At 40.2% G+C, this 258,766-nt stretch overlaps 4 protein-coding genes, 1 long non-coding RNA gene and 1 other non-coding gene across 13 annotated transcripts; 1 reads left to right on the top strand and 5 right to left on the bottom strand.

Annotated features, from left to right (window-relative positions):
• Window positions 1-36,600: 36,600 nt before the first annotated feature.
• Window positions 36,601-188,397, top strand: IGF2BP3 (insulin like growth factor 2 mRNA binding protein 3). 7 transcript variants are annotated; one of them, XM_003982846.5, is made up of 15 exons: window positions 36,604-37,166; window positions 38,528-38,588; window positions 85,246-85,294; window positions 142,547-142,598; window positions 142,690-142,753; window positions 152,029-152,310; window positions 156,362-156,496; window positions 157,757-157,879; window positions 160,009-160,144; window positions 161,723-161,848; window positions 178,427-178,543; window positions 181,681-181,755; window positions 184,896-185,027; window positions 185,695-185,808; window positions 186,087-188,397. In XM_003982846.5, exons 1-15 carry the CDS (start codon window positions 36,992-36,994, stop codon window positions 186,183-186,185), a joined length of 1,740 nt encoding a protein of 579 aa, XP_003982895.1. In that variant the 5' UTR covers window positions 36,604-36,991; the 3' UTR covers window positions 186,186-188,397. The 7 variants fall into 7 exon arrangements, with proteins under 7 accessions (XP_019681160.1, XP_003982895.1, XP_019681161.1 ...); XM_045052496.1 differs by lacking the exon at window positions 36,604-37,166 and adding an exon at window positions 37,254-37,842; XM_045052497.1 differs by lacking the exon at window positions 36,604-37,166 and adding an exon at window positions 38,186-38,204.
• Window positions 75,707-76,026, bottom strand: LOC101091006 (small nuclear ribonucleoprotein F-like). Its single transcript, XM_011280432.4, has one exon. The coding sequence runs from the start codon at window positions 76,024-76,026 to the stop codon at window positions 75,778-75,780; it is 249 nt and encodes an 82-aa protein (XP_011278734.1). The 3' UTR covers window positions 75,707-75,777.
• On the bottom strand, window positions 81,738-81,841 carry LOC111559598. Its single transcript, XR_002740727.1, has one exon. It is a non-coding gene; the product is annotated as a U6 spliceosomal RNA (small nuclear RNA).
• LOC111559515 lies at window positions 124,178-160,009 on the bottom strand. 2 transcript variants are annotated; one of them, XR_002740520.2, is made up of 4 exons: window positions 158,260-160,009; window positions 138,163-138,254; window positions 132,240-132,407; window positions 124,178-124,617 (listed from the first exon to the last, which is right to left on the bottom strand). It is a non-coding gene; the product is annotated as an uncharacterized LOC111559515 (long non-coding RNA). The 2 variants fall into 2 exon arrangements; XR_002740519.2 differs by lacking the exons at window positions 124,178-124,617; window positions 132,240-132,407 and adding an exon at window positions 134,629-135,032.
• Window positions 188,398-188,399: 2 nt separating the features above from the next.
• MALSU1 (mitochondrial assembly of ribosomal large subunit 1) lies at window positions 188,400-199,398 on the bottom strand. Its single transcript, XM_003982861.6, has 4 exons — window positions 199,046-199,398; window positions 197,380-197,558; window positions 190,608-190,689; window positions 188,400-189,194 (listed from the first exon to the last, which is right to left on the bottom strand). Exons 1-4 carry the CDS (start codon window positions 199,299-199,301, stop codon window positions 189,013-189,015), a joined length of 699 nt encoding a protein of 232 aa, XP_003982910.1. The 5' UTR covers window positions 199,302-199,398; the 3' UTR covers window positions 188,400-189,012.
• Window positions 199,399-213,448: 14,050 nt separating this feature from the next.
• GPNMB (glycoprotein nmb) lies at window positions 213,449-239,694 on the bottom strand. Its single transcript, XM_003982845.5, has 11 exons — window positions 239,509-239,694; window positions 231,371-231,523; window positions 230,361-230,504; window positions 227,831-227,995; window positions 225,471-225,629; window positions 224,862-225,173; window positions 221,073-221,171; window positions 220,182-220,284; window positions 218,661-218,875; window positions 215,246-215,339; window positions 213,449-214,800 (listed from the first exon to the last, which is right to left on the bottom strand). Exons 1-11 carry the CDS (start codon window positions 239,579-239,581, stop codon window positions 214,647-214,649), a joined length of 1,671 nt encoding a protein of 556 aa, XP_003982894.1. The 5' UTR covers window positions 239,582-239,694; the 3' UTR covers window positions 213,449-214,646.
• Window positions 239,695-258,766: the final 19,072 nt, after the last annotated feature.

Raw genomic sequence — 258,766 nt, 5'->3', positions numbered from 1 at the left:
CTCGTGAACTATCAGATCATGAGCTGAGCTGAAGTTAGACACTTAACCAACTGAGCCACCCAGGTGCTTCCTCTTCCTCTTCCTCCTGCTTCCCTTCCTGTCAGCCAAGTTGTTGATATTAACAGTATTCAATACCAAGCACCGTGGTGAAGGAAAGATAATATGGTTTATGTCTTCAAGAAGCCCACATTCTAATAGGGAACATATTCTAACGTTAGGTGAAAGTGTTTTAGCAAAGAGGTGGATTATGTTTCAGGCAACTTTTATAAAAAAGGATAGGAGCGTGAGCTTTGTTTTCTCCCTCAAACAGTGGAGATAAAATTAGATTATTTTAATGTATGTAATAGACTGATTAAATCTATGAGATTGAAGTGGCCTTGGGCTATTTTTTAAGGATTTTGTTTTAAGCAATTTCTGCACCCACCATGGGGTTCAAACATAACCCCAATATCAAGAGTCACACACACCACCAACTGAGCCAGCCAGGTGTCCCTATTAAAAAAACTTTCGGGGGTGCCTGGGTGGCTCAGTTGGTTAAGCGTCCAACTTCGGCTCAGGTCATGATCTAGCGGTTCATGAGTTTGAGTCCCACATTGGGCTCTGTGCTGACAGCTCAGCCTGGAACCTGTTTTAGGTTCTGTGTTTCCCTCTTTCTCTGCCCCTCCCTTCCTCCCTCCCTCCCCCCTCTCTCAAAAATAAATAGTTAAAAAAAAATTTTTTTAAAGCTTTTTCAAAATGTCTTTTTAAAAGTTTTTGCCAATAAAGAATGGCCAGAGATCAATCTCTTGCTGGTTCCTAGAGAATTTAGCTCTTTTAATTCAAGTTACTGCTTTTTTAATTTGAGAGAGAGAGAGAGAGACTGAGTAGGGGAGGGGCAGAGGGAATCTCAAGCAGGCTGCACACTTGTCAGCACAGAGCCTGATGAGGGGCTCAAACCCACCAACCTGAGATCATGACCTAAGCCAAGACTAAGCAGATGTTTAACGGACTGACCCACCCAGATGCCCTTAAGCAAGGTTATTAAAAGACTTGGAATTGCCCTGAAAGAACCATTAATCTGTTGACTGTAAAAGTACTTTAAAGATTTAAGCAGCATTATCACCAACAAAAATAAAAAACATTAGCCACAATCTGTTAGAGAAAAACCTTGGGGAAGAGACAGTAAACATCAGAAACAAAACATGTAGATGTTATGTACATGCTAATGGGAAGGAGAATAGGGGAGTAAGGGGGACACAATTTTATTATTTTTTTTTTTACTTTTTTTTTTTTTTTTTTTTTTTTGAGACAGAGACAGAGCATGAATGGGGAAGGGGCAGAGAGAGAGGGAGACACAGAATCGGAAGCAGGCTCCAGGCTCTGAGCCGTCAGCCCAGAGCCTGACGCGGGGCTCGAACTCACAGACTGTGAGATCATGACCTGAGCTGAAGTCGGACGCTTAACCTACTGAGCCACCCAGGCGCCCCGAGGGGGACACAATTTTAAATAGGGTAGTCTTTGCAGGCTTCCCTGAGGTGGAATTTTGAGTAAAATCTAAGGGTGATAAAGGAGGGAGCCTTGTGCATACCTGGAGGAAGAACATGTTAAGTAAAGGGAATAGCAAATGTAATAGCCTTAAGGCAGTAGCATACCCAAAATGTTGGAGGAAGAGGCCAGAGAAGGCCAAGATGGTAACCAAGGGCTGTATGCTGCTGGAGAGAGGAAGAGAGTGGGAGGGGTGGTTTCAACAGTCAAGAAGCAAATTCCTTTATAGAAAAGGGAACTTTTTTTTTTCATGTTTTTATTTATTTTTGAGACAGCATGAGCAGGGGAGGGGCAGAGAGAGAGACAGACACAGAATCCGAAGCAGGCTCCAGGCTCTGGGCTGTCAGCACAGAGACTGACACAGGGCTTGAACTCATAAACTGTGATCATGACCTGAGCCAAAGTTGGAGACTTAACCGACTGAGCCACCCAGGTGCTGCAAAAGGGGAACTTCTATCAGAAGTAGTGAGTGCGTGGGTGTAATGTTATGTATTGAATACTAGGATAGATATTAGGCTCAAGGACTTTAAAGGGTAGATGTGTTAAATTGTGTAAATGTACAATTAGAAAAGGTTTAGGAGCACCTGGCTGGCTCAGTTGATAGAGCATGTAACCTGATCTTGGGGTTGTGAGTTCAAGCCCATTGGGCGTAAAAATTACTTAAAGATATAATCCTTAAAGGGCCTGGGTGGCTTGATTTCCACTCAGGTCATGATCTCACAGTTGGTGGGATTGAGCCCCACATTGGGCTCCATGCTGGCACCTGAGTGGCTCAGTCAGTTAAGTGTCTGACTTGAGCTCAGATCATGATCTCACAGTTGGTGAGTTCAAGCGCTGCCTCAGGCTCCACACTGAGGGTGCAGAACCTGCTAGGGATTCTCTTTATTTCTCCCTCTCTGCCCCTTCTGTGTGCTTTTTCTCTCAAAAATAAACTTAAAAAACAAAAAAAACTTTCATACCAATGCCAAACTTAATGCTTTGCATGTATGAATTTTTTTTTCCCACCCAAGTAATTTAAGTGGATTGAATGATCAAAATATGCATTTTTAGGGGCGCCTGGGTGGCTCAGTCCGTTGAACGTCCGACTTCGGCTCAAGTCACGATCTCACGGTTTGTGGGTTCAAGCCCTGCGTCAGGCTGTGTGCTGACCGCTTGGAGCCTGAAGCCTGCTTCGGAATCTTTGTCTCCTCCTCTCTCTGCCCCTCCCATGCTCATACTGTCTCTGTCTCTCAATAATGAATAAACATTAGGAAAAAAAAAAGTCTTCATTTTTGTGCTATGAAGTATACATTGAAAAGTAAGATGAGGGCGCCTGGGTAGCTCACTCAGTTGAGTATCTGACTTTTGATCTCAGGTCATGATCTCAGTTTGTGGGATCTAGCCCCACATCAGGCTCTGTGCTGACAGCGTGGAGCCTGCTTGGGATTCTCTCTCTTCCTCTCTGACCCTCCCAAGCTTAAGCTGGAGCACACTCACTCTCTCAAATGTACCATTGATGGGAGTCATGAGTATAGACAACAAGAAAATTTTAACTTTCAAGAAAGCAAACAGGTGGAAATAGAATAGCAAGCTTTGCCAATTTAACCTCCCATCAACAATATAGGAGAGAGAGGTCTTGAGACAAAATGTTGAAATTTTACTAAAGGAAAATAAGCTATACTCTGAATTATTTACACAACAAAATTGTTTCAAAGTGAAATTACCACTTTATAAAAACATGAACAATGTGGCCAGAAGAACTAATGGAGGAACTCCTCTGGCTCGGTAAAGCATGTGACTCCAGATCTCAGGGTTATGCATTCGACCCCTAGGTTGGGCATACAGTTTAAAAGAAAGAGCTAATGAAAAAACTACTGAAACTAGGGAGAAAGTAACACTACATGATGCTAGGACAAAAATGTGTACTGTGGAATCCTGTATACTTGAAATGATTCTTCACTAATTCTGTGCATTTGGGTAATTGATCCCCAAAAGCCTATCCACTTGAGAAACCCACACATGGCATTTATAAAATTTGAAAGAAAGCTATTGCTTAGCACAGACCAGTCATGAGTCCCAATGGTATACTGTGCTGTGCAATTTACATGTCTCTGATGGTAATTTAATCCAGGGATAAATTTTTATGGCATAATTTTCTGGCTTCTATAAATACTGCATTTTTGTGTGTAAATCTGAGAGGAGAGGATACTCTCTTGATGCAAGAAATGTAACTGTCAAGATGCATTGAACAGTGAATTGGGGATAAAGTTGACAAATTTGGGAAAATTCAGACTATCAAAAAGAGGGCCTAGGAGCACCTGGCTACTTCATAAGGTTGGTGGACCCTGCAGCTCTTGATGTCAGGGTTGTGGGTTCAAGCCCCATGTTAGGAGTGGAGCTTACTTTATTTAAATATGTATAAAAAGGGGGCCTAAATAGGCTATCCTCTCCCTTCAGAGGCGAGCATGAGCACATGGGTACAGGTGCTACAGTTTTCTAACAGTGGTGTTCTGATCGCGTTAATTTGGGAACATTTAAAGTATGTACAGAGGGGACATTGGAGTGTTGGTGTTTAATTTGTATAGTTTTGGTTGGAGAAGATGAAAAGGTTGGAGATGGATGGTAGTGAAGTTTGCACAATGTGAACGTACTTAATTCCATAGATCTGTGCACTGTTAACAAGTACGGGGTGCCTGGGGTGGCTCAGTGGGTCAGGCATCCAGCTTTGGCTCAGGTCAGTGATCTCCTAGTTCATGAGTTTGAGCCCTGCATTGGACTCTGCACTGGCAGTGCAGAACCTGCTTGGTATTTTCTGTCTGCCCTTACCCACTTGTGCTGTCTCTCTCTAAATAAGCTGTTAAAAAAAAATGGTAAAAATATGTAGTTTACCACACACAGACATAGTAAAAAAAATGAAACTCCTTAAAGATCCACACATATCTAATTTGGTATTATTTCTCTCTGATGTATCCTGCCATTTGATAGTTATAAAATGATTAGGTAGCCAAGGAGACATGAAGTTTGCTGCATGGTTGGTGCCTGGAACGGTGCCTGGTGTGGAGTAAGTGCCCAATAAATGTTTTTATGAATGGATGGGAATAGTAACATGGGAAAAAGATTGGTGGGGTCCATAAGCTAACTTCCCAGTCAGAAGGTTCCATCAAGTTAGGGGTGCCTGGATGGCTCAGTTGGTTAAACGCCTGACTTCAGCTGAGGTCATAATCTCACAGTTCGTGAGTTCTAGCCCTGCATCAGGCTCTGTGCTGACAACTCAGAGTCTGGAGCCTGCTTTGGATTGTGACTCCCTCTCTGCCCCTCCCCTGTTCACACTCTGTTTCTCTCACAATTAAACATTAAAAAAAAAATATTTTTTAGGGGCGCCTGGGTGACTTAGTTGGTTAAGTGCCCAACTTTCGCTCAGGTCATGATCTCAGTCTGTGAGTTCAAGTCCCCCGTTGGGCTCTGTGCTCACAGCACAGAGCCTGGACCCTGCTTCCAATTCTGTGTCCCCTCTCTCTGCCCCTCCCCTGCTTGCACTCTGTTTCTCTCTCAAAAATAAGCATTAAGAGAAAATTTTTTTAATTAAAAAAAAGTTCCATTAAGTTAAAGAACTAAAGCATAAAAGGAGTATACAGAAGGGATCTAGGCTGAAAGTATATTCAATCATAATGACCCTAAAAAAAGAATTGGTTTTATTATGAACTTGACTAATAAGGGAAGAGAAATGACAATTTAACAATTATGCAAAGGATTGAGTGCTTAAGTCACCTTGAAAGTTCATTTGTATGGAACACTGAGATTCCTGATGTCAGATAAGTGAAGCATTCTGATATTTACAAAATCAAATGCAGAGATGTCAGTGGAAAATGTTCTTTTTTTTAAATTTTTTTTAATGTTTATTTTTGAGATAGCGTGTGCAAGCAAGCAAGTGGGGGAGGGGCAGAGGGAGAGAGGGAGACCCAGAATCCAAAGCAGACTCCAGGCTCCAAGCTGTCAGCACAGAGCCAGATGCAGGGCTTGAACTCACAGTCTGTGAGATCATGACCTGAGCCAAAGGTGTACACTTAACAGACTGAGCCACCCAGCTGCCCCTGTTTTAATTTTTTAATTTTTTTTTTAATGTTTATTTTTGAGAGAGGTATAGCACAAGCAGGGGGGAGAGGCAGAGAGGTCTCTGGGCTGACAGCTGATGTGGGGCTCAAACTCCCCAAACCATGAGATCATGACCTGAGCTGAAATCCAACACTCAATTGACTGAGCCACCCAGGCGTCTCCAAAATGTTTTTTGTTTTTTTTTTTTTTGAAAACAAAGACATGAATTTTGTTTTCCGAGTACTGTATATTAAAGATTATTTTCAAGCGGGCACCTGCCTGGCTCAGTTGGTAGAGTTGTGACTCGATCTCAGGGTTGTGAGTTCAAGCACCACGTCAGGAGTAAAAATTAAATCTTTTAAAGGGTAATTATTTTCAGGGCACCTGAGTGGCTCAGTTAGTTGAGCATCAGACTTTTGGTTTCTGCTTACATCATAATCTCATAGTTTGTGCCCTGCATGGGGCTCCACGCTGGTGGTGCAGAACCTGCTTACAGTTCTCTCCCTCTCTGCTCTTGCTCTCAAAATGAGTAAACTTGAAAAACAAATTATTTTGGGGGTGCCTGACTGGTTCAGTTGGTAGAGCATGGGATTCTTGATCTTGGGTTTGTAAGTTCAAGCCCCACGTTGGGTGTAGAGATAACTTAAAAAAATAAAAATCTTTAAAAAGTTATTTTCACTAACTTCTTTGTAAAGGCATACATGTATTTGTAATTTAACTTTTAATACAATATAAGTTATTTATATGCTCTGGTTCCTCAGGATTTAGTGTTTTCCCTTTTTTAAAAAAATACATTCTTGGGGTGCCTGGGTGGTGCAGTCGGTTAAACGTCTGGCTTCAGCCAGGTCACGATCTCGCGGTCAGTGAGTTCGAGCCCCGCGTCGGGCTCTGGGCTGATGGCTCAGAGCCTGGAGCCTGTTTCCGATTCTGTGTCTCCCTCTCTCTCTGCCCCTCCCCCGTTCATGCTCTGTCTCTCTCTGTCCCAAAAATAAGTAAACGTTGAAAAAAAAAATTTTAAATAAAAAAAATGCATTCTTTAATGTTTATTTACTTTTTTTTTTAGGGGTTCCATTTATTTTTTTTTCATACTGAAGCTTTTTAATTTTTTTTTATTTTTTCAATATATGAAATTTATTGTCAAAATGGTTTCCATACAACACCCAGTGCTAATGTTTATTTACTTCTAAGAGAAAGAACCCAAGGCCGTTGAGGCAGAGGAAGAGGGAGGGAACAAAGATCCAAAGCAGGCTCTGAGCTGACAGCAGCGAGCACAATGCAGAGCTTGAATCCATGAACTGCAAAATCATGACCTAAGCCTAAATCAGACGCTCAACTGACAGCCACCCAGGTGTCCCTACCCTTTTTTTTCTTTAAGTATTTATTTTGAGGCAGGGAGGAGCAGAAAGAGAGAATCTCAAGCAGACTCCACACTGTCAGCACAGAACCTAATGGGAACTCAAACCCACATACCATGAGATCATGATCTGAGCAGAAATCAAGAGTTGGATGCTTAACTGAGCCACCCAGGCGCCCTTAGGGTTTACACTTTTTTAAATACCATAAATTTATATTTTTTAAGTTTATTTTTAAGTCCTCTCTACATCCAACGTGAGGCCCAAACTCATGACTCCGAGATTGAGTTGAATTCCAACTGAACCAGCCAGGTGCCCCATTAATACCATAAATTTAAGTATAAGACATGAGGAAAAAATATTTGTTGTTTTCTATACATGGATCCTGATTCCATTTGTGCACTACTGAATGGGAAGCCTGATATAAACATTACAGTATAAATCCCAAATTTATATATACATTTAAATGGAGTTTCAGAATGCTCTTGTTACATTCATCAAGGTGTCATCTTAAATTCCGGCAGACATTCAGATACAGAAAATTCTATCAGCCCACATTTGGCATCATACTTTGGAAAATATAGAGTGGGAAGCAGAATGCAGTAGGGCAGTATGGCATTCCACAAGTTCATGTATAGTCCACACAGCAGTACAACTTGGTGCAAGGTGATGAAATCCACACTGTGTGGGGCACCTGGGTGGCTCAGTTGGTTAAGCGTCTGACTCTTGATTTTGGCTCAGGTCATGATCTCTTGGTTCTTGAGTTCAAGCCCCAGGTTGGACTCTGCACAGACAGCACGAAGGAAGCCTCCTTGGGATTCTCTGTCATCTTCTCTCTCTGCCCCGCCCATGCTCTCTCTGTCTCTCTCTCTCTCTCTCTCTCTCTCTCTCTCTCTCTGTGAGTATCTCTGTCTCTGTCTCTCTCTCAAAAAATTTTAAAAAGGGGGAGGGGTGCACCTGGGTGGCTCAGGTGACTTCAGCTCAGGTCATGATCTCACAGTTCACGGGTTGGAGCCCGTGTTGGGCTCTGTGCTGACAGCTAGAGCCTGCTTTTAATTCTGTGTCTCCCTCTCTGTCTGCCCCTCCCCGACTTGTGCTCTGTCTCTCAAAAATAAACATTTTTTTAAATAAAGGGAAAAAAAAATACATCTCTTAAAAAAAAAAAAAAAAGGAAATCCACATCCTGCAAGTGCAGGACTCTCCTCGCTTTGAAAGTTTTATGCATCGGCACCCGATATCTCTTGTAACAACTCCATAGGTATAGCTTCCAAAATTCCTGGAAAACATGCCCTGTTATGTTACTGCACTTGGAAGAGCTTCACAGTACAGTGTCCCCATCAGATACAGTTCTAGTCTAGAAGTCTAATTTACTAATCAGGTCATTTTTGCCATAAATAAATGTAATAGATTTGACAGTTATCAGGGTGCCAGAGAAACAAATGCAACAAAACAAATGCAATGAAAGGTCATTTGAAACGTCAAATTCTCATGCAGGAGGGGGCAGGATTTTTTAAAGGAATAGAGTCCAGAATAGATGCAAGTACCTGTGAGAATGTACATGATAAATGTGACATTTCATATTGGTAGAAAAAGGACAGAAGATAGTACAATTGACTCTTTGGAAGGAAATAAATTTACACTCTTGCCTTATATTACATTAATATAAATGACAGGTGAATTAAATGTGTAAATATAAAAAATAAAGCTATAAATTAACCATTTGACAACCACAATAGTAGTAAGACAAGCAAGACTCCTCAGTGGTTGCTAAAACTAGTAGGTATAAGGTTTTTTTTTTTCTTTTGAGAGAGAGAGGGCGCAAGTGAGCAAGGGACAGAGAAAAAGGAGAGAGAGAGAGAGAGAGAGAGAGAGAGAGAATGGGCCCCCCCTAAAGCAGGGCTAGGGCTCACCCAGTGTGGGATTCAAAGTCACAAACCAAACTGTGAGATCATGACCTGAGCTGAAGTCAGATGCTTAGCTGACTAAACCACATGCAGGCACCCCAAAGGTATAAGTTTTAAGGAAAGATGAGAAACACAGTCTGAAAATCTCTCCCTGCAAGCTACTTGCTAATTACTAAGGGAAAAAATCTGTATGGTTTTATACCAGGGAAACCTGGCAAACTCCCCTTACCTAAGTGATCAAAATTAATATCACCAGTAGTGGGACTAATGGACATTATATGCTTCCTGATGGGATGAACTAAGGACAATATCACTTGTTGCATTCCATAAAAATACATAATGATTCTAATCATAAGGAAAAACAGATAACTACCAGTCAAGAGACATTCTATAAAGTAACTGATCTGTATGCTTCAAAATTCCCAATGTCATGAAAGAGAAAAATTGCAGAAGATTCCAGATTAAAGGAGACTGAAAAGACACGAAAGCAAGCCATGATTTGTCTTATTGTTTCGTTTTTAAAATATTTTTCAATGGGGGCGCCTGGGTGGCTCAGTCAGTTAAGCATCCAACTTTGGCTCAGGACATGATCTCATGGTTCATGGGTTCAAGCCCCGCGTCGGGCTCTGTGCTGACAGGTCAGAGCCTGGAACCTGCTTCAGATTCTGTGTCTCTTTCTCTGTCCCTCCCCCGCTCACACTCTATCTTTCTCTCAAAAATAAATAAATGTTAACAAAATTTAAAAAGTATATATTTTTAAGTGGTTTATTTTCACTCAAAAGGATTCATACTATTTATTAATCATTCTTCTAGCACTTCTTAAAATCAGTTTCATTGAGGTATAGTTTACACAAAATCAGTTCACCATATTTAAGTGTACAATATGATTTTTGACTAAATGTATACAGCTGGGGTTTACATTAATTTTATAATCTACTTCAACAGTTACAGAGAGCTGTACAGAAACTTTTTCATATCATCAATTACGCTTAGTACTTCTTTAGTACTTATTAATTCTTGAATCAACTTTCCAGACAGATTGAATTGGTGTGAAAAGAATGTTAAATTTAATCTTAAAAGTTAAGTAAGTCCTTGGTAAACTAAGGGTTAATCTACTCTTAGGTAACAGATGTGTCATAACAAAACAAAGTGATAACAGTGATAACCAAATTTTTATTTAGTAAAATAATTTTAATTCTTTGGCCTTTTAGTCTGTAGAGATTTAGTAAAGGTCCTATAATTTCCACAGTAAATTACAATTAGACTTAATTTTAAGGTGTGTGAAGATTGTTAAAAGTTGTTTATTAGATTAAAAGTTGGAGGCTAACACATTTAAAATTTTTACATCAAGAGTTGAAATAAAGGGTCAGTGCACCTGCGTGGCTCAGTCAGTTAAGAGCCTGCTTAGGAATCTCTCTCTCTCTGCCCCTCCGCTGCTCAGGCTCTTTGTCTCAAAATAAATAACTAAACATTTAAAAAGTAAAATAAAGAAAAGAAAAGAAAATACTATTTCAGGGCACCTGGGTGGCCCAGTCAGTTAAGCATTCAACTCTTGATTTTGGCTCAGGTCATGATCTCGCGGTTTATGAGTTCGAGCCCCGCACTGGGCTCCATGCGGCAGTGCAGAGCCTGCCTGGGATTCTCTCTTTCCTCGTCTCTCTGCCCCTCCCTCCATCCCACTCTCTCTACTTCAAAAATAAATAAATAAACTTTAAAAAAAAAAAAAAGGACTTTCTAACCAAAAGTCAGTTGAGAAAATTCAATTAACCAGATCACTCCAACACATGATCTAAACTTTACTATCTCAACATGAATGCTCATAGAAACGGCCCTAAATTTGAGTTGAAGTTATGTTGATATTATATAGTACTTCAAATCTGAATTGGACATTTAGATTTAGAATTCTCTGTCATCTCTTGGACAACAGAATACTAATAATACATTTAAAAACCTAATTGACTGTTTATTTATATATCTTAGAATATACACAAAACATATATTTTTGGGGGCGCCTGGGTGGCTCAGTCAGTTAACCGGCCAACTTCAGCTCAGGTCATGATCTCGCGGTCCGTGAGTTCGAGCCCTGCGTCAGGCTCTGTGCTGACAGCTCAGAGCCTGGAGCCTGTTTCAGATTCTGTGTCTCCCTCTCTCTGACCCTCCCCGTTCATGCTCAGTCTCACTCTGTCTCAAAAATAAATGTTAAAAAAAAAAATTTTTTTTTAAACCATTTTTTTACTTAATAATAGCCAAACTAGTATGAAAAGGTTGGTTTTAAATTTATTTATTTGGTCTTAACTTTAAATAACCACTTTTAGGAATATACCTTAGATATACGTGCATGTGGGCACATATACATGAATATACATAAATATGTATAAAAATGTTTACACGTATAAAGTATGTATGAAAATATGTATAACATTCCTTATCAATGCAGCGTAGAAGTCCATCAACAGGAGACTAGTAAAATCATATAATGGCAATCCATTCAATGGAATACTGTTACTAAAACTTGCAAAAGAGGGGCTCCTGGGTAGCTCAGTCAGTTAAGCGTCTGACTCTTGATTTTGGCTCAGCTCATGATCTCACCATTAGGGAGTTTGGGCCCCATGTCAAACTCCATGCTCACAGCAGGGAGCCTGCTTGGGATTCTTTCTGCCCCTCCCCCACTCACATGAGCACTTTCTTTCTCTCAAAATAAATAAACAAACAAAAAATAGCATGATTATTACTTTAAAAAAAAAAAACCAAAAAAACCTTGCAGGGGCACCTGGGTGGCTCAGTTGGTTAAGCATCCAACTTTGGCTCAGGTCATGATCTCCAGGTTTGTGAGTTGGAGCCCTGCCTTGGGCTCTGTGCTGACAGCTCAGAGCCTGGAGCCTGCTTCAGATTCTGTGTCTGCCTCTCTCTCTGCCCCTTGCCCACTCTACTCTCTGTCTCTCTCTCTCAAAAATAAACATTAAAAAAAAAAACTTGCAAAAGAAAAACACTTTAAAAATGATGTAATCTAAGGCACCTAAGTGGCTCAGTCTATGGAGCATGTGACTCTTGATCTCAGGGATGAAAATTCAAGCCCCATGCTGGGCACGGAACCTAGTTTGAAAAAAAAAAAAAAAAAAGATGCATAAATAAACCCTAAAAAAATTTTTTTTAAAGGGGTGCCTGGGTGGCTCAGTCTGTTAGGCGTCTGACTCTTGTTTTCGGCTCAGGTCATGAAATAACAGTTTGTGAGTTCAAGCCACGCTTTGGGCTCTGGGCTGTAAGTTTGGAGCCTGCTTGGGATTTTCTCTCCCTCTTTCTCTCTCTGCCTCTCCCTGACTTGCTCTCTCTCTCTCTCTCTCTCTCTCTCAAAAAGTAAATAAACATTAAAATTTTTTAATAACTTTATTTCCTTTATTTTTATAATTTTTTTAATGCTTATTTATTTTTGAGAGAGAGAGACAGAGTGTGAGTGAGAGAGGGGCAGAGAGAGAGAGAAGGAGACACAGAATCTGAAGCAGGCTCCAGGCTCTGAGCTGTCAGAGCTCAGACGTGGGGCTCGAATTCACAGACCTCGAGATCATGACCTGAGCTGAAGTCAGACACCTGACTGAGCCATCCAGGCGCCCCAAACATTAAAAAAAAATTTTTTTAAACGATACAATCTATATGTACTGATAAAACCAGTACATATTCATATTCATAAGGTGAAAAACATCAAAGTGTATAGTAGTATGTATTCTATGCTGCCATTTATGATTTTGTGTGTGGTGTATATACGTACATGCATGAAATGCAGATGTGTACATATTTGCTGTAAATACTTTGGAAATACATGTGAAATGGACATGGCAGTTTCCTCTGGGGAAGGAAATAAGTTTATTGCAGGTCGCATATTGAAAGAAGACTTAATTTTCACAGTCCATTCTTTTTTTTTTTTTAACATTTATTTTTTATTTTTTGAGACAGAGAGAGACAGAGCATGAACGGGGGAGGGGCAGAGAGAGAGGGAGACACAGAATCGGAAGCAGGCTCCAGGCTCTGAGCCATCAGCCCAGAGCCTGACGCGGGGCTCGAACTCACGGACCGTGAGATCGTACCCTGAGCTGAGGTCAGACGCTTAACCAACTGAGCCACCCAGGCGCCCCTCACAGTCCATTCTTTAGCACTATCTCAATTTTTTTTTTAATTTTTTTTTTCAACGTTTATTTATTTTTGGGACAGAGAGAGACAGAGCATGAACGAGGGAGGGGCAGAGAGAGAGGGAGACACAGAATCGGAAACAGGCTCCAGGCTCTGAGCCATCAGCCCAGAGCCTGATGCGGGGCTCGAACTCCTGGACTGGCGAGATCGTGACCTGGCTGAAGTCGGACGCTTAACGACTGCGCCACCCAGGCGCCCCGCACTATCTCAATTTTTAAAAAAAATCAATGTTTATTGCCTATTTAAAATAATTTAAACAGGGGCGCCTGAGTGGCTCAGTCGGTTGGTTGAATGTCCAACTTCAGCTCAGGTCATTGAGTTTGAGCCCCTCATCAGGCTCTATGCTGTTAGGTCAGAGCCCACTTGGGATCATTTGTCCCTCTCTCTCTCTGCACCTCCCCCATTCATGCTTTCTCTCTCTGAAAAATAAACATTTAAAAACAAAATAAAAATAAAATCCCCTTTAGAACAAGATACCCCTGGGGCGCCTGGGTGGCTTGGTCGGTTAAGCATCCGACTTCGGCTCAGGTCATGATATCGCGGTCCGTGAGTTCGAGCCCCGCGTCGGGCTCTGTGCTGACAGCTCAGAGCCTGGAGCCTGTTTCAGATTCTTTGTCTCCCTCTCTATGACCCTCCCCCGTTCATGCTCTGTCTCTCTCTGTCTCAAAATTAAATAGACGTTAAAAAAAAAAAAAAAAAAAAAAAAAAAGAACAAGATACCCCTTAGATTAAGTAGTTTTTTTTTTTTTAATTTTCTAATGTTTATTTATTTTTGAGACAGAGAGAGACAGAGCATGAAGAGGGGAGGGGCAGAGAAAGAGGGAGACACAGAATCTGAAACAGGCTCCAGGCTCTGAGCTGTCAGCACAGAGCCTGAGGCGGGGCTCGAACTCACGGACCGTGAGATCATGACCTGAGCTGAAGTTGGACGCTTAACCGACCGAGCCACCCAGGCGCCCCAAGATTAAGTAGTTTAAGGAAATGAGTCTTAACCTAGGGTCCATGGCTAGAAACAATGGATGAACTTTAGAGAGACTGAACATTTGAATATATACTCAGAACTAGATGTGTTTGTATGTGTGGATATTTTTTCTAAACAGCTTAATACTCCTATTGGATTTATTCCTAACCCTGCCCAAATAAAAAATCATGGTCTTTTAGAGAACAGAATTGAAGCTATGTTTTGGTTTGAAAATCATGAGTGGAAATAATGGATGTTGGGAGCCCATATTTTTCATTGTGAGAAAAGAAAGATAGAAAGATGGAATAAGGGAAGGTGAGGAAGATCTCTGTTGGTAGGACTTGAACAGGAAGTTATCAACTGGTGCTTTCTTATATTAAAATATGTTTCCTCAGGCTCCTGGGTGGCTCAGTCAGTTAAGCATCCAACTCTTGATTTTGATTTTTCTCAGGTCATGATGTCACAGTTCATGTGATGGAGCCCCACGTCCAGCTGATGGTGCAGAGCCTGTCTGGGATTCTGGGATTCTCTCTCTTCCTCTCACTCTGCCCCTCCCCACTCACACATCTGCTCTCTATCTCTTTCTCTCTTTCTCTCTCAAAATAAATAAACATTAAAAAAACATTTCCTTTTATCAGTATTGCCCTCCCTCCAGAGAGACAGAAAGCTTAAACAGAGCAATTTCTAGAAGAAATAGATAAATTTATTTAAAAATGAACCCAGGAAAAGACATTGATCCCTTTTTATAAAGTATTCTTTCAAATCTTCTGTAAGTATAAATTCATTTAAACAAAAACTAAAATAGGGGCACCTGCCTGGCTCAGTTGGTAGAGCATGTGACCCTTGATCTTGGGGTCATGAGTTTGAGCCCCATGTTAGGGGGAGAATTTACTTTGAAAATAAAAAAAGAATAAAATGTCAAAATGTTTCAAAACTATATTTTGAAAGGAGAGCACTGTGGTTAAAGCATATTCAATAATAATAAGCAAAAAACTGGAAAAAAATCTTACCTTTATGATAAGAATGATCCTGGGTTTAGGCACCAAAACCTCATGGAGACACATGTGTTGTTCCACTATTGGTGATGGTAGGTTTGATTACTTTGTTAATGTGTTGACCGCCAGACCTCTCCACTGTAAAATAAATACATTAATTAATTAATTAAAAATAAAATAAAATAAATTCTTTTTTCTTTTAAAGAAAGGAATGAGTAACCCAATTCCTCCAAAAACACTTCTATAATGGGGCAGCTGGCTGGCTCAGTTGGTAGAGCTTGTGACTCTTGAACCCCAGGTTGTGAGTTCAAGCTCCATGCTGGGTGTGGAGCCTACTTAAAAAAAAAAAAAAAAAAAAAAAAAAAAAAAGAACATTTCTAGGGGCACCTTGGTGGCTCAGTCAGTTAAGTGTCCGATTTCGCCTCAGGTCATGATCTCGTGGTTTGTGAGTTCAAGCCCCGAGTTGGGCTCTGGGTTGACAGCTTGGAGCCTGGAGTCTGCTTCCGATTCTATCTCCTTCTCTCTCTCTGCCCCTCCCTCCCTTGTGCTCTGTCTCTCTGTCTCTCAAAAATAAATAAACATCAAAAAAATAAAATAAAAATAAGAACATCTTTAAAAATTTTTTTTGATGTTTATTTATTTATTTTTAATTTTTCACTGTTTATTTTTAAGGGAGAGAGAGAGACAGAATGTGAGTGGGGGGAGGGTCAGAGACGGAGGGAGGGTCAGAGACAGAGCCTGATGCGGGGCTTGAACTCACAAACCGTGAGATCATGACCTGAGCCGAAGTCACACGCTTAACCGACTGAGCCACCCAGGCACCCCTAATGTTTATTTATTTTTGAGAGAGACAGAGTGTGAGCGGGTGAGGGGCAGAGACAGAGGGAGACACAGAATCCAAAGTAGGCTCCAGGTTCCAAGCTGCCAGCACAGAGCCTGATGCAGGGCTGGAACCCACGAACTGTGAGATCATGACCTGAGCAAAGCCGGGCGCTTAACTGGTGCCCCAACAATAAGTACATTTCTATAATGTATGTCGTATGAATCACTACTCCTGGGCTTGTTGAGCATATGGAATATCACTTAGCTAACTATAGTGCAAGTAGGCTTAGAATACTTTTCAGCAGGGGTGTCTGGGTAGCTCAGTTGGTTAAGTGTCCAACATCTGCTCAGGTCATGATTTTGCAGTCCTGTGAGTTCGAGCCCTGTGTCGGGCTCTGTGTTGACAGCTCAGAGCCTGGAGCCTGCTTCAGATTCTGTGTCTCCCTCTCTCTCTCTCTGCGACTCCCCAGCTCGCACTCTGTCTCTCTCAAAAATAAACATTAGAAAACAAACAAAAAGAATACTTTTCAGCAGATTAATCCTTTGGAAAACAAATGATGGCATCATATTGTAAGAAAAAAGAAACTAGTGTCATATTGTTTAGTACATAGGCAGAAAAGTTAAAAAGATTTTGAAGTTAAAAAGATTTTGAAAGATCACCTATAAGATACAGCTATACCATACTAGACAAGAATACACTGATCTTAGGACTGTGTCTCATTATTGAATACTCTATGTATTCTTAAGGACTAGTTTCATTAGTTTTGATTTTTTTGAACCTTTGACTAGAATTCAGGTTTCATTTTATAGGTAGTAGAATCAGAAGAGGAAATGATATCCAGAGGTCCATGAAATATGTTTGCTCCCTCTCTCCTTAAAAGTGATGCTTTGGGGCGCCTGGGTGGCGCGGTCGGTTAAGCGTCCGACTTCAGCCAGGTCACGATCTCGCGGTCCGTGAGTTCGAGCCCCGCGTCAGGCTCTGGGCTGATGGCTCAGAACCTGGACCCTGTTTCCGATTCTGTGTCTCCCTCTCTCTCTCTGCCCCTCCCCCATTCATGCTCTGTCTCTCTCTGTCCCAAAAAATAAATAAACGTTGAAAAAAAAATTAAAAAAAAAAAAAGTGATGCTTTAATAGGGTTTCTTCTTGGTGATGAAAATGTTCTGGAACTAGATAGTGGTGATGGTCACAAGGCATAGTAGATATACTAAATGCCACAGAATTGTACATTTTAATATGTACATTTTATTTTTCTTAAAGATTTTATTTTTAAGTAATCTCTATACCCACCGTGGGGCTCCAACTCACAACCCTGAGATCAAGAGTCGCATGCTCTACCACCAACTGAGCCAGCCAGGCACCACTAACATGTACATTTTAATATGATCAAAATGGTGACTTAAAAAAATTTTTTTTAATGTTTATTTATTTTTGATAGAGAGAGAGCACAAGTGGGGAGGGGCAGAGAGGAAAGGAGACACAGAATCTGAAGCAGGCTCCAGGCTCTGAGCTGTCAGCACAGAACCCAATGCAGAGCTCGAATCCAAAGGCCGTGAGATCATGACCTGAGCCAAAGTTGCATGCTTAATTAACTGAATCACCCAGGTGCCCCATGTGATTTTTTTCTTTTTTAAGTAGGCTCCACATCCAGTCTGGAGCCCAGTGCAGGGCTTGAATTCACGACTATGAGATCAAGACCTGAGCTGAAATCAAGAGTCGAACACTTAACCAACTGAGCCACCCAGGCACCCATAGGATTTCTTTTTTTAAATAATTTTTTATTTTTAGAGAGAGAGAGAGAACGCAAGGTGGGAGGAGGGGGGGGAGAGAGAGAGAGAGAAAGAGAGAGAGAGAGAGAGAGAGAGAGAGAGAGAATATTAAGCAGACTCCATGCTCAGCATGGAGCTTGACATGGGGCTTGATCCCACGACCCTGGGGTCATGACCTGAGTGAATTAAGAGTTGGATGCTCGGGGCGCCTGGGTGGCTCAGTTGGTTAAGCATCCAACTTCGGCTCAGGTCATGATCTCGCGGTCCGTGAGTTCGAGCCCCACGTCGGGCTCTGTGCTGACAGCTCAGAGTCCAGAGCCTGTTTCAGATTGTATGTCTCCCTCTCTCTCTGACCCTCCCCCATTCATCCTCTGTCTTTCTCTGTCTCAAAAATAAATAAACATTTAAAAAAATTAAAAAAAAAAAAAGAGTTGGATGCTCAACCAACTTAACCACCCAGGCACCCCTGATGCTAGAATTTCTAAAGATTGGTGCCTGAGGACAAAAATCCACTCACCCCTCCTCTCACCTTTTAAAAAGTGAGGTTTTTGAAAACATGAGTCCTGTCACAAGTATAACTTTAGATGGAAATGTATTATCCTTATCATATTCTGCATTTCTTCCCAGCAGAATAACTTAATTACGATCTATATCTCCCTGTTAGCTGTGACATATGTTTCTCCAAACAATATTTAAATACTAAATGACAAAAACTAAGCAGTAAAGAAAGTCATCCTGGGGTAGCAGTTTCCTGTTTCAGGAGAATCAGTAAAATTTTACAGTTGGAAAGGGCTTTCTTTAAAGATCACTTAGTCCAGCCCACTCATTTTCAAATTAGGGAACAGCTAGATAAAAACGTATAAGGCTAAACCTGTGTGTGATATCATTTAGGTGAGTTCAATTTATTTAATCATTAATAAGAGTAATTAATCATTAGGTAAGAGTATCCTACATTTGGGAATATGACAACGTGCTGATATGATAATTTCTACTTAACCACTTTACACACCAATCAACACACCGATCAACAATTTTCTATTTTTTTCTCCGTCCATTTGCTCAAGAACATAAAGAGTGCAAAATAAGCTTCAGCCTAGGTAAGAGTGAAGAGGAAGAATGAGGGGCTTTGCTCTGAGCCAATAACCATTACCCTGGAAAGAGACTGAGGAGTTATCATGTATAATTGCATTTAAACGGCAGCCTGAAATGCAGTCCCAAGAAGCCTGAAATTTACTCACCCTGGCTGATACTCACAAATTACTGAAGACGACTTTAGACAACAACTTTTACTTTCACAAATTATAGTGAATCCATGCCAGGATGTTGAATATTACTTCCAAAACAATGGAAAGAAGACAGAAGTCTGGGAGAAGGCAACACATGATCAAAGGCATCCACCAATGAATAATTTTAAGAGATAAGACTGGAAGAACCAGGATATTTATAATCTAGAAAGTCAAAATAAGAGGATATATGACTGAGTTTCAAAAAATTGCTGAAAGAAACAGGGGGGGACAAGTGTGAACTAGTTAATTAAATCCAGGTATTTTTTTTATTTGTTTTTTTATTAAAAAAATTTTTAATGTTTAGTTTTGAGACAGAGACAGAGCATGAACGGAGGAGGGTCAGAGAGAGAGGGAGACACAGAATCCGAAGCAGGCTCCAGGCTCTGAGCTGCCAGCACAGAGCCCGACGCAGGGCTTGAACTCATGGACCGTGAGATCATGACCTGAGCTGAAGTCGGACGCTCAACCGACTGAGCAACCCAGGAACCCCTATTTTTTTTTTAATATAATTTATTATCAAGTTAGCTAACATACAGTGTATACACTGTGCTCTTCTCTTCGGGAGTGGATTCTCATGATTCATCGCTTACATATTTAAAATTAGAAAGTGTGCTTTCCATCATGAGAGATGTTTGGGGGGCAGGGGGCATTCTTTTTCTTTTTTTTAAGTGTTATGTATTTATTTTGAGAGAGACAGAGACAGCTTGAGTAGGGGAGGGATACAGAGAGAGGGGGGAGAGAGAGAATCCCAAGAAAGCTCCGTGCTGCCAGCGCAGAGCCCAATGTGGGGCTCGAACCCGTGAAACCATGACCTGAGCTGAAACCAAGAGTCAGATGCTTAACCGACTGAGCCACCCAGGCACCTCAGGGGGAGTTCTTTAGAGAGTACATAGTGAAATTCTTGTGGTCCCTTGACTGCCAATTTCTGTTATGACAAGAAAAACCAAGAAACCTCTGGGTGACAACAAAAAATTAAGGAATATTTTATTTGAGGGTCTCCTGGGTGGCTCAGTTGGTTAAACGTCCAGCTTCGGCTCAGGTCATGATCTTGTTGTTCATGTGTTTGAGCCCTGTGTTGGGCTCTGTACTGACAGCTCAGAGCCTGGAGCCTGCTTCAGATTTTGTGTCTCCCTCTCTCTCTGCCCCTCCCCTGCTCACACTCTGTCTCTCTCTCTCTCTCAAAACATAAGTAAACATTAAAAATATATATTTTATTTGATACAAGTTATTTTATGGAGTGTCTGGATGGCTTAGTCCATAGAGCATGCAACTCTTTATCTCAAGGTCATGAGTTCAAGCCCCATGTTGAACGTGGAGTTTACTTAAAAAAAAATAATAATAAAAATAAAGAAGTGTTGTTTTATGAAGGCACTTTTATTTTAATGAAGGCACTTTGGTATTTTCATTTCAGATATGTTCAAGAAGGGTTTACAGAAGTTCCTAAGTAAAAGCTTTAAAATGGGCCATTAAAGAAAATTAAGGGCATTTTGGGCACATCACTGACATTTTTAAGGGTTGCATGAATGACATTTATATGCTGCCTCTTAAGGGATGGTGGGCAAGGACCACACCGTATGCATCAATCTCTATACTCCACAGTGCCCTACACATTTTGGGGCCGAAATATTCGGTGAAAAAATAAGTAAACACTACTTCACCAAATGTTGCTTTTTTCTTTAAGTTTGTTTATTTTGAGAGAGAGAGTGCCCGCGTGAGCAGGGGGAGGGGCAGAGAGACAGGAGAGAGAGAATCCCAATCCAACATGGGGCTCAAACTCATGAACCCTGAGAGCATGACCTGAGCCAAAATCAAGAGTCAGAGGCTTAACCTGACTGAGCCACCCAGGCACCTCTCAAATGTCTTTTAATGACACTGTTAAACAGAGAATTGCAGAGTTGAACAAATCCAGTTCAAAGTGTACCCAATACATAAAAGTCTTTACAGAAAAATGTATCTGCCATACACATCATTTTCGGAATGTAGTGATTATATATGTAATTTTTTTTTTTTAAAGCTAACCAAACAATGAAACCTTATGACATTATACTACTACATTTTGGATGATGCTAACTATTTGATATTGCCTATCATAAAATAAGAAATGTAAAAATTGGGGTGCCTGGCTGGCTCAGTTGGTAAGGCATGCAACACTTGATCTTGGGGTTGTGAGTTCAAGCCCCACTTTGGGTATAGAGATTACTTTAAAAAAAAACATAAAATGGGGCAGCTGGGTGGTTCAGTTGGTCAAGCGTCTGACTTTGGCTTGGGTCATGATCTCACGGTTTGTGAGTTTGAGCCCTATGTCAGATTCTGAGCAGCCTGCTTGGGTTTCTGTGTCTCCCCTCTCTCTCTGCTCCTCCCCCCAGTCGTGCTCTGTCTCTGTCTCTCTGTCAAAATAAATAAATTAAAAAAAATTTAATGTAAAAATGAAGGATTCCATAAAAATAAAAGCATATATTTCACCATCTGAAAATCATAGCTATTTTTAAGTGAAAGGTAAAATGAGTTTACTGTAACTTCCTAGAACCCCATTTGATATTTTATATGAAGTTCTCAGCAACTTTAATTTTTTAACCCAAGAACTATTGTTTAAGGAGTTTAAATCAGATTGGTTCTTTTTCTGAAAATTTTGCCATTTCCTCTTTTCATATAGGACTACCTCATTAGGACTACATCATAAAAGCTTCGTGTTTACTCAGGATATTTTGCCAAACGTGATGAAAATCATTCATATTAAGCCTTTAAAAGGTTTCCTTTGAATTAAATTCTATCCTTTTTTTTTTTAAATTTTTTAATGTTTTTATTTATTTTTGAAGGAGAGAGAGAGACAGAGCATGAGCAGGGGAGGAGCAGAGAGAGAGACACACACAGAATCAGAAGCAGGCTCCAGGCTCTAAGCTACCAGCACAGAGCCCAATGCGGTGCTCAGACCCACGAACTGTGAGATCATGACCTGAGCCGAAGCCAGACGCTCAACGAACTGAGCCACGCAGGCACTCCTAAATTCTCTCTATTCTTAATTTTTACCAGTTTATGTATGAATAAACTTCATGATACCTTATCTGATCTGACTGTACTGATAATGAATTACGGTCAAAGATTTTTCATCACCCTTATAAAACTGAAAAGTACAGAGCTCCAACATATTTTGGTTCAGAATTAGTTTATAATCTCAATCCCACAGTGGCTTGTTTTTTCTTTGAAACTCGGTCACCACATGCCTTTTACTATTATTTTTTTTAATGTTTTATTTGTAAGTAATCTCTCTGCCCAACGTGGGGCTCGAAGTCACAACCCCAAAATCAAGAGTCACTCACTCCACCAAATGAGCCAGCCAGGCACCCCCAAATTCATACTTTAAAGTTCTCATATCAGAGGAGAGAGAGATTGTTTCTAGTTTCAAGGATCAGAGACACCTTCATTGAAAATAATGTTTCAGTTGAGGCCAAACTTGTATGTGTCTAAGCTCTGAATAATCGATATATAATTATTTTAAGTTCATTATATTACATAACAAAAAGAACAGAAAAAAAAGGTAAGTTTAAAATATAAAGTGCACGATATGTCTACCTTTGAATGTGTCATGAATGTGAAACATTTTCAACCTGAAAAAAATAACAGCTTATGAATTAAAAGAAAAAAATAATAAACAGAAATTTGATTATCTTCCTTGTTTTCAAAGAATTATTAGTTCTGGATTTTAACCATAATGACTTCTCTCATTAAAAACATGATCGTGAGTTCGAGCCCCGCGTCGGGCTCTGGGCTGATGGCTCAGAGCCTGGAGCCTGTTTCCGATTCTGTGTCTCCCTCTCTCTCTGCCCCTCCCCCGTTCATGCTCTGTCTCTCTCTGTCCCAAAAATAAATAAAAAACGTTGAAAAAAAAACATATTTAAAATTTTGCAGTGAAATAAAAGTTTTATCAAATAAAAATCTCTTATATTGCATTATTAATAACTCCAAAGTAGCAGAACCAGATTAAAAGACTTTTATTTTTTTTAAAGGCTTTTATTTTGGTAAGCACTGGGAATGATAAACTAAATAAGCTAAATAATCTTTTCTGCTAAATTATCATTGAAAGTCTTCATCTACTTTCACATTTAAAAATTTGTGTTAACGAAATACCCTTTCAATTTGCCTAGACTTTAAAAATTTTAGTCTTTGAAAAAAATGGACATGTCATAGGTGAAAGCACCACCGAAATCTCTTTTGATAAATTCCAGTTAACTGCTTTTTTGAGGGCATTAAATTTTATTATTTTAAGCAAGTGAAAACTAAAAAATGTTTTCTAAATCACTCAGTTTGATCCATCAAACTTCTCCCTCCTTCATTTCATGAGAATGAATTAAACACATAAAATGCACAGGGATACTCAAATCACAGATATTAAAGCTTGAGTCCTATAACTATGCTTATGTTAAATATTTAAAATCAAGTTTCATCGGCAGAATTTTTCCTTCGAGCCCTGCTATTGCCATTATTTTTGCTAGGTTTTCGAATGCACCACTGCTAAAGCTATTTTGCAAGGAGCAACCATGCTGAAGTTTTTTAATTCTATGGAAAAGTTCCTTTTGAAAGTTGCACAGATGAATGTTTCAACTCTAAAGGGGAAAAGCCCAAGCCAGAGATAGTCACTACAGCACAAATGAAAATTTTATGTCTTTTTTCTAAGTTCTTCTTGCAGAATTTTTCAAGAAACCACCAAGAATACAAGTAAACATAAATATTTAAACTGAGCACTTTAAATTATTTAAATTCAGTATATATGATTTAAATGTAATGATATTTCGTTTCCCTTTAATTTGATCTAGAATATCTTCCAATTGGTCTCAAGAAGCTGCAGTTATTTTTTTTTAAGTTTTTATTTTTTATTTTATTTTTTTTTTCTGTAATCTCTACACTAACACAGGGCTCAAACTCAGAGCCCCAAGATCAAGAGTGACATGAAGAGGCTCCAGTTGTTGTTCTAATTTCTATAATTTGTTTCTATACAATTAAAATATCTAAATTGATATATCTTCAGAAATCTAAAGGAAGCAGTTAGAAAACTAATTCAAAAGCCAACTATAGTTATTAGTAAACATTCATACCGATTGATCATCTACTAATTTGACATTTGACTCATCAATTTTTAAATTCTTGACCTTTTTTTCCTTTTTTTACTCTCTTTAGCCCATAAATTCTGTAAAATGGTAATAATTTCTTATCTAAGTTCATATAAAGCATGCGGATCTGATTCTAACAAAGGAAACCATTGATTATAAAAGACTGTGGAGGTGTCTGGCTGGCTAAGTCAGTGTAGCATGTGATATTTTGTCTTGGGGTTGTGAGTTCAAGCCCCTTTTGGGGTATGAAGAGTGCTTAAAAATAAAATCTTTAAAAAAAAGACTTTATTAAAAATATTTTTTTAATGTTTATTTTGAGAGAGAGCACGTGTTGCACACTTGAGGGTCAGAAAGAGGGAAAGAAAGCATCCCAAGCAGGTTCTGTGCTGTCAGTGAGGACATGAACCATAAGATCATGACATGAGTCAAAATCAAGAGTCAGATGCTTGACTAGGCCACCCAGGGGCCCCTGATCTGTGGTATTTGAATAAGCTTTCTTTTCTCTGAAACTGGTTATATGTACACAAAATACCGTTCTCTGTATTATTTTCCAGCAGTAAGCTCTTCCCCTCTTGGATTTTATAGAACTTTCTGAAGTGGTCCAATAATTTCATTGATGTATCTGGTCTTACTCCTTTTCCTGAAAACTAAATTCCAAAAATATTTGTAGAAAGCCTACTCAGTGCTCTGTTGTTGTGAAAAAGGTAAAGGATGGTGAATGGTGTAAATAGTTTAAACTGTCTTTACAGCTGTGGAAACAAAAGCCAAGGAGGTTAAAAACAAAAACAAAAACAAAAACAAAAACAAAAACAAAAAACTGACCCAGGGTCACAGGAGGTTCAGCTATATACATAGAAAACAGGTGCCAGTGTAGTATCCACAATTTATGAAGATCAACAGATCTAGAAGTTTAAGTGTAAGCACAGGTTTTGTTTTTTTTTTTTTTAAATGCTTATTTATTTTTGAGAAAGAGCGAGCAAGTGGGGGAGGGGAAGAGAGAGAGGGAGACAGAGAATCTGTCAGCACAGAGTCCAATGTGGGGCTTGAACTCACAAACCATGGATTCATGCTTTAAGCAGAAGTCAGGCTATTTAACCAAATGAGCCACCCAGATGTCCCAGGGCCACTTCTCATTCAAAGACACAGCCAACTGGTTGTTGTGCTCTTAGGTTCATGCATCTCATTAGGAGTGGGAAGCCAGGAGAATTTATCACCAATGACCACACTATGTACTGGTGTCAGCAAATAAGAGCTCATGGCAGTTGTGCTTCTGCAAACTGTTCTCCAAGGATCCAATACATAGGAGAGGAGGGAAGAGTTTGGATTACACCATGGGGAGATGTGAATGCGTATGTGCGTGCGTGTGTGTGTGCGTGTGTGTGTGTGTGTGTGTGTGTGGTAATACACAGCTCCCCCCACCCCTGAAATTTCCCTAAGGCAAAAAGAAAAAATCCAAGCTCACTGTTAAAGTATTGTTAATATAGAGTAAATAGGAACATCCCATTTTTGAAGTTTAATATGAGGAGGAATTTCTTAGCTTGCTGCTAAGAATATGTGAGGTGGTTATTAACCCCTAGAGATCCTGATGTAGCTAGCTGGGTCTTGGATCCAGTTTTTGAGAGCACACAAGAGAAATCCTGGGTGAGAGAAATCATGGGATCTTCTTCCTTACCAGCCTTTTACATTGAACTGATTTTCACCTGTTTGGGATAGTTTAAAGAGATTCTGAGCAAAATTACTAAGATAAGCCATTATTTTTTCCCCCAACATCTCTTTTACTTCAAGGATTTTGCTTTAACTTTCAATGATGTATAGAACTTCTTATTAGGATAAATGTAGGTGTTTTTTCTTTGTTTGTTTGTTTGTTTGTTTTAAAGTAATGTATTGGATCTGGGCAAACCTCCCCCTGGGTCTGTTTACTTACCACCAAAAATAGGGAAAAAAGTATTTGCTATTATCTCCCACTCAGAACTATTAAATGGTTTCATTCCATGATAAACACATCTCAGCCCTGCCACTGAACTAGCTGTGTGTCTATGTGCATTGGACCTTCCCTGACCTCAATTTCCTCAACTGTAAAATGGGAAACTATTTTACCTAATAATCCCTAATACCTAATAATCCTTCCAGTCTGCAAATTATAGAATTGTTTTACTATGAAACAGCTTCTACTGAAAGTCATATTTAAAAAGATACTTTGTATAATTCCCTAATTAAAAACACAAACAAAAAAATCCAAATTTATTTATACAAAGTATCCAAGAATTCGGAATATATATCTAAAACAGGGGAAATGTTTTCCTATATTGAGTCTTATAGTGCTAGCCTGCAACATACATTGCCTCAACCTCTTTCTCTTTCTATTAAATAAAATGTGTTACTAGTTTATACTTCCAAAGACAAAATGTTAGCTACCAAAATTATAGTTTAGAGAAACTGTAACTATTAACAATAGTGAATCTAGATCTTCTGGTTCATACAGCCTTTTCCTGTTACAAGCACTGTAAACACTTCGACTTCACTCTACACCACAGAGTCTGCTTTCTTAACTTTACATCAACTCTAGCCTGGGTTTTTGAAAACAATAATTAATTTGCATATTATATTGGTACCTCCATAGTTGAGTTCAAAATCCTATAACTTCATATTACATTGCACAATCACTTTGATAATGCCACTATGTGGCAAGGTGCTTGAACTGTATTGCTTTCAAATTTCTGTTTGAATGTACAACCTCTAATCAGTTATATATACATAAAATCAAATTATCCAATATTCTTAAATTCTTGGTTTATTTTTTTAAATATTAGTAAAACCTGTTTTATGAGTTTATAAATGCCATTAAATCTGTTGACTCTTATTTCTTTTTAAGACTTTTTTTATTTTTAAGTAATCCCTACACCCAATGTGGGGCTTGAACTCAAAACCTGGAGATCAAGAGTTCCATGCTCTACCGACTGAACCAGCCAGGCACCCCTAATATATTGACTTTTAATAGGTTACATTTCAAGCTTTCATGGAAAAATTAGAAGGAAAATAAACGTATTTTAACCTATAGATAATAGATTTTAACAAAATAATTAATAGTCTTCAGCTTAACTTTCGTGTTTTTTACTTTTCCTCAAGGAAACATGAAAAAAAAAACCTTTAGCAAATTAAGTAAAAATTTTTTTATATCACAAAGTTACATTAAATGAAACTGTAAACTATTAAAGAGATTCTTCCCAAGTTAATTAGTAATATCTGGATACTAACCATACATTCAAGTTTTAACCATTAACTGTTTAATCAATGGAAACTAGAAACCTGATTACTAGATTTTGTTGTGGGAAGATACTTTCATTTTTGGCTTAATCAAGAGTTCCACAAATAACAAAAACAAAAAACAAAACAAAAAGAGTTTCACAAACATGCTGATTTTGATCTTTTTTCTTGCTTATGTATCTTCTGTCTTTGGGTGTAAGAGATTTTTCCATTAACTGCCATGTGTGAGAGTAATTCAGCTTATTATAACATTAGCAGAACACTGGTATAGATAAGAAAATACATGCACTACTTATTGCAAAATAAATGATAATAAACTGTTTTGTTTATTTAAAAAGCAATGCTTATTCTTCATCTGTTTAAAATCTCTAAGTGTTAAAATGTTTGGCTATGCTAACATAACGTGACCCTACCCTATCTTCTTGGTAATGAAATAATTTAGGGATATTTAATAATCAAAGAAAGAGAATATCTTACAACAATAGTAAAATAGTAATAAGAATGGACTATCATTGATTGAAACAACATTCTTAACTTAGAGCCACTGAGAACTTTATTGGTGGTCATCTCTGAAGCAACATTACAGTTTAATCCATTTCCTTGTCTGTCAATAAATATCAAAAGAGCAGTAAATAACAGGACCCAGCTTTCACTTAAAATCTGAGTTTCCTCTCCACATTGAGGTTTCAAAACATGTTTCCAAACAGCAGCAGACCATATCTTTGGCTCTTTTTTTGTAAAGACATTTTGTCAAATAATGCTACTTTGATTAAAACAAGTTATCAACATATAGATTGTGTGTACAAACAGAAGTGGTAGACAATCCAACAGAAGAGTTTTGTGACAACTTCATATTTTGTAAATAAATTCAACACCACTTTCAAAACAGGTCATCATCTTATTCTGTAACTTTTAAAATTGATCACATACATGTTTTAAAGATGTTATTGGGTATTTAACATGTATAATAAAATAGTCTTTTAAAAATAGAAAAGAAGGCACAGAAACATGAAAACATTTTGAATTATTTAAATTCTAATGTTGACGTACTAATAGCATCCTAATTCCAGTTCAATCTGTACTTACTCTTCTCTCTCCAGATTCCAAAATAAACTGAAGAATTCTGATGGTGAAGAAAAAAGTTTAATGATAAAATTGTGCTTACTTTGCCTGTTTTAACCTGCAGCCTCAGAACTTGAACACAAGTTCTATCTTGCTTCACAAATCTCCACAAAAGGCTTCTCAGCAGGAATATGTGTATATATTCTCATGTCCAATTGCACACACTGACTGCATTCCATACCCAACAAAACTGCCCTCAGCTGGATTTGTTGCTGTCGAGGGGAAAGAGCAATGTTATCTGTAACTCTATTATCTATTTCAATGGATGAAAATACTCAATTTTTTTGTTTATTAATATTTAAAACAAAATTCAAATTAATTTGTTTTAAAAGTTCACAATATTGGTTCTAAATTAAAATAAAGTTTGAATAGAACTATTGTTGCCAGGGGAAAGCACATATAATGCATTACACTAAAATTTTACATTTTTTAGTTTGTTTTTTATTGGGCTTTTTATAGATGGCCATTCACTTAAATCAAAACCAAAAATGTCATTTTATTCTTGGTAGTAAAGAAATATAAGAGCAAAAAAATTACCATAAGATGTATGGTAATAGAATCAAGGAGCAAAATTCTAGGCAATTTTCAACAAACGAAAACAAAACAAGGTGACAGCATTCTACATTGAATTGTCCCAGAACAAAATGTCAACATAATAGAGAACATACATGTTTCTGAAGTAATAGAATTGCTATTTTTTTCTGTTTTTTGGTGACCTTTGTTAGTGTCCTTTCATGAATTAGATTTTTAATAGCTGGATTAGAAATAGAATGTATTAGAATTAGAAAGAATCATACAGTTATGTTAGCTTAATGAAAAATATTCAATAGTAATATATTTCTAACTTGTATCAAATTATACACATTTTAAGAAGTCTTTACTAATATTTTGGGGGGTAAGATTTAGTTAGTTTTAAATTATTCTCCAAGTCTTGGAAAGTGCTAGGAAAAACATTTTTAGATTATAAATAAGATATGAATCATTTACAAAGAAAAATAACATTAAAAATAGAGAAATTACTTCAATGACCGGCACAGGACACCCCCTTGCCAAAATTAAATAAGGGAAAACTATCACACAGGTCCAATTATTGATATTAAACCTCAGCTCAAATAAAACTTTGCCTTAGGGAAGGCAGTGGCAACTGTCATTTTAAAAATAATTTATTGTAAATTTGTCATTTGAAAAAAGCAATAAAAAATACCACCAACTTTTGTTTTTAAGCAAGCTACCCCCCAAAAAGAGTTAAAAATTTCCAAACAAGTGTTAGGCACAAATTTTAGGACAAATCTTTATAGTGTCAATTTTGATAAAGATTTCAGATCTTTAGTTTTGTTTTCTTTTCTGCTATGTCTCATGGTCTCAGATTAAGAACTTCAGCTGAAGTTCTTTGAAGTAATGATAATTCTCACTTAGCCTGCTGTTTCCATCTTTAAAACTGGGATCATCATACTAAGAAGCTCAGGACCAAAATGTAAACTGAACTCAAGAGGGAATGAATTTTAATGAGTCAAAGTGGAAATGGTAATAACGGTCTATACCATTATTCCTGCAAGTAAGGAATTTACAAATATACTCTGCCTTATTAAAATCTAAAAATTAACTTTCTGTTTATAGACAACATGAGGAATTCCTCAGTTTATCTCTAAAATCATCTAGGAGCTGATTTGTCTATAGCTGATTTGTATATACAGGTCACAAAACCTGCTGTTTCATGAAAGGGACTTTTAGTTCCCAAATTTTGTGGAATGGGATTCTGGAAAAGAACTGGTCAGGAAAAAAAAGAGTTCTAATAAGAAAATGGTAACTTAAGATATGTCTTTTAAATGCACGTGTTAGAAAACGCTGAACACTAGCCATAACCTCAGCATGTGCTTTGCTTTCCGGTTATCTGAGAGGAGAGTAGGTTCTTATTGTTCTTTCCAGTGGGATTTCATGCCTGGATTACTGTCCCATTTTGCTCCATGAGTTAATACATACTCTCTACCACCTTCCCTCCACCTTTAGCAAGGAAACCTGCAGGATAAATGAGTTACAACCCAGAAATCAATTTAAATGCCCAACTCTTCTCAGCCTCTCCACACCCCTCCCCCAACAGACAAATGCCTATCTTCTTTGTTTTCTGTGGCCGGTCAGCAAATAGTTATGTACACACACCAATTACCAAAGACTCTTTCCACTAAAGGTCTCATTCCTCCTTCCTCCCAGGAGAATAGTAATAATAATGAATATTTTAAAGTTTCGCTCAAGTGAAGCAATAACATAAAGGATATAATTGCAATGAAAAGAATCATGTTTATCTACCACTTTAACATCATGTATAAAGTTACCAGATAGATTAAAATTCTCATTCCTGACATAATAGTTGAAAATTTAATAAATCAGTTTCTCCCAACCAGAACAAAGTTTATTAAAAGAAAAATATTGGTTATAGAAATCTTTGAATTCAAGAAAACATTTGAAAATATCTCAGGTTTTAGAGTTTTGACTTGTCCAGATTAAATTTGGAACTTTTTTTTACAATTGAAATTTTCTCTAAAAATTCTTTAATGTTTTTTCTACTGTGTCATTTTCAAAATATAAATATTACAGACTATGTAAGTCCCAACTCAAAATCACTTTACAAATAATCCTCTTCGGATTTAACATTTTTTAGGTGTTTAAGGGTTATCTAAATTATTAACTCTGTAATCTTCAGCATTACACTATAAATGTAGCCTCTAAGCTTTAATTTGTTCAACTCAGGAGAAACCATTTGTAAGTTACTCAGTTTCTGAGAAATAATTTTACATGAAAATTTCAAAAATACACATCTATTAACCACTTTATTGAAATGTAGTGAAAATATATATACAAAATGTAAACAAAATAGGTCTGTATTTTAGAAGTTTTTCTTTCCTGATTAAGTCAGTTTTTAAAATTTTGTTTTAAAGAGTTGCTCAAATACCTTTTAGTTTTATGGTAGATAGTCATTTACATTACTTAAATTAGTTGGCTTTTAGAGATTAAAACGAAAGAACAAATATAGTTTTTCCAAAAGAACTTAGGAGGATGATGTAACATCCCTACTAGCTAAGAGTTAACAATATAGACAAATTTTGAACTCACAGATTTAAACCGATTCTCTCAAAGTTTTTTTTACTGAGCAATTATTGTTTTACTGTTTTTTTTAACCAAATCAAGTACTCTGTCAAGACTTAAAAAATGAACAATTATTTGTGAATAAATTATGTTGTATTTCTGATTAGTACATTTCATTTTCTTTAGATAATGAAATAATTTGAGTCTGTTATGAAATTAGATATAACAAACAAATTCACACTTCCTTCTTTTCTGTCATGGCCAGAGTTCTGATCTTTATTTTTGAGAAGAACAATGGCAACTTATGTATACAAATACAAACGCACCAAAGACACCACTACCTAGAATACAGCACTACATCTGTTAGCTCTTTCAGTTAACCAAATTAAATAGGATTATTCGTTTGTTTTGTCCTTTTCCAAGACGAACCCTTATTTATGTTTCTCACCGTCTCTACCAAACCTCAGTAAAATTAGAACATTTCAGTTACAGAAATCGCTAATCCTACAAGGTCGGTCTCAGCCTCTTTGGTCTTAGGGCAGCTTCAACGAAAACGTGGTCTCGGCATAGTTGACTTTACCCGGAATTTTTCGTTTGCTTTTTTTGGAGGGGTTGTTTGGTTTTGCTTAAAACAACCCTGTGGACCACAAAAGGGGGTTAGAAAGGGAGGGGGCAGAAAGAGTCGGTTTTTCTAGAAGCCCAGGAAAATTCAGGTATCTGAAAACGTATTTTCTTGTTTTAACTAAAAAAGAGGTATAAATTCTAAGATGTTGGAAAGGGGCAGGGAGCCTATGTGACTCCAGCTGGTGAGCATGGCGCAAACCGAGGACCTCCGGGTGCTGGACGTTGGGGGAAGGGTGGGGACTCTGCGGGCACCACGCGGTCAGCCCAAGGGGCGGGCTCCACACGCACACGAACAATTTTCTACTCTTCCTTAGTTACCTCCCTTTTTCCTCCTTGGGGTTGGGGTTGGGGGCTCGAAGTTAAAGGGCAGGAAAAATGAGAACACGAAGAGAACTCAATCCCACCCCTCAACAACAAAACCAATGAGAGGGAGCAAAGAGTTATTTTCGCGCCACAAAAGATGGAAATCCAAGGGAGGCTCGGGGTCCAATGAATGGAAACCAGCAAACAGCTCCGGCGGAGGCAGCCGACGGTGATAGGCTCCCTCCGTCCACCAATCGGGTGAGCGAAGAAGGCCCCCCCCGCCCCCTCCCCAGCCAGGGGCGGTGTCTCTCTCCACGCCGGTTGCTCAACTTGGTCTCGGCGAGTCGGCCCCGCGGAGCGCGAAACTCCGCCCCGGGGCCGCGTTTGCGCGCCGCGTGCCCCCGTCTCGCTGCCCCGCCCCGCCCCGGACCGAGGCTCAGGGCTGAACCAGGGCTACTTGCAGTCTCTCTCCGTGGGTACCAAACCTCCCCCAGCGCCAGGCAGCCTCTCGTACACCCGAAATAGGCCTGAACACACGCTGCCTGGTCGGTTGCCGCGGCCCGCGGGCGGGCGGGCGCACGCTGGAGGAGGAGGACCTCAGGTGATGTGTGGCGAGGGGAACTGTAGAGGTTCCCCTGACCCCTACGTCCAACTCGTCCATAGCTCGGCGCGGAGGAACAGACCCCGAGGCGGAGCCAGGAAGTGCCTGTCCCGCCACAGGGCCAGTGATCGAGGCCCTCCGAGGCGAACAGGCGATCGACGAAGGATCTTCACAGTGGGAGCTGCAAGAATCCCGCCCTCTTTTTCCGGGCAGAGCCAGGGGCAAAAGGAAACAGCCCCATCTTCTCATCTCCTGGGGCACTATTTCTGATTTTAAACAAAAATTACTGAAGGCAGATTCTGGAGAGCAGAGTTAGGTTACCACTTATCATGCATCTGGTTTAAACACATAAGTCCAGGAGAGCTGTTTGAAGGAGCAAGAGTATGTTAAAAAACACCTATGGGGCCCCGGCGAGGACGCGGCGGGCATTGCGTGCCCACCCCGCGGTAAGGACTTCGGCTCTCCGGTGGTCCCAGAAGCGGCCGGGTGTTAGGAGGGGTAGCATTAAGAATGCCCTTTGTTTCGCCTCTACCTGCTCAGCCTTCGCTCATAACCTGTGGATACAGCAACGGTAACCGACCTTCTAAACAGTTTTTCTCCTTTAATAGTACACTGATCCATAAACATTTTTATTGCCTTCAGGAGATAAGGAGTAGGTGCAGCTGTCCAAAGAGTAAACAGGCTGCAGTTGGTGACACTCAGCCGCATCAGAGCACACACAATAGGTGGGATTCTCTCGAGGGGTTAAAATTAGGAGCTGCAACTGCTTCGGCAAGAACTCGAGTAGCCCATATGCAGTGTTAATTTCCTGTGTGAGACTCCTTGGAAGACTGGAAGTTAGACTAACCTTACATTCATTTTTGAAAATCCACTAAAGATACTTTTGCACTTGAAATGCCAGTGAAAAGACAGTTACCCATGTTCTTTTTACTCAGCCAGTGAATACATAGTTACCCCTTAAATGGTTGGAAGACTGGAAGTGGAGTGCACTGTATTCACCACCCTTTGATGTCTGAGCTTATAGAACTCCTGTATGTTTCTAAGGTCCAAGACGGAGTATCCAGTTTGTTAAAATAATACACAGATTAAGTTCACGAGTTCCAGGAACATATTTCATCAAAACAGCACACAGTTGTCTTAAATTCCAGCTGTTAGATGTGTTTGATAGTGACCGACAGCACGGGCTAGTATTTATGGAAAATAAACAATTTATCCCATGCTTTAGAAGTAGATACTTCCTTAGGTCGCAGTTTTAGTAAGAGCAAATACAGTGACCAATCCAGAAGGCACCATTCAAATGACTTTGGAAGCAAGCTGAATATAGAAGATTTGTTCTTAATGAAAAATTACTAAAAGCTAAATGATCAAAAGACTGGTTTGCAATATATAAAGAGATACTTAGAAAAGCAAATATTACTAAGTGAGTGAAAACACATTTCTCCAAATAGCTTTTGATCACATGCGACAGGTACATGAAAAAAAATTAATCATTTTTGATATTTACATTTTGAGTACTATGTAAGTTAAAGGAAGAATACATATTTTTTCTTTTTTAGAACAAAGGGCTTTTTAAACACATGAAAAGGAAAATTAAGCTCTTTTTAAAAGTTAAACCTAACCATAAATTTAAAATCTCACCATCCAAATGTTCTTTATAGAACTCATAATATAGTTCTAAGTATTATTACACAATAGCACATCGATCTCATAAAGTAAAAACATTTCACTAAATTAAATGTCAATGAAAATACTGTGAAAGTGAGTTTATATTTTTTATATTTAAAAAGTTGGATTTGCTTGGCAGAAAAAAACCTGTTAGAACAGTTGCATTTAAAATGGATGATCTGACACCTTCCGGTTCCTTAACACAAAATTATAAGTTCCTTTTAAAAGAAAAGATGTAAATGCTTCATGCAATAATTCCCACATGTTGAAAAAATTATGTCATTCATCTTTTAATTGGAAAACATACACTTTTAAATGCTATACACAGATTTGACAGAGAAACGAACTCATCAATTTTAAATACTGAAATGTTTCCACTTAAGTCATATTTTCTCTATCACACAATATATTTTCTACTAAGAGTACCAGGTCATTAAAGATTCCTGTTTATATTTCCCTGCTACATAGAATTTCATTCGCTTTTTAAAACTCATCATTTTTCGTCTTTTCCATGGAATACCTGTGAAAAATATACCACAAGTAACTGGTGGAAATGAAGCTTTTGAGTAGAGTGCACAATCATTAAACGGCACTTGCAGATTTCCACAAGAACCCGAGCACTGTGTTCATTTCCGTATTCCTCTTCTCCAGTCTACATTTTGTTGGCCCAGTAAAGGCTTCACCGGGCCCAGACCCTCCCCCACACACCCACCATTGTACTCGTTACATCCAGGGGAAATTATGAATGGCTCTCATGGCCAAATGCCGGCAAAAACGAGGCAGAAAAAGACTTCAACAATTTTTCAAGTGCGAATATCACCTAGGGGTAACGCAGAGCGGTCTTCCTGTTTTAAGAGTCCCAAGTTCTCCAACTAAAATTCTTTAAATAAAAGTACCAGCCTACCCCACTCCTCCTCCTCCTCTGGAAACTACAGGAAGAAATGGTTTCCGTTTAGATACCGACTTGTCCCACTATGACTTCTCTCCTCCGGCCTCCGAGGCTCGGGGACCCCCCCCCACATCCCCACGCCAAATACCTCCGCCCCTCCGCTCCCCTCCCCCACTGGTGGCCAAGCCCGCCCCCGGCCTCATTTATCTCTGAGCCTTTTCTGAATCGCGCAACCAATCGCAAACGCGAAGCCGAGAGCCAACGCGAGCGCAGGCGGAGGAGGTGTCGCCCAGACACCCGCCCAGGACGCCGCGGGCTCCCATCCCCCACCGCCCTGGCTCGGGGCCGCCCCTCTTCCCCCGTGCCCGGGCCCTTGAAGGGTGCATAAGGTGGGGCGCGTCTGCCCGCTTCTCTCGCCCCCTCCCATCCCACCCCCTTGCTGCGTTTCCGCCCTTGCCAGCTCTGGAAACGTGCTTGCGGCTTTGCAGAGGTTATACTTCAAATGTCATCAAAGCCACAAGGCGAGTTCGAAATTGCGACTCTTTGGGTTTGTTAATTACCTATTTAAAACAATCGAATATTTAAAACTCTGGTAACTAGAGCTGAGAAATTGCCTAATTAGCACCTCCACCCGAATCTCATTAAAAAAAAAAAAAAAATCTTCCCTTCCTCCCCTCCCCCTCAGGATCCGCCCCGACCAGATAACCCTTTCTAAACTCTGTTGTGACAATCAGCGCCGCCAGCCGCGCTCCCCTCCGCGCCCCGGCTGAGGCTCCTTTAGCATTTTTTTTCCCTCTTCCTCCTCCCTTCTCAGGGTCTCTCGCTCAAGCTCGTTTCCCCTCCCCCTCTCTTCCTCCTTTTTCCCCCGAAACCCACTCTAATTCAGGCGCTGGGATTCCTCACGTGAGACGTTGATTTGTAGTTTGAACACGTGGCTCATTCAAAAAGCCGGACACTCGGAGCGGATTTTTTCCGCCTCCTGCGCCTTCCTCCCCCCCCCTTCCCCCTCCCTCCTGCCAGTCACCCTTCTGGGTTTTTTTTTTTTTTTTTTTTTTTTTTAAGGGGAGGCGGCGCTTGCCCTCACGTAGTGTGATATTTTCACAGTCCGCTGGCCGATGCCAAAGGGGTTGGGGAGGAAGAGACAAAAAGTAGTTCTTCTCCCCTCCTCCTCCTCTCCTTTTTTCGCTAATCCCGCCTCCTCCTCAGAGTTAGGAAGACTCGTTGATGCGTTTGGGTTGTAGCAAGGCTTTTTCTTTTCTTTTTTTTTTTTTAATATTCAGAAAAGGAAAAACAAGAACCTTCGGATTTGATTTTTCGCTCGTCGTTCTTGTTCTTGGTTGTAACTGTGTTGGTGTGTTTTAACGGCGAGAAAACGAAGAGAACAAAACCCGCCGGAGCCCTCCATCACTGTGGGTGGTTTTAATTTTTCGTTTTCCTGTGAAATTTTTTTTTAAATAACAACCACTCTTCACAATGAACAAACTGTATATCGGAAACCTCAGCGAGAATGCGGTCCCTTCGGACCTGGAAAGTATCTTCAAGGACGCCAAGATCCCGGTGTCGGGACCCTTCCTGGTGAAGACTGGTTACGCGTTCGTGGACTGTCCGGACGAGAGCTGGGCCCTTAAGGCCATCGAGGCGCTTTCAGGTGGGCCCGCCCCAGGCGCGCCCGCTCCAGCCCCGCGCAGCCCGCCCGGGCCTGCCAGGGTCGCGCACCCGGAGCTAGGCCCGCGGCTGCCACCGGGACGTCCACACAGGGCCCCAGGCCCAGGCGAGAGCGGGCGGGGAGGTGGGGCGAGGCCCGGGCGCCCACGCGCGCGAGGTCCAGGGTGCTTTCTTCAGCTTGGGCTCCAACCCGGCTCCCCTCCTCCCGGGGCGTTGCGGGCAGACGGCGGACGCGCTGTCCAGAAAGCCCCGGTGCGGGCTCGGACGGGAGCTGGGCTGGGGGAGGCGCGACCGCGAGCGCCGGACTCTCAGCGCTTGCCCCGCCCGGGCCCAGGCGCGGGCTCCAGTCTCCGGCACGCCGGGCCTTGGGGGCCGAGCGCGGACGCCCGTTTCTTCCTCGCTCCCTCCCTTCCTCCTTCCTTCCTTCCTTTCTCTCTTTGCACGTTATTTACGGTGTTGGTTTCGCAGTTCCCCCGTCTCCCCCCAGACCCCAGGCACGGGAGAACACAAAGTGGCCTCGACCCTGCTGCAGAGTGAGGCCGCGGGCTGGTGCCTAAACACAGGCGGCCCGGCGCTTCCTCTAGATCCTGCGGGACGCAGGCTGGTGCGACCTAGGTTCCATGCTCAACCTCCCCGCGTCCGACGAGCTAGAGGGGCAGGTGGGCGAGGGCGGCGGGTGGTCGCGGGCAAGGGGGCCCCAGCTGCGGCGCCCTGCCTCGGCCTCTCTCTTCGCCCCGGCCTCGGGGGGTGGCGGGGCATGCTCCGCGCGCGCGGGACCTTGCGTGGCGGGGCTGCGCTCAAGTCCCTCCAGGAGCCCGTGTTTTTTTGCGTGGCGGGCGCCGCGCTGTCCTTCGCGCCTTGTTCATTCTGTGCGGAGGTGTATGTCTGGCGGTGCACTCTGCGCCTACCCTGGTTCCTAGAGGGCCTGGGCTTGAAGCCGGAGAAGGGCCCGGCGTCCCTCCCTGAAAAAAGCCAGCGTAGCCGGCTCTTCGGAGTTTGTCTTATGGGAGTGTCCAGGGAGGTGGGTGGAAGGGCCGTCGGTTCTGCGGCTGTCGTGGGGTTGGGTGACCCCCTGAGGTGGGCGGAGGCGGCCTGGGGGTAGAATGTTACCCAGGTGGTGGGCTAGCCAGTCGACCCCCGCCCCCCCAACTGTAAGTTGTACACACAGCCCCGAGGGGTCAGCTTTCCACCCGCGCGGGTCCGGGCTTCCCTTCCGGCCTTGAGACGCATCCGTGCCGTGGGGGTCTCTGGTCACTTGTGTCGCGGCTTAGGCTGGGCGGGTCCTTATTGCGAGAAGAGCGGCTAAACCCGGCCAACTGTCTTCCACTTCTTGTCTGTCCGCAGGTAAAGTGGAACTGCACGGGAAATTCATGGAAGTTGAGCACTCAGTCCCAAAAAGACAAAGGTGAGCTTATTTATCATGTTCTCATTAATTCTTTTCTCACTTTTTTATTGGGAGGAAAGATTCAACACAGCTGAAAACTTCTTTTTCTCCCATGCTTTTTGGATGGCTTTATTTTATTGCTGGATGGCTCGGCGTTTCTTATTCCTTGCATTTAAGTTTATGGCAGGTGTGTGCGTGCGCGCTGCTAAGGAATAAAGGTCTTGTGTGTGGTTCTTGCCACTGGATTATTACTGGTGAAGAAGTCTCTCAAGCCCTCACCGCTGTATGTTCTTCTAAGGTGCTGCAATAGGAAATCAAAGTCTTGAAGGGTGATTTGGGGACTCTGTAGGAATTAGGAAGTAGTGGGTGACCCTCTTCCATCCCCACTACCCACCTACAAGTACGGGATAGGGGAAAGCCGCTGCAGACACGCGTGGGTGTGGAGTGCCTTTTCTTCTCTGCCCCCAGTTGGTGGCGAGGAGTCAGAGAGGCCTCGGAGGCGGTCTGTGTATCTGAGAAGAGTGAAATTTGCTGATTGGAACACGTGAGTGAATGCCTGGGCTTCTCCTGCCCAGAAGCGCCTTTTCAGTCATTCTAGAGTTACACAGGTTGCTGCATACCAGCCTTTTGTTTCCCGCCCCTTCCCCCCCCCCCCCCCCCCCCCCACAATATTTTTGCTTAGAAATAACCACCAAGAGAGCGAAGACTAAAGATCTGTACTACTTACGTACTGGGATTGCACTTTTTGGAGAGCATGTGTAGTGTGTCACTTTACAAAACGTTTGGAGACTGTTTTAACCTCTGGAGTATTTTGAAGAAATGGCTCCTTTCTCAAGAGCAGGCCAGATTCTCGCTCTGTCGCTAACTGGAAAGGCGCTGCTCCCTAACTGGTGCTGGGTTTAGCTTGTGCTTTTCTGGGTTTTACAAGGTGAGGTTAGAGTTTCTGCTTTTCTCCTGCCATTCTCCCCGCTTCTAAACCTGGGCTAAGCAATAAGCTGAAAGTTAATCTAAATAAACTAGGACTGCATGTGTCTGGTTGGATATAGGAGAGTGTGTGTGCTGGAGGGCAGGAGAGGTTTGCTGTGCATTTCTCTGGTGCTCTGCCGAGAGAGATGGCTGTATAAAATATCATCATCTGCTTATTTCTATATTGAGCTCTCTTTCAGGTAAAGCATTTTTACAAACCTTGTTTTTTGTTAGCTGGAATTTTGTGGATTTCTCTTGTTCATGTACTTAATTTTCATTAGGACAGTTGAAAAGACATTTGTTGGATGAGATAGGTTTAGTTCCAGTTGGGAGTTTTGGTGGGGTCAAGTTATTTCACATATAGAGGGGTATTCTTTGTTAAAAGTTTCTAAAACAATAGAAAGGTACTGAAAAGTATCTAAATTGATTTCTCTTTAATAGGAATTAGAAAATTGAGGGTAAAGTCCTATCTCCTTAAAAAATTTAAAGACATAGTCTAAATTGTATACCTAAGGGAAAAAAATGTAAGTACATTCTGCAAATTCTAATTGGTTTCATGTTTAGCCTGCGTGTCCTAATTTTCTTCAAATGTTGAATAAAAAAGAGGCAAATGGTTGTGTCGGACTGGCATTTGAGCATTTGAGAGTTTCTAAATTTAAACGTTAAATGTCTGGCATTTTTCAGATACAGTTTATGGACCTGCATGTAAATGCAGATTACTTAGCTTTGCTCTCCTGATTTTCTTTCTAGCCTGGTGTGAATTTCTCCCCATGTGTAGTGAATTAAATTAAAAACATCTGGTAACAGCCTGTTTTATTCTTAAAGACTTTTGCCCAACCTAAAAAACGTACTTGTTACTTTATAACGAACAGGGGTTCCTCTTAGGAAAGCATATAAGGTAAAATGCCACCAGTGGCAGCAAGTATTTATATCAGTGGATGCTTTTTCCTTTCATTAACAACGTAGATTAAAATTTCAGGCTTTATTTTGGCTTACCTTAAAATGCTCAGTATTTTTTTAAAAATGTTTTAACATTTGTGAGAGAGGCAGAGGCAGAGAATCCTTAGTAGGCTCCACACTGACAGCAGAGAGCCAGATGCAGGGCTCCAACTCAGGAACTGTGAGACCATGACCTGAGCCAAAGTTGGACGCTTAACTGACTGAGCCACCCAGGCACCCCTAAAATGCTCAGGATTTTAAATAACTATGTTAGTAGCAAGTAGGGATGAGTACATTGGAGACAACTATTTATAGATAGGGGGAACAATCAAGTAAGTCCTTTTCTAGTGTTGAGATGGTGAAAAACAAAAGTAGAGGTTTCTTTTTCTGAGGGAAATTTGCTGGAAATCTGTATTACAGTCTTGTAACTGAACCTTGGAACTGTGATACAGTTTGCCTTATCTGGACTGTTCCCCTGTCTGAATAGGCTTTGGGAGAGGGCTGAGAAGACACCCTGGTGAGTCATGCTTAGCCCCTATAAGGGTCATGCAGTTGTACTGGTGACCGTGCGTTGAATGCTGCAGACCAGTCCTTGCCAAGTGAGCCTGCTGGACTTCTGGGTGGAGTTCTTTGTGCTGAGCAGCCCTTGCATTCCATCCCATCACCATGTGGGCATCTGAGGCAGGCACACCCACATGTGCAGTAGTGACCTTTATACCTGCTGTGCAAGGCATGTTGGGAGCCTGGTGCTGAAGAATGCTTATGGCAGCACTCTGAGATGGATGAATGGGCTTGCAGCAACTAAACAAGGCCCAGGAGGCAATTTGAAGCTTTGACGTGCTGGCCCAACTCTGACTGGGAGCTGAGCTGGGTAAGGAACCTTTCAGGAAGGGGCACTGTTGAGTTTGGTTCTGACCAAGCTTAGCTCCTGATTTACTGAAGTCTCCAGGGAATGTGGAAGGAATGTTGCTTTGCTGCATTCAGATATCCCTCAGTTGTGGAGGATTATAGCACTATTTCACAGAGTTTGAGAGCCCCGTGTCCAGAATGAAGAGAAAATTGCACTGAGTATCTGTGATAGTGTTGCGCTTTCGATTTCTAAAATAAAAGCTCTAGCACATGAATACTTGGCTTCCCTCTGAGGTATAATCCTAAACACTCCCTCCTCCCCGCTCTGCCTTGTTGGATAAGGGTGGGTGTAAAAATTGTGTGGCTTTGAAGACTGTAGCTCTCTTGGATTGGAAGAACCACTGGTATCTTGTGGGACCTCATAGGTGCCCATCTGTGATGTAAATCGAACCGATTTCCTTTTTTATATTGTGGGCTGTTGGGCCTGGGAGAGGGAATAGGAAAGTTTCTGACACTCTTGGAACAGAGAGGATGGTAGTTTTAGTTGGTTTGTGATGACTTTTTTAAGTTATGAAAATTTTTCACATTTTTGGTTTTTTATAGCTTAAACTTATGATTTAGCTCAGTATTAAGATTATGTGAAGGCAAAATATATGTGAATAAAGGATAAAAAAATAGTAGGATGTTATAGTTAATATTTTTTTCCAGGAAGGATCCATTAAACCAGACTGGTGTCTCAGCTCACATGTCGGTGTTTTTTTGTTTCCTTAAAAAATGAAAATGAAGTGAACAACTTATTTCCATATTACAATCTTGAGGTTAACATGTAAATTAGATAGACATAGTATAAACTTTTTTTAATGATTTATTTATTTATTTTTTGGAGACAATACGAGTAGGGGAGGGGAAGAGAGAGAGGGAGACCCAGACTCCAAAGCAGGCTCCAGGCTCTGAGCTGTCAGTACAGAGCCTGATGCGGGGGCTCGAACTCCTGAATCATGAGATCATGACCTGAGCCAAAATCAGACGCTTAACCGACTGTTGAGCCACCCAGGCTCCCCAAAGAGACATAGTAAAAAAAAGTTACTGGAGTTTTAAATGTATCTTACTTTGAATGGCTATTTAAAAGCTAGTGCTGCATTTTAACCACTGTTCGGTATAGACTGGGATGGTGTGCATGTGTACATTAGCTAGGGCATATGATCCTGTTGTCTTGGGCCAAGAAAAGTTGCTTTCTAATTTAATTCTTTAAAAGTTTTTATTTATTTTATTTTGAGAGACAGAGCACAAGCAGGGGAAAGGCAGAGAGAGAGAGAGAGAGAGAGAGAGAGGGAGACAGAATCCCAAGCAGTATCTGCACCATCAGCACAGAGCCCAGTGTGGGGCTCGAACTCATAAACTGTGAGATCATGACCCCAGCCAAAATCAGAGTGCCCCAAAAGCTTGTTCTTTAATGCTGAACATTTGAACGTAGGCATGAACAGTTGTGTTGGTCCTTGCTTATTAGTTTCATACAGGTGAATATTGTGAGTTAGATTTCTCTTACAGAGATGTGGGGTTCTGAATGTTAGGAAACTCTTCCTTGCTGGTAAAGAATCATAAGCAGTGTCTTTGGAGTGCTCAGTTTAAGGTCAGTAGTGCATGACTGCTTAAGTGATAGTAGCCAACAAGATTTTTCTTGATTTCATGTTGTTTCCTCAGTACAGCTTGAGGGAGAGTAAAAGATTTCTTACTTTGGCATTATTAGAATTAAAACATATAAGTGAATGTTGATAAGTAGCTTCTGTGTGGCTGTCCACAGTAACAAGGAAGACATTATGGAAACATGACATGTGCCTGGAGCCAGTGGGAATTGAGAATCTTGGCTTCTGTTTCTGGCTTTCCTTTTGATTTATTTGTGTGATCACTTACATTCTCTGTCCATGCCAAATGCCACTATAATAAACTAACGGGGCATAGTTCTGAGGTTTGCTGTTCTGCTTGAAATGAGTTACCAGCTAAGGCTTAAAAATACCTTTTGGAACTAGATATGAGGTTTTCCCTATAAGGAGCTTGTATTTGCTGTTGTTTGGTAGCTCAGTCACTTTTGCGTGTGTACCCCTTTAGGGCAGTCAGCAAGAGGGAAATGATCTTTGTCATATTTTGAAATCCTTTTGTGAGCCATACCACTGCAGTTAATGTGTTGTTATAGGTCTTGGATTTTGTATTAAAGTGAAGCTGTTGAACCACCTGGATATACATTTGAAGCAACTCTTTGTAATTGTCTTTAACAGTGTTGAGATATAAACTTTCCTAGCGGTGACTAATTTTTGAATTGTAGGATCTATCTATTTTTTATTATATGATTTATGTATCCACCAACTTTGGCAGTTGGTTTAGTCTGGGAGGATGGAGAAAGGCTGTGCTATTCTTAGCCAAGTTTCCTTTATTAACTGTTGCCTCTGATTCAAGCTTCTAGAGTCACAAGACAGGAGGTGGCAGTGTGGTAGCAGTGACCAAGGGATAGGATTGGCGTTTTAGTTAGAACTCTGCCCCATAAATCTGATGTTTAAAAAATTGGCGTGAATCGCCAGGGTTTTGCTTGAAAGCTGGTGGCAAATACTTTTCAGTGCTCTATTAAAACTGAGGGTGTAATTTATCGCGGTCTGAAACTGCTGTTGGGCAAGTATTGGTAAATAAACACAGTTGTAAACATTAATATAGTATGTGGATTTTCTTGCCCTGAAGGGGAATACATAGTACATAAGTTATGCATTGTAGAGAGGTATCTTGAAACCATTTAATTTGATTAGGAGGTAGTTTGAAGTTATTATACATGGATTCTTTGAGAAATCTAATCGAACTAGAAATTTCTTGTAAAGATTTTATTTTATACCCAATGTGGGGCTCCAACTCAAAATCCTGAGATCAAGAGTCACACATTCCACCAACTGAGCCAGTCAGCCCCCCCCCCAAGTGGATCTCTCTAAGTTAAGAGAGGCTTAAGTCCTTAGGATAGCTGGCATTATCACTTAGTTGTTTAGAAGTTGATTCCACTGCTATCTTGGTGTTTCCAGTTATCTCTTGCTGCATAACAAACTACCCCAAAACTTAGTGACTCAAAACGACTTATTTTTCCTCATGATTCTCTGGGTCTGCTTGGCGATAGTTTCTGTTCCATGTGGTGTCATTTTGGGTCATTTACTGAGCTGGTCTAAAATGTCTAAGGAGGCTTCATAAACATGGCTGGTCTTTTCGTGCTGGTCTACGTGACTTTTCTCCACAAGATACCTGAACGCTTGGTAGTAGCCCTTGGCTGCCAAGTGAGAGTAAAAACTTCTAGGCCTCCTAAAGGCTAGGCCCAGAATTGGCACATTATTCTATCCCATTCTGTCGACCAAAGCAAGTCACAAGGCCAGCACAGATTCAAGGGGGATATGGAAGTAGTCTCCATCTCTTGATGGTAGAGTGATATGAATGTACAGGGGGAAGGAATTGATAGTGTGACTGTCTTTGTAGATTGTTTTCCATACATGAGAGGCGGGGAGGAGTAGTGGCTTCAAAGTGATGGGAACCTAAAATATCTGAAAATTGCATTTAGCACTAGAAATGGGGAACCAGTTTCCATTGTAATATTTTGGCAAGAGATGATGATATTAGCTTTGGAGGTAATGAATAGTGGTCAGTGTGTATTTTGAAAGAAACAGTTATGAGGATTTGCTGATAGATTAGATGAAAGCTTTGAGAAAAGTAAAGCATGATAAGATTTTTTGGTCAGGGTGCCTGGGTGGCTCAGTTGATTAAGCATCCAACTCTTGGTTTTGGCTCAGGTTGTGATCTCACTATTGATTAGTGAGTTTGAGTCCTGCGTCAAGCTATTTGCTGTCAGTGCAGAGCCTGCTTGGGATTCTTTTTCTCTGACTCTCTGCCTCTCCCAGCTTGTGCTCTCTCTCTCTCTCTCAAAATAAATAAACTTAAAAAATCTCTCAATAAAAACCTTTTTTTTTTTTTGGCGGGGGTGGGGAGGTCAGAAAAGCTAGATGGAGAGTGGTGTCATTTACCACAATGGAGAGTATTGGGGAAGGAGCAAATTCTTGGGTAGAAATCAAGAGCTTCATTTTTGGCATATTATGTCTCTAATGCTGGTTAGAAATTTAAGTGAAGAAGTCAAGTAGGTAGTTGAATATATCAATCGAGTGTAGGAATTGGAGGTGAAAATTAGAGGTGTTATTACCTTGTGATATTTAATATCCTAGAATTGGACAAGATTACTAAGGGATTGAGTATGGGGCTTTAGGAGGGAGGAGAGACCAGCAAAGGAGAATGAGGGAGGCCAGTAAGGTAGAGGAAAGCAAGCAGAGTGAACTGCTTTTGGGAGGGAGATTCATGGAGAAAGCCTGTGGATAGGAAGGTGTAATCAACACTGTGGAATATCAGTGAGAGTTTGTGATTTGGATGGATGAATGTGAATGGGATTGGTATTAAGTCTCCGTCTTCTTGCTGGGCAGTAGGTAGATGGAGAGTGATTTACAAATTTTGGAGCAACCTGGACTGTAGCCTTTCTTTCAGAGGTCATTATCTTAATTTTTTAACTTTCCAGAAACGACTCTGATCATGTTATATTTATAACTTGCTAAAGATGGAAGAGTCCTAAGTTTAGTAGATCCTCTTGCCTGTGGACAGGACTTGTTTGTTTGAGTTGACCTACTCTCTGGCATCTGTTTCAACAGTTGTGGTGACTGAGCTCACTTTCTAGATAATCCATTCTCCTTTTTATTAATATGCATTTGGAAAATTCTGTGAAGCTGGCTTAGGTTCCAAGGCAGCGTAGACCAAGTCCAGTGTTTCTCTGTGGTTTTCTAAAGACTTGATTTGAGGAGGTTAACTAATTGGAATTAAAATAAAAACTTAAAAAACAAAAACAAAAAGACTTGATTTGACAAGCAGGGTTGAAACTATTGGCCAAAACATTTATGGATATCATGGGCTGAGTTTAAAATACTTGAATCATTTTGTTATTTTAGGATGCTGAATAAGTAAAGCATTCCTTCCATTTTATTCATACAAGTTTAGCTATAAGAAATACAAGAAACCTTTTGTATAAAGTACCCTAAATTGCCTCATTTTCGCTTATTTAAAAACCCGGTCCTTAGTAAAGCAGCTTTCTCCTCAAATTGTGAATCCTGGTTTTGGCCACAGAAGTCACCAAAACCAGGTGATGTGTTAGATCAGTTGATTGGAGACAGATGACTTGATCTGATTAACTTTTTAAAATGTGTATTTATTTTTGAGAGAGGGAGGGGTGGGAGGGGCAGAGAGAGAGGGAGACAGAATCCCAACCTGGTTCTGCACTGTCAGTGCAGAGCCTGATACAGGGCTTGAATCCATGAACCGTGAGATTATGGTCTGAGCCGAACAAAATAAAGAGTCGGACTCTCAACTGACTGAGCCACCCAGGCACCCCTGATTAATGCTTTTTAAGACTTGGTTTATGCAAGTCGTTTGATCAGTAAAGTACTACTTTCAGAATGTGTCCAATACCTTCTATTTTAAGAAAGGAAAACGAATGAAAATGAGATAGCACAATAGATTTTTTAGTGGTATTAGTTATTCTACCAAAGGATTCTCCATAAAGATTTGAGAGAAGTGACTTGCCCAGGGCACTGCAGGTAATTAGCGGAACCCATTTTCCACATCCTTTGACTCTGCCCTGCCTTCATTCCTCTCATTTTAAGTTGTCAAATCCTCAAAGTGGCTTACACAGCAACTTGCTCATGTTTGCAGTGGCATGTTGGAGCAGAGATGTCCTGTTTTCTTACTTTCTCTGAAGAAAAAAGAAATCTTGTTTGGCTTCTTTGAAGGGTTGATTTATTGTCTTCCTGTAGGAAAAAGACAAGTATAGGTATTCTGGAATCTGGGGCTTACTATAGAGTAAAAACATCTGGGTGTCCTGTTTCAAGATGGAAAGAGGAACTGCTTCTTCCTTGAAGGTATTTTTTTTTTTTAATTTTTTTTAGCAGCTTCATTTTGATATAAATGAACTGCAGAGAAGTTGGAGGAGGGCCCAACGAGGTATGAGAGTAGAACAGAGGGCATGAGGAGGTAGATGCCATGGCTTTGTTGCAGCCATGTGATTGTGACTCCTGGGGTATGTTTTAGATTGCAAAAGAGGTAGACGTGTCCGGAATGGCGTCCATGGTGCCTGGTTGTTCCAGCTCTTCACCAAGTTTAGTAGGATCCTGGCTTGCAGAAGGAAGTTGCTTAAACTTGGGATATTGTTAAGAATTAGGAGACTGGGGGGAGGAATTGTGCTGGAACTTTCTGATTAGGAGCCTTGATGCTTTTACCATGTGCCCTTGGTGAACTGAAGGGCATCGCCAGAAGAATGTGGGACATGAGGTCTAAGATCTGGGTTTGAATCCCAACTCCATGTTCTAAATGCATGATGTTGAGGGGTGCTTGGGTGGCTCAGTTGATTAAACTTCAGCTCGGCCAGCTTCAGCTCAGGTCATGATCTTGCGGTTTGTGGGTTTGAGCCCTGCATTGGGCTCTCTGCTGACAACTCAGAGCCTGGAGCCTGTTTCAGATTCCATGTCTCCCCCTCTCTCTGTCCCTCCCCAGCTCACACTCTTTCTCTCAGAAATAAATAAACGTTAAAAAAAAAAAAAGTTTAAATGCCTGTTGATCATTAAGGACGAGGAAATTGAAGCTTGGGGAGGTTAGAATAATAGTAAAGGATGCCTGATAGGATCTTAGGGACAATGTTTAAAGCATCAATGTACATTATCATTCAGCAGTAACCTCAGTGGTTAATGTTGTATTTTTTCCACTTGAGATTCAAAACGAATGCTGGATGTAGATTACAATTAGTGATAACAGAAATAAAAACTTTTGTTCTGATTTTGAATGTGGATTCATGTAAGTAGAAATCTGTGAGTCGTGTGTTTTTGGGTTTTTTTTTGCAAATGGAGGAGCATTTTATTTTTTTACTACTTAATTTTATTTATTTATTTTTAAGTTTACATCCAAATTAGTTAGCATATAGTGCAACAATGATTTCAGGAGTAGATTCCTTAGTGCCCCTTACCCATTTAGCCCATCCCCCCTCCCACAATCCCTCTAGTAACCCTCAGTTCTCCATATTTATGAGTCTCTTCTGTTTTGTCCCCCTCCCTATTTTTATATTATTTTTGTTTCCCTTCCCTTATGTTCATCTGTTTTGTCTCTTAAAGTCCTCATATGAGTGAAGTCATATGATTATTTGTCTTTCTGACTCATTTCACTTAGCATAATACCCTCCAGTTCCATCCACGTAGTTGCAAATGGCAAGATTTCATTCTTTTTGATTGCCGAGTAATACTTCATTGTGTATATATATACATGTATATATATACACACACACACACACACCACGTCTTTATCCATTCATCCATCGATGGACATTTGGGCTCTTTCCATACTTTGGCTATTGTCGATAGTGCTGCTATAAACATTGGGGTGCATGTGCCCCTTCTAAACAGCATCCCTGTCTCCCTTGGATAAATACCTAGTAGTGCAGTTGCTGGGTCGTAGGGTAGTTCTATTTTTAGTTTTTTGAGGAACCTCCATTCTGTTTTCCAGAGTGGCTGCACCAGCTTGTGTTCCCACCAACAATGCAAAAGATGCTCTTTCTCCACATCCTCGCCAACATCTGTTGTTGCCTGAGCCATTCTGACAGGTGTAGAGTGGTAACTCATTGTGGTTTTGATTTGTATTTCCCTGATGAGGAGTGATGATCGTTTTTTCATGTGTCAGTTGGCCATCTGGATGTCTTTCTTGGAGAAGTGTCTATTCATGTCTTTTGCCCATTTCTTCACTGGATTATTTGTTTTTTGGGTGTTGTGTTTGATAAGTTCTTTATAGATTTTGGATACTAACCCTTTATGTGATATGTCGTTTGCAAATAGCTTCTCCTATTCTGTCGGTTTCCTTTTAGTTTTGCTGATTATTTCCTTCGCTGTGCAGAAGCTTTTATTTTGATGGGGTCCCAGTAGTTCATTTTTGCTTTTGTTTCCCTTACCTCCAGAGACGTGTTGAGTAAGGGGTTGCTGTGGCCAAGATCAAAGAAGTTTTTGCCTGCTTTCTACTCGAGGATTTTGATGGCTTCCTGTCTTACATTTAGGTCTTTCATCCATTTTGAGTTTATTTTTGTGTATGGTGTAAAAAGTGGTCCAGGTTCATTCTTCTGCATGTCGCTGTCCAGTTTTCCCAGTACCGCTTGCTGAAGACTGTCTTTATTCCATTGGATATTCTTTCCTGCTTTGTCGAAGATTAGTTGGCTATATGTTTGTGGGTCCATTTCTGGGTTCTCCATTCTGTTCCATTGATCTGAGTGTCTGTTCTTGTGCCAGTACCATACTGTCTTGAGGATTACAGCTTTGTGGTACAGCTTGAAGCCCGGGATTGTGATGCCTCCTGCTTTGGCTTTTTTCTCACGATTCCTTTGGCTATTCGGGGTCTTTTCTGGTTCCATAAAAATTTTAGGATTATTTGTTCTAGCTCTGTGAAGAATGCTGGTGTTATTTTGACAGGGATTGCATTGAGTATGTAGATTGCCTTGGGTAATACTGACATTTTAACAATATTCTTTGTATCCAGGAGCATGGAATCTTTTTCCATTTTTTTGTATCTTCAGTTCTTTCATAAGTCTTCTATAGTTTTCAGCATATAGATTTTTCACCTCTTTGGTTAGATTTCTTCCTAGATATTTTATGGTTTTTAGTGATGTATGACCTTTTTAAAAAAAAAATCACAGTGTAACCTAGACACAATATTAACAGCTTGAATTTTTAAATGTGTATACATTCAAATTAATTCAGAACACATGAAATAAAATGTGAAAAGACTTGTTTTTCAATCCTCTCCATCTCCATGTATTTCCCAGGTCTTCCAGCTGGCAATTTGGTTTATTATTTTACAGAAATTCTTCTATGTATGTGTTGATAAACATTTTTTAAAATTTATTTATGTATTTGAGTGAGACAGAGAGCAAGTCAGGGAGGGGCAGAGAGAAACTCCCAAGCGAGCTCCGGGTGGCCAGCTAGCACAGAGCCCAATGTTTGTAAAAATTAAGGTAAAAGTTATGAGGATTAAGTTGTGACAGCTTGTAGCTTGAACACCTAGGGTTTATGTTCTCCTAGACTTAGGACCATAGCATTTTGAAGTTTGGGTTTTACCTCAGAGACTAATAATCTGTGAGAACTTGACTAAGACCTATTTTGAGGAAAATTTTGATTAAAAATTAGTTTCCAAAACCAAGTGCTACTCATCTTGCCACACTAGCTGGGCAGATGATGATTGGAGAGCTTGATGAAAAGAACCTATGATGATGGGGCACCTGGGTGGCTCAGTGGGTTAAGTGTCCCACTCTTTTTTTTTTTTTGTCCCATTCAAGTTTTTTTTTTTAAAAATTTTTTTTTTAACGTTTATTTATTTTTGAGACAGAGAGCATGAATGGGGGAGGGGCAGAGAGAGAGGGAGAAGTGTCCCACTCTTGATTTCAGCTCAGGTCTTGATCCCAGGGTCCTGGTATTTAGCCCTGTGTCTGGCTCCACACTGAGTGTGGAGCCTGCTTAAGATTCATATTCCCCCTCCCCCTCTCCCCCTCCCCCTCCCCCCTCCCCCCTCTCCCCTCCCCCTCTCCCCCCTCCCCCCTCTCCCCCTCTCCCCCTCCCCCCTCCCCCCTCCCCCTCTCCCCCCTCCCCCCTCCCTCTCTCCCCCCTCCCCCCTCCCTCTCTCCCCCCTCCCTCCCCCCTCCCCCCTCCCTCTCTCCCCTCTCCCCCCTCCCTCTCTCCCCCTCTCCCCTCCTCTCTTCCCCACCTCTGTCTAAACAAAACAGAAAACAGACCATAAACACCTGTGATGGCTTTCAGCTATGGAATAAGTCATGGGATGAGGATGAAAGGTACAACACAGAGAATGTAGTCCATGGTGCTCTGATAGCCTTGTATGGTGAGCGATGATGGCTGTGTTTGTGAGCAGAGCATAATGTATAGACTAGTTGAATTACTATGTTGTACACCTGAAGCTAATGTAACATTGTGTGTCAAATATAATGAATTAGCAAATAAAGAACCTGTGATGGTAAAGCTGTTCAAGAAAAGATTGTGTTCTCCCCTGTGATTCCCAAATGTCTGTTTTAAAAACAGTCAGGGGCTCCTGGGTGGCTCAGTCGGTTAAGCGTCCGACTTCAGCTCAGGTCATGATCTCACGGTTGGTGGGTTTGAATCCCACATTGGGCTCTGTGCAGACCGCTCAGAGCCTGGGGCCTGCCTCGGATTCTGAATCTCCCTCTCTACCCCTCCCCTGCTTGTGCTCTGTCTCTTTCTCTCTCTCAAAAATAAATAAACATTAGGAAAAAATTAAAAACAGTTGCTTTTGCAAAAATACAGAGGCTCTTGTGTTATTTTTTTTGAGATAAGTGTGGTTTAGAATTTAAATTTTAATGTAATTTTAGTATTTTTGGGTGCTAGAATACCTTTCTTTTATGTTTATTTTGAGAGAGAGTATGCATGAGAGTGTGAGCATGTGAGTGCGGGAAGCGCAGAGGGAGAGGGAGGGAATCCCAAGCAGGATCCCTGCTGTCAATGAGAAGCCCATTGGGGGCTCCATCTCAGGAACTGTGAGATCATGACCTGAGCCAAAGTCAAGATGCTCAACTGACTGAGCCACCCAGGTGCCGCAGCCTCTACAAATTTTTAGTTTAACAAGCATAGATTGAGCACTTGGGCTCGTGGTTAGTGCAGTGCTGGGTTTCAGGGGCTAGAAAGAAGAGCAAGATACTTGTTCTGAAGCAAAACATGGAACATAGTAGCTTTTGCTTTGTTGTTTCAATGCCTGGGTGATATTTTTGTCTTGGACACCAGCAGTGATTCACTATGGCAGAGGGTGGATGAATACCTCTGCAGGTAAAGAGAAGGTGTAAATATGTCACGGGGTATATATGGTATACCCCAGAATTATGGGGGGTATTAGGCTTAGCTGGGTATTGGTACAGCCAGCCAGAGACAGGTTCAGGGAGAGACGTTAAGGTAGACAGAGGCTAACTGTGTCCAGTGGAGATGGAAGAGGCAGGAGGGACAGCAGGAGCCAAGGCATGTAAGTGTGAAATATCTTGGTTTGTGTAGGGGAACTACAAGCTGTTTGGGATTAGAGAGGCTCAAGTGTGAGGCAGCGTAGTGATGGAGACTGAGCCTGCAGGAGTGCTGAGAGCAGTCTGTGTGCTTGAGGAGCGACCATTATTTAATTTTTGATGTGTTTAACTTTAGGGGCTCAGTTGGTTATTTGGGATCATTATGCAAGACTTGATGCCTAGGTTAATGTTAGGTTCTGCTCACCGGAGATCATCTAGAAATGCTTTTACCTCTGAAGTGCTTTGTGAGAACAACTGTGCCCCAGCACATTCCATGGGATTTAGGGCTGTTTTTAGCCTTCTGATGGGATAATTAGGGTAAATCATGATAGGACTAGGAACCCTTAGTAAGGCTGTCTAAGCCAGTGTTGTTGTTGTTACCTTTTTTAGGTTATGTATGACAAGATAGTCCTGAGTAGCGATGATTAAAGCACCTGGTATTTGATTTTTATTAAGGCATCAAATGATGGAATGAACCATTGGAGAAAAATGAGACCTTTCTGTGTGCACATACTGTTAAGCAAAATGAGGGGCCGCAGTAAAGCACAACAGTGGGGAGGGCCAGTGACATCTTGCTTGGAATCACCAAGACCTCAGTTGGAATCCTTGCTCAGCTCTGTGATCCTGGGCAAACTGATTAAACTCTCCGAGCCTCTCAGTTTATCTGTAAATAGGGGCAGTAAAACCTATTGCACAAGGTTGTTGGGAATTAACTGATGTTTGTAAAGGATTCCTTGGAGTATCTGACACGTAAGTGGTATTGTCTCATATTAATAAGCTTGTATGTTTACATATGGCAATTGAAAATAAAAGGTAATTATTCTCACATAATCCCATGAGTAATGTCTCATACGCACATAGAAAGGTTTCACGTTTCTTTGTCGAATGAGTTGTGTGTTGTGAATAAGACTTTGTACTTTATATCTAGATGTATAGGTTTTAGGATCCCTAAAGATCTGTATCTAGTTGTGAACTTGTCTTGAGATACTATTTAAAAACAGAAATAGCTAGGAGATAACGAACTATTTTCAAAGAGGGAGAAAACATAGTACAAAAAATGTATAAAAAATAAAGTACACAAAAGTGGCAGTTCAGAAGGAGATATCTAAAAAGACGCTTAATCTTGGTAATTAATAGGCAGAACTTGCCTATTAAAGTGGTCACTTCCTTGTCAGTTTGGGAAGAAAACAAGGTTGATAATGCCTGGTGTTGGCAAGAGTGTGGAGGAATGCTAGAGAGTAAATTGGCAGAGACTTCTTGGTTTGTTATTTGGCAGTATCTGTTAGTAGAACTTAAAATGGGAATACCTCTCAACCAAATTTCATGGAAAACAACCCAGTTCTTATGGTTTTCTGCAATTTGTAAGCATAGTTTTCAATAATATTGTAAAAGATCTCCAAATCACAGGTCTTGGTGAAAAAATCTCCGGGTAGGAGTCCAGACTACTTGCAGATAAATGTTTTGGTTTTATTATATCACTCATTACATTTTAATAGGTATTATATACAGATAATCTGGATCTTTTAACATTGCCTACTTTTCAAGCAGAGAGGATCTCTAGCCTTAATTTGACTGGGACATTTAACAGTTAACCATTTCTGAGGTTTAGAAGGTAGATTTTTTTGTTAGAGTTTATTTTGAGAGTGCTTGCTTCGGCAGCACATATACTAGAGTTTATTTTGAGAGAGCGAGAAAATGATTGGGAGGAGGGGCAGAGAGAAAGGGGGGGAGGGTGCAGAGGATCCAAAGCCGGGCTCTTTGCTGACAGCAGAGAGACTGATGGGGGGCTTGAACTCAAAAACCTGTGAAATCATGACCTGAGTTGAGATCAATAGTCAGACGCTTAACCAACTGAGCTACCCAGGTGCCCCCTTTTTTTTTTTTTTTTTTTTTTAAGAGCTCTACACCAGACATGGGGCTTGAACTCATGACCCCAAGATCAAGATTGAATGCTCCACTGACTGAGCCAACCAGGCACCCCAGTTTTGCAGTATTTAATGGAAAATCGGAAGTAAATGTCCATCCAAAGACAATGTACTGTTGTCTTTTATTTTTTTAATTAGTTTTTGAGAGAGAGAGCACACACAAGCAGGGGAGGGGCAGAGAGAGAGAGGAGACACAGAATTTGAAGCAGGCTCTAGGCTCTGAGCTGTTAACACAGAGCCTGACATGGGGCTCAAACCCACGAACCGTGAGATCATGACCTGAGCTGAAGTCGGATGCTCAACTGACTGAGCCACCCAGGTGCCCTGAAAATGCACGTATTCTAACAAACTATACTGTGGCTCATGTTGTAGCAGTTACAAAGAATGATAAAGATTTATATGAGATGACTCTGGAAGAAGAAATTGAAAAGTCAGTTATGGGATAACTCGTAAAATACAACTATTTGATGGGACGTCTGGGTGGCTCAGTTGGTTAAACGTCTGACTTCAGTTCGGGTCATAAACTCACCGTTCATGAGTTCGAGCCCCTCATCAGGCTCTGTACTGACAGCTCAGAGCCTGGAGCCTGCTTCAGATTCTGTGTCTCCCTCTCTCTCTGCCCCTGCCCTGCTTATGCTTGCTTGCTCTCTCTCTCTCTCTCTCTCTCTCTCTCTCTCTCTCTCTCTCTCTCTCTCTCTCTGTCTCTCTCTCTCAAAAATAAACATAAAAATTTTTTTTAAAAACAGGTTTTTGGAAACAAACCTTTGATATACACATGGTGTAAAAACATAGAATGAGGTCTGGAAGATTGCCCACCATAAAGAGTGGTTATCTCCTCAAAAGGAAAGTAATCGCTGAGGGGAGAGGCTAATGGTGGACCCTTGGTTTTATACCCTGTTCTAATGCTTGTCAGGTTTTTCGTTTTGACCCTTTAAGACTTAAAAACTCAGGACCCCCAAAGAGCTCTTGTTTGTTTTTTTTATTGATCTATATATAATTCATTAGCAATAAACCAAATAATGTTTAAAATTACTATTTTTAAATGAATAACTAATAAACCCATTATATATTAACATACGAATTTTGTTTAAAAAAACTTCTAAAACCAAAATAAAAATGAGGAAAATGGAATTAGTTGCAATTTTTGCAAATTTCTTTAGTGTTTGGCCTAATAGCTGGGTACTCAGTTACTTCATGGAATTTACACAGATGTGTAGTTAGAAAAGGAAAGGAAGGGGCGCCTGGGTGGCGCAGTCGGTTGAGCGTCCGACTTCAGCCAGGTCACGATCTCGCGCTCCATGAGTTCGAGCCCCGCGTCGGGCTCTGGGCTGATGGCTCAGAGCCTGGAGCCTGTTTCCGATTCTGTGTCTCCCTCTCTCTCTGCCCCTCCCCCGTTCATGCTCTGTCTCTCTCTGTCCCCAAAATAAATAAACGTTGAAAAAAAAAATTTAAGAAAAGGAAAGGAATATTTTTAATCATCTCTTTAGAGAGGCGCTTGGGTGGCTCCGTCAGTTAAGTATCCGACTTTGGCTCTGGTCATGATCTCCTGGTTCATGAGTTTGAGCCCCATGTAGGGCTCTGCGCTGACAGCTGGGAGCCTGGAGCTTTCTTAAGATTCTGTGTCTCCCTCCCTGCTCCTTACTTGCTTTCACTCTCTCTCTTAAAAATAAACATTAAAAAAAAAAATCATCTTTTTAGATAATTGTGGATATTTTTTGTTCCTACACCAAAACTCAAGTGGTAGTTTATTTTTTTTAACAAAAAAAATTTTTTTTGACATTTTAAATTTATTTTTGAGAGACAGAGAGTGAGCAGGGGAGGGGCATAGAGAAAGGGAGACACAGAATCCAAAGCAGGCTCCAGGCTCCAGGCTCCGAGCTGTCAGCACACAGCCCGATGCAGGACTTGAACCCACAAACCGTGAGAACATGACCTGAGCTGAAGTCAGATGCTTAACTAGGTGCCCCTGTGAAAGTTTATTTAAAAAAAAATAAAAAATAAAAAAAAACCCCTCACTGACATGATTTCACATTAATGTGATAACCCACATTTCAGCTAGCCTTTAGAAAACTACCATTTGTTGGGGTACCTGGGTGGCTCAGTTGGTTAAGCATCCAGTTCTTGGTTTTATCTCAGGTCATGATCTCACAGTGTGTAGGTTCGAGCCCCACCTCGGACTCTATACTGACAGCAGGGAGCCTGCTTGGGATTCTCTCTTTCCCTCTCTCTCTGCCCCTATCTTGCTCACTCTACCTTTTTCCACAAAAAAAACATGTATACATATAAAAAAAGAAACTTGGGTTGTATTTTGCAGCTAGTGCCTGTGAATGCAGGGACGACTACAGTTTAGTGCCACTGCTTTGGTTCATGCTAGGGTGCCAGTAGTTTACCCAGCATTGTTTTTGTCCCATTTGCTTCAGCACAGATGTCAACATGGTGAAAAAGACAAATAACATCTTAGTGTAATAAAAATCGTTTTGACTTCTTGACCTCTTGAAAGTGTCTCAGGGAACCCTCAGGGAACCCTCAGGGAACCCTCAGGGACTCCCAAAAGGGGTCCACATATCGTATGTTGAGAATGGCTGCTGTACACTAATGTGATGTTTGAAATTATTTGGATTAGGTTCTCCTGTGATTATTTATATCATAACACAACAGATGGCAGGAACAAGTGAGGACTTTGTGCAACTCCATGGCACGTGAGCCTCGATAGGGAGTCTTACACAAGTCAGTTTGTGACAAACAGGTGTGGGAAGAGCAAAAAAACAAAAGGAACTAAGCACAAAGGAAAAATCCAGGTGCACGAAGGATAGAGTATTTAGCGTTAAATAGGGAGCACTTCACAGAAATGCATATGAGCAAAATGAAGTGTGTTTGGACATTTAGGGACCCTCTGTCATGGTTTAAGTTGTTTAAGCCAAAGGGAACCCCACATGTTGGCTACACGGCTTATCTCAGGAAATGAATAATCTCAGTACCTTAGTTATTCCTAAAACATTGAAATAGAATTGTTAGAATCTCAGGCATCATCACAGTTTCCCAGTTTCTTCTGACGGTTGGGGTGTTTTGAAGCTAGAAGCTTGTGGTGACTCATTGTGTTTGTAGTGATGACCGAGTGAAGAGTCCTGCCTCTGACCTATTTCAGCCAGCTTTCCTTGCCCGAAGTAACTGTGGGTTAAATTTAGAAAATAACTACTTGTGTTGCTATCACAGGAGAGATACTTTTCTTTTTTTTTCTTGTAAGAATTTTAATACAACGAATGACCTTTCGTGTATTTCACTAAGTCTTTTCCATTCTGTGTATTTTTTTTCTGGTTTGAGAAAGCTCAGTAGCTTGCTGTTATGTTATCTTTTTGCAAATGGTTCTGTTTTGCTGGTCTTGGATCTTAGCAGTTTTTAAAAGATTGATTCAACAAATTTTTGAGTATTTACTACTAGGGACTGGACTGCTTTAGGTTCTTGGGAGAGAGAATTAGATGGAACATACAAACAGTCGTGAAGCATAGGTGTAGGTGTAGGGCTGTCTTGCCCACTGGAGCAGCACTGGCCACAGTGACTAAGCAATTGAAATGTGTGTACTCCAAATTTAGATACTGTGTATGTGTGAAATACATACCGGATTTTGAAGACTTTGTTGAAAAAGAATTTTTTTAAGTTTTATTTTTAAATAATCTCTGCCCAATGTGGGGCTTGAACTCATAACCCCAAGATCAAGAGTTACATGCTCCACTGACTGAGCCAGCCAGGCATCCCTCTGTTGGTAATTTTTTTTAAAGTTTGTTTATTTTGAGAGGAGGAGTGTGTGTGGCACAAGTGGGGGAGGGGCTGAGAGAAGGAGAGACAAAATCCCAAGCAGGCTCCGCTCCATTAGCTCACATCCCAATGTGGGTATTCGAACTCATGAACTGTGAGATCATGACCTGAGCCAAGGTCGATAGTCCTAACGCTTACCTGACTCAGCCATCCAGGTGCCCCTCATTGATAATTTTTATGTTTCACTTACTGCTTTTTACCTGAATGTGGCTACAGGGAGATTTAATATTATGTATGTGCCTTGCATTTGTGACTTGCATTATTTCTGTTGGACAGCACAGATGTAGAGAGGACAGATGTGAAGTGTGTTGAAGGCTACAGAGAAAAATAAACCTGGGTAAGGAAGCATGAAACAATTGGCAGGGGGTTGGTTTTGATTATTTCATATCAGATGGTAAAGGAAATCCTCACCAATATGGTGCTGCATGAACAGAGGCTTATTAGAGCTAAGCGAGTGAGATGAGCAGGCAGGTAGGTGCCAAGTGGGGAAGAGTGACCTAAGCACAGGGGACAGCCAAAACCCATGCATTCTCATTGCCTTTAAGTCAATAAGGAGGCCGTCGTGTCTGGAGTAGAGCAGGAGAGCTGTAGATGAGTATGCATGGTGGTGGATAGGAATGGAATGAGGGGATGCCATGGAAAGGTTTTTAGAAGAGACAGTTCTGATAAAATTTATCTTTATATGTTTATTTACTTTTGAGAGGGAATGAGAGAGTGTATATGTGCACAAGTGGGGGAAGTGCAGAGAGAGAGAATCTCAGGCCTGCTCCACACTTAGTGGGGAGCCTGATCCCACGACCTTGGGATCACGACCTGAGCCAAAATTAAGATTGGGCGCTTAACCAACTCAGCCATCCTGGTGCCCCTGATGAGATTTATCTTTAAAAGGGAATTCTCTCAGAACAGTTGATGCTGGAGGTGGGGATGGAATGGGATCAAGGAGACTAGGAGATTATAATTGTACAAGTCAGAGATGGTGGTAGTGGGACCACAGCTATTGAGGTGTGGTGGTAGTGGTGTGGTAGTAGCGATGAATGGCTAGAATCTACTTTTTTTTTTTGAAAGATAGAAAGAGAACGCAGGGGAGGAGGGCAGAGGGAAGGAGAGAGAATCCTAAGCAGGCTCCATGCTCAACGTGGAGCCTGATGTGGGGGGCTCGATCCCACAACCCTGGGAACATGACCTGAGCTGAAACCAAGAGTCAGATGCTCAACCAACTGAGCCACCCAGGTACCCCAAGTGGTTAGAATCTTCTACTTTGGAGGGAAAAAAAAAGTTTGGGCAAAGTAACAGGGGCTGGGTGTAGGGAGTAATGACAGAACCAAGGATACCTCGACAGTTTATAAATTGTTTTAGCTAAAGCACCTGGAAAAATGAAGTTTCCACTAATCATGATGAGCAAGATTGTGGGAGCAGTATGATGAGGGATAGAGGAGACAGTTCAGTTTTGCCAGGTTAAGTTTGAGATACCTATTAGACACGTGGAGATAGGACAGTGACTAGATAGTAAATGGAGGAAGGGGGAACCAGTGAAGGAGCCTGAGGACAGGCCCATGAGGTAGGAGAAGAATCTTGAAAAAGTACCTGGAGGTATATACTTACCATAGTGTTTAAAGTAGTAAGAGTCATCAGCTGTGACAGATAATGTAGAATAGGGTGAGAATGGAGTTGGCAATGTTACCATTATTGGAGTCCTGATAGGTGGAGTTTTGATGGAGCAGTTAGGACTGAAACCCTGAACGGTGTGGGTTTGTGAATGGATAGATGGGGAAGAGGTAGAGACAGTAAACATGGGTAGGCTTTCAAGTAGATTGCTGTAAAGACATCAGGAATGGGATGGGAGTTGGAGGAGTTGTGGTTTAAAGGGAAGGCTTTAAAAACTTTATTTCAGTTTACAGGAAAGATGTAAAAACAGTACAGATTATCCATATACCCTCTATCTAGTTTTCTCAAATGTTGGTTTTGACTCCCCTACTTTTTCTGGAAAATTTAAGAGTAGGTTGCAGAACTACTGCTCTTCACCTGTAAGTACTTCAGTGTGTGTTTCCTAAAAACAAGAACATTCTAGGGGCACCTGGCTGGTACAGTTGGTGGAGCATACAACGCATTTATTTATTTATTTATTTATTTAGTTAGTTAGTTAGTTAGTTAGTTACTAATTATTTTTGAGAAACAGAGCATGAGACGGAGACACAGAATCTGAAGCCGGCTTCAGGCTCTGAGCTGTCTGCACAGAGCCTGACGTGGGCTCCAAACCCATCAACCATGAGATCATGACCTGAACTGAAGTCAGATGCTTAACCAACTGAGCCACCCAGGCGCCCCTTAAAAAATAAAATCTTAAAAAACAAACAAAGAAAAAACCCTCAACATTCTGTTACATGACATAGTAAAAGTATCAAAATAAGAAAGTTAACACTGATACAATAGTGTTTAATCTGTAGATGTTCTTCAGATTTTGCCTATTGTCTCACTATGTCTTTTTCTTTGATCCTGTATTGAACCCAGGATTACATATTGTATTTAATTGTGATGTGTCTTTGGTTTCTTTTAATTTTTTTAATGTTTATTTATTTTTTAAATTTTGTTAATGTTTGTTTATTTTTGAGAGAGAGAGAGAGCACAAGCAGGAGAGGGGCAGAGAGAGAGGGAGATACAGAATCCGAAGCAGGCTCCAGGCTCTGAGCTGTCAACAGAGAGCCAGACGCGGGGTTCGAACCCACAAACCAACTGAGCCACCCAGGTGCCCCTTTAAGAGAGAGAGCGGGAGAAAGAGGATCTGAAGCAGGCACTGTGCTGACAGCCCCATTTGGGGCTTGAATTTAGGAACCTTGAGATCACGATCCGAGTTGACTGAACCACCCAGGTGCCCCTCTTTGGTTTCTTTTAATCTGGAACAATTCCCTAGTCTTTTGTCTTTCCTCTCCTGTATGTTTTTGTTGCTGTTGTTTTCTTAAGACCTTCATGTTTTTGAGGAGTATAAGTGAGTTATTTTGTAGAATGTCCCTCAATATTGGTTGGTCTGATGCCCCTCCTCCCATTGTTAGCATCAGGTTATGGGTTTTCGGTGGAATACCATGAGAGTAATTATGTCTGCTAGGCTTCTCTAGTGTAAAATTAATATTTTCTCCTTTGTATTAAGAATCTTGGGGGGGGGTTTAGACTGTGAAAAGATCGTATTTCAGTTTATACTTTCACTAGTTTTAGTCTTCAATGAGGATTCTCACTTGAAACCATTATTACTGTAGTGACTGCCTTATAATGGCTTTCTAAATGTTACTTTTCCTATATTTGTTAGTTGGAATTTTACTCTAAGGAAGAGTTTTCCCCTCTTCATTTCATTTGTTTGTTTCCAGTAATATGGACTCACTGGTTTGTATTTTACAGGTTATAGCATGTTACTCTTATTTTGTTGTTCTGTTGAAGTGAGGGTTTTTAAGGTTAAGAGGTATTAGCATGGTGGTGGTATGCTAAAGGCATGATTCAGCACAGATGGAAAAATGATTTTGATAATCTAATGTCCAAAATACTAGATGAAATCTTACATGCTAGTCTAGTGTTTCATTTTAGAGGAGCAGCTTTGTACTTAATTTTGAACACTTGAGTGCCTAAATGCAATAAATCTAATATCTTTGGCTCTCTCTACTGGGGATGTCTTAGAACTAGTGAAAATGAGGGGCACCTGGGTGGCTCAGTCGGTTAAGTGTCCGACTTCAGCTCAGGTCATGATCTCGCGGTCTGCGAGTTCGAGCCCCGCGTCAGGCTCTGGGCTGATGGCTCAGAGCCTGGAGCCTGCTTCCGATTCTGTGCCTCCCTCTCTCTCTGCCCCTCCCCCGTTCATGCTCTGTCTCTCTCTGTCTCAAAAATAAATAAACGTTAAAAAAAAAAATTAAAAAAAAAAACTAGTGAAAATGAGGTCATTCTTCATGTATAGGACACATTAAGTCTAAATTCAGATACTGTGTCCCTTGAAAATGTGTTAATAAGTACTATCTAATGTACACATCACTTATAAAAACTGTTAATCAGATGTACGTTATTTTTTTCCATACCAGCCTAACTTAATTTTAGCTCATGATTATTCCTTTTTCCCAGTCAGGTAAATTTTGATGTGCTAACTTGTTAGTGTGAAATTGGTAGAACATTGCCATACATTTCTTCAGTGTTTCTGTTTAATCTTATGTCTCTTGGTGAGTGATGAGCACACTGAAACAAATCAAGTATAATCTTAAGCTGTTTTTTTTTTAGATAACATATTATATACAGAACACCCACAAGAATTAGGTAAAACTAGTTTTTTCTATGCTAATTAAAAAGGTTGGAAGATTTAAGGGGTGCCTGGCTGGCTCAGTTGGTAGAGCATGTGACCCTTGATCTCAGGGTTGTGAGTTCAAGCCCCCACCTTGGGCATAGAGCTTATTAATAAAAATTTAAAAAATAATAAAATCTTTAAAGAGGTTGGAAGATTAAAAAAGACAATACACATGGCAAAGTTGAAACCATAAACATGATTAAAGTGATCTTTTTCCCTTTTCTAAATGCAACCACTGTGTAGTTTCTCGTGTTTTTGGAGGAGAGGTTTGTATACATATACATAAACATCTATGAATGTGCACTTTTTAGAAAAGAAAACAAAAACGACTTAGTTCTGCCCCTTACTGTTTAGAAGTTTTAAACAGTTCTTTTTTTTAAGAATTGTATTATTATTTTTTAAGTAACCTACACTGAATGTGGTGGTTGAACTCAGAACCACAAGATCAAGAGTCACATGCTCCCCTAGACTAAGCCAGCCGGTTGCTCCTTAAAAAGCAGTTTTTAGAGTGCTTTGGAAGCTGGAAGGAGGGAAAGTTGTGGTAATACAGTATGTTCAATACTACTAAAAATAGTGGAGTCTTTTTTTTTTTTTTTTTTTTTTTTTTTTTTAAGTAAACTCTACATCCAACGTCGAGCTCGAACTCACAACCCTGAGATTCAAGAGTCACATGATCTGTGTATTGAGCCAGCCAGGCACCTGCAAAATAGTGGAGTCTTGATTGAGGAATATATTTACCTATCTCTGGCCTGATAATGCATTAAAACTTGTTTAAAGGTCTTTGTTTACTAGTAGGATATTAATAATATGTTAGGTTTCCTTAGTAGTACTTATTACAGATGATTATAATTTTCTTTTTTTAAATTTTTTTATTTTTAAGGTTTATTTTTGAGATAGAGACAGAGTGCTAGTGGGGGAGGGGCAGAGAGAGAGGGAGACACAGAATCCAAAGCAGGCTCCAGGCTCTGAGCTGTCAGCACAAAGCGACGCAGGGCTCAAACTCATCAACTGTGAGATCATGACCAGAGCCGAAGTTGGATGCTTAGCTGTCTGAGCCACCCAGGTACCCAAGATCATTCTACTTTTCTGAAAATTCCAGCATGTGGTTTATTTCCATCATCAGTTATGGAAGGAAGAAATTTTTTGTGCAATAATTACCAAAAATATAAAAAGAACAAAAATCCCCCAAACCTCTGAAAATTTCAGAGCAGGCCTTTTAAAGAACATGTACATAAAATATTACATTAACTGGAACTAGTTCAGTGTTCTAAATTTAATTCTCTTAGTGTTTTTTTTCCCCCAAAATTGTTTGTTTTAAAAAAAATTTTTTTAATGTTTATTAGAGCACATGCTCAAGCATGTTTATTAGGGATAGAGAGAGAGGGAGACAGGATCACAGAAAGTGAAGGAGACAGATGATACAAAGCAGGCTCCTCAGTGTCAGCACAGAGCCTGATGTGGGGCTTGAGCTCAGGATGGGTGAAATCATGACCTGAGCTGAAGTCAGATGCTTAAACCATTAAGGCACCCAAGGCACCCTCCAAATTCTTGTTTTTAAAAGGAGTTGAAATATTTTACTTTTAATCTGTTTCCCCTCCCCCCCCCCCCATGGTGTTCTTAAACTACTTTTCTGGGTTCCTAAACTGCTGTTTATTTTTAAAATTAGAATTTTTGCAGAAAAATCTTATTAACATAACTGGAAAAGACTGCAATTTGATTTGTAAGCCTAAAGGAAGGATTTTAAGGAAGGAAATATTTTATTTATTTATTATTTTAAAGATGTTATTTTTAAGTAATCTGTCCACCCACTGTGGGACTGGAACTCACAGCCTCAAGATCAAGAGTTGCATATTCTACTGACTGAGGCAGCCAGACACCAATACTTAAACCTTTTAGTTAATTTGAAGTAGTACAGCTTCTTGAAATCTGGGGTTGGGTGTCAGGAAAGTTTGAGTATGTATTATGTATCCTTGTTATTACAGTCATAAAATAGGAAAGTGCTGAGTTAAAAGTTTTGAAACTACAATTCTTCATTATTTGAACAAAACTTTAAAATTCCCAAGATGACATGAACCCATAGCCAATTGATAATAAGTCTGTTTCAAGAGATTGTTTTAGGGGCATCTGGGTGACTCAGTTTCAATTAAGTGTCCGACTTGGGCTCAGGTCATGATCTCGTGGTTTGAGTCCTGCGTCAGGCTCTGCTGACAGCTTGGAGCCTGGAGCCTGCTTTGCGTTCTGTGTCTCCTGCTCTCTCTGCCGCTTCCCCGCTTGCACTCTCTCTCTCAAAAATAAACAAACAACAAAAAAAGTTTTTGTTTGTTTTAAGGCTGTTGGTATTTGCAGGTTGACTTCCTGACTTATTTGCAGTTTTTTTCTTTCAACTTTTCTGTGGAGCCCTGCCAATGGTAACCAATGTGCCCAGATGGTAGGGAGATAGAAAAGCATTAAACCTACAGTTGTGAAAGAGAAGAATTAACATTTTATGGTAATTTTATTCATTTGAAACAAATTTATATGAAACGTACATTAACATCTTTTTAGCCATTGTCCATAATTGGCAGTAACTTTAATTGCATAGCTGGACTTAGTCTTTCATCTTTCAGACTGATTAGATACTTTGCAGTTTCTGGAGGAGGTGGGAGCTATTAAGATTCTGGAAATCTCTTTAGTCTATAGGATTTTAAGGTGTGTGTGTTCTAAGTAAATCAGATTTAGTTCTGTTTGGTTGTTTTCATGCTATTTGTTTGGATTCCTGTCATGACTCTGAACTTATAGGCTCTTGAAAAGATAGACCAAATTGTACATACAGCATTTTTTTCCTGTTGCTTATTTCTACTTGTATGAGAATAAAGATAGAATTCTACTAGTTTTGGGCACGTGGGTGGCTCATAGGTCAAGCGTCTGACTCTTGGTTTTGGCTCAGGTCATGATCTCATGGTTCATGAGTTCGAGCTCTGCATTGGGTTCCGTGCTGACAGTGTGGAGCCTGTTTGGGATTCTCTCTCTCCACTGCCCCTTCCCGACTTGGGCAAAATAAATAAACTGTCTCTGTCTCAAAATAAATAAACTTAAAAATCATTCTCGTTTTTTAGTTACTTATTATAAAGGCTTGCCAGGTCCCAAAATACAGTTCTAAACATAGCAGTAAATAAATATTTAAATGATATCCAACAAACAATTCTGTAGGGAAAGGAATTAGAATCCCAAATATTTGTAAATGAAATTGTATTTTTAAATTTAAGATGTGTTGGGGTTTTAATCATCAGTAGAGTATGCTAAATGTAAGTGTATGTGTATGATGTAGGACCTCTTAGAAATAAAAGATTAAAACTTTGACCTAGGTTCTTTCCCAGCCCTTCTGAAGCCTGGGTAAAAATTAAAATGACCTGATGTGTGGAGAAATGGGTGGTGTGTTTGTGTTCTGGCGTGCTGCCTCCTGGTGGATAGTCCGTCTTGATAGCTTATTTGCATTTGTTTCTACCAGTCAGTCTTGAGGCAATTAATTAAAGTGCTTGGCTGCTTAACACGTTCTTAAGTGTTTTGAAAATGCATAAGCTTTTATTTCAACATTTTTACAAGGTGTTAAAGTCTAAAGCCCAGCCCACTAAAATTTTAATGCCCTGTGCAGATTGTTAACGACAGATTTAGTTTGTGATGGTTTTTCTACTAGAAAAGCTTTCAGAAGGATTAGAGCATTGAGGAAAGGGCTGGGGGTGCAGGGGAGGAAAGGGCCATTTTAAACTGTTGATGTCTATATTATAGAGAAAGGCTGAGGGTAGGTAGATGTGCTGTGGGTACGTTTGACGGTATGTTCTGTGCAAAGGTGAGAGCCTTATATATCTTTGGTGCTCAGTGCCCCAGCTCCTTGTGGTTTATGCTAAACTTTTTGGCCAGTTACATTAACGTGGTAAAGAGGACCAAACAACCTTTGAGAGACTATGTCCTCCATGGATTTGGAGATGTTAGTCATAGGTACTGTGTTTTTGTAGATAATCACACTGATACTTATTTATTTTAAAATGTGTTTATTTTGAGAGAGAGGGAGAGAGAATCCTAAGCAGTCTCTGTGCTGTCAGCACAGAGCCTGACGCGGGGCTCAGTCTCAAGAACTATGACATCATGACCTCTGAGCCGAAACCAAAAGTGAGCTGCTTAACTGAGCCACCCAGGTGCCCCTGTTATTATTGTTCAAGATTTTATTTTTGTAAGTAATTTCCACACCCAATGTGGGGCTCAAACTCAGAATCCTGAGATCAAGAGTTGCATGCTTCAATGACTGAGCCAGCCAGGTGCCCCTAATAGCACTGATTATAAGCATGATATTACATCCTAGATTGTCAAGACTAAGCCAGCCAGGTGCCCATGATAGACAGTTTTAACATGTTACTTTCTAAATATGATGCTGAAAGTGGACCTATTGAATTTTCTAGCATCTTGGTTTAAATTTATTAAGTAGATTTTACCATTACTGCTTCTGGAAATTTGTCATCTTTTTTTTTTTTTTTTTTTCCAGAATATAATTGGAAGTCTGAATATGTTTGGAAACATGAAATATATTATTGAAGTTTTAAAGAAAAAAAAACACAACTAGATTATCATAGAGCTTTTTTTTTTTTTTTAAGTTTTATTAAGTAATCTCTGCACCCAGTGTGGGGCTCAAACTCCCAACCCTGAGATTAAGAGTTGCACGCTCCACCAAATGAGCCACCCAGGTGCCCCTAAAAGACTAATGCCTAATACTTTAATGTTATTTTATCAAGTGACTATCCCATCTAAGCATATGGGGCCCTTGAAGGGACTTCCCAGAAGAAGGGAACTTCTTGAAACGCCAAATTCATTACATCTTTTATTGTCAGAGTTATTTGTCTTACTCATGTGTCCTGTTAGCTGCTGGGTGAGGCTGGATGTTTTGGTTACCTTGAAATGATTTACTCTGTTTTGGTGTGACCTCCGTGGTCCTCCTCTGAAAGGTGGATGTAAACTAGAAAATTTCGAGTATTTTCTTTAAGAGATTGAGATTTATATTATTATGATTATATTGGACAGTTTTCTTGAAGATCTGTGTAAGTGATTTTTTTCTTACACAGAAGCTAAATAGTAGACCTGTAAAATTAATGTATAAATAGCATGGAAATTGGAATTCAAATTTGAATTTGGCTTTTCATTTACCTGCCTTTTGACCTTGGTTAAAAGAATCCCTTGAGACAATTTCCTTAATCTATAAAGTGGGAGTATTAATGCCTACTGAGCTTGGTTGTTGGTATAAGGACACAGCGTAAATATATTTCAAGTGCCTGACATGATCTTTTACCCCTTAGGAGTAACTGAATAAATGCTATCTGTTATTTTAATTAACAATATTGTTGAAATTTAAAAATTGATTCTTAAGTTGTACTTGGGGCAGAAATAATCTGGAAATGATTAACCTCCCTGGGTATTTCTGACTTTAGTCTGGCTAGCTAGGAAATGAAACTTTTTGGGGTGCCTGGGTGTCTCAAGTTAAGTGTTGGACTCTTGATCTTGGCTCAGGTCATGATCTTGTGGGTTCATTAGTTCGAGCCCCACATTAGGCTACGCAATGTCAGTGTGGAGCCTGCTTGATATTCTGCTTTTCCCCCTCTCACCGCCCCCCCCTCCGCTTGTGCATGTTCTCTCTCCCAAAATAAAATAAACTTAAAAATTTTTTTAATGTTCTATTTCATCTGTGGCATCTCTTGTTTGTATCAGAATTGGCATAAATGCACATTGTATAAAATTTTTGCACAGTGCAGCGATTCTTTTTAAGTGAATAGTACAGATAATTTCATTAACATACATTGTTATAAGATAGAGTTTTGTGGTTATTCTATATTTGAAGTTTAACTGTAGTTATTAGAGCAAAATGAATCTTGCATTATCCACCTGAGGCAAAAAGAGACTTGTCTAAAGCAACAATTTTAGAACCTTTTAGTGTTTCTGAAGTATGGGAAATGCTAGCGTGGTTGAAGGTCATGTGAGTGAAAAGTACTTAAAGTTTCTTTACTCTCAGACAGTTATATCAACTTAAATCATATTTTTCATCTAAAACTTCCTTTCTCATGTTAGAAGTACTAACAAGCCCACAGTTTGATTTTGATGGAATTTATCATTTTCGAAGATAGTGACTTCCAGATACTAGAGAGCAGAAAAAAAATGTGGAAATTTCAAAAGTACTACAGTAGAAACAACAATATAGTAAATCCTCCTTACCTGCCACCTGGCTTCAAGAATCACCAGCTGATGACCAGCCTTTTTGGATATTAATACCTCTGATGATTTCTGAAGCAAATTCAAGATAGTAAGTATATTATGTTCCTAATTTCTTCAGATTGCATCTTTAAAGACAAGGACTTAAAAAAAAAATAGACAATACCATAATTATAAAAAACAATGGCACTAATTCACTGATAATGAAAAGTCTCATTTTTCCCAGTTGTGTGTGTGTGTGTGTGTGTTTTAATAGGCTTCACACCCAACTGAGGCTTGAACTCACCACCCTGAGATTGAGTCTCATGCTCTGCTGACTGAGCCAGCCTTAAGTTTCCATTCTGATTTTATTTTTTAATGTAAGCTGTAAGCTTAACATGGGGCTCGAACTCAAGACCCTGAGATCAAGAATCACATGCTTTACTGACTGAGCCAGTCAGGTGTCCCCTAAATATTTTTTTAAGAATTTATTTGAATTAGGATTTATGTTAAGTTCTGTACATTTGTGATTGGTTGATATGTCTTTGGGGTTTTTTTGTCTTTTTTTTTTTTAATGTCTAGGCTCCCCATCTTTTATTTGAAATTTGTTAGAAAACTTAGATACTTGGGTTGGAGAGTTTCCCAGGGTCTTGATTTTTGCTGATGTGGTGTCTTTTAACATGTACCTCTGTCTGCAGAGGACACCGTAGCTCTAGAGAATTAATCATATTCAGTATGCCTTTTTTTTTTTTAATTGGCAAACATGTCATAGGCAAGACATGAGAATGTTTTAATATCTTGGCCAAGTTTTATTTGTTTAAAGGAATAACAGATTCAAATAGTTTTTTTCCTGTGAATTCAAGGATAGATATAGATGAGGAAGCATGTTGCAGTGAAGTGAACCATAGATTCTTCAATGTATTCTTCCGTAAGTAGTATAAACATACTTTTTTTGTTTATTTTTTGTCTAAACAGAAAGAAAAGTATCTTATTAAGCAGGAAAAATTGGCCACTATCAGGTTGGCAAGGTAGCATCGTGTTTATATTATTTGTTGTTTGTACTCCCTGCTGAGAGAAAGATTATCTGCAAAGTTGAGTCAGGTTATATCTTTGGAGAAAAGCAAGAGTTGGGTTGCCTACCTAGGGCAAGGAATGTCAGATCAAGGTATTTACATCAAACTTAGCGTCTTCATTTTCTTGCTACATAAGAATTCTTTTAATTTTTTTTATTTTGAGAGAGAGAGTGAGAGCTCGAGAGCGGGAGCAGGGGAGGGGTAGAGCGAAAGGGAAAGAGAATCCTAAGCAGGCTCTGTGCTATCAGTGCAGAACCTCATTCAGGTTCTGAGTGTGGGGCTCAAACTCAGTAACTGTGACATCATATCCTGAGCCAAAGTCAAGAGTCAGATGTTTAACCTTCTGAGCCACCCAGGTGCCCCGGATTGTTACAGTTTCTAAAATTCATGAGTAGGGGATAGAACTTAATAGCAGTAAACTTTAACCTTTTCACTTAAAAAAAAAAAATCCAAGGATTTAGGATTTACCTTAGGTAAGGACTACATCCAGTTCACAGTAATGTAAAATAAAAAGCGTTAATGTAGAGGGGTGCCTGGGTGGCTCAGTTGGTCAAGTGTCCGACTTCAGCTCAGGTCATGCTCACAGTTCGTGAGTTCAAGGCCTGCATCGGACTCTGTGCTGACATCTCAGAGCCTGGAGCCTGCTTCAGATTCTGTGTCTCCCTCTTTCTCTGCTCCTCCCCTGTTCACAATCTGTTTCTCAAAAATAAACATTAAAAAAAAAAAAAAGTTAATGTAGAGATACCCATATATTCAAAATCTAGCACTTTTTTTTTTTTTTTTTTTTTTTAAATACAATGCTTAAGAGTTTAATCACCTTGGGGTTAGTCAGTGGAGCATGTGACTCTTCATCTTGGAGTCATGAATTCAACCTCCACGTTGAGGGTACAATTTACTTGCAAAAAAAAAAAAAGTTTAGTCACCTTAAAACACCTCTTCTTGCAGATACAGTTATAGTTCACTTAGTGATGGTGACTTTTAAGTGAGGAATAACTAATCTATATGAAACTTTGTTTCTTGATCCTGAAATTACATTGAGAAGCAAAATTTGGTAAATTAGTTTTACCTTTCAGTATCAAGTATACCAAATTTTAAAACAGCTCAGTCCAGGGGCACCTGGGTGGCTCGGTCGGTTGAGTGTCCGACTTTGACTCAGGTCATGATCTCACAGTCCGTGAGTTCGAGCCCCGCATCGGACTCTGCTGACAGCTCAGAGCCTGGAGCTTGTTTCAGATTCTGTGTCTCCCTCTCTCTGTGACCCTCCCCCGTTCATGCTCTGTGTCTCTCTGTCTCAAAAATAAATAAAAACGTTAAAAAAAAAAATTTAAAACAGCTCAGTCCAGCTGAAAGATGTAAACTGTATATATATGCAATTTTAAGGTTTCTATTAGCCACAGTAAGAAGTAAAAAGTAACTGGTAAAATTAATATTTGTATTTTATATGAACCAATTCATCTAAAATTTTAATCTTTTAGCATGTGATCAGTATTAAAAATTGAGAAATTTTATATTTTCTGTACTAAATCTTCAAAATCTGTTACATTTTATACTCACAGAATAATTGAGACTGGACTTGCCACATTTTAAGCCTCATGTGGCTAGTGGCTATTCCATTGGACAGAGTTTTTTTAAGACCTACAGCTTTTAAAATAACTTTTTAAAAATGAGTCTTGCTGGAAAAAATGCATTGGTATTTATAAAATTAGTTTAACTGTGAAAAAATATGGAATGATTGTCTCTTTTTTAAGAGAAGGATTAATTTTCAGTGTGACTCAAACATATTACAGGTTTTATACCTAAGTATTCCCTTGTGATCACCCTAATTTTCAAGGAAGATATGTGTAATAGGCTTTATTGTGTTAATGTACTTTAGAGTTATACAGGCCATGAGCTTTTTGTTTAAATAGTGACTCCCTAATATTCAACTGCATGTGTTCCTATGGTTGGTTGAAATACTGGTGATGACTCTGGTTAAAGGCTCATTTTCAGATTAAGTTAGTTATGAAGACTACAGAAATCTTTGGTTATTCAGGAATCAAGGATCAAATCAATTTTCGAACTGTTCTGTCCTATTGCTTTGGATGTATCTTAAAGAAGTGTAAGAATTTTGTATTCCTCTATCGATGGGACATTGTCTCCTATGAGCAGTGTGTACTTGCAAGCATTAGTAATAGACATTCAGCCTTTCTTGGACCCCACCAAGTATATGGACCCCATCCATATACTTAGGGCTATGAGACTGTTGTACATAGATGAAGATGATGAGGTGTGCAACTTTATTTTTTTATTACATTATTATTATTGGTATCAGTATTTTAGGGAAAGGGAGAGAGAGAGAATCTTAAGCAGGCTCAGTGCGGAGCCAGGTGCGACTCTCGATCCCACAACCCTGGTATCATGACCTGAGCTGAAATCAAGAGTTGGATGCTTAGCTGACTGAGCCACCTTGTTTTGTTTTTTGTTTTGTTTTGTTTTGTTTTGTTTTGTTTTAATTTGTTTTTTCAACGTTTATTTATTTTTTTGGGACAGAGAGAGACAGAGCATGAACAGGGGAGGGGCAGAGATAGAGGGAGACACAGAATCGGAAACAGGCTCCAGGCTCTGAGCCATCAGCCCAGAGCCTGACGCGGGGCTCGAACTCCCGGACCTCGAGATCGTGACCTGGCTGAAGTCGGACGCTTAACCGACTGCGCCACCCAGGCGCCCCTGTTTTGTTTTGTTTTGTTTTGTTTTATTTTATTTTATTTTATTTATTATATTTATTTTATTTTAAAGTTTATTTTGACAGGGAGAGAGAATGTGAGTGCGCAAGCAGGGGAGGGGCAGAAAGGGAGAGAGAGAGAGAATCCTAAGCCACCTAGGCTCCCCAAGGTGTGCAACTTTAAAACACAAATACACCTCTTTTATTTGAGGGGACTAAAACATGGATGTGTTCCCATGGGGATCTGGAAGCGAGGGGGTGATGAAGAAACACTTGAGATTTTTACTTAGAATTTTTGTTGATGGTGCCTGGATGTCTCAGTTGGTTGAACGTCTGACTCCTGATAACAGCTCAGTCATGATCTCGTAGTTGTGTGGTTGAACCATGTGTCACTTCAGTGTGGGGCTTGCTTGGGTCTTCTCTTCTCTTCTCTTCTCTTCTCTTCTCTTCTCTTCTCTTCTCTTCTCTTCTCTCTCATGCGCACTCTCTCCCCCTCACATGTGTGTGCATTCTCTCTCAAAATAATAAACTTTACGCAAAAAAGAATTTTTGTTTATTCCTTGTTTGAGCAATGTTGAGTAAATTGCAAATTATGAGCCAGGCAATTTGCTAAGCACTTGAACATACAACAGTGAATAAGATGGAAATAATTTTGCCCTCCTGGAACTTGCCCCCTACTGATATCAGTAGATTATCAGTGGTCCCCAGAGAATCTGATTTAGGAGGTCTTCATTGGGGCCCTGAAATCTTTAAGAAAGCCCTCCTGGGTCTAACGTAATTGATCCTTAGACCGCACTTGGAATCATATCTTTTTACCTTTATAGTTGAGGGGACAACATACTTTGTCTTATTTTCCTTTCTCCCATCCAGTATTCAGTTCACTAGGATCTGGCATCCTCTTTAACTGTTGGAGCAAATATGTTTTTCTTTACAGTACTTGTGACCTTCTGTCAATTCCGTAAGTGAATTCAATTTTTAACAAATTATTATTTTTTCTCTTTTTAAATAGGCTCCACGACCATTATAGAGCCCTTTCACAGAAATTCTTTACCTGAGATGTACCTGATTTACCCCTAAATCTCCATGTTGCTCCCTCCTTCATGTTTCTACTGACCATTTTTTAAGACTGTCCTAAAATGTCTGATTTCTTTTGCTAGACTGTAAAATGTTTGGGAAAGAGAAAACTGGTATTACAACACTAGTTAGAACTGTTGGAATCTAGAACTGGTTTCTCTTGCTTCATTTTATGTTATACTACAGGTTGGAAATAAGGCTGATTCCCCCATAACAATTAGTAAGGTTTATTTTATAAAACAAAAACAAAATTTGAAAACTGCCCATGATTCTACCAGCCAGAGTGTGTAATGATCCCTTTTACCTGGATCTCTGGGTTCTTTGTAGTTTTCTCTATTTACAAGTTTAAGGTCTTTGAGCATGTTACAGCTTTATATAAGGAAATAACAACAACAAAAAAGAGAATACTTGAGTTAGAGGCTACATCTCTAGTCAGAGGCTTTGATAAGAGATGACCAAGTCAGTGATGAGTCAGGGTTATTTATGCCAGTTGCCCCTTTGCATCAGCAAGGTATATTAAACTTTTTAAAAATTGAGGTTGACCTTTTAAAGAGCTACTTAAAATTCTAAACTGTATAAAATAAAAAAGGAGATACTTGTATGTAAATATTGAATACTATTAATACAGGTAATTAGCAGTTTTGATTTTGGCTGAGTAAAATTGCTTTTTACATATAGATTGAATTGGTTGGGCACAACTGGAATGAAAATCTGAGCTAGTACAGAGTGCCTCCAAGTGGTGGATTTAAGAGGCTTAAAAATGGTCCAAATGTGGACGATGTGTCCCACTTGTTTGAATAAGAAAACAAGGCAAAGAGAAACCTGTTAATATTAGACTTGGTTTTCTCTTCTGCCTTCTGCTGGTATTAGCCCCTTAGATTGTGATGAGAGCCTGAGTCTCCTTATGAAGTGGGAATTTAGTGATTCCCTTGATTTGTATAAGTATTGATGGAAAGGGGTGTGACAGAGCCTTTTGGAAGAAATAAGATGAAGAAAATACACATTCAGGATCTGTAGGTAGTTTGGACAGAAGGTTGCAAGCCTTAATACATTTTTGTTTCTTGCATTAGTACTTACTGTGAAATGACTGGCTTCAGAAGTGCCTGATGGCGTGTGTATACAGTTGTCCTGGGCAGTTGAGTTAGCCAAGTTTTCAGCATTGTTGCCTTCCTTTCTTGTTATTAATATGTAACCTTGTCCTTTTAATGTCAGTATTGAGTCTTGATGTGTAAATGATCATCATATGGTTTAAAGCTGTAGGGAAAAGTGAAAGTTTTGTGTAGGATTAACCTATACTTGACCTTTAGGGTTTAACAAAAATTATAGCCTGTAATTTTTCTGAGGTCATTTGATGTGGTTACATTATTGGTTGGATTATAAGTGAAATCAATAAAATGGAATATAGTGTAATAAAGGGGATAGGCTCTGGAGCTAGAATGCCCAGAGGTGTATTCTGACCCTGCTACACATCAGCAGTGTGTGTTTGGACAAGTTAAACTTAAGCTGTTGTTTCCTAATCGATAAAATGCTGTGAGGGTTGAACGCAGACACTGTCATAAGCAGTGTGTGCTGCTATAACAAAATACCACAGACCACGGGGCTTAAACAATAGACATTTATTCATCACAGTTCTAAAGCCTGGGAAACCCTCAAAGTGCAGGCAGTTCTTTCTGTTCTTGATAAGGGTCTGCTTTTCCTGGCCTGTAGAGAGATACCTCCTTGCTGTGGCTCACATGGCCTCTCCTCAGCATGTGCCGGTGGAGAGACCCCTGGTCTTTCTTTTTGCAGAGATCGCAATCCTGGGTGCCCAGCTGGCTCAGTCAGAAGAGCATGTGACTCTTGATCTCGGGATTGTGAGTTTGACCTCGGGGTTGTGAGTGGGAGCCCTGCACTGGGGGAAGAGATTACTTAAAAAATAAATAATTTTTTTTTTTTCCAACGTTTATTTATTTTTGGGACAGAGAGAGACAAAGCATGAACGGGGGAGGGGCAGAGAGAGAGGGAGACACAGAATCGGAAACAGGCTCCAGGCTCTGAGCCATCAGCCCAGAGCCTGACGCGGGGCTCGAACTCACGGACCGCGAGATCGTGACCTGGCTGAAGTCGGACGCTCAACCGACTGCGCCACCCAGGCGCCCCAAGTTTTTTTTTTTTGGAAAAAGTTTGTTGTCTAGAAATATAAAAAATTCCCCACAAAAGATGCTATTCTCTCATTTCCCCATCTTCTTCCTCTTCTTCAACACCCCTGATATAAAGGACTTTAAAAACTTCACCCAAATGTCCAGACAATACTCCATCTATGTGTTCTTCTGTGTTTGCAAGCTGCATGTTCATATAGCCATCTACAGATACCAAGGTAGCCTTTGTACTCCATTCCCCCTTAAGTTTCACCATTACCGGCCTTCCTGTTAATCCATTCAGGAAATGTTTGGGGTCGAGGGGCAAACTCATCGCTACTATAAGCAAATGCTGTGGGCCACTCGCCGCCGATCCAGCTGTTGTCTGTCCCTCATGACTGGAGTAGCTATGGTTGGGTGCGAATCACAGAGCTTCAATAAATAAATTCTTAAAAAAAAAAAAAAAAAAAGATCATACTTGTATTATGGAGGCTCCACCCTCATGACCTCATCTACATCCTAGTACTTTTCCAAGGCCCCTTTCATACATAGTACCATTACAAGGGAGATTATGGCTGCAACATAGGAATTTTGGGAGGTGGGAGGTGCAGGAACAAAAGTATTCTGTCCATAACAGACATGAAGCGTTTTCTTGTTTAAATTCTTTTTTTTAGTTTATTTATTTATTTTGAAAGAGCAGGTGAGCAATTGGGGGGTGGGGAGAGCAGAGAGAAGGAGAAAGATAATCCCAAGCAGGCTTCCTGCTGTCAGCTTGGAGCCAAAGGTGGAGCTTGAACTCAAAAACTGTCAGATGGTAATGTGAGCCGAAATCAAAAGGGGTACACTTAACCAACTGAGCCATCTAGGCCCCTCTTGTTTACTTTCTTACCTGCTGTCAGACCTTACAGTGGAAGAAAAGATGCAAATATCAAAGACACTTGGCAACAACCTAGTAATCTAAAATTTGAATTGAAAGTAATCAGCATGAACACATGGTTTATCTCTCTTTCACACAAAATGTATATATTTTCCAGCTGTGGCCTAGGAGTAATGACCAACCCAATAATAATGAACACTCTAGTGACTAGATTGTGTCTCAGTGTATTATTATTAAAAAGGACTAGCACTTTATGTAGAAAAAGCTGATTGCAGATGGGGCTAGGAACTGTGCCGGCTGAACCTGGATTGTTCAGTTGTAACAGAACCTGGATTGTTCTGTTGTAACAGAAAGCAAAGGAGTTCTCCTAGGTTATTGGAGTCCTGTCACAAGATGCAGGAGTCAATATGAAGAAACGTGCATTGACTGACTAAAGATGAGGTATTTGGAGCATCAAAAGGAATTAATGCATTAGATTGATACACTCAAAATATCTATGACTGTGAATTTATGATACTGAAAAGAAGTAAACATTTGGTCCTCTTTGGACAATGCCAGAACGCCAATTCCTTATTCTGAAAATACAATTGTGAAATAACAATGCCTTTGAACTGCTGAAAGAAGAGATGGAGATGAGGATTTTCATGAAGCTGATTTATTTTGGAACGAAAAGTGCTTTAACGAAAGGTGCTTTAATGAAATTGCTGAAACGAAATGGTACCTTAGAGAAATGTACAGAATGCCTTGCAGATGAAGAGAGGCATTTATGTCCTGGCTAGTACCCTTCCCTTGTAAACTGTGTATTGTCTTGAGGGTTTCATCTCCTTTGCTTCTAGGCTGCTCTTCTACTCTTCTGAGGCGTTGGAGAGAGCCCTGAAGTAAAACAGAGATGCCTGAGTGTGTGCTTAGGGGTGGAAGGAGGCAGAGCAAACCTCACTGTACCTAGGCCTGTCTGCCACAGTTGTGGATGAAATCAGACCCAAGTGAGGGGTTGTGATAAGGGGCACAAAACCATCCGCTGCAGAAGGGAAATAATTATTTATCCTGTCTTCACTGTACCTTCTGTGCTTCAGAGTTCCAAATATTTGACAAGAGAAAGTGTTTTTTTGTTTTTAAATAACGCTAGGTTTTTGGTTTTTTTTAATGTTGTTACTTATTTGGGGGAGAGGGGGAGAGAAAGAAAGAGGATTGGAAATGGGCTCTGTGCTGACACCAGAGGACCCGATGTGGGGCTTAAACTCATGAACTGTGAGATTATAACCTGATAACCTGAGCTGAAGTCAGATGTTTAAGTGACTGAGCCACCCAGGCACCCTAAGAGAAAGTTTTTGTTTTGTTTTTAATACTGATGGATAGGTTCATTTATTTATTCATTCATTTTATTTTTGAGAGAGGGCACAAGTTAATCCCTGGAGGGGCAGAGGGAGAGAGAGAGAGAGAGAGAGAGAGCACGCATGAGCGAAATGGGGCTTGAGTTCTACCCGAAGTGGGAGCTCACCCAGTGGGCTCAAACTCATGAACCATATCATGACCTGAGCGAAGTCATGCTTAACACCTGAACCACTCAGGCACCTGAGAAAGTTGTTCTTTTTTTTTTTTTTAATTTTTTTTTTTAACATTTATTTATTTTTGAGACAGAGAGAGACAGAGCATGAACGGGGGAGGGGCAGAGAGAGAGGGAGACACAGAATCAGAAGCAGGCTCCAGACTCTGAGCCATCAGCCCAGAGCCCGACGCGGGGCTCGAACTCACGGACCGCGAGATCGTGACCTGAGCTGAAGTCGGACGCTTAACCGACTGAGCCACCCAGGCGCCCCAGAAAGTTGTTCTTAATAGAAGAACTCAAGCTAAATAAAAAAAAAAAAAAAAAAAAATACAGAAGCCATGATAAAATGAGAAAGTTAGTTTCAACCTTGAATGAAATAATGGATTTAGGTAGTGATCATTCATGATTGCAGTATCACAGAAAGATAGCTAGAGATAACACATCTCCTTGTGGAAGTATAAAACACTGCTTGTGATAAATTATTGTATCTCCCCGAACAAACAACAACAAAAAACAAATTGAATCTTCAGATCTAATTACTACATTTACAGGGGACAGAGGAGAATACTAAACAGCACCATGGGGGTGTAATTAGCAAAATCCACGCAGTGAAGAATCTATAGGACAAATGACAGGATTTGGGTTTTTTCTCCCCCAAATAAGTTGCAAGGGGGAAAAAAAAAAAGGAAACATGGGTTATGAGACTAGAATCATAATCAGCCAAATGCAGTGTATAGCTCTTTGGGGATACTGATTGAACAAATTTAATTTTTTTAAATTGTAGAACTGTGACTAGATATTTAATATTAAATTTTTGTTCATTTTTAAGGATTGATAATAGTATTTTGCCTACTTAATCATTTTAAAAGAGATGAATATTCATAAATAAAAGGCATAAGAATGACAAATTTGGTGCAATGAGTACATTCCAGGAGGCAGGCATTTGGAGTGGGAGAGAAGCATGGGTAGCTTCAATTGTCTTGTTCTAATTATTTGGGTGTTTGTGTTCCTAGATGTTTTATGCTTTATAATATAAAAATATTACATATCATTGTATATGAAATTCAACATACTAAACAATTACTGAAAACGACACAAAAGGGATACAGTGGATAAAATTCAGAATGAGTAATCATGCAGGATTTATGACCTGTCAAGTAAATGGCAAAAAGAACTCTGCACGTATGTACATCTGGTTGGAATCTTTTCTTTCCTTCCCCTCCCCTCCCAAGCTCCATACCCAATGTGGGGCTTGAACTCAGAACCCTAGGTTCGTGAATCACATGCTCTACCAACTAATCTAGCCATGTACCCCTCAACTCTCATCAGAATCCTGATACGAATAAGACAGCTGTACAAAGATATTTATTAAACAACTGGAAATAGAGTGGATATATGATATCAAGGAATTTTTGTTAAACACTTTGAGGAGCAGTGATGACTTTATAGTTTTTTTTTTTTTTAAGTTTTAAATGTTTTATTTTTAAGCAATCTCTATACTCATACTTAAAACCCCAAAATGAAGAGTTGCATGCTCTACCGACTTAGCCACCCAGCCATCCTTAAAGATTTTATTTTTAAGTAATTTCTACACTCCATATGGGGCTTGAACTTAAAATCCCAAGAGCAAGAGTTGTGTGCTCTACAGACTGAGTCAGCCAGTCAGCCAGTTTTATAGTTATTTAAATTTTTTTAATGTTTTATTTATTTTGAAAGCATGCACATGCTTTCATGAGAGAGGCAGAGGGAAAAAGAGGGAGAAACAATCTGAAGCTGACTCCAGGCTCTGAGCTGTCCAGCACAGAGCCATATGCGGGGCTTGAGCTCACAAACTGTGAGATCATGACCTGAGCTGAAGTCAAAAGCTTAATGGACTGAGTCATCACGACACCTCTATGGTTTGTTTTTTTTTTTTTTTTCAACGTTTATTTATTTTTGGGACAGAGAGAGACAGAGCATGAACGGGGGAGGCGCAGAGAGAGAGGGAGACACAGAATCGGAAACAGGCTCCAGGCTCTGAGCCATCAGCCCAGAGCCCGACGCGGGGCTCGAACTCACCGAGACCGCGAGATCGTGACCTGGCTGAAGTCGGACGCTTAACCGACTGCGCCACCCAGGCGCCCCTCTATGGTTATTTTTAAACAAAAGTCCTTTTATAGCTGTTTACTGATGTACTTCTGCATGACAGGCCATGTAAGTGGAACTTGGCTGGTACTGGTTTGAGTTATAGATAAACAAGATAAGGTGATCGTACTTAATAAATGAACCTGGTATGGTATATGGAGGTTGATATTTTTCTAGTTTTATGTAATTTTGAAAATTGTTACAAAATCAGTTTAAATCAGTTGCATTGATTACTAAAGATCTTGAAGATGCTCTTTGGAATCTATGGGAGCTTCTCTGTTGCTCCTTTATTCTGTAATTAAACTTGCTTCTAATAGTATTTTTTCCTAGTAAAGAGTATTGAATTGTCATTATAACTAATATTTCAAGCACAGTAAGCATTTTTGAAGATTTTTATCTGTTATCTGAGAACTTAAACTTTACCTCATTTTTCCTTGTGGGGGGAAACCTTTAAATTCTATATGATAAAATAAATTCTGTTAAGGCTTTTTTTTTTTTTTTTTTTAAACAATAGTTGATTAAATGTTCCGGTTTTTCTCTCTCCTTATGAGGTGTAAGAAAATCAGTGGAAATGCTAGTAGTTTCTGGTTAGAGCTGTGAATTCTTGTGTTTTTCTTCCCCTTTATAGATGATAATAAATTCTATAATCTATATTTATATAGATTTAAGTATCAGTTGATTGTTTAACTGTCAGTTTATTGCTTCTCAGGTGCCAAGCACTGTTCCAGTTTCTGAGAATGAGACACTCTAATTGGTCTCTGTTCTCAAAGTGTGTGTTTCCTATTGTTTTTCAGGTGTATGTCAGGTGGAGGTAGAACACCAACTTAATTTGCTTCCTGATAGTTAAACTGAACTTTAATGATTAGGTATTCATACGGTAGATATGTATCAATATCTATTTTCTTGACTCTGAACTATTTAGGATCAAACCTAAATATAACCTAATGTTAAAAGCTGGGATGGGAGATGAGTGAAGCAAGTGATAGTATTTTTTTTTTCTTTTTTTTTTCTTTTTTAAATGGATGAACTTGACAGGGCCCCTGGGTGGCTCAGTCGGTTAAGCGTCTGACTTCAGCTCAAGTCAGGATCTCTTGGTTTGTGAGTTTGAGCCCTGCTTCGGGCTCTGCACTGACAGAATGCTTCGCATTCTGTGTCTTCCTCTCTCTCTGCCCCTTGGCTGCTCACATTCTGTGTCTCTCACTCTCAAAAATAAACATTAAAAAAACCAAAAAATGAATGAACTTGATTTACTTATATTATTTTTTCATAAAATCTAAACTTGTTTTATTTATTTGTTGGTTTAAAGTGATCTCTACATACAATGTGGGGCTCAGAGTCATGACTGAGATAAAGAGTTGCATGCCCTACCAACTGAACTAGCCAGGTGTCCTCTGGATTTACTTGTATTAATAGGGGGGAAAACCTAATACTGAGGTGGGGGGGGGGGGAAGAAAAGAAAAATCACTTGGAAAACTTATATATAGCAAATTTACATATAAAAAATGTGGAATGCTTCATGAATTTGCATGTCATCCTTATGCAGGGGACATGCTAATTGCTCTATTGTTTCAGTTTTAGTGTATGTGCTGCCGAAGGGAGCATGGATCACGCAAGTGATGGGGCTTTGTGTACAGCCGACCTGATAAGTACAGTGGGGTGGGATGGATTTTCTCAAGTACTTCCCAGGTCAGAAGTTTGTTTTTTTGTGCTGGATGGTGAGAATTCATACCTTTGCTGGGACGCTTGTAATCTTGAGTCTTTTGACTCTTAAACTGGTAAGAAGGGAGCATGGGGTTAGGAGCAGAGGAGAAACTGCAGAGTTTTTAAAAAAAAATTTTTTTTTTCAACGTTTATTTATTTTTGGGACAGAGAGAGACAGAGCATGAACGGGGGAGGGGTAGAGAGAGGGAGACACAGAATCGGAAACAGGCTCCAGGCTGTGAGCCATCAGCCCAGAGCCCGATGCGGGGCTCGAACTCACCGACCGCGAGATCGTGACCTGGCTGAAGTCGGACGCTTAACCGACTGCGCCACCCAGGCGCCCCGAAACTGCAGAGTTTTAAATAAGTTACTGACTGATTAAGTGGGAAAGAACAACTCTAGATGTGAGAACAGTAACTGTATGAAAATAATCCTGATGTTTGTCTAAAATGAAACTTGAGAAAATCCGATAATGGAAACTAGACAGCCGTTTAGGAAAAAGAATTATTTTGGAGTAACTACCAATAAGTAAATGGATGTTGGATATACATTTTGAAGAATGCATTGAGAAAACATGGCTAACGGATTACTTCTAATATACGAAAGATGGTATTCTATTCACAGAATTTCTTGGGAGCCCTGTGAGGTAGATACTTGTTTTTGTGATAAGAATAATTACCTGCTAGTTGACCTAAACTCTGTATGTACACTTACAGGTGTACTTGTGGAGAAAATTTTCGGTAATACGTATACCCACAAAAGAGTCCAGTGGGGATGAATACTTAGTTACTTAAAACTGTGCTGCTAATTCTTACTGTCAGGTGCTTGAATAAAACTTAGTACTTGCATATGTGTAGTTGGATGTGTGTAGTAAATCTTAACTTCCTTGGTTACTCAGGATAAATAATTACATAATGTTGAGTAATATTTCTGCTCCCTACAGCAATATATAGCAATTGTGTAATCTGTGTATCACACACCTTAGTAGAGTATATTCTTAAAGGCTTTTATGGGAAATATAAAATTTATATATACAGAAGCAGAGAGAATGCATGTGTCTTGCAGCTTTAACAATTAATAGCACATGATTTACTATGAAAGAAATCCTAGGCTTAGCATTTCATGTGTAAATTCTGAGACTAAGGTGGTAGTTGAAATTTTTTTCTCTTAAATTGACCTGCTGTCTTACCATCTCTATGGTGTATTGTCCCTGATGATTGTGCTTTGCTTTACGGTCCCATAAAAATAATTTAGAACTGCTTTTTCTTCCTCCTTAGTTTACAAACAGGATGTACCTGAGTTGGGTTAACTTGCATGTTGTTTATAGTTCCCTAAGGGATAGGTGGTATCTGGTGTTTGTTCTCGTGCTTTGAGGGGAATGCAAGAGACAAAGGACTAGGTTATGAATCTGATCTTGTGGTTTGCTGTGGTACTTCAAAATAAGTGGGTTATTTGACCAGGAAGGAAACTTCTAATTTTAGAAGTTAAGTAATTTAATTATTTCACTTGATATGTTAAGCCCAGTTGCTAATCTTTTTCTTTTTTCTTTTCTTTTTTTTTTTTTTTTTTAATACCTAGTTGACTATAAATTCCTTTCCCTTCTAAGGAGGTGATTTTGTGTGTGGCACCTATGGTACAATCTCACATAATTGATATCTCTTCCTCCCTCTGACAACATTTAAAAAAGGGTAGAAGAGAGGATATATACATTACAGTAAATATTGTATATAATCAATATTATGTGAGCTACATATTTACATATGTGGGCATGTGAACTGAGGTCTTTTTTTTTTTTTTTTTTTTTTTTGGTATTGCGATAAGAAAATTTAATGAATCAGAGTGGTTAATAATAATTACACATGCAATGAGTTAAGCAGTATCCAAACGATTTACATACATATAATACCAAAGAGTTTAATGGACAACACAAAGATTCATATATGTAAGATGCTGAGACATTTACAATTGTGTTAGGTGTCAGTAAAACCATGTAGTAATATTTTGTATATATAACAAGTGAATATAAAGAATGCTAAATAACTCTAATAGCAAGTTTGAGTAGGTAAGGAGACAAATTGACAGCATTTTTGATGAATAAAGACATGATGCACATTTCCAAATGGCAGCCAAAATAACCTCACTTGGAAAGGTTTTAGGCCTAACAAAGTCCATAAACTTGATGAAGGCAGAAATCTTAAATATATTTTTGAGTATTATGCAATGACAATAGAAACCATCAATTTAAGTGTAATCAAAAAGTAATATCTAGCTAAATGCATATTTCATTTAAGATCTTTTATATAACTACTAGCTAGAAAATTCAGATGTCTTTTTCCTTAAGTTCTTATTTTAATTTGAGTTAGTTAACATACAGTGGTAAGGTCAGGATTTTAATGTTTTTTTTTTTTTTTTTTGTACCATGGAGTCCTTTGGTAGCCTGAAAGTTAGGGATATCTTAGGATGTTTTTCAAGGCATAAAATACATAGGATGATAGGAAGTTAATTGTTTTGAAATACATTTAGTAAAATGTTAAAACTCATAGTTACAATATGTACTTAACATAGTAAGTTCTAGCAACATGTCTAAGTTTCACAGTAATGGGTGTAGATGATAAAGGTCTGCAACAAGTTATAGTGATACAAAAATATCTGATGTTAATGTCAAAATTACAAGTAGTGTGATTCTACTAAACTTACATGCCAACATTCATAATTAAAGGAGTGCTAAATTTCATGTAGGGGATAGTGAAAAAATAAATCAGTGGTTTTTACTCCCCCTCCACCCATCCAGATTTCCCAAATCTGTCTATGGTCCCCTTGGCTGTGATCTCAGATTAAGAACGTTTGTAGTACGGCCCCATAAATTAAAAAAAATTTTAATGTTTATTTATTCTTGAGAGAGAGAGAGAGTGAGCACAAGCAGGGGAGGGGCAGAGAGAAAGGGAGACAGAATCTGAAGCAGGCTCCAGGCTCCCGAGCTGTCAGCACAGAGCATAATGCCGGGCTTGAACTCCCCAACTGTGAGATCATGACCTGAGTTGAAGTTGGAAACCGACTGAGCCACCCAGGCGCCCCAGTGTGGCTTTTAAAATAAGCTGTAATAATCCAATGCTGCTGGATCTCCAAATGGTCTCAGTATGCATTCTGTGATTAACTTTGTCTCCTTTTTCCTTCTTTGGTTGTGTCTTCTTACTGCGTATTGCCTTGTAGTTAATGTAAATATTTTAAAGCATCCATGGTGGCTATTGATGTCTTTGGCTTTCATACTCTTTTTTCTTTTATAAAACATTTTAATTCTTCTGCAGGATCCGGAAACTTCAGATAAGGAATATTCCGCCTCACTTACAGTGGGAGGTAAGAATTTCTATATTTAAAGTTAAGATTTCTGTATTTAAGCTTATTGTTTTTAGTTTTTCGAAGGGTTTTTCTCGTTCCCTCAACTCTGGGTTGTGCTAAAACACAAAATTCTTCTCTCTTGTGTATGTCTTGCTGTGGGCTTTTCTCTGCAGGAGCATAGTGTCTCTCTTAAAAATCTGCTCATTAAAAAAAAAAAAAATCTGCTCTTTGATATACTTTAATGGGGGTAGTTTTCCTCATTCAGTCCCATCCTAACAGAATCTTGTTTGGGATCTTTCTGATGAGTTCCCCAGTTATATTTAAATATGAACTTCCCTCCTTGGCACATTTTTTAAAGACACCTACCTGCTATTTATACTTTATTTTAAAATGTGAGCTCAGCTTTCTTTTGCTCAGATGGTGGCACTGTAGTAACTGTATAAACAAACCATTTAGCACAGTTGAATAGCCAGTGTCCGTAATTTCCAAAGGATAATAATGACGTCATGGTGAGAATTTGAGATATCAGTGGTTGAAGAAATAAAATGTCTTTTGACTCTTGCTGATGATGGAACCTGAAAGTTCTTAAAATTTATTTGGGAGAGATGGTGCAGGGAAAACTCCTCAGCTTGCATGTATTTTTAATATAAAAACAAAGAGTAACTAGCTTTGTGTGTTTCATATTAGTTTTCTGAAATGACATTTGATGAGTCAGTCACTAAACCAGAACCTTCACCAAAATGCAAAGGATGGTTGAAAGGTTTCTTTTATGGTCAATTAAGGTGTGTTGGTCTGAGGTATGATTCGTCCAATGTCCCAGTTGGTAACAAATCATTTATGCTCATGATATTTTATACAGCATTTATTTTCAGAACAATATAATTTGGTTTAAACTTTGCTGGAAGAGGTGGTTCTTTGATATATACTGAATATTTTCCAAGTTATATAATGTATAGAAAGTGTATTTTTGTAGATGGAAACAGTGACTTTTAAGATTAAACCTAATGGATTTTCCTGTTTTAGATTAACATTGGTTTAGGAACTTGAGTAGCTTGGAGCATGCGTACCCAAATCAAGTGTCATGGTAATCAAGATTACTGACTGGATCCCCTTATTTTAACATGGGCCATGTTAAATATGAGTTTCTGTTTGAGAACTAAATCTAGTGTAGCTTTCAATGAAATCGTCAAAATGGTAGTCGTCAATTTTAAGCGAGTGAATATTGGTGTACTAGCACATCAGCTGTAGGCAAGTGGCAGTTCATTCATAAGATCTCTTCAAATTTAGATTACAGTGACTTCTGAAGCATTTACTTTATTGTATTTTTGGTGGCTTCTCAAGCTTTTAGTTTACTGTATTATTTCTCATTCTGGATAAAATTTAATTTATGAGAATAAATCTTTATTTGCCATGTACAACTTTTTCTTTTATATTTCATTTTATCCTCCCACTAATCTTTTGAGGTAAGGTGAAATTGGAGATGTTAACTCCATTTTCAGATGGACAAATATGGGCACAGGATTCAAAGAATTAAGTAGGAATGAATACTAAATTGTAAGCTTGGAACTAGACTTTGAAACTCTTGACCTTTGACCTCTTACATTTTTCAAAAATGTTTGAAATACTGATAAAACCAATTTGGTGAGGAATAGAATGAGTTATTGTGATGTTTCCTTTCCTTGAAGACTTGAATGAACACCATCTGTTACTTCCTTTTTGAGATGAGTCACTTTTTATAACGTTTTATTTGTACATACTGAGTATGGTGTCTGTCTTGTGCCAAAGCCTTATCGTAGGCAGTGATAATTTTGGATTTAAAAGTCCAGATTGCCTTTATAATGGAGGGGTTAAACTTTGAATCCACTCATTAATCTTAGTTTCACTGATAATGGAATGGCCAGATGTTGCGTACTTCCTGATTTGATGAAACAGCAAATACACAGAAACACGGGTGAAATATTTTTGTCTAAAAAATAGAGATTTGACTGTATTCAATTTCAGTCTAACTTTGAATTACCAAAACTAGAGAGGATAGAGGCACAACTTTAAATGATGCCATGAAGAAACAACTAGTCAAGCCCGGAATGTGAGACATTCCACAGGACAAAAGATACTGTTCTACTAGTCAAACAATGGCATGTTAAAACGGAAGGCAACTGGTAAGGAATAAGTCTTAAAAGGATAACAAAAAAGCAAGTGTATACTTAGAATAAGTGATTGGTGAATCATGTAAATAGTCCCTTCAAGCAGTGTGAAGTATTTAGAAAAGCCTTAGTTTTTTTTGTAGGTGGCCTTTGGGGTCAGACTTGGAATTGTATCCTAGCTTCACTACTTTATAGTTGTGTGATCTCTGAGCAGGTTTTTCTGAGCCTCATTTTCCTAATTTCTAACATCAGGATGAGGATAGTAGCCACCTCATTGGGTTGCTGTAAACCTTTATAGGTTGATGTACGCTAAAGCCCTTAAAAAGTGATATGTATAAATGCACCCTACGTTTTAGCTAGTAAATGAACAACAAATTCACCTCCTCTTAACCTTGAGTTCTGGTGCTTATCTCGGTCAGGTCTAGGCTGGAGCCAGCAAACGCTAGGTATTTCATCGGGGGAAATTTAATGTAAAGAACTACACAGGTGCTGGAAGACTGCAAGGGAAAAAAGAGGATCCAGAGGCGGTGGCTGCAGGGAGTAGTTACCATCCTGAAGGCTGAGGTGTCGAAGCAAGAAGTTGAGATGATTAGATCTTTGTAACTTGGAAAGAGAGCCCTGAGTAGTTGAGACTCTGAACAAGGGTTGTAGCTGCTCCCTGGCATAGGGGAGAAAGAAGGGAGGTGATAAAGCTGGTTTTAGGAGTGCCCATGGCATTTAGAGACTGAAACCCATTGCTGATACGAACTGCTGACAAATGGGGGAAGAGCCCGTCTTATCTCCTCCATTGTCTTCCAGTCTGTGAAGCTAACGGAACCATAGGCAAAGGAGTGCTTTTGTTTTTATTTGTTTTTTAATTTTTTTTAATGTTTATTTATTTTTGAGAGAGAGAGAGAGAGAGAGAGAGAGAGAGAGAGTGTGTGTGTGTGTGTGTGTGTGTGTGTGTGTGTGTGGGAGAGGAACAGAGAGAGAGGGAGACACAGAATCCAAAGCAGACTCCAGGCTCTGAGCTGTCAGCACAAAGCCTGACACAGGGCTCGAACTCACAAACTAAGATCATGACCTGAGCCGAAGTTGGACGCTCAACCAACTGAGCCACCCGGGTGCCCAAAAGGAGTGCTTTTAAAGAGTGCAGAGTCCTAAGCTCAGCATTGAAAAGTTGAAAGGTGGACCTGGAACCAAGAGCTTAATATCCAGCCAGAGTTCTAACCCACAAGTGAAATTCCTCCCCTGTTCTGCCAGTCCTGTTGTAAGCCATTTTCTGTGAGGTCACTGCAGAGGTGACAGAATCTGGGACCTTGGTAGAAACACTGGATGTGATGCTCTGTGGCATTTTATTAAATCCATTGCTGGATCGTTAATTATTTTATTCCATTATGACTTTTTTTAATATTTGTGTTCGTGTATTGTTTATTTTTTCTTTATATTGCCATATACTGAATGATCAGAAGGGGATTCCTTTCAAGTTCTCTGTGTAGTGCATCTTGCATCCTGGGTATGCCAGGCAGAGGTTAAATGGTTTCTAACTATGTAGTTATGGTTAATGATAAAGCACTTAGGGGCCCTGGATTGGCCAACTGTTTGACTGCTTAAGTGTTTTTGGCAGATAAAAATATGAGGAAACTAACTTTGTGAAGGACCTACTGCTGGAGAATTAGGTGGTTTTGTTTTCCCCCCAGTATGTGGAATGTAGCAGTAGAAGGGAAATAGAAGAAAATTTTGTTTCTCCACCTCCCATCCCCTTGCTTGAGATACTTGGAAGATTTTTGGTGGGACCAAAATGCTAGAAGGGCCACATCTACAAAGAGTCCTGATGGCCTACAGGCCTGGGTCCTCAGATGCCCAGAGGGACGTGGACATGAGTGCTAAGGATTTGAGGGGATGCCTTCTTGGACAAACAGCATGGAGGTGTGGGATTGTTCGAGTCCCAGCAGAACCCTGGACTTTAAAAGCCTTTGAGAACACTCGGTTTCTTCTTACTCAATGTCTCAGATGGGCCCCATTTCCTAAATTTAAAGAACGTCTTTCTGCATTTAAAAAAAAAATTGCCAAAGCCTCAGGAAAGGACTTTTCAAGGAGAATTTTTTCCAATTTCATTGTCTTACTACTGTCCGATCTAAATAATCAAAATTCCTAATAAGTACTCACAGAACTCCAAAAAGGAGTACCTTCTCTGAAATAAATGTAAGACTCAATAATTATGTAAATGAAATGTTTTAAAGGTTGAGTTAGGTTCTCATTTTGGGGTTGGGCAGTAATAGTAGAATGATGTTCCCAGAGTTACTGGTTTACTGTCTGGGAAAACAGTCTGAGCTACAGTTAGTTGTCTTCATCTGAGGTGTTGTACATGACGATGCCCTGACATTGGCCATGACTGAAGACACTGTATTTTCTAAGGCAAATATTTGAATATGTATGTGGTCTGACAAATACTTAGTAGGATTGCATACTTTGAAATCACAGTCTTGGTAGAAAATCCAGAATGTATGCTGGCTTTTACCTCAGGGATTGGATATCCAGTTTTTCCTGGACTTAACTGAGCTGGGAAGATGAGTATCTTGAGAAGAAACTAAAGAGATTTCCACAGTGTAAGGTCTGTTTTTGCCATGTGTGTAGTCTGGTGTGATTGAATAAAGGAAGCAGAAGCTGTCTCGCAGGCTAAACATAGGGGATTAAAGGGAGTTTCTTTATAACTAAAAGCATCCTGCATTTGCATCCAGTCTTCTGACATTTATGAGTTGATCTCAGGTTCTTGACATGGAAAACAAGTAACTATTATACTAAAAATGAAAAACCAAAGGTGTAAGTTGGAATATGCAGCATAAAATACTGTTTGGTTTTCTTCTCCGAGCAGAGTTCTTAATTTTATCTTTCAGAGGTCTTTGTGGTGCTTCATACGAGCTTGAAGCAATTTTTTGGAAGTGAGTGTAGCTTGTAAGAAATCTTAGGAGGCTCTGCTTTTGTAGGGCCACAGCACTGCCTTAACAGAACACTCTACTGTTTGGCTAGTTTGTTTTGAGCCTCATTCCTAGTGACCAGCTTTGGAAAGTTGACTTCTAGGGTAATAGGGAATGTTAGAACTTTATAGGCTTCCTTCATGATGGAAAGAAGTTTATTCCTTTGTAGTTGGGTGGTGGGGAGTGTTGGGTTAATAGTAAGATATAGTAGGAGGATGTAGCAGAACTTCGAATAAGTTACATTCATGTTAGTAGTGTCTATTGTGTGGTAGAAGGGCTAAAGCTTTAGAGATGCCTGCATTTCAGACCACAATGGAAGACCTACTCTACTATAAACAAGGTAGAAACCTCAGAAAATGGACCTTTTGTGAGCTGAAGCAAGTACTACAGAATGGAGAAATTCACATTGCACTTAGAAGAATGCTTAATGGAGGCAAGTTGTAGAGTCAGAAATTTCCATAAGATTAGCTTCCATTAGCTTTGTAAAGCTAGTAACATCTCAGTGAAGTCTGTTACTTTCTTTCCGTATGGACTCTGAATGTAGTAAGAAAGAATGATTACAGGAGGACACCTTGGCTGTTCTACTAGGAAGTAGAAATAGCAATATTGTTAAGCTAGGCTCTGGCAAAAGGGAAACCAAAGGAGTCTTCATTGAGAAAGAAAGAAAAAAAGAAGTAAGCAAGAAAGTAATGATGCCATGTTATCTAGTCTGGGAGGAAGACAACAAAACTATAGCATAGTTACCTAAAATTGTTCAAAAAGAGCCCTTATAGTAAGCCTTGGATGAATGTGTCCTGAGAATTGGAAGACTGTCTTGGAGATGGAGGGAGGTGGGATGACTTCCAAGTAAAGAGATTTAGGCCAAGGCCCTGGATGGAGTCAGTCAGGCAAAGTCCCTGGTGGATGTGTTTAGCAGAAGGAATTGTGATTCATCTTCATATGTCCAAGTGCTGATGTGTGTTTGGTGCTCTGGTCAGATGGTGTTTGGTCCATGGTGAATACGTGAATTAATGATGAGCAGAAATTGGATGAGACCAAAGCATTTAAGTATAATTGACAATGAAAAGCTAACAATACAAGATACTCAAACAGAAAAATACCTCTCTAGACACAGTGGGGTTGACATTAGCCATGAACTGAAGGAAAGTCACAGGAGGTGTTGATGTTGATTATTACAAATAACCCATTTAAATGTTGACTTTTGCAGCAGATATCTTAGTGTTGTAAATAAAGTAGTAGTAGATAAGCAGTGTTCTCTTGGTAGGTGATTTTCAGGCTTTTCTCTTTTCTTCAAAGCACATGGTATGGCAGAATCCTGGTGTACAAATATAAAGACCGAGCTTTTCAAAGCTGGCATAGAACCTTGTCTGCTGGTTCCCTCTTTGGCCTCTGGGGAAGTTTTGTGGGACTGTTTGAAAATCACTATGACAATTAGTATGAACAGTTGTTAGAGCTAGTTGATCTCTACCAAATTTTGAAGGACCATAAGAGGCAAGTGGAGACCGTTGACACAGACAGGTGATCTTTTTTCACCACAGCCTGACTCTGAGCACTAGCCTATAAATAGCTGACACTTATTGAACACTTACATGGTAGGTGCTGAATTAACCCGTTTTATCTTCACAACAGTCCCATGTCCCCACTTTACAGATGAGGCAGCTGAGGTACAGAGAGGTGAAGTAACTTGCCCAGGGTCACGCAACTGGAAAGTGGTAGAGTTTCTGCTCTTAATCAGGTTACTCAATCAGAACACTTCCCCCAAAAGGTAAGTTTCTCTTTCTTACAATTATCATCATTTATTTGCTTTCCGCATGCCTCTGAAAGTGTGACAGTGAACTCAATAGAAAAAGGATTCTACCAGGCTTGGAGGAAATATATGGTGATGAGTGATGAATGGGGTTGAACGGCTTATTTGAAGAAGTTACAGGTAAACTTTTAGAGAACCGTGGACAGCTGCGTTCTTTACGCATCAATGCTCTGGGATGGGTTGGACTTGGCCTCATTAGAAATGACTTGGTGTGAGAGGCACGCAGGGAAATGTTACAGGCATACAGGCAGAGTTAACCTATTGCCTGTATATGAACAGTATTTGAGGCAAGTATTTCTGGTCCCAAGGTTCTACCTCCCTGTGTTTACAAATGTCCGTGCACTATGTTGCCTGAACTTGTGTCCTGTGCTTCCATGGATCTTCTGAGATGGTTATCTCAAAGGTTTCCAGGCCCTTTATTTAAACCTTTATTTAAAGGTTTATTTAAATAATAAATTAAACCTTTATTTAAACAATATCAAAAATAAAAATAGGCTAGTATGATAAGGCACCACGTTTTCTGACCTCAGGGTCTTTGTATGTGCTATTTCCTCTGCTAGGACAGTCTTCACTGGACTCAATTTTACTTATTCTTAGACTTGTGTTCCCAAATTCTGTGCGTTAGAATTATCTAGAGAGCTTTAAAAGAATTTTGATGCCCAGACTTGATACCCAGTGTCAGCCATTGTTAATATATGGTGAGCCAGTCCTGTTTTGTTGATAGCTCTGCTCTCTTCACCCTTTTCCAGATTATTTTGAAGCTAGACATGATGTGATTTCATTTAGTAAATACTACAATATGTATCTCCAAAAGATAATGTCTCTCTATTAGTTGACTAGGGCTGCTGTAACAAAACAACCACAAATTGCGGGACTTAACAGAAACTTTTAATGTCACAGTTCTGGAGGCTAGAAGTCTAACAAGGTGTTAGTGCACTTGTATTCTTGGGAGTGCTGTTAGGGAAGCATCTGTTCAAGGCTTCTCTCTTCTAGTAGTTCCCTGGCTTGTGGTGGTGAAACTTCAATCTTCATGTGCTATTTTTGCTGTGGGTATGTCTGCGTTCAAATTTCTCTTTTTTAGTATCTTATTTATTTTTTCAATAATGACATGATGGTCATTTATTTATTTATTTATTTATTTTTTATTTTATTTTATTTTATTTTATTTTATTTTATTTTATTTTATTTTTTAAATTTACGTCCAAGTTAGCATATAGTGCAACAATGATTTTAGGAGTAGATTCCTTAGTGCCCCTTACCCATTTAGCCCATCCCCCCTCCCACAACCCCTCCAGTAACCCTCTGTCTGTTCTCCATATTTAAGAGTCTCTTATGCTTTGTCCCCCTCCCTGTTTTTATATTATTTTTGTTTCCCTTCCCTTATGTTCATCTGTTTGGTCTCTTAAAGTCCTCATATGAGTGAAGTCATATATTGTTTGTCTTTCTGTGACTAATTTCACTTAGCATAATACCCTCTAGTTCCATCAGTGTAGTTGCAAATGGCAGGATTTCATTCTTTTTGATTGCTGAGTAATACTCCAGTGTGTGTGTGTGTGTGTGTGTGTGTGTGTGTGTGTGTGTGTGTGTGTGTGTACACACCACATCTTCTTTATCCATTCATCCATTGATGGACATTTGGGCTCTTTCCATACTTTGGCTATTGTCGATAGTGCTGCTATAAACATTGGGGTGCATGTGCCCCTTTGAAACAGCATACCTGTATCCCTTGTAGTGCAAGTAATTTCTCTTTTTTCAAAAAGTTTATTTATTTATCTTGAGAGAGAGGTAGTGGGACAGGGGCAGAGAGGGAAGGAGAGAGAAAATCCCAAGCAGGTTCTGCACTGTCCATGCAGAGCCTGATATGGGGCTCGAACTCACAAACCATGAGATCATGGCCTGAACCAAAATCAGATACTTAACTGATTGAACCACCCAGACGCCCCCAAATTTCTCCTTTTTTGTACATACACCAGTTCTATTGGATTAGGATCTGCCCTAATGACCTCATTTTTTTTTTTTTTTTTTTTTTTTTTTGTTTTTGTTTCATTTTGAGTAAGCTCTATGCCCAATATGGGGCATGAACTCATGACCCTGGAGATCAAGAGTCACATGCTCTACTGACTGAGCCAGCCAGGTGTCCCCTAATGACCTAATTTTAACTTGATCTCTATAAAGATGTGGTCTCTAAATATGGTTACAGTCTGAGGTACTGGGAGTTAAGACTTCATCATATGAGTTTTGAGGATACACATTTTAACCCATAAGAGTCTCTTAAAAATTCACATACTAAATTTATAGTAACTGTAATATCCGATACAAATCTAATCATTTGTATTTAATTATGTCAATTTCTAAAAGGTTTGTTTGAATCAAGGTCTAAGCAAGACTTTTTTTTTTTTATGTTTGTTTATTTGTGAGAGAGACCAACAGGCAGAGAGAGAGGGAGACAGAAAATCTCAAGCAGGCTCTGCCGTCAGTGCAGCACCCTGTGTGGGACTCAAACTTGTGAGTCACGAGATTGAGCCCTGAGCCAGAATCAAGGGTTGGATGTTTAACCGACTAAGCCACCCAGGTGCCCCTAAACAAGATCTTTTTTAAGACATTTAATCAGTAGGACCTCCCTCTCCCCTTTTTTTGGTGTTGTGTATTTGTGGAAGTTGACTTACTCTGTAGAATGTTACACATTTGTATTTTGCTGAACCACATCCGTGTGTGATCCCTTACAATGTTCCTTTGACCCTTATGGACTTGGATTAGATGTAAGTTCAGTTTTTTCTTTAGACAAAACGAAATAATAGGTGGTTATGTATTCTTCCATTAGGAGGTATATAATGTCTGTCTCTATGATATGACATGCCATTTGATCGTTGCTTAGATTCGTTATTGTGTGGTCATAGGATGGTGACATTTTAATTCTACAGTTGCTTCATTTATTTATTGGAATGCCTTTGTAGACTTGTTGTCATCAGTTTTTTGATCACCCTGACACAAAGTCCCTATAAGAGAGAGAGGAAAAATACTTAGTTTTTCCATTTATTTTCTCTCATAAAATATGGGTGCCTTGGTGACCACTGAGGATTTTTGTTTTTACCAATGAGTTTTTTATGAGCTCATGGGTTTAAACATATTTGGGTTTCAAAATTATTGGACTCATTCATATGGACACTCGTATTATTCTAGTCCCGAGAGACTTGATAATGCTTTGGGACCATGCCAGTGTCCTTTCAATGCTATCTCACTAGTCTTCCTTGACTTGGGGTTCAAGAACCCCTGGTTCATTTTGTATGTTTTCTGCTCCACAGTCTAGAATCATCCCTTTCTCTCAAGAGCCTGGTTCCTTGGGAAGTGGTGTTGAGAGACCACAGAATGATCATGCCTCTCTTGGGACCAGAGTCACTGGCCTTTGCTTCATTGATCATTTTGTTTATAACATTTATGCTTTCAGTTCCTTTCCCTGAAGGTTTTAGTTATAGCCACTCTTCTGTGCCCTGACATATGTTTTTCCATTCCTAAATGTGAACATTTCTCTGTGATTTACTCTTGTTTTTTCTTAGAAATTCTACTTGTTTCTACCTGTTGCTTTGCTTCTTGCTTGGAAGCAAACATGGCCTGGAATATGCTTTGAATTTAAGGTGTCTATAACTGAGTTTCTTTCCTTCTCAAATCATTTCTTGGCTTTCTCTGTGAATTTGAATACTGCTCAAGGCTTGGTCTTGTGGTCACCTTTGTTCTCTCTCCCTTTTGCTTTCTGGCCATAGGACACTGAGTGTCCATAGTCTCTTGTCCCTTCCCACCCCACAATGCTTCCTTTGGTGTTCTTTCCTGTACCAATGGCCACCACCCTGTAGAGGATCCAGTCCTAAGTCAACCGTTATAAAGCATCTTACCATGTATAAATGGGAAAACAGAATGTAGGTACAGCCACCCTCTGAGGTCTGACCGTGAGGGCTCCTGCGTTGTGTTCTCAAGCTTTAAAGCTATCTTTAGAAGTGCCTGAGCACTAATTTTAGGATTCAGTGTTAGTGCCAAGTTGTGAAGTTGCTCTTTCAGTTTCATAATCTGCAAATGAGTCCTGAAACTCTGCAGATGAAAACAATTGGTCTTTCTGTTTCAGTCCTATTAAACTACCAACAGCCACAAACAGATCGTTCATGGTTGTAAACAGGAAAGGTTGTAAAGAGAGTCTTTGGTTTCAGTACTATTCACTTGCAGTCCTGGCAGATCCAAGAAGGAATAATTAGTAAATAAATCTCTTTCATTTATTTGGGTTTCAGGCAGAGCTTTCTACATGATTACCATACTGCTTCACAGTTCAGTTTGGTGATTAGGAATAAGTGTGATCCTATGAATAAAGACTGAGGAAAAGAAGTTAACTACTAGGGGTAGGAGATAAGGCAAGAGTTATCCAAACTTTAGTGCTTTATGACCACAGGGCTAAATAAACAAAGTAACTTTTACAAAGCCTATTTAAAAACTATAACCTTTTTTTCTTTTTGCATGGGATTGATAGATCTTTATGTTCTAAACCCTCAGGAGCCCTCAAAATACCCATATCCTTGCTGTTTTCTGTGCTAGTTGGTACCCTGAATGTGAGCTAAGAAGTTGTCAGCTGGGGTGCCTGGGTGGCTCAGTTGGTTAAGCGTCCGACTTCAGCTCGGGTCACGATCTCGCGGTCCGTGAGTTCGAACCCCGTGTCAGGCTCTGGGCTGATGGCTCAGAGCCTGGAGCCTGCTTCGGATTCTGTGTCTCCCTCTCTCTCTGCCCCTCCCCCGTTCATGCTCTGTTTCAAAAATAAATAAAAAAAAGTGAAAAAAATTTTTTTTAAAAATAAAAAAGTTGTCAGCTGAAGAATGCTGAGAGAGGGAGGTATGTGTCGTCATTACTTGAACACTTCTTATACCAAATAAATGGTGTCTCTTCCAGTACCACTTCTCCTAACTCTTCAATACCAATGAAGTGTACCACAACTCCAGGTTAAGGGATTCGTCTAATAGGACAGCTTCCACTTCTTTTTTTTTTTTTTTTTTTAACGTTTATTTATTTTTGAGACAGAGACAGAGCATGAACGGGGGAGGGGCAAAGAGAGAGGGAGACACAGAATCTGAAACAGGCTCCAGGCTTTGAGCAGTCAGCACAGAGCCCGACGCGGGGCTCAAACTCACGGACCACGAGATCATGACCTGAGCTGAAGTCGGACGCTTAACCGACTGAGCCACCCAGGCGCCCCAAGGACAGCTTCCACTTGTGATGCCAGATGCAATGGGATGCCCAGGTTGTTTACACTTATGCCTGATGACAAATTTGGAGGGTCTCACAGTGGCATGCCCTCCCCCACCCCGATAATTCACTAGAATGGCTCACAGAACTCAGGAAAGCACTTCACTTACTATCATCAGTTTATTATAGAGATTACAGCTCAAGAAATGGAAGAAATGCATAGGGCAAGATAGGGGGGAAGGGTTGCAGAGCTAACATGCTCTCTCCAGGTGTGCTCGGAACCCATTTTTTGGGGGGGGTTTATGGAGGCTTCATTACATGGGCATGATTGATTGAATTAATCACTCAGGCCCATGATTCAGTCTCGAGCACTTCTCTTCTTTGCAGTGACTGGGGGGCTTATAAGTTGTAACAACCCAATCATGCCTTGGTCTCTGTGGTGACCAACCCCCATCCTAAAGCTATCTAGGAGTACACCAAGAGTTGCCTCATCAGAACAAAAGACACTTTGATCACTCGTATCATTTAGGAAACACTAAGGGATTTAGAAACTCTGTGTCAAGAACCAGGGACAAAGACCAAATTGTGTGTGTGTGTGCGTGTGTGTGTGTGTGTGTGTGTGTGTGTATTTTTTAAGTTACTTGAGAGAGGGGGTGAGTGCACACGAGAGGGGAGAGACAGAATCCCAAGCAGGCTCCATGCTCGCAGTCCTATGAGGGGTTGGTTTGGTCCCACTTACCCTGAGATCATGACCTGAGCTGAAATCAAGAGTCAGATGCTTAGCAGACTGAGCCACCCCGGCACCCCCAAATATATTTCTTATTATGCCTCAGGAGACTGTCGTGTCTTCAGTCCCTGGCATTGCTTGACACAAAACTTTTCAAAGAATGAATGGTCGAATAAGAAGTCTAATGGTAACCATGTAATTTATTCTAGAGGTGTGTTCAGGTGATTTAGAAGGAAGCATTCATAAATCAAATAGATTACCAGGTAGCATGAGTTGAAAAAAGAGGCCAAAAGAAATGATCTGTGGTGAGATGAAAGTGGTTAAAAGCCATATGTCAGTGTCCTGTACAGCACTTTGGGCCCCCTCCCCTTCCTAACCTTTCTTCCCCTCTTGCTTTCTCTGTACTGTTAGTGGTTTACTTATAAAGGATGCAAATCAGGGTATGCCACAGAGCTTCTCCCCCTCGAATTCTCTTCTCCTCAGCTTTCTGTTTTAATTACTTTTGGTGAAAACACAGAAATATATTTAAACAAAGCAAAATTTTAAGTTTTTACTTAAGTAATTTACCATGTTAATTTACCATATTTAGGTTTTCACTGCTTATAAAGGTAATTAAGCAGACTGCAGTGGAACTGAATCAAATGTGAATTTGGGTCTGTTAACGCCATGATGTAAACTATAGCGTAATCAGGGGTGCCTGGCTGGCTGAGTGAGTAGAGCATGTGACTCTTGATCTTGGGTTCATGAGTTCCAGCCCCATGTTAAACCTAGAGCTTCCTACCTTCCACGTATTCTCTTTGAAGTGTCTGGTTAAGTCTTTAGCTGTTTATTGGGTTGCTATCTTATTGGGTTTTCAGAGTTTTTCATATGTTATGGATAAAAATCCGTAGTCAAATATGATTTACAGATATTTTCTCCTAGTGACTAATTGTCGATTTTCTTACCATTGTTACATCAAAAAAATTTAAATTTTTAATGAAGTTCAATTTATTGATTTTTACCACCACCTTTTTATGGATAGTACTTTTGGTGTCTTGTCTAAAACTCTGTCTAAATCCAGGTTATGAATGTTTTCTCCTGTGGTAAAGCTTTACACTTAGATCTGTGATGCATTTTGAGTTATTTTTACTTTTTAAATGTTTATTTTGAGAGAGCAGGAAGGGGCAGAGAGAGAGAGAGAGAGAGAGAGAGAGAGAGAGAAACCCAAGAAGGCTCCATGCTGTCAGCACAGTGCCTGATGTGGGGCTCGAACTCATAAACGGTGAGATCATGACCTGAGCTGAAATCAAGAGTCAGACACTTAACTGACTGTGCCCCCCAGGAGCCCCTTGAGTTAATTTTTAAAAATATTTATTTATTTTGAGAGAGAAACAGAAAATGAGTGAGCAGGAGAGGGGCGGATAGAGAGGGAGAGAAAATTGCAAGCAGGAGCAGTTTGCCCAGAGCCTGATGTGGGGCTCCATCCCAAGGATCATGACCCTAGCCGATAACAAGAGTTGGTTGCCTAACCAACTGAGCCACTCAGGCGCCCCTATCCTTTTTCAAAATTGTTGTAGTAGTGCTAGTTACTCTGCCTTTACGTATGTATTTTAGAACAAGGAAGTCTATGTATCTACACAAAAATCCTGCTTGGAGCAATCAGATCCTATATGTTTTTTGTGAGAGTCATACTTACGTGTTTAAATTTGGGGAGGGGTCTTGTATCATTGTATATGGTTTTTAATTTTTTCATTTGAAAAAATTTAATTTTTATTTTTGAGAGAGAGAGAGAGCTCACGCGTGGGGAAGGGGCAGCCAGAGATGGAGACAGAATCTGAAGCAGGCTCCAGGCTACTTTAATGGTAGTAAAATACACGTAAAAATGATCATATAACCATTTTTAAGTGTATAGTTCAGTAGTGTTAAGTGTGTTTACATTGTTGTGCAACCAATCTCCAGAGCTGTTTCATCTTGCGAAACTAAAACTCTATACCCATTAAACAACTCCCCATTTTTCCCTTTCTCCAGTGCCTGACAACCGCCTATCTTTCTGTTTCTGTGAATTTAACCACTCCAGATACCTCACCTGAGTGGAACCATACAGTATTTACCTTTTTGTGACTGACTTATTTTACTTAGTGTGCCTTCAGGGTTCATCTAGGTTGTGGAATGTGTCAGAATTTCCTTTTGAAGTCTAAATAACATTCTATTGTGTGTATATACCATATTTTATTCATTCATCTGTTGATGGATACTCGTATGGCCTCCACTTTTTGGCTATTTTGACTATGAGGCTGCTATGAACCTAAGTGTACAAATATCTCTTTGAGACCTTGCTTTCATTTTTTTGGGGTGCATGTGGGTATATCCTGAAGTAGAATTGCTGGATGATAAAGCAGTTCTGTTTTTAATTTTTTGAGGAACTGATGTACTATATTCCATAGCAGCTACACCATTTTATGTTTCTACCAATATTGCTCAAGTGTTGCACATCCTTGCCAACACTTGTTGTTTACTGATGTATTTTATTTTATTTTTAATTTTTTTTAGTGTTTATTTTTGAGAGAGGCAGCAGGGGGGGTGGGGGGCGGGCAGAGAGAGAGAGACACAGAATCCGAAACAGGCTCCAGGCTCTGAGCTGTCAGCACAGAGCCCGATGCGGGGATCGAATTTGTGAACTGGGAGATCATGAGCTCAGCCGAAGTTGGACATTTAACTGTCTGAGCCATCCAGGTGGCCCTTACTTGTGTATTTTTAAAAAATTGATGTATTTTTAAAAAAGCGGGATTTCTATTGTATGTGTTTAAACATATATATTATATTCCATTATATATCACTCATATACATATGGGTTATATATATATAATAGGTTATATATAGGATATATATATATATAGGATATATATATATATATAAATCAGTCTCTGTGCCTGTCGTGGGTCTTGAACTCACAACCTCATGACTGAGAGTTTCATGCTTGATTCCATGAACCATGAAATCATGACCTGAGCCAAAATCAAGAGTTGGGTGCTTAATTGACTGAGTCACCCAGGCACACCAAGGTTACTTTTTTCTTAAGTTTTATTTGTTTTAATATGTACAAAAATGTTTAATTTGCATATGGACCTTAATATTTTGTAACACTGCCAAATGACTAGTTCTAAAAGTTGTGTATTTTTTAATAGATTGCTTGGAATTTTCTAATTAAACAATCATGTCATTACAATGCATAGTTACACTTCTTTTCCAATCTTTATGCCTTTTATTCCCTTTTCATGTCTGTTACATTGCCTAGGACTTTTTTTTTTTTAATTTCTTTTTTTTTAATGTTTATTTTTGAGAGAGTGTGCGAGTAGAGGAAGGGAGGAGAGAGAGGGAGACACAGAATCCAAAGCAGGCTCCAGGCTCTGAGCTGTCCGCCCAGAGCCCGATGCGGGGCTTGAACTGAAGAGCTGTGAGATCGTGACCTGAGCCGAAGTCAGACGCCCCGACAGCTGAGCCACCCAGGTGCCCCTACCTAGGACTTTCAATGAAAATAGACATCCTTGGCTTTTTCTCAGTCCTTGAGATAAAATATTCACTTTTTGACCATTAAGTTAAATGTTAGCTGTAGATGTTTTGTAGGTGTTGTTTATCAAGTTGAGGATGTTTTCTTCTATTCCTGGTTTGTTGACAGTCTTCATAATGAATGAGTGTTGGATTGTGTCAAATACCTTTTCTGTATAAATAGATATAATCACAAAGTTTTTTTAAGGCTGTTATGATGGATTACATTGATTTTCAAATATTGAACCAGTTTTGCATTCCTTGGCTAAACTCTACTTGTTTGTGGTGTTTTACTTATTTTAAAAGTTTATTTTACTTATTTTGAGAGAAAGAGAACAAGCGTGAGCACAGAAGGGGCAGAAAGAAAATCACAAGCAGGCTCTGCATTGTCCTGGGGTGCTTGATGTGGAACTCAAGCTCACCAACTGTGAGATCATGACCTGAGCTGAAATCAAGAGTTGATCGCTTAACCAGTCGACTGAGCCACCCAGGTGCCCCTATGGTGTTTCATTTTGATATATTGCTTGAATCAATTTGCTAACACTTTTGTTGATGACTTACTGTGTCTTTGTTCCTGAGGGATATTGATCTGGTTTGTGTGTTTGTGTTGCCTTTAGTTTTGTAACTGGGATAATACAGTCTCAAAATGTGTTGAGAAGTGTTTGTGCTTATATTTCTGCAAGAGAGAGTGCCGAGTTGGCATTATTTCTTTAAATGTTGGATAGCATTTGCCAGTGAAACCACCTGAGCAAAGAAATTTCTTCCTCAGAAGTTTTTATTGGTATGTTTTTTTGTTTTTCGGTTTGTTTGCTTGCTTTTGTTTTATTAAACTCAAAATCAATTTTTTAAATAGTTATAGGACTTCTCTGGCTATTTTCATCTTAGGTGTGTTTTGGTGATTTGTAGTTTCTGAAGAATTGATTTATTTCACCCACATTGTTGTATAGAGGGGAATAAAGTTTTGTAGTATGGTTATCCTTTAAATTCTGTGGGGTCTGTAGTGCTGTCTCTTTTTATTCTTGTTATTGATAATTTTGCCTTGTCTGTTTTTCTCTCTCTCTCATTCTCTCTCTCATCATGTTTGTCAGTCTTGCCAGAGGTTTATCCATTTTATTGTCCCCCTCCCCACAAAGAACCAGCATTTGTTTCATTGATTGCTTTCTTTGTTTTCAGTTTTACTGATTTTGCTCTTCATTATTTAATTCTATTTGTTTTGGGTTTATTTTGTGTTTTTTCTACTTTAAGGTGGAAGCTTGGGTTATTAATCTGAGACCTTTCTCCTTTTCTCATACAAGCATGTGATGCTGTGAATTTCCCTTTAAACGCTGAATTCCATAAATCTTGGTGTAATTTAAGATTTGATTTAAAAATATTTTCTAATTTCCCTTAAGACTTTTCCTCTTCGACTTATGGTTTTTGTTGTTTTTGTTTATTTTGTAGTATGTAGTTTAAATTTCCAAATGATTGTAGATTTACCTGTTATCTTTTTGTTGCTGACTTTAAGTTTAATTCTTTTATGACTAGTGAACATACCTTGTATGTTTATGCTTCTTTAAAATCTGTTAATTTTTATTTTATGTCTTTGTTTTAGGACAGATACAGTCTGTCTTGGTGAATGTTTCATGTTGTTGGGTAGGGTGTTCTGTAAAAGTCAGATAGTTGCATTTGGTTGATGCTAATCAGTTTTGTGTATTTGGTTATTTTTGATGTCTTTAGTCCATCCATTCCTAAGAGTGGAGTATTAAACTCTCTCAGTATAATCGTGGGTTTCTCAGTTTTTCTTTATAGTTCTGTCATTTTTTGGTTCATGTATTATGAAGCTCTTTTGTTAGGTCTATATATTTTTAGGTTTGCTGTGTTTTCAAAGTGAATTGAACCTTTTATCTCTGGTAACTTTTTTTGCTCTCAAGTCTGCCTACTTCAAGATTAAATATCACTTCACCTTTCTTTGGAGTACTGTTGGCATGATATATCTTATTGTATCCTTTTACTTTGAGGCTACCTGTAACATTATAGTCGCATTGAGTTTTTTTTAAGTTTATTTATTTTGAGAAAGGGTGGGGGTGGGCAGGGAACAATTGGAGGAGGGGGAGAGAGAGAACACCAAGCAGGCTCTGTGCTGTCAGTGCTGAGCCTGGTGTGGGGCTCGATTCCACTAACCGTGAGATCATGACCTGAGCTGAAATGAAGAGTCATATGCTTAACTGACTGAGCCACCCAGGCACCCCTCATTGAGTTTCTTAAAGACAGGTTTTGTAAGCTCATTAGTAGCATCCTTAGTCTCCATCTATTAGATGCCAGCACCTCCCTGCCTCCCTATGTTGTGATCATCAAAAATGTCAACAGAGGGTTAAATAGCTGATGAGGATTAAGGAGTACACACTTTGTGGTGAGCACTGGGTGTTGTATGGAAGTGTTGAGTCATTCACTATATTGTACACCTGAAACTAATGTTACACTGTATGTTAACTGGAATTTAAATAAAAACTTTTAAAAAAGATAAAAATGTCACCAGACATTGTCAAATACCCCCTTGGGGACAGCATAATCCCCCAGCTGAGAAATACTGCCCTGTAAGTAATGTGTTATTTTTCTCTGGCTGCTTTCAAGATTTTTCTTTTGTCTTTGATTTTTTTTTAATATGTATGTATGTATGTATGTATGTATGTATTTATTGAGAGAGAGAGGGCATGAGGTGAAGAGGGAAGAGAGAGAGAGAGTCCAAAGCAGGCTCCAGGCTCCGAGCTGTCAGCACAGAGCTTGATGCGGGGCTCAAACCCACAGACTGTGAGATCATGACCTGAGCTGAAGTCAGACTCTCAACCAACTGAGCCACCCAGGTGCCCCAGCTTTTGTCTTTGATTTTCAACAATTAGTTTATGATGTGTCTGGAGATAAATTTTATTGGATTCACACTGTTTGGGGTTGTGGAGGGAAAACGACACAGTTTTTTCACTATGTAGTGAAAACCCCAGTTCTTCCCTACTGTGTGTTTTTCTTTTTCATATGTCTGGTTTATTAATAGAAGACCTCGATTCTGACACTTCTGGTCACCAAATGTGTGGTGGTTTGTCCTACAGCAAGCAATTCTCTGTGATACTAGCTAGGTAGCCTACAATTTTAACTTGATTCTTACACTGTCTACTTGGGGGTAGTGTCAGATCCAACAGGGTAAGGGGCTCAGTCCCACAAGACTGCTCTCCTGACCCCATCAGATGGCAGTTGAAAGCCCAGGCTATCAATCACTTGTGCTTCTGGCCAACTGGCTATAGGTAGGAGGTTCCAAAGACTCCCTCCTTGAGTTCAGTTAATTTTCTAGAGCAGCTCATAGAACTCAGGGAAAGAAGCACTTAAGTGTTTACTAATTTATTAAAGAACATGATAAAGTTACCCATGACCAGATGAAGAAATACATAGGGTGAGGTCTGGGAGGTACCCAAGTGTAGGAACTTCTGTCCCCATGGAGTTGGGGTCTCTTACCCTCTTGATAAGGATATATTCACCCACTTGGAAGCTCTCAAAACCCCCTGCACTTGGGATTTTATAGAGGCTTCCTCATGTAGGCATGATCAATAATTTTTTTTTTAAGTTTATTTATTTTGAGAGAGAGTGCTTGCGACTGGGGGAGGAGCAAAGAGACAAGGAGAGTGAGAATCCCAAGCAAGGTCGGTCCATGCTGTCAGCATGGAGCCCGACACACGGAGCCCCTCAGGTGTCCCCCTCCCCTTTTTGTTTTAAAGTTAGTCATGATGAATTATTAGCCCCATTTTTAGCTTCTCTCCCTTTTCTTGAAGATGGGGAGTGGTCCTAAAAATTCCAAGCTTCTAGGGACATCTGGGTGGCTTAGTTGCTTAAGCTTCCTACTCTTGGTTTTGGCTCAGGTCATGATCTCACAGTTCATGGATTTAAGCCCCGGGCTCTGTGCTGGCAGTGCGAACCCTGCTTGCGATTCTGTCTCTGCCCTTTCCCCACTCTCTCTGTAAAAATAAATAAACATTAATAAAAATTCCAAGTTTCTAATCTTGGTGTGGTCTGCTACGATGACCAGCCCCCATCTGGGAGCTCACCCAGAGTTGCGTAGGTCGAAGGTGCTCCTAGCGCTCTTACCACTTAGAAATTTACAAGAGTTTCAGGAGCCTTGTGTCCGTGGTGGCAAAGACCAAATGTTAAAACAAGAGCTGCTCCTAGTGTTTTCATCACTTAGGAAAGTATAAGGGCTTTAGGAGCTCTATGCCAGGAAGGGGCTATGAGGCAGAGACCAACCAATATAATATTTTCTACGTCACAGGGCTTCACTGAACTTTATAAATCTGTAGGTTTATATCTTTTGCCAAATTTGGAAAATCTTCAGCCATCATTTAGTCAAAAATATTTTCTACAAATACTTTTCTTTTCCCTGTCTGACTTTCTGGGATACTGATAACATGAAAGTGGGCCTTTTGATGTTTTCCCATAGGTCATTGAGCCTCTTCCTGTGTTCAACCTTTTTTCTCTCATTTGTTCATATTGAATAATTTCTATTGATTTGTCTTCCTGAGCAGTGGCAGTTTCCTGTTTCTAGTTGTCTGTTGAATCTGTCCAGTGAGTTTACTTTGGTTATTGTATTTAGGTTTTAAATTTTTATTGTATTCATATTTTGTACTTTTGGGACATTTTCTATCTTTCCTTTTCAAGAGTTCTCCCCCTTTGTGGAGCATTTTTATAATAGTTTCTTTAAAGTCATAATTTCTACATCTGTGGAATTTTTGGCATTTACATTTGTTGATTGCCCTTTCCCATATGAGTTGAGATTTTTCTACTTTTTATGCCAACTAAGTTTGGATTGTATCTTGGACACCTTGAACATACAGTACTCTGAACTCTGGGTCTTGTTCAGATTCTATGGAGAGGGTTAATAATTTTCATTTTAGATGCGGTTGACGCAGTTGGCTTCAGGCTGAAAGTTGCAACTAGCCTGTGGATTATGGTTCCAATTTCACTTCTATTTTTGAAGCCTTTGAAGTACTCTTTGGATCCATTTCACGTGTACACCATCCAGTGGTGGCCAGTTTGGGACCTGGGTGGTGACCTTTCCCAGGTCTCAGCTCTCAGAAGCTTAGGTATGTTGTTTAGTTTCATATACAAGCATGCATATATTGAGACTAAGCCTAGGAACCCCTAAACAATGTCATGCAGTTGCTTTCCTGAGCTAGCGTCTTTCCATGAGCTGAGTCCTTAGTGCTTCCCTCTTTGGTTCTTTAGCCACAGAAGCTAGGGCCTTAGTTGTGCACTTGTAACTGCACCCATGTCTGGGACTAAATGGTAGGAGGACAGAAGAAAAAAAGCAATGTAATTCAACCTACCCTCTTAGAACCACACTCTTCTCCTCCAGAGTTTTGGGTGCCGCTTTCCTGTTCCTCGTGCCAGAGCCACAGACCATGGGCAGGGCAGTGTGCTAAACACTTCAGATGAATGAGAAATGGAGATACATGACAGGGTCTTGGAGCTAACATAGAGTGGGATTCATACCAGGAACCTGAGTGTGAAGCCCCCTTTCTTAGCCAGTGCTATATATAAACTTTGTAGTTCTGTCATCTCTTAGGTAAAACTAAGAGAGACCTTTACTTTACACTCCCATGCAAGTCTACGTAGAATTTTGAACACCAAACTCACCAGTATGTTTTTATTTAGATAAACTATAATTTCTTACTATGTTTGACTTGTAATGAGCACCTGGATATTTAAATACATAGACTTGGATTTTCAACCCTTGGAACTATACCCTTTTGGTTTTTTTTTAATTTTTTTTAAGTTTATTTATTTTAGAGAAAGAGACTCACAAGCAAGCTCTGCATTGTCACCGCAGAGCCTAACATGAGAGTTGATCTCACAAACTGTGAGATCATGACCTAAGCAGAAATCAAGGGTCTGGACACTCAACCGACTGAGCCACCCAGGTGCCCCGGGAAATGAAATTTAAAGTCCATCAAAAAGACAAGCACTGATTTTTATTATTAGATTTAAATGCACTCTGGCAGTGTGCCATAAAATTTCTAAATGCTTAATCTCCATTTCTAAATTTACCTTATCACTGTGTGGTCTCTTTATTGTCCCCTTTCTCTCCCTAGAAAAATTATTGCTCTTAGAAGATTTTGGTCCCATTCTCCCTAGTCAAATGCTGCATACCCCGCACCTCTTCGGTTGCCTGTAAATATTACTTCTTACCAAGCTTCTGTAGTGTGTAATAATGGAAATGAGCTTAACTGCCCTTACTATCAGGGATGCTTTTTTATTCCAGGATAGAAATTTGCAATGTAGTTTAACAGGCGTAACTCAAACTGTTTTTGATTTCACTTTAGCTTTATATACTGAAAATCCACTTTGCTTTCTGCATGCAAATCCACAGGGAAGCAGTGACTTTTCTAACCTTAATTTCAGAAGACTTCCTGCTCTGTTTGTTCATACTGTGAGTGTCATAGTGATTGAAGATTATTCACATAACAAGTCAGGAAGGGTCCTGGATCCTAAAGTGCTTCAGCAGTTCATGTTGGTGACGCTGATGGCAGAGCCCCTCAGCTGGGGAGTAAGCACGTGGGAAGTAAGCACTGCTGTGGAAACGAGCCAGTTTTGCTGGAGTGACTCAGTCTTCGCTGTGACCAACTTTGTTTTCTTAACTTTTGGGTTCCTCTAGAACAGCAGAACAATGATCGGGTTTTTATAGGGACCTTTCCTCCAAACGTGGGTTAAAAATCTGAATTTTGATAGCATCTTGAATACCTACCCTCTTCCAGCTGACTCAATTCACATGCTGTCTTTCTACTGTGATACATAGGGTTGGCTTTGGCATGTTTGTAGAAGTATTTATGGGATGGACCTAGGCACAGAGTCATAAGGTGGCTTTTGAAGTTGTTCTCAAGTGAAATGGAAGTACTGAGGCCTTTAGGTGGTGTGTATAACAAACGCAATTTGGTTGAAGGGTGTGATTTTATTGCCTGCCTTGCTTTGCCAAGCTAGGTCAGCTTTGTTGGGATGGCCTCCTTTGGTTGTGATGTCTGTGTGATGGAGGTGGTGGTATGCTTTGAAGAAGCCTTGTTCTCAAAATGTGTATACCCTGGAGGAGCAGGACAAAGCCAGCTGTAGTTCTGAAGCCAAAACCCTATTCACATATGGCTCAGAGGCTGTTTTGGTTTTTGACTTTCACAGAATTGAGTTGTGTTAGAAATGTATTCATCTTAGATGGATTTATGTATACATGATAAAAAAAACCAAAAAACAAAAACCCAAAGTAATACTGGGTGGAGAATTACTATACATCGTTTTATTCCATGATCTTCCATCCTAGAGAAATAGGATATGGGAAATAGGAATGTTTCTTCAGTTGCTCAGTTTCCGTGTGCCTCTCCTACATACTGAGAACTTGGTTAAAGATGTGTAGGGGCGCCTGGGTGGCGCAGTCGGTTAAGCGTCCGACTTCAGCCAGGTCACGATCTCGTGGTCCGTGAGTTCGAGCCCCGTGTCAGGCTCTGGGCTGATGGCTCGGAGCCTGGAGCCTGTTTCTGATTCTGTGTCTCCCTCTCTCTCTGCCCCTCCTCCGTTCATGCTCTGTCTCTCTCTGTCCCCAAAAAAATAAATAAACGTTGAAAAAAAAAAAAAAAGATGTGTACTTTTTATATCATGTGTCCTATAACCACCAGTCAATAACCCAGTGTGGTCTTAAACCACAGAAACAACTTGTTCCAATGTCAAAAGAAAAACTGGCTCATCTGGTCTTAGTGGGTACTGTGGACTGAGTGTTTGTGTCTCCCCAGAGTTCATGGTGAGGCCCTAATCCCCAAGGTGATGGTATTTGGAGGTGGGGCCTTTGGGAGATAATAAGCAAAAGAATAGAACCCTGTGAAGGGGATTAGAGCCCTTAGAAGAAGAGACATGAGAGATGGTTGCTCTCTGCTACGTGGAGATAGACCCAAGAAGGGGAGATAGACCAGGAAGAGGGCCCTCACCAAGGTACCAGTCATGCTGGCACCCTAGTCTTGGACTACTACCTCTAGAACTATGAAAAATTTCTGTTGTTTAAGCCACCCAGCGTATGGTATTTCTTAGAGCATCCCAAGGTGATGAAGTTGTAGGAATGTGGTACCTTCCTTAGGAATTTAAAAATGACTTCCAAAATTCTGTATTGGGGAAGATTTCAAACCTACACACCTAGAGAAAATAGTATAATGAGCTCTCAGGTACTCAGCTCCAGAGGTGATCAGCATTCTGTTCTTGTTTCATCTGTATCCCTTAACTTTATTGTTATTTTCTGTATTATTTTAAAGCAATTCAAGGGTAACTGATGGAACAGAAAATTTGTTGGACATATTACACATAAACATAGGGATATTAGTTTGTTGTTATGCTGTAAGAAATTACCACAGACTTGGTGGCTTAAAACAACAGAAATTGATGCTCTTAGAATTGGCTCCTGGCTCCTGATGCCAGGAGTTTGCGATCAGTCTCTGTGGGCTAAAGTCAGGTGTTGGCAGGGTGGTTCCTTCTGGAGACTCTAGACGAGAATGCATCTCCTTGTGTTTTCCAGCTTCTAGAGGCCACCTGGTTTTCTTGGCTTGTGGCCTCTTCCTCCATCTTCAGAGTGTATCATTCCAGGCTCTGCTTTTTTTGTCACATGATCTTCTGACTTGGATTCCTCTTGTGCCCCTTTGATAAGGACCCTTGTGAATACATTAGGCCCATTTGGAAAATCTCCCTGTCTCAAGATTTAAAATTTTTTTTTTTTCAACGTTTATTTATTTTTGGGACAGAGAGAGACAGAGCATGAACGGGGGAGGGACAGAGAGAGAGGGAGACACAGAATCGGAAACAGGCTCCAGGCTCTGAGCCATCAGCCCAGAGCCCGACGCGGGGCTCGAACTCATGGACCGCGAGATCGTGACCTGGCTGAAGTCGGACGCTTAACCGACTGCGCCACCCAGGCGCCCCTCAAGATTTTAAATTACATCTGCAAAGTGTCTTTTGCCATAAGAAATAACATTCACAGGTTTCAGAGATTAGGAGGCAGACACTTTCGGAACCATTATTCAAACTATGACAATAGGACGGGTGTGGTCAGCACTCAAATGTCAAATAAATGGCAGGGCTACAATCCCAAGAGTGAGGACTCTAATCACAGGGAAAAACATGAAGATTAAATTCCTTAAAACCTGGAGGGATCTCTATTCAAATAGTCTTCAAAAAAAATTTTTTTTAATGTTTTTATTTTTGAGAGAGACAGTGTGAGTGGGGGAGGGGCAGAGAGAGAGGGAGACACAGAATCTGAAGCAGGCTCCAGGCTGTGAGCTGACAGCACAGAGCCTGACACGGGGCTCGAACTCCTAAACCGTGAGATTATGACCTGAGGTGAAGTCGGATGCTTAAGCGACTGAGCCGCACAGGCTTCCCTGGGTGATCTCTATTCAGAACGTAGCTTATCATTTTGTGTAGAGTATGTGGCATCCCATCAGATAACAAGAAGGAGACACATGTTTGTGTCAGGCTTGGTGCCTTTTGAGACATAAGAGAAAAGACTGCTGTGGTCTAGCATCAGATTCAAGATGATGCCAGTATGTGCCTCATCTCACGTTTGACCTTGGCTAGCTGATAAAACGGTGCTCTCTTGGGCCTAGTGCTATTGTGCTCTCCCTTCCCAGAGCTGCTGAGCCCTGCCCTTCCCCTTCTTTGCTCCTACCTGTTTTTATAAGCATTTGTTGAAACTGTTGGAGTCCCTGCTGTGTGCCACAGCTGGATCTGCTGCATGGAGCAGCTTTGTATTGTATCGAGTCAACTTCTCTGGACTCTACAAAAAAATGGGATTCTTCCTTGCCCTGATTTTCCCTAAATCTTTCCAGTGTCTTGCTTACTTTCCATATAAATGTGGGGAAGTGTTTTCATAGAATATAAGACAGAAGTGATGGGGTTTCCATTACCAAACATCAAGCAAGCCCCAGAATGACAGAGTAGAAAGACTGGGAAGTTTGCGGGCATCTCCTTGCAGACTGAGACTTTGTGTAAAGATGATTCCCATTCAGAGCCTCTTGCCCATCTGTGGTCCTTTGAGGATACTTGTGAGAACCAGTGCCTCACCCCATAGTTTATTATAAATGCACTTATGCAAGGGATATGTCCTTTGGCTGGAATTTTTATCCTCCTCTATAGTGAACTACTTTCCTTCCTTAACCCCACCACGCATTTAGTTTCAGAGCTTTTGCCACACGTGTTTTCTAAGAATCCATTCTCTCCTTTCTCTCTTTCTTAATTCCTATTAATTAGCCATCTAACTAAATGTCATTTCTTTTTTGTTTTTAAATGTTTATTTTTGAGAGAGAGAAGGTGTGTGGGAGAGAGGCAGAGAGAGAGGGGGACAGAGCATCCAAAGCAGGCTCTGTGCTGACAGCAGGGAGCTTGATGTAAGGCTTGAACTCAGGAACCATGAGATTATGACCTGAGCAGAGGTCAGATGCTTAACCAACTGAACCATCCAGGTGCCCCAGATGTCATTTCTTCTACAAATCCTTCTATTTTTCTGCCATATTTGCATTATTAGGTGTGTCTCCTATATTTCTCCCATACTTAGCACTATAGTACCACTTAGCACTTCATATTTTGTCTTATTTTTGTTTTTAATTTTTAATGTTTATTTTTGAGATAGAGACAGAGTGCAAGTGGGGGCAGAGAGAGAGGGAGACAAAGAATCTGAAGCAGCCTCCAGGCTCTGGGTTGTCAGCACAGAATCTGACGTGGGGTTTGAACTCAGGAACCGAACCGTGTGGTCATGACCTGAGCTGAAGTCAGATGCTTAACTTACTGAGCCACACAGATGCCCCTTCTGACTGTTTTCTGTTCCCACATCAGACCCTAAACTTAGGGGGCAGAGGACATGCCCCCAGTCCCCCACATGTTGTTCTCAAAGAACCAGAACATTCCTTGGTGTGGACTAGCTGATCACTATCCACACCCCGAACATTTATTGGTGGGAAATGTACTCAACTCTGTAATAGATTTAAAAAATAATAATCTCACTGGATTTAAGGGGTAGAGAAGGTAGGTTTAAAGAAAGTAGAATGTAGGGGCGCCTGGCTGGCTTAGTTAGAGGAGCATGTGGCTCTTGATCATGGGGTTGTGAGTTCAAGACCTATGTTGGGTGTAGAGAAACTTAAAAAAAAAAAGTGTAAATTTGTTGTCCCAGGTCACTGAGTTTTATTGAAGTAAAATCAGTTCACTGAAGTTTTTTTTTTCTTAAATGATGTGTTTATTTTTTTGAGAATAAATTGAAAATTGAAATCTTGATACAGTTGAAGAGCTATAGGGAACTATGTTGGGCTCTTCACTAGTGGGGAACAGGTTGTGCTTTTAGAAAGATTTGTTGCAGTGGGATGCCTGAGTGGCTCAGTCATTTGAGCATCTGACTCCTGATTTTGGCTCAGGTCATGATCCAAGGGTTGTAAGTGTGAGATCAAGCCCAAGTTGGCCTCCATGCTGAGTATGGAGCCTGCTTAAGATTTTCTGCCTACCCCCCTTTGCCCCTCTTCCCTGCTTGCATTTCCTTTCTCTAAAAGGAAATAAAAAGATACCTTGCAGATATTTTATCTTGCTTTGGCTACTTGTTTTAAGTTAATCTCTCTACCCATATAGGGTTTGAACTCAGAACCTCTAGATCAAGAGTCACATGCTCCACCAACTGAGCCAGCCTCTAATAGTATTTTGACTTAAAATTTAACTTTGTATTCTGGGGGAAGTGCTTTTCTTTTTTAATTCTTGTTAAGTTTTTTTTTTAGTTTTATTTAGTTTTATTTTATTTAGTTTGAGACAGAGTGAACACGAGTGGGGGGGGGCAGAGAGAGCGAGAGCGAGAGCGAGAGAGAGAGAGAGAGAGAGAGAATATTCCAAGCAGGCTCTGGGCTCGATCTCACAAAAACTGCAAGATTATAACCTAAGCTGAAATCAAGATTGGACATTTAAATCCAACTGAGCCACCTGGATGTCCCCTGCCCTTTTCTTTCCTTCCTTTCCCTTTCCCTTTCCCTTTCCCTTTCCCTTTCCCTTTCCCTTTCCCTTTCCCTTTCCCTTTCCCTTTCCCTTTCCCTTTCCCTTTCCCTTTCCCTTTCCCTTTCCCTTTCCCTTTTTCCCTTTCCCTTTTTCCCTTTCCCTTTTTCCCTTTCCCTTTTTCCCTTTCCCTTTCCCTTTCCCTTTCCCTTTCCCTTTCCCTTTCCCTTTCCCTTTCCCTTTCCCTTTCCCTTTCCCTTTCCCTTTCCTTTTTTTCTTTTCGAGAGGATTCAAGCACAGGCGAGCCAGGGAGGAGGGGAGAGAGAGAGAGAATGAATGAATGAGTGAATGAATATCTTCAGTGTGTGGAGCCTGATGCAGGACTTGATCGCACAACTCCAGGATCACCACCCAAGTGGAAATCAAGAGTCGGTCGTTCAACCAACTGAGCCACCCAGGCACCCCTCTTTTTTTTTCTTGTTTAAAGAAAAACCTCAGAAATGTTAGTGTCGAAGGAATGAGTCACAAAGAACTCAGAAGCATCGAATGATGCTCCTTATGGCTGTGTTATTGAGCAGGCTCTGCCCCCAGATGCTCACCTCATTAGGATAGATTAATGTTAAGCTCTCCTGAGTTTGCACCCATCATTACCTCTATGTTCTCCTTTCTCAGCAAATCTCATGCCCATCAAATCTGAGCCTGTTCTGTGTACTTCCGATACTCCAGTATTGTTGAACATGACCTGAAGTTGGCTAGCTGAACAAGTATTTCTGATTTCAAATAATCTTCATGACTTCTTTTCCATAAAAAACATGACAAAATCATGTTAATTTCTTGCTTAACTAAACATGGGCGAATATTTCATCACCTACATCTTTGTTTCCCTAAGCTAAAAATTTTACCTGACTTGCTGTTTAATTAATGTGTGTTTAATAAGAGGACCTTTGCTCATATGCTTCCCTCTGCTGCTAGAGACAGAGCTTTGTAGTACATGATAGAGCCTTTCTACTTGGAACAGTTATTTTCTGCTGACTGGGTTCAGTGTTGTTTTTTATTGAGTTTAAGGGTCACCTCTATCTTACGGTATAGAGTTTTAACTTTACCCCTGACTTCATACTTAATTTTTTTAACCCTGAATTTCTTCTGGCGTTATCTTTCTCCTGGAAAAAAAAAAAAAAACCAAAAAAACCTGTTGTGTTGATTGTCTCTTGTAAGTTGTTTCATCCTTTTGGAAAGTAGTTATTTGTAAGTCATGTAGGGTTTTTTTTTTTGTATCTAAAACACCTTGGTGTATGAACTAGATTGATGGTTCTCTCCTTTTAGAAAATTAGTCTTTTTTATTTTTGTTAGGTTTATTTTGAGACACCAAGTGCATGAGCCGGAGAGGAACAGAGACAAGAGGGAGAGAGAGACTCCGAAGCAGGCTCCACACTGTCAGCGCAAAGCCCGACACAGGGCTCAAACCCACCGACGATGAGATCATGACCTGAGCTGAAATCAAGAGTCAGATGCTTAACCAACTGAGCCATCCAGATGCCCTGAAAACCAGACTCTTAATAAGACTAGTTAGTTCTTAAAATCCAATACATCCAAGAAATTGTGGTATGCACATATGTAAAATTCATTACTCAGTTTAACAAAAAATCATGAAAGAGTGAATGGATTTGTATACCCCTTACAGTAACTGTGGCCTCTCAAGGATCCGATCCATTGGTCAAGGATCAGTGGTGGGAAGTCCAAGGTGCTTGGGTTGCCATGCCTCCTTCCTACCACAGCAGGGGGACTCTGCAGCAGAGCGACTCTTTTCCTGCTGAGTCTAGATTAAGCCTCAGATTCCTTCTTAAGCAATATTTGAAATAATCACAACCAAAAGCTAAATGCACGAAGCTAAAATGCACAAAGAACGTTATTCGTCTCCTTAGGTAAATGATATTTTAAAAGCTTATCGATTTCAACTTCTATAAATCTCTATTAGGTTCTGTTTCCTTGAGATATCTGCTACCTTGCTCATAGATACAGCTTGTCCCACTGTGTGAAGAGAGCACAGGGAGTACATTGTTGATCTGAGATGTACCTGTCCAGATCATTCATCGGTCCTGCCTGTGTTCTACACCTCTGACCTCTCACAGCTTGTTTTCCTTTGGGGGTATGGTTTTTGAGTCTCTGAGAGGGCAGGGTTCACAACTGAGTATAGTATCCTACATGGATCTAAACCGCACTTGTTGCAGTGTAGGACTTGTCCTCTTCTTGACATTTGTTCAGTGAAGTAGAGAGGACATGCCCGCGTTCCCTGGACATGACACTGTGATTACAGTTGAACTAGCTTTTAGGTATTAAGAATTTTAAAGTATTACTGAGTTACATGTTAAAAGGTGTAGAGGTTTCTAAGAATGAGGTTCTGCCTTCTTAACTATGCTGTTTGGTGCTAACTTGAAGAACCAATCAAGGTGATGAGTAGTGAGGTGATGGGCACAGAGTTTCTGCAGAGGAAGGGCTCTTCTGGAAGACCATGTGGGCAGAGAATATGCTGGTTTGGATGGCAGCAAGTTCTCCTTGATGCTGGAAGTTAAAGTAGGTTAGCTCTAAGCAAGGTGATGTGACTTGCTGAGTGCCCCCTAAAGTACTGAGATATCAGGTTATCCTCTCTCTGAACTCCTGAGAAATTGACCACTCACCATCTTAAAGGAACAAGGAGCTATGAGGAGTTCATTTAAATTTTTAAAAAATTTTAATTCTATTTTTTAATTAAAAAAATACTGAATATAGTTGAAACACAGTGTTAAAACACCTGTAATGCTATTATCCGTAAGTAACCATTATTGATAGTTGTGTATTTTGTTGATCTGTGTATAGGATGAGCTAGTTAAGTGTCTTTGGATTTTTCCTTTAACATGGTTTTCCATTTGTGATACTTACAATATCAGCTATTTCTTGAGCTGAGCCTTTGTGTTATCTGGGACTCTGAAAAGTTTACTGAGGGGTACCTAGGTGGTTCAGTTGGTTAAGTGTCTGACTTCAGCTCAGGTCATGATCTTATGGTTCGTGGGTTTGAGGCCCGCATCGGCTCTGTGTTGACAGCTTGTAGCCTGGAGCCTGCTTTGGATTCTGTGTCTCCCTCTCCCCGCCCCCCCCCCCCCCCAAATAAATAAACATTAAAAAAAATTTGTAAAGTTTACTGACAGTGTTTTCTTTTCTCATTTGAGGTTTAGCCAAGCGTTGGGAATTTTTTTTTTATAGGTCAATGAGGGTAGGGACTGCTGGTCCTGCCTTCTTGGCCACATCTGCCATACCGTGGGCAGTATTGGCCATCCATTTACTACCAAGCAGGAACTGTGAATGTAGAGAAGAGCAATCTCTTCCTTTTTTGGTATGTTCCCTCCACCACCCACCCCAAATAATTTCTGGACCCAGATACCTCGTCTTTTTATTTTATGGGGCTAGCCAAGCTGGTTAGGACAGTAGATGACACCAGTGTTGTACATTTAATGTAAGAGCACTATATTTTATGCCATGATATCCTAGAATGACTATTAATGAAATTTACTGGGTTCAATTTTTAGTTTTGTTTTGAGATGGTTAGCAATGAATGTACTTGCTTCTTGAACTAAATCCATTAAAAAATGTTTTTTAATGTTTGTTTATTTTTGAGAGAGAGAGACAGTGTGAGCATGGGCAGGGCAAAGAGAGAGGGACACAGAATCTGAAGCAGGCTCCAGGATCGCAGTTGTCAGTGTAGGGCCCAACGTGGGGCTCAAAGACACAAACCATGAGATCATGACCAGAGCCGAAGTCAGATGCTTAACTGGCTGAGCCACCCAGACACCCCACTAAATGCAGTTTTTAATGTATGTCTATTTATTTTGAGAAAGACGGAGAGCAACAGCATGAGTGGGGACAGGCAGAGAGAGAGGGTGAGAGAGAGAATCCCAAGTAGGCTCCATCCAGCTCATTGCCGAGCCCACCATGGGGCCCATTCCCACAATTCTGGGATCATGCCCTGTGAGCCAAAACCAAGAGTCCGATGCTCAATGAACTGAGCCACCTAGTCGCCCCTGAATGCATTTAAGAGTAAGGGCTAGAAGTGGTGGTTAATGAACATTCACATACAAACCGTAACATTCCTTTGTCTTATGCAAGTTCTTACCTTGATTTTATTTTGCCTTCTGTATGGTACAATTTATTCAACAAGAGTATGTATCGGTCATGTCTACAGACAACTGTCAGTGTTTATTTTATTTCTACCCACAGTGTGTGTTTGTTTAAAATCATTTGGATGAAACATTTGAGTTACTTTGCCTTGGTTTGATGATACTTGGTCCAAAGGAAGTCCTCTGTTGTACCTTGGTCTCTGTTAACACAGTTCTTAGTTTGGTGTTTTGTTTGGGTCTCAGTTCTCAAGAAGTTAAAAATAGATCTTCATGGGCCCCCAGTTATAGGTCAGAATGTCTGAGTGTCTTTCAAAGCCCATCACAGCTATCCTAGCTGTCCTTGCACAGAGTGAAAGTGTTATGGAGGGGTGAAGCTGTTTTAGTAGGCACAAAATTGAGATTAAAGAAAGGCAAAGATGAACCCAAGGTGATTAGGCTTCTTTGCCAAAGTGAGAGTCTTACGCAGCATGTAATTGTGGCTTTGGCATCTTTGTGCTGTATACCTTAGACCAAGAGGAGGGATGGGAAGGGATAAGGCATGGTGGTGTACTTAGAGATTCTGTGTTTAGTTCTAGCTGGCATCTGAGAGATTTCATTCCTGTGCAAGAATGGGGTTGTCACAGGGAGGTTGCCTGCTACCCAAATCTTCCAACCAGCCCTACTTGGCACAGGTGTAGTGGTTTACTCAGTCAAGTGGTATTCTTTGCTTGCCTTTGGCTCAGTTGTTTTATCTGTATCTTTAGCTATTGGTCAGTCAGGACAGGTCAGGTTTTGTTTAGTTGGTACTTTGGTTTTGAACTGCTTTTTTTCAGAAGCCCTGACTAAAGTAATGACCTACAATGCCTCTCTGCTCCCATTATAAGTAATAAAGATATGTTAGATAAAACTTGGCAAGTAAATGACAAAAAGTCTTGGTGTGTTCTCATTTCTATGTAGGTATACACATAAGTTGAATTAGCATATTGGAGTGTAAATTTTTAGGCCCTTTGTGGTTACAAAACTTCTGTTGAAATTTTGCAGTTCTTTTTTTAAAAAAATTTTTTTTTCGGCTTTTTATTTATTTTTGAGACAGAGAGAGACAGAGCATGAACAGGGGAGGGGCAGAGAGAGAGGGAGACACAGAATCAGAAACAGGCTCCAGGCTCTGAGCCATCAGCCCAGAGCCTGACGCGGGGCTCGAACTCCTGGACCGCGAGATCGTGACCTGGCTGAAGTCGGACGCTTAACCGACTGCGCCACCCAGGCGCCCCTAAATTTTGCAGTTCTTAATACTTATCCTAGTAATAGATGAGAATAATTGTTCACCCTTATTCTCTCCAGCATAATTTGTGCCAAATAATTTAAAATCTTAGCCAAGCTTATCTGCAAAAACTGATAGTATTATTTCAGTTGACATATTTACCTAACTTTGACCGGTAGTGAAACTTTTTAAATGCATGTTGACTGTCTGTCTTTGGCTGTTAGTTCTATTTCTGGCCTGTTTACTCAGTGTATGTCTGATAGGACTTTTCATACTTCCTGGGCAAGCAGTATTTATAATGTGTAGATAGTAAAGATTTATCATCTAATTTCTTTTTTTTCCTCCACCTGTGTAGGCTTATAATTTTATAAAACAGTACTGGCACTATTCCATGTAATTTCCTCCCATTTGTTCTTCCCTCTTAAACGTTTGAGCCTCTTCTCATGTCAAACGTTCATGGTAATTCTCATTTTCTTATTGATTTATAACAACTTAAACCGTATTACTAGATTTCTTTCTTTTTTTTGGGGGGGGGTTTAATGTTTATTTAGTTTTGAGAGAGAGAGAGAATCCCAAGCAGGCTCTGCACTGTCAGCTGTGATTCAGGGCTGGAACTCATGAACCATGAGATAATGACCTGAGCCAAAGTTGGATGCTTAACTGACTGACCAGGTGCCCCTAAAGTTTTGAAGCATTCAATATCCCAAGGTATATACTTGGGAAACAATCACCACAATAAAAAAAAGTGAACATAGCTATTGCCCAAAAGTTTCCTTATGCCCTTTTAGTACCACCCATTCCTCCCCTCAAGCACCTACTGCTCTGCTTTCTGTCATTATGTTAGTTTGCATTTTCTAGAATTTTATATAAAGAGTCCTATGTACTCTTTAGGTCTGGCTTCTTTCAGTCCATGTAATTGCTTGGAGATCTACCCAAACTGTGTGAATCAGTAGCTCATTCCTTTTTATATCCAAGTAGGATTCCATTGTGTGGGTGTACTACAATTTGTGTATTGGTCCGTTGGTGGACATTTGGATTGTTTTGTTTTTGACTATTATAAATAAAGGTGATAGAAAAATTCATGTGCAGGGCTCTGTGTGGATGTGTACTTTTGTGGGGACACACTTGGACTTCCAGAGTTGGTTTGAAGATGATTTTAACCTAAAGACATTCGAGACTGAACAGATTTCGAAAGAAGCCTATTGAGAGTTTCCTTTATCTGACTGAGGACAGAAACTTCTGGAGGCTGACATAAATACCTTTCCAGGGGAGTTTTACTGGCCTGAAAAAAGACCATTTGCTCCTTTATAAACAAACATTATCACAAGCCTTAGCTCCCACGGGTTCCAGCAATGAAGCCTTTTCTCATCCCTCCTTATTCTCCATCAAGTTAGCCATATAAATCCCCAGCTTTACTGGAGAAACACTTCTTCTGTGTTTCCACATGTGTATATGAATAAACTCCCACCCCCCACCCCCACCCCCATTAATCTGTCTGTTGTCAGTTAAATTCACAGGCTCCCCAGTCATGGAACCTAAGTTGGTAGAGGAAAAGATGTTTTCCTCCCACACTTGTATTTCTCTTGGGTGAATTCTAGGAGTGGAATAGCTGGGTCATAAGGTTATCTAATTCTTTTAAAACTCTGCACACCTGTGCCAGGCTTATTTATATGGCCAACAGTCTACTTGACTTGAAATCACATTTAGATCCCTGTACACAATTAGCTAAATAAATATCATTAGTGCAGCTTCATAAAGTGTATTTTATTAAATATTTCTCAGTACACACATTTCTCAGTAGGTGAGCATAACATATATGTAACATTTAAGAAACTGCCAAACTGCTTTCCAAAGTTGTACCGTGTTATGTTCCCACCAACAAGTTATGAAAGCTTTGTTCCTGAAGTGTACAAATTCAGTGGTTCTTAGTATATTCATTGAGTTGTGGAACATCACCACTATGTAATTTTAGAACATTCCCATCACCTCCAAATCAACCCTATATTCATGTAGACTCACTTCTCTTTTACACCTCTCCAGCCCCTGGCAACCACCAATCTATTTTGTCTCTGTGGATTTGCCTATTCTGGGCACTTGAAATACACATCATACAATATGCAGCTTTTTGTGACTGCTTCCACTTAATATGTTTCAAGGTTCATGCGTGTTGTAACATATATCAGTGCTGCTGCCTTTTTTTTTTTTTTTTTTTTTTTTTTTTTGAGTTAGGCTCCACGCCCAGTGTGGAACTTGAACTCAAAACCCTGAGATCAAGAGGCAAATGATGTACGGACTGAGCCAGCCAGGAGCCCACTTCATTTTTTTTTTTCTTTTTAAAGTAAACTTTAAATTTTAGAATAGTTGTAGATTTACAGAAAAATTACGAAGGTAGTACAGAAAGTTTCCATGTACATGCCAGCCAGTCTCCCCTGTTATTAACGTCTTATATTAGTATGGTACATTTGTTCACATTTAATGAACCAGTGTTTTGAGGTCCTAGTTTATAATAAACTAAGGTTCATACTTTATTCAGATTTTCTTAGTTCTTACCTAATGTTAGTCATGTTTTCCTGGATCCCATCCAGGATATCACATTACATTTAGTTGTCATCCCTCCTTAGCCTCCTCTTGGCTGATAGTTTTTTAGGCTTTCCTTATTTTTGATAACCTTGACAGTTTTGAGGAGTGTTGATAGGGTATTTTGCAGAATGTCTCTAGAAGACTTATCTAAAACTTATCTCGTGATTAGACTGGATATATGGGTTCTGGGGAGGGAAACCACAGAGGTAAGATGCTGTACCTGTTACATCATATTAAGAATGTATACTGTCAACATGACTTATCACTGTTGATGTTAAGGCTTGATCACCTGGATGAAATAGTGCATGTTGGATTGCTTCACTGTAAAGCTACTCCTCTTCCCGACCCCTATCCCAATCCCCTTTCCATATCGTATTCATTGAAAGGAAGTCACTGTGTATAGCCCACACTCAGAGAGTGGGGAGTTATGTTCTACCTCCTTAGGGCAGAATATCTAACATAAATTATTTGGAATTCTTCTCCATGGACATTTGTCTTACTGACCTGTATATATACACTTCTGTGAATATATCTCTTTGTAATTAGAGTAAAGTAAATATTACTTGTTCTTCATCCCTTTTTGTTGCTAAATAATAATCCATTGTGTAGCTGTAACATTTTGCTCATTCACTCATCAGTTGATGGACATTTGGATGGTTTCCACATTTTAAATATTGTGAATAACGCTGCTGTGAACATTTGTGTACAAGTTTTTGTGTGGGCATATGTTGTCATTTCCCTGAGCAGGGACCTAGTATAGCAATTCCATCAGGAATTGCTGACTCCTGTGGTAACCCTATGTCTGATGTTTTGAGGAACTGCCAAACTATATTCCAAAGTGATTAGATCATTATACAGTCCCACTAGCTACTACTAAGGGTTCCAATTTCTCTGCATCTTTGCCATCCTTATTTTAGCCATCCTAAAAGGATACAAAGTGATGGATATCTCATTGTAGTTTTAATTTGAATTTCCCTAATTACTAAAATTAGTGAACATTTTTTTCATGTATTTGCTGTTCATAGATTTTTTTTTTTTTTGGTGGTATGTTCTATTTAAATCTTTTGAACATTTGAAAACTTGTTTTCCTACTGAGTTTTGAGATTTCTGATTATATATATGTATATAAATCTATAAAGTATGTGTTCTGATACAAGCTTTTTATTTATTTATTTATTTATTGGATTATTTTTATTTTTTATTTTATTTTTTATTTTTTTATATATGAAATTTATTGACAGATTGGTTTCCATACAACACCCAGTGCTCATCCCAAAAGGTGCCCTCCTCAATACCCTGATACAAGCTTTTTATCAGATAAGTACTTTGCAAATATTTGCTTCCAGTCTTGTCATTTGTGTGTCTCCTCATTTTCTTAAAAGTGTCATTTAAAGAATATAGGAAGTAATTGTCATTTTCTTACTGATTTGTGTCAACAGTATGCTCATTCTTTAGCCATATTGGTAGATCTTTAACTTGAAAAAATGTTTCACATCTTTAAAGCTTTCTAAAATGGGTAGTTTGAAATGTATACAGATTTAAAGAGAGTAGTATAGTGATTGACTCCATGAGCCTATCCCCTAACTTCGATTATCATTTTATGGCCAATCTTATTTCCTCTATATGCTACCCCTCCCTTCCAACATTAGATCCAAATAAGGTCCATACTTTGCAGCTGGTTGATTTCTCTTAAGCCTTTTTTTTTTTCTTTAATTTATGTATTTTGAGACAGAGTGTGCACATGTGCACAAGTAGGGAAGGGGCAGAGAGAGAGAGAGAGAGGGACAGGGAATCCCAAACAGGCTCCATGTTGTCAGCACGGAGCCTGACAAAGGACTCAATCCCATGAACTGCAAGATCATGACCTGAGCCAAAATCAAGAGTCAGATGCTTAACTGACTGAGCCAGGTGCCCCCCCCCCCCCCCGTTTTTTTAAGATTTTATTTTTTAAGTTATCTTTATACCCAACATGGGTCTTGAACTCACAACCCTGAGATCAGGAGTCTCCATGCTCCACTGACTGAGCCAGCCAGTGTCCCGCTTTTAAGCCCTAAATCTTTGGATTTTCATTCCATTTTGTTACCTTGCTATTTGTGCAAGAAACTGGATTTTTTATGCTGTTACAATAGATGAGTTGATTTTACGCTTATAGTTTGGTTTCTCAGTCCTCTGTATTCTTGTGAAGTGGTAGTTAGATCTAGAGCAGTGATCTTCACGTTGGCTACGTGTTAGAACCACCTGGGGAGCCTCACAAAAAATTTCAATGTCCAGGCCATATTTAAATTAAACATAACTGATTAAATCATAACTCCAGGGTTAGGGCTATTTTAGCTTCTCCGAGTGATTCCACTGGGTTTCCCACAAAAAGTTGGGCCATATGCAGGATTTTCTTTTTCACTGCCCCCCCCCTTTTTTTTAAAGCAAGAATAATTCATAGGTGGTAGTACAAATGTGTGTGAGGAAGCACATACTTGGTTTTCTTTTTGTAATTGAGCATCCGTAGTTTTTGAGTAATCGATTATTTCATGAAGGGAGGCAAAAAGGGACATTTCAGTTCTCTCTTTTTTTTAAAGCAAGAATAATTCATAGGTGGTAGTACAAATGTGTGTGAGGAAGCACATACTTGGTTTTCTTTTTGTAATTGAGCATCCGTAGTTTTTGAGTAATCGATTATTTCATGAAGGGAGGCAAAAAGGGACATTTCAGTTCTCTCCTTTCATTTGTTAATTGAGACACTTTTATAAAGAGAAACTTTGGCAGATATACTCTTTGGTTACTGTGAGATTGATTTCGTGCAATAAAGGCAATGTTTGATTCTGTTTATTTACCAGTTCTGGGTTCTTCAGTGGTAGCAGAGACTGACAAATATACTCAGTACTTGAGTTTATAATATTGATTTGTGTCTCAGTCTATTTTTGTTAGCTTTACTGATAGTTTGTCTTGTGTTTAGCTGGTGGGAGCTCTTTCAGGTTGACTCCTGGGTCCTTTCGCCAGTACACCTGTGTGAAGAAAGCAAAGAAGCTAACTATATGTAAACGACACCAACGTGTAAACTAAAAGTTACTCTCATTTTTGTTAAGAAAATACATACTGCTTAAATAACAGGTCAAAGTGAAAGTTTCCATTGACTAAGAGGTTTAGTGAAGAAGTTTCTGAACATGCTTTAGTTTTTGGCTATACACATGTGGTTATTGACATACATGGAATGACCTAATCAGCACTGTTTTGCAGACCTAGTTTTCAGTATCTACCAGGTGTCTTTTAGAGATCCCTTCATGGCCATTCTCTTTTGATAGCTATATAATTGGAAGAGACTAATTTATTTATCTTTTGTTGGTGTATAGATTGTTTCAAGTTTCTCATTCTTATAAGTAGGCCCCCCTTTTATGGCTTCATTGAGATAACCACATGTCTGACAATTTTCTGTTTAAGGTGTACAAATCAGCGGTTTTTAGTATATTCACAGATAATGTGTAACTGTCACCACAGTTAATTTTAGAATATTTTCTTCAGCTCAGAAAGAAATCCTGTACCCTTTAGCTATCACTGTCACCTCTTTCCCTCACCTACCCTTTAGCCTTAAGCAACCACTCATCTTTTTGTTTATATAGAGTTGCCTATACTGGTCATTTTATTAAAACACCATCATTGTAGTTTTTGTGTCTGGCTTCTTAGACTTAGCAGAATGTTTTCAGGGCATCTCTGTGTTGTAGCATCTATCAGTACTGGCTTCCTTTCTGTTGCCAAATAATACTCCGTTCTATGGGTATACCACATTGTGTTTACCCATTCATCCATTGAAGGACATTTTGGTTGTTTCTACTTTTTTTTGGCTATTGTGAATAATGCTCTTGTGAACATTCATGTGTGTGAACATGTTTACATTTCTCTTGGGAGTCTTGAAGTAACTGTTTAAGGTTTTGAGGAACTGCCAAACTGTTTTCTTAGAGTGGCTGTACCGCTCTGGAATTTACATTCTTAGCAGTAGAGCTCCAGTTTCTTAACATTCTTTGTGATTATCTGACCTTTTGATTATAGCCATCCTAGTGGATTTAAAGTGATCTATCATTGTGGTTTTGGTTTGCATTTCTCCAGTGACTAATGATGAATGCCAAGTATCTTTTCATGTGCTTTTGGCAGTTTGTATATCTTCTTTGGGGAAATGTCTGTTCAGGTCCTCTGCTCACTTTTATTTTATTAAATATTCTAGTTAATTAATATGCAGTGTAGTATTAGTTTCAGGTGTACAATATAGTGATTCAGCAATTCCATGCATCACCCAGTGCTCATTACAAGTCTACTCCTTAATCCCCATCACCCATTTCACTCACCCACCCTCTACCCATTTTTAAATTGGGTTGTCTTTTATTATGGAGTTCTTTATATATTATAGACAGGTCACTTACCAGCTATATGGTTTCCATGTTGGCCTGCATGTAAACACGTAAACCCATCCACTCACTTGTCCTAATATTTGTCCTATACCTCCATCAGTATTCATTGAATGTATGTGAATAATTAGTGTTAATGACTAGCTTATCAGAGTGATCTATGTACTTAGTGTTTCCACACCTGGCTTTGCTTAAGGAAAATGAGTCATTTTGTTACAGGGTTCTGAATTTTGATTTTTATACTTGTCTTAGGTGTCATTAATGAACAGGGCCATTTTTGTTTGACTTTAGAGGTTATAATACAACAATCACACAAAAAGTGGTGGGGGATAATTATTGGGGTGGCAGATGATGCACTGGTTGTGAAATAAGTGAGTGTATATTTAGCTTGACTTCTGGTCATAAATGAAATTCTGACAGATATGGTGCTTGAGTTTTTTTAATTTTAGAAAAATTGCTAAAAAATTTTGTTTTTTTGGTCTATAAAATAAGAACTCCCCCCCCCTCCCCCCCCCCCATGGCATAGCTGAAATCCTGGGAAATCTAGTCTTGGAAAAAATGTGGTGAGATTAAATTTCATTTTGCTCAGAAAGTCTGCACTATTCTCTGAAATAGAGGAACATTTTTTCTGTGGACCTGTTCTTGTGTTTACAGATTATGACCTATGTGGTGAAATTTTAATGAATGGCACAAATAATACATCTTTGCCCAAGAATGATTGTTAAAATTGTTGAGAAAATCTGATGTTAATTCGTAACTTTGACTTTTGAGGTAAATTTGAAAAATCAGTCATCAGTTTAATGAATACAAAGAACTTCTATTTTCCTATTTTCTCTACTAATATATAAGCTTATCCAAGTAGAGAGTAGATGATGAATCCTCCTACACCTGTCAACCAGCTTCATTCAGCATTTATCCACTTTCTGCCCTTTTTGTTGGTGTTAAAGAGCTTTTGAAGAATAATTTTCCATTCAGTGTGGTGACCTTTCAAGAAATGCACGTTTTGGTGTAATGATCACTGGCTTTAGAGTCATGGGGGTTCTGAATCCCAACTCCCCATGTCCTTGCTGTCTTGACTGGGCAAGTGGCCTTTTCCTCTTAGAAGCTCAGTGTTCACATCTTGGTAACAGGTTTAATATCTACTTCCAAAGGTTGTCTGGATGATTAAATGAGCTAATGTATGCAGAGAATCAAAAGAATGTTTGCTGCTAATTATAGCATGTGAACATAGAGCTGCCAGTGAGAATGGGATCACCGTTGCCATGCTGGATTTCCAGTCTGTGACTGTGTGCTGAGGCCTACTGTAGATCTAACAGTGAGGTAGAGTCTAATTCTGACGTAGACAGACGGATGGCCATTCTGTTCTCTTCTATACTTTCCTATGAATAGAAAAGACAAGCCCTAGGATTAAATACAAGGTGCTTACTATGGTGGATGGGGTGAGGACACGTGTACTAGGGTTCATAGGGCTGCCATAACAAATTCACACAAACTGTGAGAATTAGAACAACAAATCTATTCTCTCACACTTCTGGAGGCAAGCAGTCTGAAATCAAGCTGCTGGCAAGCCTCTCTCCTCACTTCTTGTGGTTGCCAGTAGTCTTTGGTATGTTTGGCTTGTAGATGTATCACTCCAGTCTCTGCCTAGATGGTCACATTGTGTTTTCCCTGTGTCCAAATTTCCCTCTTATAAGGATGCTGCTCATTGCGTTAGAACCACATTCACAGATACTGGTGGACTTGAATTTTTAAATTCTACACATAGTACAGGGAGCTAACCAAGACTATGGGTGATCAGGAATAGCAATCTAGCAGGTAATACGATCTAAAATGTGCTTCATTTTAAAAGTGGTTATTAAGCAATTACAGATCTTGTTCAGTTTACAATGGGATTATGTGGGAGTAAACCCATCATAAATTGAGAATATCGTGAGTCAAAAATGCATTTAATACACCTAACATGCTGGGGTGCCTGGTGGTTCAATCGGTTGAGTGGCCAACTTTGGCTCAGGTCATGCATGGCCGTGAGTTCGAGTCCTGCATCAGGCTTGCCGCTGTCAGCAGCTCTCTCTGCCCCTCCCCTGCTCGCGCGCGTGCTCTCGCGCTCGCTCTCGCGCTCGCTCTCTCTCTCTCTCTCTCTCTCTCTCTCTCTCTCTTTCTCTCTCTCTCAAACAATAATACATAGACTTAAAAGAAAAATACACCTAACCTACCAAACACGATAGCATAGCCTAGCCTACCTTAAATGTGTTAGAACACTTAACATTAGCCTACAGTTGGGCATAACCATCTAACACAAAACCTGTGTCATAATAAAGTGTTGAATACCTCATGTAATTTATTGAATACTATGCTGAAAGTTAAAAATAGAATTTTTAAAGTTTATTTATTTTGAGAGAGAGCAAGGAGGGGAAGGGGCAGAGAGAGGGACAGACAGAATGCTAAGCAGGCTCTGTGCTGTCAGTGCAAAGCCTGACATGGGGCTTGAGCTCACAAACTGTGAGATCATGACCTGAGCCGAGATCAAGAGTCAGATGCTTAACTGACTGAGCCACCCCTGAAAAACAGAATAGTTTGAAGTCCATCAGTTGTTTACCCTCTTGATCATGAGGCCGCCTGTGCTGCTGCTGCCCAGCATCACAAAAGAGTGTCTGTCCTACCACATATCACTAGCCCAGGAAAAGATCAAAATTAAAAATGCCAACTACACTTCCTACTAAATGCATATCACTTCTGCACCTTGGTAAAGTTGGAAAATCATAAATCTAATCATTGTGAGTTAGGGACAGCCTGTAGTTGGGAATGGGTGAGAGGTGAGGTTGGAGAGAGGTATGTGATAATAGTCTTGAACTAAATAGTAAATAAAAACAGTAGTTTGTGTGGATTTTTCTCCCTGAGAGCCCTGGGTAAACTCAAGGGTTTTACATTCAAAATTCATGTAATATAGTGGATTTTTGTTGTGTTCCTGGCTGAATACATGGAAATAGCCTTTATATAATTGAGGAACTTAACAAGTTATTCCAGTCTTTCTTAGAAATTGTTGCTCAGATTTCCAGTCCCACCTGCTGCTAGGATGTAGAGAGCTGCCCATGGCTTGGCTTCTTAGATAAACTCAGACTGATTCATTTGTGAGCAATAATAGAGATATGGCATCACCATCTGGATGGCAAGTATGTGAATGTATATTTTGTTAATTATTGCATTAAAAAATTTTTTTTGATATTTATTTATTTTTGAGAGAGACAGAGCATGAGCAGGAGACGGGCAGAGAGAGAGGGAGACACAGAATCTGAAGCAGGCTCCAGGCTTTAAGCTGTCAGCACAGCCCAATGTGGGGCTCGAACTCACAAATTTGAAGATCATGACCTGAGCTGAAGTCGGATGTTTAACTTACTGAGCCACCCAGTCGCCCTTATAATTTTATTTTGTTTTATATTCTTTATAGTGTTATATTAGTTTCAGGTGTACAATATAGTGATTGAACAACTCCATACAGTAGATGTATGTTTTGAAGTGACCAGGTAGAAGTCAGAAGAACGTATGGTTTCCACACCAACTATGTGCTGGGAATGGCAAACTCTAGACCGGACTCTGGGAATCTGTGCAGTTGGAGATGGAAGCAGTTAAGGGAGGAGTGGTTTGAAGACTAGCAAACTGAGATTTTATTTATTTGCAACATCTTTAAAAATCTTAAATGAACTTGGTTGGCAAGCAAATAGAGCTGCTAAGAGGTGAACTTGATTTCCTAAAAAGCTTGCCATTAACTACATTGTCTTCTAACTTTTACTTTACTGTTAATGTATACCTTCATTACTATTAAAAGGTTTAAAATTACTTGAGCATACCCACTTCTAGTCCCAATTCTTCAGTAATAGGCGTTGTCCAAGTTGGAAATAAAATATTTTCTAAATGGCACATAGCAGGATTATGTTACAATCAGAGGGGTAAGATCTGGGTGAAAAGCTTGTGCAATAGAATTTTGGACCAAAAGTAGTACTCAAGAGCTAATTAGCAGTTTTTAAGTATAGCAAATATATAGCTGGGCTCCAGGTTAGGCTTTGATCTTGAATACACACTACCAGTGACTGAGAACGATGGGTGAGTGTGGGGAAACTCCGGTTTGCCCCGTAGACACTCTTGCCCCACTGGACCAGTAAATTTCAGAAAGAAGAAATCCCATGAACGTTTGTTTGGGTGTCTTTTCTCAATAGCTTGGCAATATTGTGATGATTTGTCCACCCCACTGTTGAAAAGCAACTAAACTTAGGAAATGTATGTCTGTCCTAGGAAACAAATAGCAACGGAGGGAAGGATTCTGCTTCTATCCCCACTTTTTCTCTCTTCTAGCACTGTCTTAGCAGGGTTCGGGTCGGTTATAATGTGTTGGTATGGTAAGGATCTTTCTTTCCTCTGCCCAAATAATTCATGCATTTGGCTCTACCCTTTGTTCATTTGTTTCTCTAGAACTGTCTCCAAGTGAGAGCCTTAAGGATACAGGAGAACACTATTTTCCTGGCATTACTTTTTTTTTTTTTTAAACAATTTAAAGGCCAGTATAATCCAGTTTGATGTCATTTTTTTCTTGATTGTAGGATTACATGTTCATTGTACAATATTTGGGAAGAGAGAAGGAAAGAAGAAAAAGAGTCTTTCTTCCCAATGACAATATTGTTAAATGACTCCTAGTTCAATCTGGTAGGATAGGCATTTTTCAACATGGTTGGATTGTGTTATACGTAGAAGTTTATACTGTTATGTCTTAAACATTCTTTTTAAGAAAATGGAGCTATAATTCACATACTGTAAAACTCATATATTTTTTACAGTTTATTTTCAAAGAGCGAGACAGAGAAAGGGTGCATGAGTCAGGGAGGGACAGAGAGAGAGAAGGAGAAGGAGAGAATCCTAAGCAGACTTTGTGCTGTCAGTGAGGCTCAATCCCACGACCATGACATCGTGACCTGAGCCAAAATCAACAGTTGGGTGCTCAACTGATTGAACCACCCAGCTACCCCATACAATTCATATTTCAAGTCAGATATTTCAGTGTTTTTTAGTATATTCACGAGGTATAAAGAACCATCACCACCACGGTGTAATTCTGGAACATTTTCCATTATTCCAAAAAGTAACTCCATAGCCATTAATAGTGACTGACCTTCTTTCCTTGGCAGCCTCTTCCAGCCCTTAGCAACCACTTTTCTACTTTGTCTCTATAGATTTGCCTGTTCTGGAGACCTTATATAAAAGGAATTATTATAGGGTCTTTTTCACTTAACATTATGAAGGTGTATCCATGTTGTAGTATGTACTTCATTCCTTTTTATGGCCAGACAATATTCTAGTGTATGATTATACTATATATTGTTTATCCATTTATCAATTGCAGGTATTTTATTGTAAGGCCCCATAGAACCCAGTAGAATAACTAATGCATATCTGAAGGACTAATTCTTAGGGGAAATAGTCTTTATCAGTATTGACTTTGGAACCAACCTCTTTTTTCTACTCCAGCTGTTTTTATTTTTCATTTTAAAAGAAACTTTAAATAGGGGCAGTGGATAAAATGCCAGCATCTGGGATGATCTACCACTTTTGGAGGCCACTGTAATCTTGGGTATTTTTCACCTCATGAGATGAGTCACTTTTTTCCCCTTTTTCTTTTTTATTATTGTTTTTAATGTTTGTTTTTGAGAGAGAGTGCAAGTGGGGGAGGGGAGAGAGAGGGAGACACAGAATCCAAAGCAGACTCCAGTCTCTGAGCTGGAGTCAGCACAAAACCCAACCTGGGACCCAAACCCACAAATCACGAGATCATGACCCGAGCTGAAGTTGGATGCTTAACTGACTGAGCCACCCAGTTGCGCCTCTTTTTTTTTTTTTTTTTTTTTTAAGTTTATTTTGAGAGAGAGAGCATGCACACACAAGAAAGGGAGAGAGGCAGAGAGAATCCCAAGCAGGTTCCACACTGTCAGCACAGAGCTCGATGCTGGGGTTTGATTTCATGAGCCATGAGATCATGACCTGAGCCAAAACCAAGAATTGGATGCTTAACCAACTGAGCTACCCAGGCACCCCTTTAGTGCCTTCACCCATGATAATGTTGGAATTGTAATGAGGATTTAGAACTGCCCTCTTTTTCCCTCTAGTAATTTGTAGCTGTTTGGAGTAATCCTACCTTTCTGCTCAAGGAGTAAATTAGTGAGTTATTGAGACTTGTGTTTACTTACTTCTTTCTATGTTTGTTTGGAGAGCTGGGGGCTGAGGCCTGGCAGGATAACCAGGCAGTCACTGCTGTCTTAGTTTTCTGCTGGACTCTCTCCAGACTCTGTGGCATGTTGGGGTAGGCCACATATAGCTTAGTGTTCAAGGTTTGGAGGCTGCTGTGATTGAGGGGACTGAAGAAAAGACAGCAGGTTAATAGCCTGTACTGTGGAAATCCATGCAGCAGTTAAAAAGAATAAGCTAATTTTGTCTTTACCAACATAGACTGACCACTGAGATGACAGATGAGAGGGAAAAAAAGCAAGATCAGTAATGTCCTACTTTAAGTTACTTAAAATCTGCCTCAGTTTATTCATCTTCATAATGTGGAAAATAGCTACACTGTGAGGAGTAATTGAGAAAATATATGTAAAGTGTTTAGAACAGTAATATATTTTATGAAAATTAACTTAAAACAATTCTCTTCTATGGGTGGACGTGTGACTAAGCATCCACACATACTTAGAAAAAAACTCGAGGGGTGCCCAGGTGGCTCAGTGGGTTGGGCGTCTGACTTCGGCTCAGATCATGAACTCACAGCTCATGAGTTCAAGCCCCACATTGGGCTTTGGGCTGACAGCTCAGAGCCTGGAGTTTGCTTCTGATTCTGTGTCTTTCTCTCTTTCTGCTCCTCCCCGGCTTGTGCTCTCTCTCTCAAATAAATATTTAAAAAACAAAACTTGAGCTACCATTGACAGAATTATGAAAGTAATCATTTTAGAGTGTGTAATTCAGTGGGTTTCTGCATATTGACAAGACTGTACAGCCATCACCGCAAATTCCAGAGCATTTTCATCACTCCAGAAAGAATACCCTCCCTACCTGTAAGCAGTCACTCCATTTCTCCTTTCTCTCAACCCCTGGAAAACACTGGATATATCTCTATGGATATACCTATTTTGATAAATGGAGTTGTATAAATATGTTACCTTTTATGTCTGGCTCAACTTGCACTTAGGGTAATGTTTCCATGGTTTATCCATACTATAGCAGGTGTCTGTATTAATTTCTTCTTATGGTTCACTAATAAGTACTCCATTTGTATGTAAACCCTACATTATCCACTGGGGTTGCTTCTCCCTTTCAGCAATTGTGAACAATGCTTGTTAGGAACATAGGTGTACAAATAGCTCTTTGGGTACCTGCTGTCAATTCTTCTGGGTATATATCCAGAAGTGGAATTGTTGGATCGTGTGGTAATTCTGTTTTTAATATTTTTTGAGGAACTGCCATAGTGTTTTCCATAGAGGATGCACTATTTCACGTTTCTCCCAACAAAGTATGAGAATTCCAATTTTTTCACATCCTTGCCAAGACCTCTGTTATTTTCCTTAAAAAAAAAAAAAAAAAAAAAGATACCCATTCTAATGGGTGTGAAGCAATCTTACTATGGCTTTCATTTACATTCCCTTAATGATTGGTGGCATTGAGCATCTTTTCATGTGACACATACTTGTAAAAACATTTGGAGAGACGCATCAGACTGAAAGTGATTTCCTTAAATGTTTGGGGGAAGTAACTGGTTTAGAAGCAGGTGGTCAAAAGGGACCCTAACTTTATATTATTTGGAGTGTTTTACAAGTATTGCTGGTAATAAAATGTAGAACAAATTAATGCTGGTTAATACTTTAATCTGATTGAGATATATAGAAATACAGTATTTAGCACTTGGAACGAGGGCTATGTAGTCTTGTTGACCCTTGGGGTTGATAAAGGTCTTTTGTATCAAAGGCTGATTTTCATCTTCCAGCATTGAAAGGATTGAACTGGCTTCAGTATGTGTCACTATATTTTATTTTGTGTGGGGAAAATGAGGCAATGTAGTTGACCAAGTGGTTAACAATGTGGGCTCTGGAATCTGACAGTGGGGGTTTTAAATCATTTGTCTATCACTTGACTACCCAAGTTGAAACACTGTTAACTTCCCCTTGTCATAATTAACGCATCTATTAAATGGGATGTTCCCTTATGGGATTTTGTGGAATGAGATGAGTTAAAATAGATAAAATATTTAAGACAGTGCTTCTACTGGAAAGCACCCAAATGTTATCAGCCATAATTCATTACTGAAAGAAGGCCAGTGTAGTTGGAGAGAGTGGCATTAGATGATGAGCATGTCACACAGGGCCTTCAGGGTACTTGTTAGGGATTTTGGATCCTTTCCCCAATACAAAGGGAAGCTCTTAGAGTTAATAGTAGGGTGTAAGTTGATTAGCTCAACTTTTAAAAATCAGTTTAGGGTAGTACAGTCCAGTAGAAAGAAAATGCAGACCACTTACGCAATTTAAAATTTTCTAATTGCCGTGTTGAGAAAGTAAAAAGGAAAACAGGTGAATATTAACTTTCATAGTATTTTAATATATCTGAAACATTATAATTTTAACATGTAATCAATTATTTAAAAAATTGAAATATTATGTATTTTGTACTAATCAAATGTGGCTAATCCACTTTTCAAGTGCCCAGTAGCCACATGTAGTCAGTGGCTAGCACACTGACAATACAAGCCTCACTGTTTGAGAACAAACCATTGAAATCAGAAATGAGTATGGAGAGACGATCTTGGAGCATTCTACAGTAGTGCAGAGAAGTAGGTCATGGAGGCTTGGTCTAGCGTGGCAGAAGAGAGCAGCATGCAGGCCCAGAGCAATGTGTAGGTGGACTTTTACTGATGAGCTTCTTGGGGATGAGGTGAAATTTTCGAGGCTTTAAAGCAAGGTTTCTGGTATTTGTAGCTCTAGACGGGGTCACCATTGACTCTAAAAGGTAGTAACAGGAGAAGTGAACACAGCATTGGGTTTGGGCATAGATGCCCAATCATAAAGTCCAGCCCGGTAGGAGCTCCTGAGGGCTTGTCTTCTCTGACTTTGAGCTCTGTGTGTGTCTTTGGTAACCTGGCCTCTTGTCTCTCTTAGTTGCTCTGATCACATGATTTTATAAAATTCTAAATTACTGTTTCTTCCTCATGTTAGGGGATCTAACTTGCGGAAGTTGAGGGTGGCTAGAAAGTTATGAGTTTGTTCTGTGTGCCTCTAATGCTGGGACGTTTTTGTGGGATGATGGAGGCAGAGATGCCCTCTGGGTTTTATCAGTGATAAAGATGTTTGCAACATGACTTGTGAGGTTGTGGAAGATTGGGTCTGTGTGTGTTGGCCTTCTGAAGTTGAAATTTGCTTACAGAGTTGGATGTGAGAAAATGGTTTGTTACTCAAATAAGTATGATGATAACAGTTTAGGGAAATTTACATTAAGGTGGATCTTTTTGTTGTTGTTTCTTTTAATAGAGCAGGTGCAGGAGGGGCAGAGGGAGAGAGAGAGAATCCTAAGCAGGCTCCACACCCACAAGGGACCCAACGCAGGGCTCGATCTCACCTTCATGAGATCATGACCTGAGCTGAGATCAGGAGTTGGGGGCTTAACTGGCTGAGCTGCACAGGCGCCCCACTCCCCTCAAGGTGGATATTTCTTTAAAATTTTTTTGTATCTATTTTGTACCAATTTTACAAACGTTTTGGGGTACCTGTAACATAGAGGTGTTCTTTGTTTATTAATGTAGGTAGTCTTCTTATAGATGATATAAAAGAATAAAATTACTGGATTGATTTTATCCATAAATAGCAATGAGTTATTGTTGACCTGTAGTTGAAGGAAGTTCCCTTGACCTCCACATGCCTGGCTCCCCAGAGATTATCTTGTGGAGGTTTTTTTTTTTTTCCCCCCCTTGCTCTTGTTGAATAATGAATAGTTAAAAATAACTTCTTTCTGGTAACCCCTCCCCAAAGTCTGAGCCTGGTTTTGGTATTTGGAAGCTTTATTGGTGTGTGAGTGTGGATGCATGTGCATGTATTCGGAAGGTGTGTAGTAGGGGAAGAGAGCATTAAATACCTGCTTTGAGTTTTAATTTAACATTTTTAAATGTTTATTGATTTTGAAGTTTATTTTGAGAGACAGAGTGCGGGAGGGGCAGAGAGGAGAGAGAGAGAGAGAGAGAGAGAGAATCAATCAATCAATCCTAAGCAGCAGGCTCTGCACTGTCAGTGCGGGCCTGATGCGTGGCTTGAACTCACGAGCCAAGAGATCATGACCTGAGCTGAAACCAAGAGACACTTAACTGAGCAACCCAGGCACCTCTTTAATATTTCTTTTTTTTTTTTAATTTTTTTTATGCTTATTTATTTTTGAGATAGAAACAGAGCATGAGAGGTGGAGGGGCAGAGAGAGAGGGAGACACAGAATGTGAAGCAGGCTCCAGGCTCCGAGCTGTCAGCGCAGAGCCTGACATGGGGCTTGAACCCACCAGCTGTGAGATCCTGACCTGAGCCGAAGTCAGACACTCAGCTGACTGAGCCACCCAGGCGTCCCTGTTTATTTTTAAGAGGCAGGGGGAGGGGCAGAGAGAAAGGGGTACAGGATTCGAAGCAGGCTCTGTGCTGACAGCAGAAAGCTTGATGTGGGGCTCAAACTCCTGAACCGTGAGATAATCACCTGAACTGAAGTCAGATGCTCAAAGGACTGAGCCACCCAGGGGCCCTAACTGGTTTTTATAATGGCTGTGGCTTTACACTTCTTTATCTTTTTTATGTGAATTCATAATAAATACTTGTTTGCTTATATCAATCACTATGGACTTCTAAAGGAAGTTGGAATCAGTTTCCTTTGCTCTTAGACAAAAACTATTTTGTGGCTTCTTTTTTAACCCTTTAGTTTTTGTTGTGCTTCACTGAGCTAAACACAGTTCTCAGATAACAAAGACATGGTCCCTTTCCTTATAAAGTTTATTTAAAAAAAAATTTTATTGCAAGTTTCTTTTTAGAAAAAAAATTTTTTTTTGAGAGAGTGTGTGCAAGGCCAGGGGGAGGGGCAAAGGGGTGGGGGAGAGAATCTTAAGCAGGCTCCACGCTCAGTGCAGAGCCCAATAAATGGGGCTCAATCTCACGACCCTGGGATGATGACCTGAGCTGAAACCAAGAGTCAGATACTCAACTGACTGAGCCACCCAGGAACCTCTCCTAAAGTTTAAAGGCTAGTATAGCTTTGTGGAGGAACCACAATGAAGGTGGTGGGGCATTTCTAGAGGCAATTTAAAAGAAGAGGTTAGCGCACTAGACTGTAAACCCAGCACTGTCCCATCATCTTTTGAAACACACGAAACAAGGAGGGTTTAGATTCTATTGTTGTATCATAAATAGCTTAAGTATGGAAGTCAGTATAACCATTAGGAAAAGATTATTTGTGACACACCTGACAACTGATCACATCACTATGGTTAATAATGACTAGTCTAGTGGGAGAATGAAGATCAGTGAAGAGATTATAAAATGACACTGCTTTCATTTATAGGATTAGGTGAGCTCAGGTGCTATGGAAACGAAGGTGCTTTACTCAGTCTTCAGGGTGTGACTGGAGCAGTAGGTGTGTGGGAAGTATATTGAAGATGATGGGAGAGGTAGGCAGCACCAGATCACTGATGATCTCCTGTACCATGTTGAAGTTGTGACAGTTTCTGTCAGTAGTTTGAAGCCGCTGAAGAGTAGTAACTTGTACCAGGAGAATAGTCACGGGGTGGTGGACCGGAGGTAAGATACCAGTCAGACTCTCAGTTCAGATAGTTCAGAGCTGATAGGACCTCAGGAGCAGCGGGTATAAAGAATAAGTAGTCAGCAGAAGGTCTGTCTGCAGAGCATGAATTACTCCACGCCCATAGGGGATCAGCTGAGTCACAGCTAGTTTCGTTGGGGGCAAGGGTGGTGGTGGTGGATGTGGTGCTGCTGTGGCAGACGAAGTCTGATCATGTGTGAGACAAGATCGTTTTTCAACTATCTTTATCTCAGTGTTCTGTGTATGAATAGACCAGCCTACTAGATTGAAGAGGGGCATGAAGAAACTTACCTTGATTATGGTGATGGTCTCAGGAGAGTATACATAATGGCAAAACTGATCAAATTTTGTGCAGTTTATTACACTTCAGTAGTTCTTCAGTGCTAAAAAAAAAAAAAAAAAAAAAAAAACCTAGGCTATTATCTAGTAATACTGATCTTAGTTATTGCTTAACAGCTTTAATGAGATATAATTCACATACAGTTCACCCACTTAAAATGTGTTTTTCAGTGTTTTCTAGTATAATGGATAAGTGCAACCATCACCATAGTTGATGTTAAACCTTTTTAATTGTCTCAAAAAGCAACCTCTTCTGCTACCGCCCTCTACATTCCCACTCACCAGCGCTATGCAACAACTAATGTACTTTCTGCCTCTATAGATTCCCCCCCCCCTTTTTTAAATTTATTTATTTTTGAGAGAGACAGAGTCAGTATGACCACTGGAGGGACAGAGAGAGAGGCAGAAAGAATCCCAAGCAAGCTCCATGCTGTCAGCCCAGAGCCTGACATGGGGCTCAATCTCACAAACTGTGAGATCATGACTTGAACGAAACCAAGAGTTGGGCACTTAACCAACTGAGCCACCAGGTGCCCCTAGATTTCCCTTTTCTGGATGTTTCCTAGTAATGGAATCACTTAATACGTATTTTGTGTGTGGGTGTGTGTTATTGGCTTCTTTTACTTAACATAATGTTTTCAATGTTCATTCATGTTGTAGCATATGTCAGTACTTCATTCCATTTTGTGGCCAAATACTATTTCATTGTATGGCTGTACTACATTTTGTCTATCCATTCATTAGGTGATGAGCGTTTAGATTGTTTCCACCCTACACAATTGTGAATGATCTTAATTCTCTGCAGCTGTGTGAAGGGACAGTGCTAATCTTTGCATTTATCATGAGATTCTATTTCTGCATTTGGAGGAACTTTTTTTAAAAAGGCTGAATATTTGAGATTTAACTTTAAGTCCTAAATATATAAAAAAGGGACATTCCACTAAGACATTTTCTCTGGGGCTTTGTTTTGATGCCTTCTTTCCCCTCCAGTTGGAATTTAAAACTTACTGAAGCAGAAATGTTTCCTTTCTGGCTTGAGTAAAATAATTTCATTTAGGACTGGGAATTTAAGAGATTTGTGGAAATGTTGGAAATGGGCAATGGAAGTTTTTATTTTATTTTTTACCTTTAGACAAGGCTGTTTAATTTAAAACATTTGTAGCCAAAATAGATGGGAGAGGTAGAAAATACAAGATGTTCTAACACCTGAGAGGAGACCAGACCTAGGGGGTGGGTGGTTTCAGTGACAGATAACTGGAATGTCTGTCTTCCTAGTTAATGCAGGGTGAATCAAAATGTCAGAACTTATCAAGGGTAAGTTGTATTTACTCTTCCAGTGGGTTGAACTGGCATGATCGAATTCAGTAGTCCTGCTTGACATAGCACATTCAAATAAATGACTAACTAATAGACTGAAGGGAAACAGGTTGCTATAGCACTGCCTAATCACTTGGGGGATGGAAACCCTTTTGGGATTTGGAAATCTGATTGGGCTATTAACAGTCCTTCCTCCATCTCTCACTTGTGATTAGCCCCCAAATTTGTGTATAAAGCTTTGAATTAAAACAACAAAGACCCATTGAAATCCAACTACAGGTTGTGTTGTTGTTTCTCAACTAGTACTTCTTAATTATTGATGTTGGGCCTGGGTTTTTTGTTTTGTTTAAGTTTATTTATTTATTTTGAGAGAAACAGAGACAGTGTGATTGGGGAAGGGGCAGAAAGAGAGAGGGAGAGAGCCAGTGTGGGAGCTGCTAGATGCGGGACTTGAACCCACGAAGCCCTGAGCCAAGAGTTAACCACTTAACTGACTGAGCCACCCAGGCACCTCTGATTGATTTTGTTTTGTTTTGTTTTGTTTTGTTTTGTTTTGTTTTGAAGGATTAGAGTTTTTTGTTTTTTGGGTTTTTTTTTTTTTTTTTTTTGGTTTTTAGAGTCAGGTTTATTTAAGTATAATTTACATACAATAAAATTCACTAATTTTATTATAACTTACATATAATAAAGTTCACTAGTTTTAGATTGTAGTTCCTAATTACTTTGATAGAGATGTTACACATTTTAACACATCGTTGACAACCAGTAGCATTTATTATAGCAATAGAAGGTGCAACTACAAGCAATTTTGGTGTTTTTTTTTCTTTCTTCTTCTTTTTTTTTCTTTAGTAAACTCCACAGCCAACCTGGGGCTCGAACTTATGACCCCGAAATCAGTTGCATGTTCTACCAACTGAGCCAGCCAGGTGCCCCCAAGCAATTTTGTTTTGAACATATTACGCTTTCTACAATATATGCATTGAAAATTTTGAGGTCTATTTCTTTGATTTTTGTAAGTAAAAAAAAAGTATTTATTTTATGCCTGTGTATATGTATATATTCTATATTTAAATATAAATATATGTATGTATATATATGTATAGTAGTACAAGTTAAGGTGGTATAAGCTAAACTATGTGGAGACTAATGTATTACTGAACAAATTGTTTTTAGAAAGAATTAAGAATGATGTTTATTTAAATTAACATTAAACTGGCATTCACTCCTAAGGCCTACACCCCTTCTGTATCACTACCACCACCATCTCCACCTTCAACCATGCCCTTTAACATACCCAAGTTACTATAAATCTCTATTAGAGTGCCTTCCACTTAAAAGCTAAATCTTAAATACTGGATTTACCTTTCCTGCTGCTTTACTTAAGATGGAATGAATTAAAGTGCCTTGTTAGAATTCTGTTAACTTACGTACCATAATTTTTTTGGTATTGAAAAATTTGTGATTTAAAATTATAAGTAGGTTGCCTTAAAAAATGTTTTCAAAGGCATTATATGCTGCTTATTACCTCTTTGGATGGCATTGTGAGAGGTGTCCTGTTTTTTGGCCTTTATAAAATAGTCGGTGATCAATACTACATGCACAGGAAATTCACCTGTAAACCACGTAAGCACTATTATAAAGAGTATTGTTTCTAATAAGCTATACTAGGATTTCCTCTGGGTAAGTGTTCACTTCACTTATGAGCTATTTAAATATCTTTTTGTGCCTGTACATTCTAGGCACTAGGGATAGTACAAAAAAATCCCTGTTGATGCAGACTGTACATTTTAGTGGCCAAGACCCAGCAAATGAAAATTTATGTAGTCAGCTAAGTAATCTGAATTAAAAATAAAATATTGAGCTTTATGACTTAACAATAGCTATAATTAGAGGCAAAGATTAGTGTGCTTCTGTGATAGGCCCCACTCAAAGGGAATTCACCACATCAAAATTCACCACATGCAGTATAAAAATAGGTAACTATTCCATTAACAAATAAGTATTTACCCTATTTTAAAATGGGGGAAAAAAATTAAAGCTCACCCCTAGACAAACCTTGCTATAAATTTCAAACTGGAATCTGTAGACAAAATAAATGCCTGAAAGATACCACATGAGATGAACGTTTGTTTAGAAGAAATTGCATAAAGTTGGGAATTAACATAAAAATTTATTTAATGTGTTTCTCACTGGTTTACTATGTTCTTGGAGGCAGAAAACATTCTGAAGGGGCTGTCCTTTAATTTTGCAATTAAACTGATAAGTGGTTCACTATAAATTAATAAAAACTTGTTTTACTTTTCAAGAAAGACTTTTTACAGTTCTTGGAAGCTAAGGACAGTCAAATTTGGTTTATACTGATGAGACAATGAGATGTACATCTACATTTTATACTATAAAAGAATTTAGTTACTGTTTTAACAGCTTCTCTTTAGAATAACATGCTCAGAATAATGCAACTACAGGAAAAATGGTCAAAACATAGTTTCAAATTGTACATTTTCCAACAGTGTTAAATTAATTTCAGGTCATTTAGGTTAATCTTTAAGACAGGTAGAATATCAACTATTCTCTTCATACTACTAGTCTGCCTTGAGAGTAGTCTGTTCTGATGTGCCCATAGTAGCTGTAAAAGGAAGTTCTTTGAAAAGGAACATTTTACTTGGGGCCTTGTCTCAAATGATGATGTGTTGATAAATGTATGAGAATTACATGCTTCTTTATTCTCCAGCCTCAGGAATCAGGCTTTGAACACCTTGCTGAGCCACTTAACTTGTTGTTTCGCCAAAGGAAATGAGGTTAAAGTCAGGGATCTGGAAGTAGGCAGGAGAGAGAAGCCCTCTACGAACTTTGTATGGTGCCCTTCCCTTGCTTCTTTAGTCCCAAAACCCCAGTTAATTTCTTTTTGTTTTTTGGCTCTTTTCCATCACAGTTACTTTGTGATTTTAAAACCTATTTCTGCCCTTGTTAATAACTTGGGAAATTGAAAATTTGTAATTTTTTCTCCCCCTCCTGATAGGTGCTGGATAGTTTACTAGTCCAGTATGGAGTGGTGGAAAGCTGTGAGCAAGGTACATGTCTTCTCAATTGCGTTCAAATTTTTAAAAGGAAGGAAATAGAAAGAAAACTAACTTTTTTTTCTTCACTTTTCTCTTCCTCTAGTGAACACTGACTCGGAAACTGCAGTCGTAAATGTAACCTATTCCAGTAAGGACCAAGCTAGACAGTAAGCAGTTTGAAACTTTTAATCTATACGTAATAACTAGGTTAAGTTTAGTGCTTACATTTTGGGCTGTTGGGTAGCAGAAATAAATTTTATTTTGCACAGTTTGACCCTGCAATTCTTTTTAAATTTGAATGTCTAATAAGAATCTGTATTAGTAAAGTTTTACTACATTTTTCATATGTCTTTAATGCCAATAATAGAGTGGTATTGTATGACGCTGCATTACATCCTATTTGCAAAAAGCTCTGGGCCTGGGTATCCTTGCCAAATTACGTAAAGACTTGTTGTTCTTATTGATATGATACATAACATTGCTATTTTATGTAAAGCGGGTAAGTTGATCGTGTGTTAAACTACCACCGGTGTTAAATGTTAAGTTTTCTTGGTCACTGATTTTTTTTTTATTGATGACAATTATAATTTAGGAGCATGCAGACATTGGATCAATGTAATTTGCTTTTTGATTTGAAAAACATATTCCAGTGCAATTGAGAGAGGCAAAACTTTGCAGATCAAAAAATCTCCCCTAGGAAAAGATAATTCTGTAGGCTTGGGAGTGATCTAATGAACTGGCTGAGCACTAGAGAAAAGAAGGTGAGGATGCCACACACACTGCCTTGGATAGAGCTACTCAGAGCACAAACATGCCTAGGAATGGCATGCAAGTGCTGAGTGTCAATAGACCATGGAAGTCTTAACCACCTCCAGATAAAGTACAGGCAAGAACAGACCGCCTGTTGTCTCTGTGTGGAAAGGTGAGAGGAAAGACCATGCTGGCTGACCCTGAGCCCTAAAAGGAAAAGATGAAACCCCCTGCAAGGGTGGGAATAGAGCTAGGTTACCAAAAGTAGTACCCACTCAGGGAGGGACTATGAAAGGAAAGATAGGGCTGGGGAGATGGAAATTTGCATAACCCAAATGGAGCTTTATTTTTTTAAATGGTGATATTAACACGGTTCAAAATTTTGCAAGGTGCAAAGATGTATACAGTGCAAATCTTCCTTCCAGTATTGTCCCCATTTACTTTGTTTCCTTTCTCAGAGGTAACTAACAACACAGAAGACAGATGTGTGAATATTTCCTCCTTTTTGCACACATGATACCTTAGGATTTGACTGTATGGATGTGGAATGACTTAGTCCCAAAATGGATATTAAGTTGTTTATTAAGTTTTTAGCAGTTATGAACAGTGCTATAGTGAATCCCTTTTTGCGTGTCATTTTGCATGTATGTGAATATCGCCGCAGGGTTAAATTCCTGGAGTTAAATTTACTAAGTCAGGATGTATGTACTTTTTTGTTGTTGGATACCGAAGCTGGCAAGTTAGCCTTCATAGAGTTTGAACTACTTTAAATTTTCATCAGCACTATGAAAGTCCATTTCCCTTTATTCTCCCTAACATGGGGCTTCATCAGACTTTGCTGATCTAGGGGATTCACCTTTAACGTTTTAATAATGAAACTTTGGATATGTTTAAAGGTATATTATTCTTCTGTTTGTATCCTTCCTTCGTTTGAAAAGATTCAAGTTCATAGAAGGTGTTTGGATATTATAGGAATTATGATGCAAGTTGTAAAACAAACTTTTTCTTCAACCAAATCATGTTATGGGAAAAACGGGAAAGTAGATTGGGGTATCAAAGTGAGGGCAGTAAGAACGCAGAAGCTCCATTTTGTCTTCTATACTTCAGTCTTTACAAAGATCTGTAATGAATACTTGGTAGAGTCATCTCTCTGTTACACAGAATATATGAGATAACATCTAAATCTAAGGATATTCAGAGATAGAGGCCTTTCCTAGTTGTCTTATTTGAAAACTTATGTGAGGCTAGGTAAAGGCGGAAATACTTAATACTTATTTTTTTTTTTTAATGTTTGTTTTGAGAGAGAGCACAAATGAGAGAGGATCAGAGAGACAGAGAGAGACAGAGACAGAATCGTAAGCAGGCTCCACACTGTCAGTGCAGAGCCCATCGCAGGGCTTTATCTCACTATCTGTGAGATCATGACTTGATCCAAAATTGAGAGTTGGACACTTAACCAACTGAGCCACCCAGGTGCCCCAACAGTTACTTACTTATAAGGAGACTTAACTTACATAGCTTTGAAGAGACATAGAAGGACCTTAAGTAGAGACAGGTTGACATTTAGCACTCCCCTCCCCCTTAAAAAAATTCCAACTTCTTAAGAGTACAAGCACAAGAAGTGTAGACTGGCTAGTCAAAGCAGAAGTACTGTGGACATTAATCTCAACGTGACAGCAATGTGAATGTGGAGACATTTTTTTTAATCTAAAGGCACTTTGTAGTGGTTGTTAGAAATTGGCAGGGTCCTGTTGATCCCAAGGAGGGAGGAAAAAACGTTTAGGAATTTCTAATGTAGGTAGTTAGGTAACCTAAACAAATAAATTGGGCAGTTCAATGAGGGAAGTAGTCATCATATCCCTTATTCTAATAGTTAATCAGGTAACATTTATTACCAGCTATTGACCAAAAGATAGGAATGAATAAAGGCAAAGTCCTTGATCTCAAGGATGGGCCTCCCTGAGATAAAAGTAATGGAAGGGGATCACCTGATTTTAATTCCTGACCAAGTTGAGTTTCTTTATAAGATACTGGGTTTTCTCCCCATCAGGAATTCCTGAAATCAAAGAGAATTAGAAAACAATTGTGTATTTAGAGAAAGTTAATAGTTTTAAAAAATGGACAAAACCAATTTTGTGAAGCAATGCTGTGAAGATTGTCTATTGAACTTCTTTAGTAAGTTTTGAAAAAAGATGTGGAGTACATTCTCGCTCTGTGAGAATTTTATTTGAGAGACATTGGATATAATGGAGAAAGTATGGATTCTGGGGTCACAGGACTCTGACTATAACCTTCTCTGATCTTTAGTTTTCTCAGCTGCAACATGAGAATTGACAAAAACCAAATATATTCATGCATATACACATCATACTTACAGAAAATGGTCTCATCAAATGGCCTGGCACATAGGCACCCAGTAAACAGGACCTCCCATTCAGCCCTCTGGTTCTGGGTTGCTTCTAGAGTAGCTTGAAGTGGTTTGAGCTGGGGAAGGTTGGTCCCTCTAGGACTGGCCCCACTGAACCTTGGACACCTGCTCTCTCGGCTCTAGCATGACTGTCTGCTGCTTACACTAGCCTGGCATGATTTCTCCACAGCCTTTCCTTGGCAACCATCTGAGCTCACACCTTCAGGTAATCAGAGCTGAATTGATAATCTCATTTGACTTCATTCCTTATCATCTGTTACTCAGAGTCCACATAACTGGGATGTGCTTATGTGGTATGAGTAGAGCACAGAGGCTAAGAGGATATATTCCGGAGTCCAGTTCCATAGAATGGACTCTGCGCCACCACTTTTCTCGCTGTGACTCTGGTCAGATTAATCTGTTTGAGCTCACCCCCATCTTGTAAAGGGGGAATAATTACAATCCTTAGCTAATGAGGCTGTTGAGAAAAACCAACAGAATGCCTCCAAAACAGAACTGGCCACCGACACTCAGGAATTCGCATCCTAGTTGAAAAAGGTCTGTGACTGCCTCTTTATTACTGAAACCTCTATGGTTGCCACTTTTAAGAGGATTCTTCAGTAAGGCTATGTCTCTAAAAATTTAACATGGAAATCTCTGCCACCTTCTGGCTAAGAAAAATGAAGGTTAATAATTAATACATTACTAGGAGATATATATATTTGTTTTAATCTTAAGTCTTTACTGATTCGTTAAAATAATTTTTAAAATGGGTAAAAAATGAGGAAAACTTTTAAAGAACCATTAAAAACAGAAGTACATATTTTAGTACTGTTTCTTAGAGCAAGACAAGCTCTAAGATCTCTAGATCTGGGTCTCTAGATCACCTATTTCCTCTGTGTTCTGGGGACACTTAGATAACACAGTCAAGGACAGACCTTACTCATTCGAAGGTTTGTAATGTGTGACAAAAAAAATAACCCTTCAGAATTTGTAGGCATTTAGTTCTTATGCTTTCTTTTCTTTAGGATTTTTTAAAAGTTTTTGTTTGTTTTGTTTGGTTGTTGTTGTTGAGATAGAGAGCAGGAGCAGGGGAGGAGCAGAGAGAGACACACACAGGATCCCAAGCAGGCTCTGCACTGTCAGCACAGAGCCTGATGTGGGTGTGAACTCAAGAACCTCGAGATCATGACCTGAACCAAAATCAAGAGTCGGATGCTTAACCGACTGACCACCCAGGTGCTCCTAGGGTTCTTATTTCTGATGTTTATTTGTTTGTTAGAGAATAGGAATACAGTCTATAGTTTGAAGCTGTCATTGCAGATGCTTTACATCCATTTGAAGGAGTTTTTGAAATAATATGACTGATGGCTAAGGGGGAGGAAATTTATCTTTATGAAAATTATGTAAATAGAAGATTTTGGGAAAAGAAATGACTGATGAAGCAGTGAGACAGTGGAATTTCTTGTTATTTTGCCATTCAGAGATAACACTGTTAAATTTGCCATCAAGTTTAGTAGACATTGTCCCATGTCCTAACTTAATTAAAAAGTGACAAAGGTAATTTTGTAGAGTTTTGCAGATTGTCTTGCCATTAACTGTATTTATACCATTTGTAATCTCTGTGTAGTATTTTTGTCCCTGCTGCAGTCTTATGTGTCTAGTCCTCTACTGCACATCTAGGTTGCTTGCAGTTACCTTTCCCCCTTTAGAACCATTTTGGTAATAAATGCCTTTGTGTATAAATATTTAGGTTGCATCCCTGCAATGTTATTACCAGATATTTAGTAATTAAAAAAAAATTTTTTTATGTTTGTTTATTTTTGAGAGAGCACGAGCAGGAGAAAGGCAAGAGAGAGAGGGAGAGACACAGAATCTGAGGCAGGCTTCAGGCTCCAAGCTGTCGGCACAGAGCCCGATGCAGGGCTTGAACTCACGAAACTGTGAGATCATGACCTGAGCTGAAGTTGGATGCTTAACCAGCTGAGCCACCCAGGCACCCCAAAGTGTAGTAGTTATTCATGAATTGTGCCTCAAACTCTTATTCTTGCTACAAGGAAAAAACAGAACTGTGTGACGTTTTCATAACGGCTAAACCTCATTTTGTGAGGAACTGTGTGATATATAATAGTGAGGTCTGGAATTTTAGAGTTGAAGGAGACCATAAATCTAATCTTTTACTTTTGTCAGCGAGAAGGCTAATGCCAAACAAGAAAAAGACCTTTCCAAGTTACTTGGCTACTTACTGTTTAAGTTGAAATAGAATTCTGGTCCCTGGTCCATCTTCTTTTGTACTGCTCAGAACTGTATGCATTTACCCTTGGACAAGTTGAACTTCTCTGGGCCTCAGTTCTTCTTTCTCTCTCTTCCTCATCATTGACTTAAACCACTTAGTCTCTCTCTCATGGTCCTTTCAGCTCTATGCTGTGACCCACCCCGGTAAACTTTTTATCGATACAATTAAGTGCTACCAGCTAGCAAAACTACTTAGGACCTTCTGAATAACCCTTAAAACCACATCAGAGCAGTCTTGTAATGATGGGAAACAGGATCCTGAGTAATGTACTTGTTGGATAAACATCTTTGAGTTCAGTTGAACTGAAATACATGTGTTTTGAGTAATTATGATAATTGTTTATCACACATCTTACATATATAGTAGGTTTGGTGAAAATATTATAATGTTGGCCCCATGGACTCGGCAGACCACCAGATGACATAGCTGAAATTCAAACTTCAGGCATAAAAAGACGACAGCAGTTGACCTAAAATTCAAACACTTAGAATCTTTAATCATAAGGAAGCCATTGCTCACAGTTAGGTTACTCCTATCCCTTTTTGGCTGTGTCCAAGTTTGGAGCACTGTGGTTTGAGGGGTCCAGGATTCTATTTAGTTGGCAATTAGACAGTAGGATACACAGAGTATGTGCTGAATGCTCCCTGCTGGGAGCAGTCTGAGTCTGGAGTGTTTGAGACCTAGGCCGTACACAGATTTACTGGAGCCCTGTGCTGTCTGGCTTTCTGAGTGAGAGAGTTTTTTCTTGTTCCCTCTGAGAAAAATCTCCTTTTAAAGTAAAACATAGAAGTTTGGGAGTTATTTTCTGCTAAGTTGAGAGAGTGGTTTCTTGGGGGCCATACAAGTATAGATAGCTCTATACTTAGAAGTGGCTGGTAATTTACATATATATATATATATATATATATATATATATATATATATATGTTTAACCCCATTAGAGAAGGGGTCTATGTCTGTATGGTCCTCTCTCTCCAAAAATCAATTCTTTACCTTTTTTTTGTAGCATTACTGACTTATTTCCACAAATTTTACTTATTTTCTTCTGAAGCTGGCAATACTCAAGTGTGTAGTGGGAAAAAGGGTATTACAGCAAACTATATTGCCTTTATGCCCATAGATATCGTTGATTCCTTCATTAGGTTCAGCTTCTCTCAGGTTTTAAGAACCTTCAGTGATCTATTTTACCATGGCCTTTGAAAAGGTTTAAAGTTGCTTTTAGTGAATACCTAATTGGTTGAAACTTGGGCAGTTCCAACTTTTATAAGTTTACATCATAATTGTTGATAAAAATTCTCAGCTGTTGTAATCCTTTAGAAATAACCAAAATATTTTATGGTCCTTAATCCACATTTTCCTTAAGAAAAAAGAGGAGAGGGAGAAGGAAAGAAACAATGTGTTCATTTAAGGTTCTGTTACAAAAGCATTGATAAAAGAATTTGTGCTGTGTATCTGCCATCAGCCTGTGAAACTCAAGAAAAGAATGTCCTGTGAAATAGAAATCACTGAGAAATATTCTAAGATATACTGTATTTGGGGAAAAAAAGCAAGACCTAAAACTATCTTAACTCAATTATGCTTTTACTTTGTAGGCATTTTAAAGTAATTTTTAATTAAAAAATGAATGTGCAGTATTATTGATAATCTAGAAGCCACACTCTGTTCTTTCCTCTATGTGTGTTCAGATATATATGTGTGTATTTGTGGGTATAATTCATAAATTTTCTTACCAGTTTTATTGAGAAATAATTGACCTACAGCACTGTGTAAGTTTAAGGTGCAGGCACAATGATGTAAATATATTATGAAATGATTACCAATGTAAATTAGTTAACACCTGTCATCTCATACACAAAAGAGGTTTTTCCTTGAGATGAGAATGTGCAGAATCTACTCTTGTAACAACTTTCAAATACACCAAAAGCACAGATAACTGTTACTGTGTTGTACATTATACTCCTAGTACTTATTTTAAAACTGGAAATATTTACCTCTTTTTAAAGATGTTTTAAAAATTTGAGTATAGTTGACTTACCAAGTTATGTTAGTTTCAGGTTCAGTTATGCTTTTAAAGAGGGCACTGAACACAGGCACACGTGTATAAACGTATGGAAAATACTGGTCCATTTGCAGATGTTATCATAGTTAACAATGATTCTGGGAAGTGTCTGGGGTGGGGGGTGGTGGTGATGGGGACAGACAAAGCTCTGTTCGATTGTGATCTCTTAGGAGTTCACTCGTGTGCTAGGCACTGTGGGATAGCCATGAAACAGGGGATTCAAGTAAACAGAGGGCAGAATTCTGGGTCCTGAGAGCAAGCAGCATGCCTTGTCTGGTTGCCTAGGCCCGTCTTGCAATTCCGTGCTTCTGGTGCCCTTTTTGGTGCTAGGATCATCATCATCATCTTCTTTTTTCCCCCCTTTCCATTCACGTCAGAAACTGAATCTGCAGATAAGGAAGGCAGTATGTGAACCAGAAATGATAACTCTGGGCAACTAGAGAGAAACTGCTTCATTCCCGTTTCTTTGGTTTTGTTTTTTCCCTTGCCAGGGCTGAACTCCGTGCCCATTGGGACAGAATCTGAGCAAAGAATTTGAAGTAACCCTAGAGAAAAAGTGTGGGATCTTTGTTTTTAATTTTGTTGTGTACTGGGGAGTGTATATTCTTAGGAGTATTTATGTGCTTTTGAAATCTTGGCCATATCTTTTCTATCAATTTTTTTGTTGAGTTATCCACTTAGAAAATAGGTAAGGTACAACACAAAAATGTAGATGAGTCTCATGAGATGCGAGACATGATACTATATAACGTGTACTCATATGTACTTACTTGTATAGAATTTTAAAACAGGCAGAATTAATCTATGGTGTTAGAAATCTAGGGGAGGGGAAATTACTGAAAAATGCCCTGATGGGGCATTTGGGGCATTGGTACATCCTAGTTCTGGATCTGGATATGTACATTCACCTCGAGGTGTATGCTTAAGTGTGGGTACTTTTCTGTAATGAGGTTTAAAAATGAAGAAAAAAGTAGAGCTTCTCTCAAAATAGAGAGATGGGTGGGTAAATGGATGCATGCATGGATAGATAAAGTAGAAAATAGCTTCATTTGCTTTTTTTGATTCACTAGCACCCCTGCCTCTGCCGCAAATCAGATCATAAATTCCACAGGGTCAGGGACTGCTTTTTTCTCAGAGACTTGCTCATGAACTGCTGAGAATTTATTGACTGACTGATTAGCCTAAGTATTAATTTGTATGTGTCTCCCATGAGTGCTTTAGGGATATTTGTCCTGCAATTCTTAAAATGTTTTAATATTTTTATTTTTCTTTCTTTTTTTTTTTTTTTCAACATTTATTTATTTTTGGGACAGAGAGAGACAGAGCATGAACGGGGGAGGGGCAGAGAGAGAGGGAGACACAGAATCGGAAACAGGCTCCAGGCTCTGAGCCATCAGCCCAGAGCCTGACGCGGGGCTCGAACTCACAGACCGCGAGATCGTGACCTGGCTGAAGTCAGATGCTTAACCGACTGCGCCACCCAGGCGCCCCAAATATTTTTATTTTTCAAGAGGGTGAAGTGGGGGATGTACATATTTCTAACATCTTTTCCATTCTGATTTGGAAAAACCAGACAAGACAGACTGTCCACTCACTTCTTTGAAGTTTAGGTACTCATAAGCTGTTATCAACCTCACGCGTAATACCATTTTTAATCAAAGTCTGTTGATTAACCTTTTTTATTTTCTATTTTTCATTGGTAAGTGGCAAATATGTTCCCTTTGGAAACTTGGTCTTCTACACGTGCGCATGTGTCTGTGTGTTTGGGGGTTGGATTGTATGTGTTCGGAGTTTACTACTTGCTCAGTGGCTTTGTTCAGAATTTTTAGAAGTGGTAATCCAGAGTGGAAAGAGATGGGTATTGCTTTGCTGAAAGGTTTATATATAACTCAATTTCTCTTCCCATACTCTGCTCCTTGTCATCTTCCAGAGCTTTAGACAAACTAAATGGATTCCAGTTGGAGAGCTTCACATTGAAAGTGGCCTACATCCCTGATGAAATGGCTGCCCAGCAGAACCCCTCACAGCAGCCCCGGGGTCGTCGTGGGTTTGGGCAGAGGGGCTCATCGAGGCAGGGATCTCCAGGATCCATCTCCAAGCAGAAACCGTGTGACTTGCCTCTGCGCCTGCTGGTCCCTACCCAATTTGTTGGAGCCATCATAGGAAAAGAAGGTGCCACCATTCGGAACATTACCAAACAGACTCAGTCAAAGTGAGTATTGGTGAGGCTGCAGTGGATGTTAATATTTTCCCCTTTGACTTTTAATAACAGTAAGTTGTTCGGTACTTGATGTCTTTCTGAGTGTGGCCGTGATTCCTCCTTGTACAGTATTTGGGAATCTGGAAAAACCTTGTGATTTGATAATCTGAGGCAAAACCTTAATCTCAAAGAGAACTTCAAATTTGCACACATAAATGGAAAACAAATGATACCTAATCCACTTCTGATGAGGGAGGCACTGGCGAATAAAAGGGCCACTACTTGCCTATTCTCTACTCCCCTATCCCTGTCCCCAGTCCTACCCCCAGTGATACCTGCCTTCAGTGTTTTTGGAAGTAATTTTCTGGGTCCAGTACAGACGTAGTTTTTCAATCATGCTTTATGTCGGTAAAGAATCATTCAGTTTATGGTCCAAATTTACCCCATAATTAAGCCATGTGGTTGGATTGGCTTATTCTTTAGGATGTTAATTTGATAGTTTTAATATGCAAATTTTAAGGGATTGGAGATTGTCCATTAAACATTGGAGCTAGCTTTGCAGCAGTAGAAAGCAAGAGCTGTGTGTTTTTATTTATGACGGTAGCCCCAGTGCTGAGCACATTGTCTGCTAGGTAGAAGACTCTCATATTTATATCAAATGAATGAAATGACTGTATGTAAATTACACTTAGTGCCCTTAAAATACATCTAAGATACTCTTTAAAAGTTTCAGTGCATTATATGTTGATTTGCTTATTAACCATCCTGTTAGGCTCTGTGTGGATCTTTTGACCCAAAGGAGCTTGACAATGAACTGTCCTCACCCCTTGTTCTGTAAAGTGCACTAAGCACCTCTCTGGGGACAGTGGCTGCCATAGTTAGCGCACTGGAGAGAGGTGGCCGTGTCATTGTACACAACAATGGAAATGGAAATGTCCTTGGACCAGCTACGAAGATGAATGGATTATTTTGTGTTTTAAATTTGTAAGTAAAGTAAGGAAAATGACTTTATTTTATGTGGTCCATGGAGTTAAGCAGTCTTTTTCTGAAAGTACAGCTATGGTACTATGTAGGTCTTGATTATGTATGTTTGTTCCCCTGAGCTTAACAGGATATTCATATTTATCGCAGGCACCATGCCAGTGTTGAACTAGCTGACTCATTTCTCCTGCAGAAGCAAAATGAGCTGTGTTTGGTGGTGGTTGCATGCCCACTCTACCTGCACGGTGATGTCTGATCCTGCCCTCCCTCCCCCTGCTTTGAAGCAGGAAATGTGGGATACTGGTAACCTTTGTGTTAAACCAGTGGTCTTTGACTTCATAATGTAGGGAGTGGGGAAGTTTTAATCTTAAATTTGCCTGGTTTTAATATTGAAATGGAAGGGCTCCTTGCTTTCCTTTATCCACTGTTACCTGCAGAAACTAATTATTAAATGGTTTCCCTTCCTTGTCCTGTGGCAGATTAGAGTTATTCTTTTAAAGCTACTCATTTCCTTGTCAGAGGAAAGAGCTTCTATGAATTAAATTGAACTGTTTGTTTTATTAAGGCAGGAAGATGGAGGATGGAAAGGGAAGGGAAGCAATTTTTGTTATATCCGATGATTCATTTGCAGAGTTCTGCCAGTGGATTTAATTAACTCTTGGCCATTGAAACTAGTCATTATTAGATCTTCTGTTTCTGGAATGGTCTCAGAGGGCTACCCTGATCTATAAAGCAATATTCCCTTCTCTCAGAGGATCAGAGTTTAGTAATCCTTAACACGGGTGAATGGGTGGAAATAAACTAGATTAACATTTTACCTACTACAACATAAGCAATACTTAACAGTGATTGGGAATTGAAATAGTGGTTTGGAAAGATAGTTCCTGAGATTGGGACTTAACCTGAAATATTTTTTTAAATTATTTCTAGACAGCTCTTATTTGTTTAATTTCTACATTGCCTTTTTTTTTTTTTTTAAAGGTTCTGGAAATGTTTTTAAATTTAAGTATAGTTAAGGTACAGTATTATTTTCAGGTGTATAGTACCATGATTGAGCAATTGTACATACTACTCAGTGCTTATCATGATAATATATTCTTTTTTTAAATTTTTTATTTTTATTTATTTATTTTTTTTAATTTTTTTTTCAACGTTTATTTATTTTTGGGACAGAGAGAGACAGAGCATGAACAGGGGAGGGGCAGAGAGAGAGGGAGACAGAATCGGAAACAGGGTCCAGGCTCTGAGCCATCAGCCCAGAGCCCGACGCGGGGCTTGAACTCAGGAACCGCGAGATCGTGACCTGGCTGAAGTCGGACGCTTAACCGACTGCGCCACCCAGGCGCCCTGATAATATATTCTTAATATTACTCCTTTATCTCACCCATCACCCCATCTCCTCATTGCCCTTTAAATTCAGAGATGAATCTTCAGGTTTCAAACATTTAGAAAAATGAAATGCAAACCTTGACTTTATTGGTGTGGTGAAGCAGCCGTTCTTAAGGCCAGGAGTTGTGTAGCTCTTCTAGTGTTTGAATGGCCAGAGGGACTCACAAGTATTTAATTTTCTCCAAACACACTTTTTCAGATAATTTTCTTTCTTGTACTTCTTAAACGACAGAAGACTCACTTTGTATTTAATTAAAAATAAGCGTGCACATTTTTAAAAAGGGGGCGGTTACCTTTCATCTTATCCCTGGAAGTATTGTTAAGTTGGGAATCTGTCTTTATAGGACTTATTCCTTGTATCTGCTAACATGGGTAGCTTTAAAAGAGAAATCCTAGGGTGCCTGGGTGGCTCAGTCGGTTAAGTGTCTGACTTCTGCTCAGGTCACGATCTTAGTTTGTGGTTTTGAGCCCCGCATCGGGCTCTGTGCTGACAGCTTGGAGCCTGCTTCAGATTCTTTGTCTCCCTCTCTCTTTGCCCCTCCCCGGCTTGCCCTCTGTCTCTCTCTTAAAAGTGAATAAACATTAAAAAAAAAAAAAAAAAAAGAAAAAAAAAGAAACCTTATCATATGTATTGTTTCTTCTTTCATGTAAGATGAAGGACCTCTTACTGTGTTGGTACCTGTAACTTCACAACATGTTTTTTAAATTACTTTTTTACTTAAACTTTAACCAGTCCAGTATTGGTTTCAGGAGTAGAATTCAGTGATTCATCACTTATATACAGTACCCACTTGTGGCTCATCACCACAAGTGCCCTCCTTAATATCCATCACCTGTCTAGCCCATCACCTGTCTAGCCCATCCCCCACCAACCGCCCTTCATCAACCCATAGTTTGCTGCCTATCATTAAGAGTCTCTCATGGGGCACCTGGGTGGCTCAGTCAGTTAAGCGTCCAGCTTCGGCTCAGGTCATGATCTCATAGTTCGTGAGTTTGAGCCCTGCATCGGGCTCTGTACTGACAGCTCAGAGCCTGGAGCCTGCTTGGGATTCTGTGTCTGTCTGTCTCTCTCTCTCTCTGCCCCTTCCCCTCCCCCTCCCCCACTCGTGCTCTGTCTCTATTTCAATAAATGAATAAGCATTAAAAAATTAAAAAAAAAAGTCTCTTGTGGTTTGTTTCCCTCTGTTATCTCCCTGCCCCCTTCCCATACATTCATCTGTTTTGTTTCTTAAATTCTACATATGAGTGAAAATCATAAGGTATTTGTCTATTGACTTATTTCGCTTAGCATAATACATTCTAGTTCCATCCACGTCATTGCAAATGCAAGATTTCATTGTTTTTGATGGGGTAATATTGCACTGTGTATATATATACCACATGTTCTTTATCCTACATCAGTTGATAGATATTTGGGCTCTCTCCTTAGTTTGGCTAATGTTGATACTGCTGCTACAAACATTAGGATGCATCCATCAAATCTTTATTTCTGTGTCCTTTGGGATAAATACTTAATAGTGCAGTTGCTGGGTTGTAGGGTAGTTCTATTTTTAGTTTTTTGAGGAACCTCCATACTTGTCTCCAGAGTGGCTGCACCAGTTTGCTTTCCTGTTACTTTGAAGTTGATATTCCAGACTCTGTATATGTGAATACATGCTTACAGTTCTCCTTTTCTCCTTGTGCTCACTGTAAGAATCGATGTCCATCGTAAAGAGAATGCAGGTGCTGCTGAGAAGTCCATTACTATCCTCTCTACCCCTGAAGGGACCTCTGCGGCTTGTAAATCTATTCTGGAGATTATGCATAAGGAAGCTCAAGATATAAAATTGTGAGTAAAGAGGATTAAGCTGTGAAGAGGTTGATACTTATGCTGCTTTATTTTGGACTTCTATGACAGAATTCTTAGGCATTGTCAACAAACAGGGCAGTGCTGTCCTGAAGAGCTGTGGTGGTAGGTACTCCTGAGTTGGTTATAAAGTAGAAGTCTTTTAAGTATTTTATTTTCAATCATGTTTGGATATGGGGTGGTTGGTATTAATGGGGAGAGTCTAGCTGTAGGAGAAGGCACCTATGGGATAGGAAGCCCACCTGAGAACCAAGAAATCTTCTTGGGATTTACTGAAAATGGGCCTCAAACCCTGACTCCCTTACTCGAAGCCCATGGGAGCTCTGTTCTTATTGTCTGCCCAGCCCTACTCTGCAGCAGCGGGGAGTATAGAGGTGGAGAAATCTCTAATCCTGTGCTAAGGCAAACTGGAGATTTATTTGGGTGTTTGAGGTTGAAACTCTAAATGCCTGTTCCACAAGAACTTTGAACAGAGGTTAGGTTCTATGCCACTTGAGCTTATAGCACAACACTCTCCTAAAAGGAGAGAGCAGACTAAGGTACTGGAGTTAGCCTGGGGACCTAATCACTAGCACTTAATTTGTAGGGACCTTTAATATGTATTAAAAGTATTTTAGTTGTAAGATGTTACATGTAGCTTTGTTATAAGTTCATAATTCTTTAAAAAAAAAAAAAATTCGGAAAGGCTCACCATCCAGATAATGCCGGTGATATTTTTCAGCAGTGATATGTATCACTTGGAAATTCAGAAAGGTACACAATGAAAAGTGAAAGCCCCCCTTCCTGCTCTTATACTCGTCCCCTAAAGAGTAATCACTGTTGAGTTTCTTCTGTTCCCTTCTGTAAATTGTGCATGTATCTCTAGGAATGTAGTTCACAATTTATAATAAAATCCTATTGTTTTGCATTTGTACATTGTGTTCTGGTATTGGGGATTTAGGGATGTGGGTTTGAGTAAGAGGTGTTTTCAATGAGCTAACAGTCTACCTTGGAAGATATTCCCTGAGATGCATGGAAGAAAGTGGTTTTAAAAGTTACCTTCAAATACTTGTTGTTGTTTTTTTTGCCCCCTCTATTCATGCATTGCTAGAATGGAGGTCAGTGGACTTTAAACTCAACCTAGCATAATGCTTCCTATATCGTAGGTAAGAAGTAAATGTGTAATGAATGGATATTGTCTTTTTACCCAAGAGAAGGTTTACTTCTCCTGATTGCATGACCTTTTTCTTTCTTTATTTACAGCACAGAAGAGATTCCCTTGAAGATTTTAGCCCATAATAACTTTGTAGGCCGTCTTATTGGTAAGGAAGGAAGAAACCTTAAAAAAATTGAGCAAGACACTGACACTAAAATCACGATATCTCCGTAAGTGCTGCCTTGCTTTCTTTGAGTTAGAAATTTTTCTAGCGCTGTGAAGCTGTGGGTTGTGTATTATACAGAGCCGCTCCCATCTTTCAGGAGTTTGAGCTACCCTCTACCAACATACTTTTTTTTGTTTCTCCAACTTAATCTACTACCTACTATCCGTGTCTAACGCATATTGAAAGCATTATCTTTTCCTCCTAAAGAGGCAGAAAGCACTACTAAATACTTTACATTCATACTTTCTAGCTGAAGTCTTGGTCAGATTTACTGATCACTACTCCCACAGTTGAAATAAGTAACCCAATTTATTATCCACTGCTGTGTAACAAATTATCCCAACATTTGACAGCTTGAAACAATAGTAAACATTTATTGCTCACCTAGTTTCTGTGGGTCAAGAATGCAGAAGCAGCTTAACTGGGTGTTTCTGGCTTGGGGTCACTTGATGTTGCTGAGAAGTTCATGCTGACTGTTGATGTGAGGCCTTAGCACATGGTCCTCTCCCCAGGGCTGCTTGGGTGTCTTTAGGACAGTGGTAGCTGTCTTCCCCCAGAGTGGATTATCCAAGAAAGAGCAAGATGGAAGTGACAATGTCTTTTATAACACAGCCTCAGAAGTCACACTCTATCATTTTTTCTAGTATGATTGACACAGGTCATCTCTCTTCAGTGTGAGAGAGGACTGGGCCCACTGGGGAGTAGGTCATCTTGGAAGCTGGCTGTCACACCTTGGGTCTATGAATGCTCTGAAATTGTATGGAAAGGTTTCCCTTTCTGGGGGTAACTATTCTTTACATCACAGTACCCAAAAAAGATGAGGTGAGAGGAGATTGATGAACTAAGGAAAAATGCTAAGGAAAGACAGGCAGCATGTTCATGCAGCAAGGAGTTTTCAAAGAAGGGAGTGGTAGGAAATAGGAAAGTCCTGCTTGATTGTAAAAAAAAAAAAAAAAAAAACAAACAAACAAAAAACACAGAGTGTCTTGAATTTTACACCCCAAAATGAGAGGGTTTTCAGAGAAAAAAATCTTAAAAGCTATTGTAAAGCAGCTATTAGAAAAAAGCTAATATAAAATGCTTGGCAGGGAGAGGTGGGTTGAGACCAGAGATGAGAAATACACTTTTTCAGTCTAAGACAAATAGTCTTCCTTGTGTAGATGTTTATATTTTTAGCAAATAAGAGAAAAGGTTAAGGAATAATAACCCATTCATCTGGCTCAAGTTGAGCTTATGGCGTTCTGCTAAGTAGTGAAAATGAGGATTTTAACTCTACAATTACGAAGGAGAGCTCTACCAGTTTTCCATATCCTTTCAATCTATGTACTTAGTCTTGTTTTCCATGGTTAAGAATCTCCCATTGCTTTCCTCTCAAGGCTGTTGAGTGGCTCAGGCTCAGGCAGTCTCAATTGTCATCTCAGTGGATTATGAAGCTTCAGCAGAATCTTGGTCAAGCCGAGGGTTTCTGAATACTGCTAAGGCCTTCTAATGTAGGGTCTATATGGTCATCAAGGGATCATGTTTTTAATTTAGTCAAGACACATTGATTTATGTTATTTTCTCCAGCTTACTTTAAACTCTAAAATTACTGGCAAAAAGTAAGTTTAGACACATGAATTCTGGTTTGCCTTTTCGGAATATTTCCATGTTTATTTCTTGCTGGTGACCCAGAAAATGCAATTGCATGAGACTGCCAATTATGTTTAGAATTGGTCCACGCAGTCTAGGAACATCCTTATTAAAGTTTTTGTACATCTGGTTCTTGGTTTCCACTAAAACCGTACACCCCTGTGATCATTTTCTTTACATTTCACTGTTGAATTGTTGTGAAAAAAGTTCACTTAAGTGGTCAAGAAGTACACTGTGTTTCAAACATGGACTTAAGTGAACTGTGTACACCCAGTAATTTCTGTTGAGAAGACTGGAGGGGAAGTATTTTCTTCGGCAGCTTTACAGTTCTTGGATTCCTATCTTTTGGGGCTTACTCATTTTTCATCATGTCTGACCACCCACTTTTACATACTGCCAGCCACCACAGTTGGGTTTTAATTGCCATCTGTGGCTGGACTGTTATTAACTGTCTTCCTCCTGTAATTTCCATTCTTTTTCTTTTCCCTCTTTTTCATTCTGCAGATTGCAGGAATTGACGCTGTATAATCCAGAGCGCACCATTACAGTTAAAGGCAACGTTGAAACATGTGCCAAAGCTGAGGAAGAGATCATGAAGAAAATCAGGGAGTCTTATGAAAATGATATTGCTTCTATGAATGTTAGTTTTAATATGGAGGGCATGCCTTTATTTTGATGAACAGTTAAAAGATGTTTTCAATTGCATTAATCCTGATGTTGTTAATGGTGGCAGCATTAGATGTAGTTTCTAATTGATTTTTAGCACCATAGTGAGTGTGCCGTGGGATAGTTTGGAAGACCACAGGCTTTGACATCAGGTTTGGCTCTCTGTGATTTTAGCAAATAGTATAGTCTTGGAGCCTTAGCTTCCTTATCTGTTAAATAAGGCTAATACTTTCCTAAAAAAAGATGAGTATCTTCTGCACAATGTTAATTTGAAGATTAGTAGAGTAGGAACGTGGGCTTAAGAGGTACATGAACTGGGTTTGAGTCCTAGTTCAACCACTGATTAGCTGCAGCTCTGTTCTCTTGGACAACTTACCTGTTCTCCAAGCATTGGTTTCTTCATCTGTGAAATGGGGCTGTTGTGCCTACATTGAATGCTTATTAGGACTGGGATTATAATAGATACCACGCATATAAAAGCAACTGTTAAGAGTTCAAATTTTAATTTTAATTTGGTTAGTCATAAACCTTGGCATTAAAACAACTAAAAATGACAAAATAATCTGTGTAGAGCAATGAAGGCAATTAAAGTGAATTGCTGACCTTCCTGAGTGGATGGAATGGTGCAGAAAATGTAACATGTCTGTAGTCCATTTTGAATTTTTAAGTAAATGAGAAAAACACTCCTCGGTTGGGCCTGTCATCTGAAACACTACATGTAAAAGAAGGGAAATATAAAAATAATACCTTTGTGAGAGGAACCTAGAAATATGCTGATCATTTTACCTCCCATGACTGGCTGCCTTATCTACCTTCCCATTATAACTGCTCATCTGATGTTTCAGAGTCAGTTGCGAGTTAATCCAACCATACACCTTTTAAAGAGATTCCCAGGTATGCTCACGTCTCAACTGTCATCTCCACTTCACTTCCTCAGCCCTTATAAAATTCAGCCAACACAAAGTCCTCTTTCTGGCTCCTGGATACACTCCAAAGATATGTCTAGTTGCCATAGTTGTATGGGATGGGACCTGATTGCCAAAGATCTTGACTTTGTTTTAGGCTTTTAGACCCACGACAGCCAAATTTTATCCAAGGAGTAAAGATCTCTTAATAATACCTTTTTCTGTATATCTGGTTTGCTTTTCAGCTTTTCAGCTTTTCAAATCTCGTTTGCTTACTTCTTCTACTAATGCAAGGTTTTCAGTCTGTATTTACTGCGTGCCCATAGCACACAGAGTACATATTTGTCTAAGCACTGTGAGCTGATCATTAAGGAAAGCGAGGGTATGTTGCCTGCTTTGAGAAAGCTAGTGTAGCTTCAGATCCAGGAGGGGGCAAATGAGCACACAGATTTTAACATATCAAGAAATATAAACAGATATGTGCTCAAGTATAATAACATGGAACATCTGCTCTGTTCTAAAATTTGAGTCATAAAATGATTTTTTTAATTTTTTTTTACTAGACAAGGTCACAATCTGAATATTGTCACTTATAATTACACTTGATTTTTTTAAATGTAAAATGAGGGACCTTTTTACTATTGCAGCTTCAAGCACATTTAATTCCTGGATTAAATCTGAATGCCTTGGGTCTGTTCCCACCCACTTCAGGGATGCCACCTCCCACCTCAGGGCCCCCTTCAGCTATGACTCCTCCTTACCCACAGTTTGAGGTAAGATAATGTACCTTGGCTTTCTTTATGGGTGAGCGGGATGCAGTCAGAGGGACACAGTTATTAGACTTTGTTGCTCTCGAGTAGGGTGACATTCGATGCTGATTGTAAAACTTGGTCCCCATGTGATCTATCAGTTGAGAGCCAACACATGCTCTCTAGTTCATATCAGTAGAACCTTCCTACCTACCCCTTTGTAGAAGGGACACGTGAAATATATTCTTTTGAAGTTTTTGGGTAGTAGGGTTGTCACCATGGGCTCTTAAATCTCCAAAGAAAAGTTTGAGACTTTGGGAAGCGGAAAGAAGTTATTTTTAAATGTTGAAAGATAGGACTTTTAAAAGGCTTCCTTCATCTTAAACTTCACCTGGAAGTCAAATGCTTTGAAAGGTCAATAAAAATGTGTTTTCCACTTTGTGCTTTTTAAACAGTGAGCTCCAGCTAGTTGTGCTCATGGGTCTCTTGGTGCGTGTGTATGTGTGCAACCATTAGACAGCTTTTATTTGTTTTGTAAACAGGTAGACTATTAAGGAATCTTATTTTTATATTTATTTCTTAAAAGTAGCATTTTTCTCTGAGGTTGGAAATAGGAGACCAGTAATAGTACAAAAATAATTGCAGTATAACATATACCTTGTAATTTTTTTTTAAAAGTAGTTCACAGTTCTGTTGCATTATCAATGATAATTAGAGGTAGAGAATCATCATGGAAATAACAGCATTCTAGGATCTTCCCTTATGGATTTGTTTTTACATCTCTCCCTTCCTGTTTGACTCTTTCCTTCTATATGCTTTGAGTAGTACCTCCTATTCCAATTCAGGGAAATGTCCAGCTGGAACAGCTTGGGGATTCCAACATAACAGTGCCTAGACTACATGTAGAGTAAAATGCTCCTGGAATTGTACTGATAACAGATTGCTGAGATTGTTCATATTTTATCCCTGTATGAATGAGAATTTCCTAGGCCTGTTTTGAACCACCTGTGTTAGGTGTTGTTTACTTTTGGCCTCTTCTTGTAGTGTTTCTGCTTTTATGGTCAGCAACATTTGCATCTTCCCCTACAACTCACTAGCCACCCTGAACACGTTTGGTCCTGGAAACCATATAACAAAGCCCATTCATCTATGGATAGGCATATCCATAGATTTCAACCCCATGACAGTGTGAATAGATCTATTATGCATTATCTGAAGCTTTCCACCACAGCTAAAGGTGATGTGAAGTAGTTGACATGTTTGTACTTTGATGCTAAAGGGGCTAAGGGAAGGATCTCTGGGATGAGAGCCCAGGTTCAGCCCAGCTCTGCCTGCGTTTGTATCACCATAGGTCACTCTCCTCTTCCCCCTGGGTTTGTCTTCTCGCTGCACAATGAAGAAACTGAACCAGGACTCTTCTCTCTCTCCTCTCAAATCAGACATTACTAGTGTTTACAAAATTCAATAATATAAAAAGCTTAAGAGGAGGGTAAAAGTGAACCTAAAATAGGAATTTGAGAAAATATGGACTTAAGGTCTAATTTGCCTATTTCTTTATTATAAATAGATGAATTTGTCATATTACTGAGTTTAAGGCACATGTATCTCTGACATTTCTGTGTCAAGCAGCATTGATTAAAATCTACAAGGAGCTGATTATTTAAAACAACTCATTGCTGAAGAAGCTCTTATGTATTTATTTATTAATGCTTGTTTATTTTTGAGAGTGAGAGAGAGACAGCATGAGCAGGGGAGGGGCAGAGGGAGAGGGAGACACAGAATCTGAAGCAGGCTCCAGGCTCCGAGCTATCAACACAGAGCTCGATGCAGGGCTCTAACTCACGAATCATGAGATCATGACCTGAGCCAAAGTTGGACGCTGAACTGACTGAGCTTCCCTGAAGAAACTCTTATTTAAACTACATCTCTGCTAGCTGCTCTAAACTAGCTTTGTCTTTGGGCACACTCCTTAATCTCTCTGTTCCTCACTTTCCAGTTTGTAAATTGAGGTGTCATTTAAATTCTTTCCTCTCTATTGGTTATAGGTAAGGCCTTTACTGGTTATCAGTAAACTCTCTCACATTATGAGTGGTAACATTATAGAACATTCTTGGACATCTGTCTTTTACACTTCTCTGGCTGCTTCAGTAGCAAAAACTCCTAAAGTGAATTGCTAGGTGTCTATTTTTAAGATAGATACATACATATATACATACATACATACATAAATATTACCTAGAGTTAGTCAATTTTGTGATTTAGTGATATAGTTTTGTGTAATGGGTTCTTGTGTTCTTAGGAAAATAAGGATTGTTTTAAGAAAAGGAGATTGTATTTAAAACATTTCCAAAGGACTTTTTTTTTTTTTTTAGTTTTTTTTAAATGTTTATTTTTGAGAGAGAGAGACAGAGACAGAGACGGAGTGCGAGCAGGGAAGGAGCAGAGAGAGGGAGACACAGAATCTGAAGCAGGCTCCAGGCTTTGAACTGTCAGTACAGAGTCCGACATGGGACTTGAACCCACGGGCTGGGAGATCATGACCTGAGCTGAAGTCGGACGCTCAACGGACTGAGCCACCCAGGTGCCCTTCCAAAGGACTTTTATGATTTAAATATTTAGTGACTTAAGCAAGTAAAGATTTTGTTTTAAGAATGGGAGAAAGGGTTCAGTGAACCATGAGTAAATGTAAGGAAGATCTCACTGGAACACATGGTCTTGGTTTTCCCTGAGATTTTAAAACTAAACTGAGTAGGTATAATTAGAAGCAGCCAGTGAGATCAGGAGAAGATGGAGAAGCTGCCGGCAGTAAAGGTGGAAATACTGCTGAAGGGAAGGAGCTTGAGAACCCCCTAAGGACCTGGTGGTTTTGTGCACAGGACAAGGGAATTCTCATCTTAAAGGGAAGAAATGTGGATAATCTTAGCCTGCATTCTTTGCAGAATTCAAGTAGGCTTTTGATTCTACATGTATGCTGGGTAGTGATATAATGGAATCCCCAAGTTCATATGTGGACATTTCTCTAAATTGGTGTAGGAGGTACCATTCAAAACACAAAAAGCTAAGAAAAAAGACAAATCTATCATCTGTCTAGTTGGTATAATTAATAAATTAGGGTTATAATGCATGTGTTTTCTATGGATGAATGTGTTATTGTGATTTCTCTCTTGATTTAAACCTACTACTAACTTTATCTCTGTGTATTAGTCTTAGACCTTAAAGAATGTGTCAGGAATCATCCAGAAAACTTAAAAGGGAAAGGACAACTGCCCTTTTCTCCAGAATGGAAGAAATCTGTGCTTTTGTGGGTTTTAACGTGTTTGCAATTGCCTCTCCTCTTAGAAATAAATACATAGGTATATAATTCTGTCTTGGAAATTGGGTATATATTTTTACTAACTTAAAAAAAACTTTTTTAATGTTCATTTGTTTTTGAGAGAGAGCACGAGCAGGGGAGGGGCAGAGAGAGAGGGAGGCACAGAATCTGAAGCAGGCTCCAGGCTCTGAGCTGTCCGCACAGAGCCCAATGTGGGGCTTGAACCCACGAACTGCAAGATCATGACCTGAGCCGAAGTCGGACATTTAACTGACTGAGCCATCCAGGCACCCACATTTTTACAAACTTTGGAGGTAATTATTAATGGGAGCATTGTACTATTTTTAACTTTTCACCTCAAGGACATTCATCTTGATATTAAGCATAGTATCCTCACTTTTAAGAAATTCGGCACCAGGGGCGCCTGGGTGGCTCAGTCGGTTAAGCCGCCGACTTCAGCTCAGGTCATGATCTCGCGGTCCGTGAGTTTGAGCTCCATGTCGGGCTCTGTGCTGACAGCTCAGAGCCTGGAGCCTGTTTCAGATTCTGTGTCTCCCTCTCTCTGACCCTCCCCCATTCATGCTCTGTCTCTGTCTGTCTCAAAAATAAATAAACGTTAAAAAAAAAAAAAAAAAAAGAAATTCGGCACCAGACCATTATTTAATGTGCAGCCCGTATTTAAATTTCATAGTTACTCCAGTAATGTTGTATTATATAGCTGTGTTTTCAGTAAAGAATCCAATTAAGGATTATGCATTGCAGTTGGTTGTCATGTCTCTCTAGTCCCCTCTTATCTTTGCAGGAGTCCATCCCTGCATCATCCGTTCCATTTGGTGTCACCTACTCCCTACCCACCACTTGTTTTCTTATTTATGGCATTGAAAAACCCAGGCTAGTGGTTAGTGTCGCCTAGTTAGGATTTGACGGATGCCTCTGTGTGATTAGGCTCAGGTTATACCTTTTTCCGGGAAGGAATACCTTCTCTGTGTCTCACTGGGAAGCAGATGATGTCATTGTGTCTCATTGTTGGTCATACTGTTTGATCGTACAGCTAAGGTAGTGTCTGTCCAGTTTCCACATTGTAAAGGTACCTTTCCCACCTATGATTAAGACTGGCGTCTGGGTGGCTCCATTGGTTAAGTGATCAACTTTGGCTCAGGTCATGATCTCATGGTTCATGGGTTCAAGCCCTGTGTCAGGCTCTGTGCTGAACGCTTGCTCGGAGCCTGGAGCCTGCTTCAGATTCTGTGTCTCCTTCTATTTCTGCCCCTCCCCTGCTTGTGCTCTGTCTCACTGTGTCTCTCAAAAATAAATAAATGTAAAAAACAAAATAAAACAAAATACTTTAAGAGAGAATATGTATCTTGTCCTCCAGTCTTTCTCAAAGTGGGTATAATATCCATTGCTGCCATTTGCCCAATCACATTATTACTATTTTTAGGTCTGTTGTTTTTTTACATTTATTAGTTGGCAATGTTCTGTAAAGAAGACTTTCTCTACTTTGTGCTTTGTGAGGGAAAATGGTTTTTTGTTCTTTACATTAGAATTACCCCAGACCTTTTTTATTAGAATCCCCCAGGGTAGGGGTTGGGGAGGAGATGAAACTCTCAGGGGTCACTATTTTGGAAAGCTCTGACTGACCCGAGTGTGGAGGTAGCCAAGGTTAACAACAGCTGGTCTGTTTCTTTTCTTCTTCTTCTTTTTTAATGTTTATTATTTATGAGAGAGAATGAGAACGGGGGTGGGGCAGAGAGAAGAAGACGAGGAATCTGAAGCAGGCTCTGAGCTGTCAGCGCAAAACTGGATGCAGGGCTCGAACTCACGAACCGCGACATCATGACCTGAGCCGAAGTCAGGCGCTTAACCAACTGAGCCACCCAGGCGCCCCAGCTGCTCTGTTTCTTAACTGGTTAAGAACCTGTACCTCACCTTGGGCTTCTACGAATCAAAATCTCAGTGGGAACAGATGGAAGCTAGAAATTTGTGATTTTTGTAAAGGTCATCAGGAGTTTTTTTGTTGTCCATTCATTGTCAAACTGCTACTGTGCAAGCAACAGATACTATTCTATGGAAGGTGGACTCAAATGTTGGAAAAATATCTATCAAGGCTAATGCATGATAGATAATATTTGGGATAAATGTAAATACATAACAACTCAGGCATGCCCCTCTTTCTAGGTTGTTTGGTGCTTTATTTTAAACTGTGGTCGAAAACCTACTCCCTTTCTCTGGATCACCTGTTAATTCCAACGCACAGGCAAATATCAGGCCAAGCTGTCTGTGGGATGCTGCCATATGTCTGTTTTCATGCCTCTAAATCTATTTTGGCACACTATGTGTATCAAGATTAGCTTTGGCTATGTATTACAAGAAAAGAAATGGTTTAAATGAGTTTTCCTTTTTCATGAGAAGAGTTGAAGGGTAGACAATCCAAGGCTGGTAGTAGTTATGTTGTATCATCTAGGACAGGTGCTCCTATTGGCTTGGCTTGCCGCCTCCCAGCCCAGGATGACTGCTCAGGTTTCAGCCATTGAGTCTGATTCCAGCCAGCAAGGATGAAGGATAAAAAAATCAACAGCCACCTCGTAGGACACTGCCTGAGGATAGCTTTTTACACTTCCACTGGTGTCTTGTTTGCCAGAACATAGTGTCTGTTACGTCTACCTGCAAGAGAAGCTGGGAAGCAGTGTCTCTAACTGAAGAGATGAATAAATCTGCCCTACTGAATTGAGCAGTATTACCTGTAAAAGGTGTCTCACAGAGCTTTGGGAGGGTGGAGGTGAGCTTCTAAGTTCAATCAGAGACAAAACAAAAACGACACAAAAAGAACCCAGAATGATCTAATTTAATTCTAGAGCACAGAATTCCATGATTCAGATTCCACTCCTACAGATAATTTTCATCGAAAATTAAAGGGAAAACACCATTTTCAGAGAATTGTTGTGTTTCTGGATACCAGTTAGAGTGAACTGTACTTCCAGATAGCTGTCAGGCAGTTTTCTGATTTAATGTTTTAAGGGAACAATTCTTTTACCAAGTTCTGTTGTAGTATATAACCTCTTTGTGGGGGAGTACTTAGTTGGAATAGCTTTGCCTTCACTGTATATTATTAGACTTTGTTCTTTTTCTAAACTCCGATCACTAATAGTCTTAAATGTACCTAATAGTCACTACTTTGAGAAGTGAACTGTTGTTTTTAAAAGCAATAATTAGGGGCACCTGGGTGACTCAGTTGGTTAAGCGTCTGACTTCAGCTCAGGTCATGATCTCGAGGTTTGTAAATTCGAGCCCCGCCTCTGGCTCTGTGCTTGACAGAACCTGGAACTTACTTCAGACTCTGTCTCCCTCTCTCTAAAAAAATAAACAAGCATTAAAAAATATTTTTTTAATAAAAAAAATAAAGGCAATAATTAAGTTTACTAAAGCTTTATGGGTTTTTTTTCCCTCCTTACCATTTCTTCTGATATTCCCTTTATTCCCGTTGGCTTCACTTTTCTTCTTGCTGAAGAACCTAGTATTGTAGGTCTGTGGGGGTCTATGATACATTTATTTAAAAACTGGGTTAGAGGATTAAAGGTTGGCAGGTGTTTGCTCTCAGCACGTGAGGATGCACCGCAGCTGCCATTCGTCATCTACAGCTGCTGATGAGAAGCTTGTTGCTCCTTAGAAGTTCTCACAGGGAAGTCGGTTACTTACCAAGATCATCTCTCTATGCTTGATGGCCTGTAGGTGAGCAGAGAATCTCTTTTACTTTCAATGTACATTGCCTGGTAAGAAGTAGGTTTTGATGACTAAACGTTTCAAAGACTCTCTCTTTTTATGTATAGCTCTCTCTCTCTCTTTTAGGGTTGTTTCATTTTGCTACTCATGTTTTCCGACTGCTGCTTTGTAACATGAAAGGAGAATTGATGCGCCTTGACTTGGGATAAATCCCTTGCCTCTGTTCCATTCCAGGACTTGGCCCACCCTTCCCCCCTCAACGTATTCTAACCGGAACCTGCCAGGTAGATTTTTTCCTAATACAGCCAGAGTTGGTTCTTGCAACAGACAAAAAGTCTCTAGTTCCTGCCTAGCAGCTGGCTCATGCAGTACTTAATTGGCAAACTTTGAGTTTAGAAATGACAAGAAATGCTCCTTTCAGAAATGCTCAAACAGTAGGGAAGAGGCAGTTGGCAGCTCCTGCACAGAGCAAGAGCTGAAATTGGCATAGCACAGAACAGCATCCATAGCTGAATGGTATTTCCTGGCGTTTGGTTTGGCAGAAGTTAGCTCAAGTGCTGTTGTCTTCATAATTTTGATACCGTCTTTGGAATCTTGCCAGAAATCTCCAAAACAATAGCGTGATCTTAAAATCGCAAACTTTCTGTTTATCAAAGAGGCAAGAAAGATAAACATTTTCTTAGGTTTTAGCTAGTTCAAGGTGCTCCGTCAGAAACAAAATATTTTGTGAGTTGAAAGGATTTTGAGATCAGTTCTTAGTGCTCTACTCCTTAGGATTTCTTACTGTAGGTACAGGTCTTTTGTCAGTAAAATATTTGAAAGTAAATCACTCATTGTATACACTTATTACCTCTAAGAGGCCTTGGTTATGTAGCTATGGGAGAAATTTTCTGTGGCGCCCTCCCCCCCCCCCCTTTTTTTTTAAAGACTTCAGTATTCTGTTCAGGTCATAGAGTTGAGTAAACTTAATTTCAGTTCCAAACCCAAATCCATTAAAACAAAACAAAAAACCCAGGAGTATCTATTTTACAAACCAAAGGGAAACACTGGCATCCTTCCAGGTTCCTGAAGGCTAGTTTTGTTGGCTGGCACGCATGTCTCCATGCCTTTGTGATGTCTTAGATTCTGTTCCCCACAAAGTAAATGCACTTAACCCTACTGTTTGCTCATTCTTGTATCTCCTCATGATAGATGATTAGGAATTACTCATTGGCAGACTTTACCAGTTATGCAAACTTCAATTGAGCAGCTTTGTTCTTACGTTACTTCAAGTTACAGAGTCTGCCAAGAAGTCCAAAGGAAGTTTTGCCGATAGGCATCTGGCAGAAATCCACTGGGAAGCAGCTTGGGTCATGTGACTGTCCTTCACCTCTGAAGGTTTTGTAAGAAGCATTCAGGATAATGCAGCTGAACATTAACTTAAATGCAAAGAATGTGTAACAAAGGGTGATGCTGATGAATTTTTTCAAGCTTGAGCTCAGAGACTTAAGAATCACAGGTGAAAGAGGCTTATCAAAACCCATTGTTCTGGCTACTTAGTTTTGTAAGTAAAAGTTAGGTATCCAAATCCTGGAAACATGGCTTACTATGCAGATGTCTGTATAGCAGTAATTTGTACCACAGAGACAGTTTAATGATTATCAAATAGGATGATTATGCAAAGTACCTTATATTCCCAGAGGAAAATTTCCTTGAAAAGTAACCTACAGTCAGGGAGATGCTTGGTGAATAAGGAATTGGCACAGAGGGAAACGGGTGATGTTCAGACGTCTGGTGAGTCAACTTTTTATTAATGTGCTATTGCCAGGGACACAGCACTGCCCATCGATCTGGGGTGCCACCTCCTCGTTTGTTTGGTTTGCTTCTAACACTGCTTTTTTATGTTTGATAGGTTTTCTTGTTTCTGTTTTCATCCCAGCACAGAATACTTTTCTGTCAGCATACAGATTCTTCCTTGATGTCTTCACCCCGTCTTTGTTAATAGTCCTTTCGGCCCTTCTCTACTGACCACCATTCCTTTTCCAAAGCCTCGCACAACTTTTAAATTTGTTCTTAGTATTGGATTTGTTATCTCCTACTCAATTTCCGCTCCTGAAAATCAACAACAAAAAAAGCATTGATGGCCTTTCTTCACTGTGTCAGAAAGATTATTTTGCTTTTATTCAGCTTTCGAGGCTGCAACATAGGTTTTGCCTTGGAGCTTTTCTCCTCACAGAGCCGTCTTGAGTTATCTTCTAGGTGAAGACACATGCGTATGCTGTGCTTGTGAGGGAGGCTCTGCAACTTTCACTCCAAGGATGATGCCTGTTAACGCTGGTCCTCTCAAGACGTACAGAAGTTGCTCTCTGGGATCAGTCCCAGGAAGAGTGTTCTTTACTAAGCAAATGGATAGTTTTTCTCTTAGAGGTATACTGAGTTATGCAGCTGATTTGTCTTAAAATTAGCTGCTGGAAAGCTTAGAGCTAAATGTATATAACAACAACATTCCTGGCTTCATCTTTTAGATTCAGGTCTTTATATTCTCATTTCTTCGTTGCCTCTGTTTTACTTCTGGATTACTTGTATTTTCTAAGCAGGCTAAAATCTTTGTGGAACAAGGCCCAGAAAACAATTAATTATGCAGTCATGGCAAAACACAATGGGGCAGATCTGAGCAAGTTACACGTTAGGTTAGTCTGATCATTAAAAAGGTCTTTATGACTGTCAGTCTCAAAACAAAAGTATATTATTGAGAAGAACATGATGTAGATGTTCTCAGATAAAATACTTAGGTCCTATCTTTACTTTAAAAAAAAAAACAAAACAAAAACTGGTTAAGATTAATGTGTCTGTTATACCATAAGGAACAGAATGAAAAAGTATTAACATTGAGCACAGTTTATGGTCAGTGTCCACATTAATTCAGTTATTAAAAAATAAGAAAGGCCTTAAAGTGTCCCTGTGGAATAAATGGGACGTGGTAATTGCATAAAACACTGGCAGGCTGTGAGATACAGTGCTTTGCACGCAGAGGCACTATTCTTAGGACTGGGAAATGCTAAAGAATGAAATAATTTTGTTTAGTGTTCTTCATTGGTGAGTAGAAACAGAAGTGACTTGGCCAAGCTGTGCTGGACAGGCCCCTCTCACAGGTCTCCACAGTCAAGGGTTCAGTGGGAAGGCAAACCCTCTTCTCGTGTATGTGTTCTAAGAGTGCTTACGGAGCTACAAGGGAGGCTTCGTTTAGCTGACAGCTGTGTTAAGACCTGCATTGTGTTAGGATGTCCTGGGAAACACCGGGAATACCAGCTTGTAAAGAATATAAGTACGTCTACATATGCTAAAGCAACAAAACCCAATGATTTTCATCAGTAATATTTCCTGAAACTGAATTTTAGATTAACTCTTACTGGAAATATTAGGTACATGTGGGTTATAGATCAAGGAAGAGACACAGAAGAGCACAGTTTAGATGATTTTCATTTGTAGAAAACTAAGCATAGGGTCTAGAATCCTGTGTTGCTGGACTTTTCATAAGTGTGAAAGGCGTGGTTCAAAATAAAATGAATTTCCCTTTTCCTTAATATATCCATTGACCATAAGATAAATTTATTAGTATGAGAACTTGGAAATAACTTGTCAGGTAGGTTTGTTTGTTTATATTGACTTTTTAAAAATTTATTTTGAGAGAGTGAGCCTGCATGTGAGCACGGGAGGGGCAGGAGGAGAGAGAATTTTTTTAATAGATTTTTTTTTTAAGCTTTATTTATTTATTTTGAGGGAGGGAGAGAGAGAGGGAGAGAGAGAGAATGAGAATCCCAAGCAGGCCCCACACTGCCAGTGTGGAGCCGAATGCAGGGATTGAACTCATGAACCGTGAGATCATGACCTGAGCCGAAATCAAGAGTTGGGACGCTTCATCGACTGAGCCACCCAAGTGCCCTTGAGAATCTTTTTGTTTGTTTTGAGAGAGAGAATGTGAACAGGGGAGGGGCAGAGAGACAGATGGAGTGAGAATCCCAAGCAGGCTCTGTGCTGTCTGCGCAGAACCCAACGAGGGGCTCAATCTGTGAGATCATGACCTGAGCTGAAACCAATGGTCAGATGCTTAATCAACTTGAGCCACCCAGGTGTTCCTGTCAATTTTATTTTTTTCAGATTTGTTTATTTATGAGGGGGTAGGAAGGGCAGAGATGGGGGACAGAGGATCCGAAGTGGGCTCTCTGCTGTCAGCACAGCTTGAACTCACGAACTGTGAGACCATAACCTGAGCCAAAGTTGGACGCTTAACTGATTGAACCACCCAGGTGCCCCCCAACCCCATCTGTCAATTTTATTTATTTATTTTTTTAAATTTTTTTTTTCAAAGTTTATTTATTTTTGGGACAGAGAGACAGAGCATGAACGGGGGAGGGACAGAGAGAGAGGGAGACACAGAATCGGAAAGAGGCTCCAGGCTCTGAGCCATCAGCCCAGAGCCCGACGCGGGGCTCGAACTCACGGACCGCGAGATCGTGACCTGGCTGAAGTCGGACGCTTAACCGACTGCGCCACCCAGGCGCCCCCCATCTGTCAATTTTAAATGTTAATACTCTGATCATCGCTTCCATGACATAAAATCTTAGGAGTATTTGTACAGGGGCACAAGATTTATGTTAGAGATTTGATTACAGTATTATATAAATTAGTGAAAAAATGGGAAACCAAACTTTCTGCAGATCTTGAAAGTATCACCTTCAGCTGCAACAAAATAACAGATAAAGATGAAGGAATTTTGAATTTTTTCTTGAGAACTTCTCGGAGATGTGGTTATTTTATTCTCAACAGTGGAAACAAACATCGAAACTCTAAGTTATAAAGTATTTTAAACAGGCATAAGATGGGTGTGTGGACAACAGTGGACAACAGACCTGATGCTTTCAGATGCTTGTTCTCTTGGAGCATCTTTTTTTTTTTTTTTTTTTTTTTGGTGGGTGATTCAATTAAACTACTTAATCATTAGGTTTTTTGAAAGAAATTTTATTGAGGTATAATTGACCTATAACTGTGGTTTCAGGGGCACAGTGATTGGATATTTGTATATATTGCACAATGATCACCACAGTAAGTCAACAGCCTTTACCATAATTCTTTTTTTCCTCGTGATGAGAACTTTTAAGATCTCTCGGTGCAACTTTCAAAGGTGCAATAGAGAATTAACAATAGTCATATCAAGGGGCTATCTTTGATGCCATTTTTTTACACATTGATGATCACAGGTTTAAGCTTTTGCCAACATAAGAAATTTGTTTTGACTCAGGAAATCATACCAAGGCAGATGGAAGAGTGATAAGGCAGCACCTCCTCAAATGAAAGTTCTGTTGGGCTGTTTTTCTTAAGAGTCACTTACAAAGCACATCCTATACCTGCTGGAAGTAGAGTTATGTCCTTTTTCTTTTTTTCTTTCTTTCTTTTTTTTTTTAAAAGAGCACAAGTGGGGAGAGGGGCAGAGGGAGAGAAAGAATCTCAAGCAGGCTCCATGCTCAGTACAGATCCTGACACAGGATTTTATCTCATGATTATGAGATCATGACCTGAGCCAAAATGGAGTCAGACTCTAAACTGAGCCACCAAGGACCCCCCTGCCCTCCATTTTAAAAGAATAAATATGGCTCAAGAGCTAGAGAAGCCCAGATTTGAATGCTGGTTACAATACCAGTCAGTATATTACTGTGTGCATCTCTCTGGCTCAGTTTTCTCATCTTTAAAAGGCAAATGTTGGGGTACCTGGGTGGTTCAGTTGGTTAAGTGTTCGACTTCGACTCAGGTTATGATCTTGCGGTTCATGAGTTTGATCCCTGCTTGGGGCTCTGTGCTGACAGCTCAGAGCCTGGAGCCTCCTTCAGATTCTGTATCTTCCCTCTCTCTCTGCCCCTACCCAATTCCTACTCTGTCTGTATGTCTCTCTCTCAAAAATAAACATTCAAAAATGTTCTTAGAAATGGAATGTTGTTAGTTTATGTTAGTCAGATGGGTTGTGAGGTGTAGATGAGGTAATGCACCTTTCACAGAGGAAACACAAACTCTTGACACTCCCTGATCATACCTTCTTAAATCTGAAGTTTTGCAGGCTTTCTACACATCTCCCACCATGTTAAACACAAAGGTAGCACTCAGATGTTACATGAATGGCTTAACTGGAATCCCACCATTCTGACTGGGAAACTTTGTGTATAACTTGATAATTATCAATTTTAAATGTTCAGACCCTTTGTCTCCAGCTAAATTTTACCTATAAGAGTTTATGTAACAGAGGTATACGAGGGCACAACTTTTTGTACAAAGATTTGATTGCACCATCACATGAATTAGTTGAAAATTAAGTACACACGGACGCATGCACCAAGATAAATCAGTAGTCGAGTCTAGCTGGAGGAATGCCCTACTAATAGGTGAGGGAGGGGCATCTGAATGACGTGGGAGGAGGAGATGCAAAGTTTATCTCTATGGTAAAAAAACAAACTAGAACACATTATTTGTAGGATGCTCCCATTTACTATTTTCGGTTCATTAAATCTATTTCCTCCCCATGAAACGGGTCTGCCTGTCCTTACCTCGTTTTCCACGTCATCTTTTCCACTGGGTTTAAGTCATTCTTCCAGAGAGTTTTGCTTGAAAGAATTGAACTTTTTGGGCATGGCACTTCATTGGGTATTGAGTTGATCGTAGAGGTAACAGTTATTTGGGTCAGTGTAATTTTCCTGATTGATAACTTGAAGAAAAGTTTTTTACATTTTCTGATTTAATGACCTTTTATCTTTTTATCTTATCTAATATTTCCTTTTTCTCATTTCAGTTTAACTGGTAAATAGGCAAAGGTTTTCCTTTAAAGAACCAGCCTGGCCTTTTTGTTATTTCCAGACTGTTAACTGTTTACTAATTTGTTATTATTTTTTAATAGTTTTATTTTTAAGTTTGAGAGAGAGCATGTGTGTACACATGTGCAAGTGGTGGATAGGGAAGGGGCAGAGAGAGGGAGAGAGAATGAATCCCAAGCAGGCTCTGGACTGTCAGCACAGAGCCCAAGTCAGGGCTTGAACTCACAAACTGTGAGATCATGACCTGAGCCGAGACCAAGCATTCGACACTTAACTGACTGAGCCACCCAGGCGCCCCTACTAATTTAGTGTTTAAAAAATCTTTGCTTCTTGGGGCACCTGGGTGGCTCAGTCAGTTAAGGGTCTGACTTTGGCTCAGGTCATAATCTCACAGTTTGTGAGTTAAGTCCCGCATCGGGTTCTGTGCTGACAGCTCGGAGCCTGCAGCCTGCTTCAGAGTCTGTGTCTCCCTCTCTCTATCTGCCCCTCCCCTACTCACTCACACTCACTCACTCTCTCTCTCTCTCTCTCTCTCTCTCTCTCAAAAACAAACATTAAAAAAATTTTTTTAATAAAAAATAAAAATTTTTTGCTTTGGAGGAAGGAAACTATAAAGACTTCTAAAAAAAAAAAAAAAATTCCTACCAAATAATGTGAGTAAACTGTCCTGTGGAACAGCATTCTGGTAAGTGCGTATTGAGGGCCAAGTAGCATGGCTGATGCATCCATATGTGTTTTTGCTGTTGATCATCGTTATCTCCCCATAGACCCAAGGTACGGAGTGCTCCATTCTCGCTGCTTGCACTCTGGGCTTAATAGGGAGAAGATGGAGTTGATAATGCTACTGGTAATTTTTGTGTTGTGAGAGTGATGGTCATCTGGTGGACCAATATTACATAGCACAAAATCTGTATCCACTTACAGTAAAAATGAATAAGCCCAGTACTGCTGTTTTCTTTGACTAAGATTTTCAGAAACTGAACATTCTAAAGATTTTCCTAGTTCCTGGGATACTTGAAAGCAAAACTTTGGCATGTTTGAGACTTTTTACCAATTTGGGAAGAGTTTTGTAAATTAGAAATTAGATGGAAGCTGTTTTATGGCTGTATGTGAACATATGATAGTACTGAGGGACCAACTTGAGTACTGGACAATGAAATCTATAGTATACTACATAATAGGAATGGAAGACTTAAGACAGAATTCTGTGAAGTGTTTCTTACCAAGTAGTTAATGTGTACATTTCTTATTGCAATATATCTTCTAATATCTCTGTAAATCTTAGTTTAGCTGCATTTTTTTAAATGCGTATTAAATTTTACTTGGTTTATTAAGTTGTGTGTCATCTTAAAATAATTTTTGGCATAGGGGCAGCTGGGTGGCTCAGTCAGATAAAAATGTTTGCTTCTTGATTTTGGCTCAGGTGAAGATCTCATGGTTCATGAGATCGAGCCCCACATTGAGCTGTTTTCCCTTACCAGGGATTCTCTGTCTCCCTCTCTCCTGCTTGTGCTCTCTCTCACTCTCTTCAAATAAATAAATAAAAAATATTTCTTGGCATATGTAGGAAACCTATACCTGCTTGTCAATTTTTCTGTAACCGAAAATTGCTCTTAAGTGTTAGAAAATAAAATATTTTAAAAAAACATTTCTTGGAATGAATTTCTTAGAATTCTCCCTGGAAGCATGTTTTCTTAACGTTGTTAGAAAGTAAGTATTAATGTGTGAACATGTGCACTGCTTCTGGCATCTTAGAACCTGTAGCTCACCATAACATCACTGAATTTTGGATTAGTCTATTTTTTTGGAACCCAGTCCACTGTGTCTCTTGAGTGTGTCCTTTAACCTTACAAGAATGACCATTTGAAGGGAGACAACTCAGGAAGGACATAGTTGGCTTGAAGGGGGACGTTAAAATCCATTTTTGAAATATCTTTCAGGAGGTAGCCTTCAAAATGTTTTCTGGGGCGTCAGGGTGACTCATGCAGTTGAGCAACTGACTCTTGGTTTTGGCTCAGATCATGATCTCACGGTTTATAGGTTCAAGCCCCGTGTCAGGCTCTACACTGGTCGTGCAGAGCCTGCTTAGGATTGTCTCTCCCCTCTCTCTCTGCCCCTCCTCTGCACACTCTATCTCGAAACAAATCTTTAAGAAAAGATTTTCCAATTTGTCCATGTGTAAATGGCAAAGGAAGGGCAGAGATAAAAGGAATAAAGAATTATATGGGAGAGAATCTTAGGGCAGTTTACTATTAAAGTGATAAAGTTTTCTTCTAGTCCTGTACTCTGCTTGGGTGTGGTGCATACTGAATGGTAGTGGTAAGGTTTTACACTATTTAGTCCTATGTAATGACACTCAGGAGTTGTTCCCTTTGAGAAAAGGTGTGTGTTTACGAAGCAAAACCTACATGGATAAGGTGTAGAATAGGTGTCCTTGGATACAGTTGTTTGTTGATGTGTAGCCCAGAATTTCATTTACTTGTCAAGAACCTAAACTTTACAACATTTACGTATCTTTTAAATCTGTACACCAGTGACATTCTAAAGTTGAGGCAAATAGTGTAAAGTGACCTTTTAAATTGAGTGCTTTCAGGTTGGACAGGAGATCTTCTCAACTTTAGGTAAACTCTTGCCAACTTCCTAATATTTCTACTGTATGAGAACGCCCCATCCCTATGCCAATAATAGCCTGACTTGTACCCAATTCACATGTATGTCCTGTCTTTCCAACAGCAATCAGAAACGGAGACTGTTCACCTGTTTATCCCAGCCCTGTCTGTCGGCGCCATTATCGGCAAGCAGGGGCAGCACATCAAGCAGCTTTCTCGCTTTGCAGGAGCTTCTATTAAGGTACCCTTTTGCCAGCTGTGGCTCTTAGTGCCTTAATGACAGTAAGTTAAAGAAACACGAGTTGTCCTGCCACTTCATAATTGGAATTAAATATTGCAGTGTATGCTGGGGTTACACGTAGGGTGTGACACAAAACTGCAAACGATAGTAGCTTCAACATAGTAAGTCGAATTTTGTCTCCAGGAAAAATAGGAGTTGAGTAATCCAGGACTGATAATGGTGGTTTTGCCCCACCAAGTCCTCCCACCTAGACTGCTTCCAGCTGATCATCCCTAGGCAGGGCCTTGGTCCCTCAAGCTCACAGATGACACTATTCACTGCTCTCCCAATCAGTTTGTGGTCCAGCCAGTTGGAGAAGACAACATTAAGACCCCTTCTCTTATAAAGGCTTCTTACTAGCTGCCAAAGGGAAATGCAGTCCATGTATGTTTACCTAAATGTTTTATTGTTACGGAAAGTGGGATAACAATTATCAGGGAACAACTAATGGTATCCACCAAATAGATAATTGTGTGCTCTGAAGAGTCTGTGTTTTGATATGCTGAGAAATAGTATAATGTCAGACGTACAGGTCATTGTGTTTTAGGGAATGCACAAGTTGATAAAAGTTGGATACAGTGACAGTTTCCTTCATGAAAATTATCAATCTTTTGGGGTGTTTTTTGTTAATGTTTTATAAAAATTTTATTTAAAAGAATATAGTACACAACAAAGCTACACTCAGATGTTAATAGCGTGTTTATTTCCAGCTGTCCCAAAATGGGAAGAAGCACATGTTAATCAACTGGCAAATGGATAAACTGTGGTGAAGCTATACAATAAATATTAAGAACAAACTACTGAAAAATAAGAACATGGTTGAATCTCATGACACATGCTAAGGGAAAGGATCAGACCCAAAGGCCACATACTCTCCGATCCACTTTTATGAAAATATGGGAAAAGTATCCCAGTACTTCTGGGATAAAGAAAAAGTCAGTGGTTGCTAGGAATTAGAGGTGGAAGAGAGGCTTGAATACAAAGAGATAGCAGGAAGAATCGTGGAGAATGACGGAACTTTTTATTTTGATTGATGTGGTGATCTGCCTATGCATTTGTTACAAAAGAATGAATTTTACTGATGTAAATTAAATAGTGAATAAAAAAGGCAAAACACAGTAATAGTCCTCATGTGCTCTCCTGTAGCAAAAGATAACAAAATACATGAACAGGAAATGGGGCCAAAATAAACAGGTAAAGGAAAAGAGATGGTAAACAATCAAGTAGTGAACCAACTTTACTATCCTGCTAGTTTCCTGATTAAAAAGAAATCTTGGACACATGCAAAAAGAACGTAGTAGACTGGCTTGGGGGAAAACCTGCAATGAACATTTTATGAACAAGAATTGAGTATTTAGGTATTCACTTGTTTCTCTTTTGGGCTTCATGTCTGTTAAGTAACAGACGTATATTTGGTATTGTTAATGTAATTACTTGTGTTCACTTGTTGGACATGAAGATTGTTCCTAACTTACCCTGCACATAGTGCAGTGATGGACAAAATTTGCCAAATTGTTAAAAAAACAACCTTATTCTGTAAGTCAATAAAAATAGATCTGGTGAGCCAAAGGGCATGTGTTTTCAGGCTTCTCAGAGTAGGCCCAGGCCTCCATCACCAGTATTAACAAAAGAAATCTAGTCAGAAAGATAAAGAATGCTATCTTTTTTCCAGGGGTTTCTTGGGAATAATTCTAAGAACTTAGACTAAAAATTAGTAAGTGTCCCTCATAAAGTAGGAATAATATTAGCATGGCTCTAAGGTGACAGAGAGAGGGAGAAAGCACTGACTCCATTAAAAATAAAAACATTCTTGGGGCACCTGGGTGGCTCAGTTGATTAAGCACCCAACTCTAGATTTTGGCTCAGGTCATGACCTCACACTTGGTGAGTCTGAACCCATATCGGGCTCTGTGCTGACAGCATGGAGCCTGCTTGGGATTCTCTCTCTTTTCTCTCTGCCCCTTACCTGCTTGTGTGCATCCTCTAAAATTTTTAAAAATTGTATAAAAAAAAAAACTTTTTTTTTTTGTAAATATGTGGAAAAGTGTCTAGTAGCTTGTATAAATAACTGAAAGTGATCATATTGAGTGGTAGAATTTGAAGTAGTTTTTATCATATCCTTTGCTTCCTATTCTTACGTAGTAATAATATATTTTATAAATAAGAATTTGCTTCTTGCACAGCATTATGTCTAGCAATTTTTTTTTTTTATTTGAGAGATTGAGCAGGGGAGGGTATGGGATGGGGGAGAGAGAATCTTAAGCAGGCTCCAAATTCAGTGCAGAGCCTGTTGGCAGAAATTGATCCCATGATCCTGGGATCATGACCTGAGCCAAAATCAAGAGTCACATGCTCAACTGACTGAGCCAACCAAGCACCCCTAGGAAAATTTTCTTCTTTTAGAACAACTCCTACCAGCTGAGTCCCCAAATCCTAGAATTCTGGAAGAATGCTCATTTCCTCTCCTTTCAACATTTCCCCCAGCTCAGGCTGTTTGTGTGATTTCATATATTCTGCAAAAATATTAAAGTCATTTACTTTGCTTCTGCCAAATTAATGTTAATTTCGTATGTTACTCTAATGAGCATATTCTTCAGGGTGCTTTGCCAATTGTCTTAGATTTGTGAACATATCAACTTCTTGCAAATACTGAAAGCCTGGGGGTTCTGATGTATGTGGGCCAAAGACCACATTTTGAGCACCACTGTTTTAGTGTATAGGAAGGAACATGGGTAGTGGAGACAGATCCGGCTCTCTCCAGCTGTATTAGCTATGTGATTATGGATGGGCCACGTAACTGAACTTGTTCAGCCTTCACTTTGCCCTCTGTAGAGGCAGCACCTCATTACTATCTAGTGAGGATTAGCTGAGGTTAGGGGTGGACATTTATATCCAGGCTAGTCATGGTGTTAAGTGCATAGTTGACGACAGTAGCCATAACCAGTGAACCCAGATTAATCACTGCCGCTCTACAACTTTCTTCTACAAGACTTTAATTCTACATTTCAAGAAGTCCTACACAGATGTCAGGCTGGTTTGTGTAATGATATTACAGTGTCACCTGAAAGTGTCATTTCCCCTTGTTGTGTCTGTTACAGATTGCTCCGGCTGAAGCACCAGATGCTAAAGTGAGGATGGTGATTATCACCGGGCCACCAGAGGCTCAGTTCAAGGTATGTGCTCTACTGTGTGCACAGGTAACAAATGAATGGATTCGAAGAATGTTAATGCTTTCTTTTCAGGAACTCCATAACCTGGCTTCTCCCTTAAATATATCTAAAACTCAGTAGAAGGAATCTCCCAATGGAAATTTCTAAGACTTAGAACCCAAATTTAATTTTCAAAAATCAACCAGACTTTGTTTTAATTTTGAGGATTTTATAATGGTTGCTGGGTTTACTATCTCCCAAGGGAGAATGTGCTCAGTACCTTGTTACCATATGAAGGTGAGACTTTTAAGACTGAAATTTACAAACCTGTGTGGTTAATATGCCTCAGAAAACTTACCCAAAATTTTTCATCTTGTTCTTGAAAGACCTTAACTTTGAATATAAATGCCCTCCTTTTCTTGTTACCCTTGGGTTAATTCTGAGCCCTTGTTCATAGTCTAACCACCAATCACTCTAATCCTTCCAGTTTTAGAAGTAAAAATCATAGGAACTCTTGTGGCATTTGTCCTGATGTGAACCATTGCTCATATTTATTCGAGTTATCCCTGCATCATGAGAGTTGATGAAGAGCAGAGACTGGCCAGCTGGGCTGCTGGTTCAAATCCCAGCTCTGTTATTTGCCTTTGTATGACCTTGGGCAAGTTAACTTTGACTGGCTAGTTACTTAGCTATAAAATAGGGATTAGAATACGCAAAAGGTTGAAACAAGATTGTAAAGTGTAGAGAATATATCCAGTGCTTAGACTATCACATAATATGAATATGCTGGTGGTAATGTTCAGCACTCAGGGTGAATCAGACTAAGACTCTGCCAAGTTCTCAATACTTTGGAGTACATGATTTCTCCCATAAAACTTAGTACAAGTGTTGTAAAAGCAACTACTGAATTACAATGTAACTATTTTATCCCAAACCCATGTCGTCTTCTTAGCACCTAGTAGTAGCTGTGTAACAGGACAACTCTTAAACCTTAAGCCTTAGTTCCCTCACTTCTTTTTTTTTTTTTTTCAATGTTTATTTATTTTTGGGACAGAGAGAGAGCATGAACGGGGGAGGGGCAGAGAGAGAGGGAGACACAAAATCGGAAACAGGCTCCAGGCTCTGAGCCATCAGCCCAGAGCCTGACGCGGGGCTCGAACTCACGGACCGCGAGATCGTGACCTGGCTGAAGTCGGACGCTTAACCGACTGCGCCACCCAGGCGCCCCAGTTCCCTCACTTCTAACATGTGGCTAGTAACAATGTCTACCTCTCCCTAACTCCCCACTTTTAAATTGTCACTTTCCTTGACCTCTCCACTGTGGGACATTTTCCACAAAAAATCCAAAGCTTTTTTCACTTCCTTTACGGGAAGAACAAGAAAGAAAAAGGAGGTGCTTTGAGATGTGGGTGCAGTTGGCTAGGCTCAAACTCAGGTGAAGACATTTCCTCCCTCACACCAGCCTTCTGGTCCAGGCAGTTCAAGTCCTAACTCACAAATGTTACAAACTGCTTTGTATCCTGAACCTACAGGATCAGTCACCTTTGGTTGGAAATCTTAAAAGATAAATGTAAACATCAGTTCTTGCATGTTTCTTCTTGGTGCTGAGCTGTTACTTCTTTATAAGTGGGACTACTGTCTTGTTATTCCTATGATTGTATGCTGGGAAATTCAGTCTGTTTCCTTCCATCCTTCAGTGCCCATGTGGTATAATCATCTTAAATGGAACAGTTAAGAAAAACTGTAATGCTTAAATATCATTTATGTGATCAATGATAATTACAAATGAATTATTTTAGACATCTAAGGAGTGGTAAACTTCCTAACCCATATTTTTTCTTAAGAATTCAAAAACTTTTGAAAGAGGCATATATATCCCTATGTCGTTCGACTGTGTTAATACCTATTATCTGTGGCCTGAGACTTTTGAGAATGAATGAAATATAGGGTACCAAGATGAATTTTGTTTGTAATGAGTTTATCATTTCTGCACAAGTGAAAATGTGTTGGGTACTTTTGTTTTGATTTGCCCTGGTAGCCTGTCAAGTTAAACCAACTCTGACTTCTTTATCCTTTGGTATATACTAGAGCAAATTAACGGTTGTACGTAATAGGAGTTTTGTGGTTTTTTTAGATGTTTATTTATTGATGTTTTGAGAGAGCCTGTGTGCACAAACGGGGGAGGGGCCGAGGGAGACTCCGAAGCAGTTCCACACTGCCAGCACAGCGCTTGATACGGGGCTTGATCTCGTGAATTGTGAGATCATGACCTGAAGCGAAATCACGAATTGGATGCTTAACCGACTGAGCCACCCACACACCCCTATAGGAGAAGTTTCTTAGGTATAGTGTCTAGATATGTAGTAGGTATCAGGATGTGTTGACTATAAATATCTGAAGTGTGTGTTAACTTGATTTTGTAGCCTTATTACAAAAAGTAGAAGCCACATGGGTAAGATAAAGAAACGTGTTTAAATAAAAAAATACCTTTTCAGCAGGTATGAGCCTGCCACAGTTCACTCTGTAGTTTTCCCCATCTCTTATACTCAAGTAATAGGCAATTACTTTCTTCCCTCCAGTAGGAGAGTTTTTTACCTTTTATTTAGTTGGCTAGTTTAGTAGGATAGGAGGGCAAATGGCCTTTTGCCCACAGAAATGATTTAATTTTACTTAGGCTGACTACTTTTTATTTTTTGATGTTTATTTTTTATTTTTTGAGGGCGGGTGGGGGGGGGTGGGGGAGAGGGGCAGAGAGAAAGGGAGACAGAGAATCTGAAGCAGGCTCCAGGCTCTGAGCTGTCAGCACAGAGCCCAATGTGGGGCTTAAAACTCTTGGACTGTGAGATCATGACCTGAGCTGAAGTCGGATGCTCAACTGACTGAGCCACCCAGGCGCCCCTAGGTAGGCTGACTACTAATTGCCTTTAACTCTTTTTGTTCAAAGAATAAACCGTATTCTTTATTCATTCAGTTGCCACCTCTGTGGTGCGTGGTTGTTAATGTGAACCTTCCTAAGTTTGCCTCTTAGGCCATCTGCAACAGTCTATTAAATGCAGATGTGTCCCTGCAAAGGGGGCTGTTCCAGTGGATATGAGCCGTCTTTAAAGTTAATAGACCTTTTTTCCTACATGAATGACACTGATAGGATATGTTCTCATCTGTAGGCTCAGGGAAGAATTTATGGAAAAATTAAAGAAGAAAACTTTGTTAGTCCTAAAGAAGAGGTGAAACTTGAAGCTCATATCAGAGTGCCATCCTTTGCTGCTGGCAGAGTTATTGGAAAAGGAGGCAAAACGGCAAGTACTTCAGCAAAACCTGTGCAGTGGTATGAAAGGGAAAGCGTTGAAAGGTACTTAGGAGTTCCAAGTCCCTGAATTTTGGCTAATTAATAAAAAGCAGGATCATCTGGGCCAAGGTTTGGAGAAGACTGCCTTTTGTCCTTCCTGAGTGTTGGTATCCGCTACTAGTGAAAAGTAACGCCCCTCGAGACCACTCTGTGTGAGAGGGCTAACGTAGTAGGGGCAGTTGGCAGTTTTCAGCTGATGGAACGTCAGCTATTTTTGCACGCTTTATGGAAAGAATTTTTTTTTTAATTTCATCTACCTTTACATATTACTATAACAAGCAAATGGTTTCCAGTTTCTCTAACACCTGTAACGTCTAAGTTGTTTTCAAAGCTGTTTACAATTTTGAAGTAATTGGGAGTATACAGTTGGGAATCAGACTTTCAGGGTTTGAATCTGGTTCTGCCATTCACTTGTTTAACTGGTCAATTTCCTTGGCTAAGTCTTAGTTTAATCATCTTGAAATGGGCATAATACTGATAACCTGATAGAATTATTGGTGGATTAGAAGAAATTTGTAAAGCCACAGTTTAGTGTTTGGCACATAGTAAGTGCTCAGCAAATGGTAATTTTTTTTTAATAACCTTGATTTAATAAGATCTGTATTTACCTTTTCCAGGTGAATGAGCTCCAGAATTTGTCAAGTGCAGAAGTAGTTGTCCCTCGTGACCAGACACCTGACGAGAATGACCAAGTAGTTGTCAAGATAACTGGTCACTTCTATGCTTGCCAGGCAAGTGGGCTCTCATGTGATAAATAAGCTGTTTTGCTTCTTTGACAAAAGGAAGCAGTCTTCCCCTTGGGTGTGCCCTCACCACATATAAATATTTAAAGTCATTTGGTGCTAAACATGCTAATCCCTTTTTAGCAGGTGATTTCAGAGACTCTACTAGCAAACTAAACTAGTACGGATCTTTAATCTACAAATCTGAAGTTGTTGAAATGGAAGGGTAAAATAAATTTTAGTAACTTTTGATCGGGTAGAAATTTCAAAGCTTTCTCCTTTCGCAGGTTGCCCAGAGAAAAATTCAGGAAATTTTGACTCAGGTAAAGCAGCATCAACAGCAGAAAGCTCTGCAAAGTGGACCACCTCAGTCAAGACGGAAATAAAGGCTCAGGAAACAGCCCACCACAGAGGCAGATGCCAAACCAAAGACAGATTGCTTAACCAACAGACGGGCGCTGAATCCCTAATATCCAGAATTACATGCACAAGTTTTTACCTAGCCAGTTGTTTCTGAGGACCAGGCAACTTTTGAACTCCTGTCTCTGTGAGAATGTATACTTTATGCTCTCTGAAATGTATGACACCCAGCTTTAAAAAAAATAAATAAAAAATAAAAAAAAATAAGGGGGGAGGGAGGGAAAGAGAGGAGCTCTGCACTTCCCTTTTGTTGTATTCTCAGTGTAACAAATATTCTAATTTTTCTTAATATACCCCCTGATGCCAGAAATTGGCTTAATGATGCATTCACTAAATTCATAAAATATAGATTGCTCCCAAATCCAATTGTTAAAATTGGATCAGAATAGAGTTATTACGGGAACTTAAGTGTTAAGCTATTAGCATAGAAAAACCGTTCTCAGTTGTATTTGTACCTAACACTAACACGAATAACCTAAGGGAAGTGCTGAATGGTGTTGGCAGGGGTATTAAACGTGCATTTTTACTCAACTACCTCAGGTATTCAGTGATGCAATGGAAGCAAAATTGTTTTTGTTTTTGGAGAATTTTATATACTTTATAAAGATAAAAAGCCCAACAGTTTTTTAAAATAAAACTTAAAATTTAATTAGCTGACAGGAAAATAACTGAGAAAAATTTTACTCCTGACTGGTGACAGTAAAGCTGGAAAATTAATTTCAGGTTTTTTTGAGGCTTTTGACATCATTAGTTGGAAAATCCAATAAACGTTCAGTGATATGGAGCAGTGCCTATATTTGGAGAGCAGCAATACCATTTAATTTTTCGTTTATGGTAGGGAACGTTTTTGATGGTACTAACAGAGCAAAGTGGTTGCAGGAGGTTTTGGAACGGCTAGTTTAAATGGCTTCAGGAGACTACGGTTATTTGTTTGGCTCTGTGATTAAATGCAGAAAAATGCTTTGTGCTTTAGACTATCACTACCTAAAGGAAGCGTGTCAGTCAAGAGATGCAGCCCGTGGACCATGAACTGACTGGCAAAAAGCAAGTTTCAGCTTGTCTTATGGGGTGCTTAGTTTGCCAACACATGTCAGACCAGTTGGTCTAGGGTTGGAGCAGGCCCCAAAAGGATTGCTTTGTGAAGACCAATGGAGCACTCAGACGGTGTGACAGTGTTTAAAGGCAATGCACAGGCTCCATCTCCGTGGGCCGGGCACTGTCATGAGCCTCGCTAAGCTATTTCGAGGATTTTTAAACCATGATAAATCAAGAAAAATGTAAGGCCACCTAAAATATTATGTACAATACAGCAGGATTTCTGTGTTCTCTGCAACCACTTATTTGAAAATAAGTCAGAAAGTGGAGGATACCAGAAATCTTTTTGAAATATAATTTGACTATGAGGACACATTTGACCTTTGATATTTGATACTGAACTCACGTGCCCATTCCTTAACTTGATGGCAAAACCCGGTATGTATAATTATGTGGGTGTGGGTGGTCTCCAAGGCCATTCTGCTCTCAGAATTGTGTTGCTTTTGTTCATTAAATGATCAGTCATTATATTACACTGATCTGAAGGGCATATATATAACCCTTTAGAAAATAATGGCCTCATTTCTATTTCAAGATGAATTTCTACGAACTAGGTAAGTTTTTCTGAAGATCACTGTTAACAATTAGACATTTTGAAAATGACTTGAAATGTTTTCCTAAATGTTTCCAGAAAACCAGTTTATTTTGTAGTTTTAGCCAAAAAGTGCCCTTTGTCACACGATTCATATAGCATTCATAATGTTTTCATACAATTAATTGCAAAAATTAAAATCAGACTGGCTTTCTGGTTGGATTTCAGGTGAGATGTGGTTAGGCCAGAGCTCTCAGTGTTTGATTTTTCCCATATTTGTTGTTGTTGTGTGTGTGTGTGTGTACACACACACAGATAGGTGCTGCATTTATATCTGCTGGTTTAAAATTTTGTCATATTTCACTTCTAGCCTTTTAGTGTGGCAAATCATGTTTTACTTTTAATTAAGCAATGGTAATGGAGTATCTAATTCTGTAATTGAGTTTTGTACTCACCGCACATGGATCATTCCTCATCTGTAATGTGCCCCAAATGCAGCTTCATTTTCCAGACACCTTGATGCAGAATAAAGTTTTTCATCATTAGGTGCAGCTTGGTGTATGGTATCTTTTATTTCTGGTTTTTCAAATAAACATGAATGTTCAAATTTGGTCAAACTATAAACAGATTTTTAGTAACACTACGTCAGTCTCAAGGCAAGTACCAATATCAAGTGGTACATTATTTTCTGCATTCCATAGTACTTACTTTGGATCTTTATAATATTGGTACATATGAACTAAAAACTTTAGGTTTTAAGTAACAACACCAATGGGGCGGTTATGTGTTTTCTGCTTTATTAAAAAAAAAAAAAAAAAACAAAACCTGGCTATTCCATTCTACCAAATAAGATTTACACTTACGCAAAATTAATTAAACTGTGAACAGAGAACACAGAGGCCGGGGCCAGTGTTAGCTCCCAGAAATCCTGCTGGGATCTCAGGAATAAAAACAATATATTAAAATTTTAATTTGAACGTATTGATTCTTGGTGTGAGGATTAGCTCACTTACCTACAATGTCCACATTCATTTAGCATGAGTGCCCATAAATAAGACTTGTTTTGACAACAACCTGACCAAGTAGGTGGGGTTTCATTCAGTTACATTTTTAAGTGACTCAATCCAAATCTGATAATGACTAAAGCAGTTCATATCATTTTATTCTCATCTGAACTCCACTGGAGTCAGGGATGAAGTGTCCTCTTCTATTCCAAGAATGAAGTCTTCGGGTAATGTCTCAGGTGCTATCTGAGCTAACTGGTCATCATAAGAACGTAGGGTCCATAATTTCTCTAATTCATAGGTCTCTCTGGTTTCTGGAAGCATCAAATGAATCACCATGCTGCCTATCAACCAAGGACAGATAAGAGTTAAGACGAAGAAGCAGTTCATTTATTTTTCTTGTGCTCTCACCCACCTCTATGATAGAATAGTGGTTGTCAAAGTATGGGCCCTAGATTAGCATTAGCTGAGAACTTGCCCGAAATGCAAATTCTGGATGCCATCCCAACAAAAATAGCATAGAAATGATACTGTGCTTTTCTCCGTGCATCATACAGGAGGTACATGATATCGATACATAACGTTACTAGTGATGTTAATTAACTTCATCCTAGTGATTAAAGGTGGGCTAGTGGAAGACAATTCTCCATGGGTGTCACATTTCTGCACATCCTGTGAGCAAAACACAGACTGCCTTTTGTTCTAGAAGGTCTTTTAAGAATGACTGTGCAGTGAATAATGTCACAAAAACATACCATCTCCCTCTAGAGCAAAGGACAGGCTTGCTTACAGCAGTGGATCTCAGAGACCTTTCAGATTTTCACAGTTGGGGCTGGAGAGAAGGGAGACTAATAAACATCCTACAATGCACAGGGTATATGTCCCTACTCCCACCTGAATCACCTGGTCCAAAATGTTATGAAGGACAAAGCTGAGAAACCCTGGCTTAATGGCCTTGGCAGAAAAAGTGTCTTCCATCAAGCAAATGGCGGGTCTGTTTCTTGCCCATCATAAAAGATGTAGCTACCCTAACCTACGGGTTCCTCTCTCAGAACATTGTCTGCAGATGTCATCTGGCCATATGCTGCTCTCTCTATAGACATGGGCTCAGGGAACCTGCCCACCACCTCCCCCCCCACGCCCACCCAAAAAAAAAAAAAAAAAACTACTGGCTGTTACTGTGATGAGTAATAAAATCATCCATCCTTCATCCCTAAGTTTCACCAATTCCCATGAAACTGGGCTGCTAACTTGTTAGTTAAGAATAAGAATCTCAGACCCTTCATAATTCTTGACAGTGTTTTTCCCTTTGTAATTAAGTATCTTAGGGGGAAATACTTTGAAACTATGTATATATTAATACCCAAATTTGTTAGGTCTTTTCAAAATTCCAGTCCTCTGTTCTTGTCCTTCTCAGTACCTGGAATGCCCTTTAACTTGACCTCATCTGAGTCATCCTGGGCCAAGATATGTACTCCCCAAGCCTTCTACTACCACTAAGGGATCTCTCCCATCTCTGCCATGTTATCTGCTCAGTTCTCCACTGTTTGTCTGACCTGCATGACTAGTTAGAGACACATCACATTAGGTGAGAATTTTACATGCGAATAAGACCACCTGGGTTAAAATTAAAACTTAATATAAACCTCAAAAATTTCACATGAAAAGCACAATCTGATACCCTTTTGCAAGTGAACACAGTTCCAGATTAGGACAAAACCAAATATTTATCTGTAAAATATGTCAAAATAACTTACCAAAGTCCACACACAGCCAGTCATCAGTGTCCTTCCCTTCAATCTTAACATGAGGTTTGCTTTTACATTTCAAGTATTTGTACTGAAAAAAGCCAGATTACATATTAAAGAGGAAGTCTCTGTTCTCACCAAGGATGGTCTGTTGGCATAATTTTCTTGATCTTAATTTTGGAACTAGCTTACTCATTCCTCTTAACTATACTCCATAATAAATAACTTGAGGAAACTTTCTCCCCTTACACCCCACCTACCTCCTATACCTCTCTACTGAATCCTCCTGCCCAAACCCTTCTGAGAGGGCCATCATACTCATCCACCAAGCTGATGCCTCATCTCTGAGGCAGAGAGACCCAAGCTCACTCAACATCTAGTCCTCACCTATATCCACCACCTAAATGACAATGTTAATTGGATTTTACCATCCCATGTCTCTATTCCCAACAGGTCTTATGAATGGTCTAAAACAACAGATATACTAATATCAGACAAAACAGACTTTAAATCAAAAACTATTGGGGCGCCTGGGTGGCGCAGTCAGTTAAGCGTCCGACTTCAGCCAGGTCACGATCTCGCGGTCCGTGAGTTCGAGCCCCGCGTCAGGCTCTGGGCTGATGGCTCAGAGCCTGGAGCCTGTTTCCGATTTTGTGTCTCCCTCTCTCTCTGCCCCTCCCCCGTTCATGCTCTGTCTCTCTCTGTCCCAAAAATAAATAAACATTGAAAAAAAAATTAAAAAAAAATAAAACTATTACAAGAGACAAGAATATTATATGATAATAAAGGGTCATATAACCCAGAGAATATATCACAAACATGCGCCAAAAACCAGAATTCCTAAACCTATGGAAACAAACATGGACAGAACTGAAGGGAGAAACAGATGACAACACAATAATATAGACTTAATACTCCATTTTCAATAATGGATTTAAAAAACAGACAAGATCAATAAAGATGACTTAACACTAAAGACTAATTGGACCTAACAGACATTAAAGACCATTCCATCCAACAACAGAATTCTAAAGGGCACACATAACATTCTCCAGGACAGATCCTATGTTAGGCCACCAAACACGTCTCAATAAATTTAAAAAGACTTAAATCACACACAGTATATTTTCTGATCACAATGAAATAAAACTAGAAATCAACAGAAGGAAAACTAGAAAAGCCACAAAAACAATGAGTCAAGAAATCACAAGGGAAATTAGAAAAGCTCTTGAGACAAATGAGATTAAAAACACATCAAAACTTAATGGGATGCAGTGAAAGCAGTGTTAAGAGGGAAATTTATAGCTAAATGCTTCCATGAAAAAAAAAAAAAGTTCCCAAATCAACAACCTAAATTTACACCTTAAAGAACTAGGAAATGAAGAAAAAATTAAACTTGAAGCTAGCAGAGGGAAGGAAACAATGTTAAGAGAAAACTAAAATTGACAAAAATTCATGAAACCAAGATTTGGGCCTTGAAAAAAAATAGACAAAATTATTTAACAAATCTTTAGCTAGAGTAAGAAAAGAACAGAAGACCCAAATAACTAAAATCAGAGCAAGGGGACATTACTAAGAAGTAAAAGGGATTATGAGTACTATGAACAATTATATACCAGCAAATTGGATAATCTAGACAAAATGGACAAATTCCTAAAAACATAGAACTAAGACTGAACTGAGTTTGAATCACTAATTGAAAACCTCCAGGGGCGCCTGGGTGGCGCAGTCGGTTAAGCGTCCAACTTCAGCCAGGTCACGATCTCGCCGTCCGTGAGTTCGAGCCCCGCGTCAGGCTCTGGGCTGATGGCTCAGAGCCTGGAGCCTGTTTCCGATTCTGTGTCTCCCTCTCTCTGCCCCTCCCCCGTTCATGCTCTGTCTCTCTCTGTCCCAAAAATAAATAAAGGTTAAAAAAATTAAAAAAAAAAAAAAAAAAGAAAACCTCCAAACATTATTATATCTCAATTAAAAAAAAAAAAAAAGCTTGGTGGGAATGGGAATGCAAGCTAGTGCAGCCACTCTGGAAAACAGTAAAAAATTAAAAATAGAACTACCCTACAATCCAGCAATTGCACTACTAGGTATTTATCCAAGGGATACAGGTATGCTGTTTCAAAGGGACACATGCACCCCCATGTTTATAGCAGCACTATCGACAATAGCCAAAGTATGGAAAGAGCCCAAAGTCCATCGATGGATGAATGGATAAAGAAGACGTGGTATATATATACAGTGGAGTATTACTCAGTAATCAGAAAGAATGAAATCTTGCCATTCACAACTACGTGGATGAAACTAGAGGATATTATGCTAAGTGAAATTAGAGAAAGACAAAAATCATATGACTTCACTCATATGAGGACTTTAAGAGACAAAACGATGAACATAAGGGAAAGGAAACAAAAAAAATATATAAAAATAGGGAGGGGGACAAAACATAAGAAACTCATAAATATGGAGAACAAACTGAGGGTTACTGGAAGGAGTGTGGGAGGGGGAATGGGCTAAATGGGTAAGGGGCACTAAGGAATCTACTCCTGAAATCACTGTTGCACTATATGCTAACTGACTTGGATGTAAATTAAGAAAAAAAAATGTTTTTTTAATTAAAAAAAAAAAAAAAAAAAGCTCCGGGGGTGGGGGTGGGGGTGGCAAAGAGGGAAAAAAATCTCCCAACAAAGAAAAGCCCTGGACCAGATTGTTTCACTGGTGAATTCTACCAAATATGTAAACAAAAGCTAACACAAATTCTTCTCAGACTCTTTCAAAATACTAAAGAAGGAACACTTCCTACCATTACCTTGAAATCAAGGCCAAAGACACTACAAACTATGGATCATTATCCTTGATGAATACTGATGCAAAAATCCTCAATGAAATATTAGCAAGCCAAATTTCAACAGCATATTACATGAATTATACACCATGACTGAATGAGATTTATTCCTGTAACGTAAGGATGGTTCCACATGAAAATCAATCAATACAATAGAGCACATTAACAAAATGAAAAAAGCCACAGGATCATCTCAAATTTATGCAGAAAAGCATTTGACAAAATTCAACACCCTTTCATGATAAAAATATTCAACTAACTAAGAATAAAAGAAACTACCTCAAGATAATAAAGGCCATGTATGATAGGCTCACAGCTATTATCCTACTCAATGGTGAAAGAATGAAAGTTTGTCCTCTAAGATAAGGAACATGATAAGAATGCCCAACACAGTGCTGGAAGTTCTGGCCAGAGAAATTAGAGCAAGTTGGGGGGGGGGGGTACCCAAATTGGGAAGAAAATAATAAAATTATCACAGTTTACAGACAACATGACTTAAATGTATAAAACCCTAAAGATTCCGCATAAAAAAACCTGTTAGAATAAATGAATTCAGCAAAGAAATAGAAAATAGAAAATTCCACCCTAAAATGTATATGTATAAAAGGACCCCAAAAAGCCAAAAACAGTCTTGAAAAGGAAGAACACATTTGGAGCTCTCAACTTACTGATTTCCAAACAAACTACAAAGCTGCAGTAATCAAAACAGCGAGCAAGACAGACTTACGGAATGAAAAAAAGAGCCCATATAGTCAGTCAAATGATTTTCAACAAGGGTGCAAAGTCCGTTCAATAGGAAAAAGGCGGTCTTTTCAACCAACAGTGCTGGGAAAACTAGATATCTACATTCAAGAGAACAAAGTGGGACCCTTACTTTATACCATCTACAAAAACTGACTCAAAATGGATCTAAGATTTAAACAAATGACCCACATTTCAGGCTTAAATATAGGAAAGCCTTCACAAACAGTGGAAAGGCTTCATGACAGATGATAGATACATGACACTGAATTTGGCGATTCTTTCTTGGATAGGACACCGAAGGCACAGGCACAAAAACAGATAAACTGGACCTTATCAAAATTAAAAACTTGGGGCGCCTGGATGGCTCAGTCGGTTGGGTGTCTGACTTTGGCTCAAGTCATGATCTAGCAGTCTGTGGGTTTGAGCTGTGCTGACAGCTCAGAGCCTGGAGACTGCTTCGCATTCTGTCTCCCTCTCCTCTTCTGACGCTCATGCTCTGTCTCTCTCTCTTTCCCTCAAAAAATAAACATTAAAAAAAAAATTAAAACCTTGGGGGTGCCTGGGTGGCTTAGTCGGTTAAGCATCTGACTTCAGCTCAGGTCATAATCTCACGGTTTGGGAGTTCGAGCCCTGCATCGGGGTCTGTGCCAACAGCTCAGAGCCTGGAGCCTGTTTCGGATTCTGTGTCTCCCTCTCTCTGCCCGCCCCTCACCCCTCCATGCTCATGCCCTGTCTCTCTCTTTCAATAATAGATAAATGTTAAAAAAAATTTTTTAAAGCAAAAACTTGTGTGCATCATACGACACTATCAACAGTAACAAGGCAACCTACAGAATGGGAGAAAATATTTGCAAATCACATATTTGCTTTGGGATTAATATCCAGAATATATACACAACTACAACTTGACAACAGCAGCAACAACAACAAACTCAACCTGATTAAACCACAGGCAAAAGACTTGATTAGGCATTTTTCCAAAGATATACAGATGGCCAATAACACGTGAGAGGATGTTCAACATCACTCATTGTTAAAGGAATGCGCATCAAAATCACAAAGTCCTGCCACTTCTCACCCATTAGGATTACTATGATCAACAGCCCAGAAAATAAGAAATATCAGTAAAGATATGGAGAAATTGGAACCCTTGTGCACTGTTGGTGGGAATGTAAAGTGGTGCGGCCACTATGGAAAAGATCATGGTGGTTCCTCAAAAAATTAATAGCAGAGGGGCGCCTGGGTGGCTCAGTTGGTTAAGCATCCGACTTCGGCTCAGGTCATGATCTCACACTCCGTGAGTTCAAGCCCCGCATCGGGCTCTGTGCTGATAGCTCGGAGCCTGGAGCCTGCTTCAGATTCTGTGTCTCCCTCTCTCTGACCTTCCCCTGCTCACGCTCTGTCTTCCTCTGTCTCAAAAATAAATAAAAATTAAAAAAATTAAAAAAAAAAATTAATAGCAGAATTACCATGACCCAGTAATTCCACTTCTGATATTAAAAGCAGAGACATGAACATTCTACACTCCTGTTTACAGCAGCATCGTTGTCTCCCAAAGGTGGAAGCAACCCAAATGAAACTCGAGGGATGAATAGATAAAATGTGATATACGCATCCAATAAGATAAAAAGCCTTAAAAAGAAGAAATTATGAGACATGCCACAACATGGATGAACCTTGAAAACATGCTAAGTGAAATAAGCCAGTCCTGAGAGGACAACCAGGGTATGATTCCACTCACATGAGGTACCTAGAGTAGCTGAATTCATAGAGACAGAAAGCAGAACGGTGGCGGCCAGGGTATGGAGGGAATGGGAAATCACTGTTTCATGCGTACAAAGCTTCGGTCCTGCAAGATGAAGAACCTTCTGGCGACGGATGGTGGTAACGACTGCACAATGATGTGAATGTAACTGATGCCACTTAACTGTACACCTAAAAAATGGTTAAAATGGAAAACCTCTCATTCTTCTTAGATCTCTCAGTCCAACAGTCACTTCCAAGTCTTCGTCTTACTCCGTCCCACTATTACACGTGACAGAGACCCTGGGACTGTCTTAAAACTCTTCTCCATGCTGTCTTGGTTCCCTCTCTGTCTCTCCAAATACGACTTTTTTGGAATCTTCCTTTGCTTTGCCATATTGCATCAAAGGTCCCCCTCTTATTTTGCCACCCTTCTCTAGGCCACCCTAGCTACTGTTTGGGTCTTAATTGTCCCCTCTATGACGAGTTTTCAACAAGGTCAGAGAGGTTATGTTCTCCTGTAGACTGTTATCAGAATCGGCTAAAGGCCTCCAAGTACATTTTCTTCCTCATTTCTGATGCCTATCCGGTCCAGTTAGAAAATGAACTGCCTGGGGCGCCTGGGTGATTCAGTCGGTTAAGGGTCCAACTCTTGATTTTGGCTCAGTCATGATCTCGCGGTTCTGTGAGTTTGCGCCCTGTGTCGGGCTCTGCACACTGGTTGCTCAGAGCCTGCTTGGGATTCTCTCTCTCCCCCTCTCTCTGCCGCTCCCCTACTATGCTCTCTCTGAATCAATCAATAAGAAGGGCATTCCCCTTCCTCAATTAGGCCTGTGAATCTGGAGGGTAAGGACTAAATCTTTTTCATTTTTATCTTCCCAGTACCCAGCATAGTACTTGGAAACTCTGGATACATTCAAACATTTAAATTAAACTACAGGCCGGCAAGGTCCAACAGAACTTTTGTGCAATTATGGAAACGTCTTATAGTTGTGCTGCACAGTATGGTAGCCATTAGCCACAAGTGGTCACTGAACACCTGAAATATGGCTAATACAAGTGAAGAAGTGAATTTTTAATTTTAAATTATAATTAGCCACAATGGCTAGTGGCTACCACGATGCACAGTGCTGCTCTAGAAATCCCCCTGGGTCATCCAGCCTGCCTCAAATTATTTATTTTTATTTTCATTTTTATGTTTTTATTTCTACTTTTTATTCATTTGTTCATTCATCACTCATTTATGACCACAAGAGACAGGGATCAGAAACACCCTGATCCATTTATCCCCATAACTTTCACTATCAAAAACATAAAACAAGCATGAAAATTCTAAGAATTTGGGCTTCTTATATGATCTCATATGGCTTTCCTTTTTTTAAGTGTTACTCCTCAACATGATGCATTGGCACTATTCCGTTAAGTCAATGACTCCAAAGAGGAAACAAAGCATCCTACCATTTTCACAATGTAGTAGGCCATGGCATGCAAGTGTCGGGTAGATGTTCCACTACCAATCACAAAGTAATCTGTGTATTTCAATTCTGGAGGAACCTTGATCACGCAAATGTCTCTTGCATTCTCTTGCCTCAGAAGTGAAACCAGCATATCGATGTCAAACTTGGGGCCAGTATGATCTGAAATGCACAAAGATTCACTTGTGTCACGTGGCCAAGGAGACAACACTACATGCATGGAGACGCAGCAGCTAACAATGAAACTGCTCCTCTATGAGGGTGTTTAGATCTAAAGTGTTTTGAAAGACAGCAGGGCCCAGACCTCCTGGAAACTAAACCTGTGGTTTCGCACAGCACCGCTCAACTTTCATGGGAAGAGTGCTCCGGTTACACAGAGCCACCATACATCCTTTGCTGTCACCATTTGCAATAAAACCATACATCCACCACAAATGACTTTCTGTTCACTAATACTTGAGGAAATGAGCGATACACCTCAAACATACACAGAACTACAATTGTGAGCCGGAGGAGCTCTTAGGTAGTATGTGGTCCACAACCTTCACTTGAGAGATGAAGAAAACTAGCCCTGGTAGAATTAGTGCACCAGCCCCAAGCCATGGCATCCAAGTGTCAGGCAGAAGTTCCACTACCAATCACAAAGTAATCTGTATATTTCAGCTCTGGAGGAACTTTGATCATGCAAATGTCTCTTGCATTTTGAAAGAATTAAAACTTTAAGAGTGATTTTCATTTTGAATCCTCAAGTTTTTCTTAGAAAGGGCTTTGGGTTATGCAGCAACTGTTATCTGTGCAGACTTAACCTTTTTTCTGTACAGATGTGCATATTTTCTGTTCTTTACCTTGGAGTATTAGAACATGTAAATTTAGGGGCGCCTGGGTGGCTCAGTCGGTTAAGCCGCCGACTTCGGCTCAGGTCATGATTTCGCGGTCAGTGAGTTCGAGCCCCGCGTCGGGCTCTGGGCTGACAGCTCAGAGCCTGGAACCTGTTTCGGATTGTGTGTCTCCCTCTCTCTGCCCCTCCCCTGTTCATGCTCTGTCTCGCTCTGTCTCAAAAATAAATAAGCGTTAAAAAAAAAAAAAAAAAAAAACTTGTAAATTTATTGCTTTCTCTTACATTCCAACGCTGATTCCCAAGAATCCAGTATCTAAGTCCACTAAGACCTCTCCCTCTCACACCCTAACTTTTCACAGACGTACTCTATTTACAACCACTCAAATTTCTAAAAACTTGCGATAATTAGAGGACTTCTATTGGCTCCGTCTCCTATTAGCGATTCTTATGCACCTCTTAGACCCCAGCCCCTTGCTCTTCCTCAAAATCCTTACTCCCTAACACTTCCGGGAAGTCCAATTCTCGGGAACCCTAAGAAGAGTGTGAGGGGAGCTGAGGATGGTGAGATTGTGATGCCAAAGGTACGGTGCGGCCTTTCGGACGCCTGGGGTTTTGGAGACGTCTGTTCATCTCCTGGCCTATTAAACACACAGTTGGCGCCAACACCTGTGAAAACCCTTCCAGCTCTAGAGCAGTAGGAGTTTTGTGACTCCAAGATTAATGCATAAACGGGGGAACTCAGAGCCTCCTCGCTGGGACCCGACTCCCGGCTGCCCGGAAGGGTCGCCGCCGCCCTCCTCCAAGCCCGTACCTGCTGTGCTTGACTCCGGCTGCCCCTCACCGGCTGCCCCCTGAGCCCACTCCTCCAGGCCGGGTCCGCCGTGCAGGCCGCGCGCGTGATCGGGAGTCAGGCAGGCCCGGTCGAGCGCCTGTCCCGCCTTATGCCACCCCGCGGCCAGCAGCCCAAGCCGGGGCCCCGCGCCCGCCGCAGGCCCAGCTCCCGGGGAAAGGGCCCTGCACCACAGCAGCGACCCGAGTCGCCGCGCCACAAGCCCGCCAGAGCCCATTGCTGTAGCCCAGCGACGATTCACCGGGCGGGCCTTAATGGAGCCCGAGTGGGTTCTTCGGCTTTCGATTGGCTAGGCCAATGCGCGAAGGCCTGGAAAATTGACGTAAGGAGAGTGGGCGGGACCAGGACCCAAATACGGGGGTCATGGGCGGAGTCTGAAGGCCAGTGGGGACGCTGATGACCCGGAAGGGATTGTTGGGATTAGGTTTTGTAGGAGTCTAAGGACAATTTGACTGCCCACCCTTGCTGTAACCTTCGTCATAGTGCATTGCACCACGTTGTTCCCCCCCCCCCCTTTTTTTTTAAAGTCCATCTTCCTTCACTGCAATGTAAACAGCATGAAGGCAGAAAGTTTTGTTTTTTGTTTTGAAGTCTTGTCTCCACAAAGCCTGGAACAGGCTGAATGTTTAGAAGATGCTGCTGTTGATGGATGGAAGCAGAAAAATGATTACTTTTAGCCCAAAAGGCTGACTATGGCCTGTACAGTTCTGATAAGGATGAAATGCTTACTAGTTGCTACATTCTTAAAGGGTCTCATGACTGCCTGTACCTCTCACCCATGGTTAATATCTGGCTGAATTATAAGTAACAGAGAAATCTTATGAAAATAATTTTGTGAGTGAAAGTTCAAAGAAGACATTTATGATCTAATATTCCCTGTACATCCCCTTCCCCACCTCCAGCACTAAGCATATAACCATCAGTTTCATACAGCAAAAATGAGGCTCTTTCTGCCCAAGAGTCCTGTCCCCATGCTACTTAAATAGACTTAATAAGGTGCACTGTAAAACATTTCAAGAATTCTTTCTTGACCACTGTGCTAATGAAACTGCAACAATTACACTAGAATTAGGACATAAAATGTCTATTACCAAGAAAATTATCAAGATTCCCTAGCAAATTTGAAATCTCATGAGGAAAATCTGTTATTCTGGGCTCAGGTGGGATGGGAAGCAGAGGTGTAAAGGACCGTTTGGAAAACATTCTTAGCAGATCTGCCCTTCATGTACACTCCCCATATTGTAGTGTTTAGTACAACGGCCTGTACTGTGGTGCCCACCTCTGTGAGAACAAGGAGTGCTGAGGCCCAGTTATAGTATTAAACCATAGGATTTGAGAGCTAAAAGAGACGTAGGGAGGAAAAACCACTTGCGCATAGCCAAGCACTGCAGAGCCTGAAGTGGGGTCCAAACCCATGAACAATGAGATCATGACCTGAGCCGAAACCAAGGGTCAGACACTTAATTGACTGAGCCACCCAGGCACCACCCAAAGGGTTTTGTTTGTTTGTTTGTTTTGGTTTTAATTTAACTTCTTGTCTTCGTTCTCACTTCCTCAGTCTGAGCCCCCCATTAGCTCTTATCTAATTACCAAGACAGCCTCCTACCTAGCTCTCCTATCACCAATCCATCTCTACTTTTTCCATTCTTCATGATGCCATGCTGTCTACTAGAATTATTTTAGCCTCATCTGCTACCTGCTGTTTTCCAAGAATACCATAAAACGTTTCAATGCTGAGCTTTGCACATGCTATTCCATTGTTTAGCATGCCCTTCCTCCACCTTTTCACATGATGAACTCAGACTCACTCTGTAGGACATACCTCAAACATTTAGGTGTAGCCCCCACTCTCTCAGATGGTCCATCATGTGAGAAGCCACCGGCAGTGCTCTGGGATGCCCTAAACCACAGGGTCAGTGCTTCATCTTATGGCAGTCCTCGATGCCCACTTCAGACTGGATTCCCTGTCCTTACAGCAGGAAGATCATGCCAGACAAACCAACACACAAAACATCTGAGAAAGCATGCAACACAGACTTGTGCTCCATGGGGATTTTGGGGAAAAAAGATAGTGCCTTATCCCTACATTTATAAAATAGTGAGTCCATAGTGCTCCTATTCTCTTTAAAAGGATTTGCTCCCCCTTCCGATTAGGAGGTTTACAAACAGGAGGACAAAACAATTCAAAAAAAATTTTTTTTAACGTTTACTTATTATTAAGAGACAGAGAGCACGAGCATGGGAGGGGCAGAGAGAGGAGTAGACACAGAATCTGAAGCAGGCTCCAGGCTCCGAGCTGTCAGCACAGAGCCCAACGTGGGGCTTGAACTCACGAACCGTGATATCATGACCTGAGCTGAAGTCAGATGCTCAACCGACTGAGCCACCCAGGCACCCAGACAAAACAATTTTTAAATAGAAATACATAAACTTAGAGTAGCTGTAACTAATGGGATTTGTAAGAGAGGTCATTTTAATCCTAGCCTTCTCTCTGCATGGTCTCCTGAGGGCAGGATTAGTACAAAGAAAGTGGAAATCTGGGGGAAAGGATGACACTTAAATGAGGCAGGAATATTCACCCACAACTGCTCAGCGATGAAATGAACTGCCCTATGAGGTCAGGAAGGACAGCTGAGTCTGGAAAGTAGTGGTCCCAACTTTTTAAATTTTAATAAACTTTTGTTTGAAAAATTGTGGCTCTTTGAATACATGCATGACAAAAAGCTGCTATGAGCTAAGCAACATTTTTAAAATCATATTGAATTCCAATTAGCATCCAATTGGAATTGAGTTCCAATTAGCATCATTTGCTGTGGGAAACATGTTTATTCTGTCCAAAGACAGTGTTTGATCCATATATGGATTTGAGGATCCTTTGCAACCAACAGGAGGCTCATGGTTTACAGATTAGGAAACAAAGATGTGTAAGAAATTAACGCATAGAATCAGCAAAGGTTGGACTTGATAAACTTCTCAGTCCCCAAACTATATGAATTCAATCATTAACTTTTTTTTTCAAGTATGCTTCACACCCAGCATAGAGCCCGATGGGGGACTTGAGCTCACGACCCTGAGATCAAGGGTCGGCTATTTAACCAACTGAGACACCCAGGTGCCCCTTAATCACGAATTTATTAAACAATTATATGTCAGATGTGATGTTAAGTGCCCCGTGTGTGTGTACATCAGGGAAGCTTGCTCAGGCTTTCTCTAGTTTAGCCCCTGGGCCCTGCTTTGTCCCAACTTGCTCTGTTCTTCTTTCCTCCCTATTCTCTTTGAGGCAGGTCCCTGAGGCCCCTCAGGTGTTGTCGCCCCAAGTAGCACCCTCACCCTCTCCAGCCACTGAGACTAGCTGCAGAGGACATCCCTGTGACTGCTGCTTCCCACTGTCCTAACTTCCCATGAAGCCTCAGGAAACAAGTCTGGGAGCCTTTTGACTGTGGCAAACAGGGCAAACGGGAGGCTCCTGAATCAACACCCCAAGGATGTTATTAGGGTCTATAATCTTAGGAAGTCCTTTTAGTCATGGGCTCTGGTTAATTTATAATTCCTGAATCCCTCAGTAAGCTGCTTTAACCCTCTGTTCTCAGCACCTCAAAGGTAGAGATTACCAAGCCGTCATCCCCTTCTGATTCTGCCTTTTAGAAGCAACCACAGAATGAAAACAAAATCCAAGCCTAACAGCAGATAGCCCTGTTCTCAAGTGGGGGCATTTTGTATTTCTGTGGGCCCCGCTAATGGGTAATATCCCCCCCCCCAAGTCTTTACCTCAGGTAGGAAGGAAAATCTGTGAAAAAAAACTTGTGTTAACTAACATTAAGGACACAGAGCTGACAAATATCGCCTATGAAATCATAGATTATGAGAAACTGCTGTTTGGAATTCTTTTTTTTTTTTTTAAGTATTTATTTATCTTTGAGAGAGTGTGACAAGGGGAGGGGCAGAGAGAGAGGGAGACAGAGGATCTGAAGCAGGCTCCACGACAGCAGAGAGCCCAATGCGGGGCTCGAACTCACAAACCATGAGATCATGACCTGAGCTGATCATGACCTCACGCTTGCTTGAAGCATCAGAGGCACATGGGTCATTTCACACTGAGAAGCAGTTTTGATAACTCTCTCTCCATCCCCGGTACAACACTTTAGATAAAGGGGTTTCAGACACAACTCTCCACATTTATCTCAACTTTACATTTCTCGGGAGCAAGCCCCCTGAGTCTGCATCTCAGCTCTGCTGGTAATGAAACTGTGACATCCCTAATGGAACCTAAAACAACATTACTAACAGGACATGGTTTCTCCCCAGACCCCACGACCCTTCTGAGTAATTGAACTGCAGATCCATGGACTTTCTCTGGTGGCATTAAATAACGATTCAGAAGCTCTGTGGCCCTTTTGACCCGAAAGGTAAATCAAAGTTTCACCCCCCACGAACAATACCTTGGGCTGTTTTCTTTTCGCCAAAACCCAATTTCTGACTGGACTCTGATTTTTTCTGTTCAGATCTGTTGACAATTCAGTAAAAATTCTGTTTGCTTTTCCTTATAATAATCCCAGTTTTATGAATTTTCTCTATTTCATAATTATTACAAGACTTCAGTAATTCTCAAGGGCAGATGAGTGTAGCCTCTGATGGCTAAACTTCAGACAGTGGGTTCAAAGCAAACAGACTTCCTCCTCAGCAGACCTGATTAGGTCTCTGCTTTGGGTTGTTTCCAGGCTGGTGCCAAGTCACCACTACAGGAGGGTGCTCATAGGCAGTGAGGGGACAGCTTACCGATCGGTCAAGTTTGAACTTAGGATCTCATCCTTACAACTGCACAGTTTTATTTATTTTTTATTTTTATTAAAAAAATTTTTTTTACATTTATTTATTTTTGAGAAACAGTGAGACAAAGCGTGGGTGGGGGAGGGGCAGAGAGAGAAGGAGTCACAGAATCCGAAGCAGGCTCCAGGCTCTTAGCAAGCGGTCAGTACGGAGCCTGATGCAGGGCTCGAACCCACGAACTGTGAGATCATGACCTGAGCCGAAGTCAGACGCTCAATCGACTGGGCTACCCAGGCGCCCCACAACTGCACAGTTTTAGACCACCCCTAAGGAAAGCAATTGACAATAGGCATTCATGCCATGATTGTGGTATATCCATTCTCCTGTGTCCCTGGGAGCTTCACAAATCCGTGCTGAATAGAATTCTGAGAAATGTATATATATATACATATATATATATATACACACACATACACACACACACACACACACACACACACACACACACAACTATTAGGAGCCCTGTGGGCTGGTCCATTCAAGCCACTTAAAATACAGAGAGGCTTTCTTTTTTTTAAAGTTTATTTATTTTAAGGGGGGGAGGAGGAGAGAGAGAGGCAGAGAGAGAGAGAATCCCAAGCAGGCTTCATTCTGTCAGGGAGGAGCCCCACTCGGTGCTTGATCTCACAAACCGTGAGATCATGACCTGAGTTAAAATCAAGAGTCAGACACTGAACAAGCTGAGTTACCCAGGCACCCCCAGAGAGGCTTTCTTAGCTCCCTGGGGAAAGGTCTCAGGCCAAGATTAGCCATGATATGAGTGGCTTCTGGGGACACCACATTTCCTCCAGGCTCTTTCAGCCATTTCCTGCTGATGATCCAAGAAGCTGCTGTCTGGAGCAAGGTGGTAGCATCAAATGTATAATTACTTAAGGACCAATAACATTTACAGCATTTGACGGTTTTGTTATAAAGGCATACCTCAGTTTATTGCGTTTCCCTTTATTGCACTTCTCAGATAATGCTTTTTTTTTTTCCTTCACAAATTGAAGGTTTGTGGCAACCCTGAGTTGAGCGAGTCCGGGAGCATCCTTTTCCCAACCGCATTTGCTCATCTCACGTCTCTGTGTCACATTTTGGTAATCATGAACTATTTCAAACTTTTTAATTATTATTGTATTTGTCATGGTGATCTGTAATCAGCAATCTTCTATGTTATTATTGTATTGTTTTGGGTGCCACAAATTGCCTCCATACAAGGTGGCAAACTTAATAAATGTGTGTGTTCTGACTGTCCCTCTCATCTCTCTCCCTCTCCTTGGGCTTCCCTATTCCCTGAGATACAACAATATTGAAATTAGGCCAATTAACAGCCCTACAATGGCCTCTAAGTGTTCAAGTGAAACCAAGAGTTACACGTCTCTCACTGTAAACCCAAAGCTAGAAATGATTAAGCTTAGTGAGGAAGCTATGTCAAAAGCTGAGGTAGGCTGAAAGCTAGGCCTCTTCTGCCAGTTAGCCAGTTGTCAGTGCAATGGAAAAGTTACTAGAAGAAATTAAAGGTGCTTTTCCAGTAAACACAGGAGTAAGAAAGCGAAATAGCCTTACGCTGATATGGAGAAAGTTTCAGTGGTCTAGATAGAAGATCAAACCAGCCACAACATTGCCTTAAACCAAAGCCTAATCCAGAGCAAGGCCCTAACTCTCCTCAGTTCTGCGAAGGCTGAGAGAGGTGAGGAAGCAGCACAAAAAAGCTTGAAGCACAGGTTGGTTCTTGAGGTTTAAAGAGAGAAGCCGTCTCCATACCATCAAAGTGCAAGGTGCGGCAGCAAGTGCTGATGCAGAAGCTGCAGCAAGTTCTCCAGAAGATCCAGCTCAGATAATTGATGACAGTGGCTGCACTAAACCACAGACTTTCAGTCTATACAAAACAGCCTAATATTGGGAGAAGATGCCATCTAGGACTTTCAGAGCCAGAGAGAGTTCAGTGGCTGGTTGCAAAGCTTGAAAAACAACAAAGTTTGAAATGACAACAAAGGATTTAAATTATGACATAAACTTAGTTGATCAAGCAGCAGCAGGATTTGAGGGGATTGACTCCAATTTTGAAAGAAGTTCCACTGTGGGTAAAATGCTCTCAAACACCATAGCACTTCATGAAAGGAAGAGTTCATTCAGGTGGCAAATTTCATTTTGTCTTATCTTAAGAAATTACCGCAGCCACCCCAACCTTCAGCAACCAGCACCCCGATCAGTCAGCAGCCATCAACATCCAGGCAAGACCCTCTACCAGCAAAGAGATGACAAAAAGTTGCTGAAAGCTTGGATGATGGTGAGCACTTTTTTTTTTAGCAGCAAACTACTTTCAATTAAGGCATGTATATTATTTTTTAGACATAATGCCATCACACACGTAATAGACTACAGTATAGTGTAAACATAACTTTTATATGCACTAGGAAACCAAAAAATTAATTTGATTTACTTTATTGCAGTGGTCTGGAACTGAACCTACAGTTTCTCCGGGGTATGTCTATATGAGGTGAAGTAATATTTTGGGTTAGCCACCGAAAAATGTGAATCCAACAAGAAATAACATCTTTAAGTTGGAGGGTAGATTTTGTAGGAAAAGACAAGGAAGTCAGGGCTTTGAGTTTCAAAACTCTAGACAGTTTTGAATACAATGGCTTAAATTTCATTTCTACAGGGTTGTCCAGACTACATGTGAGGAATGAAAAGATTGCTAATAACTCACTCTTTTAATAAGTTATAAAGTTATATTTCAAACCTATAGAAGAGAGGAGAGAAAAACAAATGAGCTGAGATTTACCAGATGTTCATTTTGCTATATTTGTTTCAGATCTTTCCCCCTTTAGACATGTTAGAGATCCAGCTCAAGCCCCTTTACAATCTTCCCTAATTCCATGTCTCTCTTTCTCAATCATTAGCTGTAGCCACTGCCCTGAGTTTGATGTGTGCCATTCCAATGCATTTCTATTATTTATCTCTCCATATATGCATAAACAATTTACAGTATTGTTTTTAAATTTTACCTGATTATTTATCATACTATACCAATGGCTTATTATGGACATAGCTTTGTTCTTTCCATTTATGTTTCCCCAATTACTAGTGTGGTTGACCATCCTTTCACATGTGTATTGGCATTTAGATTTTCTATTGTGAATTATCTGCTTATAACCAATTTTTTTCTATTAAGTTGTCTTTATCTTAAAATTCTTTTTAGAAGTTATTTTATTCCACTTAAAACATTCGAGAACTGCTAAAGAATACACGTAAGTGTAGATAAAATATAAAGAAGAAGAATAAAACAAACCCATAGTCAGCTTAACTAATCAAACACAGCTAGCACTTTTGATGCTCCCTAGAGCACCTCATTCCCCTTCCCCAGGGACAACCACTGGGCTGAATTTCATGTAATGATTATTTTGCTTCCTTCCTGTAGGTTTATGACATGTTTTTATACTTTCCCATCTGTTTAGTTTTCCTTGCTTTTGAAAACTTTATGTAAATGGCATCATATTGCATGTATTCTTTTGCAACTTCCTCTTCTCTGTCAATATTACATTGGTGAGTCTTCTTGGGTGTTGATAGCTGTAGATTCATTCATCTTTACTGATGGTTAGTATTCCATTGTATGTCACAAGTGATGTATGCATTCTACTGTTGAGGGGCATTTGGGTTGTTCCTCATGCTGCTCTGAATGTTCTTATCTTGTCCTCAGGAACACATGCACAAGAGTTTCTCTGGAACACACTATACCTAGTAGTGAGGTTGCTGGATCGCAGGTATACGCATCTTCAGCTTCATCAGATAATGCCAGATTGTTTCCAAAAACCAGTGTTCTGATTTAAACTCCCAACAGCAAAGTAGAAGTGTTCTGGTGTTCTTTCTTGCCAACACTTAACTTTGTCAGATTTTTTTCATCTTTGCCAATCTACTGGCAAATGAATTCTCATTGCGTGATGATTTGCATTTCCCTAACAGTTCTTTGTATAATCTGGGTACCAATCTTCCATCAGTTACATGTATTGCAAACATATTCTAGTCTGTACCTTTCCATTGTTTTTTAAAATTTTTTAAAATGTTTATTTATTTTTGAGAGAGAGACAGAGTGTGAGTGGGGTAGGAGCAGAGGGAGAGGGAGACACAGAATCAGAAACAGGCTCCAGGCTCTGAGCTGTCAGCACAGAGCCCGACGCAGGGCTCGAACTCAAGAACCATGAGATCATGACCTGAGCCGAAGTTGGACGCTTACTGTCAGGGCCACCCCGGCGCCCCTGTACCTTTCCATTGTTAATCAACTTTATTGAGGTATAGTTATATAAAACACACGTAATCAAGTTAAGCCTACAATTTGATACTTTGCAAATGCATAGTTATGTAATTACAGCAGTTATGGTATAAAAAGTTTCCCTTGTGGGGCATCTAGGTGGCTCAGTTGGTTAAGTGTCTGACTTTGGCTCAGGTCATGATCTCACAATTCATGGGTTCCAGCCTCATGTCCGGCTCTGTGCTGACAGCTCAGATCCTGGAACCTGTTCTGACTCTGTGTCTCCCTTTCTCTCTGCCCCTACCCTGCTCATACTCTGTTTCTCTCTCAAAAATAAATAAACGTTAAAAAAAAAAAGTTTCCCTTGTCCTCAAAGTTCTCTTGTGCCCCCAGTCAATCCTCTCTTCTCCCCTCTAGTCCCAGGCAAGCACAGATCTGCTCTCACTCACTACAGTTTTCCTTTTCCTCAATATCATATCAACAGTCATAAGTATGAGCCTGTTGAATACATGTCTTATGAATACATAACTCAGTATGTGTGGCTTCTTTCATTTAGCATAATACTTTGAGATTTATCCATGTTACTCCATCTATCAATAGTTTATTTCTTTTCATTGTCAAGTAGTATTTCATTGTATGGACGTATTGCATTGGTTTATCCATTCACCAAGTGATGGAAATTTAGGTTGTTGCAAATAACATTATTATGAACATTTAAGTACAGGATGTTGTGTGAACATGTCTCAATTTCTCTTGGATAAATACCTAGGAGTAAAAGGGTCAATTCATATGGTATGTGTATATTTAACTTCATAAGAAATTGTCAAACTGTTTTTCCAAACAGCTGAATTATTTTCCATCTGGCACTTCGACCAGCAGTATAGGAGAATTCTGTGTTGTTTTTGTTTTAAAAAAATTTTTTTTTCAACGTTTATTTATTTTTGGGACAGAGAGAGACAGAGCATGAACGGGGGAGGGGCAGAGAGAGAGGGAGACACAGAATCAGAAACAGGCTCCAGGCTCCGAGCCATCAGCCCAGAGCCTGACGCGGGGCTCGAACTCACGGACCGCGAGATCGTGACCTGGCTGAAGTCGGACGCTTAACCGACTGCGCCACCCAGGCGCCCCTGTTTTTGTTTTTAAACAAGAAGTTTGTGGTGACTTTTTCATATAGAACTTCAAAATTGTAACATTATCCAATACAGCAATATTTTTCTTTATGGTTGATGCTTTTGGGGATTTATGAAATCCGACATCACTTGGTTCTTCATGTTGTGATTCTCTGATTTGAAATTTCTGAGAGGATTATTAGATATTTTTTCCCCAGAAAGGTCTTTTTTTGATATTTCCCCACAGTGGTTGATATGCAATGTACACTTAACTTACTATGTCTGAAAATATAGATTTGTTGTCATTACAGAATAATGTGATATGAAATTGAGGGTAAGACCTCAAAGTCCTCAGTTAAGAAAATTACATTCATGTAATTGAAATTCTCTGAAGAATTCTTGTTTCTCAATTGGGTTCAGAATAGACTTGAACAATGCTTTGAAGCAAAGATCAGCAAACTTTTTCTATAAAGGACTAAGCAGTAAATATTTTAGACTGTGCAGACCAGAGGTCTCTGTCCCAGCTACTCAACTCTGTTGCTTTCACGCAGAAGCAGTCACTGACAATATATAAATGAATGAGTGTAGCTATGTTCCAATAAAACTTTATAAACACAGAAATTTGAACTTCATACAATTCTTACGTGGCACAAAATAAAGTTCTCTTTTGATCTTTCCCAAACATTAAGAAATATAAAAACCAAGTTTTGCTTACAGGCCATTGGAGACTAGGCAGAAAGTCAGATTTGGCCCATAAACCATAGTGCACCAACCTCTGACTTAGAATACAATCCTCTTGACATCACTGTAGGAAACTGGGTAATATCATCCTCCACATTTCCCACAGTAGAGCATTAGACTTTAGAGTTCATCCAGTTTAGTTTCCCTCTCTTCCAGTTTATAGATGAGGAGGTTTTGGTGCAGAGAGAGAAAATCACTGGCCTCAGGCCACATAGCTAGTGAGTGACAAGGCCAGGCTGGAGCTCATGTGTCTTGATTTAAGTCCTAACTACCTTCCTCAACTCAATTACAAAACCTAAAACTATATCCACAGCCACAAAATCCTTCCACCACTTCTCAAAAGCAATTAATCTTTTTTTTTTAATCCCAAAAGAACTTATTCTAATAAACACCTTAAAATTAAGTACTTATCAAGCTCAAGTCCTGATATTTAATTTGTATCATTAAAACCTATACAATGCAAACAGCAGTGACAACTGCATTAGAAATTTTGCCTAGTGAGATGACATGATGATACTTGTGGGGAAATTACAGAGAATTAAATTTGGTGATATTCTAAAATATCACTAAGACACCCAAATTCCAAAAAGCCAATGGATGATCTCCAAAGCAAATTTTATTCCTGAATTTCAAAAAGGAATGGCAGTTCAGTTATAAGTAGCAGAGGAATAGTTTCATAGATTAGACTGAGGCCAATGGGGGATTGGCCAGGATGGGGGGAGGGGCCCCCAGGCCAGAGATGAGGGCCCTCATTTCAGTGAACATCTGGAACCCAAGCCCAGGACAGCAGAGTCTTTATCTCTTGTTCATAGCTGTATCCCCTCCAGACCAGAGCCTGGAACATGCTGGGGATCAGTAAATGATGGTTGAAGGATTAAATCAGTCCGCAAAGAATATTTCCTGAGAACTGACCTCAGAATTTTTAGAGTACATATTCCAGAAGCTTTGGGATGCTTCTTTGTAAAAACAAAAAACAAAAAAAAAAAAAAAAAACAAAACAAACACACACACACACACACACACACACACACACACACACACACAAAAACACACAAAACAAAACAAAACAAAACAAAACAAAACAAAACAAAAACCTTAAAGGATTCCTCCCCACCAGGAGCCTCATCAGAAGGTGGTCACCTTCACCCCCTGAATGACTATCTTCTCATCTGCTCTTAGCCTGTCACTTGGGTCTAGAGTTATTATCCCTTTTGGATATAATGAATGCATTGAAAGTATTGCCCTCTAAACTTCAACAATTGGAAATTCAATGACGGCAACCAATGTTTATGGATGAGTTGGAAGTGTTCAAAGTGCAGGCATTTGTAAAAAGTCCTCGGAATAAGGAATTCCCAGAATAATTTATGACCTATGCATTTCAATTTTCTTTGGAAGTTCTAATTCTCAGCAAACATTAATCAAGTCATCCCACTGTCTTTCAGGTTATTTCCCCCATTTTACAGACGATGATTCAGCAGAAGTTAAATGACTTGTTGCCAAGGTCACATGGAGACTATAAATCTAAAAAAAAATCATGATTTCAGCCCCCTCTTCTGCCATTTGTTAGACTGGAATGGAGGGAGTTTTGAGGATTTCCACTGGCTTCCTAGGTGATTGTGTGTTTGTGGCTCTCCGATAACCCCTGTTGATATAAGGGAAGAGCGGATCTCAAGACCAGTATTTCTCAAAGTTAGGTCCTGGACCAGCAGGACCCGTATCACCTGGGAACTGGTGACAACTCTGGATTATGGGGCCCCACCCCGGGACACTGAATTAGAAATTCTGGGGGTGGGGCTCAGCAGTCTGTGTTTTAACAAACCTGCAAGTGATTCTGCTGTAACTTGTTATTCTGTTTCTGCTTTAGGAACTAACGTTCTGGTCTCCTAATCATCAAAATGATACAGCCTCTTCACATTGCTTGTGGCCCCAGGCCTCACTTGGAGAATATACCACTATGCCATATACAAAGTGCTTTCACGTCCATTTGTTCTTTCAGGTGGATTTGGAGCAACCCTGCGAAGTAAGTAAGGGAAGGATCACGTGTGCATTTTATAGATGAGGAGACCAGTGTTCAAGAAAGGCCAAAAAACTTGCCCAGGGCTACTCAGCTCTAAGTGGCAGGGCAGGATCCAAATCCAAGTCTTCTATCTTTATATCCATTTACACACATTTACAAGAGGTCCGGGACCTCTTCACTTAGTCCACAACAGGGTTTCTGACATCTGGGGCCAGATACCATGGGTGTTCTGTTGTGGGGTGCTGTCCTGTAGATTCTGGCCTCTACACACGAGATGCACCCCCACCTTAACTATGACAACCAGAAATGTCTCCGAATATTGCCAATGCCCCCGAGGGGCACAGTGACATTTGGCTGAGGACCACTGACTTATGGCCAGCACATCATTGGAGAGAAGTTTCACGGTCCATGTTCTGCAAATTTTGCATTCTTTGGAGATGATTTCAGAAAAAAATAGCTTCTTTTTGGCCTCCAGGACATCTATGAAGTGAAGGAACTAGACTAAATGTTGGTGTACACCAAGTGTTTCAGAAAATCTTGACTACTCCTTAAGAAAATTAACAATTCTGTCATATCATTTAGTATTCATTATGCATTCAAATTCTCCTCAGTTATCACAGGAATATCTTTCATAACTGGTTTTTTTTTTGTTTTTTTTTTTTGATGCTAACATGAAGTCTAGATTCCTAAATTGCTTTTGGTTGCTGTGTCTTTTTGGTCTTTTTTAGTTTAGAACATTAGTCAACAAACTATGGCCCGTGGGCCAAATTTCCTACCATCTGCCTTTGTAAATATGCTTTCACCGGAACACAGCATGCTCTTTCATTTACATATATGATCGCTTTTGTGCTGCACGAACAGAACTGAGTAGTTACAACAGAAACTATATGGCCCATGAAGCCTAAGATATTTGTTCCCTAGCCCATTACAGAAAAAGTTTGCTGACCTGTGACCTAGAACTATCCTCTTGCCTTTATTTATTTATTTATTTACTTACTTACTTACTTATTTAAATACAATTTATTGTCAAGTTGGCTAACATACAGTGTATACAGTGTGCTCTTGGTTTTGGGGGTAGATTCCCATAATTCATTGCTTACATACAACACCCGGTGCTCATCCCAACAAGCGCCCCCCTCAATGCCCATCACCCATTTTCCCCTCTCCCTCTCCTTGCCTTTACTTTTAACTTAATACTGTTTAAAGAATCCAGGACAATTACTCACAGAAAATCTTTTTTTGGATTTATCTGATTATATACATTTATATATTAAATTTATTGAAGTTTAACATACTGTATATATTTTTAAATATAAAATACTTATGAAAGTATCAGTACTCCATGGGGCAGCATTAAACAGCTTTTTATGTGTCAAAACTATAATGCACTAGAAAGGCAAACAACAAATTGGAAAAATAATTACAATTCTAAGATCTTACCTCTTTTCACACTTTATTTTTCAGGAAGGAGAGAAAAAGAAGGCCTTGTCTGACATATGGTAGTTTTAGTTACAAATGGAGGTAAAACCCTTACTGATCAAGTTACTATATCATTTAAATAGGAAAACCAATAGGAAAAGCATGGGCCTCCTTTTTGGAAAATCATAATGTATAATTTCAAATACATGCACCAGAGTGTACAGAAATCCAGATATATACACAAGAATATAAACACTCTGAGTGCAGGGCCGGGTACCTAGCAACATGCCTGATACCCAGAAAGTGCTAAATAAATTTCCATGGAATAAATGGGTGAATACCATTCCTTTTTTTTTTTTTTTTAACTTTTTTTAAATGTTTATTTATTTTTGAGATAGAAACAGAGCATGAGTGGGGGAGGGACAGAGAGAGAGAGGGAGACACAGAAGCTGAAGCAGCCTCCAGGCTCTGAGCTGTCAGCACAGAGCCTGACATGGGGCTCGAACCCATGAACCGTGAGATCATGATCTGAGCCAAAGTCGGACACTTAACCGACTGAGCCACCCAGGTACCCCTTGGGTGAATACCATTCCTTTACACATCTGGGCAAGGTAGGTTGTCACAAAAATATTCACACCTATTTATGAGATTAGTATATACACATTTTTTAGTATAAGAAGCATGTTTGGCTTGTTGCTGTTTTGCTGGGAGCTCATGCATGTTCATTGAAGTAGAATTCAGTTAGGTTGGAACACGATCTTAAGAACAGGAATACATTGGAGTTATGCATTTGGTTATACGGATAGCTAGAAAGTGTCCAGCCTCTCCTTCCAGTGAACCTAGGCAAGACTCTAATGAATAGTATCTTCTCCCCCTATTCTTTGGACAGAGTGTATCTATCCCACTAATCACCTAACACATTATAACTGAAACATACATCATAATGAAAAAAAAGCACTGCTAACTGGTTTTATCAGTTCTGTAACATGGCTGAGGTTGTGCACAGTATAATTCCTCTCTACTTCTCTAAATGTCATTTAGCCCATAAAAAAAAACAAAACAAAACGAAACCCCAAAAAACCTTTGGACCTCCCTAAGCCACAATATATATTTTAATAATAATTTTTAGGAAAAAAAGTTAATAGTCATCAATTCTGGCACAGCTCACATAAATGGCACTGGAGTAAGCTGTTGGTCAGAAATAAAGCTGAAGAGTTAAAGAATTCCCGGTTGGTGATTGAGCAGTGGATCTTTTTCCTGGTTTCCAGGGCGGAACATGGCCTTTGCACGGTTGAGGGAAACACCGAGGCCATTGCCTTTGACTACGATCCCAGTACTGTTTTCTATCAGTTTGTATCCCTTGCGTTTTCTGAAAACAACATGTTAGACAGATTAAAAATAGATCTCCAGCTGGAATTGTTACTTTCTACAATCTTACATGCCAAGTGTAAAAGGGTTAATTCCATTTAACCGAATCCACAGCTTTTAAAACACTGATGTCTTATGAAAGTATAGTTATTTTCCCTTCTTCATTCAAGAAATATGCCTGCCTACTATAATTTGCGATTATATGTTAAACATTAAGCTGACACAATTTTGTAGTTACTCATGTCTGGTAGCATTTTGAGGATTAAAAATAAACCATAGAAAAATTAATAATCTAGTTTGGTATTCATCATTCAATGGAAGATTTTCCTCACCTACACAGAATGTTTAAAAGCAAAAAATAGGGAAAATGGCCCATTTATGCAGAAATATGCAGAAGTTTTGACAATATACTATGGGAACTTAAAGTGTTAAAAGCAGCAACTTACTTGTACACCAAAAGGGTGATCGCAGTGACGAATATGGCCAAGCAGCCAACGGAGACCAGGGCACCATTTGCCATTCTTAAAGGGGAAGGTGAGTCTTAAAACAGAAGCAAGACAGTATTAGTGACATCTTCCACCTAGAGGACATGCTACTCATAATGCAATTAAATAAATGAGGAAAGTTGCTATCAGAAGATACATGGCTCCCTCTGGGCTTTCAGTAATCTTTTCCATTAAATAATACATAGTCTTTGGGTCAGGTTATCTTCCATTTAGAGAATGAGTTAGCATGTCTGGAACACCGTGTTAAAGGGCTCCGAAGAGAGATGTCATGTCCTGGAGACACCTGCTCAGGTCTCAGCTGACCCTGCAGCACCCACAAGGTGAAGGGCTCCATGCCCCTCCTGGCCACTCCTCTGGCCTCATCTCCCACCACCTCCCTTCCAGCGGTTCTAAAAATCCTGGGAGTTGCCTATCCTCCCCGTGCTCTTACAAATCCCCATGCCCTCTGCCAAGGCTGTCCTTCCCCTGGCTCCTCTCAAGTGTTCACCCCTCAGGGTGCCTTCCAGACATTCATGAGGGAACTGGGTCACGACACCTGGCTGTGTCACTCCTCTACCTGCCTTTCTTCCTCTGCCTCGATCACATTGTGTTGCAATTACTGCTTTACCCATGTTTCTCTCCCACTAGATTACAAGAGCCACAAAAGAGGGGTTATGTATTCTCTGTATTCCTGGAAACTGGCAAATTAACTAGTCTCATCACTACCACTAAAGTATGATTGGGGTTTATCTATTTTTCCTCCATCTCCTCAGCCACCACTGCCGTCCCAGCCACCAGCCTTCTCCCCAAGAGGACCTCTTGTCTACCTGCTTCCACTTTTACCTTCCAGGGATCCTTGCTTCACTCAGCAGTCAGAATGATCTTTAAAAGCATCAATCAGATCACGCTTCAAACTTGCCGGTGGCTACCCTCACACACAGAATAAGACCCAAGCCCTACCGCTGGTCTACAATGATCTAAATGGGCTGCCCACTCTTGAAATTCAGGTTTCAGTTCAAAGGAGGCCCTTCACCAAGCAGATGCTGCTGGGTGGGCAGGACTTTCCCTGGCCTCCAATCTAGAGAGCTGACCTTGACCCCTTTCTCTCCCATACTTATTACTCTCCATGTTCCCGCCTGGTTTTATTTTCTTCACAGTGTCTTCTTCTACTTTTTTTTTTAATGTTTATTTTGAGAAGAGAGAGAGAGAGAGAGAGAGAGAGAGAGAGAGAGAGAGAGAGAGAGAGAGAATGGGGGAGGGGCCAAGACACAGGGGAACAGAGGATCCGAAGCAGGTCAGCACAGAGCCCAATGCTGGCCTTGATCTCATAAACTGTGAAATCATGACCTGAGCTGAAGTCAGACGCTTAACCAACTGAGCCACCCAGGCACCCCTCTTCACAATGTCATCTTATTTGTTGGCTCTTTCTGCCCACAAAAGTGGGAATCTTCTTCATCTGGTTCCCCCACTCGTCTGGAACTGTGTATCTCCTGCCTAGATCTCTGTTGGACACAGAGTAGATGCTCAATGAATATTTGTTGAAAGAATTGCAGGTGCTTCACAAATGTTCATGGGATCAATGAATAAAAGTCATTTCTGCTCAAAGTACATGGGTTTGCCTTTGAACAAGGATATTTCTGAAATTCCAACTTTGAAACCCAAGCCATCAAGTTACAATCCCCACTGGATTAAAGGCTCTCTTTCTGAGCTTCCTTTATTTAGATTTTGAAAATGGCTCAGGTCACCTAAAGTTATCACTCACTGCAAGGAGAATTAAAGGAAAGCAAACATCTAAACATCTAATCCAGATAAGAGAACAGTGGTTTGCCAGCACTGAGGAAGCTTCATAGAATAGGTTATGACCCTAAAACGTTGTTCTAAAAAAACCCCACAGCAGCACAAGAGGAGTAACTGTGGCAGCTCCTGGAGGCAATAGTTTTGAAGACAGGGGCTCACTTGGGTCCAGGGCCTCCAGCATGCCTCCTTCTTCCTTGCCCTCCCCGCTCTCCACCCCGGTCCCAGTGCATCTTGTCCTGGAGGAAGCAGGGTACCTTTGTATCCTTGTTTTTTTTTTTTTTTAATCTATACCTTAGATCTCACCAACTGTAAGCTCTCATACAAATAATTATATGTATGACTACTTAAGCTCTTCTTTCAAGGAAGTTAAAGCTGCCTTTTATATGGTTAATGAGCAAATATATATTTCAGTACATTTTACCTTATGAGATAGGCTCCAGATCCAAAGGAGTTGTTTTGTTTGTTTGTCTGGTTTTTTGTTTTTGTTTGTAAGAGAGAGAGAGCGAGTGAGCACGTGTGAGGTATGGGGAGGGGCAAAGGGAGAGAGAGAGAATCCCAAGCAGGCTCAATGCCCAGCATGGAGCCTGATGTGGTGCTCAATCCCACAACCCTGGGATATGACCTGAGCCAAAACCGAGAGTTGGACACTCAACCAACTGAACCAGCCAGGCGCCCCCCCCCAAAGGAGTTCTTTGTGAGTCATTAGATTGTACCTGGCAAGGTTCAAATTAAGGAGCAAAATAAGTGCTGTAATGTGTACACAATTTAATCTCTCGTTCCATTCCACCACAAAGCATTTCTTCTAGGAGATAAAGCAGTATCTTATAACAAAGTCGATTACAAGTGAAATTCAGTTGGGCTCACCAGGTGGAGTTCTAATTTGTGGTTGGGGAAAATTAGAAGCCACCAGTAAATGAACATCTCTCAAAGAAATCCTTTAGTCCACTCTGCTACCATTTTAGCTCTCCAGGCAGTAGGGGGCAGAGAGGAGAGGAGATTTGCTGGTGAACATGTGAGGACTACATAGGTTGGTTTGTCACTGTCACGCTGTAATGCTTGCTAGAATTTGGGAAGGGAAAGAGGAGACATATGGCAAGTTAGAAAGGAGCCGGGAGCCCACTTGGTTTCTCATTTTTCTTCTCGGCTTCATGTCTTTGCCGAGGTGGATTCTAATGAAAACATGACACAAGTCTCCCCCTTTTATAGTTTAATTGAAGAACATTGTTATTTTTTGATGTTGGGCTTTACACTTTTCCCTTGAAACATAAATCTCTTCGAACATGCAGTGATCGTATCCCATTATTACTGGTCCATGATCACAGCTGATTTTTTTCATCAAACGATTTTCCTTTGGTCATTATTTCATTGGGTCTCTCTCTCGTTCTCTCTCTCTCTCATCCCTGCCCTAAGTAGATTTGCTGTTGGACTTTAATGCCAGTTCTGAAATCCACATTAACGGTAGTTCAATGATTTTTGCACTGAATATCAAACAGTGACAACAAAGACTTGAATGGCTTTAGTATGAGACACACACTCTACCGCAATATGAAATGTTCATACAACATAAAACAAAACTTACCTCTTGCAGGGACAGAGACGAGGGTGCTCGTAAGGGCCAAACTGGTATCATCACCCAGGGTGAGGTTCACACAATATGTCCCAGACCCGGTGAAGGCTCTTCTCACGGTCAGCAAGCACATGCCAGCCACGTCCACATCCACAGGGTCGCACACTGTGCTGTGGGCGAGCTGGCAGGTCGGGTCAGAAACTATGGTACAGACCTCTGTGGGGATTCTGAGGGTACAAATGGCACCAAGGGAGAGAGATGTCATATCAGTTTAGAAGGGACAATCACAATCATTATGCATCTATAAAACTGAATTCCACTTTATTATTTTATTCTTGCATACAATATAAGAATATCAAACTATATGATGTCAAATTGTCACATATAATTTATTCCTAAAAAGCCTGGGTGTGAGCTACTGCTTCCCCTGTATCCTCAGAAAGGTGTGGCCCTGGGGGTGGAGGAGAAAAAAATCATGACCCCCAAGGCAAGGGGCTGTTGGAAACTGTGTGAAGCCCAAGTCATTCCTCCACATCTGAGCTCCCTAGAATGCCTGCAGATACAGACGGCTTAGGTGTTTGGCAAATATATTATTAAATGCCAGAGCTGGCCCTGCCTGGGTACCTGCAGAGGTACAACAGTGACAGCAACAGGAACTATTTATGCAGTATTTACTACGTGCAAGGCACAGAGCTGCAGATGTGTGACATGACCTTGCCTATTCCTTTCAATGACCTGATAAAGAAAGTAAGATTAGCCTAGTGTAGCAGGTGACAAACCAGCTCAGGAAGGGGAGAGACTTGCCCCGGGTCACACAAGCAGAGGTGGATCTGGGACTTGAATAAGTGAGGTTTGACAACCATGAGGCAAAGTGGCCATGCATTACTGTCTTAGCCACTGTGTCACCCGTGAGTGGCCCTCCCGGAAGCAGAGACCAAGCTCTGATGCCGGGGCTGGTGAGGCATGGGTGGCATGGAGGACAAGCACTCTTCTCAGCTGGCTTCATTCCTCCGTTAGGTTTTTCCCAATTTTCTGCCATCCTCATCCCTCCCCTCTCCCAAGCTTCTTATCTGTCCCTTCTTATTAATTATCACTAGGACATGGCCATTCCACACTGGTTTCCCACCACTCAGAGGGGCCTCAGGGACCTAAGAGCTGGGTTCCGAACCAGGTCCCAGCCTATGAACCATGCTCTGCAGGTACCCACCATCTCGGGGCACCATGTGCCACAGTGGGCCCATCTGTAAAATGAGGAGACTCGGGATTGGGTAAGGATTCAATATGAAAACAGATGTAAAATGTTAAGAACACAGTTAAGTATTCAATCAATCATTATTATTCAATTTCATCAACAGTTAAAGGTAATGAACATCGCTTAACTCCAGCAAAACTGTGCGCGTCAGAGCGCCTCATAGGGCCCTTCCTTGTCGTGGCTGACTGATAAATCAGGAATCTAAATCAACTTGGAAGGGGAGACGGCGTTAAGGCCTTTGCTCAGGCCTTGACCCGCTCCTCTGGCTGACGTGTACTCACGTTCCTTGGCAGGTCACGACAAAATCCATCAGGGAGTTGTCAGGCTGTGGCACGGGCATCAGAACATCTGTCATCCGGACGATGTTAACCTCTAGAATTCCCTCTAACAAAACAGCCCCCAGAGAAAAACAAATCAAAATACAACAGATGCCAAACCAAACTGTTACCTAATAAACCAGAAAGCCACACAAAATGGAGGAGACACAGCCTTCTCCCCGCACCAGAAGCACACCAGACCTGGGAATCTACCCCACAGCTTGAACTGGACTGAACTGAACTGAACTGAACCGAACTGAACTGTTCTTCGTTCCAGGCCAGCTCTTCACTTCTGGAATCTGTGGATGTGTCAGAAGGCAGCACTCCTTCTGGGCAAGAATTTCAGAAAAAGCTACCTCCTGGGAAGATGTAGTCCTCAGGCTCAGGCCTTGGCCACCTTCTCTCAGCCCCACGTGCGCAACTTGGGCTTCAGCCCCCACCTGTCTTCTCTGTGGGGTACCTGTGGGCAGTGCCCATGGTGCACAGCCATCTCTGGTGGCCCTTTCTTACACACGAGAAGTTTGACTTTGTGAAATCAGCTAGAGGAACAAAGTGGATGTTTGGGAACTTGCTACTGCCCTTTCTTCAAAGCACCTTCATTCCAATTTCTGGACTCCACAGTGTGGGGATCAGGCTCCTTAGCATGTGGGCCTTATGCTGGCCTCATTTCCACCAGAATGTCTAAGGAAGGCCGGGGACGCAGGTGGGAATCTAGACACTAGTACAGTCTTTGCCTGGGCACGTGTGATGTCACCTTGAACAGAGGGGGTGCCCCTGCCCCCATCTCTCCAGACTCAGCAGAGCAGGAGGGTGGCCCAAGGTAGATTCTAACATCCTTCCCCCTGCTGCTCTTACCTACAATTGTGATGGTGGCTTTAAAGTAACCGTATCTGTAAATCTGGCACATTTCATCTGGACTCTCCCTCAGCTCCAGAGGGTTGTCACTAGCTGATGCTGGAGAGTTGGAATAATAAGATTTTAGATTAGTTGCTGAGAATGTAAAACACGTACATAATTCATAATAACCAAAAATATAAACAGGTACATGACAACCAAAAATTTAAACATCTACCTGCGCTTTAGAAAAACATCAAGAGTTCTATACTATCAAATCACTGCAGAAATTTGAACCATGTAATGATTCATGTAGATGTGAAAGCTTTGAGGCATTATAATTATTAAATTATATAAGTAAACCAAATCCTGTATCTTCTTGAAACACAGGAATCAAATGAAAGGTAGAAGCCATATTAAATTTTTTTTTTTAACGTTTTTTTATTTATTTTTGAGACAGAGAGAGACACAGCATGAACGGGGGAGGGGCAGAGAGAGAGGGAGACACAGAATTGGAAGCAGGCTCCAGGCTCTGAGCCATCAGCCCAGAGCCCGACACGGGGCTCGAACTCGCGGACCGTGAGATCATGACCTGGCTGAAGTCGGACGCTTAACCGACTGCGCCACCCAGGCGCCCCAGAAGCCATATTAAAATGTGTGATACAGCAATCATGATTAAATCAAGCAGGCTGTAATCGATAAAAGCACAGTTTAATTTTTGAGGCAGGTGTTCTGGGCTCGACTTCAGGTCTCTTGGTTTTGGCTGTTTGAGACCGTGGGCACATCATTTAACTTGTCCTTGCGTCAATTTGCTCATCTATAAAATAGGAACAACACCTCCTGATCCACTGAGGTTGAACTATGCCTGCCATATAGGAAGTCCTTAATGAATATGTTTCCTTGTCCCAAGCTGTGTCTCCATACATCTATTTAGATGTAGATATGCTATAACATATATAGATACATAATTACAGACGGGAAGTTTGGTGCAAAAGAGATTAAGAAGCAAGCAACAAAGAGAAAGGTAGTTCTTTTCCTGTTTGGGTGTTTCATAGCTCCAAAGCTTACATTCTAAAAGTCTTGCAGCAGTTGACGGGCTGAGGTGTGGGGAAGGAAAGGAATGAATACCAGACACTTTGAAAATAACCCAGGGGCACCTGTGTGGCTCAATCAGTTAAGCGGGTGACTCTTGATTTCGGCTCACATCACGATTTCACAGTCGTGAGATTGAGCCCTGAATTGGGCTCTGTGCTGTGTGTGCAGCCTGCCTGGGATTCTCTCTCCCTCTCTCTCTGCCCCATCCCCTGCTTGTGCACACACACACTCTCTCAAAAAAAAATAAATAAACATTGAAAAAAGAAAATGACTTGTCGAACATGATTAAGGCAAAGAATTTAATGCTCTATTAGTTACAATTTTAAAAGCTCTAATTATGGTGTTGGTATTCCTTTGCTAAAATAAAATACTGGAAGGAAAATAGGATACTGACAATTTCAAAAGGCATGAAAGTGAACCTAGTTGGGGGGTGGGAAGGGCATCAGAACTTCAGACGAGCTGCACCCTAACGTAGTGACATGTAGGTATGAAGCCGGTTGGGAGATTTCTCCAGGGCTCCTCTGAGCCTTTAGTGGGTAGATGGATGTGCCCTGTGACTCTCCTTTGTTCAGAGGGCCTTCTCTGAGTGACTCCCAGAGCTTCTCTGGAAACAACTGCTGCATGGCACACGCTTTGGAAAAGAGACACAGCAAGAGATTTCTTTTGCGTTGGGTATTAAAGATGGCTGGACCCCTTAACAGGCAGAAATTATCAAGTTAGAACATGGAATCATGACCCTGCCATCTTTTAAAATAAAACTTCTTTTAAAAAACGCCCAAATGACAAAAGTTAAGGATTCTACCTTTGGTAGAATGCTTGTAAAAACGCATATGGAATTTTGTAGACATATCTATAAGGTCAAGTCTATATCCATGTATCTGTAAAATCAAGGTATAATTAAAGGACCAATTAGATAAAGCCAGGCTTTATAGTGAAGCTTCCCTTCACTATAAAATGTAACTAACTCATCTAGTGATCCAGCCTATGGAAACAATACAAAAATTTGAAATACCCTCTCAGTGACTTAAAACATATTTTTTTTATAAATGCTGTGTGATATAAATACATTCTAAGAAAAACAGCTTAATAAAAATGCAACTTAAAAAAATGAATGTTAAATAAACTAACATTAAATCCTTTACCATTTAGGAATTTCTGGACAGTTCTAAAATTACAGGCATCTACAATGTATTTTGAATTTTATACCTGGTCTCCTTACTTATAAAGAAGATCGTCAATAATTATAGAAAAAGATATTCTTACAGAAATACCAGAATGAAGCTATATGATTAGATTTATTCAGTGCAGTTATATTTCTAACTGGAATTAGGATTAACCTAATCAAGTGTCAATAAGAGAATGGTTAAATAAATTATATGTTTATACACCCTATGTACTTATATACTGTGTTTATACCTACAACGAAATACTGTGTAGCCATTGAATAAAGTGAGTTATATTTATATGAACTGACAAGGGAACGATGTCTATGATGTTTGTTAAGTGAAGAAAAGCAAATTACAGAACCATATATATAACATGAGCTCATTTACATAAAAATCAAACCAACAACACCTATGTATATTTATAGAATATGTTTGTGATGCATAGAGAAAGATCTGGAAAAAACGCTCTCAACTATTAACAAAGTTTAATGCTTGGGAGGAGAATGTGAATAGGGAGTTTCACTTTTATTCTAGACTTCTCCATCGCTTGAATTTTTATTAAGGAGCATGCATTAATTTTGTAATTTAAAACGTTTCAAAGAAGAATGAATCAAAATCAGTAATGACTTGTATTGTCTTGATTTAGCTAGGCCAGACTTAACAAGATTTAATTTTATTAATAACACACTATTATAACGCTTATTATTTGGTTAAAAAAAAAAAAAGAATTGCAACAAGTCTGGACGTCGTGATGGAGTATTTCCTCTGGGCTTGGGGATGGCGCCCTCTTGTGACCAGTGAGGGGGATGCCAGTCTATTACCCTGCCCCTGATAAAGTGATGCTAAGATGTAATAATGTAGGGTAGGATGGGGCATCAGATGCAAGCTAACACTTTCCAAAGTAGACTCTTAACAACTTCCTGAATGTCCTTATATACTATCAGTAGAGCGTGGGATTTAATTAATTATGCCTTATATCCAGAACAATTTTTATGTCTGGAGTCTGTTCAGCTTGCTCACTGAGAAATACTCTCAAGGTACATTCTTTCTTGGGCCATTTGGAAACTACTTTCAAGCACGGCTGTGTTTCATGGGACACTAGGTGGATGTGGGCAGGGCAGGGAGGAGATTGGAAGTGGGGATGGCCTGAATGTTTATAAGGGGACAAGGTGTCCTCTCATAGCTAGAAAAAATGGGAGAAAAACAGAAATGTGATGGGCCAGACCGGGAAAGCATCTCTACACATAACGAGGACCAGTACAAATTAGGAAGTTCAAAGAACTGCGCACAAGTCATGAAATTCTACTTGCAAAATGACTTTAAACATGCTCTCCTGTTTTCTCTATTCTAACAGCTTAAAATGGTGATAAAGTAGTTAAAGAATAACAGGTACAGAATGGCATCACTGCAGAGTTTCTACACGATCCTTTAAACTAGTGATGTAATTATGTAACCTATGTTCTTGTGTGTGTGTGTGTGTGTGTGTGTGTTTCTTAGGTGTTAAGGAACCCCCCCCCCCCCGCCCCAAAGATCACCTGGAAACACTTACGTAGAAAAGAGGTGGGTTTTGGAGGTTTGGGTGAAGGTGAAGGACAGGGTCCAGGCACCACAGCTTGCACAGTGAGGTTAAGGTTAAAGGTTCCATTGAGCACATATGTATGATTCAAAGTTGGATTGTTGGAAACAAACAGACCAGTATTATCCCCGAAGTTCCACTTGTAGTAAATGGCCGACTCATTGAGGAAGTGACTGGGGTCATGAATCAGGACAGTGAACATAATGGGGAGGTCCCTGAGGAAGGTTTCATCAGATAAATTTCGATCATTCTTCTGGTACATAGTCACAAACACAGGAATGTGATCTAAAAAATACACCCAAAAATAGAAAGAACACATGATTGCTTGATTTTAAGTGGATGACTTCAATAATGTTTTCAGGTTAAAAAATTAAAATTAGGGATAATTCAGCATCATTTTCCCTTTTCCTACACAAGTTTCCCCAAGTTATTCTGGAATCATAGATGGGGTACAATATAAAAGTCTGGGAAGGAACCTATATGAATCACAACCTAACCCAAACACTTGGCTCTAACTCTTTCTTAACCAACTAGTCACCAGAACTAAGTGCTTCACCATCAGTTAGAGTTCACATGACTCACCTGTTACCACGTACACATCTTTCACTTTTGCAATAGGAACATATGCCCGTCGGTGTCTTCTATAAACAGTTACTTCCATAAGTTGAGGGCCAAGTGGCACATTGGCTGTGTTTACAGAAACTCTTGCTGAACCCCGTCCTAATTTCTGGTAATACTGACCTTTGAAAAGATGGAAATTTTTAGTTATTGGCACATTACATGATCATTTTAGGAAGTTGTTGTTTCTTAACGACTTGTGACTGCCACTTAGAGAGTGCTCTGGAAAAAGAAAAACAGGATGGGGATGTGGTCCTAACTGGTTCAGAAAGGAAGATAGTGCTTATTTCATGTAAAACCTTCTATAACAAACCCACAACTAAATAAATATAATTGTATGTAGTTGGTCAAAATGAAAAGAGCTGTTTGGTGGGATAATATAGTTAGTCCTTAGTTTACAAATAAAAAAGTTTTTATAAGTGATCAGGCACTTGAAATACATATGTTTCTCATTGAAAATTGTCCAAGGGAGTTAAAACAAATTATCCAAAAATCTACCTTATTGTTGTAACAATATTACTATTTCAGCTCTATTATTGAGCTTTTTTTTTTTAAGGGGACTAGAATCTTCCACTTTCTAATAGTATTCATGTATAAAAATGCAGTCAGTAAGTGATTAAAAAGAGTATAAAAAATAATGCAGTGGTTCTATAAACACATTCCTAGGACACTCCTGACTCACTCTTTTTCTTTCTCCAGCCCTCACATAAATCCAACTACCACTGGCTAGCTAGTGAAGGTAATTTCTGTCCTTCAGGATTCAGGGATGTTTTTCTAATCCCATTGAAGCACCCAGCATAGATGTGTGATCGGAACAACAGAGATGGTAAGATGGATGCTTGTGGGGATGACTAAGGACCATATTTATTACATGGTCAAAGGTATCAGAAAAATACACTAATCTTCTCAGGGAGATGTGATGTGGGATCCCCTTTATCTTGAAATGCAGGGGTAGTTCTGTTGGAGGTTGTAGGGGAAGAAGGTATCTCTTGGGGAGTTAGTTATACGTGAGGAAAATGTTAGCCTGGGCATTGAAAGACCACAGAAGCACTTGGTAGTTGAAGGAGATTATCAGTTAACTCAGAGACATCAGAATATGGAAATTCAAAAGTCTTGTTAGAAAAATGGCAATTTCTGGGCTGAAAGCTGATTTTTAATAAAGACATCCTAACTAGCTAAATTAATGGATGTTAACTGGGCTAAGAAGAGAATGGAGCGTTAGTGAGCATACACGACTCCATGCAAATGGTAAAGTCAAAGAAATGATGACATTTGGTGAGTTGACTGCCAGGGCCGTGAAGACAGTGAAACAAAGCCAGCCTTCAATCCCCTGATTTAACTAGATGGGCATAATATTTGACCTATATTTTGTACTTCATTAAACTGATGTGCATTGTTAATATTTGTTTTGATTTATAAATGAGTTAATTGGACAAAGAAACTTTCTCTAATTTATGAAGACAAAACATTTAGAAATTTAGAGCCTGTACGATTGGTAGCAGTCTTTGTACGTCAGAGCGAGGTGGGACCTGGTGATGTTTTTAACTAAGAACTTAGCGGTTTTGCTAATTATAACCTAAATTTGCTCCTCCTAAAAACAATCATTTCAACAATAATAAAACAAAAGTGGATAACATTTGTGCTTAAAAAAAAAAGAAGGTAGACTATGTCAAAGAAGAATAGTAGTTAGACTATGTTATTTTTACACAATGGAATATTATGCAGTCGTTAAAATAATGTACATAAAGAATTTTAATAATAGCCAAATGCTCATGATATTCAACAAAAATGTGTATACAGTATAATCTTAAGAAATACTAGCAAAAAAAAAACCCCACCATTGTGTTAACAGTGGTAACATCTGGTGTTAATTATGTACTTTGCATTTTTCATTTGTACTTTTCTGTATTTTCCACATTTCCTATAAAGAGCATAAGTTTCCTTCTTAAAAATTCTCTTGACAAAAAAAAAAAAAAAAAAGGAAAAATCAAATGCCCATCTGTGTGCCATTCAAAGAAATACTAATATTTTTTCATATTGCTGTTTTAGACAGAAATAAATTGAGTAGTTTTATTTTAAAAAAGAAAGCTGAATTCGTTTTTTTCCATCTTTCAATTCTATAGTGTCCCAAAGATTTGCTAAGGCTAAACAAGATTTTATTTTTATTCCATATCCTCCACCCCAGCTAAGAAAAGTTAACAAAGTAACTGTTGTGAAACTCTTAGTGTTAGAATTCTTGATTATGGAATAAGAAAAGAGAAAAAAAGGTAAACTTTCGAGGGAAAGTAAAGAAGCAGATAAGGGAGTTTTGTAAAAAGTCCAACCAAGTGTGTGAAAGACGTAGACAAAATTCCATCTCTTCCATCCGGGGTGGTGAGGGAAAGGCTTTCCGTCAGGGAACACATTATGATGGCCTGGGCTGTTGCCATTTCCCGAGTCAACCTCCTCCGTCCAGTTGTAAACATACTGGTCAGAAGATGGACCAGTATCTAAACAGAGAAAGACACAAGCCAGGCTTGTCATGTGGGCTCAGAATGCTCAATGCTCATCACTGAATTAAACATCTTTTCCTATTTTTCATAAATATAAATACAGTTGGACAACTAAAACCCTAAAATTCAGAATTCATCTGGTGGTGCATATGTATGCCTGTTTCCTGCAGATAGGTTACATTTCAGTAAAAGTTTCATCTAAAGCAATTATTTAGAAAGGTTCAATCTAGAGATATCACAATATATTTGTTTTTAATATTGGTTCTCTGAATCACAACTGTATTCAAACCAAATGGACGGATGCTTTCTTTATCTTTTTATGTTGGTACTGCTTTCTGTAGCTTCTTCTTTTTTTCTTTCCTGAGTCATTTGGCATCAAATGACTCTCTACTTTTAAAGATTTTGGCATGCTTCTCCTAAAAATAAGGACATTCTCCTACATAACCTCAGTATCATTACAACTCCTACTAAAGTCTAATCAAGGGTCACATACAACATTTGGCTATTTTGTCTCTTCAAATGATCAGAAAAAAAAATAGATAGAAGTAAATATGGAAAAAAGTTACAATTGTTGAGTCTAGGTAGAAGGTATTTGTGTACTCAGTATACCCTGATTTCAACTTTTTTGTATATATGATATATTTCTTCTTTCTTTTTAAAAGTAAGCTCTATACCCAACGTGGGGCTCGAACTCAAGATCAAAAGTTGCATGCTCTACTGACTGAACCAGGCAGGTGTCCCAACATATTTCATTTTAAACAGGTTATGGTAAATATCTTTTCACCTAGAATAGTTTCCTCACCCTCTTGGTTTTTTATGTCACTGATATTTTTGAAGAAACTTTTTATTTATCAAAATATTATTGTTTTTTAATTCTTAAATTGTCCCAAATAGCTAGTGAGAGTCCCTTCAAGCTAGCTTCTGTGTCCTTGTGATGTGTCCCCATTGGTCCTTGAGCATTTCTGCACTTTGGGGCAGGCTCACCTGGTACTTTCCCTGTCCTCGACCTGGAATTAGTATTTTCCTCAAAGATCCCTAGTTCCTTTAAAAAAATTTTTTTTAACATCTATTCATTTTTTTTTTTTTTTTTTTGAGAGACAGAGCACAAGCGAGAGTGGGGCAGACAGAGAGGGAGACACAGAATCTGAAGCTGAGCTGTCGGCACAGAGCCTGATGCGAGGCTTAAACTCACGGACCCTGAGATCATGACCTGAGCCGAAGTCGGACACTTAATCGACTGACCCACCCAGGCGCCCCATCCCCTAGTTCCTTTTCGTGGTAATAGATATTATATAAAAATTTTCATAAGTCACTGAGACTCCTTTATATAAAAATGCTCAGAGAGATAGATTGTCATTTGAAATATTCATAAAAATCAGCTTTTTTAGAAAAGAGAAAAATTACTACAAAATATTAAGCACTTAACAGTTTAAAAATATCAAATCCTTTTGTACAGAATCTAATGTACAATTCCTAATAGGAAGATGATAATTTAATAAGGAATGAACACACTGACAATCTATTAGAAGTTGTAAGTAATAAAATCAGATCATGGGGGCCTGGGTGGCTCAGTCAGTTAAGCATCCAACTCTTGGTTTTGGCTCAGGTCATGATCCCAGGGTTGTGGGATTGAGTCCTGCAACCGGCTCCATGCTGTCAGCACAGAGCCTGCTTGGAATTCTCTCTCTCCTTCTGCCCCTCTCCCCTACCCCTGCACTCACACAAGCTCCCTCTTTCAAAATCAATCAATCAATCAATCAGATCATAAGTGCATTTAACAGTCTTGTCAATGATCAAAGAGTCTCAGTAACTAGCTCAGAGTTTTTGAGACTGTGCAGTTCTCAAGACAATTTCCCTTGATGCATTTGTGTTCATTTGTGCTCTTTAACATGTACAAAGAGCTCACCTGCTTTAAGGGCAAAGCAAATCCAAAATATACACATCTGAGCATTTGTGTTAGCCACACATTTGCATAAGTGATACTTGTGAGCAGAAATTAATCTCATCAGTAAACATCTGGCTATTCTCCGAGTAGCCAAAAGAATTCCAAGTAATCAAACCAAAATCTGAGAATCAACAATGTATTTTCTGGCTAATCAACTAGACACTAAGAGAAGGCTGAGAGTGATAATGTAACTTTTGAAGAAAGTTCCAGGAGGCAGAAAGCCATTAGTTTGTTTGCTCAAGTGGGTTTGGCTAATGTTGATGTGGGAACCCCTCCCTGTTACCCAATTTGAGTAGGGGGTGACATGAGATAATAGCATCTTGCACATACAGAAGTACCTGTGAGCCTTTAGGTTTATGAGATAGGTCTCCAATAGGAGAACTAGCCTGTTCCTGTGGCATGAGTAACATTCCTTACCATTTCTGCAGTTCTTCTCATAAACTATGTTGCCACTGACATCTTCCGTTTGGCATCTGGGGAATACCAGGTTTACCACAAACGTTATAGTAGAGCCCACAAGTGCTGGTGAATCACTGGTCAGAATCGCCTGCACGTGGCCACCTAGGACATAAAAAAGTGCAGCTTAATGATCAAGCACCTTTTTCCTTTCACTGATAAGTAAACAAAGAAGAGTTAAATCCACTAATAAGGACCAGAGCATCCTTATGCCTTTATTTTATTTTATTTTATTTTATTTTATTTTATTTTATTTTATTTTATTTTATATTTGTCCTTTTTTTAAAATAAGGACCACAGCCAGTGTGGGGCTTGAACTTGTGACCTTGTGATCAAGGGTCCTGTGCTCCACTGAGTCAGCAGGCACCCTCCCATCTTTATGCCTCTTTATGATCAATTATTTTCTGGATTCCTAACTTTTGCTTTCAGAGCACAACATTCTAGAAGACAAAAAAAAAAAAAAAAAAAAAAAGTCAAACCAATTAAAGAATTATCTAAGCATAGAAAGAACATTTACTTAAAATTAAAAAAAAAAACCTGTTTGATTATACAAAAACAAGTTTTAAAGGTTTGTATTTTTTAAACTCAAAAGGACTCATTCTTTCATGCAAATGGTAAGATACTCACTTTCTGATAAACCACACTTTTGAGATGGTCAAAACTACTCCAGAGTCTCAGATCTTCTGAAGAGGACCATTCCCATATTAGGTAAATAGATTTGAGGCTAAACCTGCTTGCTCTCCAAACTCTTCCAAGAACTACAAACTTACCAGTTTCTGAGGAGATTAAACTTTTTTGTGTGTGACTTAGAAAGTGATCATGTTCAGATAAAGATTGCTAAATCCAGGTTCCTCCCACTTACTGGAGTACTGTAGTTCATGGAAGCAACACAAGCCATGGGATCTCCAAGTCTACAATCTATGAGACTGACTTAGAAATGATAGTTGTTTGCCTTGAATCTTCTGATTTACCTTTCCAGGAGTTTTTCCACCTCGAGTCTCCCCTTTTCCACACTGGATACAGTTTTTCATTCCACTCATTTTCATCTGAAGACCAACCACTGAGTTGGTTGTACTCCTTCATATAACCAGAAGTTCTTTCATTGCTCAGCACATCATGAAATCCTATATCAGTATTTGAAAAACAAATTATTTTGTCTATTTAATTCTTCATTTAGTACTTATCTTAAAGCAATTTTTCATTTCATAAGCTTGGAAAGTAATACTTGATATTTCCAATATGTCAAACAAATAGAAATTATTTTTGTATTAAATTTTTTTTTAATATGTATTTTTGAGAGAGAGGGGGAGAGAGAGAGTGAGCAGGGAGGGGTAAAGAGAGAGGGGGACAGAGGATCTGAGGCAGTCTCTGAGCTGACAGCAGAGAGCCCTCTGTGGGGCTCAAACTCATGAACTGTGAGATCATGACCTGAGCCGAAGTTGGACACTTAACCAACTGAGCCACCCAAGCACTCTGTTTTTTGTTTTTGTTTTTTAATTTCTACTGGAAATAGCTTAAATAAAACTAATCAGATCCTCTTTCTGAAGTTTAAATGAGTAAAATTTAAAGGAAAATTTTTGAAAATCAGTATTTCTTAGCCATTATTTGGTTTCTCAGTACATAGTCTCTGAATATTGGATTTGATACAATATAATTAGGAAAACACTGCTGCCAATGATAAATGTTCTCTTGGCTAAAAGAATGCCAGGATGAGGAATGCCTCCAGGTTTTCAAGAGATGCATACCAGTACTGGAGAGCCCAATGTTGAGCGATCTAATTTTTTTACGGCTCAGTATATGGTCTGACTTGGCAAATGTTCCATATGTAATGTGTAATCTACAGTTGTTGGGGGTTTTGTTTTTTGTTTTTGTTTTTCATCTTTATTTTTCAGAGGGAGAGAGAACATGAGCAGGGGAGGAGCAGAGAGAGAAGAAGGCACAGAATTCAAAGCAGGCTCCAGGCTCTGAGCTGTCAGCACAGAGCCCGACATGGGGCTCGAACTCACAAACCGTGAGATCACGACCTGAACCGAAGTCTGATGCCCAAATGACTCAGCCACCCAGGTGCCCCTACGGTTGTTGGTTTTTAAATATCATTTACGTTAAGAGCTGGTTGACAATGCTTAAGCGTTTTAAAAAATGTTTATTTATTTGACAGAGAGAGGAACCGCACACAAGTGGGGGAGGGGCAGAGAGAGACACACAAAATGTGAAACCGGCTCCAGGCCTGAGCCGTCAGCACACAGCCCGATGCGGGGCTCAAACCCACAAACCATGGGAGCATGACCTGAGCCAAAGTCAGACGCTTAACCGAACGAGCACACAGGCACACTGATAATGCTTTTTGAGACTTCTATGTTCCTACTGATTTTCTGTCCACTTGTTATTTCAATTACTCAGAGAGGATTGTTGAAATCTTCAACTATAATTATGGGATTTGCCAATTTCCTCAGTTCTATCACTTTTTGCTTATTTATTATTTTTGAGAGAGAGAGACAGAATGAACAGAGAGAGAAGGGAGAATCTTAGGCAGGCTCAATGCCCAGCACAGAGCCTGATGCAGGGCTTGATCTCATGACCTGAGCCAAAATCAAGAGTCAGATGCTCAGCTGACTAAGCCACCAAGGCACCCCTGCTTAATGTATTTTGAAGCTTGGTTTAGAATTGTGCAGGCTTTTTCATGAATTGATCCTCTTACCAGTAGGAATTGCCCTTTATGTCTGGTAATATTCCTTGTCTGAAGAACTCTTTGATAGTAATGTTTAGTGATTAACTGGTACATCTTTCTCCATCCTTTTATTTTTTTATAAGATTTTTAAAAGTTTATTTTTGAGAGAGAGAAAGAGGGGAGGGGCAGAGAGAGAGAGGGAGAGAGAGAGAATCTCAAGCAGGCTCTGCATTGTCAGTGCAAAACCGATGCGGGGCTTGAACTCACACAGCTGTGAGATCATGACCTGAGCTGAAGTCAGATGCTTAATCGACTGAGCCACCCAGGTGCCCCCTACCCTTTTATTTTTAACTGATTTATGTTTTTATATTTGAAGTGGGTTTCTTATAGACAACATATTGGGTTTTTTTTTTAATCTTCAGCATGTTTAGGTAATTTACATTTAATGTAATTATTGATATTTTGGGATTTAAATCTACCATCTTGTTCTTTTTCTATTTGTCCTATCTATTCCTTGTTCCTTTTTTTTTTATGAGGTTACTTTTTTAGTTTATTTTATCTCTTCTTCTGACTTATTAGCTATATCCTTTTGTGTGGTTGTTCCAGGGTTTACAAAACTTCTAATTCTTTTGAAATTCTTTCTCATCTTGAGTTGGTCTTTTGGCCTTGCCTGACAATTCCAGGGTTCACGTGGTCTCTCCTTTCTTTGAGGACTGTAGCAGATTTGTTGGTTGCCTACCTACCAGCCATTCCAGCCTGCACCCCTGCTTGTCTTCCCCCTCTTATTACAGAGCTTCTAACAGTTCAAAATTCCAAAGGCTCACTTTCCTAGCTCTCTTTACAGTATGGGCAGGAGCAGATGATTAGAACCTGGCCATTCAGAGCTAAGAGGAAGTCTTCTGAGGGCTTCTGGGAAAGGTTTTCCTCCTTCATAATAAATAAATAAAATAAAATAAAATAAAATAAAATAAAATAAAATAAAATAAAATAAAATAAAATAAAATAAAATAAAATAAAATAAAATAAAATAAAATAAAATGAACAGCCTCCATTTTTGTTCACATCAGAAGTGATCTGGGAGTTGGTAATATAATGTGAGGCCCAGAGCTGCGACAGCCATACTTAATCATGAGGGCACAGATCTGAAGCAGCCAATACACCGAGGATGCAAAAAGAGTTCTTGATGCTATTGAGCTCTTTATCTATCTAGCTTTGCCTGCATCTGTACTGGTTGAGGTAACATATGTCTTGCTCAAACCCTTTTAGTATTTTGTTATTCACAACCAAAAGCTTAATTGTCTATAACTCACAGCCAGCCCCTAATGATACACGGTCTTAAATTCTCCTCTCATCAATTCATATGGTCTTGTATCATCTGGACCAGAAATCCTGTCTTCTCTTTAATACTTAAAGAGAACTTTCAGAAGGTGTGGTATTTGGTAGGTGGTAAGAGAAGCCATTTTGAATGGATGCCACTAACCTCTGTCTTTTATTTCTCCTTTTTGGTAGGTGGAGGGAACAGCAGCCTGTTGTTTCCATCTTATAAGGGAGGCGGATGGAATGGAAAAGAATATTGAAATGAATACTGAACAATCCAGATATCTCACAATGGGTGAATGTTATGAAACTTGGTTTCTAGTCTTGATTTTGTTACTAAACAGGCTGTGTAACCTCAGGCCAGGTCTTCTCAAGACCTCCTAATCAGAGAAAAAACAAGACAAAACCCAAATGTCTTGTGAGTCTGTGAGATTGTTTTTATTTGGAAACAGATACTAGGTGAAGGCAGGTTTATCAATCAATGTTTATAAGTGGATATTCATTTGAATTGAGTCATGGAGTACTATAATACTCAATGTGGAAAGAATTAACATTAGTTCAAATCACTTCAGTTTATAGATGAAGAAATTCAGGCCTAGAGAAGTGACAGGATTCACTCAGGTCACCTTTCATGGAGGGGAAATGAAGATTCACATCTTTTGATTCCCAGGACCTATTTCTCTCAATGCTCCAAAGAGTCTTCCTCTTCCTCGATCCAGAAGAAAGCCGGTGTTTCCGGAAACATAATCAAAACATGGGTTTCTCCTCTGATTTTAAATGTCAGCAGTCAAGGAAAAATAGAAACTTAAAAGAGTGACAGAGAATAGATACACAAGTCCATGGAACAGAATGGAGAATGTAGAAATAGACCAACTCAAATACACCCTACTGATTTTTGACAGAGATGCAAAAACAACCCAATGGAGTTTCGAAATACAGCCTTTTCAATGAATGGTGCTCTGAAAAAGTGAAAAGCATAGGAGAAATTTTCAGTCTCTACACTAGGCAAGAATTCTTTGACTTGACATTAAAAACATGATCCATAAAAGAAAAAAAGAGATAAGTTAGGCCTCATTAAAATGAAAAACTTTTGCTCTGTGAAATATCATGTGAAGAAAATGAAAAGTCAAATTACAAACTAGGAGAGAATATTTGCAAACCACATTTCCAATAAAGGACCGATATCTAGAATATATAAAGAATTCCCCAAACTCAACATTAAAAAACAATCTAATTTAAAAATGGATAAAAGACCTGAATATTACACTGAAGAGAATGTACAGATGACAGAAGAAACACATGAAACCATGTCCAGTATCATTAAACGGTAGGGAAATATGCATTAAAAACACAATGGGATGTTACTATACACCTATCCAAATGACTAAATAAAAAATGGTAACATACCAAATGTAGGCATGGGTTAAAGACAGCAGATCACTCATACATTGCTGGTGGGAACATAAAATGATACAGCCACTCTGGATAACAGTTTGGCAGTTCCTTGTAAAACTAAACATGCAATTAACATGCAACCAAGCAATTGTACTCTTGGGCATTTGTCTCAAAGAAATGGAAACTTATCATCACACAAAAACCTGTACGTGAATGTTCGTAGCAGCTTTCTTCATAGTGGCTCAAACTGGAACAATCCAGATGTCCCACAATGGGAGAATGTTTAAACTGTGGCATATCCTATACTGTGGACCACTACCCAGTGATAAAAAAGAGCTACTGATACATGCAACAGCTTCAGTAAATTATGTTGAGTAAAAAAAGCCAATGCCCTCAAATTACATACTGTAATGGTTCCCTTTATATAACATCCTTGAAGTAACAAAATTATAAAAATGGAGAATGGATTAGCAGTTGCCAGAGCAGGAGGTGGGGTAGGAAAGGGTTGTAGGTTTAAAAGGGTATGAAAGGCCCCTTATGGTGTTGGAATAGTTTGGTATTTTGACTGTATCAGTATCAAGACCCTGCCTGTGATACTGTATAATCATTTTGCAAGATATTACCATTGGGATAAATGGGATAAAGTGTATAGGAGAATCTCTTTGCATTATTTCTTAAAACTGCATGTGACTCTACAAGGACCTCAAGAGGTGAAATTAAAAATAAGACACACTTGGGCACCTGGGTGGCTCAGATGGTTAAGCATCCGACTTCAACTCAGGTCATGATCTCATGGTTCGTGAGTTCAAGCCCTGCATTGGGCTCTGTGCTGACAGCTCAGAGCCTGGAGCCTGCTTCAGATGCTGTGTCTCCCTCTCCCTCTGCCCCTCTCCTGCTCTTGCTCTGTCTCTTTCAAAAATAAATAAACATTAAAAAAATTAAAAAAAAAAAAAAGACACACTCAGGGCACCTGGGTGGCTCAGTCAGTTAAGTGTCCAACTTCGGCTCAGATCATGAACTCATGGTCTGTGAATTCAAGCCCTGCGTTGGGCTCTTTGCTGATAGCTCAGAACCTGGAGCCTGCTTCAGATTCTGTGTCTCCCTCTCTCTCTGCCCCTCCCCTGCTCACACTCTGTCTCTCAAAAACAAACATTAAAAAAAAATTAAAAAATAAGACACACTTAACAGTAAGCAGGTTTTAAAAGAAAAAAAGAGGTGTGGGGGGGAGGGCAGGGCTAGAAGTGAAGGGAAAAAATGGATCCCACGCAGCACCCCTGTGGCTTTTCTGTCTCCACTCTAGAATCTCTGCTGTGTCTACCAGCAGACAGGTGGTGGCCAGGTTGGCTGTTAACAACTTTATTGATACCTACTCTTGCCTCCTTTTTACCAGGGCTATGATTGAAAAGGGGCAAGGAATCCCGTGGTGTTTGATACAATGGTAAATTCTACCCATCCTTATTTTTTTCTGGACAGAATATTTAGTATAGGGCAAGGTGAAGACAGGAATGACAGGTTTTGTTACATTTTGCTTAAGAAGTTGGGACTCTTCTCAAACCCACAGCCAATATTTAAGATCAGGCTAATCTGTTTCACTGAGCAGAACAAATTAGCACTGATGGAAAGAAGGCTAGAATTAGGCACAGGGTCTCCATTGACTGTCAACTTCTCTGTCCCTCTATCTCCTACGACTGCAGACTCTAGGGAATTCTGTCCTGGGAGCTACATTGAGGTAACACAATTGCTACCTTGTAGGACTCCTACCCCAAGCACCTTCTGTTAGCTAATGTCACAAGAACCCCATTACCCAATTTTTCAAATGAGGGAATGAAAGCTCAGTGGTGCTAAGTCACTTGTGGGCCAGTCCCACAGCTGGTAGGGAACCCAAGTCTGTCCAACAGCAGGAAGAACCATGGTTGGCTTGAGCTTTCTTCCTCTTAATTGCTGTGTAGCCTGGGGCAAGTTACTTGCCTTCTTCGTGGCTAGGCTCCTTGTCTAGGAAATGCGATCATCACAGTGCTAGCCTCCCAGCCTCAGGACTCTGTGAAATCCTTGGTCTGGACTCTCTCATCAACGACAGGGTGCCTCTTCCCCGACCCAGTCATAAGAGATGGCAGGGCTGGTGTCTCTGGGGACCAGCACAGCCCAAGCCTGAGAGCTCAGCCACTAGGAAAATGGATTGTGCCTCTGGCCACTCTGCTCCTGCCCCTCACCCTCACCCTCACCTGGGGGGGCCCTGTGGCCCCCAGCAGCCCCTTCTCAGCCTCACCCCTTCCTGAGCCTCTCCAGTCTTGGGGAATCTCGCCTGCACTCCACGGGTACCAGCAGCTCCCCCTCTTCCTCTCTCTAGACTCAGCATTCCTGCCGGGATCCCACCCTGCAAGGACAACCTAATTAAAGGACTTTTCCCTCCACAAGGAGGAAGGGGAGCAAAAAGAGGGTTTGTGTGGGCGCCTAGCCCATGTGTCCAGGATCCTGCTCACACACAAGTGGGCCCAGCAGGTGCAAAAACCTGGGCTCTTGGTTCCCACACCTGTGGAATAGGGGGAGGACCATCTGCTCCGAGGTGGTGGTTGTGGGGATGAGTACTTGAGTGATGTAAGTGCAATAGCTGCAGAGTGGCTACACACGGGCACGAGGTAGACACTGGCCCCTTCCCCATGCCTACCATGCTCCCCCCACCCTCTAAACCCCATGGAATGGTCTGACACAATCAGGACCCCTGGACTTTTAAAGTGGTTTTTTTTTTTGTTTGTTTATTTTTGAGAGAGAGTGCGCGCGCCTGAGCTCAAGTGCGGGAGGGGCAGCGAGAGAGGGAGACACAGAATCAGAAGCAGGCTCCAGGGTCTGAGCTGTCAAGCGGAGACACCCAGGTGCCTAAGGACCCACGGACTTCTCATCACTGAATGTCCCTATTCTGTTGCAGTGAGGTGGGGTGGACCTTCTGGGAGACCTTCCCTCTCCCACTGCACACTACCTGCAGGAGCGTGGGGGGCCGCCACAGCCACCCATCCCCTGGACAGACAAGTGGGCCACACACAAGTGCAGGGAACTGAAACCCTGGCTTTGCATTCCAATTACAAGAGGAGCTTTTTAAGCAAGGAGGCTCCAAGCCCATCTCCAAAGATTCTGGTTTCATCGATCCGAGCCTCTCAGCATGGTTAGAAAATCTCCAACCTCTAACGTGGGACTAGAATTGAGACCCAGGGCTTCGGCTCTTCTCTTAGTAACCTCACTCGAAAAGGAGCTCCTGCAGGTCTGTGAAAAAATCTCAACAAGACTAGCAACGGCTTCTGGGCTGGGATGATTAGTGAGCAGATCTAGATTTTAGGCCTCATTTCATTTGAGCTGACTACGCTACTGGATAGAAACCAGACCAAATTTCGTGGGAGCCATTGCTTTGTTCTCAGGCCAGAGACAGTTCCCCTCACACCTCCACCCTCCCTGATCCCTGAGTGTGGCAAGAGAAGGTGGCCAGTGCAATGGAAAAAAAGCTCCTTAAGAGAGGGGCTGCGTGGCTATTACTTTCCAAGAGCCGGAAGCAAAAGCTGGAGCTGGAGACATTTTGCTGTGGTTTCAACATTCCCAAGTGTTTCCAGAAGAAATGAATGAGCATGAAAGTTTCCTGAGGAGATTCAGGAAGTCCCCTTCTGGCCTAGGTAACAATACTTCAGGCAATCCATCCTTCTAGTTGACAAAGAACGGGTTAAACACAGAAACTCAGTAACTCACGTTTGGCAGCATCAAGAGGCAATCTTGCAGCCAGCAGCAGCAGCAACCCCAGGAAACAGGAGAAACATTCCATGCTGAATTCTCACAGACCCAGGCAATCAAGGTTTAACTTTTAACTCCCTTGGCTCCACCCGCTAAGAACAACAGTGCTCTTCTGGCTTCTGCTGCGCCCCACTCCTTATTTTAATTAAATACAGGGTGCCTCAGGGCAGATCATGTGATGGTATTAAGCAGTCTTGCCTGATCTGGTCTCTGGAGTTCAAGCTCTTACAACTCATGTGCTTCTGACTCACTCACTCTTAGCATCTATTCTCTTTTCAGATGTGCACCGTTTCAATGTTGTGATTCCACGTTTCTAGTTAAACGGACTTCTTTTCCTATGGACCCTACTTTAATATCCTTCATCAAACAAAATTTCAATCTCCAACCTCATTGTCAACTTGATGCTGTTGCTTTACTGAGTCATTCACCCACAGCTCACGTGGCCATGTCACAATTGCGCTTCTTTAGCTGTGCTTCAGATGACCAGCTCTTCCCAGTGCTTGTACATTCCCTTCCCAAGGAGACACAAGTGGGGGAGTTACCTCTTCCATCACTTGAAATTGGGGATGACATATATGGATAATAGCATATGTTGCACCAGAAGGTGCTGGAAACAGCTGCACAGGCTGCCAGTTGCTGAGAAATGTACTTAAGAGCCCATTTTAGGAGATCTGTGCAATTCCATACAGCATTTGGAACAACCTCCATCATTTCTGGTAACTGTTCTCCAAGTGTTCCTGTGTCATACCACGCAAGGCCAACTGCATAAAACATACTGTGTATTTCACGTTACAGAGAACAGGCACTGAGTGAAAAAACACTCTTGCCTGGAACATGAGTTTTACATAAGCAAATCGCATTTGGTTATAGAGTGTGCAGAAAATGTGGCAACATGAACACTTGACTACATGTGATGTTTGTCTAGGTCACGTCCACATGACCATCTTCAGTACATATACAAATCCCAGTGGGGGTGAGGGTAAAATTCAGGGTATCAGCTTAGGTTTCGCCTGTGCTAACAAGGAGTAGAAACTGAAGCCCAGGGGCGCCTGGGTGGCTCAGTCGGTTAAGCGTCCGACTTCGGCTCAGGTCATCATCTCAGGGTTAGTGAGTTCTAGCCCCGCATCGGGCTCTGTGCGGACAGCTGGGCGCCTGGAGGCTGCTTCGGATTCTGTGACTCCCTCTCTCTGCCCCTCCCCCGCTCGCACTCTGTCTCTCTCTCAAAGGTAAATAAAACGTTAAAAAAAAAAAAAAAAGAAACTGAAGCCCATCAAGCAGGTGTGGCAGGCCAGCCCCCTACCCTGAGGCTGCAACGCAGCCTTTTACAGATTTGGAAGACAGCATGAACGAAGGAAAAAAAAAAAACATCCCAAGGAACATATTCATGATTGAAACAAAACTATTTTCATATACGGATGAATAAATTAACGGAAGTACTTACATTATGTAATGTGAATCATCTATATAGCTCTGTTTGCTTTTTTCCAACCAACGTGTAACTTTATTATAAAAGGCTTTTCAGTTTAGGGAAAATTTACTGTTGATATTTAAATATTATTGCCCTTTGTTACAGCCAATTCCAGCTTTTATGTTTGGCCACATTAGCTACCTCTGTTGCTAGCTAAATTGGAAGTGTCAAAGTCTTCTGTTATAAAACCTTAATTAATAAGGAGACAGATGTAGTTTTCTTTTATGTCTTCTCTCCTTCCTGCTCCTTCCAGGGCAGACGGCAATGACTACGGCAATAGGAAAAACCGGGAGCAGCTGGCCGGAGGTGAGGAAGAAACCAGAAGTTAGTTGTTCATTCCAAAGCACTACTAATTGCGTGGATCGCCTGTGCCTTGATTAGCACAAGCTGATGGCATATGAAGTAGTTTACTTCGTACGATGTAGACACGGGGTTATTTTGGATAAAAAAATATTCTCAAGTGTTTTTTTTATTAAAATTTTTTTAATGTTTATTTATTTTTGAGAGAGAGAGAGAGAGAGAGAGAGAGAGAGAGAGAGAGAGAGAGGAAGAAAGAGAGTGAGTGAGGGAGGAGCAAAGAGAGTGGGAGACAAAGATCCGAAGCAGGCTCTGCACTGGTAACAGTGAGTCCCATGAGGGGCTTGAACTCACAAACTGTGAGATCATGACCTGAGCCCAAGTTGGACATTCTTGTCCAACTGAGCCACCCAGGTGCCGCTCAAGTGTTTTGTTTGTTTGTTTTTATAAAATCATACTCTGAATTAAGTTTAGTTATTTGAAAAAGGGGAACCTTCAGTTACTTGGTATTAACAACATGATTATTCTGTTTGGAAATGATGCTGAGAAAATAGTCACCTTTGGAGAATGTACTAAATTTCCTCTAAGGGTCCTGGTTCCTGATGCCCCTCGTGTGCTGTCCACAGTCCTAACCTGAGAAGCAGCCCCCAAGTCCCTATAGCGGCCACCCAAAGGGAGATGTGGGCAGTGGCAGGTGGCAGGGAGTTAACACTTTTAATTTTAGAAATTTCTTAGTTCGGGGGTGCCTAGGTAGCTCAGCATGCTGGTTAAGCCTCTGACTCTCGATACTGGCTCAGCTCATTATCTTGCTCAGGTCATGATCTTGCATGATCTTCCTGAGATTGAGCCCCACTAGGCTCTGTGCTGTCAGCGGAGGCTGCATGGGATTCTCGGTCTCTCCTCTCTCAGCCCCTGCCCCACTCGCACTCGTGCTGTCTTTTGCTCTTTCCAAAAAATAAATAAACTTTAAAATTTTCTCAGTTCAAACTGGTGTTTTTAAGTAAGATAATAAAAATTAAGGTCTTTTTCCCTAGCTCTTATAAACTTTTGTTTATAAATCGTCACTGTAAGAAACTGCAGAAACTTAGAAGCTTAAAACAACACAAATCTGTTACCTTACCTTCCGGAAGTCAGACTTCTGAAGTAGGTCTCACTGGGCCCAAATCAAAGTGTCAGCAGGGAAGCTCTAGTGAAGAATTTGTTTTCTTGCCTTTTCCGGCTTCAAGAGGCCTCCCCTCATTTCCTGGTTCAAAACTCTCTTCCATCTTTAGAGCCAGCAGTGGCCAGTCCTCTGAGTCTTTCTCATATGGAATCATTCTGACACTGAATCTCCTTCCTTTCTCTCTCACTTATAAGGAACTTATGATTACATTGAACTCACCTGGGTAATCCAGTTACTTGCCTTGTCTTAAAGTCAGTTGATTAGCAACCTTAATTCCATCTGCAGTCTTAATCCCCCCTTGCCATATAACATATTCACAAATTCCAGAGATTAGGATGTAGACATCTTTAGGGGCCATTATTCTGTTTATCACAGTCATACAACAGGTGACTTAACAAAAATTCTTTTTGTGAAGAAGAGTTTGTGATGAGAGCAGTCATGGGAAGTACTTCTCAAAGATTACGAGACTTGTTGAAACAAAGGCTTTGATATTTGGCAGAGCAGAAAGGCAAGAATAAACTAAAGATAAAGGAATCAGTTCAGAGAGAGAGAAGGCTCATGTGACTGCCTTGTCCTAATGTGGGCTTTTTAACGTGTTATAATCAGAGTCATGGTTTTCAGATTTAAGCATTAACAAATGACTCACAGACTTCTGTTTACTGTCTACTTCTTTGGGCTCTCCTGTCTGGCTTCTCTCCACATGAATAAGTAATTAAACTCCCTTGTTTCCAGGTTTATTAAGTTTTGAAATTACTCTTCCACCAAAATATTTTTCCTAGATTTTCAGAGAAAGAGGAGAAAATGAACCACCAAGGTAAATGCCTTCTTTTCTGGTCACTTCAGCAATCACAAAGCATCAACGGCTGTTGTATTTTTAGCCTGATTTTGCACCTGAAGGAATTGGCTACTTGATTCGGCCAAAGGGATTTTCTTCTTGAGTGCTGATGGCAAATATTTTTTGACCTGACTCTTCTTATGGAATTACTGGCCCCATTTGAAATGAAAAACATCAGTAGGTTTAGAAACGTGTGGATTATCACACTACTGAAGTCCTCGTTTCTCTGTATTCTTAGTGTAACAGGAGACTGAGACACAAGTTTGTTGTGTGAATGCAGTAGCAAAGAAAACTCGGCTCCTTTCCTTTCTACCTTTGGTGCCCACAGAGCAGTGGGACAGAGAAGGGAGGAATAGAATGGATCTATAGAAAGAGAAAGGAAGGAGGGGGCCAAAATAGAAATCTGAATGGAAACTTGGCTTCCACTTCTATGATAATTAGGGATTATCTAGAAATGTTTCAGAATACTGGAGCAAGTAAGTGCATTGCACTCATTCACTAGAAATCTATTGTAAGCCCAAGAAAGAAGAAGCTAGAAGAGAAATAAAAAGGGATTTGACTGTAGAAGAAAGGCCAGGAAACTGAAGATAGAAAAGCATATTGGATCATTACTCTTATACCTAAATTTGTTTTTTTCTTAACGAAATTTAAAAAAATATTTTTCATTTTTTTCAAATTTTATTTAGCTTTGAGAGAGAGAGAGAGAGAGAGAGAGAGAGAGAGTGTGTGTGTGTGTGTGTGTGTGTGTGTGTGTGAGTGGGGGAGGGGCAGAGAGAGAGGGAGAACACATAATCTGAAGTAGGCTCCAGGCTCTGAACTGTCAGCACAGAGTCGGATGTGGGGCTCTAACTCGCAAACCATGAGATCATGACCTGAGCTGAAGTCAGACGCTTAACCCTAGGAACCCTCCAAAAATTTTTTCTTTAATGTTTATTTATTTTTGAGAGAGACAGACAGACAGAGGCAGAGTGGGGGAGAGGCAGAGAGAGAGGGAGACATAGAATCCGAAGCAGTCTCTAGGATCCAAGCTGTTAGCAGAGAGCCCAACGTGGGGCTCGAACCCCAATGTACTAAATGCCTCTACATGTTCGCTTTAAAATGGTTAATTTTGTTATGTGAATTTCACCTTGATTAAAAAAATTACTATTCCTTGTCTAAAATTAACAACTCAGGCAACGACAGGTGTTGGCAAGGATGTGGAGAAAGAGGACGTTTTGTACTGCTGGTGGGAATGCAAACTGATGAAGCCACTCTAGAAAACTGTATGGAGGTTCCTCAAAAAATTAAAAAAAAAAAAAAAAAGAACTAGCCTATGACCCAGCAATTGCACTACTAGGTATTTATTTATCCAAGGTATACAGGTGTGCTGTTTCGAAGGGGCACATGCACCCCCATGTTTATAGCAGCACTATCAGCAATAACCAAAGTATGGTAAGAGACCAAATGTCCATCGATGGATGAATGGATAAAGAAGATGTGGTATATATATATACTATAGAGTATTAATCAGCAATCAAAAAGAATGAAATCTTGCCATTTGCAACTACATGGATGGAACTACAGGGTATTATGCTAAGCGACATTAGTTAGAGAAAGACAGATATCATATGACTTCACTCATATGAAGACTTTAAGACACAGAACAGGTGAACACAAGGGAAGAGAAGCAAAAATAATATAAAAACAGGGAGGGGGACAAAACGTAAGAGACTCTTAAATAAAGATAACAAACTGAGGGTCGCTGGAGGGGTTTTAGGTGGGGAGATGGACTAAATGGGCAAGGGGCATTAAGGGTGAGCACTGGGTGTTTATATGTAGGGAACGAATCACTGGAATCTACTCCTGAAATCATTGTTGCACTGTATGCTAACTTGGATGTAAATTTAAAGAAGAAAAAGAAAAGAAAAAGAAAAAATTATGATTCTTTAAAAAATTTTAATGATCAACTCCTCAGTACCCTTTGTCAGGTGTGCCAGATGTGGTACCAGAAACTGGGATACAGAGAAGAATAAGGAACCTGGCTTTCTGGGGCTTCCAGTCCTGTTGGAGGCAGCAGCCCAGTGAGGGAGCACGTGTAGGTGCTGAGAGGGGGACTATGTCAGGGTGCATAGTAGGGGCAGAAAAAAGTAGCTGTTCTGTTCCATCTGGGTAGCGCAGTACCATACAAATATAACGTAAGCCACATATTACATACATAAAACTTCCTGATAGCCACATTAAAAAAAGTAATGAGAAACAGTTGAAATTATTTTAATACTATTATGCATCATGTAACTCAATATATCTAAAACATCATTTCAGCCTGTAATCAATGTAGAAAATTTTTAACAAAATCTTTTACATTCTTTTTTTCATGTGGTCTTTGAAATTCAGTGTTTGCACTTACAGCACATGTCGCTTAGACCAGCCGGTGCTCACTGGTGCATGGGCCAGGGGCTGGTGTGTGGGACAGCGCCACCCTGGAGGGACAGGAGAAGCTTCTCCAGCGGGTGAGGCATGGCCTGGGACTTGTGCTGCTCCAGGCAGAGCAAGTTGTGGGGGCCACAGCCCAGAGGGGAGCAGAGGCTGGAGGAGGGCTGCTGTCTGCCAGCTGTGAGGGTGACAAGCAGCCAGGGTAGAGGGTCCAGTCTGGTTTTGATGGAAAGTGAGTGTAACAGGGAGTATGTTTTAATGAACATCTGGTCTTTTTTTCTCTGATTTCCCAGGAGTGGAGATAAAGAAGAGAGGCAGAGTTGTCATTATGCATAATTGATTTTTCTTACACAAAATTGATTTAATGACTATTCCCCACCCCCAACACCCCGACTGTCCGTCTCCAGCATTCTTTTCAAAGTGGTAATAAATCTTGCAAAACTTGGTTGTAAAACTTGTTCATTTCAACTTAATCATCAGTGCCTTGCTCAAGAGAATATTTCAGTGTTAGCCAAGAGTGGTATCTCTCAAGGCAAGTGATTTCAGAAGTGTAACATATGTCCCTATAACTTAAAAAAAATTCTTTTAATGTTTACTTATATTTGAGAGAGAGAGAGAGAGAGAGAGAGAGAGAGAGAGAGAGAGAGAGAATGCATGAGCAGGGGAGGGACAGAGAGAGATGGAGACAGAATCCAAAGCAGCTGTCAGCACAGAGCCTGAAGCGGGGCTCGAACTCAGAAGCCATGAGATCATAACTTGAGCTGAAGTCCAATGCTCAACCGACTGAGCCACCCAGGTGCCCACCCATAACTTTTTAAACTTTAATTTCAATTCAAAATAATCGCAAACGCACAGAAAAGTTACAGGAAGAGTAACTCCCATATACCCTATACCCAGATTTACCAGTTTTAACATTCTGCCACATGTGTGCGCTGACTTACATATACATGTGCTCATACATACATATGCACATTTATTCCTGTTATTATTTTTTAATGAAATATAAATTGCAGACATTACGCTCCCTTACTCTTCTTTTCTTTAGCTAGCATTTCCTAAAATCAAGGGCAATCTGTTGACATAAGTACGGTGCAGTTATCAAAATCAGGAAATCTAACATCGACATAATATATACTATCTAATCCCCAGTTTTTTTCAAATTTTTCCTATACTCCAATAACATCCCTTTTTTTTTTTTTTAACATTTATTTATTTTGGGGACAGAGAGAGACAGAGCATGAACGGGGGAGGGGCAGAGAGAGAAGGAGACACAGAATCGGAAACAGGCTCCAGGCTCCGAGCCATCAGTCCAGAGCCCGATGCGGGGCTCGAACTCACGGACCGCGAGATCGTGACCTGAGCTGAAGTTGGACGCCCAACTGACTGAGCCACCCAGGTGCCCCAATAACATCCCTTTTTTAAAAATGTTTATTTATTTTTGAGAGAGAGAGAGAGCAAGAAAGAGAGTGAGTGTGCTCGAGTGGGGAAAGGGCAGGAGAGAGGGGGACAAAGGATCCAAAGCCAGCTCTGTGCTGACAGCAGAAAGGCTGATGCAGGGCTCACACCCGTGGGGCTCAAACCCACGCACAGTGAGATCATGACCTGGGCCAAAGTCGGATGCTTAACTGACCGAGCCACCCAGGTGCCCCTCTAATAACCTCTGTTAGAGCAATTCCCCCTCTGGCTCCACCATTCAGGATCCAATCCAAGATCGTGCACTATATTTGGTTGTTATGCCTCTTTAGTCTCATTTAATCTAGAACAATCCCTTGGCCCACTTTATCTTTCATATCATTAATATTTGTGAAGACTATTGGCCAAGTTTTTATAGAGTGCCCCTCACTTTGGAGATGTCTGGTATTTCCTTGTGCTGAGGTATTCCTGAGTAGGAATACCACATAAATAATATTCCTCCCTTTTCAGAGCATCTCATCTTCCAGTATCTGTTGATCACTTTTAGCTCATTAAAATAAGAGGATATGATTTAACCAGAAATTCATGCAATCTCTTAGCACAGGGTGAGGCATGGAGTAGGCCCTGGAGCATTGTTGATTGAGGTTTGGAGGCCTTTAGGTCACTAAGAGAGGGCTACTCCAATTGTCACATGAAATTTATAAAACAAATTAAAGTTTCATTCACATAAACTGCAGCAATCTTGTTCTGATGTTAGAATGTATGAGAAAATTCTGAACATATTTAGAATGTGATTTCACTGAAAACATTCACCTGGGTATAAAGAGACATAGCTCACACACACAAGAATACTCTTTTCCTTTATTCTAACAGATCAATATTTATAAGAGGCTACATTCCAGAAGTTTTCCAGCTTGACCTCTTTACCTTCAGCATTTGCTTAGTTCTTTGGGTTTGGAAAACATCTACTTACCTTTCTTTTATTAATCATGTAAATTGTAAAGCTTATGTAGCTTTGTAGCTGAATGGTACATATTCATTCATACTTTATAAAATGAAACAGGGGTGGGGCGCCTGGGTGGCTCAGTTGGTTGAGTGACCAACTCTTGATTGCAGCTCAGGTCATGATCTTGTGATGGAGATGGAACCCTGTGAGGGGCTCTGTGCTGAGTGTGGAGCCTGCTTGGGGTTCTCTCCCTCTCCCTCTGACCCTCCCACCTCTCAAAATAAATAAATAAACATTAAAAAAAAAATGAAACGGGGGTTTTGCTCAATACCTCTAAATATGGAAATGCAAAAGTAACACAACTCAGTGCAGAGCGTGCTCAGTTACAAAATAAAACAGGATGGCGTTCCAGAGCCCAAGACCTCTGAGCAGGATCAGATTTAAGGTCCAGCACCACAGGCCTCATCCTCACTTCTCCCAGGATCCGCGGATCCCAGCTTGGAAAGAGGATATGCCTTCAAGCTGTGCCGGCTCTCTTGGCTCCCTTCCTTCTCACCCATTCGCCAGGGAATGCAAATTCGATTACGATTTTGAGTGCCTGCTTGTGCAGTGGGTTGAGGTGCTGATAACAATGGAAGTCTGACTGAAGCAGAGAGGCCTCCATAGCCATATCTGAATTTCTGGGAGAGGTTTGGAGAGACTATAGTTCATGGCAGTCATCGATGTTTTAAAGTTTAAATATTTAAATATGTTTTGTTGTTCCTTTGACCAATTCCTCACTACCTTCTGACGTTAGGAAACATCTACAAAGTCAGGGCTATGCACAGGGCTGGTCAAGGCAGTTGCCTTTGTGAAGCAAAGTGTTTTATTTGCTATGTGTGAGTTAGCAACTTCTCATCACACCCCTATTCCCTCCAAGTTTCCGTGGGGAGGACTGTGTGCATCGACTCCTTTATGTTTATGCCTGGATCTAAGGCAGGTGGGGTGGTCAGAACGGGACAGGGAGAGAATGTGGGGACAGATCCCACCGGAGTCACCAGACTAAACGGTCATTGAGAAACGGTGCCATGGAGCAAGCAGAGCAGCCAAATGTTTTTAAAAGTATATAAAACCCACCCTGGGGCGCCTGGGTGGCGCAGTCGGTTAAGCGTCCGACTTCAGCCAGGTCACGATCTCGCGGTCCGGGAGTTCGAGCCCCGCGTCGGGCTCTGGGCTGATGGCTCAGAGCCTGGAGCCTGTTTCCGATTCTGTGTCTCCCTCTCTCTCTGGCCCTCCTCCGTTCATGCTCTGTCTCTCTCTGTCCCAAAAATAAATAAACGTTGAAAAAAAAAAAAAAAACCCACCCTATCACACCTCTCTGCTTCTGGAGTTGGCATTTCAGGATTTCTAACTTTTTAAACTTTTCTAACTTTAAAAGGTATAAGAAAATATTACTTTCCTTGTTAGTCCTTGTTTGACGGTGCCTTCATTTGCACATGTACTGAATCGAGTGAGCAGAGGCACATAAACAGAACGTGTAGCACGGGGTCTGGAGGATCAAAGGAGCCATCTGTCACTGCATGTTCACGGGCCCACAGCTCTGACTCATGAGGCCCCAGATCACAGGCTGGGCACCGGCTCCTGTCTCCTCCAAGCCTGTGTGTTCTTGTCCTACTCTTTCATTTCTACATGCAGCAGAGAACTCTGGTTGTAAGCCATTACTTACACTTACACATAATAGTGTGTTTGATTGCTTGCTTAACCATTGCAAAAGAGGACTCCAGCGATCCCGATGAGCCAGACATTAGGAATAGGAGGGTTTTGAGGACAAGAGCCATTTAACCCACGAGTGCGCAGCCGCAGAGAGTCCTGGGGACTGGGGAACAATACAATTTATTAGAAAGGGCCAACTGTCTAGAAAAAGCTAAAAAAGCTACTCAGCCAACTCTGGTGCTTCTATGGTTTGAAAACCATCTGAAAATATTTGGTAAAGATACGCTTTTGTAAAACGAGTCACAGTCTTAGGAAAGATGGGAATTAAGCTTCTGCTTGGTTTCATTCATAACACGTTGTTCAAACTTCTGGGTTGCCTTTCCAAGGTAAAACATCAGCCTCACTGTTTGTCAGCCTCGGGGGACACTTTTTATTGCATACCCCAAAGCCATTCTCTTATTCCTCATTCCCTGATGATCTTTGAGTTTTGGGAGAAGATCTCTAGTTCTCGGGGGAGGGAGGTCTGGCCCCTGGTCCAGTGCGTGATCCACTTTTGGCTCACACCATGAGGAGAGGTCTGCTGGGGAGTCTCGGGGAATATTTTCCTCTCCTATAAGAGAAGGACATACTAGGTCAAGTTCTTTGTTTAAGGACACTGACATTCGTATTTCACATATTGTTCAAGGGTCACAAAATGGTCTTTTTTTTCTTCATCCATTTAAAGATGTAAAAACCTTTCTAATTTTTTTTAACGTTTATTCATTTTTGAGGGACAGAGAGTGAGACGGAGATATAGAATCTAAACCAGGCTCCAGGCTCCAAGCTGTCAGCACATAGCCCAACATGGGGCTCGAACTCGCAGACTGAAAGATCATGACTTGAGCTGAAGTCAGACGCTTAACTGACTGAGCCACCCAGGTGCCCCCAGGATGTAAAAACCTTTCTTAGTGGGTTGTACTTAACTTGAAGATGGGCTGGATTTGACCTGTGGGCTGTACATCACCAACCCTGGTGCAGGAAAAAGGGGAGGACTACAGAAAAGAAATCTTTTTGATTTAGAGGAAGGGAAAGCTGAAAGTAGGGAAAAGACAAGCTTTAAAATTTTGTTGTTCTTCCACTTTTGTCCTTACACAGAAGAAAAGCTCTGGGCAGTTGCGAAGGGCTCAGAGATGGGAGAGGACTGAAAGTCATCGTGAATGGAAGAGATATTCAAGTGCTTTTCTGTTTTTGAGGTTTGAGAATCTCCCCCTAACCCCCACCACCGAGGCATTCACCCGCTCTTTCTTCTATTAATCCCATTGTTCTAGCTTTGAGATTTTGGTTTTTAATCGAGTTGCAGTTCACTCTGTATGCAGTGTTGGGTGGTGCTCCAGTTTTATTTGTATCCATGCAGTACCAAGATTTTCCAAGGCCATCTTCTGAGAAACTCCTCTTTTCCCTGGTTTGTTGTGGAGGATGGCTGGGGGCAACCTAGGTGTCTGTCACCTGGGGTAGGGGGATGTCAAATGACAGGATGTGTATCTAGGATGCAGGCAGCAAGGAGAACAGAAGCCTTGAAATCCTCATAGCAACAGGGATCTTAAGACCATAGGGAAAAGGTACATGTAACATGCATGTAAGTAAGGACCTGTAAAGACCAGTGCATTCACCAGCATACTCCCTTTACCAAACACTGGGAAACTGAGAGACACCTTCAACACAGAATGTGTGTGGAGGGATATGGTAGTGAGGAAAGTGAATAAGGGAATACATAAATAAATAAAGCAAGGGAAAAGACTTACATGGAGATTTATGACAAGCATATGCTTCAAAAGGAGGAATAAAATGATCTCTCCTCATGTAGGTTAGTATTTTCAACAAAAGTAATAAGCATCTTGAAAAACCAGACCTGGCTCATGTTGTAACCTGCGGTTTCCTGATCATGACTGCCTTCCAAGTAAAAGTTTGGTAATTTATCATGCCACAGCAAGGCAGCTTCCTCCTCCCCCCTCCCCCTTTTTTAAAAATTTACATCCAAGTTAGTTAGCATATAGTGCAACAATGATTTCAGGGGTAGATTCCTTAATGCCCCTTATCATTTAGCCTATCCCCCCTCCCACCACCCTTCCAGTAACCCTCTGTCTGTTCCCCATATTTAAAAGTCTCATGTTTTGTCCCCCTCCCTGTTTTTATATTATTTTTGTTTCCCTTCACTTATGTTCATCTGTTCTGTGTCTTAAACTCCTCATATGAGTGAAGCCATATGATATTTGTCTTTCTCTGACTAATTTTGCTTAGCATAATAGCCTGTAGTTCCATCCATGTAGTTGCAAATGTCAAGATTTCATTCTTTTTGATTGCCGATTAATACTCCATTGTATATATATACCACATCTTCTTTATCCATTCATCAATTGATGGACATTTGGGCTCTTTCCATACTTTGACTATTGTTGATAGTGCTGCTATAAACATTGGGGTGCATGTGCCCCTTTGAAACAGCATCCCTGTATCCCTTGGATCAATACCTAGTAGTGCAATTGCTGGGTCATAGGGTAGTTCTATTGTCAATTTTTTGAGGAACCTCCATACTGTTTTCCAGAGTGGCTGCACCAGCTTGCATTCCTACCAACAATGCAAAAGAGATCCCCTTTCTCCGCATCCTCGCCAACATCTGTTGTTGCCTGAGTTGTTCACGTTTAGCCATTCTGACAGGTGTGAGGTGGTATCTCATGGTGGTTTTGATTTGTATTTCCCTGATGATGAGTGATGTGGAGCATTTTTTCATGTGTCGGTTGGCACATGATGGGTTGTCTTCCTTGGAGAAGTGTCTATTCATGTCTTTTGCCCATTTCTTCACTGGATTATTTGTGTTTTCAAGGCAGCTTCCTCCTAAGGGGAGTGGCGGACCACTTGATGAGATGTGAGATGTGGGCGGGTGTTAGGGAGCAAGTGTGTGAGGAAGGATTGGAGCAGTGCCGCGGGAGGACCATTCTGGCAGGGGTGTGAGGCCAGATAGATCAGAGTTAACATCGTTCACCCAAGATGACCCTGACACCAATGGCAATGCTGATTGCTTTTCATTTGCTAGACCATAACTTAAGAGTTTTACATCTCATAGCAACCTGCCTGGGGTAGGTACTTTAATTGTTCTGATTTTTTAGATGAGAAGACCAGGGCACAGACAGGTGAGGTAATTTGCTCAAGTTCACACAGCTAGTAAATACTGGAATTGGGATTTGGATCCCCTGCAGTCTGGTTCCAGAATCTGCCATTGAATCCTCTTCCTGTGCTGAGGGTTTCACTCTATCACTTGCACCACTTAACTATGCTGTTGGTATTAATGGTCTAATTATAAAAGGCTTAACTTTTTTAAAATATGGGGGCATTCAGTAGTACCAGGGACAATACATAGATTTTTTTTGTCTTAAATCTTTTTTCAAAAATTCTTGCTCTATGGTTTTATTTTTCAATAACTTAATATGCCACTGACTACTTTTAAATAAAAAATATAGTGGGCCAGGTGCCTGGGTGACTCAGTCGGTTTAATGACTTGATTTTGGCTCATGATCTCAGGGTCATGGTTTTGAGCCCCACATTGGCCTCTGCACTGATAGCACAGAGCCTGCTTGGGATTCTCTCTCTCCCTCTCTCTCTGCCCCTCCCCACTGTGTGCTTTCTTTCTTTTAAAATAAATAAACATTTAAAAAAAAGAGAGAGAGAGAGACAGAGGGCCATGTTCTTTGCTGGTGCCACAAATATACCATGAAGTGTCCTTCCTGGGCCTGGATATTGAGAATGACAACGGTGGGAAGAGTCCATTTTGACGGAGTTACAAACATGGCAAATTAATAGGTTAGCTGGAGCTTTTAATTGCAAATTATGTCATTTGTAACTTAGTCCATGGAAAAGATCTGGCATGTCTTCATTAGTCTTGAAAATAAATGGTTGCGTTTTACACAACCAAACATAAAAATACCGTCAGTGAGCAGAATAAAATGAAGAGGAAAGAAAACGATTAGAATAATGCCAGTGAACTGCATAAAAGGCAAAGTTAAAGATTCTTGTGTTCAGGGCTCTCCAGCGTTAAATTGATCTTTCAGGCCAATGTTTTGGAGTGTGTTCAAACCCAGAAAAAAGAGCGACATTCTTCATTAGCTGGAGATAACAAGAGGCATTTTCAGCGGGATTTAATGCTGGGTAGAGACTGCAGCAAGTGTGGAAATAATTGAAAGTCTGAACTCATTGAACTGATTTGTGCTGTTTACTGATGTTCAAAAATAAAAAGACCCCATTGATTCAAGTTCTCTGCCCCTGCATCTTTTCATTAAGTGTGCAAGGAATTGGCATGACACTCAAGGCCAAAAAGAGTGACACCATGAGAAAGAGACGCGTAAAGGAAGTGGACTTTTCTGGCAGGAACACCTCCAAGTCTGTGAAAGGGAACAGTGAGTGTCTGTGGGGCCAGGCCAGGGGCCACAGCTGTCAGATGGGGCCTGAGGGGAACACGTGGCTTCTGCCGAAGGAATCGGGTTTCTGAGAAAGAATCAAGGCCCCCATCAGAGGTGGTGAGGAGAGCTCAGAATGGTGAAAAAGACAGCTGGGGCTGGCATCAGGAGAACACACCAGGCTCCTGAAAGGGGGCCCTGCTGCGAATAAGGGCCATTGTTCCAGGACACTTCAGCCCCAGGGCCTGCAGCAGACCTGCTGCGGGGAGGTGGCCGTCCCTGTGGGTCAGCTCACACTGGGCTCCGTGACACACGAGGCTGCAGCTGAGAGGCTTAATCCAACTTTTAAGAGGAGAGAATTATGAAAATATTCTTTAACAGGTACATCCTTCAGAAAGACAGCAGGCCAATGTAGGGGGCAGCCTCGTAAACGAGACAAATGAAAGTGACAATTAGAAAACACGAAGAAGGAGGAGGAGGAGGAAGAGGACAAGAGGGAGGAGAAAGGAGACTTAAGCCTGAACTTTTCTGTCTAGGCACCCATGTCTATGTCTATATGTTCACATTTTATTATGACAAATTTCAGACATACATGAAAACAGAACAGTGCAACGATTCCCGTATATCCATCACCTGGGTCTCACGTTAACAGCATTTTGCCATATTTTCTTCATATATTTTTCATCTGTTTATTTTTGCTATAATTTTAAAATAGATCCCAGACATTTCCTGAATACTTCAGTGCCCATCACTAAAAAAGCAAGAACAGGGGCGCCTGGGTGGCGCAGTCGGTTAAGCCTCCGACTTCAGCCAGGTCACGATCTCGCGGTCCGTGAGTTCGAGCCCCGCGTCGGGCTCTGGGCTGATGGCTCGGAGCCTGGAGCCTGTTTCCGATTCTGTGTCTCCCTCTCTCTCTGCCCCTCCCCCGTTCATGCTCTGTCTCTCTCTGTCCCAAAAATAAATAAAAAACGTTGAAAAAAAAAATTGAAAAAAAAAAAAAAGCAAGAACATTTTTTGTAATTCCAAATTGTGACAGTTCTAATAATTCCTTAATATCATTTTATACTTAGTCCATTGTATTAGTTAGCTGTTGCTGCATAACAAATGACTACAAACTTTGTGGCTTAAAATAGCACCAATTCATTGTCTGCTGATTTTGATGGGTCAGAAGTCTGAGCACGGCTTACCTGGGCCCTCTGCTCAAAGTCCCACAGACTTCAGTTAAGGTGTTAGCTGGTTTGCATCTCCCTTCTAGACCCCAGGGTCTTCTTCCAAGTTCAAGTGGTTGTTACCAGAATTCAGTCCCTTGTGGTTATAGGACTGAGGTTCCCATGCTTGCTGGTCAGCTGCTGTCCCTGTTGTCTGCTCTTTGCAGCACAGCTCCTAAAAAGTATGTCCGCATTCATTGCATCCACAACCTTTCCTCCCATTCTTTTTTGAAATCGTTTCAGTCAGGGTTTCCATCCCACCATTGCATTAGAACAGCTCTTACCAAGGTCACTGCGACCTCCATATTGTCAAATCTGATGGTCCATTCTGAGTTTTCATCTTATTTTACCCAACAGCATCATCAAACACAGCTGATCCCCTTCCTCCTCTTTACACCGTCTTTTCTTGGAGTCCAGCACCCCACCCACTCCTGTCCTCTCCCTCCTTCTCAATCTCTTTTGCTGGTTTCTTCCCAACTCTTTGACCCCTAGCTGTCATGGTGCTCCAATCCTCTACCTGCATGCAGTCCTTAGGTGAGCCCATCTACTCTCATGGCTTTAAAGGCCTACTGCATGCTGCTGACTCCAAACAATCTCCAGCCTGGTCCATTGTGCTAAACTTCAGATACATAAATAACAATAATAACAACAACAATAATAATAATGAAAACAGTAACAACAAAAACTAATAAAATAAACACAGTGTATTGTGTATCTGCATTTTCTTTCTTTTTTTTTTTTTTTTCAACGTTTATTTATTTTTGGGACAGAGAGAGACAGAGCATGAACGGGGGAGGGGCAGAGAGAGAGGGAGACACAGAATCGGAAACAGGCTCCAGGCTCCGAGCCATCAGCCCAGAGCCCGACGCGGGGCTCGAACTCACGGACCGCGAGATCGTGACCTGGCTGAAGTCGGACGCTTAACTGACAGCGCCACCCAGGCGCCCCTGTATCTGCATTTTCAATACCATTAATTAAAACAATAATTATTAGGGGCACCTAGGTAGCTCAGTCGGTTAAACGTCTGACTCTTGATTTTGGCTCAGGTCATGATCTCACCATTCTGCACTGACAGTACAGAGCCTGCCTGGGATTCTCTCTCTCCCTCTCTCTCTCTTCTCCTCCCCTGCTCACACACACATTCTCTCTCTCTCAAAAATAAATTAATTTAAAAAACCAATAATTATTAATTAAAATAATTATTATCTAGCCAACACAAACACATATTGTGTCCTCACTAGTTTCTCCAGTTTTTCATGAGGCTATTCAATGCACCCAGGGCTGCTCCATAGGTGTGTGAGTGACTTGTGCGGTCCCACGGGGCTCCATCCTTACAAGGGCCCTGTGGCTGCTTCACCACTCTGCTGTCACCATCTTGAAATTCTTAAGTTTTGCACATGGAAACTTGTATTTTCATTTTGCCCTTGGCCCACAAATTATGGAGCTAGTCTGGGTCCTGCCTCTAGTTGGCGTCTTAGAGCACATAGCACTGCAGCCTGGAAGGGCCACATCCACATCCTAGGCTGTCAGGGAGTGTTTCCCTGAACTCCTCGGTGCTGAAGAGTTTGCAGAGCTGGCTTAGAAATAATGGCTATGGAGGTGTCGTCTGGCCGTGTCGCCAGGCCCTCTGAAACCCACCGAGGCGTTAAGCTAACCAGCTGAGATGTGTCCTCAAAGGGCATAGTCTTGGTTCCCTGTAACATTGATTTCCAATGCTTGCTTTGGCCTGAAGCCCCCAACTCTGCTGAAGGATGTGATACAAAACAGCCCTGTGAAGCCACTATGGTGCATCCCAGAGAAATCATTGAGGACCCTGTTGACAGCATCACATGTACACTAGAAACTTCTTTTTGATCTCAGCACATGGGATGCTTAGCCTTCTCCTGAGCAGTGGTTTGTTTTTAGAAAGAAAACGTTAGGGTCACCATGGACCATATACGTCAATGTTGCCTTTGCTGTCTGGCTGTGAGGAAGGTGAGCCAGCTGTGCCACCACCGTGGAGCCCCTGATGCATATGTTTGTGACTGTCTTCATTCTTGGCTCCATTTTATCTTTCCTGCCCTCCTTCTCCTTTTGCCCCAGTTTCCTCATCTATTAAAGTTTTATCTTACTGTATGTATTTTTATAAGTCATTTCATATCCTTTCTAGAAAAAAGTTGTAATGCAATAAACTAAATGACAATTGTTAAAAGAAATCAAATCCTAGGGGCACTGGGGTGGCTCAGTCAGTTAACCATCTGACTTCAGCTCAGGTCATGATCTCACATTTTGTGAGTTTAAGCCGCACATCGGGGTCTCTGCTGTCAGCACAGAGCCTGCTTCTGATCCTCTGTCTCCGTCTCTCTCAGCCCCTCCCCCACTTGTTCTCTCTCTCTCAAAAATAAAAACCTTTAAAAAATGGAAATACAAAAAATAAATAAAACCCTATATCAAGTGGCCTCTTCTCATAAAATTCCTTTAAGATAAAAAGATTTTTCAGGACCTACTCACTTCAACAGTATCATCCACAAGAACATTCTGGCACAACAGTGACCCGGGCAGTCCCATGAAGTCATGGGATTTGCTCTGTGAGAGTCTGAGCCTGCCATTGAAATGCTGCCAGGCCAACAAGCCCGTGACACTGAGTCAGCTGTCCAGGGCTCCTGGGGAGAAGATCACTACCAACCTCTTCCTCTTTCTCAAAACTAAAACAAATCCAAATCAACTCACTGGCCACTGAACAGATAAATGCCTGAAAGCCTTTTCTGATACCCAAGTGCAGCACAGTCATTCCAGCCGGTGGGTTCTGCCTTGTTGCACCAGCTATGCAGGAAGCAGGCAAACACAGAAAGCCAGCCACTAGGTTAATGTGCTTTGCCTACAGCAGCTTATTTAGAATATTGCTTAAAAAAAATAGGGGCGCCTGGGTGGTTCAGTCGATTAAGCATCTGACTCTTAGTTTTGACTCAGGTCATGATCTCACAGTTCGTGAGTTTAAGCCCCACATCGGGCTCTGTGCTGATAGCACATATCCTGCTTGGGATTCTCTCTCTCTCTCTCTCTCTCTCTCTCTCTCTCTCTCTCTCTCTCTCTCAAAATAAATAAATAAACTTAAAAAATTATAAAAAAATAAAAAAGAAAATTGCTTAAACATTAAGAAATAATTTAAGGTACTCCTGCGTGACTCAGTCAGTTAAGCATTCGGCTCTTGATTTTGGCTCAGATCTTGATCATGATCTCACAGTTCATGAGACTGAGCCCCACATGGGGCTCCGTGGTGAGCCTGGAGCCTGCTTGGGATTCTCTCTCTCCCTCTCTCTGCCCTTCCCCTGCTTGTGTGCGCTCTCTCTTTCTCTCTCAAAATAAATAAATAAACA

This window comes from Felis catus, chromosome A2 (assembly GCF_018350175.1).
Source record: "Felis catus isolate Fca126 chromosome A2, F.catus_Fca126_mat1.0, whole genome shotgun sequence".
Taxonomy (NCBI): Eukaryota; Metazoa; Chordata; class Mammalia; order Carnivora; family Felidae; genus Felis; species Felis catus.
The sequence above is the reverse complement of the archived record's forward strand: the minus strand, read 5'-3'. Positions and strand labels throughout refer to the sequence as shown.

Bases quoted from the DNA above. Each gene is read 5' to 3' on its own strand.
- IGF2BP3 (XM_003982846.5), top strand. From the start codon at position 36,992: ATGAACAAACTGTATATCGGAAACCTCAGCGAGAATGCGGTCCCTTCG. The intron at 85,295-142,546 runs GTAAGAATTTCT...CCCTCCTGATAG, and splicing joins CGCCTCACTTACAGTGGGAG to GTGCTGGATAGTTTACTAGT. The intron at 142,754-152,028 runs GTAAGCAGTTTG...GTCATCTTCCAG, and splicing joins AGTAAGGACCAAGCTAGACA to AGCTTTAGACAAACTAAATG.
- LOC101091006 (XM_011280432.4), bottom strand. From the start codon at position 76,026: ATGAGTTTGCCCCTCGACCCCAAACATTTCCTGAATGGATTAACAGGA.
- MALSU1 (XM_003982861.6), bottom strand. From the start codon at position 199,301: ATGGGCTCTGGCGGGCTTGTGGCGCGGCGACTCGGGTCGCTGCTGTGG. The intron at 197,559-199,045 runs GTACGGGCTTGG...TGTGCATTTCAG, and splicing joins GCCGGAGTCAAGCACAGCAG to ATCATACTGGCCCCAAGTTT. The intron at 190,690-197,379 runs GTAGGATGCTTT...GGCTTTTTTCAG, and splicing joins CCTACTACATTGTGAAAATG to TACAAATACTTGAAATGTAA.
- GPNMB (XM_003982845.5), bottom strand. From the start codon at position 239,581: ATGGAATGTTTCTCCTGTTTCCTGGGGTTGCTGCTGCTGCTGGCTGCA. The intron at 227,996-230,360 runs GTAAGGAATGTT...TTCTCTGTTTAG, and splicing joins TGAGAAGAACTGCAGAAATG to ATACTGGTCCATCTTCTGAC. The intron at 225,174-225,470 runs GTGAGTCATGTG...TGTATTTTTTAG, and splicing joins AGATGTGTACGTGGTAACAG to ATCACATTCCTGTGTTTGTG.